Below are 288358 nucleotides of genomic sequence, written 5' to 3' on the forward strand. Positions count from 1 at the left end.
GCCACTGCTGGAGAAACAAAGCATTGCAAGTTAACAGGCAATCAGGTATCCTGATCTCAATGGAAGACTAAGGTCCTTCAAAATTGACTGCGGAATCTACATGGCTCTTAGCAACAGCTAACAGAAGACGGAGGTGCAAAGGAAGCGAGTCCAACTATAAGCATATTAGGTTCTTCTAAGGATAGAGGTATTCTGAAGGCCGCGACCACTATCTCCAATCTATCTGTGTTACTTGGGATACTTGAGCTTTGTGTGGTTTTGATTGCAGCAAGCATCTCAGGATATAAATTCTAGAAATTATTTTCCCATTGCACATATTTCAGTGATTAAAAAGCTGCATTTCTTCATAAAATACAGCCGTCATGTAATCTATTCAATATATCAGTATGGCCCTATAATTCAAGTACAGGATATTTATTGATACAGTGTAAAGCTATTTATTTGACAAATGTATTTTATCAGTAACATTGGTTTTGCAGCTTGTGATAGATAGTGGAACAATGCATTCAATTATTTATCTGTTAGTGAATTGTCTATAGCTGTGTATGTCTTTCATCTATTGTGAAGGCTGGAGGCTCCTTCACTGAGACTGCAGCTTTAACATTATGTATATTGGAACGGCAAGAGGTGCAGACATGTTCTGAGCCTCTTGAGAACCAGACAGGTGAAGATGATTAACTATCCATAAGAAGGGTATGTACCGTACCTCGAAAGTGGATTCTAATGCTACTTCTAAAGCAGATGGCTAATGAGATGCCAATTCTAATGCAAACTCAAAACACAACCATCTTGCAAAGTAGTTCCAACCCTTGTTGGGTTCAAAGGAATGGTAGTGCCCCCTCAGGGTACAAATTCAATTTTGAAATGCAATGAGATTTCTGGATTTCTACCACGGAAAGCTCTTAAGAAGCGGAAAAGGATTAACTTTGAAGGTAAAGCTATTTTTATGACTGTCCTAATATATGAACTGGCAACATAAACATGTAAGAAGTCTTGAAAAAAAACTCAACAGGGGGCCCAAAACATGAGATTGCATTTTATGGAATATGTGAACCATGTTTTAAAGCCTTACTCCACCATTTTTCTACCCCACTTCTATGTATATCGAATGGCTACTATAGTAGAGACATCTACCCTTTCACGATTGGTGTTTGCTTCTATGGAAATAAGACACATAACCCCGGAGTGCAGCTTAAAATCAAGTGAGCCAGTTTTCCGAGGATCGGTTTCAGTGTGAATTCACATTAGAATGGGAAAATTGAGTGCTCTGAGTGACATTGAATGAGACCTTTAGAAAAACTTGCATGTTACAACATCTCAGGTATAAAAATATAAGAAAAAGACTTGCCTTTATTCTTTTATTATGTTTCGACCTCCCAAGTCTTTGTCAATGCTTAACAAAGACTTGAGAGGTTGAAATGTTGAATTTAATGGAAGAATAAAGCAAGTTCTATTTCTTATATTTTTGCACCTGGCACTTGTAAGTTTTTCTACTGGTTTTTGATCTATGGATCATGGTTCAAAAAAGTCGCAAATATAGAAATTGACACATTATAAGCAGGAATAACCATAACTAGTTAACAGACATTCCGTAGGCTTACAGGAAATGGCCTTTTTAAGTCATAATTAGAGATGAGCGAGTATACTCGCTAAGGCACATTACTCGAGCGAGTAGTGCCTTAGCCGAGTATCTCCCCGCTTGTCTCTAAAGAGTCGGGGGACGGCGCGGGAGACAGGTGAGTTGCAGCGGGGAGCAGGGGGTAGCGGGGGGGGGGGAGAGAGAGAGATCCCCCCTCCGTTCATCCTCGCTCCCCCGCCGGCCCCCGAATCTTTAGAGATGAGCGGGGAGATACTCGGCTTAGGCACTACTCGCTCGAGTAATGTGCCTTAGCGAGTATACTCGCTCATCTCTAGTCATAATATTGTTGACTATTCGTATTGTTAAAAATATTTTTGTCCCTGATGTTTTTGCATTTATCCAACTAAAAGTCAACTGGACATCTTTAAAGAGTACCTGAACTTTCACCTTCAAAGCGCTTCTGCTCCTTTGGCTGTTTGCTGGAAGGAGCCAAAAATGGCCAACGGAGTAGAAGTGTTCGGAAGGTTAAAGTGCAGGTACTCTTTAAATCGAACCCACGTCAATAATTCAAAATGAAGTGGCTTGTTCAGTTTAACTGAATGTTAGGATCTATTCCCATGTAGGTAACACATGCTGGCAGTTTAGGAAACGGTTCATGCCTTCGTTCATGGACATCTAACACCTCTGTGACTGATTTATGTCAACACGGCATGGTAAATCACACCTTTTATGGCTCTCTCATCTATGTTACTTAAGCTGGTCAAAAGATGCTAGAATTGCTTCTGATCCCATTTATTCCTTAGAGCTGATAAGTCTTTGGCTTTTCGATCTTCATTTGTTTTCACATCAATGAAAGTTATATCACTTGAAAGCTCAATCTTTGCAATCCTTTTTTGTATAATCTCATGCGCATTCTAATGTTATGCAGGTTTGAAGGCAACGTGGCAGAGTTTGTAGCAGTCTGTCTTCTAGGATAGAGATGGGATGCTGCTTGTGGACTACCTTCCATAGGAGTCTATTACCATGGCTGTGTACTACACAACACTTCTGGATAAACTGAAGGAGGCAATAAAGTCTAAAAGGTGCAAAAAGTTGACCCAAGATGTTGTGTTCAGAGCAAACTGGCTGACCTGGGCTTCAAGGTGCTAGATCATTCCACCTATTCATCTGATCTGCCCCCTTGGATTCTTATCTGTTTTGTAATTTGAAAAAACACCTCAAGGGAACCAAGTTTGCCCTAATTTCTGATGCAATTACAGTGCCCGATGCCTGGTTGGCCACCGAACCAAAGGAATTCTTTATGGATGGGTTGAAGAAGTTGCAACATCGCATTCAGAAGTCAATTGCTATCCGAAGGGACTTAGTAGAATAACTATGAAATGTCATTGTTCTATGTCAATTTTTTGTGGTCCAAGACTTTTCAGCACCCCTTGTAATTATCAGGACACTGGTCAGTAGGAACAGCTTTACATGGGACAACTATCATCTGAATACGTAATTGCTCGAAAGAGCAAATGTAAGCAAAGGCTGTTCTATATAAACCAATCGGGCGTAGAGCGATAATTCATTTAAGCTTACCTAAAAATAGTCACTGGTTGATTAATTGTCATCTAGCGTAAACATCCAATCGTTTGTCTTTCAACAACTATTCTGTAAACTTTGCATTAGGGTGCATTCGCACGAACGTATATCGGCTCGGTTTTCATGCTGAGCCGATATACGTCGTCCTCATGTGCAGGGGGGGGGGGATGGAAGAGCAGGAGCAGGAACTGAGCTCCCGCTCCCTCTCTGCCTTTTTGCAATGGGGAGAGGCAGAACAGGGGCGTGGCTAATTCTCAGAACTTAGCCCTGCCCGCGTCCCATCTCCTTTCATTGCAAATAGTGCAGAGGGGCGGAGAGGAGGCAGAGAGGGGGCGGGAGCTCAGTTCCTGCTCCTGGTTCCTCCATCCTCCCCCCCCCCCCCCGCAGATGAGGACGACGTATATCGGCTCGGCGTGAAAACCGAGCCGATATACGTTTGTGGGAATGCAGCCTCAGGGTGTGTGCTTCAGTGATGGCAAAAATAACAATTGGACAACAATCTCGCCGTGTGAAAGCACACAAACAACAGCAGTTTGTCTGTGACTATTTGACAAGGGCATACATATCCAGATATCTGATACAATGGAACATTTTTCATATCGTTAAATCTACTGTTCAGGTGAATTTCTGTCACGTATTTCCTCATTACATTAAATGCTACGATCATAGAGTTAATCACGAGCATTGTAAAAAAACATTTAACGCAGGTCAGATAATTGTTCTGACAGATGAAATACATTTCCATTAGTCTGAATTGATTGTTTAAGTACCATAGAAATAATGATTATTGGTAGGATGATCATTTATTATCATTATGTCTGTGCTGCACCACTTTAGACACCACTTGCTTTTATTAGGTTCATTGCTCCTTGGTGATTGAATTTGGGAGACTGAATTGTTCACAATTACTCACAAGGGTATAACCTGTGTACTGTCAGTTCAAGTGGCGCAGCAACCACTTGATGTCCTCTGTCATCACCACTTGGTTCCAGGATTTTCTATCCCTCTTTACATGTAAAGTGGTGGAAATGACCTCTGTATTTGTTGAAACAATGTATTTTATTTCTGATTGATTTATAGGTGCAAATGGGTAGAGTAAGACTATGTGAGGGCTCCTTCACAGGGGCGCTGCGATTTTCAGCCGCCCACGTCATGGCCACATTGTGGATGATAATCACATGGATGAGAGAAAATCACATCTCTCGTTTTAATCCCCACTCAGACAACCGGATGCGGCATGCATATACTGCAGCCCGGAATATCGTTGGGTGGGGGAAGAGAGTTTAGCTCTGCTAAACTCCCTCCCCCTTTCCGCTCCTTGCTGGCTGCCAGCAAAGGTAGGGGGCGGGGGAAGGACAGAAGCTAGTGTGTTAAGCTTCCTCCCCCTATCCGACCCCTGACAGCTGCCAGAAAGGGGAGAGGGCAGGATGGGGTGGAGCTTTGAAGAGCTAGTGTTCTAATCTCCTGTCCTGTCCCGTCCCCTCCTTTTGCCAGACACCAGCCAGGATGGAGACAGGGAGGGAGTTTAGCTGAGCCGCTGCTAGACTCCCTCCCACCTCCCTTTTCCGGTAGCTCTCATAGGCTCCCATAGGAGTCTATGAAACTGGCTGGCATATTCTGGCAAAAGAAAGGTCAAGACCTATCTATTCTGGTCAGCGTAAAAATGGCCAGCCAGAATATGCACCGTGTGTACTATATTTTCCGCTCAGCCGATTTTACGCACCAAAAAAAAAATTGCCCATATGCACAAATGCAAGCAAATGCATCAAAATTGCCATGATAAAACGCTTGTGTGAATAAAGCCTCAGGCCATTTAGGTTGGGTTACGCTAGGTCACATTTCTCATGGGTGATATACATCGGACCTGTCCTTCTATGACACAATTGTTGAGGGTGCTGTAGAGTGACAGTGAGCAAACTGCAAGAAGGTCTGGAGACACTTTGGGATTCTTCACCGAGACAGTGTTATTCTGTGAGGGCAGAAAACAGTGTCTAATGGTCCTTTTACATAGGCCAATTATTGGGCGGGAGCGTTCCTCCGAATGTTTGTTTGCTCAACAAATGGACCATATAAAGGGACAAATGAGCAGCCAATGAATGAGCAGACCCTCCTTCATCGACTGATCGACCCGCTACAAAAAGAAGAGTGTCAAGATGCAGCAGATTATCATCCCCAATGCATTGAAGATGATGTTCAGCTCCTTACACAGTTCCCTGATAGTAATAAGCCAATTTGCATGGATGAATTGATGGAGACGCTCTTCCTCTTGTATTGTGACAGCTGTACATGGTTGCCCGGAATGTGTATTGTCTTTCACGTCGCTGTTGTCGCCATTGAAAAGTGCCACCCATCACTTTACCGTGCTAACATCCACAGATTGGATTCCGTAAATATTCAGCAAGCATCAATGAATTAGAGTGGGTGCAATTTTGATCTATTAGCACTTTCACGTTAAATGCCGTGTGGTACACAGTACTAAGGCAGCAGAAATGCAATCCTAAACTCTTGCTCAAGACCTGAAAGTTGTGAGTTCAATCCCCGCTTCATTCAGGTACCCAGCTCAAGGTTGACTCAACCTTTCATCCTTCCGAGGTTGGTAAAATAAGTACCCAGCTTGTTGGGTAAAAAAAAAAAAATACTTGAAATGTGTGCAATAAGTTGGCGCTATACAAATAACAAGATTTATTTATTTCATATTGCCATACTGCCAACATCCACTTCTGATGTTGTGTTTTTTGTGCGCCAACATAATAAGATAGGAAGCATTAGTCTTGGAATGACTCTCGAAATTAAAGCTATACACTGAAAATTCTTTTTTTTTGAACAGTAACGATTTGTTTTAGCTAGAGATGAGCGAGCATACTCGTCCGAGCTTGATGCTCGTTCGAGTATTAGGGTGCTCGAGAGCTCATTACTCGAGACGAGCACCACGCGGTACTCGTCTCGATTAAACGAGCACTGACCATTGAATTCAATGGAGCCGGCAATACAGCCAGCTCCATTGGAAGCAATGAGCTGCCGGCGATCGTGGGATGAATTGTCGGGAAGGGCTTAAATATATAAGCCCTTCCCTGCAATTCATCCAGAAATGTGTAAAAATAAAAAAAAAATATATACTCACCTGGTCCCGGCAGACGGAGTTCAGCGCGGCCGGCGGCAGTCCTCCTGAACTGCTCTGAACAGCTGTGAGTAGTATTCAGCAGCCGGGGATTTAAAATCCCCGCCTGCTGAATGAGCTGCCTCTAATTGGTCACAGCCTGACCAATCAGAGGCAGATCTCACTCACACACCCATTCATGAATTCATGAATGGGTGAGTGACTGCTGCCTCTCATTGGCTCAGCGCAGGGACCAATCTGATTGGTCAAGGTGAGTATATTTTTATTTTTACACATCTCTGGATGAATTGCATCCCACGATCGCCGGCAGCCCATTGCTTTCAATGGAGCCGGCTGTATTGCCGGCTCCATTGAATTCAATGGGCTAACATTGTTCTTCTCTGCCACAGCTGCTACAGCTGTGGCAGAGGAGAACGATCTTTATGCTGACAGTGCGGGGGGGGGGGGGGGGAGGGGTCTCACTCTTGCCACTATTGTGGCTTAATAGTGGGACCTGGGAACTTGAGATGCAGCCCAACATGTAGCCCCTCGCCTGCCCTATCCGTTTCTGTGTTGTTCCCATCACTTTCTTGAATTTCCCAGGTTTTCACAAATGAAAACCTTAGCGAGCATCGGCGATATACAAAAATGCTCGGGTCGCCCATTGACTTCAATGGGGTTCGTTACTCGAAACGAACTCTCGAGCATCACTGAAAGTTCGACTCGAGTAACGAGCACCCGAGCATTTTGGTGCTCGCTCATCTCTAGTTTTAGCGGATCTACATGAATGTTAGAAACCTCCATTAGAACAATATCTATTGAGTTGTATAGGAGAGTTTTGTGGGCATGATATACAAAGGGAAGGGTAAAGGGGGATAGCATTAACAATTATCTGCTGTTAGTGCTGCCTCTAGGATTACAATAGGGAGGTTACCCTTTCATTGATGACAATGTTAAGCCTGCTAAACAATGACATCTACAAAACAATTGAGCCCATTATGATCAGTGTGAAAACTGTAATTTATATAGATAGTAAACGGAAATGGGAAAAAAACACCCAAAAAGGAAAAGACAAACTTTAACATAAAAGATTTATGCAAATAATAGGTCATTTTCTGACAATATGTTCCTCTTAAACAAGACAAAGGGGTAAAGTGCAGGAACAGGACCGATTCTGCATCACCTACTACCTGTGTACTGATATAGAGACTTAGCTGAGATATTGTGTTGCAAACAGAAATAGACTTTTATTTCTACAGTGGAGTACTTATTATTCCATGTTTTCCGCTTTGTCTTTGAAACACATCCACCTGATTTGGAGTTGATTTGCCTACTACAATGTGTGTTAGTAACACAGCTTATGAGACTGAAATCAGTTTACAACATATTACTCCATGAGTGCCAAGATTCTCATTTCTTTTGTGGATTTTCTTTATAGTGTGGAAACTGGCAGAAGAAACTTAATAAATGTTGGCATTTTTCCACATTAATTTGCAGCAATACCGTTGTTCAGTGCAGGCTTTTTGATAAATGTCTGTAATTGTATTTCTTAAAGTGGTCATCTAGCTGGTTTAGCAAAGGCCTGTACAGTGCGCAGCTAAGGGGAGGGATTAGTGACTTAGATGGCATGCTAAAAGCAGGGGCATACATAGAAGTCATGGGGCCCCATAACAAAACTTAGGATTGGGCCTCCCTAAAAAAATACATATATATCAGAGCAGCATATTAGACACAGTGGCTCAGTTCTAGTATGCCTCTAAATAATGCAATAGTTAGAATAGTTAGATACCAGTTCTACACGGTGAGGCCTTAGTCACACGGGCGTTTTTTCACGCGATTTGCGGATCGCATGACGGATGCGCATCCGCAAATCGCGTGACCGGTGCGCGCAAGTCGCCCGCAAATCGCCCGAAAATTTGCTCCTAGCCGCGTTTCATTAGAAACGGGCCGGAGCTGTCCAGCGCATTGCATTCAATGGAGACGGCAATAGAGCCGGCTCCATTTAAAGCAATGCGCTGCGGGCGAGCCCGGGATGAATTGTCGGGAAGGGCTTAAATATATAAGCCCTTCCCTGCAATTCATCCTAAAATGTGTAAAAATAAAAAATATATATATACTTACCTTCTCCCGGCAGCCGGAGCTCCGCGCGGCCGTCCTGCAGTGGGTGTGAAGGGGGTGTGAGTCAGACCTGCCCCCTGATTGGCTCAGCGCTGAGAGGCAGCAGTCACTCACCCATTCATGAATTCATGAATGGGTGTGTGAGTGAAACCTGCCTCTGATTGGTCAGGGCTGTGACCAATCAGAGGCAGATCATTCAGCAGGCGGGGATTTTAAAGCCCCGCCGGCTGAATAGTGCCGAGAAGCAGTTCAGGAGAACTGACAGTGGCCGCGGCTGGACTCCGGCTGCAGCGGAAAGGTGAGTATACAATTTTTTTTTATTTTAACACATTTTAGGATGAATTGCAGGGAAGGGCTTATATATTTAAGCCCTTCCCGACAATTCACCCCGCGCACGCCGGCAGCCCATTGCTTTCAATGGAGCGGCTGTATTGCCGGCTCCATTGAATTCAATGGGCAAACATCATTCTTCTCTGTCACAGCTGTTACAGCTGTGGCAGAGAAGAATGATTTGTCTTCTATATGTTCTCAATGGGGTTGGCGCTGCTGCCGCCGGCCCCATTGAGCACATATAGAGAAGAGAACAGGAATCGCAGATCGCAGATAGGTGCGATCTGCGATTTCTGTTCTATAATTTATCGGACGAGCGCATAAAAAGCGCTCATGTGTCCGATACCATGGCAAAGCAATGGTTTTATAAAATCGCCGGACGCATGCGCATGCGCAAATCGCGGCAAAAAACGCCCGTCTGACTAAGGCCTGATAGTGATTACAGGGTGGTTACCACCCAGTGTTCATAGATGGCGCTTCTCTGATTGCAATAGTTCATTTTTGTTCTTTATCTGGGCCTAGATGGACAAAAAGATTTCCTCCAGCCATGGCTCATCTCTGCACACTCTTACCATCCTGCCGCTAACCCTAATGAAGCTTTCTGTAACCTCCCAATAGTACTGGTTTCCAATCTATGGTTCCCAACAAAGCATTGGTGTCCCTCTCTGTGGTCCCCCCAAAGCATTAGTGTCACCTCTCTATGGCCACCACTAAGCACTTGTGTGCTCTCCGAGTCTCCCCCTTCCCCTGTCTAGCAGTACATGTTTCATTTACATTCCAGCTGTGTAGTCTGCCTATACTGGTTGCACACCACTGGCTTAGGGCTAGTCTATAAGAAAGGTTACAATTAGTGATACATGGGTGTATGTAAGACCTGGAGGTCTGGGTGTAGCTACAGAGAGGAGTAGTATGAGGTTCGGTTTAGACTCTTACATGATTGGTAGATAAGGGAGGAGTAGTAGGAAGTTCAGTTTAGACTCTTACATGATTGGTAGATGGGGAGAAGTAGTAGGAGGTTCGGTTTAGACTCTTATATGATTGGTAGATAAGGGAGGAGTAATATTGGTTTGGTTTAGACTCTTACATGATTGGTAGATAAGGGAAGAGTAGTATGAGGTTCGGTTTAGACTTTTACATGATTGGTAGATAAGGGAGGAGTAGTATGAGGTTTGGTTTAGACTCTTAGTTGATTAGTAGATAAGCAGGTAAGAAGGGTTAGTAAATAGGTGCAGGGAGTAGCCCTCAGGTCAGCAATTTTCCCTTTACCCTATCCTGTTACGATCTTTATTGTTTCTTGGCCAAAATACTAACACATGCCTCGTATTTATTGGTATTTTTGCAGTAAGCAGTCAGGCTTAAACATTTGGGGGAAGCCCAAGGTGTTAGTACTGGTGTGCTTCACCTGTGAGGTGCAGGACAGCCGTTGTATCTAACAGGAGGGAGTCATTAATAAGTTGTAAGCCCGCATGGTGCACTACATGTATCGGTGATACTGGCCCTCTTTGTAGGTTTTTTTTATGTGCAAGTACAATACCGAGCTGCCACTCCCCTCAATATATGGTGAGTGGTTGAACCTGTGCAATGCTCCTCCATGTAGCAATTTGCCCATCTGCATGCTTAGGGATATGGTGCTTATACCTGCCATTGTATTTTTGAATTAGTATACCAATAAGTATGGCCGCCTTCTGTGATTTTTTTATTGGGTAATTGGATTATAGGTTGATTGTGGGCTATGGGGCCTATCACGGTCAGACATTCCCAATTTAAGTGAGGAGGTGGGTGATGTCACAAATGCGCCATGCAAAATACCTATTTATTGACAGTTGTATGTTATTGTATCAACTGAACAAGCCATTGTACTAGTCACAGGTTAAGCGCGAGAACCCGGGAGGCATTTTATGACTGAATATTTCAAATAAACACTTGCAAGCACTCCTATATAAATGGCTTATTAAAGTTTAATGGCCTTTTAACAGGGAAATAAACTAAAGTAAAGAATCATTATAAATTCATAACATATTTCTAATATGCATGTCATTGTAATCTTTACCTACTCCTGCAGTGGCGGATATCAATAATATATGACACGTAGGAAAGGTATGGAGGACATAAAAATACAAGCGACCTATGATAAACTCACAACTTATGGACGCATTTTCTGTTACCGGAGGAAAAACCCATACATTTCATACATTCCGAATGGATTGTGCATGCAGGAAGATTTAGTGTGTATTTTATAATATCAGCCTGCATTTCGGCAACTGAAAATATAATAAATGTTGTAATTCCCAGTAGAGAGAAGTGATGGATGGCAGGGGGTCCCCCTCTCCTCTCTCAGGTTAGAGGGCGCTGGAATTATATACTTCAAGGCATAGGATAAGGGTCTGACAAACAGAGAAGAATCACATAACAGTAATTCATATGGTGAATGGGCTGTATGAAAGCTTCTACCCACCTTCTGTCCAACATGTTTCTGATAAATAGTAGCCGCCTTGCTGTTTGCTTTTCCTTATTTATGATCTATTCCGTTTTGTCTCTATTTTTTGACTTAAAAAAATGCTAAGATCAACATTTATCTGAAACGTGTGGTTTAAAACATTATATTATGTTCATTAGGGCAGTAAAACAAACATGTGTTATATTGGATTTATTGATTGGATGTCTTTCTTCCCTCTTGCAATCGCTGTTTGATGAAAGCTCTTATATAGCCATTTTTATTAGTAGGTAAAGACTGTTTTCTCTAGTAATTATAGGTTTCTCAGTATTCATGAAGTCCTTGACATGCCTGGATCTTGCTCCTTTATAAGGTTGTCACTCTCACATAACCGAGTTCAGGGATCATTGCTGAATAGATATGAGCGAGCATGCTCGGTTAAGGAAATTAGTCGAGCGAGCATCGGCATTTTCGAGTAATTGCCTGCTCGTCTGAAAAGATTCGGGGGCAAGCGGGAGGTTGCGGGTGGGGAGTGAGGGGGAGAGAGAGATCTCCCCTCCGTTTCCCCCGACGCCCCCCGAATCTTTTCGGACAAGCAGGCAGTTACTCGAAAATGTCAATGCTTGCTCAAGTAATTTCCTTAACTGAGCATGCTCGCTCATCTCTATTTCTGAACCAAACAGTTTTCCAGGTGTACACACGTAAGTGTAGGAAATAAGTTGTACGAAACACTAAGAGAACCCTTCAAAAGCACCATGATTTCTACATTGACCACTAATAAAATGGGGTCTGATTGTTATCTAAGTCCGAAATTCCTCCTCGACGTTGTGCTCATTTTAGTTGCAGCTGCAGAAAGCATTACTACTCAAGGGGATCTACATCACTTACTTTTTCTTGCAACTGTAGACATCAGATAACTGTTGGCCCAAGAATTATCTGAGACCAATGTATCTGAGGCCTATAGGCCTGACTCCACCATAAAATGCCCAGGTTGGTCAAGATGACATGTTATTTCCGTGGTGGAAGTGTAGATGGGACACCCCTATAAATCTGACGTTGTGTATTTCTATTATGTTGTTTTAGCTTTGATGTTGTGATTGTTTTCTGTGCCAGTTTCTTGAAAATTGTAGGCAGTTCACCAGGAAGTGCCTTCACATTGGTGCTATGTTGCTTGGGTTGGCACGCAGTTGCCAAGAAGCATCGTGTGTAAGCAGCATGTATTCACCAGTCTCCAGTCCCAGAAAGGGCTCCAGTCTCTAGTCCAAGTCAATGGCGACTGACTGACATCACAGCCGGGAAATAAAGTAATTATTCATTAAAAGAAAAGAAATCCATACATGGAGTATAAAAAGAATGGATATTCCATGTCACGTCCACTTCCACCAGAACCTTCTTCATGAGACACGTTCTATAGAGAAATAAGTCTTCATTTCTCTGATAAACTGTTCAGACAAACTGTGAGTTGTTAAAGTTTTGTTATGAGCATTATAATGTAATGTGGGGGGAGGGGGGCAATTTATCAGCTCCGCGGAAGCCCGGAACTGTGTGTTATAGCTGGACATTGTCCTACAGTATGACCGTGTTCCATGGGAGACTGATACCCTCAGAGTTTTGCTCCAGTAACAACAGTGTCCCGGCAGTCATTAGCAAGCAGCTCTACTTACCTGATGCATTGCTGATGGTAGGCAAGATCACTGCCAAGGCTGCTCTATAGTCCATGCCCAATTCCTGCAGTAGCCTTCTTTACACTCTGGTGGCTTCTTCAGTAGCTGGAATAGGTTGCCACCAGGAAGCTCAGACATGATTGAATCTATTTGGTTGAAACTAAATCTGTCTGATTCCTGTTTCTTCTAACAATACATGTTGAAGTACGTTCAACCTGTGAGCATAGACATGACCAGCTTTACAGGTCTATTGGAAGATTTTTATCCCTATGGATATATCAGCAACACACTCTAAGACCTCGGTCAGAAGGGCGTTTTTTCGTGTGATTTGCGCATGCGATCTGCGCATATATAGAACCATTGCTTCGCAATGGGATCGGTCACATGGTCGCTTTTTATGCGGATGTCCGATAAATTATAGGACACGAGGAATAGCAGATCGCGCCTATCTGCATTCTGCGATTCCTTGTGTTCTATATATGCGCTCAATGGGGTCGGCGGCAGCAGCGCCGACCCCATTGAGAACATATACTACAAAGATCATTCTCCTCTGCCACAGCTGCAACAGCTGTGGCAGAGAAGAACGATGTTCGCCCATTGAATTCAATGGAGCCGGCAATACAGCCGCCTCCATTGAAAGCAATGGGCTGCTGGGGAGCGCGGGATGAATTTTTGGGAAGGGCTTAAAAATATAAGCCCTTCCCTGAAAATCATCCTAAAATGTGTAAAAATAAAAAATATATATATACTCACCTTGAATTCATGAATGGGTGAGTGAGTGCTGCCTCTGATTGGTGAGGGCTGTGACCAATCAGAGGCAGCCCATTCAGCAGGTGGGGATTTTAAATCCCCACCTGCTGAATACTACACGGAGCAGTTCAGGAGAACTGCCGGCCGGACGCGGCTGAACTCCGGCTACAGGGACAAGGTGAGTATATATATATTTTTTTATTTTTACACATTTTAGGATGATTTTCAGGGAAGGGCTTATATTTTTAAGCCCTTCCCGAAAATTCATCCCGCACTCGCCGGCAGCCCATTGTTTTCAATGGAGCCGGCTGTATTGCCGGCTCCATTGAATTTCAATGGGTTGGACAGCGCACCTTTGATCAGGCCCGTTTCGCCGAAAACGCTGCTAGCTGCAGGTTTTTCGGCGAATCGTCGGCCCCGGACACGCGATTTGCGGATGCGCATCCGACATGCGATCCGCAAATCGCGGCAAAAAACGATCGTCTGACCGAGGCCTAAGACTTGACCAAGACTATCACTCATGTGATTGTAAAATGGTATAGATGGAAGTAACAATAAATAATGTTTGGTCTAATGGCAGCAAATGTGGATCTGCTGTGCCTCAGAACTGATTTAATTTGGGAATAGATCCAAGAGTAGCACCTGGCTTTCCTCGGTTTTCACCCTTTCCCCCCAACCAATTGGAATCTGGTCTTCACTGTGGGGGTCCCCAGACCATTACCCAGGAGATAGTCTCAGTTAGGAATCAATTGATGTACTTGGTCAGGTTTCCTGTGATGCAGTTCCAGAGAGTGTAGACACAAACAGTTGTATCACATTGTTGATCAAGCCAAGGGGTAGGACAGCGTAGACAGCAGCAAGGGAAGTGTAGTTAAATAAGCCAAAGTCAAGATGACAGAGGTCACGAAAGCTGGGAAATTCAGGCACAGCTCAAATACCAGGAGATTAGACGGAAACAAACTTGTACTATCACATAGTATTGAGACTGGTTGCTCAGGCACCTGCTGATGGGTGGAATAGCCCTAAACAACCCACAACCTGTCAGGATTGGTTGGAGCCCAGAAAGCTGGGTGTGTACTGGCCTTTCAAGAGACGGACATAGCACATGAAAGCACCCTAGGGGAACCAGGAAACTGATAGGAGGCACAGTGTTTGGCACAGATCACATGGGGACATGGTGCTGCCATACCTAATGGCAGGACAAAGAAGGGGACACCGCTGGTCATGACTGGCGGCTGTAACAACTGGAATCAACTAAACACCAGGCATAACAGGTATAATTTACAGTAGGTTACTTGGCTAACTGGATACCAACCATAAGCATCTTTAAAACTTTGGGAATGACTGCCTCAACAGCAGGTATGCCACTAAGAGTGGAAAGTCCAACCATTTATTTGCACTGAAGTCACTTTACTGTAGACAAAGATACAAAGTAACATATGAAACATACCACTATTTCATAGCATTGAATTTACAATATCTGAACAGACAATAGCTGCCAATATTATGCTGCCATTAGTACAATTACCTTCAAAAAAATTAAACTACTCATGAAATCTCTATTCAGAAGCCAAGAGGAAAGAAAAGTTGCAATGTCCAGATGGAGCTTTAGACCCTATTACTAATCTCTTTCACAGGAGCTCAAGAAGTGAGCTATTGAACTAAAAGAGGGAAAAGACAGCAGTAGTCTACAAAGAGAATTAAAAAAAGAAAGGAGGAGTAGAGAAAGGGAAGGAAAAATGTGGAATAGAAAATACAGAAAAGAGTAGGAAAAAAGCATCATCAGCCAAAGTAGACCAAATATCATTGTCTTAGATAACCACCAGTAGAGTTGAGCGAACATACTCTGCCGAGCTTGATGCTCGTTCGAGTATTAGCGTACTGGATGGTGCTCATTACTCGAGCGAGCATCAAGCCGTGTTCGACCCCGCCCCAGTTTTTGGCTCTTCCCCTCTGTGACGTGCCTGTTTTGACCCCTCCCTGTCGCGACGCAGCACGCGTCATTGGCAAATTTTTTGTCTGGCAGGCAGGGGAGAGAGAGAGAGAGAGAGAGAGAGAGAGAGAGAGACGAACCTAGGTAAAAAAAAAAAAAGCTCGGGACCCGGCGTCCCACATACAAAAATGCTCGAGTCTCCCATTGCAGTCAATGGGGTTCGTTACGCGAGTAGAGCTCTCGAATTTTATGAAAAGCTCGATTCGAATAACGCGGACTCGAGCATTTGGGTGCCCGCTCATCTCTAACCACCAGTCTTGCCGAAATAGGTTGTCCCAGGAACCAAAGTACTCTTATATTTGTCGATAATTACACTGTGCAACAAAGTTTAAAAAAGATTTCGTAACAGAAAGTAATTGACATGTTTCTGTAAAATTAAAACATCCGGATTACACTCACAAAACTGAATAATAGCAGCACATCTCATTTTCAAATATTTAACCCCTTTGTGACCAAGCATTTTTTCCATCGTATGAGAGCTTGTTGTTTGCGTAGCAAGTTTTTTTTTTAAATGGTGCTATTTAATGTACCATATAATGTACTGAAAAACTTTTAAAAAGTTCTAAGTGGAGTAAAAGAAATTCGCTATCTTTCGGTGCATCTTGTTTCTATGGCCAACAAACTCCAACAAAAATGACATGATAACTTTATTCTTTGGGTCAGTACAATTACTATGATACCAAACGTATGCAGTTTTTTTTTTTTTCGCTGTACTACTTTTATTTTTTTTCAAAGACAATTTAAAAAAAATTATTTTCTGCCGCCATCTTCTGCGCTCAATAACTTTTTTATTTTTCCGTCCGCATAGTTGTACAAGGGCTCATTTCTTGCGGGACGTCCCATAGTTTATGTTAGTACCATTTTGGAATACATACAACTTTTTGCTCACTTTTTATTGCATTTTTTCTTGGAGACAGAATGACCAAAAAGCCCATTTCTGGTGTTCTTGATTTTTTTCTTTTGGACAATGTTCACCATGTGGGGTAAATAATGCACTACTTTGATAGATCGGACTTTTGAATATGACTTTTTACACCACATGGGTATCAAATTCACATGTGAAAAAATCCACTTCCAAGCAAATGAATGGGATACAAATTTGATGCGGAATTGGCATAGATTTATCAAATCCACATCAAAATCTGTTACATGGAAAAAGCCTTAGGGTATGATCTTGCATAAAAATATTTCACAGTGGATTTCCTGTTACACATGGATTTGTCCTAGATTTTGCTGCAAATTTAAAAATCTAGCAATTGATTTTCAATGAGCACCAAATTGCAATTTCTGGGCATATTGTTTTTAAGAAGAGTGTCAATGAGATTTGTTAAAATCTCGTCCACTTTACTACTTTTATAATATACTGGTAATTTTCCGACCATCAATCTGCAGCATGTTCACCTCGTGTTTACATAAGGGTTTAATTTTTAATTATCTCTGCTTGGCTCTTCCAGCAACAGAACAAACTAAAAATATGAAGGCATATGAGGAAAAAGTATATTTAAGGGGCTATCTAATAATGATAAACTTATCTGCATAACCAGCATCCCCTACGGTGAACTGATCATGGAGAGTCCCTGGAACTTCAGAAAGCTGTTGGTGCCCTCACCTGTCCTCTGTAGTGTTATACTAGTAATTATTAGGAAATTATAGTACCAGTGTTTCTGGTGGCAAAATGCGCCACACAGCTCTGCTACATGCACGTCACACACACAGCACTGCTACATGCACGTCGCATACACAGCTCTGCTACATTGCTTTCACAAATGAGCTGCATGTGGTTTACAAACTTCAGCAGTTCACTAAGGAGACATGTTTGCTCGTAGCTTTAGCATATAAACTGTATGTATTTTACGAGCTTCAGCTGGTGGCTGAAGTGACATCGCGGCTTGTCGCTGTGTTATGTAAGCTGCATTAGCTTCACGTTGGCATTAAACCCTCTGTGGTGACATGTTTGCACAACAGCAATGGTTAGTTTCAACACTGGACAATGGTTGACAATTAGATGAAGGCTGAACTGGTGTTGGTGGCATGAGCACTTGAGATTACATGATATCACGTTCAGGAGATGTGAAGGACTATGCTTCAATGTTGTTGGTCAATAAGCACCACCAGCTATGTATGTGGACATTTGTGAGGTGTCATTTATTGGAGTCTCCACATAGGTGTGCAGTTGTCTCACAACATACAAACTGCAGACTGAGTACTGCTGTATCCATAGCAACTGAGGCCACGGGGGTTTGTGGGGGATGTAGTCTTCCCATAAGCCCTCAGGGGCTTAGTGTTTAGTGTAGGGATGTCAGTTACTCTAGTAGTGGGGTCGCACTTTTCGGGCGGGTGCTCCGCTTGAGTGTTCAGCTTAGTTTGGGCGCTTCTAGCCTTTAGTCCCATATGATTCACCATACCTAGCCATTTCTTTTTCTGGTATCTTTTGTTAATTCAAGTAGCCCCATATCACCAGTAACTAGCTACAATGCAGTCTATTTCTATGTAACTCATCACTTCCGGTTGAGCAAATTAATTGCAGCAAACATGGCACCAATCTCGGCACTCCCAGCAAAACAGCTGATTTTTCCAGGGGAAGTTGCAGACAGCCTGATATTTCTCCTGCATCAGCCACTACGGCGGCCTTTAAGACATTACACAACTTTTGGCTTAATTATTGGATAGCTCTCAGCTTTGAACCAATCTCCCCATCAAAAATCACATTCAGCTTGGCCAAACATATTGGGTGAAGGGCCAACAGAAGGGGATAATCTGCTAAATAAAATTCCCACATTACCTTTGTATATCCCATTAGCACCTAGAGTAGACATTCTAGGGATGTAAAATTACATATACCCATTAGTGAATCCCATAGAAAACAACAGAATCCACTGGCAGTCTATCATCTGTGAGCAGCTCAAGTCCTTCACGCAGAAGAGTCTTACTCATAATATCTGAAATTTGCTAAATCAAAATTCTGGGAAGCACCGCTTAAAAAAAAACAAGAAAAAAAAAACATCTTCATGATTGAGGATTACTCATCCTTTCTGTAGGATTTGTGCAGTTGAGCATTTGTGAACCACAATTTATATTTAAATTTTCACTAAAATTGCATCTTGTCAACCCCAGGACCCGTCAGGGGGAGCCATTTACCCGTATGTGCTCTTTGAGTTAGTCTGGCTTTCCTCTGGGATTCTGGTTTCCTCCACAGAGCAAGGAACGTAGTGGTAAGTTTATTGCCTTTCTAAGCAATTAGCCCTGGTCTAGTTGTGCACAGTAAATGTGCCTTTTGTAGGGAAAATTATATTGTCAGCTCCACTGAGGCAAGCCTGACTTGAAAGACTAAATTCTCTCTACAGTGCTGCATAATAGAGGTCAGAGCAGTCAGACACAGTCAGTGGCATCGGTAAGTACAAGGAAATGATCAGAGTGATGCGAAAGTACAACACCTCGCAATATGTTAGTACTATATTATTTGCATCAAGGAAAAGTCTCCATAAGTGTATTTGTAATATACACTCTTTGTAAAAAAAAAGAAAATCAAGCCCCTAGAGGAGTTGTTGTTTTGCTACAAAACTCGGCATGCAGTTACATCTCAATTGATGAGAGTTGTGGGGTGATTAGATGAACGGTCTTGCCACCTGAGCCCTAAAAGTGATTCAACCTTTGGCTTATAAAGGCTCTCAGACCCTACTTGTGTGTAGTGGATCCACCATCGTCTCCATGTGCAGTGGTGTTGTAATCGAGGAAACCGGACTGCTATGGAGTGGAACTGGATTGTCTTCAGTGATAAATCCAGGTTTAGTTTGGGCACTGTTGATGGCCATGTTTGTGTCTGGAGACCTAGAGGTAAGCGCCTGGATCCTACCTTTGCTGCGGAGCGGCACACTACCCCATGCTGGTGTGATGGTCTGGAGAACCATCGCATACGACAGTCGGTCAGCCTAGTAGTGGTACGAAGGACAATGACAGCTCAGCGATATGTTCAGGACGTCCTGCAGCTACATGTGTTCCTCTCATGGTGGCTTCCAAGTGGCATTTTCCAGGAGTATAATACTCGGCCGCACACAACAAGGGGGTCACAGGAATGTCTACACAACATTGTCACACTTCTGTGGCCGCCCGGTCACCAGATTTATCGCCAATAGAACATGTATGCGACCGTCTGAAATGCCAACTTCAACAGCCTACAGGTTTGCACGATCTAGAGGCTCAGTTACAGCAAATGGTAGATCTACCACCGATTTCAATCACTGGCACAGAAAGAGTGAGAGTGTTCGATAGGCAGCTCAGAATGTACTGTAGTATTTATTGTACTGTAGTTGCAGATGGCACATGAGTGGCAGTGTGACTGACACAGGTGGTTTGTGACTGGCAACAGAGCAGGGACCAACACCAGGGAAGTGTAGTTTATAATGAAGGGCAAGGGCAGGGGCAAACCTACCACTAAAGCAGCAGCTGGGGTTTGTGTCTAAGGGCTCACTCACATGGCCGTATTTTGTCTCTGTATGATGTGTGTATTGTTTACAGACATAATATGCAGTATGCAGCACATACAGATGGAACATACATATTTACTGCACATTTTATGCACCCACAGCCTATAATGGGCGTATTACGCACCAAACCCTTGAAAGGGATTTGAGCGCGGGGAAAGACACGACACATGGTCTATTTTTTTTATACAATTGTGCGCAGATTACCCCGTCTGCCCAAAAGCACGCAATGAACTGTGTGATTTTGTGGGCTTAAACTAAAACACCTGGGTTTAACCCTTTCCAATCCACTGTCTGACGTCTAAAGACATTCTGGTTGAAGGCTGTACAGCTCCGATGTCGGAAGACGTCCGGCAGGGTATTCTTACTGTAGATTACTGACCACTCTGTTGCTGGGGGCCTCTCCAGCATGTCCCATACCGCAGTACTGGCTCTAACCAGCAGATGGCGCCATTGTATAATGGCAGAAAGAGAAAGCCCCCTAGGAAACCCTGAATCCAAAATTGGATTGCAAAGGGTTAAAAAGTCGGCTGACCAGCCTACAGAGTCAGCGGACCCACTTGCAAAGTAGGCTGCCCGCCTACTCTAACATCCCTGTAGCACAATAAAGTACAGTAAAATGCACCAATCCGGGAGCAATAGTCTGCGATCATGTGCCATGCATAGCGCATATACGCCCCGCTATAGCAAGTGCATGCATAGCAAGTGCATGCGCACTTACACCCGTGTGCGGCCGCCCTTAAACACATTTGCAGGTTGGAATAGAGGAATTCATTCACAATGTTGTATGAATCTTATTTGCAACGACAGGACACATTTGATGGAGGTGATTGTTGCTAAGTGGGGATTTAAAGGTTATTAAATTCAAGAGTTCATTTACTTGTTCTCCCCGCACTGCAGATATTTCCTCAATGTGCCTAATAAAAGGAATGAATGGTACAAGTATTGTTATTAGTTTAGATTGTGTTCATGTAATTGTGGCTTAGATAAGACCTCAGTCTCATCAGACCACATTTTATTAGTAACCAATGCAGGAGTTAAGCAATTCCAAAGGTTTCACTAACTTTTTTACTTGCAACTGTAAAGCCGAATGAACACGGCCTGGTCGGATTCTGCATACAGGATCCCGCAGCTGAATCTGACCCTGTGCCCGGCCAGAGACCCCCGCGTATCTGTCCAGATTCTTGTCATCTGTGCTGCGGATGTCCGGGCGTGCTGGCGCACATGCGCAGAACAGATTATACCATGCCGTCGCTAGGCGATGACGCGGATCCTGTGGCCTTTCCGCAATGATGATTGTGAAAGGGTCGCGAGTCAAACGGCTTCCACTGATTTCAATGGAAGTCGCCTGCACGGAATTCGGCTCAAAATAGAGCATACTAAGTCCCCCCCCCCCACCCCCTCCTTGCCTGTGAGCGGAAAATTGCAATTGATTTCCGCTCATGGGCTTTTACATTGCATGCTATACAGTTATTTGCTGCGGAATCCGAAGTCGGACGCCTGCTCTGGATTCCGCAATGCAAATCCGCCCGTGTGCATTGGGCCTAAAAGAAGTCTGTAAGACCTGGACCCCTTCCAGTTCGCCTGAACAGTACATAGATCCCAATAGAGACTTCTACTAATAACTTAAAGCCTTGTGATTGCATCTTACTGCTGTTTTGTCTTCTTTCTCAATGACCTGAGTAGCAGTGCCGCACCAAGATCCTCCGAGAAAAAATCATTTAAAAATACTAAACTCTAGGTGAGTATGAATGAACATGAGCATTGCCAGATGCTGTAGTTTAAGCCCCACTGTTAGAACTACATTACTGTCAATTGCTTGAACCTCTAGGTTGACAGACTATAATTTTCTGCTTTGGACTCGGTTGTAGGCTGAGCACAGAACCAAGACCTTTTCAAAAACATGCTGGCATGGCTCTGTCAAGAGCAGATGCTCAACCAGAGGGGGAGGCTGCGAGGGATACTTAGGCTAGGAGTTCATACTCTCGATATGATTTTACAAGTAATTTTGAAAGTACAGTTCAAAAATTGATAAAAAAATACAAATACAGCAGTTACAATAGTATTAAATTCTTTCCACAGCAGCAATGTATTCAAGATGTGTTGAAGGGGTAGGCCCATTTCAGACATTTAAATGGCTGGGCAAGGGTTAAAATAAAAAATAAAGCATACTCACCTATCTTCGCCCCCTCCCCTGGTTACTGCTGCCCCGTCCTCCTCCTCCGCCGGGAGCCAGGTGATGGTGCAGCCAATCAGAGGCCATAACATCACCTTCCCGAACTCCTGGCATTGTGACGACCAGGATGTGAGCCCTGATATCAGTTTTGATTGTGACACTGCAGCCTCTAATTGGCTGCAGCGAACACCTGACTTCCGTAGTGGAGGACGGGGACAGGGCAGCGGAACTGGTTAGCAGTGACCCAAAGGGGCGAAGACTGGTAAGTATGTTTTATTTTTTTTTATATTTCACCCTTGCGCAATCAGTAAAAATGTCTAATTTGAAATCACATGATCACTTCAAGGAATAACCATTACGCCAGAAAAGGAACCTTCTGCCCTCTTTCCTTTATGCAGATTAAACATTCAATACATTGCCATAGCCATGTTTCTAAATATCTTGGCTAAAACATTGTGGCTTGTTCTGGCACCCAGCACCAAGGTTACATGCAGGCCAGCTCTCCTAGTACTGGACATTGGCATTTCGATTGGTTGCGGGATGTCTACAAGAACTAGGGACTCCCCACGGGGATCAAAGAATCCCCTGCCACAGCTGTCACAGCTGTGGCAGAGGATTTCTTCATCTCCACGGGGAGTCCCCCTGTCACTGAACACTGTGACAGTACTGTCACAGTATTCAGTGACAAGGGGACTCCCCGCGGGGCTGAAGATTCTCCCATCGCTTTCAATGGGATCGGCGCTTCTGCAGCCCCTTAATGAATCCAATGGGCTGCCGGCAAGTCCTGCAGGGATTTTCAGGGAAGGGCTTTAAATATAAGCCCTTCCCTGTAAATCATTCCTAGAATGTGTTAAAAATAAAGAAAATATATACTCAGCAGCTGCTGGGGCTCAAGAGCGTCCAGCAGCTTCTTCTCCCTGCACTGCTCTGAATCTCTTTCAGCAGGCAGGGATTTAAAATCCCAGCCTGCTGAAAAGGCTGTATCTGATTGGCTGAGAGCTAAGCCAATCACAGGCAGCACTCAGCCATTCATTGAATTCAAAGGCGCGCAAAAAAATTCACTCGTCTGACCGAGGCCTAATCCTGGAATCAAGAGCCACAATTGGAGGTGACTCTGATCATGGCTGTTAAACATTTAATGCTTCTGTCATCTATAGGTGTCATGTCAGTCTATTAAGACATTCCTGTGACACATATTTATAGAGTACAATACCTGCAGAAATACAGGCAATCAAACATAAGTTCGAGTCCCAATAGGCATAAATAATGTAAAAATAAGTAACTATCTCACTTTTCCCATATTTATAAAAAATCAAAACACAAAAGAAATGCTTAGAATCATCCTGCCCATAAAAATCCGATCTGTTAAAATAACGCATCATTTATACTGCACGGTGAACGCCATCAGAACAAAAAATTCTGAATGCCAGAATTGCACTTTTTTGGTTACGCCATTTCCAATGAACATTTTTATAAAAAATGATCAACAAGTTGTATCTATCCCCAAATCTTACAATATAAACCACAGCTTGTCCTACAAAGGACAAGCCTCCACACAGCTACACTGATGAATAGAGAAAAAAAGTTACGATGGTCAGAAGATGGTGATAGAAAATAATTGATTTTTATAGATTTTATTTTGTAAAAGTAGTAAAACAAAGCCACTAGATAAATGTGCTATCCTCGTAATCGCACTGACCCACAGAGTATAAACGGATTTTTGCAACAGCGTGTATACCGTAAAAACAAGACCACCAAAAATGACACAATTACATTTTTTCCATTTCACTCCACTTAGAAGTTGTTAAAACTTTTTCAGTACATTATATGGTACATGAAATAGTCTAACTGAAAAAAAACCCTCAATTCTCAAAAACAAGCCCTCCGGCAGCTATGGAAAATAAAAAGTTAGGATTTCAACTTTGTGATACTTTTTCCTTTTCATTTTCAGTGTTTCCCAAATCACCGGTCACTTCATTCCAAATATTTCTAATTTCTCTGTGTTCAAGACTTTATTGTATGACTTTTACATACTGCCCATAAAATGCACCTAAGGCCAGCTTCACACGACCGGATTATTGCTGCGGAATCCGCAGTTGGTGTCCGTTCGGAGGATTGGCAACAAATATCTTTCAAAGCATGCTATGTAAACGCACGGAAACTAATTGTGAATTCCGCAAGTGGAGGAAAAATCACAGCATGCTCTGCTTTGCTGCAGACTCTGCGTGGATAGCTTCCATTGAAGTCAATAGAATCTGTCCGACCTGCAGCCCATCCGCAATTGGCATTGCAGTTTGTATACCGCTGTGTTTTGGAAACTATATATCGGTTACATACACTAATGCAGCAACATGGTGACCCCCTAGTAGCAGACCCCACCAATTAGTCCTGGAAAATCCCTTTAAGGCTGGGTTCACACAGGGCAGATTTGCTGCGGAATTTCGTTTTGGCAAATCCGCCTGCGGCCGCTAATCCCGGTTTTCGCCAGCCACGTGAACGTGATTTGTCAAAAATATCGTCTACACGGGGTGGACAATCTGTCGCGGCAAAGCCGGCATTAGCTGGCGCGGATTCCCAGGACTCAGCATGTCAATTCTTTTTTTTTTTTTTTCGCTACGGCCTCGCTCCTCTCTATGGGAGCGCCGGCCGCAATGGAAAAGCATGTGGTGAAGCCGCTCCAAAACCTGCGGTAAAGTGCCGCGGGTTTTAAAGCTGCGCTTATCCCGCAGAAATCACTCGGTTCTTCGCTGCGTCAAAGCCGGTGAGATTTCCGCGGTTAAACAATCCCATGGGAACCCAGCATTGGAGTATGTTCCCACATGATGGATTTGCTGCAGTATTTCCACAGTAGAAATACCTGCAGCAGATCCACATCACAATCCACAGTCTGTGCGGGCTGTGACGTGGGATTTGATTTTGATCCACACCAGTTTTCACCCCTTCAATCCAATTCAATTAAACGGGTTAAATCTGTTTTGGTTTCACATCAAAATCTGCACCAAACTTTGCAAATTTGGTGCGGATTTGCTGTGGATTTTTCCGCTATGGACAATCCATTGCAAATCCACCCTAAGGGCTCAGTCAGCCGGGCGTTTTTTGCCGCGATTTGCGGATCGCATGATGGATGCGCATCCGCAAATCGCGTGACGGGGCCGAAAAATCTGCAGCTAGCAGCGTTTTCGGTGAAAAGGCCCCGATCAAAGGAGCGCTGTCCAACCCATTGCTTTCAGCTTTCAGCTATTGAATGACAGCTGAAAGCTGCCCCTGATTGGTCCCTGCGCTGAGCCAATCAGAGGCAGCACTCACTCACCCATTCATGAATTCATGAATGGGTGAGTGAGAGCTGCCTCTGATTGGTGAGGGCTGTGACCAATCAGAGGCAGCCCATTCAGCAGGTGGGGATTTTAAATCCCCGCCTGCTGAATACTACACAGAGCAGTTCAGGAGAGCTGCCGGCCGCGGCTGAACTCCGGCTGCAGGGACAAGGTAAGTATATATATTTTTTTTATTTTTACACATTTTAGGATGATTTTCAGGGAAGGGCTTATATTTTTAAGCCCTTCCCGAAAATTCATCCCGCGCTCGCCGGCAGCCCATTGCTTTCAATGGAGCCGGCTGTATTGCCGGCTCCATTGAATTCAATGGGCGAACGTCGTTCTTCTCTGCCACAGCTGTTACAGCTGTGGCAGAGGAGAATGATCTTTGTAGTATATGTTCTCAATGGGGTCGGCGCTGCTGCCGCCGGCCCCATTGAGCACATATAATAGAACACAAGGAATTGCAGATCGCAGATAGGCGTGATCTGCGATTCCTCGTGTCCTATAATTTATCGGACATCCGCATAAAAAGCAGCCATGTGTCCGATGCCATTGCGAAGCAATGGTTCTATTTATGCGCAGATCGCATGCGCAAATCGTGCGAAAAAAACGCCTGTCTGACCGAGGCCTCATACTAATGTATTTTTTATTTTGTTTGTTTTTTATAACTTTTTACTTGCAAGTATAATTAGAATGAATAAACTATGAACCCAACAAAAAAATGCTGCTTGCTCGTTATTTATAACAGATTGCTCCGGAAATTTATTTTAATTTTTCCGCCCATTAGGTACTGCATGTTATAAATAGAAATCTCACTGGAATCCTGGGATGAGCAATGAGCATAAAATATAACTTCTTAATTTTCTTTATATTGTGCATAAATATTAAAAGAACTTAGCCATGAACAAACTTAATGCTTGCTCAGTAGACTTGAAATGATATATCATTCATAATTTTCTATGGAGCAGGACCCCAGATGGTTGTGCAGGCAGAATTCTATGCTTTATCAAGCAGAGTTTTACATGCCTTTATAATTTAACCCCTTTCTGCCCTACGACATACTGATGCCTGTCAGCCTGAATAGGAAGAAGATCTAACAGTGTTCCCATGAAAGTAGCCATGATGGGGCACTGGATATTCATAAGCCGAAGGTGTACATGGCAGGGGGAGTTCCCAATGCCTGTGATCAGTGCCGAACACAGTGTTTTCAATTCCCCCACTTCTATGAGTTCTGACTAGAGATGAGCGAGCGTACTCGGCCACGCCCCTTTTTCGCCCGAGTATCGCAATTTTTGAGTACTTCCGTACTCGGGCAAAAAGATTCGGGGGGCGCCGTGGGTGAGTGGGGGTTGCAGCGGGGAGTGGGGGGGGGGAGAGGGAGAGAGAGACGGCTCCCCCTTGTTCCCCGCTGCTACCCCCCGCGCCACCACGCCTCCCCCCGGCGCCCCCCGAATCTTTTCACCCGAGTACTGAAGTACTCGAAAATCACGGTGCTCGATCGAGTAATTACTCGAAACGAGTACGTTCGCTCATCTCTAGTTCTGACCAATCAGAAAGTACATCCTTAGGGTTTTTTTTTTTAGGATTACAGTATTGATGGCCTCTCCTTAGGATAGGCTATCAATATCAGATTGGTGCAGATGCCATGCAAGTGAATAGGACAAAACTGCAACACCCAGCACAACAGCTATTAAATGTAGGGTGTGCAGATGTACGGCGCACAGTGCAATGTTAAGAAAGAAGGGCCCGTGTCTCTCACCTGAGGGCTGTGGCCTCTTCAAACAGCTGATTGGTGGGGGCATCAAGAGTTCCTCCACTGTCAGAGGTGCAATGATAGTTGTTGCAGGGGATGCAACAGAGCCCAGTGGGGAACAAGACCCACTGCATCCCTGCTTTCATCTGAATCTATGTCCTTAGGGCATGGATCCAGTTGAAAATTCAGGAGGTGGAGAATGCCAGCTTCTTGCCCACACAATTATAGGCTTTAATTCGGGAGCTGTCTAGCTTTTGGAAGGCCACCTGCAGTGCACTTTAGGCTGCAGGAATAGGATCTAATTTCTGGTTGTAGGAATGAGGTTAGGTGAGTTCCAGTGTTTTTTTTATGTTTAATTGGACCAAAAGCAGCATTTTTTACCATATGTGAGCACAATGGAGGCACTCCTATTATATTGGAGCACAACAGGGGCACTATTAGTGTATGGGAGAATAATGAGCACACTATTGTTATATAGGACAAAAGGGGTGCATTTTATTACTGTATGGGGCACTATGACTATATTGGTGCACAATAGGGGCAATATTGCTATGTAGTACACAAAGAAGACACTTAATTATTGTATGTGTGTACTATAGCTGTGTGGGACACAATGGGGTCACCATTACTGTATAGAAGCACACTTGGGACACTATTGCTTTAGTGGGAACTATTACTATGTGAGTTACTATTAATATATAGGAGTATAAAATGGGAATTAACATAGTATGGGGGCACAAAGAAGGCACTAATACTGTATGGGAGCATAATGAGGGAACTATTAATGAATATAGTACAAAGGGGGACTAAAACTCTGTGGGAACACAATGGGACACCATTACTGTATTAAGATACAAAGTGCATGTTAATGTATGGTAGAACAATGGGGATATTATTACTATATGGGAGTAGAGATGAGTGAGCACCAAAATGCTCCAGTGCTCGTTACTCGAGTCGAACTTTCAGTGATGCTCGAGAGTTCGTTTCGAGTAACGAACCCCATTGAAGTCAATGGGCGACTCGAGCATTTTTGTATATGACTGGTGCTCCGCTAAGTCATGTAAAAAACACAGAGATAGATAGAGCAGGCGAGGAGCAACATGCAGGGCTGCATTTTGGGCTCCGAGGTCTCACTATTAAGCCACAATAGTGGCAAGAGTGAGCCCCCCCCCCCACTATCAGCATAACGATCATTCTCCTCTGCCACAGCTGTAACAGCTGTGGCAGAGAAGAACGATGTTAGCCCATTGAATTCAATGGAGCCGGCAATACAGCCGGCTCCATTGAAAGCAATGGGCTGCCGGCGAACGCGGGATGAATTTTCGGGAAGGGCTTAAAAATATAAGCCCTTACCTGAAAATCATCCTAAAATGTGTAAAAAAAAAAAAAAAAAATTATGTCAGCATTAAGATCGTTCTCCTCTGCCACAGCTGTAACAGCTGTGGCAGAGAAGAACGATGTTAGCCCATTGAATTCAATGGAGCCGGCAATACAGCCGGCTCCATTGAAAGCAATGGGCTGCCGGCGAGCGCGGGATTAATTTTCGGGAAGGGCTTAAAAATATAAGCCCTTACCTGAAAAAGAAAGATTTTAGTGTAAAAAAGAATAAAAATGCAGGCATTCTCTTCAATGGAGCTGCCGCTGCTGCCGGCGACTCCATTGAAGACAATGGTCCGCTGGCACACCTGAATTCTTTTTCAGGGAAGGGCTTTACATATAAGCCATTCCCTGGAAATGAATTAAAAGGGATTTAAAAAACAAAAAAAATACATACTCACCTCCCTTCAGCTGCCGGGGCACAGCAGTCCTGCTGTCCCCTGCACTGTGGTGCTGAACTGCTGTCATTCAGCTGAGAGCTGCGCTGAGCCAATCAGAGGCAGCAGTCACTCACCCATTCATGAATTCATGAATGGGTGTGAGTGAGATCTGCCTCTGATTGGTCAGGCTGTGGCCAATCAGAGGCAGCTCATTCAGCAGGCGGGGATTTTAAATCCCCGGCTGCTGAATACTACAGAGAGCAGTTCAAGAGAACTGCCAGCTGGCAGCAACTGAACTCCGTCTGCCGGAACCAGGTGAGTATATATATTTTTTTTATTTTTACACATTTCTGGATGATGTGCAGGGAAGGGCTTATATATTTAAGCCCTTCCCGAAAATTCATTGTGCGATTGCCGGCAGCTAGAGATGAGCGAACGTACTCGTTACGAGTACATACGCACCCGAGCACCGCCATTTTCGAGTACAGCAGTACTCGCGCGTAAAGATTCGGGGGGCGCCGTGGCGGCACGGGGGGTAGCAGTGGGGAGTGGGGGGGAGAGGGAGAGAGAGAGGGCTCCCCCCTGTTCCCCGCTGCTACCCCCCGCCGCGCCGCACCTCTCCCCGCCCCCCGGCGCCCCCCGAATCTTTACGCGCGAGTACTGAAGTACTCGAAAATGGCGGTACTCGGGTGCGTAAGTACTCATTACGAGTACGTTCGCTCATCTCTACCGGCAGCCCTTTGCTTTCAATGGAGCTGGCTGTATTGCCGGCTCCATTGAATTCACTGGGCTAACATCGTTCTGCCGGGACAAGGTGAGTATTTTTTTTTTTACTTTTTACACATTTTAGGATGATTTTCAGGTAAGGGCTTATATTTTTAAGCCCTTCCCGAAAATTCATCCCGCGCTAGCTGTATTGCCGGCTCCATTGAATTCAATGGTCAGTGCTCGTTTAATCGAGACGAGCACCGCGTGGTGCTCGTCTCAAGTAACGAGCATCTTGAGCACCCTAATACTCGAACGAGCATCAAGCTCGGACGAGTATGCTCGCTCATCTCTATATGGGAGACAATGGGACCACTGTGTTTTGTGAGACCTACTGGGGGGTGCTTTTACTGTCTAGGGGTACTAATGCTTTGTGAAGCATAAAAGTGGGGTACTGGGAACACTTCTACCATCTGGGGCACTATGGATAGGGTGTTTGTGTATAATTGGGGAATGTCTGTGCAGAGATGGGTTGTGGCTAAAAGACTGGGCTGGATAGAGAGCAATGTGTAAAGAATAACTTCAAAAAGAGAGAATGTCACATGTGAGTCACCAGTCATAGTTATAAGGTCTAAAGACATAAACCAATAGATATGGCCCTGCCAACTGGTCTGATATTGATGGCATATCCTAGTCCTCCTAGGATATGCCATCAATATCAGACCAGTTGGCAGGGGTTTTCCAGAAAGACCATCAATACCAAAGACCATTAAAGGAATATGTGGAACAGTAAAATTATTTAGCCTTGTACCACATCAAAACTGTGGATAGTCATATGCGATCTGATCTTGATGCTCAAGCCAACGGAATGGCCCATAAGTAGAATTAAGTAATTCGTATCATCCTTTATTTACATAACACTGGGTAGATAATACCTTCATTCACTCATCCCTTTAAAATGGACACATGTGAGTTACAGAAATTCCATGGCCAGCTGCCAAGGAACAGGTTTGCTGAAACCTCTAGGTAGATACAACTTTATACAGCTGACACATAATTTTGTTTATTCCTACATGATTCATGTAGTCCCCCTCCCCATTCCCAAGTCAGTGTCATTCAGCTTGAGTTTATTGATATGTAAATTATGTAGATTTATCTGTAAATTACAAGCAGTGTCAAAGGACCACTGGAGGAAATTATTTGAGAACCAGCTTTTCATCTATACAGAACATGTACACACCACTAGTATTGTACTGAGGTGCATTCTTGTGACAGGTGGGCGGTGGGCACTCCTGGCTCACAGCCCATCAGTAGACTCACCTGTTGCCCCAGGGCCAGTCCGAGCCTGTACACCACTTATAATTGCACTGTAAAGATACCTATACATGGAATGACTTATGCGCCCAACAGCTGTCCCACTGACCATCGCTTCTGTGCTTTCACACAAGAGCTATAGACGTTCAGAGATGGAGGGGGCTGGAGATCTCTTCTGGCCCACCATCTCCATTCATTGTTTGTTTATACAGGCTGCTATTTGTTTGTTTTTTAGATAAGCCAAAAAACAAGCGACTCTGACAGGTGAGCCATTTCTCGCTGAGTCCCTTGTCGGTGGCCGCATGTACACAAGATGGCTATCACCCAAATACCTTTATCTGTTAGTCTATCAGAACCTCTGAGGCCCATGATTGTGTCACCTGAAGCGGAGCCCACTGGTGTGACGGTGCAATCCTGACGGGAAGTGTTGTGGGGATACAGAAAGAGCAACTCATCTCATACAAAGCTCCGATCTTGAACATTTTTATACATACTGTATTTCTTTTCATTTAAACATGTCTTTTATATTAAATATTCTAAAAGTTTCAATTTCAATTCTGCTTTTTTAGTATGAGATGATTGAGTTAAACTGATAAATGCCTATAAAATACATTACCAAGTAATTAAATGGAATCAGAATTGTATTGTTCCTCTTAATTAGCGCAAATTTATTATTTTCTAAAGCAGTATATTTTATAGAATTTGCATTCAGAATTGCTTTGTTAATGTTGAATTCTTTCAGTTTTATTCTATAAATGCCTCATTTTAAACTAACGTTTAACTAAACTAAAGCGCTTTCATTAAGATTCCGATTTTGTTATTTGGTGACAAGTCATACCGCCTTTCACAGTTTTACCAAATAATATGCCTATATATCAATAAAGTGTTCCTCTGGGATCATAGAAAAAGGTAAAGAAACTTGCACCTTTGCAGCTATAGTTGCTCTCTGAACATAATGAGAACAATTCTCCTTGTTAAAATGACTTTGTCCTCAAGACCTTTATAAATCAGAAAATATCTAGAGTGCTCTAAAACACTGCATAAACAGGTGGGGTTACAGAAACAGCTCCCCTCTCACCCTACAAAGGAGACAAACAGTGATGGTAGTATGTTGAAAAGAATTAGTATTTCCGGCATGTGCAGGGAAACCTGGCAGTAGGTGTTTACTTCCCCAACAGCACTCCCACAGGAGAAATGAGGCATTACATGGTGCCTACTGAAATGGCTATCTAAGTAACACACAACAGGGTTGAGTTCTCCAAAGACAGCTCTGCTCTTTGCTCCAATTGAATGAAGATAAAATGACAACATTTATCAAAAGGTTCCATCACAGTCTACAAATGACTCCCTACATTCTTCGCCTTGAACCCTCAATGTGTTTAAACCTATAAAAGACAATCCCGTCCTCCCGCATGATTATCTCATCCTAATGGCACACCAGTTGCTCTCCGTTGTCATTCCCCATTTGATTGAAATCTCCTGTCATGCATCCATTGACCCTCTATTACCCTATGTCTAACCTTCCAGTTTCTTGTTAACTCCTACAATGTCTGGTGTACTTTGATCTAGCCCACAATTTCTCAGCTTACATTCTAATAGGCACTTACTACTGTATCTACTTTCTATTCTTTGCGTTCCACAAAGGCAGCTCTTGCGAAACTATAGAATATGCTCTGACAGTTGCATTTTGGATTTATTTGCTGCATTTGACACAATAGATTATATCTCATTTCTCAAGGCTGCTCACTATTACGGATCAAAAGGGAATGTGCCATATATTTGATTTTAATTTCATTAATTAGAAGCAAGGGAACAAAATGAAAATAATGTGTTCGCTTTTTTTTTATTTTATAGCTATTCATTTTTCATTTTCAAAAACGGTTCAGGGGCAGCCATTCTGGAGGCTCAAACTCCTATATTTGTTGTATACACTGCATAACAGTTACTTTATGACAGAGAAATGTCATAGACTATTACAGTTTATCTGAAGTGATGGATTATAAACATTTTCTCCAGAGACCAAGGAATAACAGGGAAATTGGATAGAGAGCTTTATCTGTGTGTACATTGTACAGAGTAGCTAGGTTGCCTTATCTGGATCTTTCGCAGCACAATAGAGAGGTTGTTAAATCGCCATCCTCTGCTGACCCTGCCTCAATCTATACAGCAAAGCTGAAAAGGAAGCTGCAGAAAACAGAAAGAGTCAACCTATTGTGTCTGCCCAGGTGAAGGTTCAGGGATCCATTCACTTACTAAAATTGTTTTATGCTTCTCTGCACCTTGTGCAACAGTTTGTCAGATGCCTCCTCTAAAATGTACCCATATCTGAAATACAATCTTTCCATAACTTTTCTTCTATTCAGTTTGTCTACACCATGCACAAAAAACAAGCTTTCATATATTCATAAGTTTGGTTTATCCAATTCACCAAACCTTTGCAAAAAGTTTAGCTTGGTCCGAATTAGTTAGAACTAAACTGGAAGTTCATTAAGACACCTAAGACTTGTGTATAACACTGTCTAAGAGCCATAGAAGCCATATATAACACTCTCACTCTGTATAACTGGTGTTATACACCCACCAGTGTTGGAGATTAGTGTTGTGCAAACCGAACCAGTAGAACCCTGTATGGGGTAAAATTTTGCTTAAGTCTCGGTTTGAGTTACTGTTGAACCAAACTTCTAGCCAAGTTTGACCCGAAACAAGGTATTACTATTTTGTTCAACAGTTATCCCAAGATACCTAGAAGTCCATTGTCATGCTTTTTTTTGGTTCAGGCTTGTCCCTGTTTGGGGCAGGCACATTTTGAAATGGTTGAGGAGTGAAATTAGGTACAATAGATGGGGGAAGATCTTATTTAAACTTTTAGTGACAGATGTCAAAGGACAACATAAATCGACCAATATTCGGAAGGACTCCGAGGCTTGTTTCGGCCCATGGGGACAATCTCTCAATGCTAGTAATACTCAGTAACTTGGATGCAGTCATTTAGTGTAAACAAAATTGATTACAATCAAGGAACATTCTTTTCCAGAAGGAGAGGTGCAATACTTGTTACAGAGGTTGTAGGGTGCAGTGGTCAACAGGGCAACAGTTTCAATGCAGTCCCTTCTCTTCAGCTATAACTTGTTACTTGGTGCCTGGTCAGTGACATCCTTCTGTTCGCACTGTCTCAGACATGTTGCTCACAGCACCATTCACAGTCCAGACAAATTTAGTCTCTCAACTGCAGCAGACATAATCTGGGTTACAGTCTCTGTCCTACTCTCTTCTGCACCACTCGTCCGAGGAGAAGATTCTCATAAGAAGCACGTATGCCCAATGATAACTCCTGTTCTAACCAATAACCCAGCTGGGTTTGCTGTTTGACACCCCTGTCACATCTTTCGAATTGTCTGGTTAACTACACTCACAAAAAATTGGGACAAACTTTTCCTGCAATTTGGTGTAAATTTTGGTGCTATTTAGGCAATGCCCCTTTTCGGATAAGTAGGAAATGCTGTCTGAAAGTATCTAAAAACACACAGTAAATGTGGTATAAAGCATGTAAGACAGTTTTCTGCTTTAATTTGCACCAAAAAGTGTTGTAAATAAGCCCTAGTGTGTTCATGTCCTTGTATTCTAACATTAGTTGAGGCCAGCTATCATCAAGTTCTCATCAATCTTGACTTCTGTGGCCATTACTCCCCAGCAACAAATTGCTTAGGGTGCAGTCTAACTAAACCCCAGAGAGGCGCTACACATAACATTACTACAGAACATTGTCCCTGTCTTGTAGTACTGAAACAGCAGAAATCGACAGATTAAAGTGGTGTCCAGTTGTAAACTATTGTTGACCTATCCTTAGAATAGGTCTACCATAGTAGATCAGTAGTGGTCTGCTGCCTGGGACCCTCATTGATCAGCTGTTCCCTGGGCTTGCATGCTTCCATACTGAGCTGAATTCTGCAGGAACAGACAGCTCCATTCTCACTGCAGTGGCAAGTCTTAGCATTACAGGCAAAGTTCCTATTGATGTGAATAGGAAATCTGCCTGTAATACCAAGCCCAAATACTTCAAGAGCAAGCATACCCATAATGAATATGGTGCACACTTCAAATATAAGGAATATAATAAAGTCTTTCCAACATCCCTGCTTCCCTCACCCGGCCATAGTGCCAGAGTCGGAGTCCCTGCACCTGGGGGCGGGGCTACACTGAGCCACCATCAGCCACTTCTGCAGAGCAAAACAACCGCCTTACATTACCAAGCCTGGCCACTGCAGTTGGAATGGAGCTATCTCCTTCCTGCAGAAAAACTTAAAGCATCAACACACCAGCCCAGCTATACAGCTGCGGTCCTGGGCAGGAGACCCCCCCCCCCCCCACCAATCTACTATTGATGCCCAATTCAAAGGCCATCAATAATTTACAACTAGACAACCCCTTTAAAACAAACATTTTCCACCAAACCCTTCCTGTACACCAGAAACATAAACCAAGCAAAGCATGACAAAACATGGTCCCAAAACCTAAGCAAACCGCTGGGAACTCCTCCACTCTTTATACAGGTGCTATGCTAAATCACTCATGACAGTCACTGCTAAATCATTAATTTATGCCTCCATCCTTTATTGCCTTGACTGTTGTATCATCTTATTAATTGGCTTTTCCTAACTAAACTGGCTGCTCTTCAGTCATTTGTGAGCACTTTAGCAGGTTGAACTTTCTGTCTATTGGTTATTATAGTCATGCGTGTGCTGCTTGCCAATGATTGCAAGAATGCAGAATGCAATTTAAAGCTTTGTTTGCCATCCACAAAGCACAGTCTTCCGAAATATCTTTCCTTACTTTTGTTTACTGCCCCTATGTGTGATCTCACATCTGGCAGTGTCCTTTGGCTATCACCTTCCCCTGTCACACACCCCATCCCCTTCTCCGACATATCAGCCATGATGCACCTCTGCCTCAGCCAGACTAAATTATATTCAGAATCCCAAGCCCGGTATAGAAGACATCTCTTTAGTGATGATTGTCACATTCTCTAACTGCAAAACACTTTGGGTCCGCGGCGTAATTCACGCAAAATCAAGACAATAACAGAATAACAGGGACCTGATTGTTCTTTCAACCTCCTTATTCATTTCTATATACCCATTTATAGAAGGTTGAATCACCTGAATGAATAGCGCAAGAGATGAATTGCTATCAGGCAAATGCATCTTTAATACCTGTTAAGAGGGAACTAGCAAGCTCTTATTGTTTTATTAAAGCTCTGCCTGTTCTATTGGAATCAAATTACATTGCCTTAAAAGAGCAGCCAATATATTTGCGCTAACATTACTTTAACTCAATGATGGAGGAATTCCAGAATATCAAATTATACAAAAATGTATATCTATAAGTATCAGCGTGCCACCTCTTAGAATATTATAGCAGTGGGAGCTCTGTATTCTGATACAAAGCTCCAAAGCTCTTGCATAGACATAGATCAACCACTTCACAACCGCATAATGTAAATTTATGTTATACCCTTGTGAAGGGTGTATGGAGCGGGCTCGGGAGATGAGTCTGCTTCATAACCGGCGGCTATCAGCTGTTTCTGACAGCCGCAGCAATCAGGGTTAGCTCAGATTGCAACAGTTAACTGTTTAGATGTCATGGTCAAAGCTGACCGCACATCTAAAGAGTCAATTGGAGGAGGGGGAACCCTTTCCATGCTCCATCGGCACCGCCGGCAACAGGGAAACCGATGCGTCCACATGGCAGCCCTGAGTCTACTGAAAGTTACCAGGGCTGCCATGCATAGATGCCTATCAAGTCCTGCCGATAGCAGGGCTTAATAGGCAGCTCTAAAAATGACTATATACTGCAATACTGAAGTATTGCAAAATAAAAGTATTTCAATAAGTTTATTTTTTACATTTTTAATAGTAAAAGAATCCAAATTTAGAAATATTTGGTATCGCCGTGTACGTAAAAGTCTAAATTGTTAAAATATCATAATTCTTATCCGACAATGAAGGCTGTAAAAAAAAGGATGGAATGCACTTTAAATTTGAAGAAATTTGAAGAAATAGTGATCAAGATGATGTATATTTCCCAAAATGGTACTGATAAAAATTAAAGCTCACCTTGCAAAAACTACACCTTCACACACCCCAGAAAAAAAAAAGTTATGGGTCTCAAAACTATGGCAACTGAGAGCAATTTTTGTTTTACATTTTTTTTAATTTTTAAAAAAATGTTAAAATATTTAAAAGCCTATAATAATTTGGTATCAACAAAAATTTATTTTTACATTTCTCCTCACTTGACAGATTTTAAATGATTTCTTGTACATTATATGGTACCTTAAATGATACTTGTCCACAAAAAACAAGCAGTCATATATCAATGAAAAATGTAAAAGTTATGACTCTTGGAAGGCTGGCCGAGAAAACAAAAACAATAAAAAAAACTGTGGTTCTGAAGGGGTTAAAAATAACATTATGACTACCTACTGTCAGCTCTAAGCGGAAGCTAATAACCTTTCTGTATACAGTGTCATTATTAAAGGGGTATTCTGGTGACATTAGGCTAACTTCTATCCGTAGGATAGGGGGTAATTAGCTGATCGGTGCAGGTCTGACTGCTGGAACCCCCACCGATGACCAAAATGGGGATCCCATGTCTCCCAATAGACTGCAAAATAAAATGAAGCGGCAACACACATGTTCAGCCATTGCTACATTTATTTCAAAGGGAGCACTAAAAATAACCAAGTTCGAGTGCTTGGCAATCTTCAACGCTCTCATTAAAATTAATGAAATGATGGCCGAGCAAGTGTGCTGCTGTTCCATTCATTTTGTCTCCTGTTCTAACGATCAGCGGGGGGTCCTAAAAGTTAACCTAATGTAACCGGGAAACCCTTTAATAACTGTCAATATTGATATGAAAGGAGGGTCTAACATGAAACGTTGTCAGTACTAGTCTAGCTCCAAGAGTGCATTACTAATTCAGTTTATGAATGCGAAGTTCAAGTAGGTACCGGAGGCATGAATATAGGAGTAAAATACACAAGACACAAGTTAAGACATGGAGAAATGAAAATCGAAACCGGTGGGGCAATGTAGAGTATCCACTTGTATTCAGCTTGGGTAACCACATAACTAAAGATAGTTCTCCATGACCTCCATAATTAGATGCTAAACCGGTTACAGATAAAAGGGTTGTCTGGGGCTTTTCCTACTAATAGTCTATCCTCAGGATAGGTCATCAATAGTTGATTAGCGTGGATCCACCGCTCAGGATCTCCACCGATCAGATGATTGTCGACACCACTATCAGTATACACACTGCTGAAAACAGATAATGCCTATAATAATGCAGTAGCCCAAGTAGGTATTGTAAGCACAGCTCCCATTAAATTCAATTCAGTACCAACTTGGACCACTGCAATATGGACAGCGCTCTTTGCTTACTGTGCTGTCCATACTGACAATAGGCCCGGAAATCAGCTGATCAGTGGGCATCCCAATCAGCCAACACTTGCTGATCAACTATTAATGACCTATCCAACAATAGGAAAAGACTAAAATTTCCAAAAAAGCCCGTTATGCTATCCATGCACATTAGATAGCTGTCAGCCAAATACTCGTTCAGCTGATAGTTATCTTTTCTAACCCTCTACGTACACATACATGCTCGAATCAGATGAGAGGGCTTGTGTTTTGTATGTAGTGGAAGGAGAAAGAGCAGCTTATGTTCCAAGAACAAAATGTTCAGACAGTTGAAATCCAACTATCCAATGCTTATCTTCCTGAATATGGGCCATCGGAGGATAGTCGGAACTTCGGAAGGCCATCATACACATTAGATGATTGGCTGGTTTATATCTAAAGGGCTTTTTACAGTGGACGTCATCGCAGTGATGCTTGCTCCTATGATTTCACACAGGAGTGATAATCACTCAGTGAATGGAAGCGGAGCGGGCCGAAGATCTCTTCCATCCACCTGCCTCCATTCACAGTAAACAGGCAGTCGCTCATAGATGAATGACTGCCTGTTTACACATGACAATCGTCGTTTGATTTTTATGCCTGCGCAAACTGAAGAACAAACAATAAGAGAGCAAATGTATCATTTGCTGTTCAGTTGCTGCAGTGTTTACACTGAACAATTCAGATTCCCACGATCCGGCAATAATCTGAATGATAATCATTCCGTGTAAAAGAGCCCTAAATCATAACTTGACCAGTTTAATTTTATGTACTTTTGTATTAAAACTAGAGATGAGCGAACACCAAAATGTTCGGGTGTTCGTTATTCGGAACGAACTTCCCGTGATGCTCGAGGGTTCGTTTCGAACAACGAACCCCATTGAAGTCAATGGGCGACCAGAACATTTTTGTATTTCGCCGATGCTCGCTAAGGTTTTCATGTGTGAAAATCTGGGCAATTCAGGAAAGTGATGGGAATGACACAGTGACGGATAGGGCAGGCGAGGGGCTACATGGTGGGCTGCATCTCAAGTTCACAGGTCCCACTATTAAGCCACAATAGCGGCAAGAGTGCCCCCCCCCCCCCACTGTCAGCATAAAGATTGTCCTCCTCTGGCACAGCTGTAACAGCTGTAGCAGAGAAGAACGATGTTTGCCCATTGAATTCAATGGAGCGGCAATACAGCATGTTCCACTGAATGCAATGGGCTGCCGGCGATCGCAGGATGAATGGTCGGAAAGGGGTTAAATATATAACCCCTTTCCTGCAATTCATCCAGAAATGTGTTACACTAAAAATATATACCGGCGTATAAGGCGACCGGGCGTATAAGACGACCCCCCAACTGTCACCTTATACGCCGGCAATACAGTGGAGCAAAGAATAAAAAGCATTACTTACGTTTTTAGATGATCTGCGGTGCTCCTGCAGGCTGTCACTGAGCGCATATAGAATGCATCCATAGCGAGCAGCGGGAGGGGCAGATTTCAATACTCGGGTGACACCTTATCTCCCCAGCCACTCACAGCAGGGGGGTGGTATAGGGCTTAAACGTTGCAGGGGGAAGTTGTAATGCCTTCCCTGTCTTTATATTGGCCAAAAAAAAAGCGCTAACGTCTCAGGGAAGAAAGTTTAATTTACCAGAACACCACATGGTGTTCGTTACGAATAACGAACATCCCGAACACCCTAATATTCGCACGAATATCAAGCTCGGACGAACGCGTTCGCTCATCTCTAATTAAAACTGATTACTTTAATTTTAGCATTGAAATTTAGGACTTCATGAATGTATATGCCTATACTCAAATCTTTGGTTTCCTTATCAAAACTTTGTCAAAACTCAATAAAAACTATGTTTCAAAAAAAAAAAAAGAGACCTAATATCAATAGCCAATCTTACATGTGTTTTGCTCTAGTTATCGTAAAACAAGCAGTAAGAAGGGAAGCTATGAGCCTCATTTATCAATACTGTCTAACGGATCCTCTACGCGGGCTGATGGTCGCCCAAATCACTCAAATGAGCAATTACAGGCAACTGTTGGCCCGTGTACCCATGGCCTCTGACAGGGCACTTAAGAAGTCGTCACTCTGTTGTCACTACTCATTCTGTAACGGCTCATTGAAATGGAACAACTATTGAGCGGCTTATTGTTCAGTGTAAGGGCTCAGTCACACGGGCGCATCGGCGCCCGTGTTACTGCAGGTAACAGACAGCCGTACCTGAAGACGGACATCTTTCTGGAGCGCCGGAGGAAAGAACATGTGACCGGCTTCATTGCCGGTCATGTGTTCTTTCATCAGCGCTGCGGGGAGACGTCCGTCTTCAGGTACGGCCGTCTTATTTCTGCAGTAACGGCTCAGTCACACGGGCGCATCAGCGCCGGTGTACGGGTGCCGATGCGCCCGTGTGACTGAGCCCTAAACAGGCAGTTGCTCAATTTTTTAAGGACTCCGTTTACTGGGAATATAGATGGGCAGCCAAAAGTCATCTCCGGCCCGCGGCACCTCCATTCTCAGATGGACAATTGCCCTTGTGTAAAAGTGATAGTCAATGGAATGACTATTGGGCGTTTATATGCCTGAGAGTCATACCGTATAAAGACACCTTTACAGTAAGTCTATCCTTTTTACCCATGATGTGCTTTCTATAAGAGCAGGAACTTTTTGGCTGCGCTACACCTCTATGATCAACCAAATATCGGTCATGAATATGATTCTGAAGCAATAAATTCCAAATGTAGAGTAAAAAATATTTCCCATATAGAGCTAACACATGTCTACGGAATCTGTACATCATTAGGTGGACATTATCCATAGCTGAATGAAAACCTGTATTAAAATACATAGAGACGTATGAGGTTATTTATAGATATACCGTCCAATTATCTCAAGCTGTGACCCATATTCTCGTTATTATCAGTAGCTCATGGGCTGGAAACTACCGAAAGGTTATAGAATAGCATACAGCGTAGAGACCTAGAGAAACTCTTCGAGGGCTCCACAGGATTGACTTATCATACGTTGACATGTCCGATTTCGGGTGTGAATAACAAGATGTCTGATTTAAGGAGGTGAACATATTTTTTAAAAAAAACATTAATTATAGATATAATAATAGATATAAAATAGAGATAAAAATAAAAAATAGAGATAAAATATTTATATATATATATAGATGTTATTTTAAATTAATGTTTTTTTAAAAAAATATGTTTTATATATAATTAAGAGTATTGTTGTGATGTAATCTTATTCTTATTGTTTAGAAGGTAAAACCGCAGACAGCGGAATTATAAATGTATGCTCTCCTATCGGAGTCCGGAGCCCAGCGCATAGGGACGGAGTTACGCAAACTACGTAAGTTTTTAACGTAGCCACGCCAATAGCGTAACTTCATTCACTAGAGCCGTCATATCAAAACTGCCGTCGCTTGAATGGTTACGTCAGCAGCGACGAGACCGGCGTCCCATGCCACGAGCCCCGGACTCCGCACATGGAGGAAAAGTAAGTGACTCTATATAAAGCAACTAAGATTGTGTGATGTCATGCTTGAAAAAGACGCTCTGAATAGCGTCGAAACGCGTTGCAAGACTGTTATAGTCTTTTTTGTATAAATAAAATATACTTGACTGTATATTTTGGTGATTTGGAAGTCCCTATTTTGGATTGCAAAAAGCCCCAAACAAAGAGCGCAGGAGGATTTTTTTCTTGTCTTCTACAGGTGGCAGATGTGTAATAACAAAGAACTTCTAGAAGGGGCATGAAAATACAGGAAGTTAGATGCAGTGTTTGCGTAAGTCACTTATTTTTTTTCTATCCGCTAATGTTCTCCCTTGGAATATTCCAGCAAAAATAGGGGGAAGACAGCAAAGACAGAGTTCTGGGATAAGGAATGGGAATAGTGGTTAAGCAGGGGGAGGGTTTAGTACAGTTAGAAGTGATAGAGCAGCTAATAGGACCATAGGTAGCATAATAAATACAAACAGTAACCACAACTGTATGAACTGTATGGCAACAAATGGAAGATGTCTGATCAGTAAAGTGGGTAAGCTTGAAGTGAGAATGTCTGAAGAAAACTATGATATAGTAGGAGTAATGGAAACAATAGGAGTTTAAGAGGGGACTAGATGTCTTCTCACAGCACTATGACAGGATATAGACATTAAATAGTCAGAATGGGTTGTTGATAGGAGGACCTTTCAACTGCCGGACTTGGGTCTGGAAGGAACTTTCTCTGAAAAGTGTTCATCCAGGGATTATTCTGACTACCATTATGGAGTCAGGAAGGAATTTTTTTTCCCCTGGATGGGGTAAATTGGCTCTGCCTCATTGTTTTTTTTTTGCTTTCCCCTGGATCAATATGAGGGGGCGAATACAGGCTGAGCTGGATGGACATTTGTCTTTTTTTAGCCTAACATACTATATTACCATCAACCGGCATCGCTTCCACTTTTCTTCATACAGTTTTTCAATTGCATGTATGTCCTGGTGAAATATTTCATCATGTTCATCTGATAAGTCGCTGCATCTCTCTGGGAAGTGCTGGTAGACAGTTTTGATAAATGAAGCCCATGGTTTTATATAGTGTAACAAAACGGTTTCTTATGATGTTTTAACTTTATTATCTTGCCTGACAGCCAATTCCAATTTTGGATTTGGATTCAGCACCCTGAATGTAGGTAAGAACACTGATTTCGACACTGAAAAATATACCCATGTAACACAGTGTTACTAAGAGAAAGTGGTCTGATTGTCATTTAAGTCACAATTATAGACAAACTCATTCTAACTAAACTTATAACACACAAAAAGGTGTAACATTCATGTCTTTTATTGTGATAATTGAGTAAATATCCCCACTGAATGGATGAAAAATAAGTGAATCCTTGACTTTAGCACACTAACTGCTACACTAGAAATGTTTCCCCTGGAGCTATAGTGTTTTAATAGGAAAATAGAATAAAAACTTCAAAAACAAAATGATCCTTCTAATTTGATGAAACATTTACATATTTTTAAATAGTTTTTTGTGCATTAGTTATATGCAACTCACATGGCAGTTAATTTAATACATTGCAGATCCCTCTTTAGCAGCAATCGCCTTCACCAAGCGTTCCTATAGCTGCAAATAAGATTAGCACAACTTTAAGACTAGGATCACACGAGACTGAAATCTTACGGAAATCTCGCCGAATGACCACACAAAAATACCGCGAGATTTCCACGGGAGAAATGCAGCTTCAAAACTCGTGGCCTTTTGCCGCAGGTTTTGGAGCAGCTATGCCATATAGAGGAGAGAGGTCGCCGCGGAAATGGGGAAAGAATTGAGGTGCCATGTCTTTGAATTCTGTGCAGCATGTCAATTTCAGCACAGCTTGGCCGCAACGGATCAGCCGCAGCGTGTGGGCGAAATTTTTGCAAATATCGCCCACTTTGCTGGCTAATCCTGGGTTTAAAGTCGCAGGCAGAATTTCCAAGCAGAAAGTCTGCACAGAAATTCTGTGGCAATTACGCCCCTTGTGAACCCAGCCTAAGAAGGAACTTTGAATAAATCCTTCCTATAAATGTGTTTCAGTTTAACAAATATTTCTGGGATGCCTTGCATGTTCGACTGCCTTCAGGTCATGCCACGGCATCTCTATAGGGTCAAAGTCGGAACTCTTTTTTGGCCATTCTAAAATACAAATAATCTTCTCTTTTTACCATTCTTTAGATAATTTACTTGTCTGCTTTGCATCATAGCATTGTTACATCACCTAGCATCTCCCATTTTGAGTGAATAGCAAAGACAGTCAAAATATTGAGGTTTGTAAATCCAAATATTTCTTTCAGCTTTGCTGGAAGAAGTGTTTCCATCAACAACATGCCTGTAGAGTCTACTGGGAGAATTTATGTAATAATTAGCTTTTGTAGCATTAAAAAGTCACACATTTTTGCATACACCACTTTTTACATACATTTGTACCTTCTTACCATTTTGTACTTTTTGCATGAGCTTTAAGGGGTTGAGTGGTGGGTCATCCCATGCCCTGACAGATTTACTATAACTTGCAGCAGAAATTGCCACAAATTATATACAAAGCTTAGATCTGCTTGTAGCATTGCAGTGAATTATTAATTATACAACATATTCACTATTTTATCTCATTATTGAACCACTACAGACCCCTAATCTTGTTTTCTTGGTTTTTGTATTGTTCTGACTAACACATTTCACTGGGTCATGTACGTAACCATGTTTTCTGGTTCTCAAACACAAAAGGCTTTTCTAATATAATAGAGTAAATAGCAAACACTCATAACAGACAATCATATATTAATTTTGGAATGTCTTGTGCAAGACAAACAAATGTTTGATTGCTTGCTGCAGGCTGCCGCCCAACACTGCTATTTGTACCAAGTTATACAATAAGCCCTTTTATTGTTTGAGATTAAAAGAGGATCAATAGGGGCATGACCCAGCAAAATATCAACCCTTTAAGCAATCTTAGAGAATAGCGATTTATCCATTGGGAATTCATCAAATTGATGTGAACATTTGTTCCACTGCATGACATGTTTGTCCAAGTCTCTGTAACCCAGGGAAGGGTCAAGAGCTAGACAGAATTGATAGGAAATACCTTGCTTATTAGACAGCAGCACTTGAAAAATAGCATTATGTACGGTAGGTTCAACAGGGATGGCACAACTACTGTAGACTTTAGGAGCCAATGAGTCAACTTCAGGATTTCTAATGATATTTAGAACTCATGAGTAACAAGGAAAGGGGCATTCTAAGTGGGGAGCTTTAAAGGGGGGTTCAGGGGATTCACTATTGATGACCTATCCTCAGGATAGGTCATCAATAGTTAATTGGTGGGGGTGGGGGTCCAATGCTCAGGATCTCCAAAAATCAGCTGATCCTACTCTTGTGACAAAAACACATCATTGTCCCTGAGCCCTAGTAGCATCTGTTCCTGCAGGCAAACAATAAGAATGTCATACTGATTAGTGTTTCATCACGACTGAACATTTTGGTCATTTCCTCAAAGCAGAATAAAACCCATGAGCGTCTTCGTTCTTCAGCCAATTTGCAGGTTTCAAGTGACTGACTTCCATACAGTGTCTGCTAATGGCATACGCCATCTGGTATTCCGTGATTGGGCTCTACTATTGGATTACGCTCTTCAACAAATGTAAGAAGGAATTTCACCATGTAGGCACATCAGAGATGAGATAGTTGGGTGGTAGTTTGAATTGTCACTGCACCTCCACCAGATGAGGGGTGGCTGGCTGTGAATGCCAAAAGTGAGAACACAGTTTCCTGGACTTTTCCAGCATGTTATCACCACATGGTGGTGCAGAGCAGGGATAGATTTTTGGGCAAAGAAATGGTGGCTGGGCTTCTGATACTATGGTTTAGCATGGAGTTTCACATTGCAGAAGGCATCTATGTCCACTAGCTTGAAGGGCCAGAATTTCCATCGCAAGAAGTTGTGCAATGTTTGCATTCAGAATTTGTGTTAATGGATGGTTGGGTGGTATTTTTTTATGTTCTCATAGCTGGGGGATGGATGGATGGCTGCTGACCTGGGACACACTGAAATATGCAGTAGATGTCAATCTCGGTGAAGGTGATGGTGAGGGCTCAACTTCTGCTTTCCGTTTCCCACTCCTGGAAATGAAGCCTGCAGCCTGATCGCTAATTGCAGGAGGGTGGGGGGGCTGAAGTAAGTGTGCTACTGCCCCTACACAAGAATGCCCAGGTTGCACAAGTCCTGTGTGCAAATTTAGCTGTGGGTATGATGGTGCTGCTGATGCAACTAGTGGTGGTGGCACTGCCATTTTGTTTTTCTGCAACGCCCTACTTACTAGGTTGACAGGGTGTAGGATCCTCCTTCACCCTGCAAGCTGCTATGATAATTCTCCTTGCTTCTACAAGTTAGATCGAATATTTCATCCTCTTCCACCTCCTCTTCATCTTCCTTCTCCGCCTGAGTGGACTCTATGTGACAGTGAGCCCTGGGAGCTAGCACCTCCATTTCCACATTCCCCTGAGTACATATTGCCTGTGGAGGGCTGACCGTGTGTACTGATCCATTCCCATCTTCCTTTTCAGAGGAAAAAAGTGGTTGGGCATCAGTACATTCAATGTTTTGGTATTTTCTCTCTGGTTGTTTGGACTGCCAAACAACTAAAAGCTCAAACAGAGCCTCAGACTGATACACGTGGACAGCTTCAGAGGGCGCAGGGGATTTGGCATTGGGGTTAAGTAGAGGGGGTGTGCTAATGGCCAACTAGTGCATACTGACTGCTGTGTGCCGGTGAGGTTCTTAGCTAAGGGCTTTATTGTAGTCCCTCCACAAACTCTAATCTTTTCAGACTCTGTCAATTTTAACTGATTTATTAGAAAATGTACACCTTGCCATCATTTTGCTCTACCCTAACCCTAAGAGCAATGGTTCAATATGTGGATTTTGGGGATAGAGTGGAGTCACTGCTACAGCAACCGATCATCACCATCTTAAAGCTGAGCAGTAAGTTTTACCCCGTGGAGGACAAAGGCCACTTTGTTGAGACGTTTTATAACAGGGTCTGGATGTCCAGACAGTAGTACAAGTTCCACAAAAACTTAAATAGAGAAAAAATGGCCACTCTCAGACAGCTGGCCAATAATAGACATTTTAATTAAAAGTGCAGATAAAGGTGGAGCTACTGGGATCATGGACAGAGACTTCTATGATGCTGAAGCATGAAGGATTTTAGGTGACACTGAATATTATAAAAAAATTAGACAATAACTCAACACTTAACATTACACACTCCTTCCATGAGCTAGTGCAGGGTACATTTACGCCTATCCAAAAATTAGACAGGCTTATTTGTATCACCAATCCAGAAGTTCTCTATTTCTACTTCCTGCCCAAAATATATAAAATTGTCTTTAACCGACCAGTATAACCCATTATTTCTGGGGTGGGTGCTATAACAAGTGGGCTGGCTGAGTATGTGGACCATCATCTGCAAAGATTTGTTACCTACCTACCAGCATATCTTAAAGACACTGTGCATTTCCTATCTTTAATTGAAAATGTTGTATGGAAGGAGTTTTTTGTCTGGGTATCTTTTGATGTAAAATTGCTATACATGAATATCCCCCATTCTATGGGTGTCAAAACGGTTAAACACTTTTTAGACCAAGACCCTCTTATGCCACATCAGCAAGGAATGTTTATTTTAGAAGAAATTGATTTTATTTTACAGCATATTTATTTTGTTTTTAATAGCCAGTTTTATCTGCAGATAAAAGGTACTGCTATGGGGACGGAATTTGCCCCGAGTTATGCAAATCTATATATGGGGGCATTTGAGATAAAAAAAATCAGGGACTCACTCATCATTTTTTACAAGAGATTTATTGATGATGTTTTAATTATTTGGAATGGAATCATGGCTGACATGAAGCATTTACTGAAGTTATTAACGGAAGCCAATTGGTGTTGGAATTTTCCACATTTGACCTAAAAAGTATTATCTTCTTGGACCTAGAATTGTATATTGTAGACAACTCCATCCACACGAGAATGTACTTTAAACCCGTTGACTCCAACAGCTGTCTTGACTTTACAATTTGCCATGTCAAGAAATGTAAAGTAAACATCCCATATGGTGACAATTCAGGAAAGTCAGTAGGAATTGCACCTCTAATGAGATGTTAATTAAACAATTACGTGTTTTAAAACAGCGTTTTATTAAAAAAAAGGTTATTTTAAAGAATTAGTCAAATCTTCTTATTCAAAAGTTTTAACACAAGGACGCAGCACATGCCTGCAGAGATCTGAAACTACAAGGGAAAATAACCTTAAGGCACTGTTTGTCACTTGTTTTTACTCACAACACTTGCAAGTAAAATCTATCATTTCAAGACACTGGGAAACCTTGAGGGGCAACCCTTTTCCAATTAACGAGATTTCTGAACAACCAACAGTCATCTTTATAAAATACAGAACTTTGAAAAATATTCTAGCCCCATCTTGTCACCGTAATCAAAGCAAACCTCTTGTTCCAGTGAGAAGCGTTATACCTGGACTTTTTACTCCTTTAGGACCAGGCTGTTTTGGTCCTAAAGGACCAGACACTTTTTAGGAATTTTACACATGTGGTGGTTTTCTATTTCTTCAGCTACCAAAATTATTTTTGCAGCACTTTTTCCCATGACACATAGGGCTATTTTTTACGTCTTTTTTTTATAGATTTTTTTTCCATTTTTTTTTTATTAATATTTTATTGGGGGTAAAAACCTAAAAAAATTATTTAAAAAAAAATTATAATTGTTTTCTTTTAAAATTAGTATATTTATGCTAAAATAAAGCATGGGTTCCTCATTTTGTTTTAGACAATTTAATATATAATTTGTATACTTTTTGATTACAGGACGCATATGGCAACGGTTTTGGTTGGCGTTGGGTCATTTTCTTTTTATGTATATATTTTTATTTTATTCTGTAATTTCTTAAATTTATTTTTGTAACAATTTTTTTTACCATCTATGTCCCCCCTGACATCATATAAGACCTCTGGGTGTCATTCACATTGTATTAATTTTTTTCATTTCATACTTTTCCACTGTCACTTAGGCATCCATAGAAGCCCCAGTAACTGGAAAGAATATTTCCCTGTATTGACAATAGTCACTAACAGAAATGATCAGGGCCTGCTAGGACCCTGCAGCTCTGCTGCGACAGAGGGCACCAGGGAGTCACGTGATGGCCGGGTCGCATAGTGAAAGTAATATTTCCACTTTCACTCTTTAGTACATAGCACTCATTGAGTGCTATGTAGCCTGGCAAGGAAAAGCTGTGTCTGACAACTGAGGACCCAACCTGCACCTGCTCGATTGCAGGAGCAGAGGCTTTAATCCCACGCCATAGTTTTGCTATCGGCCGGGATTTAAGCCCAGGATTAAGCGCCATATATTTACCGTGCTTGTTCTTTAAAGGGTTAAAGGGCTCTTTTAGATGAAGGATAACTTATATATTATGGAAAAAGGGAAATTTTTATAGAGAGTGAGAATAGATCTATCCATCTGAAACAATTTCTGTGTTGCGGTTCAAGCTATATAATCTACCTTTTAGAATGTCCGTGTGGCCTCAAATATATTGGGAGGATTAATAATCCTTTTAGGAAGAGAATAAACAAGCACTATTTTAATATCCAGAATGGATTTCAAAAACATAGCGTATCACGACACTTCCCCAATGTGCATAATAAGGATCCCTCTTTGATGAGGATCACACCACTGGAGAATCACAAGGATTAAATGTAACGAAATATACTGGATATTGCGGTTTAATACCCTCGTGCCAAATGGCTTTAACGAAGCACTACAGAAAATATAATAGCAGTGATTCTTATATTTTACATTTTTATATACTATTCACTGACTTTTTGATCCTTCCAATGCCCATTTTTAAGTTCACCTTGTAGTACAGTTTTCACTTGCCCTCTTTTAGCTTGTTTTTTAATACTACCATCTACACTCCTCCGGATTTTATTTTTCCATATTTTAAACATACGGACACATTTTATTCCTAGTTTTATATATTCCTCCCTGATTACTCCTTGTCTCTACGTTTCCCCACTTGTTATTATACATCATCAATCATCCCAGGTATCTCCAACAATCCTTTTTATATTCTATTTCATATATTTTTATATACATTTTTATACTTCATTTTTTAGCATATATTCTCTTGCACTGCATGGTTCCCGCTATATATCCCCATAGCTTCTATTATTCTTTTATTCCTCTACATTGTTTATATTTAGATTTTAGAATCTTCGTGTTACTTCTTGGTTTTATTAATGATCTTTTGTTTCTTTATGCACCTTTTTAAACATAATGTTTTTGTCTGATTTTTAGGTACATTGATTAATATTTTATACAACCTGTTTTTATTATGTATATTTCTTCATGTTTATTGATTTTATGGGAATTGTAACACCGTATACCCTTTCATTTCTGGTATTTAGCACGCACGGCGTATGACAATTCCACGCTGAACCACACATCGGGGGACGTGCATTGCTAATGGCCGCATGGCATTGCCAGTCACTGGAACGAATGCTTAGATTTCGTTGGAGCGCATACCCATAATGGGCGCCATGATTGTTCGCAAACATGTACGTTCACATATAAGTGTAATTACGGTCACCATGCCCACACGTTACCGCCATATAGAGGATATGAGACTATATTAATCCAGTCTGACATCTCACCTGTTACAATCTTGTGCTTGAGAAAGAAGAAGCATTTCTCCAAAACGCGTTGCAACATCTTTGTAGCTATTTTGATCTGTTTTCTTTATTATAATAGATTTTTCTTAATCTAGACATCATTGGATCAAGCATAGTGTTTTCAGAGTAAACCTTTTATTATAGGGCATTCCTGGATACCAAGGAGTGTTTCTTTGAAGATTTCCAGAAACCACTCCCCCTCTAAGTGAGTATCCCAAAGTTTATCTAATGGACTTTTGCACTGAATTTTAAACACTTTGAGCACTGGATTTTATTTGGTTTTATTTTCTACATTTCCATGCTTTTATAACCAAGTCTTGCAGCAGGCTTAGGCCACTTCCGTTGCACTTGCCTTCTGGGACGTTCTAGTGATGAAGTGTTTTTGTTTGGATCTATATGCCTTCAGGGACCAAGGTTCATGGCCGTTAGGTTAGGCCGTTTACACTTGGTGATTCCTCTCCTTTTTATTTGTCTTTTACCTTTGTTTTTATCTTCTGTAGTGCTGTCTTGCTTTTAAATATTTAAGTCTTTTAGTGTGGCACCTCACTACACAACAGTCCTGTTGCTTAACTAGTCTTGTCCCCAGCAGTATGCAAACCTAGTAGATGGACTGAGGCTGACCTCACTTACAGTTTTGTTGCATGAGAATTGCCACTAAGACCAACTTTGGTTTATCCCAAGTCTCAGATGCAACTCTGTTGCGCTGTTTTCCTCATATCATTGTCACAATCTAGCTGTCCCCACCAGATTGGGGATATAGATGCTTTTTCCCTTTTGCAGCAGGAAATCTCTAGTTCCTCCATACAGCACACCAAGTAGTGCTCTCATGTCCAGGCTCTACATTCCAGTTGCTTCTCACATCTTTTACTCTCTAACTCTGCTGTTTGCCTTTTCCTTGCAGGCAGCACCTCTTCTCACATTCACCTAGTCCCTGTGCTCTCCTTTGGTGGAGCAAAAGTTGTCTCTTTTATATGAGAGTCCCAACCAACGAACAAACATCTTTTGAGCATGCTCAGTTTCACTGTCCTGAAATTTTGTACTAATTTTGTCACACGTGATAATTTTGGTGAGATTTCTGGCACATTTTTAGTCCATCTCCATGGCAGCACTTTAATTCCTTAGGGTAACCCCTTACAATGTCATTAGGTTCTTCAGCAGCCTTTGATTAGCAAACTATCTTGAAATGGCATATACAAAATAGTAAGTACCAGATAGATTGAGGGCGATTATACAGTTTGGGTATTAATAAGCAACTAGAAACTTTAAAAGCAATTCTTGTAGCAATATAACATATTTCATACTGAAGATCTATTGATTAGGAGGAGTAAGATCAGCACTTCCAGAGCAAAGAGCAACAAAACCATTTGGGCTACTTAGGGATTGTTGCGGCGGTCTTGGGATCACTTTCCTGCTAGATGGTCTGGTGCAGGTTTTGGGTGGGTTTCTGTCTTCTGGCTCTGGTGGGAATGGTATTAGATCAGAGACACGTGATCTCACCTGTGGGTATTTTGTCAGGGCTATTAAGCCTGGCCTGGAGCTTGGCTTGGGTGCGGTTTATCTTCAGTCATCCGCTGGTTGTGGAGGAAGCTAGAAGCTTGGAGCTGATTCCTCTGTTTACCTGTGACTGTGCAAAGCTGAGTACAACAGTTTATTTTCACTCAATCTTATTTTCCATGTTATTCCCCTGTCTCTCATATGATTAAATAGTGGCCGAGGTACGAGGTCAGGTTCGCCCTTGTCAGGACGGGTTATCTGCTGGTTAGGCAGGTTCTTTCCCTGGTTAAGTGTATTGGGGAGAGTTTGTTTCCTTTGCGCAGTTGTCATTATTTTGTACAGTTTGGTGTGTAGTAGCAGAGTGTTTTCAAATTATGTATCCAGCATATCCCGTGCAGACGTGACAGTGATTGTCCATCCAGTTTAAAGAATGCACAGGTATCAGTGAGACATCCCCCTGTGCATGGCCACATACTGGTAGAGTAAACCTTACTTGATTATAATGTTGATAATTGAATATGCCACCTATAAATAAATTAAATTCCACCATTCTCTAGTTATGACTTTCGCAAACCCATGATATCTCCACAACCGTAAAGGTTTTTTGTTTCACTGAATCATGTGCACATTAAACACTAGCTCGCAGCAAATTCTGTATAAGTATACCTATCATATATTATTCACTTGTGTCTGTTTCCATGACGGATCTCCAGTTGCTTGTGTGCACATAGCCTAAGGGATGTCACTGTCATATTCTAATGAGAAGCACTAAAAACTGCTAATTGCAATGCAAATCACAATGACAGATGACCTAGTGGTATAAGCGTTTACATTGTGCTATATGGACCAGTGAATATGGCAGCCAACACGAATACTAAATGCTATCTATGCAAGTAGTACTTAAGACTTTCTCACAGCTCATTGAATCTGTTATCTCTGTATTTTGGGTGATTTGCCTGTCGCTAAGGAAAAGTAGCCATTGGAGACCCGGGCTTAAACTAGTCATTACTTTTATTTAGCTACTTATTGATAAACTTTACAGTTACCCACTCATTAGCACAATTTCACACTCACTGATAAACCACATAGCATAATAAAAGGAGAAAGCGAGTCGCCGCAGTCACAAGAGAAAAGCATTTTTCTACATGAACAATCCCTATAACCACCCACTCATTAAGACTGGGAAGTATTCATTATCTTAAGCCAGGAAAGCTGCATAAGAAGACTTGTGGATGTCTGCAATAGTTTTACAACATATACAGGTACTAAGGATTATTCCAGTAAAGAAATGTAAATGATAATGCTCAGAATGAAACCAAGCCTGCATTTTAAGTGGTTTTTCCCCGGGCTGCACTTGTTTTATTAGGCAGGCTACAAGAATGTGTATCTCGATTGCATGTACAAATAAGATTAATCATAAGTCTAGAATTGTATCATAGCCTGGAATATTATCTTGAATACATACAGTCCAGTCTGGGCCGGCCATCTGCACGGTCACATGTAATGCTCTAACCCCTGATGAGGCTGTTTGGGGACTCCACACTCACAAGGAAGAAGAATGTATCTCTTGTGTTTTGTATTATTTATTTATTATTTGTGTTTTTGCAGTATTTATCTCTGTAACATCGTTATTGTTTAGCCACACAAGGTATTTGTAGGAATTAGGGTTATTTCTTTATTTTTTGTCCATTCCTGGTATAAATTGTATTCTACTACTTTCACTTAACCACATTCTTGGGCACTTTTATGTGCAATTTTAGCTGTTTTTAATAACTTTTCTGTATATTGATGCTGCTTTGAATATTTTTACAAATTGATGTGAGGACCCGTATATGTGTGTTCTTTTCTTGTTGCAAGATGCCAGTTTGGTAATTAATACATGCTGACTAGCACAGCTTTGCATTGTTTGTGGTGCCCACGCTTGCAGTATATATATAAGCTTCAGCCCCTCCTGCTGAAGTGGATGCCACAGATGGCCCAGCACCTGAGGCTTGCAACCATCACCAATTTTAATATTAATTGCATAACAATATAGCTATAAAATTTTTATAACACTGTTAAGACCTCCATATATATTAGGTAAAAGTTTTCCGAACCTACCAATTTTGGCAGGACCGGATGGCTATTGTATTACACATATATGGGGGTGGAAAGTAAGGATCAGGCATGTTGAATTTCAATGTCCATGTTACAGTTATCCTGGACTGCCAACAGGACTCTGGAAACACGTGATACAGGAGCAGTCAGGCCGGACAACAAGCTTGCTTTATGGGTGGCTAGATGCAAGACGAACAGAAAAATGAGGAATCGAACAGAGGGGCACTCTGAACCCCTCAGACTGAACCCAACTCGCAGTACAGTACCTGTCCCGAAAGGGATGACCCCACTTCTTCCATGAGGACTGGACGGGTGTCTGAGGGGAACCAGAATACTGACAACCAAGGAACAAACAGAAGCTAACAATACCAACAGAATTCCAGACAAACAGATACAAACCTGAACACAGGAGCAGTGAGCAAGCTGAATGCACAGGGAACACTGAAAAATCAGCAGCAACTCCCAGCCAGGAAGAGCTGGTTTATATAGGGAAGAGGGAGAAGCTGATTGGTTGACAGAACTGTCAATCACCAGCCACACCTTGCTGACAGCTGAAGGACTAATTAACCTGAACTTGTAAACACAGGAGATGCTAACCCTAACTAGTCAGGACAGAACCCACAGAAACAAAAGTGTACTGGGAAAGACTTGACCATGTGCTGATTGTAACGTGACACACCAAACCTTTTGTTTCACCTGGAGATAAGCTGTCGCCAGAGCTGACTGGCTGTAGCTTCCTCCATTCTGCCTATGGAAAACACATGAATAGTGATAAGCAACCTTTTGAAACATTTGGTTTGGCCATTTTGCCAAATTTTTGAAGAAAGTTTGTTTGTCTGAATTAGTTTAAAACAAACCCAAAGTTCACTAAAATCCCCAAACTAGTGTACAACACTATTTAAGACTGTGGTCCTCAGACAGTGTTATACACCAGTGCTCAGGACTGGTCTTGAGCAAACTGAACCAATAGAACCCTATTATGGGTTGAACTTTGCTAAAAGCTTGGGTTAATGCCGAAGTGAACTTTTAGCAAAGTTGGATCCGTAACAGGGTTTTACTGGTTCGGTTCGCTCAACACTACACCTAAACACTCAGTTCGGCTCAGTTGAGTACAGGGGAGTCAGGAGAAATAAAGAAATAGCTTTTGGCCGAATGAGCGTTCAGCTGACAGCTATTGAAGCTGTACAAGCACCTTAAGCTTACATTATATATGGAGTTATTAGCTGTTATTTGTTCACTTCATGGTGACATTTACTTAGGCGTTGCTACTTAGGCACTCTACAATGTTATTTCTGCAGTGCACCGGTGGGGGCAGTACTCAATAGCAGCATTTAAAGAACTGTATGAAAGACTTATTTGGCTAACATATGGAACTGTTATTTGAGCACCATACTGTATGGTGATTACAATTAGGCAACGTATGCTTTGATTATCTGTATGGCGCTGGTGGCCGAACCAGAAGGTACCTCACAGGGCATCATATGTTCTGCATATTTTTATAATACTTTTCAGAGTAAGGAAACTTTCTATACTTTCAATGGGCTGAGGAAATTGTTGAACTGCTGCTAGCAAATGCACATCCATATATCACACCCATATGTTTTAGTGGACCATCTAGTACCAAAGCCATAGGTGTTAATATAAATCCCTCTATGACATCAGATTGCCAAAGGGATTCTAAAGAGTCTAGAGAATGCTTTTCCACTGCTGGCTAAAGCTGGTAGTTTAAATTGTGCAGCACCGCCATGGGGACTCTTAATAATGAATCTTCTGAGGAACACATCTATTGATTAATTTTGGAAGTCAGTAATGAGTGTTACAACTGAGGGCAGAGGATTTGTATGTGGTACATGCTTTAGTCTTTGTTGACTTTGTGCGGCTAACTGCATCACACTTGAGATGCTATTGAGAAGGGCAATCCAATGATAATGTCATGTTGAAAGCAAGTGAAATCTTCATATCAAGTCATCCTTTTGATAATGATTGTCTATGGAGTTTGCTCGATTTTATGCATCTGCTGTGTCATGACTTATAGTTTGATGAGGGTCCGATTCCTGGAACCCCTACAATCCTCAGAATCAAGGAGTAACAGCATTTTCCTGCACAATGATGCTCCTTGCAACTCGCTGTGTAGAGAACTACAGCCATGGCCGAGGGCACTACTGTGCAGGGGATAAGCAAAAGGAGCTGTCCAGCTTGTGGTCGGCAAGAATCCTCAAGATCAGACCTCCACGGATCATAATGACATATCCCAGTAATATTGTACGTCATAACATTATTAAATGGGAATGCCCTTTTAAATGGGATCCTGAATAGAGTCCAGATTCATGCTACGGAGAGATAAGCAGCATCCCTGATAAAATTGCCAGCAAAATTCAATGTAGCAGCTAGGTTACTATGGTATTTGGTTCTTCAGGAAATCTGTAATTGCTTTCGTTCTATGGCAGCATAAACTCTCACAGCAGTCTCTTATGGCAATCAGGAAAATATGCAGTATGCAACCTTGTCGCCCTTTCTACAGAAAAAGAGGGCAAAGGTGCCAATTCCAGAGAGGGTATGCTAACAATTACAAAGCATCACAATAAGTGACAGAAGGCTGCAGCAGCATGCGGGGAGATATATGAAATGTATTATTTTTAACATGAGTAATATAAAGATATAAGACAAATGTTACGGTCACCCTCACAATAGTCATCAACACATTAAACCTTGACACGATTAATGCCCACAATGGACCAATGTATGCATGAAGTAAGACACCAACATGTGGGAAATGGCAATGTAGGAGTGGAAACGCACCTACTAACCAACTTCAGCTTGGCAGGTCCTGCCCAGAAGTAGGGTGATTCTCCCGATGGAGACAACTGCATATCCTGAACCTAGGGGTTCTAGCTTGTACTTGAGGGAGGGTAGAGAGGAATATATGGCAGATGCAAATGCTATCTATATATATAACAGAGCTATGCAAAGGTGAATAAGCCTTACAGTAAAAATATCATCACTGGTGCTTAGCTGCAGATGACCATTGCAGCACCAGACACCTCAGGCAGGACAATAACCAGCACCCATGTAGAGGCAGGCCCAGACTAAATGCACTTCCATTATGGCTGATTGGTTGGCTAGCAGAAATACCTTCCTGTAAGCCAATCAGTCTGTACACCACAGAGGATATTGCTGCAGGGAAGAGAAGAAGGGAATAGCAAACACTGGGGGATTTCTGACAGCCAACTTTTAAAAGGACATCTGTATTGACAGAAAACACTGAGGGGATACCAACAGATGACTCCTAAGGGAACTTCTGAAGAGACAGAAAAGTGCTGAGCACTGAATGACAGGGGGCATCCACTAAAGGTGTGATTACATGAGCCGGGGCTGACGTTGTGATGCCAACCTGGCTTCCCTTCCTGATTGTGTCTAGGAAGATAGATAGATAGATAGATAGATAGATATTAGATAGATATATAGATAGATATGAGATAGATAGATAGATAGATGGATATGAGATAGATAGATATGAGATAGATATGAGATAGATAGATAGATAGATAGATAGATAGATAGATATGAGATAGATAGATAGATATGAGAGAGAGATATGAGATGGATAGATAGATAGATATGAGATAGATAGATAGATAGATAGATAAATAGATAGATATGAGATAGAGAGATATGAGACAGATAGATAGACAGAGACAGATAGATAGATAGATAAATAGATATGAGATAGATAGATAGATAAATAGATAGATATGAGATAGATAGAGATGAGATAGAAAGATAGATATGAGAGAGATAGATAGATAGATAGATAGATAGATAGATATGTGATAGATAGATAGATATGTGATAGATAGATAAATAGATATGAGATAGATAGAGAGAGATGAGATAGATAGATAGATAGATAGATAGATAGATAGATAGATAGATAGATAGATAGATAGATAGATATGAGAGAGATATGGGATAGATAGATAGATAGATAGATATGAGATAGATAGATAGATAGATAGAAGATAACTGAGTATATCCTTTTATTTTAATACAGTAGACTGAATATATTTTTTCAATACAAATGTTCCTGAATAACCTTTTAGTGACCAGTCATACAGAACTGTATGAGTGCTTGTTTTTGGCAGGATGACTTGTACTTTTTATTGATACCATTTTGAGGTATACGTGACTTTTTGATTACGTTTATTCCTCTTCTAAGGGGGACGAGATAAATAGAAAATGGCTATTTTGGAATTTTTTTTAACAGAACTATGGAACTAACAGTGCTGGATAAAGAATATAATATTTTATAGTACAGGTCGTTACACATGTGGCAATATTAGATATTTGTATTTTTTTTTGTTCTTTTTATTTTTATTGTCACCCCCTTCCCTGGGAAACACAGGAGAAGCAAAAATCATTCCTGCTGCCCCCTCTCTGCTCTGCACACAGACATGCCAGCGGTAAACTCCGTATTCCCCACCCACTTTACTTGGCTGTGTCTTATATCTGTTACAAGTGCTACAGAAACGCTTTTGATTTGATTTGAAAGTCAAGGATTTAAAATGATACAAAAAGTATGTTAGTAACATCGATAGAATTAGCTCTGTTTGTCCAGAAAATGTATGTCCTTTTTCTGCAGAACCAGCTCTGTTCTGGGTAAATTGTAGGGAGGGGGGTGGGGTGGGGGGGAATTCTAGGCTGGGGCACCCCTCCTCTCAATCCTGACTACACCTGCTACATGCTCTGCCTGCCCTGCCCCTACTTCCCCACATTACACCCCCCCTACATGTTCTAGAGGGCCTCTCTCAGAAGATATACTATTATGTGTGGATTGTTATATTTTGATGCATATTTAGGGACTTGTTTTGTTCTAGGTCTGGCTACATGATCATGAACCTATGTTATTTATACGTCACTTTTTAAGGCCCAATGCACACGGGCATATTTGCATTGCAGAATCAAAAGAGAGCATCTGCTTCCGGACTCCGCAGCAAATACTGCCCATAGCATGCTATAGAAAATCACTTTTCCCTGTCCACGAGCAAAAATCAATTGCGATTTTCTGGTTGCGGAGGGAAAATCGCAGCATGTTCTATTTCTGTGCGGATTCCGCACGGGCGGCTTCCATTGAAATCAAGGGAAGCCTTCCGATCCATAGCTGAAGCACAGCTGTCACTGCAGACGGGCTGTGGAATCCGCATTATCACCTAGCGACGCCGCTGGGTCATCCACAATGCACATGTGCGCTGGGGCAACGCTGGCTCATCCGCAGCACAGATGAGAAGAAGTCTAGACAGATACGCAGGGGTCACCGGCCGAGCATGTTATAGCAGCAATTGGGATTTCTAAGGCAATGGTTCCGGACTCAATACATGTTGCACTGATGTTTGGAAGCCTGTGCTTCTGGTGCTGGCATGGGGCTCATACCAATGCCAATCGTGCTAGTCTGTGCACTATGCTAATTATTTGGTTCTATTGACGCCTGATGATAGATGACAATTGTGCTGCATAGGGTCTTTTTTTCTACCTAGCTAGATACTATAGCACAACAACATGACTAATTATTATAGAGAGTACAGAATACAAGTGGATATGATTAGAGATGAGCGAGCACCAAAATGCTCGGGTGCTCGTTACTCAAGACAAACTTTTTGCGACGCTCGAGGGTTCGTTTCGAGTAACGAACCCTATTGAAGTCAATGGGCGACTCGAGCATTTTTGTATATCGCCAATGCTCGCTAAGGTTTTCATTTGTGAAAATCTGGGCAATTCAAGAAAGTGATGGGAACGACACAGAAATGGATAGGGCAGGCGAGGGGCTACATGTAGGGCTGCATCTCAAGTTCCCAGGTCCCACTATTAAGCCACAATAGCGGCAAGAGTGGGCCCCCCCCCTCCCAACAATTTTTACTTCTGAAAAACCCTCATTAGCAAGGCATACCTTAGCTAAGCACCACACTACCTCCAACAAAGCACAATCACTGCCTGCATGACACTCCGCTGCCACTTCTCCTGGGTTACATGCTGCCCAACCCCCCCGCATGACCCAGTGTCCACAGTGCACACCAAAGTTTCCCTGCGCAGCCTTCAGCTGCCCTCATGCCACACGCTGGCCTCATAGCCACACCACTCTCATGTCTATTTATAAGTGCGTCTGCCATTAGGAAGAACCGTAGGCACACACTGCAGAGGGTTGGCACGGCCAGGCAGTGACCCTCTTTAAAAGGGGCGGGACGATAGCCCATAATGCTGTATAGAAGCAATGAGAAATCCAATCCTGTGCCACCTCCATCAGGAGCTGCAAACGTGGGCATAGCAATGGGGAACCCATGTGCCACACACTATTCATTCTGTCAAGCTGTCTGCATGCCCCAGTCAGACCGGGGTTTTTTATAAATAGTCACAGGCAGGTACAACTCCGCAATGGGAATTCCATGTGCACCCACAGCATGGGTGGCTCCCTGGAACCCACCGGTTGTTCATAAATGTATCCCATTGCAGTGCCCAGCACAGCTGAGGTAACGTCAGGTTTAATGCAGGTGGGCTTCGGCACACACTGCATGCCCCAGTCAGACTGGGGTTCTTTAGAAGTGGACACATGCAGTTACAACTCCGTGTGGACTGAGAGCATTGGTGGGTCCCAGGAAGCCACCGGCGGTACATAAATATATCCCATTGCAGTGCCCAGCACAGCTGAGGTAACGTCAGCTTTAATGCAGGTGGGCTAAAAATTACTAGGATTACAATGTAGGTGAGGGCCCAAAAAAATTGGTGTACCAACAGTACAAATGTACTTCAGAAAAATTGCCCATGCCCAACCAAGAGGGCAGGTGAAACCCATTAATCGCTTTGGTTAATGTGGCTTAATTTGTAACTAGGCCTGGAGGCAGCCCAGTTAAAATAAAAATTGGTTCTGGTGCAAGTTTCAACGCTTTATTGAATTGAGAATTGAAACGTATAAACATTGTTAACAAAAGTAATATGACTGAGCCTTGTGGGCCTAAGAAAAATTGTCCGTTCGGCGTGATTACGTGAGGTTTCAGGAGGAGGAGCAGGAGGAGGAGGATGAATAGAATACACAGATTGATGAAGCTAAAAGCTCCCCGTTTTTTATGGTGATAGATAAAGATGCTTCCATCCGTGGGTGCAGCCTACGTATTGTTTAGGTACCGCTGCTGTCCGCTGGTGGAGAAGAGAAGTCTGGGGAAATCCAGGCTTTGTTCATCTTTATGAGTGTAAGCCTATCGTCATTGTCGGTTGACAGGCGGGTACGCTTATCCGTAATGATTCCCCCAGCCGCACTAAACACCCTCTCTGACAAGACGCTAGCCGCAGGACAAGCAAGCACCTCCAGGGCATACAGCGCGAGTTCAGGCCACGTGTCCAGTTTCGACACCCAGCAGTTGTAGGGAGCAGAGGCATCACGGAGGATGGTCGTGCAATCGGCTACGTACTCCCTCACCATCCTTTTACAGTGATCCCGCCGACTCAGCCTTGACTGGGGAGCGGTGACACAGTCTTGCTGGGGAGCCATAAAGCTGTCAAAGGCCTTGGAGAGTGTTCCCCTGCCTGCGCTGTACAGGCTGCCTGATCTCCGCGCCTCCCCTGCTACCTGGCCCTCGGAACTGCGCCTTCTGCCACTAGCGCTGTCGGATGGGAATTTTACCATCAGTTTGTCCGCCAGGGTCCTGTGGTATAGCATCACTCTCGAACCCCTTTCCTCTTCGGGTATGAGAGTGGAAAGGTTCTCCTTATACCGTGGGTCGAGCAGTGTGTACACCCAGTAATCCGTAGTGGCCAGAATGCGTGTAACGCGAGGGTCACGAGAAAGGCATCCTAACATGAAGTCAGCCATGTGTGCCAGGGTACCTGTACGCAACACATGGCTGTCCTCACTAGGAAGATCACTTTCAGGATCCTCCTCCTCTTTCTCCTCCTCCTCCTCAGGCCATACACGCTGAAAGGATGACAGGCAAGCAGCATGGGTACCCTCAGCAGTGGGCAAAGCTGTCTCTTTCCCCTCCTCCTCATGCTCCTCCCCCTCCTCAACGCGCTGAGATATAGACAGGAGGGTGCTCTGACTATCCAGCGACATACTGTCTCCCCTCGCCTCCGTTTCCGAGCGCAAAGCGTCTGCCTTTATGCTTTGCAGGGAACTTCTCAAGAGGCATAGAAGAGGTATGGTGACGCTAATGATTGCAGCATCCCCGCTCACCATCTGGGTAGACTCCTCAAAGTTTCCAAGGACCTGGCAGATGGCTGCCAACCAGGCCTACTCTTCTGTAAAGAATTGAGGAGGCTGACTCCCACTACGCCGCCCATGTTGGAGTTGGTATTCCACTATAGCTCTACGCTGCTCATACAGCCTGGCCAACATGTGGAGCGTAGAGTTCCACCATGTGGGCACGTCGCACAGCAGTTGGTGCACTGGCAAATTAAACCGATGTTGCAGGGTGCGCAGGGTGGCAGCGTCCATGTTGGACTTGCGGAAATGTGCGCTGAGCCGGCGCACCTTTCCGAGCAGGTCTGACAAGCGTGGGTAGCTTTTCAGAAAGTGCTGAACCACCAAATTAAAGACGTGGGCCAGGCATGGCACGTGCGTGAGGTTGCCGAGCTGCAGAGCCGCCACCAGGTTACGGCCGTTGTCACACACGACCATGCCCGGTTGGAGGCTCAGCGGCGCAAGGCAGCGGTCGGTCTGTTCTGTCACACCCTGCAGCAGTTCGTGGGACGTGTGCCTCTTCTCTCCTAAGCTGAGTAGTTTCAGCACGGCCTGCTGACGCTTGGCCACCGCTGTGCTGCCACGCCGCCCGACACCAACTGCTGGCGACGTGCTGCTGCTGACACATCTTGATTGTGAGACAGAGGTTGCGTAGGAGAAGGGTGGTTTAGTGGAGGAAGCACGCACCGCCGCAGATACCAGCACCGAGCTGGGGCCCGCAATTCTGGGGGTGGGTAGGACGTCAGTGGTCCCAGGCTCTGACTCGGTCCCAGCCTCCACTAAATTCACCCAATGTGCCGTCAGGGAGATATAGTGGCCCTGCCCGCCTGTGCTTGTCCACGTGTCCATTGTTAAGTGGACCTTGGCAGTAACCGCGTTGGTGAGGGCGCGTACAATGTTGCGGGAGACGTGGTCGTGCAGGGCTGGGACGGCACATCGGGAAAAGTAGTGGCGACTGGGAACCGAATAGCGCGGGGTCGCCGCCGCCATCATATTTTTGAAAGCCTCCGTTTCCACAAGCCTATACGGCAGCATCTCCAGGCTGATCAAATTGGCTATGTGCACGTTTAACGTTTGAGCGTGCGGGTGCGTGGCAGCGTACTTGCGCTTGCGCTCAAACACTTGAGCTAGCAACGGCTGGACGGTGCGCTGAGAGACATTGGTGGATGGGGCTGAGGACAGCGGAGGTGAGGGTGTGGGTGCAGGCCGAGAGACGGTCGTGCCTGTGTCCTGAGAGGGGGGTTGGATCTCAGTGGCAGGTTGGGGCACAGGGGGAGAGGCAGTGGTGCAAACCGGAGGTGGTGAACGGCCTTCGTCCCACCTTGTGGGATGCTTGGTGGTGGCTCCCCGGCTGTTCGTCGGTCGTCTGCACTCTCAGTGAAAAACTGCCAGACCTTTGAGCACCTCGGCCTCTGCAGGGTGAGATGGCGCGAGGGGGCGCTTTGGGAAACAGTTGGTGGATTATTCGGTCTGGCCCTGCCTCTACCCCTGGCCACCGCACTGCCTCTTCCAACCTGCTCTGCTGCTGCACTTGCCTCCCACTCTGAAGACCTGTCCTCAGTAGGCGTAGCAAACCAGGTGGGGTCAGTCACCTCATCGTCCTGCTGCTCTTCCTCCGAATCCTCTGTGCGCTCCTCCCTCGGACTTACTGCAATTACTACTACCTGAGTGATAGACAACTGTGTCTCATCGTCGTCGTCCTCCTCACCCACTGAAAGCTCTTGAGACAGTTGCCGGAAGTCCCCAGCCTCATCCCCCGGACCCCGGGAACTTTCCAAAGGTTGGGCATCGGTCACGACAAACTCCTCCGGTGGGATAGGAACCATTGCTGCCCATTCTGGGCAGGGGCCCGAGAACATTTCCTGGGAGTCTGCCTGCTCCTCAGAATGTGTCATTGTAATGGAGTGAGGAGGCTGGGAGGAAGGAGGAGCAGCAGCCAGAGGATTCAGAGTTGCAGCAGTGGACGGCGTAGAACTCTGGGTGGTCGATAGATTGCTGGATGCACTTTCTGCCATCCACGACAGGACCTGCTCACACTGCTCATTTTCTAATAAAGGTCTACCGCGTGGACCCATTAATTGTGAGATTAATCTGGGGACACCAGAAACGTACCTCTCTCCTAATCCCACAGCAGTCGGCTGTGATACACCTGGATCAGGAGCTCGGCCTGTGCCCACACCCTGACTTGGGCCTCCGCGTCCTCGCCCGCGTCCACGTCCTCTAGGCCTACCCCTACCCCTCAGCATGGTGTATTACCAGTAGTGCAGAAACAGAACGCTGTAATTAAATGTGCCGCTTATTGGCCTGTGGTTGGAGGCTGACTTCACTTACGGAATGCACAGCAGAGGCAGGAAAGAATTTTGCGCAAGCCTGTAGTGAGACGTAGGTGCGTATGACTGAGCTAGTGGAATTCACAGCGCAGAAGCAGTCAAGTGTCCAAAGGCCACTAGTAGGCCTTAAGTATTTTGCTTCTATTTTTTTAAAGGTTGAGCTGATACAGCAGACTGATACTGTAGGCAGCGTATATATGTTTACTGTTTCCCTCTGGACGGGATGACGGCAGTGTTGTAACGGGCAACGCAGAGCCAGGAAACAATTTTGCGTAAGCCTGCTGTAACACTTAGCTGCGTATTAATTAGGACTACTACCCCCAGCAGACACGCAGTACACTCAAGACGGTCACAGGCAGCCCAAAGATAGTATTTTTCCCAAATTTGTTTGAAAAAGCCCACTGCCTATATAGACAGTATATCTCTTTCACCTTTCCCACTGTCCCTGCCTCACCAGTACTGGCCCTATACTATGTAAAATTACTGCAGACTCTTTCCCTCTGGACGGGATGACGGCGGTGATGTAACGGGCAACGCAGAGCCAGGGAACACTTTTGCGCAAGCCTGCTGTAACACTTAGCTGCGTATTAATTAGGACTACTACCCCCAGCAGACACGCAATACACTCAAGACGGTCACAGGCAGCCCAAAGATAGTATTTTTCCCAAATTTGTTTGAAAAAGCCCACTGCCTATATAGACAGTATATCTCTTTCATCTTTCCCACTGTCCCTGCCTCACCAGTACTGGCCCTAGACTGTGTAAAATTACTGCAGACTCTTTCCCTCTGGACGGGATGACGGCGGTGATGTAACGGGCAACGCAGAGCCAGGGAACACTTTTGCGCAAGCCTGCTGTAACACTTAGCTGCGTATTAATGAGGACTACTACCCCGAGCAGACATGCAGTACACTCAAGACGGTCACAGGCAGCCCAAAGATAGTATTTTTCCCAAATTTGTTTGAAAAAGCCCACTGCCTATATAGACAGTATATCTCTTTCCCTGCCTCACCAGTACTGGCCCTATACTATGTACAATGACTGAAGACTGAGGACGCAATGCTCTGCACGCCCGATATACAAAAAAAAATAATTGTGCAACACTCCTAAAAGCAGCCTCAACAGTACTGCACACGGTCAGATGTGGCCCTAAGAAGGACCGTTGGGGTTCTTGAAGCCTAATATTACACCTAACACTCTCCCTAAAGCAGCAGCAGCATCAGCAGCACTGTCCCTGATCTCTGTCAGAATGCATCTGTGGCGAGCCGCGGGCGGGGCAGATTTAAATACTCAGGTGACACCTGATCTCCCCAGCCACTCACTGCAGGGGGGTGGTATAGAGCTTGAACGTCGCAGGGGGAAGTTGTAATGCCTTCCCTGTCTTTCTATTGGCCAGAAAAGCGCACTAATGTCTCAGAGATGAAAGTGAAAGTAACTCGAACATCGCGTGGTACTTGTCTTGAGTAACGAGCATCTCGAACACCCTAATACTCGAACGAGTATCAAGCTCGGACGAGTACGTTCGCTCATCTCTAGATATGATCCTCTTTCTTTCTTACCATCTCAAGAGCCACGCTTGCCTGTGTGCTATCCAATTTACATAGCCAAAGCTCATAGACATACAGGAATGTGTCTTTTTATTGTCCATGATATGGACAAGAATAGGACATGCGATGAGTATTTTCTCGCGGACCATCGGTCAACATGAGAATACATCAATCTGCATGGCCCCATAGGCTAAAATGGGGCCATGTGCTGCCCACGAATTAACACGAACAGCACATGGCCCCAAATATGCCAGTGTGCTGGAGGCCAAGCTGCTGGAAAAAATTATAAATGAGATCTGCTCTGTTATTTTATTCAGAGATTTTAACACAAATCAATAAAAGTAATAGGACCAGAAGTTTTGGACAAAAATTCTAACTCCTGTCCTATATTCCTTCTCTTTAACCACAATTTCCTTATTATGTACACGCAAGGTCAATTCTCTCAACAGTCCCCAAAGCATAGGCCTGTTTATAGCTGCAAAAGAGGATATGAATACAATCACATTATCCATACTGTATATTTCTCAATGTAGTAGCAATTCTTGTAACCCTACATAATTGCCCATGTTTAGTTACATTTTCAGCTTGTCAATTTTATGAAATCAACCATTTATCATTTACATGAATCTCTTACCATTATTTCACATTGAACAAATAATTGCTCCTTAGAAATTGAACTCAAGGCAGGTTCAAGTCTGTAAATCTTCCATATCCCAAGTGCAATTCACAACAACAACCAGTGCCCGGAAGCAGCACAGCATAAACATAAATGTGCCATCTTTTATAAACCAACCTCAATTTACTAAAGTGCAAACATCGGCTCTTCCATCAGATCACTGTGAGCACTAATATGGACCAGGAAAAGGTCAAATGTGGATGATCCCAAGGGCAGCAAAGCAGGTTGCTCTCTATCCTCCTACGGCAGAACTGCAGTCAAGCATTTACATGAATGTAGTCCTGATAAATTCAGGTCATATGTATATGAGCATGTACATAATAAGCTGGTGCCTATATCAAAATAGTTAATGTGCCTAGTGTAATTGGGTTACTTTTTGAGTAAGGCTACTTTTACACCGGACCGTAGTCGTCAGAGTAGTCACTCCTGTCTAAACTCAAAACCCAATAGGACAAGTCTTCAAGAACTGCTTTATTGACGGACTCGCTAGGATTTCAGGTCACCTTAAAACCACGTCAATGGCAACCCATGTAATCAGGTAGTCTTCGTCTGTAAATGGCTATCTACGTTTTCCGATTGAAGACGGGCAGACGGAAGAGATCTCCAGCCAATCTGCCTCCATTCTATGAGCAATTACCACTCCTACGTGAAAGCTCAGGAGCAATAACAGTTGCCCGACATTTCTTGTCTGCAGTCACTCCCCCGTAATCTGTCCCTACTGCCCTATTACACACTAGTATGGGGAATATATATTTCAGATGTCCAAGTAATCAATATTATTCCGAAGATACATAATGGATAAAAGATCATAAAAATCAACATTAAGCTCCCATTTATAATATCTACTAGTTTGCAGTGGAACCGAGCAGCAAATGTTCAATTCCCTTGAAGTGCCCCCAGAGTGGAAATGATGTATTACACATTCACATTAAAATCAGTGTGTTGTATATGTACAGATTACAAAGTCACTTTGGGTTTCTTTAGGACTCTTCCAAGGGACAGCAGATTCTTGCACTCAGTAAAAAATGTCACAAATATAATATCAATTGTCTTGGAGCTCCTCCTTTGCAAAATATCAAATGCCAACAATGGAGAGATACAATCTTGTGTCCAAAGTATGGATTTTTGTGTCTTTCATAGAGAGAGACTTTTTAGTCACTTTCTGCTCAAGCTAAGTGAAAAGAGGTTCCAAACTAAGCACAGCCTTTATAAATTCAGAACGCCGTTATGTGGGGGTCAGTGCTCACAAATGAAAAACCAACTCTTTCAAGCTAACCCAATTCTTGAAGGACTGGTAGAAACAATTTAGTCACTGGTGTATTTTAATCCCAAAAGAGGCTATTGTAAGCAAACAAGTCAAATTTATTTATTGATCTTTTTATATGATACAATGTTAAATGGTGACCACCTTGTTTCCCCCATTCTATTTGTAGGCATAGGATAACTAAACCAAGAATAATAGGTCAGCACACAAAGCTTCCATTAACAAAAAACTTTTCTATATTTTATTGATTACAATTAAAAAGATGTTACAGTACAATAGAGATGAGTCTCCAATGTGCAGCAGACAGGCGGAAGGAAGGCATAGATACAACATATCAAGTTCATAGAATTAAATACATGCTCAAAAAGTGCATGTATACAAAATTATATATCAACAAACATTTAATCATATAAAATGACACATCAAGCATAAAAAGCATTGAATCTATGAATGTAAGCAACAATACATAATGTGCAAAGCCCACCTTACCACCTGCACCTCGACACGTGTTTCGCCCCAAGCTTGCTACTTCACTACTGTTTGCACCCAGTTTGAGCTCTATTAATTCATAATTAATATTTAAAATAGTTGTCCAGCTGTAAACTATTGTTGGCCCATCTGCGAGATAAGCCATCAATAATAGATTAGTGGGGAACAGCCACGAGTGACCCTGGCTGAACAGCAGTTTGGTAGGCTGATGTGCTTGTGCTGAAGGAGATCATTTTTGCAGGAAGCAGACAGCACTGTTCCCACTGCAGTAGCCAGGTTTGGTATTGCAGGCCATTCACTTCATTGGGAATTTTCCTGTAATTCCAAGCCTGGCCACTGCAGTGGAAACAGAGCTCTCTGCTTCCTGCAGAAAGGATATCACTACACTGCCACAGGAAATAGCTGAATACTGGGGGTCCTAGATGACAGACCCCTAGAGTTGGCCATCAATAATTTCCAACTACACAGAGCTTATGTAACATCAATCTTGTAATATACTTGCGGTTAGATGAGCATTAATTGTGTAAAACGTTAGTGCCCATTAAAAGCAGTGTTTTCAGGTAAAGTGTGAGGTATTACGCTATAACCCCTTTAAGGAACTGGCCATTTTTGGGCTTCAGAACCAAAATGAATGTTGCATTTTTCATCATGACATTCCTGGATGAATAACTCCAATTTTTGCTACTAGTAAATGGTGCTTATTCAAATATTGAGTTGCTTTGTGATACATTGGTTGAAGAGTACCCTATTTCTCCTTGTTGAGACTAGCAAGATGCATAGAAAGTCTTATAGGCCATGCAATGCTCCTTGGGAAAATAGCACTGATGAGGAGCAAGAACCCCTGAAACATTTGTCTGTACATGGGTGTCTTTTCTTCATGGAGAAGACTCTAGTTTTGACTTATATCTTTAGTCATATTGCAAGGCAGATTAAAAGGTTGGACTTTGACCTCTAAGGAATCTACCTTTCTAATAGGTGATTCAACACAGGCATTTCCCCATCTCCAACTGGCCTACCTGTATAAAGGCCCATTTACACGGAGCGATGATCTCTCAAACGACAGTTTGAGTGACAGCTTTGAGCGATCATATTGCATAAACGTTTAAGTAGCTACTCAGCTACTTAAGAGCAATTAAGTGTGCAAATGAAGCCTTAGCTGAAAGCAGTTAATAGCCCGAGGGCTCTTATCTGCATTCAGATCCTTTGTTCTCCTATGGGTAACAATGCTATCAGCACTCCCCTGGAGAACTGCTGATAAGACTGAAGGACGATTTTTAGGTTGGGCTGAATTTAACGATCAGCTAGCAGTGCCCGAAAAGCGCACGATGGCCGTTTAGACGCAACAATTATCGCTCAAACGATCGCTTTTTGGAGATTTTTGACTAATCACCGCTCCGTGTAGATGGGCCTTAATACATGATCACGCTAGTCCAGTGGAGCAACAGTCACTCTTTGCAGCAGCTCTTGGCTTTGGTTGATAGGGTAAATGGACATAACCCTCTCCACCCTAACAAATACAACATCTTTTAGGCTAAATTTCCACACCCTAATTTCCAATTTACACAACCCTAATAGTAAGCAAAAACTAAATATCTAAGTAATAATGAAGTTTGGGCATATGCCAATACCGTTATCAGTGCCAATAGACTGATGCCATCCATTCACTATGCACTAATAAATGCACATGTAGCCCGAGGACTTGCATATGTGGTTTGAGCTAGGACACCCCACACATTAACTATGTACATCATTAATGAACAGAACTGAGTGTTCCAGGATGTAGACACAAGGGAAACAGCATGCACAATGATCCCTACAGCCATCCTCCTGCATTAAGTATACAGGAAATGTAGCAAGTGTTTAATGGCATGGAAAGAGCACCCAATGTGCTGACCTGGTTTCTAAAACATGTCTATAGACAGGGCCCAGACGTATTATACCAGCCATTTCCAGCCTCTCCCTTAAACACAGCCGTAATGCCGTTTAATAAGCAGACACAATGTTAAATTATTTTCAGTGAATTATCTGTCACCATTTATCTTAGTAAATGGATATGCCACATTATAATATGCAAAAATAATTGTGTATTTCGTCATTGCATTGTAGACAGCGGCTGCAGAGCATGTTGCTCCACAGTGTATTATTCTGATAAGGGTTATTAAGCTTGTTTTATTGCGATTCGCAGACAAAGTGACTCGGGGAAACACAAGCCCGACCTGGCATTGAATGTCAGATCATAGGGGAAGACTGCAGCACCTTTTACCAAGCATATAAATTACAACGATTAACAGGAAACTTTGTAGCGCCTTCAATAACATGGATCAAATGCCTCAATTTAGTACATCTCTCAGGAACAATCCCTAAAACATGACATTTAACTGTATGTCAAGGCCTTTCTTTCGCATGAGCAAGCGTACAACCATTCATGCAGAAGAAAGAAATACCAAGAGTGGCCATTTTGTCATAGGAACCAAGTTGCTAAATCACTGCTATACCTCAAATGGCTGATGGACGTCTTACATAGAAAAAAATAAACCTCTTGAGCTAGCTGGAGAATAAGAAAAAAGCCGTTGAGCGTTACAAGATTTATAGACTTTTTTTTAGATGATTCTTACAATCACATGTACTTGTAGAGTATTTATTGCCCTCGAATTTCTATGTTAGAGTTTGGCCAATGAGTTTTCATCTCGAAGCAACTATTTTCTTGCTGAAATTAGTAATTACTTGCTTGGAATTGTTTGTGCCATTTAAAGTGCGTCTACCGTTTCATTCTTCTCCGAGAAACCGGCAGGATAAACAATTAGGAGCTTATTCGTCTTATACTTGATAGGGCTACGGCGCTGGTTTTTTTTTCTATTACAGCCTACCATTCCTCTATGTAAACCTGTTAGTACCAATGAGTAACTGATCTGTATACAACTCCTATTGGTCTGAATTGGAGCCGCATAGAGATTGGCACCCAAGTCACAGCAACAAACAGTAGGGAAACGGTTGATCTAGGCTCCATACAAACAAACAGAGCTCGGTAGCCTTATTAAGGATATTATTATGCATGCTATTGGTTTCTTAGAAAGTAAACTTGCACAGTAGGTATACTTTAACTGTGTTAATGATCTGCATTTGTAAAAAAAAGAAATGGAATAGCTGTTAGACGGGAACCACATGCTGAAATCCTACCAAGACTAGAAAAACATGCCGGAAAAAATGCCCTTTATTCTGTAAATATATAAAAAGATAAAGTTGATTAGATATTATTTTAAAAAATCACAAACTGCCCACCAAAAAATACACAAACTATAAAAAATAGTAATTATTAATAATAGTAATATTTATTTGTACAGCGCCACTTATTCCGCAGCGCTTTCAAGTATGGGAGAAATGCAAATAGTGTAACAATTGCAATGTGAGATACAATCAGTTTGAAACAAATGGGGTGGGGGTGGTATAGGAGGTACACGGGGGGGCGAGGCATGGGGAAACAGGGGATTTCATGTGGAAATCAGTTATTAGAAAGGAAACAGGGTAGGGCGGTAAGGAGGTGCAGGGGTAGAGGTTGTATGTGATAGGCAGGGTGGAAGGTGTGGGAAGCCATAGGGAGGGACGGGGACTAGTTTAGGGGATTTGGTGTGCCTCCCTGAAGAGGGGCGTTTTTAAGGAGCATCTGAAATTTTGTGCATTGAGAACTGTCTGGATGCCTTGGGGTAGAGCGTTCCAGAGGATGGGTGCTGCTCTGGTGAAGTCCAGTTAGTCATAAGTTTATTAGACCACCTCTTGTTTTTGAAAGTGGCTCACAACTTAATCATAGAATGGTAGAGTTGGAAGGGACCTCCAGGGTTATCGGGTTCAACCCCCTGCTCAGTGCAGGATCACTAAATCATCCCAGACAGATATTTGTCCAGCCTTTGTTTGAACACTTCCATTGAAGGAGAACTCACCACCTCCCGTGGTAACCTGTTCCACTCATTGATCACCCTCACTGTCAGAAAGTTTTTTCTAATATCTAATCTGTGTCTCCTCCCTAGTGTTAATTGACATTGATATATCCTAGTGTTAATTGGCATTGATATGGTTTTGACAATAGAATCGAGTTCTATCATTGTTAAGGTCTTCCTAGTGCCACTTGTAAGGGTGTGAACTATATGTTTTTTTCACTTACTCATATTTCTTGTGTTGATTAATGACACTGGAAGGATGGAAGGCTTGAGCCGGATGAAACCTTGAGCCAGCTACCTGAACCATGCAGGAATTAACTCACAACCTTCCGGTCGTGAGTGAGAGATTAGGACTGCATTTCTCCTGCCTTAGCACTCTGCGCCACACAAGGTTGGCGAGAAAAGCTGCATAGGCTGGTGAGTCTAAGAGACAGTTTGTTGCAAGGAAACCAATGGCTGTGTATTGTTCCTGGAGCATCGTAGAAGCTTCTCAACAAGTTCAACAACATATTAAAGACCAATTGTGCCATAACCTTGTCAAATTTACACAGCTGTAGAAGGTCAGAAGTATTTCCTGAGAAGGGTAGTGGCTTAGCTACTCCATAGGTGCCAGAGTAGCAACATACTGTTCTCTTGTTAAAGACTATTTGCCTACCTTCTGAGAAAGAAACCACAAAGTGTATGGCACCACTAAGAGTAACTGCAACCATTAAGCTTTGTGTACCACTTAAAGTGACAGTAACCGCCAGATGTGTTATGCCTGACTAAGTCCAACCTATACTCTTGCAGTCTTGCTCTAGAGGAAGGTAAAAACTCCTATGAAGTGGATTGCTTGGGAATAATGGAAAACCTTCTTCCCAGTAGCAAATTTGGCAGTTCGAATAAAATTATGGATCATAGACCCATCAACAGCCATTCAGTGACCATAACTGGTAATAATACATCTTTCACGAATGGCATTTAGCTCATTGCTGGCATTTAGAAGAGATGTGTAACGGACAATATTTGATTCTTCACTGTATGTGCTACAAATTTTCACTGTAGTTTACATAAGAGATTAGCAGAACACCTGGCATGTGAGTTTCTACCTCGGGCAGCAGAACAACAAGGCTGATCCTTGCAAGCAACATATGCGCCTGCACAAATATCACAACCTTGTCCTCGTAAAGAACAAACCCTGTTTGTACACTTTATTGACCAGTTAATAGAAATGAAAATAATAGTTCCAAGCAGAACAAGCTTTTTGCTCTTAGATGAAAGTACTGAAGTTTTGCCTCTTGTTTTGCAAGCTGTCTATCTGTCATTATTATGGAGAATTATCTATTTCCAAGTGCATCATTTCTTGGTGATCACATAAAGTACTCCTTACCTTTTCCCGTAGGAGGAAAATTTGGATGGAGCCTTATGATGCATATATTAGGAACAGATGCACACAATTATAGCTCTTAGTGAATATTGCTTTCGAATGGAGGAGTAACTGAGGAAACATGTGGAGCACAGTGGGCAACATTTATGAAATTCTGCGCCACTTGAAAGTGCAGGTCTACAAGCAGAAAATAGTTGGGTTATTAGCGTTATGTATCTAGAACATTAGTGGATTTTGGTGGGATTATACCGTATTGTGTGCCCTGAATCTGCACGTTGTACACCTTATGGCTCTGTAGCTGGGAGCTGTAAGCACTACAGGATCCGCCACATGGTGCCTCCTAACAATGATGTATTCTGGAGATATCTTTCCCTAGAAGCTTTTGTGTGTCCAATAGCACCATGTGGTACAACACAGCACAATCTGACAAAAAATGGAATCTGACTGAAAAAACTCTGTATGCCTCTGCTTATACTGGGGGCATACAGAAGTCCAGGAGAGATGCATCCACTGGTATGGGTGCCAGATTAGAGCTTTGGACAAATCTCAGGTCGTCGTAAACATAAATTCTTATTCTGAGGATGTTTTTTTGTATTTTTGTAGCCAGGGGTATAGTTAAAGGCCAGCTGACCCCTCCCTCATTACTCTTCATATCTGCTAGCCATGGTCTGCCCAGAACTTGCCACTGCATTCATGGGTCTCTTAAGTGATCCACTAATGCATCACTAGAAGCCAGGGACATTGCTAGAATTTTAAAAGATTAGAGGCACAGGTCCCGATACACAACCATTACTCCCCCTTTTTTTCCCAGGAAAATCTATATATCAGATACAGCATATCTGTTAGACAACTTTTATTACATGGTGGGCTTAGAAACAGCAGCTCAGCACTAGTGTACTTCTAAATAATGCAGTCACCATATAATAGTCAGATAGTAGTTCTACACAGCGAGGCCTTAGTCACACGGGCGTTTTTTGCCGCGATTTGCATATCGCATGACGGATGCGCATCCGCAAATCGCGTGACCGGGGCCGAAAAATCGCCCGAAAAAACTGCTCCTAGCCGCATTTCAATAGAAACTGGCCGGAGCTGTCCAGCGCATTGAATTCAATGGAGCCGGCTATACAGCCAGCTCCATTGAAAGCAATGCGCTGCGGGCGATCTCACGCTGAATTGTCGGGAAGGGCTTAAATATATAAGCCCTTCCCTGCAATTCATCCAGAAATGTGTAAAAAAAAAATGTATATATATACTCACCTTGTCCTGGCAGACGGAGTTCAGTGCGGCCGGCCGGCAGTTCTCCTGAACTGCTCTCTGTAGTATTCAGCAGCCGGGGATTTAAAATCCCCGGCTGCTGAATGAACTGCCTCTGATTGGTCACAGCCTGACCAATCAGAGGCAGCTCTCACTCACACCCATTCATGAATTCATGAATGGGTGTGAGTGAGAGCTGCTCCTGATTAGTCCCTGCGCTGAGCCAATCAGAGGCAGCACTCACTCACCCATTCATGAATTCATGAATGGGTGTGAGTGAGAGCTGCCTCTGATTGGTCAGGCTGTGACCAATCAGAGGCAGTTCATTCAGCAGGCGGGGATTTTAAATCCCCGGCTGCTGAATACTACATAGAGCAGTTCAGGAGAACTGCCGGCCGCCGCGCTGAACTCCGTCTGCCGGGACAAGGTGAGTATATATATATATTTTTTTATTTTTACACATTTCTGGATGAATTGCAGGGAAGGGCTTATATATTTAAGCCCTTCCCGACAATTCATCCCGCGCTCGCCGGCAGCCCATGGCTTTCAATGGAGCCGGCTATATTGCCGGCTCCATTGAATTCAATGGGCAAACATCGTTCTTCTCTGCCACAGCTGTTACAGCTGTGGCAGAGGAGAATGATTTGTCTAGTATATGCTCTCAATGGGGTCGGCGCTGCTGCCGCCGGCCCCATTGAGCGCATATAGAGAAGAGAACAGGAATCGCAGATCGCAGATAGGTGCGATCTGCGATTTCTGTTCTATAATTTATCGGACGAGCGCATAAAAAGCGCTCATGTGTCCGATACCATTGCAAAGCAATGGTTTTAAAAAATCACCGGACGCATGCGCAAATCACGCGAAAAATCGCCCGCCTGACTAAGCCCTGATAGTGATTACAGTGCAGTTACCTCCAGCGATCACAGGTGATGTCTTCTCTGATTACTGTCATTTTATTTTCCCATTGCTTTCATATTTAGACTCAGACTAACACAAAGATATCTTCATGGCTGGTTTATATACAGTTTCCCTATGATGCTACTACCTCCTATGACCCTCTCAGTGTCACATAGTAATAACTTCCCTATGTGTCCCCCTTCTACAAGGTAATAATGCCCATTTTCTTCACTCCCAAAGTAATAATGCCCATCTGTGCCCCCTCAACATAAAAGTACTCCTCTGTGCCCTCTCTGTTTTCTCACAAGGTTATAGCACCCTTCCGTGTCCCTCAGAAAGTTACAGTGCCCCCTCTGTGTCCACACAAAGTTGTAGTGTCCCTTCTATGTCTTTACAAAGTCATAGTGCCTCATCTGTGCTCCCACAAAATAAGAGCATCTGCCTCTGCCCCAATGTAATAGTGACCCCCTCCGTGCCCCCAAAAGTTTACAGTGTCTCCTGTGCCCTCCAAAGTTATAGTGGCTCTAAAAAGTTGCAGTGCCTCTTTATACTCTCCAAAGTATTTTTTGCCATCTCAGAGTTATAGTGCCCCTGTATGCTCAATAAAGTTATAGTGTCCCTATGTGTCCTCCAAAGTTACAGTGCCCCGACAAAGCTATAGTGTCTCTCTGTGCCCTTACAAAGCTCTTGTGCCCCCCTCTGTGTCCCCACAGTTATTGTGAACCCATAAAGCTTTAGTGCCCACTATCCACATTTCTTAAATTACGGGGCTCTATAATCCCTCTCCTACCCCCACGCCAGATCTCAACTTCCCCCAGTTTCCTGCTCTCAGTGCAGTTTGAGCTGGGGAAGGAGTTGGACGGTTAAGTCCGCAGCGTGAACATGAATGAAGAAGTTTGTTCTGCTTGCTGGCCGGAGTTAAATTGTAGCATAGGGATGGGAGGGCTGTGAAGGACTCTGGGCCTCCCTGGGCCAGGGGCCCAGTTGCAACTGTGACTACTGCGACCCCTATAACTACACCACTAGGTATAGTACATTGAATATTTTAGATTGATGTAAATTGATAAAATGGTGAAAGTAGGACAAGAATGTACAATGAACATACAGATATAGTAATTCTTAACATGACTGACGCATCATGATAATTCGGTTTACAGTATTGTAGCTCATTGTGGTTGAGTTATCATAAGGCATTAACTGTCGACTCAATGTTTGCTATATCTATAATATATTCTCCAAGAGACAGAATCCACAATAAATCACCAATTTGACACTTGAAAATACAGAAATGGTTGGATAAACAGTGTTGTTTACTTGTCTACATCACAGTAAGCAGTCAAACTCAATTTATCTTTGTACAAATTACTGTAAGTTTAGACCATTTAGAAAAATATCCAAGTAATTCTCATGAGCTATATCACACTTTTCCTTCTACCAGCTTTTACAACAACTACAATAATTGTCGTCCTATGAAATATGACCTAGCATATATAGATTTGGCACCACCTACATCAGCTCACCCCGGTTTTATATTACTTCTTTGAAGAAAGCTACTGATTTCCTGCTGAGGAAAAACTAAAATTTGCCTTTTCTTCTCTTTTCTATGTTTCATTGTACAAAATGCAGAAGTAACATTAAAGGGTTTTTCTAGGTAAAATACCATATCCTCAGGATAGGTCATCATCAACAGTTGATCGGCTAGGGTTCACTGCTATGGACCCTGGCCAATCAGTTGATTGGGTGCTTGCACTCAGCACCCCAATCCACAGAGGTCGGAGCAGAAGCTGCTGCTCTGCCCCCCCTATGTAGTGGCTGGCACTTGCAACTGCATGCATAACTCTCATTAAAATCAATGGAAGCAGCGTCTGGAGTTACAAGCGCCGAGGTCTAGAATCGCTGGCCTTGTTTTCACTGAACAATTATTCCGTTTTGCAACATCTAACGATTACATGAATCCAACCGTTTCATGTAAAAGGGCTCTAATTCATGAACACAATAACATTTATCTTTGTTGTAGTCATAGATTAGCTGATTAGAATCTGCAGCAGAGATAAGAGCTGAAAACCAAGCTGGCAGTCACTGATGGATCTCCTATTGAGACTAATTGGGGCCCATTTAGACACAACGATTATCGCTCAAAATTCGCTCAAAAGCCATCATTTGATTGATGACCTTTCCATCTAAACGTGCTTCCATCATGCACTTTTCATGCACTATTCTTTCATCACTGACTTTTAGAAAGCTAAAAGTCAGCGATGACTCTTATCAGCGCTGCACGCTGAGCTCTCAGCGGGACACCGCTAATAAAATTCTTTCAGCTGGTATCCCGCTAGGATTTCTCAGTGGAATACCAGCTGAAAGCTCGGAGAACAAAGCAGTTGTTTGCATATACAAGGCAGCTGCTGTTCTCAGAGCTGTCATTGGTGTTCCGCTCTGCCTTTATTTAACTCTTAAGAAGCTAATTAGCTACTTAAGAGTTATGCAAAGATGATAGCCATCATTTGAGTTCTTTTCGAGCAATCATCTTTCAGTGTAAATGGGGCTTTAAGGTAATATCATACAGGTCAATTATCTCCCTAATTATCACTGGAAACAGTTAATTTGGCGATAATCATCTCGTGCACATGTGTGAGTGAAAAACCAAGTAACTGCCAGGTTATGTAAACACGAGCTACTCAATCTTTGAGTGTTCCTGTTTACTTTACATGGAGGCGGGTAGCTAAAATGATCTCTGGTCCATTCTTCATCCATTTACAGGAGCGATAGTCGGGCGGTAGCTCATGGGGTGGCTGTGGGGCGCTTATGTGCCCCACAGTCACCCCTTGTATGGTACATTAAAACTGCAGTTTCTATATAAAGTGAACTGTAGAAACTGCAGAAGACAAATGGTGTAACATTTTCAACCAAACCCTATTGCACAAATAGCTGTCACTCCAAAGTACCTGCATTTAAGTGAAAAACAAATTTGGCCCCATCCAAAAGGTGTCCGTAGCCTATAAGGACCGAATCCAGAGAGTTGTAGTCTATGATTCCTACTCATAATGGTTCCTGGTTATACGTGGTGCACCCCAAGGTTCAATGCCGGCTCCTCTATTGTTTAACTTTTTTATTAATTATAAAGAAGATGACATTAATAGCATTATTTCTAATTTTAGCAGATGGCACCAAGCTCTATAATCTAGTGCAGTCTATGGAAGATGTTCATGAATTACAGGCCGACTTGGACACACTGAGTGTTTGGACATCCACTTGGCTAATGAAATTCAATGTGGATAAATTAAAGTATAATAATGAAATGTATTGAGTCTGGAGAAACGTTGTCTATAAGGGGGATGTGATTAGCCCGTAGAAGTAAATTAGTGGCCCTTACAAAAAAAATATACTAAAACTTTTTTTCATGTAAAATCTACTGAAAAGACAAAGGAGCACTGCTTGCGTCTGGAGAAAAAAAGTTCAATTACCAAAGGCGACAAGGCTTCTTTACGATAAGAGCTGTGAATCTATGGAATAGCCGGCCTCAGGAGCCGGTCACAGCAGTAACAGATGCAGGCTTGAAAAAAGACTTAAATGATTTCCTAGAACAAAATAACATCAACACTTATGGAAATGTATAGAATTCCTTCCTCCTGCAACCCTTCCCCTTCAAGCCATGTCCTTTCCCATCCCTTGGTTAAACCTGATGGTCACATGTCTTCAACCGTGGAAACAATGTAATTAGAGATGAGCGAGCGTACTCGCTAAGGCAAACTACTGGAGCGAGTAGTGCCTTATGCGAGTACCTGCCCGCTCGTCTCTAAAGATTCGGGTGCCGGCAGGGGGCAGGGAGCGGCGGGGGAGAGCGGGGAGGAACAGGGGGGGGGGGGAGATCTCTATCTCACTCTCTCCCCCCCCCCCCGCTCCTCCCTGCTCACTGCCGCAACTTACCCCCGCCAGCACCCGAATCTTTAGAGATGAGTGGGCAGGTACTCGCATAAGGCAATAGTCGCTCAAGTAGTTTGCCTTAGTGAGTACGCTCGCTCATCTCTAAATGTAACTATAGTGCTTATAACTTTTTGAAAATACAATGTCTAATGAGGCTCATAAATACTAAAAAAAAGCTAAAATAAGCAGTGTACCAATATGTGCAGGATGGGGGTAAGAAATTCTTCTTTATAAGTAAGTATTGCAAATGCAGTGAACTAATGCAACCTACTTTTAGCATAATATATAGGATGAATCCTCGCTAGAGATGAGCGAACCTACTCAACCACGACCCTTTTTCACCCGAGCGCCGCGATTTTCAAGTACTTCCGTACTCGGGTGAAAAGATTCGGGGGGCACCGTGGGTGAGTGGGGGGTTGCAGCGGGGAAGGGGGGGAAGAGGGAGAGAGAGAGGGCTCCCCCCTGTTCCCCGCTGCTACCCCCCGCTCTGCCACGCCCCCCCCCCCCCGCCCCCTGGCACTCCCCGAATCTTTTCACCCGAGTACGGAAGTACTCGAAAATCGCGGTGCTCGATCGAGTAATTACTCGAAACGAGTATATTCTCTCATCTCTAATCCTCGCACTTTGCAACTGTTGAAGTGTTGCAACTCCCAATCGAATTATTACTGGATCATTTTTGTAACAGATATCGTTAAGAGTCGTTTGCACAATCAAAAATGTCATAAACTCAACTTAAAAACAGATTTTTAGACTTTCTTCCTTAATAAACATATGGATACTGATCATGTTGGACTGAGGCCAACCCGCATCTATACAGAATCTGTGCAGATTCCTTTTTAATTGCACCGTTACTTTGTTAATATCATTTCAACCACAGGACATATGAATAAGGTAACATAAGGGGCTAGTGAATGGCTGCAAAGTCAACTCTAAATTTGGTTTTCTTCAAGGGCCATTATTGTGTTAGAAGCTAGGCGCATCATGTGATCCCCTGGTAGTTTGATTGGCTAGTCTGACCTTATTATAATGTAAGATTTTGCCTGCAGGATAATTATTATGACACCTATTCATAAAATCGCTAGCAATCATCTAGTCCCTATACAAACTGTAGAGCTATGCCTTCCATTAATACACCATATAAGCAGAAGTGAAATATGGTCCCTGGAAGGTACTACTGCGATAAATTTTCATTGTATTGTTTGACAAGGTTTTGACAAGGTTGTACTAACTGAGAGGCAGGCAGAGCTTCCTTGCTAACTCCAACACAGTAACCTTATCAAACAGTTTAGGGCCCTCTTATCATTCAGAAAATAGTTGGATCCTACGAATCTGGACGATGATCATTCAGTGTAAACATGGCCAACAATTGAACGACTTCTGATAATTTGTTTGCATATCGGTCATTGCTCATTCATTCATTTGGAAGTCATTACATGTAAAATATAATCATTCAGTCGTTCCCATTCATGGGTACAGTACCCTGAAAAACTAACGATCAAGTGAACGAGCGAATGATGTAAAGAGGGAAACAAATATATCTGTGTTTGTAAACATGTTAACGCAAATGACTCTGTCATCGTTCGCTCATGCTAATGATTTCTTGCTTTGTGTAAAAGGACCCTTAGAATCCAACAAAAGGCTGACTCAATGACTGGATGTAATGACTGCTTCTGATACAAATGGGAGTAGCTATGGGCAGACATTGAGCTTAATGTGGCTGTACACATGAATGTTAACTGAATCTGCAAATTAGTTGAGACTGGCCAGCCTTCTAATGCATATGAGAATATCCCAACTCTCCCTTGACTGCCAATGTCAGGCCAAAGAAGGAAAAGCATTGAAATATAGCATGTCCATTTTTTTCTTCAAAGCACAGTCAGGACACACCCATACACTTTAGATGGGCGGTCACTCCAGCCGAAATCTGTGGTTCAGCAACCTTCATCTAATATGTTTGGCCAACTTTGGAATTGGGCTGTTAGTGTTGACATTGTAGCATTAAAGGGGTTGTACGAAGATTACAAGTTATCCCCTATTCACATGATAGGGAATAACTTGCTGATTGGTGAAATTCTCATGCTGACACCCCCACCGATCTCGAGAATGGGGGACCCATGTCGTCTGTCCTCCTCACTATAGGGCTACTGCGCCCCCCCCCCCCCCCCGCAGTGAGAAGTAGAATGTATGGAGAGCTGGTTATACAAGCGCAGTGGTGCTCCAATAACTTTCAATGAGGCTACCAAGATATCAGAGCAGCAAGCGCTCGGGTATTTCCGTCAGCCCCATCAAAATGCATGGAGGGCCAACCGCGCATCCTTGACCACTGCTCTATTTATTCTGACATCAATGAGGAGGAAAAACCAACCAAAGCAATGACAGCCAGAGGGGGACACAGGACCTCCATTTTTGACATCATTTGGGTCTCAGCGGTGAGATGCGACCGATCAGCAAGTTATCCACCATCTAGTGGACAGGGTATAACTTGAAATCTTGGTACAACCCCTTTAATTCTCTTAATTAGATATTAAATGGAGAAGAAGGAAATATATCAACATAACTTACTGATCCCCATGCTTAGAATTTGATGGTGACTTGAACACAGGCTTGCCTGAACCTTTAATAGCATGAATCACCAATGCCTATCTTTAGACTTACATAATGACGCAAAGAAAGGTTGACCTTGTGTTCAAATTGAAAGTTCATTTATGTTTCAGTATTAAGGTTCATCTGTCCTATCACTTTTGGATAAATGGAGATAAAACATAGGATAAAGTAGTTGTTTGAAGACAAAAGCTTTGCCAACTGCAATAGTCAAAAAAAGAAATACAGTATAGACACATATCTATGGGTCTAGAATTCAAGGTCCACACTGAGCCAACATTATACCATAAAAAACTGGTAACTTTACATTTATAGTCAACATAGTCCTTACAGGAGATTATTTTAAGATGATACCCTCTTCATTTTTTATTATCCCATGTCCTATTTTACCACACTTTATGGATGTTGGCTCCTCTCCAAAGGACCCCACCATTTTCGCCCTTGAGTCTCTGTACTCAGCAATACATTGTGATCTCACCAGGAAAATTTAATGGACCAATGAATATGAAAGGTAATGCATGTGATTAAAACTTTACACAAGCCAAGTAATAATTGCCCTTTTTATTCTGTGCTGTGTCAGGTTTTCCTAACTATAGAATTACCCATGTCACATTGAAGTTATTATGGATTTCTGTGTACTGAAACATACTACTACATGAAGAACATGCAAGAGGTCATACTTCCATGTGTTTAAATTGGGTTTTCCTGGGTACCATATTAAGGGCTAGTTGAAACCATAATTTTCAGATCTGCATAAATGAATATTAATCCATGGGTGTGTCCAACACTTGTGTTACCTAGGGCGAACAGTGAAATGGTGCCTCTCTCCCTTTCCTTTGCATTGGAAATGGTATCATATGTTTTCTAAAAAGTCAACTTACTACTAGTCACATGGGATAAAATTTTTCATCTCATCCACGTTGCATTTCTGTATTATGCCCAATATTTTGTGCAAAACACTATGAATGATGGGCCAAAATAATCATTCTCAGCACAAACAAGTGGCAATAGTTTTAGTATAACCCAAGTGTAAATGTTTTAACATAGCCAAAACCATAATCAAAATGTCAATGCACTTTGAATAGAAATGTCCTATATTACACGTAAAAATTACTCATAGAGGATGCTTCAAAAGAGACAACTTTCTTAGATTGTAGCCAACAGTTAGAGCCATCAAACAGCTGGAGGAAGTCACAATCAGCTGGTAAACAGATGGGATATCAATGGCCAAATGCAGATGAAATGTAGCATTACATGATGACCACTAAAGTAGTCAACCATGTCAAACTAGCATGGCTTGAGTCCACCAGAGCCGGAGCGACTCTTGAAGAGCAGCTCCATTCTGGCTCATAGAAGGGGTGTCCCGAATGGGCACTCATCTCTATGACATCCATATGCCTTACGAGAGCATATGGACAGAAATCAATCAGAATTTCTTTTGCACCAAATGATACCAAGATGGTCAGTGTACACCCATAAGAAATTACAGACAGCATTTGTGCCATTGATTTCAATGCATTGTTGTATAGAACAATCTTAGTTTGTTGTTCCCATCCAGTCAAGCTGTTTTTAATGGCAATAGAGGAAACTGATTCAAAGCCTAAGGCTATGTTCACATCTGCGTTTAGAGGCTCCATCACAGTTCCGGCATGAAATATCGGGAAAAAAAGTCTTGCATGAAGAACTTTCCAACTTGTGAAATGTTGGATGGCTGAATGGAAGCCAAATGGACACTATTATGGTAAATGGGTCCATTCGACACCGTTCGGTTCTGTCATAAAACTGATCCAGTCGGCCAGAGGATTCCCCTTCCCTGCTCCTAGAATAGAGCAAGAAAACAGAATCCTCTAATGCAGGTGTGAACATAGCCTTCATATGACATACATTGAAATTAATTAATGTAACCTGATATCTTTTACTATGTACGCAAAGTTAGATAGAGACGATGATGAGTTTTACAAGTTTTGAGCAAGTTGTTGTTTGTTATAATATAGCTTCTGCTATGTTGCCTATTGCCATATTCTTTGAGTAACCAATCTTAATAAATATTCTCTTACGAGGTGCGTACTTGTAAAATTAATTTCACGCTTTTCTAAACCTTAATTTACTATTGGCCACAAAACATTTAAAGGGGTTGTCCCGAGGCAGCAAGTGGGTCTATACACTTCTGTATGGCCATAATAATGCACTTTGTAATATACATTGTGCATTAATTATGAGCCATACAGAAGTTATAAAAAGTTTTTTACTTACCTGCTCCGTTGCTGGCGTCCTCGTCTCCATGGAGCCGACTAATTTTTGGCCTCCGATGGCCAAATTAGCCGCGCTTGCGCAGTCCGGGTCTTCAGCAGTCTTCTATGGAGCCGCTCGTGCCAGAGAGCGGCTCCGTGTAGCTCCGCCCCGTCACGTGCCGATTCCAGCCAATCAGGAGGCTGGAATCGGCAGTGGACCGCACAGAAGAGCTGCGGTCCACGAAGACAGAGGATCCCGGCGGCCATGTTCAGCGGTAAGTATTGAAGTCACCGGAGCGCGGGGATTAAGGTAAGCGCTCCGGTAAGCTTCCTTTACCACCCTGCATCGGGGTTGTCTCGCGCCGACCGGGGGGGGGGGGGTTGAAAAAAAAAAAAACCCGTTTCGGCGCGGGACAACCCCTTTAAATCTCAACAAGTAAAGACCTACATCAAATTAGCCCCCTCATCACTCACTGGTTGGGTGACATATTCTAGCATTACAATGCCATAACATAAACAGGTGATGCAGCTGACCAATCGCCATACAATACATAAGCAACCTATCGTCTGTGGCATCCAGATATAATAGCATGCCAACTGTATAGCTATGACTGCACAGAAGGCAACCTAAGCTGAAAGCAGATAAGACAAGGCAATTTCTCAACTAATGCACCAATATACTTAGATGCTGATTGTAATACGTACAAGCGGACCTTCTGCAGTTTTACCAAAGAGATGGACTTATCGTCAAAAAGCCGCGAAGCAAAAATCAATCAAAATGAAGAATGCTCTTGGTTCATACTCAGACACCTCCTGATCCAAGAAACCCCTTCCCATTATGTTTTTAATAGTTTTTATTTTGGCTTTTGCAGATAACAAAGGAACATGAACAGGTACATCCAACATCAATTTGGAATACATAAAGACGGGCTATACTATAGGTAATGGTCAATGTATCGCACAATTTAATGTATCTATTCTCTTGTTACTCTGTCTCCAGTTGGTGCACATTTACACATCATTCATATATCAGCCTATAAGGCATTATATCGATAATGACGCTATGGCTCGTTTTAGTGTTGAGCCAAGGGTCCCATATTTTGAAACAGTGATCTGGTTTAACTCTACACTAATTTATACATAAGTAAATCAACATTAATCAATTGCAACTGGAGGGAGACAGATGATTTCCAGGGAGGTTTCTAATTTAGAAGGATACATTTCATAGCGTAGAACATAAAAATGCTGTAGAATTTTCTACCATATTTGGTAGGGATGAGGTCTCTTACCAGGCCTATAAGACTGATTTTGGGGGAACATTCTCCTGGGTAATCCAGTGTTGTATTAAAGAGCCTATTTACTGTGCCTCTAACCAGCAGGCCCTAATCACCGGGCAGTCCCAGACCATATGTAGTAAGCATGGGCGTAGCTATAGGGGGTGCAGGGGTAGCAGTTGCTACCAGGCCCTGGAGCCTTAGGGGGTCCAAAGGCACCTCCATCACATAAGAAGACACTAGTATTATAAATAGCACATGGCAGGTAAGGGGCCCTGTTACAGATTTTGCATCGGGGCTTAAGATCTTCTAGTTACACCTCTGGTAGTTCGCTCTTCCTTCCTCTATTACGCCTAGTACAGACCATGACCATGGCCCTTGGGAAATGATGATTACTCCATGAAGACACCTCTTTTGGAGGAGATGAGTATTAAATCTTTCCGTTCTGTTTTGTTTGCATTTAATGGCTCCCTGAGAGAGAGAAGCGAGTTGAAGCAGAGCTTAAATGAGTCTGAAATGTGGATTTATTAAACATATACACTTCTATTATTCAAGTTATTGAAAATGTTTTTAAGATACCATTATTAGAGGAATTCAGGAATATGGATTCATTAGCCGTGTATCTGTGTTTAAGCAGAATAAATGCATGTTGGTGATTTGAGAGAGGTTTTTCTGCATGCTGGCTAATAGAATGGAGCATATTCCGGTTTATGGTAAGGATATAGCAGTTTTTTATAGAACACATTTGACTGACAGTGACCCAACTGATCTTCATTGCTCCTGGTATTTTGATGATTTATTGATACCACTGAATATAGTATGTCAAGACTGAGAGAAAGTTGTGTGGTGATCAAGACGCCTTTTCTATCAACAACTGAATAATATTTTGAACTGTAAGCAGCTGTCTTGATTTAAGTATAAGTGCTGAACTTGTGGCATAAGAAGGGGGATGGTTCCATAATATTATATTGTTTGTTTGCCCATGTATTTTTAGTAAGTTTTAGGGTGCACTAAGGCGGTTAGAGAAAGGTTTCAGCATCGGGTCGTCCTTTTCAGGGCGATTGCCCTGTCTTGCTATAGGAACAAATATCAGGGCCTTATAGGGCGATTACTGAAAGTTTCCATCTATCCAATTACCATCCTACCTACCTTTACACTTATTGTGAACATACATTTCCTTGGCTGATTTTTGGTAGTTCTAAGCAAATGTGATTTTTAGTGCATATCAATAAAAGGTTTTTTTTTAATGTGTGACCTGTGGGCAGTGATAGTGTTCAAATAACAGGGGGACGAGATTTATATCTTTTTTGAAGGGATTTCTTGCACTAATTAAATTAGAATTCTCAGTAAAAGTCAATTTCTCCATGTGGTGATTTCTCCAAATCTGGAATATCTTTTGTCTACCAGTCAAAAGATCCCATCAATGGAGCTGTTTTTTTGCCATAATGCTTTTTCAAAAGAATGACATAGGTTTTTGCAAGCATTCCAATCAAGCAGCAGACTCTGACAAGCCACAGTCTAATATTACTGGGCTCTGGTAAAATAGTTGAGTTCAGACATTTCATAACTGAAGATAGTGGTATAGGCTGGTCTGAGAATGATTGAACTCTTGATAAGGTCCCTATAGGATCTAAATTCACACTTGTTATACAATTGTAAAAGATATAAGCGTAAAGGGTTTTATGACAGTTTTGACCACTTTGCCAATATTGTAGTGACTATGGACAAGGGAAGCCCTGTGCATTTTTTAAGGGGTATTTCCGTCTCGGGAACCCCATCCCAATGTGCTGCAAATTGTGAAAATAAAGTACTAGCCAATTACATGTGTTTCAAAAATGCCCCATTTTCTTGCAAAGCAAAGTCTTTATTGCAATTGTTTACTTTATTTTCTGCTATTTCTTTGCATAGAAGAGCTTCTGGGCAGTGTGAATAGTGAGGGCTTCTTTGCCTTGGTTAGAAGCCCTTCTATATAAAGAATGGTGGTAGCTGGTGGCTGGACTGGGAACTATTGTGCATGCGCTCCAGAGATCCCATGCAACCCGGCAGATCATTGCTCACCAAGTTAGAAGTTGGCAAATGTGGCCATCTCCGCTCCATAGCAAAGGCAGTCGGTTCCCCTAGCAAGGAGCAGTAAAACAACTCCAATGAAGACCGAGGCTTTTCCAGAAAACATGGCATTTTTGAAAAACACATATGATTGGTGAGTACTTTATTTTTGCATTTACAGCATATTCAAATATCCCGAGACGTGAACGCCCCTTTAATCCTTCAACTAACTTGAGCGCCCCTCTGAAGGGGCCCTATTACATCCAGGCTATTTCTATGGCAGGGGATGGGAAGGGTATCACCTCTCCTTAAGGAGAGCACCTAGGAGGTGAGTGAGGAGGCTTATAAGGCCATGCATGCTCTTCTGGGAAATCTATGCAAATAAGGAAGATAAAAAAATACCTCTACAGTGCCACTTATTCCTGCCATCCAATAGGTGGCGCTGCAGAAGTATTGTTCCATCTTCATTATTTGCATATATGGGAGGGAATGGCATGTACTTGGATCTGTAACTCATCAAAATACCCACTAAGCTTTTACTGGTATTGTACATACAGGAAGCTAAAGTCTTACTAGTGGAAAATTAATCCAGTAGAACTGAAGGAACCAAAGAAGAAATTGTCATAGTAAACCTAAATGTAACAACTCTCCTATATTAGAAGCAGATATTGCTCATGTAACGTTCTTTAGAGAATGGAAGATACAGTATTAGTGAAGTAGATTAATAAAAACGCCTAAGAATGTGCAACCCTCAGAGGTGATTTGTCTAATGCTAACAAATTACTACTTCTTAATGTAAGTCGTGTCTTACATATTGCAGAATTTCTGAAACTTCATAATGTAATCAGTACTGTCAAGTTAAAATATAACCAGTGCCAAATCTTTAATCTACCTCTCTAGCATATCATGCCTTGTTTGTGAAGCGGATCTAAACCTAAACATATTTGTTTTGCTGTAATAGGGTGTGAAGTGATGTGTTATACCTCAAATGCATGAACATCCACAATATATTTACTTGGAAATAATGGGCTTCGAATTTCTCAAGATAAGCCAACTCATTGGTTTAAGTAAATGACTTGGATCGGGGGCATACAAAGAGAATAGGGGGCCATAATCTGCATGTGATCACCTTTGAAACTGGTTCACACACTGTCTTTTCTACTTCAAGACAGTGGGCCCTGATACTTAAAATGACCTGTTACTCCTACAGAAGTGTAGGGTAGGCCTTCATGGCCCCTCGTTTGGGTGTTTGTGCCCTTCTTATTTCTTAAGATTGTGTACTAGAAAGGCTTTTTGAACACCCCCAAAGAGCAAAGAGAGTGGTGCCAAACTGAGCAAAATCCTCCATTACTCATGGATTCCTTATCAGCCTTGGGGGTGCTTCTATGATACTACGGTATTACTCCATTAGGATGTAATAATTCTGGCTGGTTAACACATACATGTAGCAGACTAGATAACTCATTTTCTATCTATCTACTTATTCCTAATTTATAGACACAAAATTGCACTTTTATGGATATTTGGACCCCACAAACAGTATATATACTGTATCGAAAAATAACATCATGGTACCTCCTTTCCAGGAAGAATTGCAGGGTTGAGAAAATCCTGCCAATATAACTCATCCCCAGCCATGCAGATGTCTTCTATGTTGCATATTTTATAGCATTATTAGCAGGTTTTGCTATGCTGTAGAACCCATTTTCGATATATTACCTGCTGCCACTTTCACAGCATTCAACAGGTATCCAGATAATAGATTTCACACCTACAATAAATGTGTAATCGCTTCCCTTATCATGTTGCTATTTGCATGATACATGACAGATACCATATGTACAGGTCTGTAATAATGTAAAGTTTGGGCTGTATTGCAGGAACACATGGTGGATCTTGTGTTATTTATACACATAATCTGCTTGTTGTATTTCCTTGACAGATGGTGTTATATTATTGTAGGTACATTGTAACTATGAACCACATGGCTGGTGTTTTTGTTATACTAAATAGAATGTTTGTGTGTCTTATTTGTGTGCAGGATGTTTATTGTCATTCATTGCAATGTGATCCATAGGATTGACACATGCAGATGACGCACTGTGTATCTAATAGGTGATTATTTAGCAAACTTTGCATTAGTGTGTTGTAATTGGGACTTATTAAACGTTTGATACAGTGTTGTTTTGCAGAAGCATTGATTGCATGACAGACTCTAGCTTGTGTACCTGTGACTCATTGTACATCGTGACTAAGTTACATGGTTTAGAACATTTGTAGGGCTGACTATAGCAATGCAGTAAATGCTGCAATTCTGGGACTAGCGTTTCATCATGTGGCACATGTGCCCGTAGCAGCGCTGTGGTCCTGCCATAAGTACAGTACTATGTTGCTGCACATGCTTAGAGACTGTATTGTATTGGGTGCATGCTGCTGCCATGCACAACGTGTGTTCTATTGCTGGGGCATACTGACATGGTTGGGTGGCATGGTGCCCTGCATGGCTTTACAGGAAGTTATTGTGTCTTAAAATGTTTACAAGAAATTGTGAAAGCCTAATTTATGGTCCAAGTCTCCCCCTGCTTTATGCACTTTTAAAAGATGTAACATAGCCACCCATCTACAGCAAGCAATATACATGCAAATCTAAATCAGCATAGGCACATAAGCACCAGGAAAAAAAAAATCAATGCACTCCTAAAAATCCATGAAAGAGCCGGACACTGATCCATCCTCCATACACATGTGCTCCTTATACAAGTGAACACAGACACCTATTCTGTACATATAGACACAGCTATATTCACAGACACATCCCTCCCTGTGCCAGCTCACACACATAGAGTCCTACCTTCTCAGCCTCTTGTCTCCTGCCTTGGGGTCCTACAGTTGGGGGACTAGCAGACAGGTTGCCTTTTTCACACCCAGCTAGCATCCTCCAATCCCCATTCCATGCTGCGATCCACAATGAGCATCCAGCGCTGTCTGGGTAGGGGGAATGGGAATGTGTATGAGACAGAAGAAGCCGGGCTTGAATCCCCTCTCCTGCTCTCCCCTGCTGGAGACTCTGGGAATGCACAAGGAAAGGAGCAAGATGTGAGACTTGCTTACTGCTCACTGAGCTGGGCTGGAGGAGGCCACTGAATCCTGTAGGGGGGATCGGATTCCTAGGAAATCCCTTAACTGGCACAAACTCAGGGGATCAGCTGTGAAGCCCCCCCTTATCTATTAACTCTTTTAATTGTCACCGTCTTGTCTTGTATAGATTAACTACTTAGTGACTAAAGAGCACAGCAAGACAATTTGCAGCAGCGAGGTGCTGGCCCCTATGGAGTGGCTTGGTTAAGTATTGCTTTTTGATCACATTAGGTGGGGGCGATTGCCTTTTCCTCTTGCTTATTCCCCACCCAACTGCACTTATTTCTCATGCAAAATTCTGTGCCCATCAATCCCCTTTTTTTGTGTGTCGTACTTGAAGAGATCATAGAACAGACATGACTTCATCTGACAGGTCACATAGGGATATCAGCAGTAGGACTGCTGGCCATTTTGATGTGGCTCTCATCACCGGGGATGTGACCTCCTTAATCTTGATTTGTTTCTTTATACCGGTGCACTGAGGTTTCATCTGCTAAGACAAAACACAAAGAATGAATTCAGCTTCTCCAAAGACATGAAACCTTGTATCAGAAAGGGGGGCGCGGGGGACATGTGTAGTTTGCCAAGGACGGAGTGACATCCTACACTGCTCATTGCCCTAAGGAAGCAAATGCAACTTTGTGGCAAGACTGCTACCTTGTGTAACCCTTAAATGCCTGGGTGTATCTTGCAGACTGCTGCATTGAACACATACGATAGGCTATTAGGCTTTTCTCTCGGTTTGTTAAGGTGGCAATTTATCAACGTGGCTCAGCTGGTAATAGATTCTGGGGATTTCACTTTGTCTTTTTTGCCTGTGATGTGTTATATGAAAAAACATAGAAGGAATTTGTAGAGGGAAAAGATCATCTATTACATCTGCTATTTTCCAGCTTCTGTAGAACTACAAGTCTCAAGACAAAGCTTAGTGTTAGAGCAAGAATTGCAAAGGGATAAGAAATTTAGACAAACCTCATCTTTGTCAATTTTCTGTGAGTCACAAATATAAAGAATCAATTCTACCATTTCCAAATGAGGTTTTGCCTTCCCATGTAATATAGGAGTACCTGAATGAGCAATCTACTTATGTGTTATACAATTATTCTAGTGGTATATCTTAACCAATATTATGAAGAATATATGTTGTAACAGATGTGTTGAGGGTGATGGTGCTATGCTGGGTGGATATGTTGGGACTTTTAGTTCTTCAACAGGTAAAGGGCTATAGATTGCTTGATGCTGCTGACTTAAAAATATAGAAATGTAGGAATGATTGTGAAATTAATGTTATTTGTTCATTTTTGGTGATCCTGCATGGATCTACAGTAATGTGCAAATGTTTTAGGCAGGTGTGCAAAAAATGCTGCAAAGTAAGAATACTTTAAAAATGGATGTGTTAGGGTGGATTGAGACGACCGTATATCGGCTCGGTTTTCACGCCGAACCGATATACGGTGTCCTTGTCTGCAGAGGGGGGGGGGAGGATGGAAGAGCCAGGAGCAGGAACTGAGCTCCCGCCCCCTCTCTGCCTCCTCTCCACCCCCTTTCCGCCCCTCTGCACTATTTGCAACGAAAGGAGGCGGGATGGGGGCGGGGCTAAGTTCCACAAATTAGCCTCACCCCCATCCCGCCTCTCCCCATTGCAAATAGTGCAGAGGGGCGGAGAGGAGGCAGAGAGGGGGCAGGAGCTCAGTTCCTGCTCCTGGCTCTTCCAGCCTCCCCCCCTGCAGATGAGGACGACGTATATCGGCTCGGCGTGAAAACCGAGCCGATATACGGTCGTCTGACTCCACCCTTAGGGTGGTTTCCGATGGCCATATGTGCAGCTGCAGTCACCGGTGCAAAGCGTAGCTGCGCATGAATCCGTTTTTTTTTTGTTCTTCGCCGTCCTATATTTTCTTGCCCATACTATTCATAGGCGAGAATCCCGACAGCGAAAACAAAACCATTGAAATGAATTGAAATCAGTCGTTTGGTTTTGTCCCATTATGTGGCCGTGATTATCATGGCCACAGTATGGAAGAAAAACACGTTCGTCTGTTTAAGCCTTTAATAATAGGTTATTTTTGACAATTAACAAAATGCAAAGTGAATTAGCAAAAAGAAAAATCTAAATCAAATCAGTATTTGTTTTGTTCACCCTTTGTCTTCAAAACAGCATCAATTCTTCTAGGTACCCTTGCAGAATGTCAGGGATTTTGTAGCATTATAGTCAGGTGTATGATTAACTAATTATACTAAACCAGTGATAATCGTCATCATTTTCATCTGTAGGTTGAAACAGTCATTAACTGTAACAGAAACAGCTGTGTAGGAGATTAAAACTGGGTAGGGAACAGCCAAACTGTGCTACAAAGGTGAGGTTGTGGAAGACAGTTTCATGTCACAGGTCATAATACACCATGGCAAGACTGAGCACAGCAACAAGATGCAAAGTATTTACCAGTGTACTGCATTAGTGAGGTCTCTCCCAGTCAAAGATTTTAAAGCAGATTGTATCAAGATGTGCTGTTCAAGCTCTTTTGAAGAAGCGGACAACGTTGAGGACGGTCTAAACGCAGGCCAACGACTGAATGACAAACGGGAATCATTCGCTTTTGTTCATCATTTATTTCATACAGGCATAAAAAACAATATTGGATTGTTCGGTTATCACTCGGTTTTAGCAGTCATCATTCAGTCCCCCTCATTCGCTACACACAAACTGAACGATTCTCATTGGAACGTACCACGTCACTCCCTCATTCAAATGAGAGGCGGCTCGTTTGAAAGGACCTTTAGTGCAGCAGATGAAAGACACATCATGCTTCCCTTCTAAATCCATATATGTCCAGCAGCACCATCAGCTCAGAACTGGCAGACACCAGTGGGACCCTCTGCACTACTGGTCAGAGAACCCTGTCCAGAAGAGATCTTCTTGGAAGAATTGTGGCCAAAGAGCCCTACCTTTAATGTAGAAACAAGGCCGAGTGACTCAACTGTGCATGAAAACATTGGAACTGGGTGCCGAAAATGGCAGCAGGTCCTCCGGACTGATGAGTCAAAATTTGGCAGCTAAACTAATCACTGAAAGGCCTAGATTAAAATATAACTTTTATTGATAATAATAAAAAACTATTCCTCACTCGAGATAGTTAAAGGTACATAGAAGTGGACAACCAACAAACTAACAAACAATAAAATTCATCCAATAGCTAGTGGATGATATAAGTCAGGAGAGGGAATGGGTGTGATACCCATTAAGCTCCCTAGGTGCCTACGACAAATAATCCACACGATAGTCTAAGCTAGACATAGCAAACTGGGTCTATTGTATTGCTGGTATTATTGATATTGCTAGAAAGCTGACTATCATGGGTGATTAGAACAACCTATTGATATAGAATATAATTGAAACCACGGGCACACTCTCTGACTAATGAAGAGCTGATAGTTCTAACCAGGTATGTGAAGTACTATCAAACAAAGATGATATGGTCTGAACGGTTACGGTCACGTGTTGCCGCATCATACCCACATCACCCTACGTCAGGGTCACGTGGACGCTAGCGCCGCGCTGGAAGGACATTGTAACGCCTCCCTCTGGGAGGTTTCTCTATCGGCTATTGGATTTACAACCTCTGGGTCTCCACCCCAATAGGCGGTACTAGACCTTTATAAGCGGACACTCCACAGACACCTACCAGGTCTGTCAGTTGAAAGCCATGCCCGATGGGCTATAGTTTAGCACAGCATCGCTACAATTAAAATACAAGGGGTCAATATATCAGGCTCTAGATAATTTAGATAGCCCTGCAGGCTTTTCCACACATTGGAGAATATCTGACCCATGCACCTCACTTATATATTATAGAGGGGTGTGTGGTTGGACTACTCCTATGTTGAATTAAACAAAATATACTGTCCTGATGAAACAGTGTTCCTATCTATGCACTGCAGAAATGCGTCGACAGTCAACTAAGTTGATGACTTAGGACAATATATGTATAATTATACAGGACATACTGTGGCACCTAACACTTGGTGCTGACATCCTGTAGCCGTTCAGACCATATCATCTTTGTTTGATAGTACGTCACATACCTGGTTAGAACTATCAGCTCTTCATTAGTCAGAGAGTGTGCCCGTGGTTTCAATTATATTCTATATCAATAGGTTGTTCTAATCACCCATGATAGTCAGCTTTCTAGCAATATCAATAATACCAGCAATACAATAGACCCAGTTTGCTATGTCTAGCTTTGACTATCGTGTGGATTATTTGTCGTAGGCACCTAGGGAGCTTAAAAGGTGTAATTCAGTATCACACCCATTCCCTCTCCTGACTTATATCATCCACTAGCTATTGGATGAATTTTATTGTTTGTTAGTTTGCTGGTTGTCCACTTCTATGTACCTTTAACTATCTCGAGTGAGGAATAGTTTTTTATTAATATCAATAAAAGTTATATTTTAATCTAGGCCTTTCAGTGATTAGTTCAGCTTCTATTTAGAGCCTTTTTGTTGTCTCAGTGATTCAAAATTTGGCAGCTTGTTCACCAAAGGCCAGTAGAGCGGTGCAATAATGAGTGTCTGCAGGCAACAGCGAAGCATGGAGGAGAACTGTACAGTAATGAGTGTCTGCAGGCAGCAGTGAAGCATGGTTGGAGGTTCCTTGCAAGTTTGGGGCTGCATTTCACAAATTGAGTTGGGGATTTGGTCAGGATTAATGGTGTCCTCAATGCTGAGAAGTACAGCCAGACACTTATCCATCATGCAATATTATCAGGGAGGCGTCTGATTGGCTCCACGTTCTGCAGCAATACAACAGCCCCAAACATACTGCCAATGTCATTAAACACTAGCATGTACTTTGCATTTTGTTAATTGACAAAAATAATCTAATAACACTTCTATTTTGGAAAGCATTCTTATTTTACAGCATTTTTGCACACCTGTCTAAAACATTTGCACAGTTCTGTATATCAACTGCTTGACTGGTGATTCCTTAATGTACCGATTATATCATGAGCTATTATTGGACTAGTTCTGCTAATGATGTGATTGTGACTTTAGAACATCACGGGATGCTACTAGGATATACAATTACATGCTAGTTGATAGGGATCTGTCTTCTGGTCCCCTACTGAACCTGTGAGATGCTCCATACGTTAGACTACGGTCAGGGGCGTAACTATAGAGGATGCAGGGGATGCGGTTGCACCCGGGCCCAGGAGCCTTGGGGGGGCCCATAAGACCTCTCTTCTTCATATAGGGAGCCCAGTACTATGAATAAAGCATTATAGTTGGGGGCCCCGTTCCAGATTTTGCATTGGGGCCCTGGAGCTTCAAGTTACGCCTCTGACTACGGTCGTCGAAAACAATCGATTTCAGCTGGACCCGATGGCTTCTGTATGTGTATAGGGGCTGCTTGACTGAACCCTGACCGATGATGTTGAGGGAAACAAGGATCAGACACACTGAATATCACTGCCTTATCCTTTTGTCCCCCTGGAGATAAGCTGCTGTGAGAACTGTCTCACATGGGGACAGTAGAGAAAGCAGCAGCCAAACACATGAGCAGTCAGCTGAACCGAGCATTCATGTTTATGGGGGAGCCGGGAGAAATAGTTGTCATTGAACGAACATACGGTCATTAGCTATTGATGATGTACGAGCACCTTAGGGCTTTTGCCCACGGATGTTTTTGCGTGCACAAATGTGCTCACGCAAAACACAGAGAATAGAATCCATTGATTTCGATGGGTGCCCTCACATTATGCGTTTTTGCGCAAAGATTTCATGAATGCAAAATAATATGCATCATGCTCTATTTTTGTGTACAATTTCGCACCCAAGGCACCATAGGAGTCTACGGGGGTGCACAAATGCGCACTCACTCTGCACAAAATCGGGCACTGAACTGGATTTCGCAGGGAAACTGATAACACTGGGGACTAATTAGGCTGCCCAGCCTGTTAAATCAATACGAGTCAGCATGGCAGGGCAGAAAAGTACAGCCAATCCGCGCACGATAGGCTGCGATAGCACTCCATTCACAACGCAGTCATGTAATCGTGAGCGTATCTACGCCTATGCTTGTCTGCAGGAGCCCGTAAGGACAAAAGGATTGAGGTCCCATTTGGCCTTTTTTCATGTATGGTGGCACTTCTGTTGACCTGCTGTATAAGGAAATACAACACGGCTCCATTGACGTGTAGAAGGCTGTTGCTGTGCAGGGACTACAGTGTTTAAATTGCATTTTACCCCCTCCATCGTGAAGATTGGTGGAGCCCCTAGAGTTCCCCCAGGACGAGACGTCCTATCCAAGCAGTGTGCAATCATTTCTAACTGTGGGTAAACTTCTTTACCTTGCGATTCTCCTACAAATCTATGTCAGTGGTAGACCACAGGCTGTGATAAAGTAAAGAATCTACTTGGAAACAACAGGAGATTTGCTATTTCCTGCAGTCCTCTATGTTATTACAATGTTATTGCTGCTACATCACTACTCTGATAATAACATTATATTCAGCGTCAGACTGAAGAATATGCTCAGGGCTCACTGGTAATGCTCCTTTTATACTGGCCGAGAATCTCACGAATCTCGCTTGCCCAGGGAGATGAGCTGATGACGTCATCACCAGCTTATCCGCACTCGGGCAGCCTGTTTAGGCGCGTTGAGGATCGTGCAGTCCTCCGGCATTTATCAGTTAGTGCTCCACATTTCTATGCGAAGTGCACGATTCTAGTTCAGCCATTGGCTCGCGATTAAACTAAACGATTAAGTTTCACTCATTTGAACGATTTTCTGAACGATAATTGTTCTGTGTAGCTGCAGCATAAAACTCCACTGTACAGCTACATGCGAATGTTACCTCATCCCTGACCCCAAAGGTGCACAAGCAATCACTTCTGCCCATGTGGGTAAACTCAGCGCATACCCACGATCATGGCACCTTGTTAGCCAAATTAGCCTTAAAATCAGGGTGGGGTGATTCTCCCGCCCGTGTGAACGAGCAGTGCCTGTGCAAATTTGCTCAGGCATGAGCATGAAATACGCTCAAAAAAATTGCACAGGAGCGAGTGCATTACATTGGACGTTTGTCTCTTTAAGCCCCAAGTTGCATGCCAGTGTGTTTTTCAGCTCCATTGCATCTGTACTTTGCATGCTGCTGCATGGCCTTTGCCTAAGGGTAGATTCACACCAACGTATATCGGCTCGGTTTTCACGCCGAGCCGATATACGTCGTCTTCATCTGCAGGGGGGGGGGGGGGGAGGATGGAAGAGCCAGGAGCAGGAACTGAGCTCCCGCCCCCTCTCTGCCTCCTCTCCACCCCTCTGCACTATTTGCAATGAAAGGAGGTGGGGCGGGGGCGGGGCTAAGTTCTAAGAATTAGCTCCACCCCGCCTCTCCCCATTGCAAATAGTGCAGAGGGGCGGAGAGGAGGCAGAGAGGGGGCGGAAGCTCAGTTCCTGCTCCTGGCTCTTCCATCCTCCCCCCCCTCCCTGCACACGAGGACAACGTATATCGGCTCGGCGTGAAAACCGAGCCGATATACGTTCGTGGAAATGCAGCCTAAGACTGTTTCTGAGCTGGGTGCCCTCTCAGTAGCCCACTGCTTGTCTCTTACCTTCTACTAGGGACCCTCTCATCTCTGTGAACTGGGCATACATGCTTACTGAGCAGAAGGCTGCAGGCGGTAGCAGGGAGCTACAAGATTATGCCTCCACAATGCCGATGAAAAGATAAAGCCTAAAAAGGGAGGAAACTAGCGAGTCCGCCAATGTGCCCACATTTTATTTCTGCCAGCACCTATAGCATAATAAACTCATTAATTTGCTACGCTATACCCAGCTTACTATATGGGCACATAACCTGTCTGATACTATATGCTGCCAATCTAGTTTTATACACTCCTCTGTCAATAACAGACAATGTGAACAGAACCATGGTGGGTCTAGCTCTAGACAGGGTCCCCTACCTCCAGTTGGACATAGCAAATCAAAGTACATGTATCCTCAGCAACAAGCCGTGGATTCTCTCCTGGATGGCTCCATTAGGGAGAGTGGTAGCATTGAATTTCTCCAGGAGGATACTTCTTACTCAGAAAACACGATCCTTGATGATTCTTGTGAATTTATAGCCCTAGGAGATGAATCCAGGGTTAATAGATTCAGGAGAAGGAGGGGGCGTAAAGGGAGAGGTACTGTAAGGTCTGCCACTTTTGTTTGCCGCCTTCTTGCGGCTCTGAGCATCCACAAGCATGGCTCTTCTTTTTCTATATGTCTGTTTTTGGCCAGAACTGAGAGGGTTAACCGGTTCTCTGGCTCTCAGCTCACCTGTGGGCTTAATAGGCGTTACTCCTATATTTAAGCTGAGTTGTGGCACTTCCTCTTTACCTGAGAATTGATGTGTGTTAGGTTCTGACACTCAGCTTTCCTAGGTTGCCTACTTCTGTGTGCTCAGTCTGCTCTGTGTCTTGTAGGTCTCCTTTAGCCTCCCTGTGTAGGCTTCTTGTATATCTTTCTGTGTGTACATTTTCTTTCTATCAGTTCCCATCCCTGTTTGATGATTTGCTCCTGTCCTTTCCTGCATCTGCATGCACATCTGTCTGCTGTCAGTCCCTGTGTTCGGTACCCCATCAGAGATAGTCAAACCCAGGGTTCTAGCGCAGGGCCTTCCTTATCAGAGCGATCACCTTGCTTATAGATAAGGCTCTTCCTATTCCATTTGCAGCCTAGGGTCAGACTCTCATCCCTCTTTTCCTGCTAACAGTCTTTCTTACTGTAGGAGTCAGCTGCCAACCACACCAGGACTGGTCTAGGTCAGGCTGGTTGGTTGGTTCAGTGGGTCCACACTCCTAATCCGTAACAGTTAGTATGACTTAAGTCACATTTACTCTCTCCTTTTTACTATGTTACACTTTTCAGTCTGAAAGTTCATGTCCCCCTCTCCATCCCATAGGGATGAACATTGAAACTGATGCTTCCATTTGAGTAGAATATGTAGAGGATGATAGAGACAAGGATAACTTACAATGAACAGGATTCCAGACTATATAACAGCTGGCCTGACGTTGCACCAGCTGGATATAGCATTCCCGGCTGTGGGTATTATGTTCCTGATGCTGAGATGTCAGTCTGTATATTTACGTATGGACACAGAACACCTGTGCATTAATTGCATTGACACTGTAGTGATAAAGTGATGCTCGGTCTTGCCATCTGCATACTTGGTTGTTTTGAGAGATCAGTAGATTATAGCTTAAGCATCAAATTAGAATTATTAGCAAAAAGTGTGCAAAAAGAAAGAGCATTTACGGGGTCTTCATAAGGCTCTTATGCCGTTAGCCCTATTAGAGAGCCTTGTATTTAGTACCTAGGACAGGAACGGACGCCAACCAATAGATGGCCCTGTGCAAGAATACTTAGCGCTTATGCACAGGGCAAATTCGCATGCACTTATTTATGGTAGTGCACAAAGGCCATACACCACCTTAGCAGAGAGCGACACAGTTGTGTGCGCAAATACCCATTCAAACTCAAACCTGTGAAGAAGCCCTAAAGTACAGTTTTTTTGGTCAAAATTCTATACAATGATTGCTTAGTTACTTGTATCTAGTTGCAAAAAAGTAAATGAACCCTTTGGGATTACCTAGATTTCTGCTTTGATTGCTACTAAAGGAGGATTTACTGTTATTGAATTCAAGGGTTCACTTACTTTTTCTCCCTGCACTGTGGACTTTTACTCAATGTGCTTAAGAAAAGACATGAATAGTACAACTGCTTGTATGTTATTAGTTTAGTTAGGCAAAAGTAGGCAAAAATTAACCCTCCCACATTGGCAGAAAAAGTATTTTGTATATAACTTATATGGCCTGAAGAGTAGGGGGCAGAATACGATTTGGGGGTCAGAGAGAGGGACCAGCGTGCCTTTACGGGAGGGCAGAGGTGTAACTAGAAGCTCTTGGGCCCTGATGCAAAATCTGTAACAGGGCCCTCTACCTACTATGTTCTGTTTATAATACTGGAGCCTTCCTACGTGATGGAGAGGTCTTTTGGCCCCTTAAGGCTTCAGAGCCTGGTATCAACTGCTACTCCTGCACCCCCTATACTATGCCCCTGTGGGAGAGTTCTATTTAGCTTGGGTTATTATCATGCACCTTGGGTTTCTTTATTGAGCTACCTCATGTAGAGTATCTATGTATGTATATGTGCGTATGTTTGTACTGTCAATGTGTGTTGACTTATGTGGATTGGCCTGGACAGCCCCCCCAATAAACTTTTATGGGGACCTTTGATGTGCAAATGTGCAGAGAAATAGAGTAGGTCGAAATGAGAATGAAGCCAATGATATCAATGAGTTCTATTTTCTGCGTATTGCGCACATACATTTTTCACACGCAAATATGCCCGTGTGAAGTTACCCTAAGGGCTTAAACAACAGACACCCAACATTGCCTATCAACAGACACCCTATTTTATGCCAGCCAGCGCCAGTTAGCACAGAGATATGCAACTCTTTCTTGCTTACTTCTAGAGGCAAAAAATCTGTTCGGCCCTTATGTGGATCGTACAGGAGCATGAATCATTACAGCTGAGGACATAGACAGGGCGCATCTCTCAATGTAAGAAATGAATTATTCTATTCAGGGCGGATTCAGATGAGCGTAGGCTCAACCACACTCACCGTCGCGGAGCGCCAGAACGAGGAGAATTTCTTCCCCTTCGCTGGCTTTTCAAACTCCGTGCCAGAAAAGCTGCGGGAAGATAGGTGCTGCCCGATCTTCCCAGCACCGTGTTTTCACCACATGCAGGAAGGATAGGACAAGTCCTATCTTTTTTAGCTCGTACGAGTAACGGGCGAGAATCCTGATAGTCAAAACGAAACCACTGAAATCCATTGATTTCACGGTCATATAACGGGGTAAAACACAACCACAGATTTCAATAGGAGTTCAGTGGTTTAGTTTTCACTGCTGGGATTTTTCCGACGTGATTACTATGGCCAAGACAAAATAGGACCTGCCCTACCTTCCCTGCATGTAGTGAATACATCATGCGGGGAAGATCAGGCGCCCGCTATCTTCCCATGGTCTTGGGCAGAGTTTGAACTGCCGGTGAGGGAGAGGATATCTCCTTCGTTCAGGCGCAGCTACGCTCCATAGCGGTGAGCTTGGTTGCGCCTAAGGCAATGTGTTCAAGCCCAGATACTGAAAACATTGAGCAATGCAAAACACAAAGTAAATCGGAAAGTTACATATCATAGTTGAAAGAATACACTTGTTATACCTGAAACCAAACCGTCCCTTTAAATTTGTTGTAAGGGTGAAGATCCGTTTTGAGTCCTTGTTAGGCAAGCTAGTGATTGCCGCAGCTATTAGATGACATGGCTGGATTGGTTGGTTTGAACACCATGGGTCGCATGAATGCCTAATCTAAATAAGAAAACTTCATAAAACATCAAAGTAAAATTGGAAAAATATGTATTTCTAACAAATTATGTTGTAAACAAGTAATATTTATGTATCCCATTCACTTTCTTCATGGGTTACTTTACATATAGTCAGCTATTAAATTAGCTGGATCATTAAGCAAATCATCCTGCTGGCTGCGAGACTTGCTGCGGCAGGCTTAGATTTTTTTTTGCTGCTTGTATATTAAACGTTTTTAATGAATAGCCACAATTTTTTTAAGATGTACTATGTTGTGTTTCAAAATTACATTCTGCATACAGACGTAGCAGAGCTGAATGCGCCACTTTTCTCTGCACATTATCACAATTTCTAATAAAGGGATCTTTGCATTATAGGTTGCCCATATACCTGTTATGTCCTACCCTGCTTAGGGCAACCTCTAAAGGTCTGTGTCACACATTGTGGGTTTAACACATTTTTGGCGAGTATTTTGCAATGAATCCATGTCAAATATGATGACGCTATGCCCCCAATTTAGAGCTTTTGTAACCTAATTTATATGCTCTGTATAGTAATCCATGCAGAATGTTGTTGAGCTGTTACTTTGTGTAGGGAGAGAATAAAGCACCCTTCATGGACATCACCAACAGGTCAGACTCTGATGTACTTAATACTCATAATTGACCAATATATATATGTAACAAAACACCAACACATGGTTAATGCCAACATAGAGTGGAAACGCTCATTCCTAACCAACTTTGGTGTGGTGGATCCCGCCTAAAAGCAAGGCAATCGTCCTGATAAGGACGGCCTCACGCACTGAGTCTAGAGGAGTTTAGCCTGTTCCTAGATGGAGAATAGGGAAAAATATAAAACAGCTCCACAGTAAGAGTATCTCCACTGCTACTTAGCTGTAGAAAACCACTGCCACACCAGGCAGGAAAATAACCAGCACCCATGTAGAGGCGGGCCCAGAATAAATACACTCCCATTATGACTGGCTGTTCTGCTAGGGGAAACAGCAACACAGACAGACAACACCTAAGGGAATTTCTGCAGTGACAGGAAACACCGAGGGATTCTTGACATACGACTCCTAAGGGAACTTTTGAAGTGACAGGACAGAGGCATTCATTGGCGCTAAGTGTTGAATGACAGAGAGCATCTGCCAAAGGTACGATCATATGGTTCATTATTGAAGTCATGATGCTGTTCCCCCGGCGCCACTTTCTGATTGTGGCCGGCACACCACAACATGACAGAGGCATGTAAGCAGTCAATGTTGACCATGGCATGCTAGTGATGTCATTGCCATAGAATACATACATGATCACTCAGAATATTCCAGAGAATGAGCGGATCTTTGCAAATGTTCTCTGTTCTAGCTATTACAGGGGGTACAGGTGATGGCTTCCTATATACTCTAATGGGGCACACACACATGGATGATCCAGTTGTGGCAACTCGGTGAGGCTCCATTATTGGGTAGTTTTGCCCTTAGTATGGACAAAACAAAACATTTGGTAACATAATTTGAATTGCAAAATGCTACAGCTATCTATTGTCAACTCTTTGGTCCAGTTGGATCAGCGATGACTGGAGACTTGCAGTTTATTGCTAATGTGGAATTCTATGTTTTCCTTTGGTACATGGAGGAATAGGGGATATCTTTTAAAACAAAAAGGTCTCCTATATGTGTGTCAAATATTTATCACGATTATATCGGTACAGTCTGGGGAACATTTCCTACCACTGTTACTTGTACAAATCAGTTACGGTGAGGGTTTATGGTGCGGATCTCTGCTGTATCATCATCAACCCCTGTATATGTAACTAATAGTAACTTGTTGGATATTATAAGATGAACCGTGATTTATTACCTGCCAGCCATTTTCTCTTTTATCGCTTTACAGAGTCTTTCAGCTTTAAAGGGGTTGTGCCAACATGCATAACTCCTTTCAGACTGCAGGACCCAGTGCAATCAGCTAGGTCCCGCCCTTGGCAACCCTGGAAAAAAGTTGATTTTGCAGAGGGAAGCCATGGCCAGTGAGGCATATAAGTGAGACATTTCTCATAAGTGGCCACCCTCTAAATACAAGAAATAGCAAACGGTCTGCCTGGATGAAAGCCAATCCTATAGTGCAGCTCTCTGCTCTGGCTATAGGGGGGGAGTCCCAAGCAGGGAAGCCTGCTATATGATATTGATATGCTGAAATAGGGCATATGAAAAAGGAATGCTAACTTGGTGCAACCTCTTTAAAGGGTTTTTTCCGGCTTTTTCTATTGATGACCTAGCCTCATTGATTTTGATGCAAGCTACACCTGCAGTTACCAGTGCTGGGCACTACACAGTGGTTGGAGCTATCTGCTTCCACTCAGTATGCTATATGATGGTATTGACAACGGGAGCCTGAACTGCTGATTGATCAAGGTCTCAAGTGGCAGACCCCAGCCAATCAGCAATTGATGATCTATTATGGGGATAAGTGATCAGTAGAAATAGCCTGGAAAATCCATTAAAAGAACTGCTGACCTAATCTCAGGATAGGTCATCAATAGTTGATCTGTGGACGTCCATTGCCTAGAACCTCCACCGATCAGCTGCTCAGCAGGCCGGTGTTCCAGTGTACAGATCTGATTTATACTGGAAGCACACATCTCTGTACATTCTGCTGTGGCTCAGATTGGTATTGCAGATAAACTTCCAATTCAAGGGATCGGAAGGTGTCCTGAGAACAGTTTAAATGATTTACAGCTGGAAAACCCCTTTAATATCACTAAAGTCTCAAGGTGGCCATACATATTTGATGAATACAGCATGCTCCGCACAGCAACTAGGCTGACTTCTCTTGTCTCTCAACATGCAAAGTAGGAGATCAGGGAGGAATCAGGGGGAGGGGGCTATATAGGGTTAGAGCCACAGTGGGGATAACTTTATGATCAGTGGACGTCAGACCACTGGGACTTCAATGATTCTAAAATGGGGGGTCCCAATGAATGAGGATGGGCACTCAAACTTGGCAATTTCCCGGGCTGTAATTGAAATGAATGGAATGGCAGTGTGCATGCTAGACCTCTGCTGCTTTTATGTAGGGTTTTCCGGGATCCACATTCTTGGGATCAGTGGGAGTTTCGGTGGTCGGACCCTCACTGATCATAATATGTGGAAAGGGGACAACTTTCGATTTTGGTACAATCCCCTTAAATCAGCACTTTAGTTGGACACTAAATAGTAGTATTAATAATTGACGAGTATTAATTGAGAATATATTAGGGTACTACATTGGCATTGTATGGTGGTATAATTTAGAGGCAAACTGTGATCCTCCACAGTGACATCAACTTCCTCATGTTGCTTTTTCCATCTATTGTATATGATTCTTTGTAATTATTTTATGTAAATATTTGCACTACTGACAACTTCACAGTGTAATATGCTGCCCGCTGTGTACGTTTGCTTAGTATTGTACCATTGGGAAGTACTTGGTCGAAATTTCCTTGACTAGGGCTATAAAGCTTAGAAAGGTTAAGAAATACTTTCTGTGATTGTTCCCAGTAAGAGAAACCACATAATCTTGTAGATATGATACCTTTTAATGGATAACAAAAATACATGATGTAATAATAGCGAGCTTGCGAACCTCTCAAGCTCTTCGTCAGGCTAAAATAGAATAGATCTGAAGAAGCATGAATATTTATACACACTTATAACATACATACTTATGACAAGGCACAGATATGGATGTGATTGGTTTGCACTTAAAATGAATTCTGCAACAGAAAACAAACTTTTTTTTGTCTAGGCACTGATAGCGGAGTGAAAGTTTTATGGTCCCTAAATTACTGTTGGGGGGGGGAAGACGTCAAGCTAGAAATGCTACAAGAGGTGCACAAACATTTTTAACTAAACACTGATAAGGAAGTAAAAGTTTATGGTCCTTTAATTACTGTTGATGGGGGTTTTCACCAGGCCAGCAGTCTTATCTGTGCAATAAATGTCTCACACCTCCCATTCACAAATAAATCCTGGGGAATAATTTAACCCAGTATTCAGCTTGTCAAAAGTTGTTATCAATTTATATTCCCAAATTCTTCTGTCGTTTTGTGACTTGAAACCACCCTTCAATATCAAAACTCTCATATCTCTTATGTCATGTCCAGGGTTAGAAAAGTGCTCAGCCACAGGTAATTCTCTCTTTCTGTTATTAATTGTATGGCGATGAGATCTCATCCTCGCTTTCAGTCTTTGCCCTGTTTCTCCGACATAAAGGCCCCCAACAGGACATTTACTGCACATGATCAGGTACACAACATCTGACATGGAACATGTGAATGTCCCTGGGATCTTATAGTCCTGCTGTGTGTTGGGGATCCGTATCCTGTCCGCAGTCAGTATATGTGAACAGGTCTTACAACTCCTTATATTACAGGGATAAGTTCCTTTTTGTGTGTCAGAGGGTAATGCACGCCTGATTATAAAGTTCCTCAAGTTAGGAGGTTGCCTGTAACACAGAAGCGGAAGGTCTGGAAATATGGTTTTGTGTCGGGTATGATGGAGTTTCTTTGCGGTTTTCCTTAGCACCTCTAGTTGCGGATTGTAGGTCACTACTAGAGGTACACGATTGTTTCCTTCCTTCTCCTTGTTTTGGAGTAGTTGATTCCTGGGCATCCTGCTGACTCTGGTGATTTGATCATCATTTGAGGTGGGATGGTAGTCCTGATTTATAAATGTCCTTTTAAGTTTGTACAAATGTTCCTCTCTGTCTGTTGGGTTGGAGCAGATCCGGTTGTATCTGATGACCTGGCTGTAGACAATGGACTTTTTGATGTGCTTAGAATGGAAACTGTCCCATCTGAGGTATGTAGGCCGATCAATCGGTTTTCAGTATAGGGATGTCTGTATTGAGTTGTTTGAAATGTTTATGGCGGTGTCCAAAAAGTTGATTTTGGTATACGAGTAGCTTAATGTCAGGTTTATGGTGGGGTGGAATGCATTGAATCTCTCATGGAATTTTATTAATTCTTGTTCGGTGTGGGTCCAGATGATTTTGATGTCATCAATGTAGCGAAAGTAGGCCAATGGTTTGCTGGGACAGGAGGCCAGAAAGTCACTCTCCAGTTTTGCCATAAAAAAGTTGGCATATTGCGGTGCCATTTTACTGCCCATGGCAGTACCAGTGAGTTGCAGGAATATCTCTTTGCCAAAGGAGAAATAATTGTGTGTGAGGATGAATCTTGTGAGTTGTATCACTGCGTCAGAGGCGACCCCATTGGTCTCAAGGTGTGCCTGGCAGGCGGTCAGTCCATCTTCGTGTGGGATGTTGGAATACAAAATACTTTCAGTATAGGACATTGAAAAGAAAGAAGAATTAACAATGATAACCTAGGATGAGCAGCAGTCAACTAAAAAAATAGAACATGACTGTGAAAAAAAGAATTTGAAAGATGAACATTTCTACAAATATTATGCATGAGATGTGCGATAATTTTAGGAATTCCATGTAGTTGGCACAGCAACATAGCAGAGAGGTCACATTATGATCCAGTTCCTGCGGTGGTGTGTTCTGTAGTTTGTACTAGATCGGGCGTGTACTTACGGATGAAAAAATATGCTTGCTGTTACACAGAAAATACATTATGTAGAGTCTCACGAACAAGTGTCTTTCCCTCATGAACAATTCTGACAGTACAGAATCTATTTTTCTCTGTCTCTGAAAACTCTCTCTCTCCGCTTAACTGCTTGCTCTGTAACTGCTGCCCTTCACTCATTACTGTGTTGCATGTTATCCAGCCTGCTAATGTGGCTTTCAGTTGGCATATCCCTGTTTCCCTCTTGGGTAATCATGGCTGGACCTTTGGTGTCTTGTCATCATTATGTAGTTGGTGCCTAAACTGACTTTTCACAAAGTCAGCTCTCAATCACTAATCCCTGAAGCCTAATTCTCACTTTCTGGAAATTGCTGCAGAAATATTCTACAGGCCAAGAAAATAGGGAAGATGAGAATTTTGCTGTACAGAAAATACCAACTAAGCGAACGTCTAACTACTAGACGACCATTATCAGACTTCATGGAACAACTGTGGATGAAAACAAGAATCTAAGTATGATGACCATTGCAGAGCACAAGCCTAATAGTTATAGCTACAGAACACAGCCATTATTTTATGATACATCGATAGATAATGATCATATCAAAGCACAAACATGCCATTGATGAGCCTAACATTGGAGATAGATGGATAGATAGATAGATAGATAGATAGATAATGAGGCAGATATATACAAGGTAGATATGAGAGAAATCGTAAATTTGCCATTGATGAGCCAGATAGATAGATATTAAATATATCATGTTGACAAAAGTATTGCCTCCCCCCTACACCCCCCATGTCCTGTGCTGTTGAACGAATGGGAGATGCAAATCGAATGTGTGAGCATTAGGTATAAAGGAAAGTATCACAGGCCTATCCCAGTACAGAGGCCATCAGAATGCTATGAGCTGTAGAGCTACAGACGTCCAACGGTTTAGGGCGGTGGGATGTCATCTAAGCAACCAATCAGTGAGGGACATCGCAGCGCTCCTAGACCTTCCAAAAAGCCAATTTTGGCAATGTTATTTGGAAATAGAAAACATCTGGTATGTGCGCAGTGCAGCCATGTTTGGGGAAACCTTGTTAAATGACCAAATGTGGACAATGAAGCCTTGCACGAGCTGTGAAGGCATCACATGCATCGTCTGCTGAAACACTCACTCATGAGGTCTCAAAGGCCATTGGAAGACCCATTAGTACCAAAACCATCCACAGGGAACTGCATGTGAAAGGTTACATGGATGAGCAGCTGAACAGAAGCCCAATATCACAGCAGTCAATGCACATAGGTGCCTGCTATGGTGCTTGGAGCATCATCGTTCTTGGACTTTAAATGAATGGAAGCAAGTGCTGGGACAGCTGAAGTACAGTGCATGACCTTCCGATTGGATGGCTGCACTTGGGTGGGCAGTTGCCAAGAGAATAATTTCTATGCAACTGCATTATCCCAACAGTGTAGTTTAGAGGAGGTTTGGTTGTGGTATTGAGATGTTTTTGCAGGGAAGGACATGGCTATTGGTTATAATGATATCCACCCTCAATGCCAATGGGTACAAAGACATTCTGGGCAATGTGGCATTACCTACCCTGTGGCAATACTTTAGTACAGTTCCATGTCCCTACCAACATGACTGAGCACCATGCCATACTGCACTCAGGGATGAAGTTTGATTTGAGGAGCAGAACATCTGCAAGATCATTGGCTAGCCCAAATTCCAGATCCCAACCCCATCAAGCATCCTTGTGAAGAACTAGAATGTCATATTCATGCACACCCAATGCGCCCATTATCCACCCACATCACTATCTGAAGCTCTATTTCACCTGGAATTCTGCAAGCACTTTCTCCAAGTCCATCAGAGAACCTCAAACAGTGCCTGTATACCTGCGCAGATTGCCTCAACACCTTACAGTCCAGAAGAGGGTGCTATCCACAAAATAGGGGATAACTTGCTGATCTCTGATCTGAAGAATTGGATTCCCATGTCCCATTCTTCTGTCACTGTGGTGGTTGCTTCTTCCATAGCCGTGACATAACTCTGAGTGGAGAGCTGGCTGAGCTTGCACGATCAGCGCTCCATTCTTTTTAATGGGAGTGATGGAAATACCTGAGTAGGTGCAACATTCAGGTATTTGGTAGTCCTATTGAAAGCGAATGGAGCACTGACTGTGCATGCTCGGCCAGTTCTCCATTCAGAGTAATGTCACTGCTGGGGAAGCAGCAACAACCTCCTTCCCCAATGACAGGAGAACAGAACATGGGAGTCCTGTTCTCCAGATCAGTGGGGGTCTCAGTGGTGTGACCCCTACCAATCAGCAAGTTATTCTCTATCCTGTGGTGAAAAATCCCTCTCAAGTGCTGGTCACTTGCTTGTTGTAATGTGATGTCCACTGCTAGTAAAAGATAGCAAGCTGGATAAACAGGATGTGGAGGAAGGTCATGACTCATACTGCCTATAGAACTCTATAGAGAAAAGAGTGAAGATAGAAGGAGGAAGCTGCTATAGAGAGAGAACCAGAGACTCACACAGACATGCTGCTGCAGCTTATAGTGTTTACTCTCTTACAGTTACTAGAATCACATTTCCACTGTTCATGCCTGGTGTACAATGTCTTCCAGGCTGATGTTTCTGAGAGTGTGTTCCAAATAGATACAGAAAAGGGTATCCTGCTCTTCTATGTGTGCATTGTATGGAGACATCATAGCAGCGGGTCTGCATCCAATACATCAGGGAAAACAGAGAATTAAATATAGAGCCTGCAGAGGGGAAAACTTCTGTTAAATTTAGGATATAAGTCATATAATGATCAGATGTAATATTGTTCCTTATTTACACTCACACAGCAGCTTATTCTGAAAAGTCGCCTGAAATGTTTGGCACACTTTAAGTGCAGTCTAAAAAGTGAGGAAAATCACTTCACTGATCATGTAGCCAGACCTTCTACAACAAAACAAATCTCTAATCATCAAAATATAAGTAATCTCAGCAGAACTGTATATCTCATGAAAAAGACCACACTCAGCACGGCTGAAATATTGCATATATGGGTGAAAAAAGTTTCTATTGCTTCTTCACTTTATCCGTTGGCAGTACTGCTGATATTTTGCTTTTTCATCATGTCGACACATGGTCAGTCTCTGAAGGCTTGAATCAGGGCTGTTTTAATCAAAGGCCAAATGGTGCATCTGCATTGGGCTCTCTGGCAGCGGTATCACTTCCAACAGTATTTGTATCCATAGAATACAGTTAAAAAGTATTGATGAGCTTAAAAAATGATAAAACAAAATATATTCACCTCTTTCATGCCACTGCCACCCCACATGCCACGGAGAAGCCACGCCAGTGAGTGCTGTGTTATGTATGACTTTTTATTACTTTTTTAGCTACAAAATAAGTTTGTGAATTGGGTGTGGTGGGGAGATGGCACTGAGGGCGTGAAGGGACTGCTGGTGGTGGTGGTGGAGGGGGGGGGGGGGCGTTTTAATACCCATGCACTGGGCGAACTTGGATATTTAAATGGCCTTGGCATGTACCAACGTATACAGTGCTGCTGATTTTTTTTTAATCTATCTATCTATCTATCTATCTATCTATCCATCTATCTCCTATCTATCTATCTATCTATCTATCTATCTATCTATCTATCTATCTATCTATCTATCTATCTATCCAACTATCTGTCTGTCCTTTTATTAACTGGTGTTCAATACAAAGTTTCAGTCCACACATTGGAAACTTCTTAAATGCTAATGATTAGACTGAAATGCTGCATTAACTTTTCTTTCGAACCTTGAAGTACTGCAGTTTCTTGTGGGAATATCTGTAGTAAGTTTTATCACATAAGCTGTGCTTTTAGTTTTGCAGACCCTATTCATAGCAGGCAGACAGAAGAGGAAACACTATATGGTTACAAGGCCACAATAGAACAATGATAACATAATGACTGTGTAGTACCCCAGAGTTAGGGTCCCACAGCATTGCTATAGCTATATATATATATATATATATATATATATATATATATATATATATATATATATATATATATATATATATATAGGTGAAAGCCCTCACTGATTGACTCACTCAATGACTGACTCACCACTAATTCTCACTAAAACATAAAATTTGGCACAAGCATTCTTTAGGTCCTAGATAGGAAAAGTAAAGGGGTCACAACTCAATTATTCAATGCTAATTGCAAAAGTAAGTGCATCCCTATGTAATGTGTAATGTAATGTAACTTCCCGCTGTTGTAGAAGCGTGAAATTTGGCACAAGCATTCTTTAGGTCCTAAATAGGACTAGTAAAGGGGTCACTACTCGGTTATTCAATGCTAAGTGCAAAAGTAAGTGCACCCTTAAGTAATGTAACTTCCCAATGTTGTATAAGCGTGAAATTTGGCATAACAATCTAACTAACCCCTAAGTGCATATACTGAGGAGAATCTACCTCACCTCTATGTGTATACACTGAGAACAATCTAACTGACCTCTATGTGTATATACTGAAAATCTCCAGTCTGGGGTTAAATTTGAATAAAAAGGGGTGTTACCTTTAAGGGTAAAAAGTGAGGAGAATGGGAAGGGTGGCACATTCTGCAGAGGGACATGATGTTTGAGGAGAATCTAATGCTCCTCTATGTGTATACATATTTTATTCCTCGGTTCCTCTGAAGTAACCATGACTTCATGAAAATTTTCCATGTGAACAACAGGTAAACACCTGTACCAAAGTAACTCGGGTGAAGCCAGTTATATCAGCTAGTAATATACATATATGTGTGAAATTATGGGTATTACTGTAAATTGTTAATAATGGGTTAATGTCTGGTGTTCTTACTACCTAGCACTGTGTGACTGTGCAGAATGTAACCTAACCTGCTCTAATACTTGTCAGTCACCCCCAGCTAGCCTGGGATTGGGTAGTCAATTTTCCCTTAGCTCAGGATTGGTTAGTGTGGAGAGTATAAAAGACAGAGAGTGGGTGGAGTTAGGCTGTCTAGTCCAGGGGAGCATGTGATAGAGACAGGGCAGAAATCAAGAGGAGATCTTATTACTCATCAGAATCAGTCTAGTCCAGGCCTGGAAAGAGTCTAGTCCAGAGGAACCTGAGATAGACACCAAGGAGGAAGAAGGTGACCATCAACTCTAGCCAGTGAGGTGGGAAGAATAACATCCGGTGTGAGTACTAACATGCAAAGATTGTTGAGAGAAAAGAGGAGAAAGGAAAATAAATCAAGTCTATTTTGGAGTGTCAGCAAGAGAGAGAGAAAGAAAGGGAGAATTAGAAGCAAGTCAGCAGTTAATCTTCTCCAGTCCCAGACCCACTAATTGAATCCGTAGTGAATGATGCACATGGAGTCTGTAAACCAAGAGCTGATAATTTAATTACAGTCTGTGATTTACCATAAGTGAATATAATGCAAGTGTTGTAACTACTGAAACACCAAGAACTCTCTCTCTCCTTGCAATAAAGTGTTCAACAGACAGTGTTTGCCCAAAAATAGGACATGCTGCAGTTTTTCTTTCGTATCGCTTCTTCTTGAAGCACTGTGAGAGAAAAATTGCACATGTAAATGCAACTATTAAAAACAATCGGTTCTTTTCCTATGCAATTTCTGTACATGTAGTAAAAACACGTTAGCAAGCATAATATTGGGCCGAGTTTCTTGGTCCAATATCGCTGTCGCATGTTTGAATGTAGCCTCAGGCCTTAGTCACGTGGGCGTTTTTTCCCGCGATTTGCGGATTGCATGACGGATGTGCATCCGCAAATCGCGTGACCAGGGCTGAAAAATCACCCGAAAAAACTGAATGACAGCTGAGAGCTGCCCCTGATTGGTCCCTGCGCTGAGCCAATCAGAGGCAGCACTCACTCACCCATTCATGAATTCAGGAATAGGTAAGTGAGAGCTGCCTCTGATTGGTGAGGCTGTGACCAATCAGAGGCAGCTCATTCAGCAGGCGGGGATTTTAAACTGCGTCTCCGTCTGCCAGGACCAGGTGAGTATATATATTTTTTTTGTTTTTACACATTTCTGGATGAATTTCCGGGAAGGGCTTATATTTTTAAGCCCTTCCCGAAAATTCATCGTGCGATCGCCGGCAGCCCATTGCTTTCAATGGAGCCGGCTGTATTGCCGGCTCCATTGAATTCAATGGGCAAACATCATTCTTCTCTGCCACAGCTGTTACAGCTGTGGAAGAGGAGAATGATTTGTCTACTATATGTTCTCAATGGGGTCGGCGCTGCTGCCGCCGGCCCCATTGAGCGCATATAGAGAAGAGAACAGGAATCGCAGATAGGTGCGATCTGCGATTTCTGTTCTATAATTTATCGGATTAGCGCATAAAAAGCGCTCATGTGTCCGATACCATTGCAAAGCAATGGTTCTCTAAGATCGCAGATCGCATGTGCAGGTGCAGGTCGCACGGAAAATCGCCCGTGTGACCGAGGCCTCAGGCTGCGCTACCGTCACATTCGGCACTACATTTGGCATAAGTTAGGAAATACTTACATATAATTCATGAATGAGAGTAATGATTTCCCGCTGTATCTGTTCCAGACATCAGCAGGCGGCGCTCATTCAGCTGTTGGGTGGTATTTACTGAGTTATGAAAAGGCTTTTTACAGGACAGAAAAAAAGAGGCAACTTAGGAATCATCGGGGTTCACTGAAGAGTGCACCCTCTGTATCCACTGCCCTGGTGTGCCCAAAGTACTCCGGTCTGACACTGACTACTACTACTTGGAGAGCTGACAGAGGCATCACTATTACTAGGGGATGCACAGAAGAATCAAATGATCACTATTACTGGGGGGAATAAAGAGAGACCACTACTGCTTGGGGGGAGGGGGGTAAATAGACGGACCATTTCTACTGGGGGAATAGAGTAACCACTATGACTTGGAGGGGTCACATAAGGACCACTGTAACTTTGCTGGACACAGATGAACCACTGTTACTTGGGGGGGACGCACAGGAGGATCACTTACTTTTTTGGAGCTCTGAAACACCACTATTGCTTTGTACTGAGAGAGACCACTGTTATTTTTTGTGTGCTGAGGGACCACTATTACTTTGGAGGGGGATAAGAGGGGTGCCTTAAGGAGAGAACCCAAAAAGTTTGTAGAGAAACCTAGAGGGTGAGTTGGTCGGGGAATGGCATCATCTCTCCCCAAGGAGAGCACCCAGAAGGGGTGCGAGAAGATACCTAAAAAGTGAGTGAGGAGACTTATACAGCCATGCACGCTCCTCTGGGTAATTTATGCAAATAATGTAGATGGAACAATACCTCTGCAGTGCCACCTATTGGATGTTAGCATTTGGAGGGGACCACTATACTTTTTGGGAACAGTGAGAAACCACTGTTATTTTGTGGGGGCACAGAAAGAGCACTATTACAACTATTAACACAACCATTTTTTTTTAAAATTCTGCAAACGTGTTAAAAATACACAGGATTGACAGAATGCAGACAACCAGGATAATGAAGGTAAGGCGAATGTAAAGGGTTAATTTTCATGCTGAGGTAGGGGCCATTGAGAAGCTTCAGTTACACCACTGCTTTCACACCAGCTCCAGACGTCTTTGAGGCCTCCATCTTGTTACGCTCTTTCTTATACACGGTCCGTAAGGTTTGAACTTCATCCATAAACTTGAGATCCACATTTGGATAATAGCACTTAGAACAATGAGAGTCTTATAAGCAGCGCGGGAGTCATCATTCAGTTCAATGAACTCTTTGACAATTCTTCATCTCATCCTCCCAGTTATGAACTCTGTAAAATTTTAAAAAAATGGTTAAAGAAAATCCATCACTAGAAATGACCATCATAAACCAAACCTAACCAAAGAGTCTCCACCCCATTCATAAGCGGCCTTCGGGTGAATGTCTATGTGATTGGGAAAACCCTTTTAAGACCCTTTGACATAGGCCAATGACCGTTAATGATCGTTTGTTAGAACACTTGCTAACGTGATCATTGCACTGTGTAAATATGGCAATAGAAATATTAAGGGGTAAAAAAGATGATCTGTTGTGTAATTTTAAGAGTTGTCTCCGTCCTCTTAAAGAGGGCAGCCGATTTGAAGCACCATAGCGGGCAGTCATCTCCATCCTTCATCCGTCCTGTATTCGCTGTGGAAGAAGTCACCCGGCTATATAAAAGAAACATAATGTTCTTGAGTACATCCTGGTACATTTCTGTGGGCCTTTACCACCAAGGCTGTCTGAGTCCCGGTCCCAGGACAAGGGGTAAGTGAGCACCGAGGGCACCATCACACAGCAGAGAGGGTAGGGGGAAGCATTAACAAGGAATACTAGATGAATAACGTTTTGTGGTGTTGCACTGCCTTGTTATAGACAGCTCTCTTTGACCTTGCAGTCGGCAGCACTCCAGTGCTGATCTGGACAGCTGCTCCATGGTTGAGAGGATAAATATCTGATCACTGGGGTCCAACCTCTGGACCCCCAGAAATCCAGAGATCGGTGTACCCAAATGCCCCATTTGAAAGAAGCAAAACTGCGTAAGCTTGACTACCACTCCATTAACTTCTATAGGACAGATGAAAATTAATATGTTCGCCAATGGCAACTGTCTTATAAAAACAGCGCCACACCTGGATTGTATTGGGTATTGCAGCTTGGCTCTAAGGAAGTGAACGGGCAAGACCTGTAATAGCACACACAACCTCTGGACAGCTGTGCACTGTTATAGTAAAAAAAAAAAAGTAAAAAGTCAGTCGTTTTTCTAAACTTGGACCAACCTTTTAAACTTTGCTTCTTTAAAAACCAAGTAACCGTTTGACACAACGCAAAGCCGCGACCGCATACATTTTTCAATGTACTTTTTAATGAGATTATCAAAAGCAATTCAGCTAATACCCTAAGGCTACGCTCACAAAGCAGAGCAAGAACTGTCTATAAGAAAAGCTGTCTTTCTTGCCCTTAGGAACCAATCACAGCGCAGCTCTCATTTTATATTCTGCTCTGGTAAAATAAATGTTGCGCTGTGATTGATTGCTATGGACGGCAAAGATAGTTTTTCTTCTAGACATTTTCTGCCCCATTCTGCAGATCTTGGTGTAGACTGTACTGAAAGCCACGTCAAAATCTGCATGTAACATCCACTGCAAATATATGACATGTGAACAGTATCCCATAGAGAACTTGTATGCCAATAATTAATTTATTAAATCACCTGTCAGTTTTAGAGGGGTAGTCCATGAATTGAACAAAATGGCCGCCATCCATAAAGCCTATTGGAATCCTAGGACAGGTCAATGCTGGAGGAAGAACAAAGTGTGGCAAGGATGGGGTGGCCCATTGTGTTTGTTAGTGTGCTGTTAGGTTGTGCGTCTTCCACCTCTGGTCTAGAAATACTTTCATCCGTCTTGGAGTAGGCTTCTACATGCTGCATGGGCAGCAGCCAATTTGTTCAATTCCAGGGTAACACCTTCAGGAAATAAATAATCTGTTGCAGTAAATGTCACCTACATCTATGGAAAAAGGCAACCAACCTCAAGCACCACCAGAGGTAGCCACCTCTATCCTTCAGCGGTGTCACTCATCCAGCATGCACTGTTGGGTCCCTATTTTAGCAATGTCCTCCGAGCAGATAGACCCAGCTAATCCCAGCAATCTTAGTGACTCTTCACTCTTCCCAGAATGCACTGGGAATATGCAAATTATCTTCCTGGAGCTCCAATCCTCGATCATATGCAGCCACCATCTCCAGGCGCTGGGAAGTGAAGCTGTTCTATTCTACAGACGGCTTCTTCCCTCACAGCCTGCTCACCTGCCGCCTGACCCAATGTATTGACAAGGGCTCTCAGTACATCGGGTATATGCTACCATATGTTACAACTAGTGAGAGCTCCTGTCTGTACATCTGGTCACATGTATGAGGGAAGAAGCTGTCTGTAGAATAGAACAGCTTCCCTTCACAGCTGTTACCATACAGCGCGGCACGGGATCCCGCAGTCGGCGCGCGTCGCTCCGGCGTCGGCTCCAGCAGCCTGGAGCCCTGTGTCGAGGTTATCCCAGCAGCTTGGGACGGCCGGTGGGCGGCGGCATGGGCGTGTCCACCCGTAGGGTGCCGCCCGCACTCCTCCGTTCGTCTTATACAGCAGTGGGTGGAGTTGCCTCCTCCCACTCTCCGCCCGGGGGCGGAACCTTGTGGTTAAGAGACTGGCAGTGATGTGAGCTCACTGCCAGTTATTGGTTCTGCTTTCAGCTAGTCAGTCTGTCTGCAGTTTACCTCAGCCAGTCACTAGTTGTCTGTCAGCCCTGCTATCCTTTCTCAGCCTGTTTCTGTTGGTCCTGTTAGCCCCTAGTCTGGTCTGTCCCAGTCAGCACTAGTTGCTATTCGGGTCCTGTCTATCTGCCTGTGAGCTCCATCTCCAGCCCTGCTTGTACTTGTAAGTTTTGTTGGTTTGTTACACCTGCCTCTTCTGTCGGCACTCTGTCCCCTGTTAGTAGTTCCAGCTAGGCAGTCGCCAGGTCCCTAGCCAGTGCAGGGACTGCCGCCCAGTTGTCCGCCTGGGGTTAGCCAGGGCCGAGGCAAGTAGGCAGGGACAGTGGGGTGCAGGAGATCAGGGCACCCCAACTGGCGCTCGGGGGGCAGAGTGCCGTAACATAATAACTGGCCTTTAAAATACCTTTTTTTTCATGGCGGCGATCAGCGCCCTTGCAAACCAGCTGCAAGACCTGGTGCCGGTGATCCGGGATTTGTCAGCTCGCATGGTGGCCCAGGAGCAGTGGGCGTTGTCGCAGGGGCAGAACGCCTTTACCAGTCCCGAACCCAAGTGCCCTCTCCCCGAGGTGTTCTCTGGGGAGAGGAACAAGTTTTTCGTTTTTCAACAGGCGTGTCGCCTGTTTTTTCGGATGCGTCCCCGTTCTTCGGGCTCAGAGGCCCAGAGGGTCGGGCTTATAATGTCCCTGCTGCGGGGCTCTGCCCAGACTTGGGCCTTTTCTATTCCCGAGGGTTCCCCCTCCCTGCAGTCGGTGGACTCCTTTTTTCAGGAACTCGGGGGCATCTTTGATGAGCCGGACCGAGTGGGGTTGGCGGTTTCACGGTTGCTGGCGCTGCATCAGGGGTCGCTTTGTGTGGAGGATTATTGCTCCAGTTTCAGACGCTATGCGGGCGACACTGCATGGAACGAGAGTGCCCTGAAGGACGTTTTTCTGCAGGGTCTCTCGGACGCGGTCAAAGAGCTGTTGATCTCCCATCCCATTCCCAGGTCCTTAAAGGAGGCCATGGAGCTAGCGGTGAAGGCAGATAGGAGGCTCAGGGCTGGGAAGCAGGACAGGCAGACCAGTAGAGTCAGGGAGGTCGTTTGTCCGGTTCCTTCCTCTTCCGTACCAGTCTCTGTTCCCGAACCTATGGAACTGGACCCGCTGGACCCCAAGGAGCGACGCCGAGTTCGGTTATTGCATCATCTCTGCCTCTACTGCGGGAAAGCTGGACATCGGGTGATAACCTGCCCCCTGAGGCCTCAGCGCCCACAGTCCGAATCGGCAGAAAGACTCCCAGTCCTAGGCGATTGCAGGGAGGGTCGCCTAGGACCACAGGTACGTCCTAGACTTCTAATACCCTGCCAGGTTAGATTCCGGAACTTCTCCCGCCTAGGGCAGGCATTTATTGATTCCGGAGCAGCCGCTAACCTGGTAAGCATGCGTCTTGTTGAGCCCCTGAGGGCGGAATTTTTGGCGCTGAAGACGCCAATTCGTTTTGCTAGCATTGATGCTACTCCTCTGGCTTCGGGCTTGGTACGATGGAGGACCCCAGTGTTACAACTCACTGTGGGGGGTCGCCATTCGGAAGGTCTATCATTCCTGGTAATGGAGAAAATGTCGGTAGACATGGTACTAGGGATGCCGTGGCTGGCGTTGCATAACCCCCAATTCGATTGGGCCACTGGGGAGCTAACCCAGTGGGGCCCGTTCTGCCATAGCCATCGCGCTTCCCATCCTCCCTGCTCAGTCGAGACCGCACTCAGTCCCCGAGGTCCCACTTACCTTCACACCCCGTCCGCCTGCCCTGCTGCTGATGTCGCCACCGATGCCCTGCAGGGGGGACGGAAGAAAGGGGTGGGGTCTCGTATGCAGTTGCGTTGTGAGGAGAGTCTGTCGGTGGTTGAGCCGTACAGGGCGGGACAGAAGGGGTACCGGTCCTCTGGAAATCGCAAAAGGAGGGGTCGCAGGGGGTTCCATAAGTCTGTGTCGAAACCTGTTGTCCCTTCGGTGATGCCCACCTCCGGTCCCCCGCCGCCCACCCCGGTCCGTGATGAAGTTGAATACGAGGCCCAGGAGATCCTGGATTCTCGCCGGGCTACAGGAACCTTACAATATTTGGGGGCCCGGAAGAGTTTTTTGGAGTATGATAGCTCAGATGACAGTGATTTTAAAGTTGGAGATGCCTCAGATTTTGAAGGCAGCGTCATTGGTAGCGAGGATGGGTCAAAAGACAGTGGTGAATGGTTGGACATTGACTCGGAAGACGACCTGAAACATGACGATATGTCAACGGTTGGCCCTGAAGGAAATGGGGCAGCCACAGACTACCGAAGTCATGGACCTGAGGATCAGCCCATGGTGACCGCCCAGGTGGGTCACATTCTCGGGTTGGTACAGCGTTTTCGCAGCCGCCTCCTGGATAAGCCTGGTCGAGTTTCCGGGGGCCCGGAGGTCCCCCGTCAGAGGGGGGGTAATGTTACCATACAGCGCGGCACGGGATCCCGCAGTCGGCGCGCGTCGCTCCGGCGTCGGCTCCAGCAGCCTGGAGCCCTGTGTCGAGGTTATCCCAGCAGCTTGGGACGGCCGGTGGGCGGCGGCATGGGCGTGTCCACCCGTAGGGTGCCGCCCGCACTCCTCCGTTCGTCTTATACAGCAGTGGGTGGAGTTGCCTCCTCCCACTCTCCGCCCGGGGGCGGAACCTTGTGGTTAAGAGACTGGCAGTGATGTGAGCTCACTGCCAGTTATTGGTTCTGCTTTCAGCTAGTCAGTCTGTCTGCAGTTTACCTCAGCCAGTCACTAGTTGTCTGTCAGCCCTGCTATCCTTTCTCAGCCTGTTTCTGTTGGTCCTGTTAGCCCCTAGTCTGGTCTGTCCCAGTCAGCACTAGTTGCTATTCGGGTCCTGTCTATCTGCCTGTGAGCTCCATCTCCAGCCCTGCTTGTACTTGTAAGTTTTGTTGGTTTGTTACACCTGCCTCTTCTGTCGGCACTCTGTCCCCTGTTAGTAGTTCCAGCTAGGCAGTCGCCAGGTCCCTAGCCAGTGCAGGGACTGCCGCCCAGTTGTCCGCCTGGGGTTAGCCAGGGCCGAGGCAAGTAGGCAGGGACAGTGGGGTGCAGGAGATCAGGGCACCCCAACTGGCGCTCGGGGGGCAGAGTGCCGTAACACAGCACCTGGGGATGGCAGTTGCATATGAGCAAAAAAAAAGAGCAAAGAATAATTTTTAAAAAATTGTTTTGTGTCACCTAATTCTGAGCCCCTAACTTTTTCATTTTTCCATCGAAGGAGCTGTATGAGGATTATATTTTACAGGGCAAGCTGTAGTTTTTACCGATATCGTTTTGGGGTACATACTCTTTTTTTGGTCATTTTTTTTAATTCCATGTTTGGGCTGACCAGAAAACAGATAGTCTAGCATTGCATATTTTTTTATGGCGTTTACTATGTGAGATACATAAAGTGATATCTTAATCAACAGAATTGCTTAGGTGGCCCATGTACTCCAGTCCAACACTGACGTCACGCATGTTAGTCATACACATCACAGTTACTTAGCGGTAATGCTGAGCTTGCTTGCATCAAGTAAAAACTCGAAGAAGAGCTTCTTCTATAGAAATGCATTTAGTGTTTTAATGGATATTGCAAGAAAAACGTATTTTCCTTCGACATGCAGAAAGAATCAAATCAAATAAAGAGCTGGATGACCCTGAGTAATATCTCTGGTTGAGGATCAGGCCAAATTAAGGATAAGTGAGTATAAAGAAGCACAGCATCACACATCGCTGCGGAAATTAACAGGAGAGACAATCCAATTTCATTGTCCACTGTGAAACATCAACTTCCAAAGACATGTCTTGAGGGATGCGCAGCAATGAAGAAAGCCCTATTAAGCAGAACAAAAGAGACAGAGTAGACTCCTGTGGGCTGTAAATGGAAATATGGAACCATTGATCAATCGGAACTGTGTTGTGTTTAAGGGAATTGCAAGTTGCAACAATTTAGGCGCAAATGCTTCTGAAAAGAAAAGGTCTATCAGACTATATGTTCATCTTTGATTAGGGCAAACATATGGCCCAACAGATTGTGGTTCACTAACTGGTCAAAGCAGCAAACGGAGCTGGAATATAAAGCAGATTGTTAGGCATTAATGTGATATCTTGCTGCAACTGTCTAGACACCTAAAGAAATGCATACAGCTTTACAATCGTTAGCAATTTTATTGCCAAGGTTAAAGGAAAATCCCCTTTATGTTAGATGGATTCCCCAACAAGTTGCTCAATGGGTGTCTCACATCTGGAATTTGTGAAGAGTCATAGATGAGTAATACTCAAATATGCTGGGTCCTCCAGAGAGGGGTACGCTTTTGGCTCTGCTTCTGGCTACTAGATGAGTGGGTTCTGAGGTAGACATCCTTGCTAATAAGGTATTTAGGGCTATTTGCACACGGACTGTTTTTTAGTCCAAAAATCAGAAATATCACCCATCCATTTAAATGGATGAATGGTCACAGACTGATAGTAAAAGAAAAAAATCACAGCATATCCTATTCTTATCTGATTTTCGGCTAAGAATAGCACCTCAATATGTGGTGTTGAGCCTATCGGATAGCACACATGGGCTGTCCAATGTGAGTTGCACCCTAGAATCTTCAATGTAACTTTTAAATCAATTTTTAAGTATAACCACAAATGCGTTAAAATAGTAAAAGCAGCTATACTTACCCGTTCTCTGCCATGGTAATTCAGTGCTGCAACTCTGTGGTCCTTCCAGCTGGGACCATGATGCTATGAGACCAGTACCTGATAGCTGTGGCCTCTGATTGGCTGCAGCACTCAGGTAGTATCCGCTCCACAACCAAGATCGGGAAGACGGCGGGGCTACAGTACTGGATTGCTGGGTCAGAGTACAGGTAAGTACACCTATTGAACACATTTAAGGCTACACTTTAAAAATTGCCTTACCGACGAACAACCTTAAATACTAATGCCCTATCCTTCGGATAGTTCATCAATATCAGACTGGTGAGGTGTTGACTCCCAAAACCCTCATGGTTCAGCTGTTTGAAAGGGCTTGAGGGAGCTGCAATATCTGCCTTTGACCAATCCTTTTTGCTACTAGAGTCCCAGAGAAACAAGCTGATCTCAAGTTGACTTCCCCGGTGATCAGTACTTTGTGGGATAACCTGGCAGTAGGTGCTCAATTCCCCAGCGGCACAGCCATAGGGAGTATAAATCATTACATGTTGCCAATTCATAAAAAAGGAGAGTCTTTCGGCCTATTCAGGTCTTTCAGAGGAAGAGACACTCTTTGTAGCCGCGTTTTACTCTAGCTAATTAATGAACGTCTCTTATGAGAAAACCACCTTTAAACCCGCACCATTGGGATCATAATTTTCTGTCATTAAAGACTATTATGTAATAACTGTAATAAATATCATCTTTTCATGTGTCTGGGGAACTTTATTTCCTGATTTTAAATGGATCTAAAAATATTACCCGTGTACTTAATTAATATACACTCCGCTACATTTCTAATTAGTACTGCCTAGTACTGCACAATAGGTGTTCATATCTTATTTCACTATTTCTTCAGTCATTTTCAGTTAATGGATCTAAAGATGAATTGGACACGTTCCAATAAGAAGGTATTGGTTGTTAAAACGAATATTATACTGAAAACAAGTAAGCTTTGAGTTATGTTCAGACTGGATGATTTTTTCTCTTAAGCACAAAACTATCTTTTGTATGGATTTTCCTTGTTGTTTTATTCAGAATCAACAACACTTTACACTTGAATACATTCACCGCCTAAAATCAATCTCTAGCTTAAAACTGCAAATTTAGTGTAGTGATGTTGGCCAATTCCCACCAGCTGTACAAGTGGTGGGTACAGCAACCCTCCAATCCCAGGACAGAATTCTATCCAGTGACCTAAGGTGTAAGTTACAAGGGTTGGACAAAAATATGGAAACATTGTACGAAATGCATGGGATTTTAATCATTAGCACTGAGCTGCCCTTTTGACCTGTGCTTGGCTGAGAGCTTTCCCAAATTTGTGCTTACTTCACCTCTTTCCCTGCTCTGGGTGGTTTTGGAAGCCAGCTGATAACAGCAGTTGAGTGGCTCAAACCCCTGACCAATGGAACCTTGCTGTTGACTTCCACTCGGTAGCATCAGTGTCGTATTACCTCCACTTAAGTTGCATGGGATTATAAATCCTATTTCAATAAGACGTGTAGAGACCGATATTAAGGCATACATTTTGTACAGAGTTTCCATATTTTTGTTCACTTACTGTATATCATTTGTCATTCTGATCACCTGGACCCCAGTTTCAATCATTCAATATGGCCATTTCAAGCTTCCGACTACCTAATCTACACAGTGCATTAGTAGTGTTAAACTACACCTGCTTTGTACTTGGCTAGTGCTGCTAATGTGTTCACCATTGGCCAATCAGAACAGCCACAGTGAGCAGTAGGTAATTAAAAGATTGTGGCCTGAAAACAAGGCATAGAACCAGCTGATTGGCTGGACTGCAGCATAGAAAACCTGCAACGGGTAATATAATTCCCCCCCCCCCCCAAGTAGAGGGTCTCTTTAAAACAGATCAGTGGTTTATGAAATTGATGGTAGAGCCAACTTCTTGGATCCTGTAACTCCCTGTAAGAAAATTCAGAAGTACAGTAGGACATCTGGAGGCAATAGTCAGAGTGAACTGTTTTGTTTTGTAAGCAATGCCATAGTTAATTACAGGGATGGATCAAGATTGGTGATTGCTATGGTCCCTCCATTACATAACTACCAATAATAAACAGCAGCTCCACACTAACCTCGAGTTCCTGGTAACTAGAGTCAACACTAGGGTGGCTTTTTTTTTAGTAGAGGTGCGAATTCTGCCTTCCTGTTCTTCATTGCATATACACAGCTCTAAAGGTGGAAGAAATTTGCAGATTCCACATCATATCCATGGCAAATCCATGTCAGTACGGTGTCCCATTAATATGAGGGGATATCTGTACCATAGCCTATTGGAGATCGGGAATTCCGCACACAGAATTGCCTATTGGCATAGGTTGAATCCACATGTGGGTCTGTGGCATAGAGAAAGACAAAAATACATTTCTGCTGAGGTTTTAGGGGACAAAATCCACATGGAAAAACCTGGTCTAGATTCAGAAGTATGAAAATACCCTAAAAGAAGATTGGTTAAAAGAACTGCATTACCTGTAGTATATTATAAAGTCTTCCTGCCTATAAACCGATGTTGCGATGATACCAGCACTGGGTACACTTCGGTCTTAACCAATGCTCTGGTCACCTTGCTTGTCCTACTGCCTGCTTCCTTCAGTCCCCAGGTGTGCACACTGGCAAGTTTCTCAGACACTTCTGTTCCCTGCTCTCCAGCATTCTTCCGTGGCTCCGGCTATAGTACTTCCAGAATAACTGTGTCGCTGCTCACTACTTTTTCAACACAGGGACAAGACCATTATATATATTGTCCGTTGTGACATGTGGGCAGTGCAACATTCAGCGTCACCTGCGCGCCCACGTTATTCTACTAAATTTGGTGATCCAATAGCAAGCTGGTCAATGTTCCTAAGCCTAAAACTACAGCCACTTCACCATGAGATTTTATGCACCTCAGCTGTATTTAAATGTATGCAAATGTCATGGGCAGGTGTATTGTGATGCAGATTCAGAAAATGATGCAGCAGAAGGAGTTACAAAATACACAATATTTATTACGAACAAAGAAATGAAAATAAGTAATTCTGTGAGAACAAGCAAGCAATTTAACTTCTACCGGACGGAGAGTTACCTAATGCTGACTGACTATGGCTAACTAATTCCTAGGATTAATAAGACTTTATGCACAACAGGAGAGCGATAATACTCAGTATGAATTGACATCAATGCCGGCAAAGCAGTATCAGTAATACAGTCCGAGGAGCAATCTTGTATAACAGAAAGTTGAACCTATGTAACATAATGCACAGTTCCTATGTATAAAGGAATAATATGCCACATCTCGCAGTTAGAATGCAATTTAAACAAACTCAAATGTCTCTGAGATTTCAGGCTTGACTCCTTTGAAGGTTACTTCTTTAATCCAGTCTGTTCGAACAACAAGGATCTGGCCATTTGCTACAGTCTCTGGTGCTGATTGCAGCAGGCCTGATGGCTAGTTATTTAGCGCACACAACAGTTTTACTGTGGCTGGCCTCACTTACAAGTTATTGCAGTTGATCTTTCAGGTCTCCTCTGTGTCCTGAATGCTATTGGTCAGGCCTTCCCCTCTCAAAGCTGTGAGATCCTTCTCAAAGGCAGTCTGGTGCCCAGATTAGTTCAATTTTCTTGATCTCTGCCGGGCTTACCCTCCTTGACAGTTTCTGGCACATTTCCATTGCCAATTGTCATAGCAAGCTTTTAACCCTTTAGAGCAGCCCCTTACATAAACATCAAACATGAATAAAGTAATATACCAGTAATAGAGGTTTCTTCCTACTACTTTACGGTGCTTCTTATAGTACCCTATATAGATGATTTACAGGACCTTGGATGATGTCACCGTCATGGGATCAGGGGCGGAGCATGTAACTTCCTCCCTCAGGGCCAAGGACCTTTGATGACATCACCGTTATGTGATCAGGGGCGGAGCATGTAACTTACTCACTAAGGGATGGACAGGTGGTCGTTAGTAGTTTGATATAGAATCTTAGAATTATATTAAAGTGGTTAACCCATGAAAATCATTTATCATCTATCCACAGGATAGGTGATTAAGGGTCGACCGTTGAGGGTCCCACTGTTGGGTGAATGGATCGTCAATTTACATGTGTGAGCATTGCTTTATTCACTGCCTATGGAGATAGCTATCTTTGCCAGCCCCATAGAAGTGAATAACGCAGTGGTCACACCTGTGTATCTCAGCTTCATTCACTTCGTGGATTTGGGGTGCATCACTCTTCTGATCCCTGGGGTCCCAGTACTCAGACCATGAGCAAGTAGTCATTCTATGATATGTATTCTGATGTAAGGTTTTCATGGGATAACCTCTTTAATTAACTATTAATATACATGCTTGTCTCTTTCTATAGTTTTCTGTATATATTTAGAGATACATATGCATACTATATTACAATATGCAATATATTATAATAGTCCGCAGACTGCATATAACAATCAATCAGCAGATGATATGGAAAGTTGCCAATGTAAGAATGTCTTTGTAACAAGCAGCTAACACTTATGAATGCAAGAAATAAAAAGATCAAACAGCAAACAATTGGAAACAAGATTTCCCAGCCAGGACATGAAATAAGCAGGCTATGAAATGGACAGAGATAAATAACAAAATCAATTACTACTCATGTTTGTCTATAATTTCATTGGCTAGAATACACCCAGCATATTTTCTGCTCACAATGTCATCTTTTTTTTTTCACATTTGGCAACAGAATGAAAAACGTCTTTTCATATTTCTGTGATTGTTTACTGAAAGCCTGCAGCTCCCGGTCCTGAAACAGCAGATAGGAACCGCTACAACATTATTAAAAATACATGCCGTTCTTATTTAACGGTCAGGAGCAGGAGCTGCAATCTCATATCTCCAGCAGGAAGGGTCAACAGTTCTTTTGGGCCAAAATGGAAGCTTATTACAATTATTGAGATTGATATATGCACTAAGGGCAATGAAGTGAAGCATCTGTAGTTACATTACATACTCTTGGAGACTTTCCCTTTCACCTTTGCCGTAATACATAGAATAAGTTTATTAGGGTTCCCTTGTATTTCCACCTGTCTTGAGTTGAAGGTATGCATTATAGTCATACTAGTAGATTAGGTAAGTTGTCCCACATATTCAAAGTATACCGCCTGGTCCATTTACTCTTTGCTTAGATTATTTCTTTTTTAGTTCTCTCTTATAATAGATACATGATTAATTATCCCAGGCGTTGTACCAGAATTACAAGTGATCACCTATCCACAGTATAGGGAATAAGCTGATCAGTAGGGGTCCGACCAGTGGGAATTCCATTGATCTCAAGAATGGGGGTCCAGTGTCCCCATCCTCATTACTGCCGGCTTACTGCAGTTCCCAGTGAGGAGGATACTGAACATAGTGTTGTTTGCGCCAAGTGTGCTGACGCTGCATTCATCTTCACTGAGACTGCTGGAGAGAAATGAGAGGCGAGTGTTTGGGTATTTCCATTACCCTATTGGGCATTCCGTCACCCCATGTGTGGCCATGGTTCTATTTAGTGTGATGTCACAGTGGATGAGAGAAGTGACCCTACAGTGATGAGACCCCCACCGATTGGCAAGTTATCCAATATTCTGTGAACTTGTGATTCTGGTACAATCACTTTAAATTGTTCAACCATGTCAGCTGGAAGTTTGTGTCAAGCATCTAGTATTCTTCCAGTAAAGTAATATTTTCTGACATTGCTTCTGATCTTCCCCAAATAATCTCATATCATGCCACTTTGTTCTAGTGTTTAGTTTCTTTCCTTCCTGAACTTTATGAAGACCCTTTGTGTATATAAAGGTTTCCATCATGTCCCTCCTCTCCTTCCTCCTTTATGTTGCCACCATCCTTTTTTCCTTCTGTAATATAAATAAAAATTTTCATCATGTACCTCCTCTCTCTTCTTCCTCTTGTAACATATATAAGGGTTTCCATAATGTCTCCCTCCTCCTTCTCTCCTCCTGTAACATATATAAAGGTTTCCATCATGTCCTCCTTCTCCTGTCTCTCCTCCTGTAACATATATAAAGGTTTCCATCATGTCCTCCTCTCCCTTCTCGCCTCCTGTAACATATATAAAGTGTAAGGATTGTGGATGTGGAACCACAGTGTCAACCTACCGGGCAGATGAAGATCCAATCCAGCACGGCTGACAGCCAACGCCATCGTAGTAGGAAAGATACCAGATGGAAACTAGTAAAAGTATCTTGCCCTGAACTGATAACCAGGAGAGGGAAACCCCTGCCTATACGCGGAGCACTTGTCCCAATAAGGATGACCCCACGGTCTTCCTCTAGGCGCTGACTTACCCAGGCAGGCCAAAACATCTATAGGACAAAGATAGAACAACAAGGGGGAGTACAGAAACAAAGAAGGTATAAGCAGACAAGGATAAAGAGAAAAGCGGACAATGGGAACAACAGACCACAGAGTACATGAACGAAGAACACAGAATACAAGCAGAACGCAAGGTAGCACAGTAACTGCCAAAGCAGTGTCTGGACATGAAGTGTAGGAAACAAACTCTCAACAACACTGCAGCAAGGTTTAAAAGGCCCAGTGTAGCTATATAGGACAGTGATTAGAAAAGGAGCATCAGCTGAACAGGAGGCCAGAAACTATTAACTCTAGGAGTGCTGGAAGAGAGTGAATATAAGCTCAGGGAACAGAGAGAATGAGACAACAGCCATATTTGCTAGACACAGAAGCAGAAGATTGGGTCTGAACAGTGCACCTAACATAAAGGTTTCCATCATGTCTCTCCTCTCCCTTCTCTCCTCCTGTAACATATATAAAGGTTTCCATCATGTCCTCCCTCTCCTGTCTTTTCTCCTGTAACATATATAAAGGTTTCCATCATGTTCCTCTCTCCCTCCTCGCCTTATGTTACATATATAAAGGCTTCCATCATGTTCAACCTCTCCCTTCTCCCCTACTGTAAGAAAGTCTGCAATATTGCCCATTGTTTTCAATGGAGCCGGCAGCAGCAGCACCAGCCTCATTGAAATCAATAGAGGAAGATTGCAAAAGAGCTGTGGAATCCCCCATTGCAGGGAGAGGGGTGGGGTGGGGAACTACAGGGGATTTCTTACATATCTCCCCATATTTGGAGAGATAGGGGGCGGGACTAGAGGACTTTCCCAGGGCTTCCTGGAAAGCAGGGGGTGAGGCTAGAGGGGTTCTTATAATGACTATGACTATGAGACACAGTGACTATATAAGAACCCCTCTAGCCCCATCTCTCATCCCATGCTTTCCCCCAAAGCCTGGGAAAGTCCTCTAGCCCTGCCTCCTATATCTCCAAATATGGGAAGGTATGTACGAGATCCTCTGTAGCTCCGCCCCTCTGTGTCTCGCTGCAATAGGGGATTCCACCGCTCTTTTGCAATCTTCTCCCATTGGATGCTGCTGCTGCCAATCCTATTGAAAACAATGAGTGATATTGCAGATTTTCTTATAGCAACTTGCAGTGAGTGAAAACATCGCATGCGTTCTGTGTTATTTTTTCACGCACCTATGCGTGAAAAAAATGCTCGTCCGACTGAGCCCTTAGGGCTTTTACCCACTAATGTTTTTTTTTAATACTACAATATTCCTGCGTTTTTTTTACGGCAAATGTCAACGGGACTTTCTAATGTTAAAATTGTATCGCACAAAAAACACAGAAGCGCAAACTTATGATTTTGTGTGATTTGTGCAGCAATAAAAAAAAAAATGCACTGATATCGCAGCGTTGAAAAAACACTAGTGGGTAAAAGCCCTAAGGGCTCACACCCACCCGCTTGCGTGTTTTTAACGCTGTGATATCACTGCATTTTTTAACGCGATTGTCAATGGAACTTTCTAATGGGAGCCCTAATAATGATATTAAAAGGTAGAACAGAGCTCCACCAACATGTTTCACCACCTAAGTGGCGTCTTTAGAAGTATATGGGAGCTATGGGGACGCCACCCGAAAATGTCAGTATTTAAATAGGGGAGGGTGGGTCCATCTTCAGAGCATTAGTCTGTGATTGTAGGAGCTCTGGAGATTGATAATCCTAATAGCCCATGGTAGGGAGGCCATAGTGATTGTGTGTAATGACATTCACTCTCAGGAAGAGGTAGTGGCCATGTCCTAGAAGGGTTTTTACCCACTCTTTGTCGCTATGATAAACAGCAGTAAAGGGGAGTCCCATAACAATCGTCATTATAAACGCTAATCTCGTGCATTCAGAAGAGATCTCGCACATGTACAATGATGGAAAACTGAATTCGGTCATTATTTTCCTGAATAGTCACGTATATGCGCCATAACATGACACTGGTTTAACAGCTAGAACAACCGCCAGTCCAACAGCATAGAGGGATGGACCCCATCTGCGCATCTCTGCCATCCCAACAAGTTTTAACAAAAATAGGTCCTGTTTAAAAGTCCCGAGACGTAGATGTGATAGAGCGATATACATATAGTTGATAGGACTTGATAACAATCTGTAGATGAAGGATTAAATAATTATAAATGAGTGTCAATCTAGGAGTGAGATCTGCAGTATACTCATGCCACCTATCAAGGACAGAAAATTATAGCCAATGTATTACATTATGTTATGCATCCAATTATGTTGGTACTGAATGCATAACGACTCCCATATATTTATGAAATATTACAGAGGATATTGGAATCTACATCCAAAGTATTCCCCTCATATGCTGCACCATACAGGCAGTCAATGTTGACTGAGGGCACGGCGTCAGACATGTGCAATCTCCAAATTTGGAATATTCATAATCATGTCAGAGATAGTAATGGTACATAAAGTCCCCTAAGAAGAATATATATGTTCACACAATCGGTATGCCCTTATGTTTCTAGTAGTTGGTAGTACATAGGGTTTCATAGAAATGCTCCGAACGAGAATCCTTCATTAAGACCAAATGGTACCCTGCTTTTAAGGGGAAAAATCCATCCATCCAGGTTACCCTTCCTGGGTCCGAGGCTACCCTGGCAGATGTCACAGAACTTCAGTTCCTCAATTCTACCCCCATGGATATCATTCTGCCCACATCCGCAGTGGAGAAGATAGACGACCCGTATAGCCATGCAGAGGATCCGGACAGGGAAGTAGTGTCCTTGGCTGTGGGCAGATAAGGATTCCGCTGCGGGCTCCTGCCTGTGAAATCCGACCAGCCTGTGGACATGAGACCTTAGAAATTTTTCAGTACATTATATGGTACATTCCATAGTACTATTGCAAAATACAACCCGTCCTGCAAAAAAAAAGCCCTCAGACAGCTATGCTGATTGCTATATAAAAGATATGATTTTTTTAAAGTGAGGAGGAAAAAGAGAAAAAAGAAAAAAGTTCACATCCTGAAGGGGTTAAAATTAGAGATGATCGAGCATACTCGATAAGGCAAACTACTCGAGCGAGTAGTGCCTTACTCGAGTACCTGCCCGCTCGTCTCTAAAGATTCAGCTGTCGGCGCGGGTGAGAGGTGAGTTGCGGCGGTGAGCAGGGGGGAGCGGGGGGAAGAGAGGGAGAGAGATCTCCTCTCTGTTCCTCACCGCTCTCCCCTGCCGCTCCCCGCCCCCTGCTGGCACCCGAATCTTTAGAAACAAGCGGGCAGGTACTCGAATAAGGCACTACTCGCTCGAGTAGTTTGCCTTATCGAGTCTGCTCGCTCATCTCTAGTTAAAATCAATGTGCTCTCAATGTAAAACACATAGGTGCTTAGTTCTTGTGCACAACTCAGATTGGATGACACACGGACATCCTGTCCATGTGCTGTCCAATGTGTGCATATACTCAGGCCTCTTTCACATGAGTGACAGCGATATCGCCGCAAGAAAAAAAACAAAAAACACAATTCATCATCTAACAGGCGCTATCAGGTCCGCTGCACATCTCCTCTTCAGCTCTGGCAGACTTGTTTGTGGTCTTCAGACAACGCTTTCTGGTGTGGAGGTTCAAAATCCCCACCTCCTGGAAGCGCTGGTTATGATTAGTTCTCGAGCACCGCAGCCCAGCCAATCCCTGTTGTACTCGATGAACGAATCACAGCCATCGCATTGAATGCATATGTAGTGGCCCGGAAGGTCCTCCAGGATAGCCATACAATCATCAGCTCTGTAACACCTGACTACGTGCTCCTTGGAGACATAGAAGGTGGTGTACGTTGGGAAACTTTCTTCACAAGATAAAGCTAACTACTTGGCAACAGCTTGATGCTGATTGGCTGCTTGTCATCCAATCCCTGATTGGTAGAGGGGAATCGTGTGAGAGTCCAGAGCGGGAAAATAACAGGGTGAGGCAGGATGTTAGGGGAAGGTGAAGAGTGAACGTGCCGGAGTTAAGTCAGAAAGTGAAGGAGGAGTTAGAAGGACTCGATAGTAGGCAGTCGAAGGACGTGAGAGGAGCTGCAGTAGCGTGGAGTGGATCTAATGTGCTCCAGTAGGAGAAGACGAGTTTTCACAATGCTTCCTAACTTACTGCAGTGTGGAGGATAAAGTGTGGGACCCATCAACACAACAGTGAGTTGCGCGAGCCCCTGTTAACAGTGAGTAAAAGAAATGAAAAAGGAGGGTGGAGCAAGACCCAGTGAGGGTGGTGGAATATTTATGGAGTACAAAGAGCTTTCAATGATTGAGTATTTTGAATGGTGAAGGTGCTGCCAACCAGATGACGCTCCACCAGTGTGGGCGTGAGTGTAGCGAAAAGGATGTGAAAAGAACTGGTATGGAGGTGCAACCCTCTAAGCTACTAGAAGATGTAGATCAAAGTCCAATGTGTGATGGTGAAAGCACTTCTTTTTTATTATTTTTTCACAAATTAAAAACCAGCAATAGAATACGCGTTTCGGGGAAGAACCCCTTCGTCAGTTCAGCTGGATAGCACTTTTTTTCTCCCCTGCCCTCCTGCACACAGGACCTCCGACACATCCAATACATCTTTGGAGTCGTGTCACCCCCAGGCATCCTGTTGTCCTATCCAGCCGAACTGACGAAGGGGTTCTTCCCCGAAACACGTATTCTATTGCTGGTTTTTAATTTGTGAAAAAATAATAAAAAAGAAGTGCTTTCACCATCCCACATTGGACTTTGATCTACATCTTCTAGTAGCTTAGAGGGTTGCGCCTCCATACCAGTTCTTTTCACATCCTTTTCGATGTTAACAGTGAGGCCCTCTGAGTAACCTTTTAATGCAAGCAGAGAGAGAGAGAGAGAGAGAACGTTGAAATTACAAATTGTCTTGCCTCTTAAATGAAAGGGTGGAGCAACATTGATGTTTACTGTAAAGTAATACCACTGCCATTGCTGATGAACTGTGCCTGTTGTTTTTCCAAACATTTTACCAAAAGCTGAAGTAAACAGTTTGCACATCAAGGCTAAAAGGACTTGTGTCAATTATTTCTACACTTATTCTAGGAGTCCGTTAACATAGAGATACTGGCGTCACGTAAGAAACCCCTATTAATAATTGTTAACTGTAATGACCCTTTGTACCACTGTACATGACCGAGCCAGGCACCTTTGCCACCATTGCTGGGAGAGATCGCAGAGCCACTCGTGCCATCCATATTGTTTACCCATCGTGTCTCCTACATTGGTGCGTCCCACTCAGATGCTGCACCTATGAGTCAGGGTTCACACCAGTGATACATTTTTCCATTGTTTGGAAGCAGAACAACAGAAAATTGGAATTGCCATATCAGGCATATGCCAGGCCCAAATGGTGCAAAGCGGACCACAATGATCATAATGAAGTCTTTCTGGATTTTGACATGTTGTCCAGGATTTTCCTGGATGAAATAGTGCAACATGTTGTGCTATTTCATCAGGGATTTTATGCCAGATCTGTGGTGCAGACGTGAGTATAGCCTTAGATCCCCTGCAATTTACAACAAGCGCCAGCAGGTGCACCAGAACGGTGGCGCTGAAACTACAATGTGTCTAGTAGACCAGCACTGCTTCTTTTATTATTTGATGGCATTCTCCACCATTGACCCCTTTGTATTGATCCCAGACAACTCCTTTAACTCATAGGGAGTTTGAAAAAAGTTTTTTTCCACATCGGATACCCCCTTCAAACACATGAAGAACTCCACACTACATGAAAGTTGAGTCATTTTGCAGATACTTTGCTTCGCCATCATATAGTAAATTACAGAGAGTTCATATTTTTCTTTATTAAATATTTACTAAATATAATTTAAAATCTGAATTTTATGCCTCACATTCCGAGCTCAGATGGCGGTTGCACAGTCAGCGCCAAACTGTGTCTGAGAGGCAAGAACTGTTTGTTTCCAAGGGCAACTAGCAGAATTTTGAAAGTAGTGATGGGTATAGATGGAAAAATACACGACAGATAACTCAAAGCCAGAACAAAATAAGAGCAAGCAAAAGTATCTGAAGAGGAACTTGATGTTCTATGTATATTTAAAGCGAAGCTACACCTTTGACATTGACTACACAGACAGTAAATGTAAGATGCCGTATATCTCTATGTCTTTATTGCTGTTTTCATATACCTTTCAGTTTGTTTCAATTCTATGCTCTGTGTGAAAAAAAAAATCCATCCACAGTTGGGAGCCATTCGCAAACAGGGAAGCCGGGAATGACAGATCTTATTATGTAATTCAACCTGCAACTCAGAATATTAAAGGAACTACCACATGGAATGTCACTTTTCATAACGGCTGTATTTAGCCTCGTAATTTAATTTCTGCGAAAACTGCAAAGTTGATTATATATATGATTTTACTTCGAGTCATGTTGACGGATGAAACCATAACTTCTGACTACTGATTTCCTACCATGATACATAGCAGAAAATCATAATGGGGTTATCCACGTAAATAATTTATTACCTATCCGCAGCATAGGAGGTAAGTGATTGGTTGCTTGGAGTTCCAACCACTGAGACCCCACAATCCTGAGAATGGCACATCCCAAGTCTGCCAGGTGATGACAGCTCTATTCACTTCTGTTGGGTTGCGCTTAGCTATCTCAGTAGACAATGTGTAGCAGTTCAGGCACTAAGGTGGAGCCTCAGGTGTAACAGCTGCAGGTCTGGAGAGTAGTCAGATGAAAATGCCATCTGACTACTAAGGAGTCAGCAATGGGAAGTCTTGTTTGCAGTACAATGGATGAGGTGGGTAATGTAGTCAGGAGGGAAGCCAGAAGTTGGTAACAGGTAATCTTGGTTTGCATTACAATGGATAAGACGGATAAGGTAGTCAGGAGGGAAGTCAGAAGTTGGTAACAGGTAATCATGGTTTGCATGATAGGAGCAGGTTTAGGAGATGATACTTGATCAAGGCAATGGAGCACAATAATTTCACAAGGAGCTGAAGGAAGGGCCAGGCTTTTATACGTAATCCTAATTGGAAGCAGGGCAGGGCCAGGACAGGGAAGCAATAACTGAGCTAACAGGAACAAGGTGCAAGGCTAGAGTATGCAAAGGAATTTGTACAAAGGCCTGAATGGTTCAATAGGGAGAGCTGCTGGTCTGGGAACAAGAGGTCCTGGGTCCAAGTCCCAATGCAATGAATGTAGTGGTGGTCACACATGTACACCACAATGCCATTAACACAGCAGATTTGGAGTGTACTGTTCTAATGAGTGCATTGAGTGAGTGTTTGTGAGTGCATTGAGTGAGTGTTTGGGGGTGCATTTCAGCAGTCAGACCCCCCACCAATTAATCCAGGCCAACTGGTGGAACAGTCCTAGGAGACATGTCTCAATTTCTATGTCTCCCACTTCTATACATTACTATAAGCTATCTTCTGAATCCTCCACCCCTCTGGGTCTTATTGTATACCGTGCCTGGAGTGAGGGAGAAGTGTCAGGCTAAACTGTAGAAAGGGCTGTGTCCAGAGAAACTTAGATGTAGTGAAGAAGAGGGCTTTCACTGCAGGTAATGTACAGAGCTTTGAAAATGGGGGGAATAGCAGTGGGTACAACTCAGGCCAACGCAGGCCACACAGAAGAAAATTAGGGATAAGTAAGCTAAAGAGATTGTACAGAAACAAATAATGACTGTGTAGTGGCTCAGAATGTCTATTCCTGGCCCCTCCATAAATGTAATGTCTTTTGTGTAGATGCGCTGTGCAAATTGTCTAGTCTCTTGTTATGTGTATTGCACAGCTTCAGCAAGTAAAAGGTTAATGTCTGCATAAGACTGGGAGATGTCTGCAAATGTATCAATGTATGTCCTGTCACGTGGTATGTGAGAGACTATAAATATGAGTAAAGAGTCGGTCTTGGTCTTTCATCTTCAACGGTCAGGAGTGGAGTGGAGTGTCTGCCACATGGGGGTACCTTCAACCCTCATGTGGTGAAGTGATAGAGGAAGAGGAGAGTTATCTTAAGGACCCCAATGCCAGGAGCCAATAGAGAGTAAGGAGAAAGAGAGAGTGAGAGAGAGCGTGGGAAAAGAAGGCCAAGACCACTGTGCAGGGGTACTGTGTTTCAAGAGTGTCTGTGGGGTGACCCTACCCCTATCTTCCTCTGGAGAGTTCCTCTTCCAGGAGTGGTACCTGATAGATAACGCAGGCCTGCAGGACTGGTGTCATCCTGAGTTTCCTCCCTGACCTCCAACCGTCTGTTCTTACCTGCACTAGTGTGTTCCTGATTTGTGTGATATTGAAGTTTCCAAGTAAAGTTTCGCCAGGCCCTGGCAGTTCCCTGGGACTGAGGTACTTCAACCTTACATTGTGTGTGAATTCTCTATATTACCGCCGAAGCATATGAGTGGGTAATAGGAACGGTGGCGTCATGCGTGACAAAGATGTATTCCTGTTCATCTATATTGGCCATCCCTCTCCTACAGATGTCTGGAAGAGGCCCAGAGCTGCTCTGGCCGAGGCTCTTTGTGTTCCTCCAGAAGGGAGCCTGCTAAGTGCCACCATGACAAGTGACTATTCTACCCTCCCAGATCCTTAGCGTATGCCCCGAGTCCTGAGTTACCTTTTGAGACTGGAGTAAATAAAGTCTACATGGTGGTCTGGGCCCAGGTAGAGAACAAAAACAAAAATAAATGCTGCCATTCAAAGTAGACGTTGTCAGTGATCACTGGAAGTAACTGCCCTGTAATCACTATTGCTGTGCAAAACTCATCTGACTACATTATTATTTTGAGGGAGCACACAGGGCGTGGCTTAATGAACTAAGGATGTGGTCTAACAAAAAAATTGCTGCGGCTCTCTCTGTGTGCCACAGGACTTGTCCCTCTTTACATTGTTCACGAGTTAGGAAGCATGATGTCCCAGCATGGCGGCCTCGACGCTGGCCAAGACCTGTCACCTTGTTATGCAGGACAAGGGTTAATGCTCCATGTGCAGAGACTGCTGAGTGCTGTCTCTCTTTGCTGCAGGATGCATGCTGGATTAGTCATGCCTGGGAGAAGGTTGGAGGTGTGCTTCTCTAATTGTTGTGCTAGTCCTCAGGTGTAGAGTAGCTTTATATTCTCACCCCTCCTTGTGCTTAGTGCTGCTTATTCAGCTCCATAGAGGAGTAGTGGAGCCCCTCTGTGTTGGGTGTACTGCTATTTCCAGATTAATTGCTGCGGTTTACTTTTCAGTTGTATTTTCTGTTTCCATTTCTGTATTGCATTGCTGTTTGGTTCATCGCCCCAGGGGCCTCTATAAGGACAATCAGGTCCCAGGAAGAAGACCATGGGGCCACCTCTATCGAGGCAATTACTCCGCCTCTAGGCAGGGACCTTCACCTTCCTGCTAGGTTAGGGCCAGGCTTCCTTTCTCTCTGGAGTGGTGATATTGTTCAGCATAGCATGGTGGGCATCTTTTCCAGCAGTGTGTATGTTCTCTGTCGTCATGCTGAGCGTAGTACTCTTGTGTCGCACGGGCTTCACATACTGGTTTTCTTACTCCTGCTGTGGTGCGCACTGTTCTACAGTGCATAATAGTATTCAACTGCAGTGGTTGTGAACGTCACCCTGCATCCATGCTGAGCTTGGTGCTTGTGTGCCGTACGGACGTGACACATGATCAATCATTTATCACCTCTCCTGTAGATAGGCGATAAATGATTTTCATGTGATAACCCCTTTAATTTAAAGCACCTCTAGAAACTACTTGAAGGGGTTTTTCGGGCAAATTCTATTGACAACCTATCCTCATTAATAGTTGATTGGCTGGGATCCGCCACTTGGGAGCCCTACCAATCAGCTGTTTGTGCACCCACTATCAGCTCCACAACACAGTACAGAGCGGTCACTACACAGGGGTCGGAGCTATCTCTGTTGTAGCAATTATAGCAGGTGCCCAAACAACTGAACGTTTGGGGTCCTGGTTGGCAGACGCCAGCCAATCAACTTCTATTGGCAGGTCACAGGATAGGTCATCAATAGAAATGGCCTGGAAAACCCCTTTAAGTGCTGTAAACGGGAAACCTCATGTAGCATTAGCCCAGACACAGTAATTTGCATATAAACGTAGAACTATATGTAAATGCTTATAATATAGACAAGTAGTAATTCCTCTTATATAATAAAAGGTGAGATAAGAACTCAGATTGTCTACTACGTCTGTTCACCTTGTGTGTGCTTTCAAGTATCAGCTGTCAGGTTAATCATAGATCAGCCAATGTCTATTTACCAGCTCTTTTATGTTTTACTATTTTCTGGATTGGCTTTCATTCCTTATCTGTTCATTCTTTCATTCATAACCACTCAGACGCTTTGATCTTCTGCTCTTCTATCCTCTATTTTCTCCATAACTCCTTAATCCTTTATTTTTCCCTTTTCATCCCATTATTTCGTCTTTTTTATCCTCTAAAGCTCTCTGCTTATTGGTCATGGACCTTTTTACCTTGTCGGCTGATGTTATCTATAGCTTCTATCTGCAGCCTCGGTCTCTTTATATTGTGACTATTGACACAGCTCTACAGTACGATCTTTATTTCCTACTCAAGGAAACAATAGCCAGCTTGTGTCCTATGTCTCTACTATCCATCGTGTCACAATGCTAATTGTCTTTTCTCACTATAACAAGTGCTAACTGAGATTCTTCTAGGCAGTATTTCTGTTATTCTGATATCTATTAAATATATATAGGATGGCCACTTTATTAGAGACACTGACTCTTTCACGATTGGACCTTCTCTGTATGCAAATTAGACACATGACCCTGGATCGGTTTTAGTTTGAATGCACATTAAAAAAATTGAGCGTTCTCAAAAGACTTCGAAGAAGACTAGGCCATTGCTTCTAGAATAATTGGGGTCAGATTTCAAAATCTGCCAACCCTTTGGAGTTTTCTCATGCAATGGTGTCGAGAGTATACCAAGAATGGTGCGAACAAGGTAAAGTATCAAGCAAAAAATATTTCGGCGAATGTAAAAACTCGTTGACAAAAGGGTCGGAGGAGGATGTCTAAAATAGGTAGTCTACAGTAAAACAAATTGCAGCTGGTAGTCCAACTTACGTGTTTAACCCCTTAATGACACGGTCTATTTTGGCATTGAGGACCAAACGATTTTTGGTATTTTTTCATCTCCATTTTTCAAAAGCCATAACTTTTTTATTTTTCCGTCGACGCGGCCATATAAGGGCTTGTTTTTTGCGTGGCGAACTGTAGTTTTCATTGGTACTATTTTTGGTCACATAGACTACATTGTAAAACTTTTATTATTTTTTTTATGATCGTAGGGAGAGAAAACGAATCAGTTCTGCCATAGTTTTTTTTTTAAAGCATTAATTATGCAGCATAAATGACACACTACATTTTTTTCTGCGGGTCGGTACGGTTACAACGATACCAAAATTCTTATATTTTTTTAGGTTTCTCCACTTTTCCACAAAAAAACCCTTTTTTTGGAAATTATAATTTTTTTCTAAACTCACTCCATTCAAAGTCCTATAACTTTTTATTTTCCCATGGACGGAGCTCTGTGAAGGCTTATTTTTTGCGAGATGAGGTGTGGTTTTTATTGGTACCATTTTGGGGTACATACGTTTTTTTTAATCACTTTTAGGCCTTAGTCAGACGGGCGATTTTTCGCGCGATTTGCGGATCGCATGACGGATGCGCATCCGCAAATCGCGTGACCGGTGCGCGCAAGTCGCCCGCAAATCGCCCGAAAATCTGCTCCTAGCCGCGTTTCATTAGAAACGGGCTGGAGCTGTCCAGCGCATTGCATTCAATGGAGACGGCAATAGAGCCGTCTCCATTTAAAGCAATGCGCTGCGGGCGAGCCCGGGATGAATTGTCGGTAAGGGCTTAAATATATAAGCCCTTCCCTGCAATCCATCCTAAAATGTGTTAAAATAAAAAAACAATTGTATACTCACCTTCTCCGGGCAGCCGGAGCTCCGCGTTGCAGTCCTGCAGTGGGTGTGAAGGGGGTGTGAGTCAGACCTGCCCCCTGATTGGCTCAGCGCTGAGCCAATCAGAGGCATGCCTCACTCACACCCATTCATGAATGGATGTGAGTCAGACCTGCCCCTGATTGGCTCAGCGCTGAGAGGCAGCAGTCACTCACTCATTCATGAATTCATGAATGGGTGTGTGAGTGTTTTCAGCCTCTGATTGGTCAGGGCTGTGACCAATCAGAGGCAGATCATTCAGCAGGCGGGGATTTTAAAGCCCCGCCAGCTGAATAGTGCCAAGAAGCAGTTCAGGAGAACTGACAGCGGCCGCGGCTGGACTCCGGCTGCAGCGGAAAGGTGAGTATACAATTTTTTTTTATTTTAACACATTTTACAATGAATTGCAGGGAAGGGTTTATATATTTAACCCCTTCCCGACAATTCACCCCGCGCACGCCGGCAGCCCATTGCTTTCAATGGAGCGGCTGTATTGCCGCTCCATTGAATTCAATGGGCAAACATCGTTCTTCTCTGCCACAGCTGTTACAGCTGTGGCAGAGAAGAATGATTTGTCTTCTATATGTTCTCAATGGGGTCGGCGCTGCTGCCGCCGGCCCCATTGAGCGCATATAGAGAAGAGAACAGGAATCGCAGATCGCAGATAGGTGCAATCTGCGATTTTTTGTTCTATAATTTATCGGACGAGCGCATAAAAAGCGCTCATGTGTCCGATACCATTGCAAAGCAATGGTTTTATAAAATCGCCGGACGCATGCGCATGCGCAAATCGCGCGAAAAATCGCCCGTCTGACTAAGGCCTTATTGCGTTTTTTGCAAGGCAAAATGCTTGCCTCAGTTTTTTAGCATTTTTGTTAACATTTTTTGCCGTGCAGAATAATAAGCACGTTCAATTTATTGTGCGCGTCGTTACGGACTCGTCGATACCAAATATGTGGGAATATTTTATGCTAATATGAGAAAAAGCATTAAAAAAGGCTTTTTTAACATTTTTTTTCTACATTTTTAGTAGAGATGAGCGAACGTACTCGGTAAGGGCGATTTCGCAATCGAGCACCATGATTTTCGAGTACTTCACTACTCGGGTGAAAAGTACTCGGGTGCGCTGTGGGTGAGCGGGGGATTGCAGAGGGGAGTGGGGGGGGAGAGGGAGAGAGAGAGAGCTCCCACCTGTTCCGTGCTGCTACCCCCCGCTCCACCGCGCCACGCTCCGCCCCACAGCGCCCCCGAGTACTTTTCACCCGAGTAGTGAAGTACTCGAAAATCGCGGTGCTTGATTGCGAAATCGCCCTTACCGAGTACGTTCGCTCATCTCTAATTTTTAGTTTTTGTACTTTATTTTTTTATTTTTTTTCAACCGTCTGTGTCCCTCTGAGAGACTTTAACTACAGCACTAATGATCGCTACGATAAGGCATGGCAGGACTTCTCTCCTGCTATACCTTATTGCTTACTATAGCAATTACAGGCTATTGGCAATACAGGACGCCGGTATCTGGCGTCCTGTTGCCATAGCAACCAGCCGGGATCTCGTGATGTTATCGCGAGAGCCAGCTGGAGTCACAGAGGTAGCGCGCTCCCTCTGTGAACCCTTTCCCTGCCGCGATCTATTTAGATCATGGCAGGGAAGGGGTCAACAGCGGGGGGGCGCATCTCCGATGCCCCCCGCTGTCGCAGCGGGACGCCGGCTACTAATGACAGCCAGCTCCCGCTGCAGGATAGCGCGAGATCTGCTATGATCTTGCACTATCCCTATGGCGTAAGGGTACGTCATTTTGCGGGAAGTATCCTGCTCCCATGACGTACCCTTACGTCATGGGGCGGGAAGGGGTTAAGATGCACAGCTCGTCATTCCCTAGCATGGATGAGCTTTAGGGTTTCTTCTTATGCATATCTTTGCGCATTTTTTGCACGCTTAAAATATATGGGCAGCAAAAGTCCCCATAATGTCTATTGAAGGTGCGCAAGTTCGCGAGTGGATACGTGATGCACTGTGCAAAACCGCGGGTAAAGGAACACATCTGGATATCATTAGGCTAAATAGCCTTTTAGGGCGGCATCACATGAACATATTTTTCTGCGTTTCTATCCTCCGTGTTAGGCTTACAAGATTCTCCCACGTGCAAAATCGCAGCATTTCATGTTTGTCTGTTTAAGCCCTAATGCCTCTTTTACATGGGGAGTACACAAGGCACGCAAAAATCATGCACGTAAAAAACACGTGGCTATTAGAACCAATGGTTTCCTTTGTGAACGTTCAAATGAAAGAATCTGAACGTTCCATTAGGAAACCATTGATTCTAATAGCCGCATGTTTTTTAAATGCGTGATTTGTGCGTGCCTAGCTCCCCATGTAAATGAACCCGAAGGACTATGGTTAAAACTGTAAGGGCGGTTTCACACAAGCAGGTTTGCTTATGCATTTGCGCAGAGAATAGAACCCATGGTTTTCAATGGGTACGTACATACTTTCGCTCTATTTGCGCACCTAAGGCACTATTGGAGTCTATGGGGGTGTGAAAATGTGTCCCCGATCCCCGTGATATTGTGCAATTTCACGGTGAAGTGTCTTTAAATCATGGCACACCGATGTGAGCGGTTCTCAGCAACGCAAAAAGTATATTAAAATGCGCACAGTAGCGCGACCTTCACAGCACTAAAAGCCAAGCTATCACGAGCGATTTTGAGCATACGTCCGTGTAAAGCCACCCTTAGGTCAAATATTACAAAGGAGAAGATTGGTAAGAAACTTGTTAACCATCGTCACCCCTTTTGGATCGACGAAACTGATTGCAGTCACCCATCTATCTGCACCCAGTGGTACAAGCACCTCTGTGCCTCCTCCATACTGCCCCTCTCCTCCCTGCAGGTCAGCTACGCCGGTATGTCTCCTAGTCATGTCTTTTCTATCCACTTGGATTATTGCAAAAGGGAAACACACACCTACACTGAAGCAATAAGACCTCATAATAGCCAACATGCAATTTTAAAGAATAAATGCAATATTCAGATAGTGTTCCCCGAGGCGCAGCGCTGCAAAAATCCGGAACAAATAACTGCAAAGATTTATATTCATTAGCAGATTCTAACTGGTTGTTAACGTAAGACAAGTGCGCCCGTCCCGAACCGCAGCCGCATCCCAACAAGCATACAGCACTCATCAAGCTGATCTCGCTGGCACTACTACAGCGCCAAGAGCCGGGCAGCAGCTGTAATACACAGCGCAGCCCAACTTCAATATTCAACCCTTTACTCGCTGCAATGAAGATTGGGTTTACACAGGACAACGCTCATTCAAATAGTCGCTGAAAATAGTCACTACAGCCAGTTATCATCATACGAATGACTGTTCTTTTACACAGAACGATTGGTAATCAGGTTCGTGGCCGCTGAAGCGTGCACCTGCCTGCAAACTTTATTTGCTAGTCATTGAAATGCAACATGATTGCCTGTTTACACCAGTCAATAATTAATCAACCAGCAACTATTTTTAGGTGAGCTGAAATGAAGCGACTATTGAACGAATTCTTGTTCATCACCTGGTTGGACAATTACGACTTACATTCGCTCTATCAAGCGATTATTCGGATGATAGTTATCCAGGGGCTGGCTAGAAAATTTTAGTCTGGGGTCAAATACACAGCAGTTAATCATGAGCAGTGGCCAACCGTAAGGCCTGAGTTATACGGGCATCGAAATCGCGCACGTGCAAAACAACTGTGCTAAAAATCAGGTGAATGGTCGATTTTTCCGTGCACCCCATTAGTGCTCCTTAAGAGGTTAGGTAAAGCAATCTTTTCTTGGTCCTTATCTTCAGACAATATTTGTGGAATTCAAGCATTTTGTATAACCTTGTAACTGAATAGCATGTGAATATACTCATGTCTCTACTTTCAGAATAGGCTTTACAAAGCCAATGCTTGCAGCAAAGCTCTTCTTCCTAGCCCTTAAGTGACTGTATGACAAATAAGACAATAGTCATTCTTAACTACTAGGCACATGTTTTGTGTGATCAAGGTCATTAGAATAACTAAAGCTGACTAAAGCTATTGTGCCACAGGTATAGACACACAGCACGGTAGGATAATAAAGTTAAATACAGCTGGAGAGAAGTAGGCATCACAAGAAGCAACTGGCTGGAACCACCATGGGCAGTAAAATGGCACCACAATATGCCAACCTTTTCATGGCAAAACTGGAGAGTGACTTTCTGGCCTCCTGCTCCATCAAACCACTGGCCTACTTCAGCTGCATTGATGACATCATAATCATCTGGATCAACACCGAACAAGAACTAATAAAATTCCACGAGAGATTCAATGCATTCCCCCCATTATAAACCTCACATTAAGCTACTCATTTACTGAAATCAAATTTTTGGACACAACCGTAAAAATTTCAAACAACTCAATACAGACATTCCTATAAAGAAAACCGATTGATCGACCCACATACCTCAAATGGGACAGTTTCCACCCTAAACACATCAAAAAGTCCATCGTCTACAGCCAGGCCATCAAATACAACCGGATCTGCACCAACCCAACAGACAGGGAGGAACATCTATAACATCTTAAAAAGACATTTTTAAATCACGTCTACCATCCCACCTCAGTTGATGAGCAAATCACCAGAGCCACCAGGATACCCAGAAATCAACTACTCCAATACAAGGAGAAGGAAAGAATCAATCGTGTACCTCTAGTAGTGACCTACAATCCACAGCTAGAGGTACTAAGGAAAACTGCAAAGAAACTCCATCATACCCTACACAAGGATGACCGTCTGAAAACCATATTTCCGGACCCTCCGCTTCTGTGTTACAGGCAACCTCCCAACTTGAGGAACTTTATAATCATGTGTGCATTGCCCTCTGACACACAAAAAGCAAATTATCTCTGGAATGTAAGGAGATGTAGGACCTGCTCATGTGTACTGATTGCGGACAGGAAACAAATCCCCAACACACAGCAGGACTATAAGATCCCAGGGACATTCATATATTCCATGGCCAATGTTATATACCTGATCCTGTGTAGTAAATGTCCTGTTGGGGGCCCTTATGTTGGGGAAACAGAACAAAAACTGAAAGCGAGGATGAGGTCTCACCACCACACAATTAAAGAGAGAAAGACAGAATTACATGTGGCTGAGCACTTTTCTAGTTACGAACACAACATAGAAGACAATAAAGTTATTATACTTAAAGGCAATTTCACAAAGGCAATCACAAAGCCATAGACGAACATGGGAGTACAAAATTGTAAAAACTTTTAACACCTTCAACGGAGGGTTAAATTCTTCAAGAGGATTCATGCATGAATGGGAAGTATAAGAAATCTATAGCACAGATAACACCGCTGGCCTGGTGACCCCCTAACACTAATTTAGGGACCATAAAACCTTCACATCTTTATCAATGGACTATTTGACTATTTATTTATTTCTCTGTTCACCTTGTTGACGTATTCTTTTAAGTGCATATTAATCACATCCATGTCTGTGCCTTGTCATATGTATGTGTGTATATATATGCATGCCTCTTCGGATCTATTTCATTATGCCTGAGGAAGATCCCTGAAAGGTTCGAAAGCTCGCAATAGCATCATGTATTTTTGTTAGCCAGTAAAAGGTATCATATCTACAAGGTTACTTGGTTTCTGTTGCTGTGAACAATCACAACAAGCAGAAGGGAACCTGTCACCTGCCTGAAGCACCATAAATTAACTTATGGTGCTGTTAGGGCAGGTGACAGGGAGCCAGGTGGGGTATTTCTTATACTCACCTGCTTCCTAACTCTTTTCAGAGCCCCATGCATGTGTTCTCCCAGAGACCTCTATAGGAGAGAGTGCATACGGGACTCTGAGAAGAGTTGGAGTTTGGCCAGCATGCTGGCCCCACTGAAACAAGGAAGCTGGTGAAAAGTGGAACAGTAAAAAGTCATCAAAAAAGTGTAAAAAAAGCAAATAAAAATAGGTCAAAAACCTACTTTTACCCCTCAGGCCTCGGTCAGATGAGCGATTTTTTTAGTGCATTAGTAGCTGTGCTAAAAAAAAAATCGCACATCGCATGTAGAAAAATCGTGTGAACAGGTGTATTTGCATGTCCTATCTTTTGCAGGTTCAATTGTTTAGCGCTCCTATCTTTTTAGGTGTGATTGTTTTTTCGCGCTCCTGAAATTCCAACCTCTGAATGTTTCCATAGGAAACCATTGGTTCTAATAGTCATGTTTTTTTTTTTCGCATTTAAGTTAGCTGCGCAAATTCCCCCATGTGAATTGGCCCTAATGGTGAAAGCACATAATCAGCTGGCCATATGTGGTTAAAGCATGCCCACATGCAGTGGCCAATGGTCACATAAATTATTGGCACTATTGTACCAATCACTGGCTACAGCATGTAGGCATGGTTTGGCAGTGTGCAGGCAGCCACACCATCTCTTTCCACCCATAACCTGCTTATCTATTTAACATGAATACAGCTCATCAAACTCATAATTAATATAGCAGCAAAACTAAGCTCATAACAAAGAGCACCAGAACCGAGTTCAGTACATAAATACAGCCCCCAAAGCAAGCATATAACATAAATGCAGTACCAGAACCAAGCTCAGTACATAAACATAATACTAAATCAAACCTGGTACATAAATACTGCATCAAAATAAAACTCAGCACATAAATACCACACCAGAACTGAACTAACACAAATACAGCACCAGAGCCAAGCTCATACCATTAATACAGCACCAGAATCAAGTTCAGAACCTAAATATGGAACTAGTTATACATACATTTGTAACAGACAGTGTGCTTTGCAAAATTTAAATGCATAAACAATTGACATCTCTGTTATGTGACTGATGTCTGGGAAAATATTAGATGGGCACTATTGCTTGTAGCATTTTTCTTATGCCAGAACTTTGGGAGACACTGGGAGATCATGCTGCATGTACTACAATGGGTAGGGTAGTAGTGCAGTTTCTGTTGAAATCAATGGGAGCTGCGCCTTTACTACCAACTCAGCCAGCTGCAGTATGGGCAGTACCAGTGCTGCTTTCTGTGCTGTCCAGTGTTGGGAATCAGCTGATTGGCTATGGTACTGAGTAGTATATACTACTGCTATCCCTGGAAGGGATATATTTACAGATCGCGGATTTTGGTGCAGATCCGCATATATATTTTGTGCTGTAGATTCACACCAAAAACCACTTTGTACAGATCTTTTCAACCTTTGAATTGAGGGGGGAAATTTTACTGCGGATCCAGACCAAAATTGTCTCCAAAATCTGCACCAATTCCACAGCCCTATTGACGAAGAAAACTAAAAAAGTTACAGGTTTTAGAATACGGCAAAAGACAACTTTTGTTTAAGAATTTTTTTTATTTTTAAAAGTAGAAAAACATGCAAGAATTGTAGAAATTGGGTATCACCATAATCATACTGACCCATAGTGACATAATCATACTGACCCATAGTGACATAATCATACTGACCCATAGAGCAAATTGAATATGTCATTTTTACTGCACTGTGAATTTTGCAAAAGCTAAACAAACCCCAAATGGCACAATTAATTTAAAAAAACTGCATTTTTCCACACTTAGGTTGGCTTTACACGAGCGTGTTTTTGTGCATGCATACGCACGCACAAAAACATGCTTCTATTGGAACCAATGCATTCTTTATGGTGTGTGCACATGTCCATTCTTTACAGGCATGTGCCTGCAAAGATAGGACATCCGTGCACCATAGGGAATGCACGCATTGTCTTCAATGGAGCCACGCTCCTGTGAAGCCACCCTTAAAAATGTTTTAAAGTTTTTTCATATATTATATAACTAGCTGATATACCCGGCTTCGCCCGGGTTAATTTAGTACTGGTGTTTATCTGGTGTTCACACGGAAAATCTTATGAAGTCGTGGTTACTTTAGAGATTCCGAGGAAACAAATATGTTCACCATTTTGCATGGTTCTTTGTGTTACCCAGGAAACACCACGTGGAGGTAATCATACGACATTTCCTTTATATAAAATTACATCAGGAAGTGAGAGAATTAGATTCCGTACGTAAAATTTGGACGCTAATTCTTTTGCACTTAGAATTGAATAATCGAGTTGGGACCCATTAACTTTTCCTATTTATAACATAATCAATGCTCGTGCCAAATTTCATGTAAAATTTGGACGCTAATTCTTTTGCGCATAGAATTGAATAATCAAGTTGGGACCCATTAACTTTTCCTATTTATGATATAATCAATGCTCGTGAAAAAAATTTCAAATTTCTATGACATTGGGAAGTGAGAGAATTAGATTACGTATGTAAAATTTGGACGCTAATTCTTTTGCGCTAGAATTGAATAATCAAGTTGGAACCCCTTTACTTTTCCTATTTTGGACATAATCTATGCTTGTGCCATATTTCATGTTTCTACGACATCTGGAAGTTGGAGAATTAGTGGCGAGTCAGTGAGTCAGTGAGGGCTTTCGTCTTTATATATATAGATACACTAAGTGCTACTAATGGGAAAAAAAACTTATCCCGCAAAAAAAAGCCCTCATATGGCTATGTCAATGTAGAATAATGGCTGTTGGAAAGCGGGAAAGATAAAACAAAATGAATGGCTGTGATTGGTTCCTCAAGCGCTGCTGTGATTGGCTAAGGCGCGACACTCAACAACCAATCAGAGCCAGCACTTCTTGGAGGCGGGATTTTTTAACCCCCTGACCATGAAGCAGTGGGTAAAGACTACAAACAAGTGCCGCGGAAATGCTAAAGGAGAAGTACTGTGGAGTGAACAGCGCCCGTTTTTTGTTTCTTAATGCTGCTAGGGATTATAGGTAGGGCGGCTTGTATTTTAAGCCGCCCCGAAAATCCCAGCAAAAGAGCGCTACAAAGTAGATTATGGATTGCTTTTCATTGCATTTTTTATGAGGTGAACAAAAGAAAAATAGCAATTCTGTTATTTCTTTTTGAAGTTCCTTTTATGATGTTCACCTTGCGCAGGGAATAACAAAATATGTGCTGCTTTATTAAATTAATTTTTGCTATTTTATTCATTTAAAAAGGGGTTTTGTGGGGAAGAATGTGCATTTTCTTAAACAAGATTTTTGTTCTTAAAATCAAAATTTATTAAACTTTTTTATATGCTATTTTTTTTAGTCCCTCAAGGAGACATGAAGGTGCAATCATTCGATCACTAGGATAGCACACTCAATTACCTATGTAGTGCATTCTACTAAGCCTATGACAGCAGCCTATTAGACTCTTTGGGAGGTGGGGGTCTAATGGACTTGGCAGACATCGAGGTCTTTGTCAGGCTTCCGGCTACCATGGGAATTCACTGATACCTGGCAATTGCACGGGTGCCAGTGGGTAACAGAAGGTGCCCCCTCCCTCTATCATCTATTTATATGCTGCAGTTGCTATTGATTGTGGCATGTAAGGAGTTATACTGCCAGAATCTGAGGTTTCTCCACTACTGCTGGTTAGAACAGGAGCCTGGCTGTTAGTAGTCAGCCAAGCCACCGCCTTAAAAAGATGTATGTGCAAGCCTATTATTGTGGTCAGTAAAAAATGTGCATTGGCTGTCACTGAGGGGTTAATTAAAAAAAGCTTCAAGGGCATTGATCTTTTTCTGCATTCCCCCCCCCCCCCCAAAAAAAAAAAATTATATTGAACACTAATGTACATTTACCAAAAAAATAGTATCTTAACAAAGTACAACAGTTGGTAAAAAACAAAGGCCTCATACTTCTATTTTGACATAAAAATGTTATGATGCAAAGAGAAAAACGAACAAAAAAGTGCCTGCTCCTTAAGAGGTTAGGTAAAGCAATCTTTTCTTGATCCTTATCTTCACACTATATTTGTGGAATTCAAGCATTTTGTATAACCTTGTAACTGAATAGCATGTGACTATACTCATGTCTCTACTATCAGAATAGGCTTTACAAAGCCAATGCTTGCAGCAAAGCTCTTCTTCATAGCCCTTAAGTGACTGTATGACAAGTAAGACAATAGTCAGTAGTAACTACTAGGCACATGTTTTGTGTGATCAAGGTCATTAGAATAACTAAAGCTGACTAAAGCTATTGTTCCACAGGTATAGACATGCAGCATGGTAGGATAATAAAGTTAAATACAGCTGGAGAGAAGTAGGCATCACAAGAAGCAACTCACTGGAACCGCCATGGGCAGTAAAATGGCACCACAATATGCCAACCTTTTCATGGCAAAACTGGAGAGTCACTTTCTGGCCTCCTGCTCCATCAAACCATTGGCCTATTTCCGCTACATTGATTACATCATAATCATCTGGACCAACTCAGAACAAGAACTAATAAAATTCCACGAGAGATTCAATGCATTCCCCCCATTATAAACCTCACATTAAGCTACTCATATACTGAAATCAACTTTTTGGACACAACCGTAAAGATTTCAAACAACTCAATACAGACATTCCTATAAAGAAAACCGATTGATTGACCCACATACCTCAAATGGGACAGTTTCCACCCTAAGCACATCAAAAAGTCCATTGTCTACAGCCAGGCCATCAGATACAACCAGACCTGCTCCAACCCAATAAACAGAGAGGAACATTTACACAATCTCAAAAAGACATTTTTAAACCAGGGCTACCATCCCACCTCAATTGATGACCAAATCACCAGAGCCACCAGGATGCCCAGGAATCAACTACTCCAATACAAGGAGAAGGAAAGAAAACAATCATGTACCTCTAGTAGTGACCTACAATCCGCAACTAGAGGTACTAAGGAAACTTGCAAGGAAACTCTATCATACTCTGCACAAGAATGAGCGTCTGAAAACCATATTCCTGGACCCTCCCCTCCTATGTTATAGGCAACTCCCAAATTTCAGGAACTTTATAATCAGGAGTGCATTGCCCTCTGACACACAAAAAGGAACTTATTCCTGCAAGGTAATCAGTTGTAAGACCTGCTCACAAGTACTGATAACAGACAGGATACAAATCCCCAACACACAGCAGGACTATAAGATCCCGAGGATTTCTGATGTTGTGGAGAAACAGAACAAAAACTGAAAGCCAGGATGAGATCTCATCGCCACACAGAAAGAGAAAGACAGAATTACATGTGGCTGAGCACTTTTCTATTCACGGACACAACATAGAAGACAATACAGTTATTATACTTAAAAGCAATTTCAAATCACAAGGCCATAAAAGAATTTGGGAGTACAAATTTATAACAACTTTTGACACTTTCAACAGAGGGTTAAATTCTTCAAGAGGATTAGTGCATGAATGGGAAGTATGAGAAATGTATAGCACAGGTAACACTGCTGGCCTGATGAGCCACTAACACTAATTTAGGTACCATAAAACCTTCACTTCGTTATCAGGGGACTATTTGAGTATTTATTTATTTCGCTGTCCACCTTGTTGTGGTATTCTTTTAAGTGGAAATTAATCACACCATGTCTGTGCCTTGTCAAATGTATGCCTGTATATATATATGCATGCCTCTTCAGATCTTTTTCATTATGCCTGAGGAAGGACCCTGAGAGGTTCAAAAACTTGCAATAATATTATGAATTTTTGTTAGCCAGTAAAAGGTAACATACCTACAACATTGGTTTCTCTTGTTGTGAAAAATCACAAAAAGCAGAAGAGAACCTGTCACCTGCTTGAAACACCATAAATTAACTTATTGTGCTGTTAGGGCAGGTAACAGAGAGCCGGTGGGGTATTTTTTTATACTCACCTGCTTCCTGATTCCTGCTGAGGTCCGAATAAAAATCTAACTTTTTTCAGAGCCCTATGCATGTGTTCTCCCACAGACTTCTTTAACCCCTTGAGTGGCGGGTTTCCTACCACCCTGTCGTGCCCACCAGGGCAGGTTTTTTAAAATCGTCTAATCATTGAATTTCAACTAATTTTGCAGTTGCGTCTCAAGAGCCATAACTTTTTCATTTTTCCATTGACATGGCCATATAAGGGCTTGTTTTTTGCGTGACAAGTTGTGATTTTTTTTAAACGGGGGAGGAAAAAAAGAAATGGGGAAAAAAGAAAAAAAGGGGCCATGTCATTAAGGGGTTAAATAATGTATTAACTTCCTTCTCTGGGTCATTACGACGCATGGATACCACATGTGTGATTGTATTTTTGATTTTTTACAAAGTAAAGGGAGACAAGTGTTTTTATTATTTTTTTAATAATTTTTTAACTTTTTTTTTTTTTTTTTAATTTTAATTTTTTGTCCCTTTAGGGGGCTTCCACAGGGACCCATCAGGGCCCCCTGATCACATTCCGGGGGTCCGATGGTGACAGCCCTTTACATGCTGCAGTGACAGCCCTTTACATGCTGCAGTCACATAGACTGCAGCATGTACAGGGTTAACACAGCAGAGATCGAGGTTTTCTCTGATCTCTGCTGTAAGAGCTGGTACTTAGCTGTCCTCTGACAGCCAAGCAGCAAGCTCTCCCTGCCTCAGAGACCATCGGCTTGCTTCTGACAAGCCGATGGTCTCTATGGCAACCTGTAAACAAAGCAGGAGATTGCCGGCACATCGGCAATATCTTCTGCTGGTTTTTCAAAGTCCTGCACTGCTCTATGTGGGTCCGTGCAGGCAGAGCACACTGCCACAGCTTGTGGCATTGTGCTCTGCAGCTCCCATAGTGATACATAGCCCGGAAATCTTCCGGGCTATGTTGCTATGAGCAGTGGAGCTCGTCCCGGAAAATTTCCGGGCGTGCCACTCAAGGGGTTAAGAGAGAGTGCGCACAGGATTCTGAGAAGAGTTGGATTTTTGACCAGCAGGCTGGCACCACAGGGAAGCTGTTGAGAAGTGGAACAACAAGTTTTTAATAAAGTGTAAAAAATAGTAAAAAAAATGCAAATAAAAATTAGGACAAAAACCTACATTTTCCCCTTAGGCCTCGGTCAGACGAGCGATTTTTTTAGCGCATGAATAGCCGCACAAAAAAAAAAATCACACATCGCATGTAGAAAAATCACGTGAACCAGTGTATTTGCACTCGCATGTCCTATATTTTGCAGGTACAATTTTTTAGCACTTCTAAAAAACGTACATGTGACCGCTTTCATTGAAAAGCATTGCTTCTAATAAACCCGCTGTTTAAGTGCGGGTATCCATGTGTTAAAAAAAATTGCTCGTCTGATCGAGCCCTTAAGTATGATAAAAAAACACCCCAAATTTGGTGTAAAATGCTCGCGTCACGAAAAATGGACTAGAAAAGTCATATGGATCAAATGATACCATTACAAAGTACAACTTGTCCACTTGTCCTGCGAAAACACAAAACAGCACAACTTATGTTAGGGGGGGTCTTTAAATGTGGTAGTAGAAAAAAAATACTTTTTAAAAAAAAATTCTGAAAAAGTTGCAAAAAAAAACCTATGTAAATTGGGTATCAACATTATCATACTGACCCGCAGAAATAATTAAACACATTATTTATACTGCAAGGTGAATGCTGTTTAAAAAAAAGAAAAAAATCATGTCAGAATTTTGTTAATATTGCTTCTAAAAAAATGGGAAAAAAGTGATCAAAATGCAAATTCTGCAAAAAACAAGCTTTTGTGGAAAAATAAAAATGTTTTGTTTCTTGGAATATGATGACGCTAAAGCAAGTCTTTAAAAAAAAATTAAAAATTATTTATTTTTATGGTACCAACATGCTTTGGTAGAAAAGGGTTAAGCTCTATATGTTTGGGAACTTCTTACCTGCTGTATGTGTTCTTCAACGCCAGGCCAGGTAAGACTGTTTAGGATATGGAGTACTTAATTTAATAACTAACTCAAGGCCCTCCAAGAACTCAAAGGAAAGCTAAAGTCATCACTTCACATTTTAAGATATGTGATTGACAATATATAGTTGGAATGCCTAAGCGACTCTTATCTCACTCCTGAATCCTGCACTATACAACATCACTAACTAACTGGCTGCTGCCTGCTACATTTTACTTCTTTCTCCAGCAAATGATCCCTTGTACAAGACAGGAAGATATCCATGTCTGATGTTAAAAAAAGCACTAATAAAAAAATAATTCCTTATATAGTTAATGTAGCCCAGACCATTATGACAATATCTCCGCCTGCAGGATTTGGTGTCTCCATCCATCACTATTCCCTATAGCAATACAAACCCACCATGCACTGCTGCCATCAACACCATGACTGCCCCAGATTCCCCCAAACCTATACTTCCGATATAATCAGCTTCTGACAAACTACAAAATGACTTATGACTCTTGACCAGACCTCAGAATTAATTAAGATATCTAAATACATTCAGACCTCTTAGGACTGCAGACAAAAAAAACCCTAATCTCGGTGGCTTTGCTTCCTAAACTGAAAAATGTAGGAGCCAAACTTATAATTAATGTTATAATTAAAGAAGACTCACCGTTTGCTGCGGCCATCTCATTTATCTGTAAAAATAACAAAGAGATGTAGAATTTCAAATGTGTGTCAAAGTCTATATGTTAGGCATATGGATTGTGGTATGAATTTATTCACATTCTGTCCTTACGCTAATACCAGGTGGTTTACTGGTAATCTTAACCTGGGAAAGATGGATACCTACCTCTAGGTATGCTCCTCTCTTGGGACTAAGCCTACAAATAAAACCAGGGAAGGTAGCATACCATTTATATGGTCCAATAGGAGGGGCAGAAGGTAAATGGGCGGCAACCATGCACGGCCAGGTGTAGGCAGCCAAAATGTCACAATATTTGTAGAAAAAAAGGATAAAATAGGTCAGCATTTCCCAATAGAAAGCTATAGGTGCATGTTAAACCATGGCTTCCAAAGAGGAGCATTCTGAGATGTAGATACCCATCTTTCCCAGGTTGAGATTTACTACCTGGTATTAGCATTAGGACCCATCTGAGAGCTAGGTCACGTGGAGGTTGGTAGATGGGCCAATATTATTTGCGCAAGAATGCGCAGCGGTAAATATAGGGCAGCGGCTTTTAAAACAAAGGTAACTGCGGAATCCGGTTTTTTTGGATGTGAAGCCCCTGGATGCTGTTACATTCAGGAGTTTCACCTTGTGCTCAATGGGGCCGGCGGCAGCAGGGCCAACCCCAGTGAGAACATACAGTGAAGATCGCGATCCTCTGGCACAGCTGTCACAGTGTTCAGCGACAATGGGGCTCCCTGCGGAGATGAAGAAATCCTCTGCCACAGCTGTCACAGCTGTGGCAGAGGAGCGCAATGTTCTCTCAATGTCAATGAGGTCACCGCTGCTGCCGCCGGCCCCATAGACCACAGGTGAAACCCCTGGATGTGACAGCATTCAGGGGTTTCACATCCAAGGAATCCCCTGCTGTAGCTGTCACAGCTGCAGCAGGGGATAGCGGGCAGCAGGCAGCATGACGCCCGCTTCGGTCACTCAAATTTTTTTAGGCATGCGTTTTTGCGCACATAAATTCGCACATAAAAACGCCCGTCTGACTGAGCCCTTAAGGGGTTAATTAGTATGGTAAGTTTAATTAGGATGCATGGAGTCATTTTACTCTATTTATTCAAAAATTAATTTTGTAATCTGTTTAATAATCGGGTATTCTGTCTTTCCGATAATTTGATAATCTGGCACCTGTCAGGTCCTGTTGATGAATTAAAAAACACGGTGTTTTAGAAAACACTGACAACTACCAGGCACATCAGTTTTCAATTTTCAACTAATTTAATTTGCAATCTGAACATATGTTCATGAGAAGGCTCCTGCTTCCGTATCTTCAGAACTGTGCGCCAGGCTTTTTAACTGCATTATTAGGTTCCCATAAGCATGCCTGAAGAGATAAATCCAGATTAATTCTTCTCGGAGGTCAATTCCTGACACCAACATGCACAGAGTCAGCATTGTGTGACCCTGACCCATCCAGGGGACCACATTTCGACAAGCTTATTAAAGATTTAAAAGGACACATTGTTTTTTGCCTGACAGAAAAATAAACAGACTTGGGAACATTTAATATGGCGCATAATGTGCACAAACAACATACTGCACCGCTATTTATAAACCTATGCCTGCACCAAAGACCCCACTAAAAGAATCCAACTCTTACCACAATTTTTTTTTTAAAAACTGCCATAAACACTTGGGGTCAATTATTCTTCATGCAATAAATTGCGCTTCTAATGTAGAGCCTGCACATATGGGGACAATACAGAGATCTCTCCCATTATATTTATAACCAGGGCTGTGACTGTAACAAGGGGGCATCCTCTGTGTCTGGAGGAAAGAAGGTTTCTACACCGACATAGAAGGGGGTTCTTTACTGTAACAGCAGTGAGACTATGGAACTCTCTGCCTGAGGACGTGGTGATGGTGAACTCGATAAGAGTACAAGAGGGGCCTGTACACCTTTCTTGAGCGATACAATATTATATGTTATGGTCATTAATAACTTCAGACAGGTCGGTGATCTGGGGATTATTCTGATCGCAAAATTTGAGTCAGGAAGGAATTTTTTTCCCTTAAATGGGGAAAATTGGCTTCTAACTCATTGTTTTTTTTGCCTTCCTCTGGATCAACATTGAGCGGGGGTAATTGTTACCATGCGGCGGTTGCTGGTCCTCCCGGGGTGGCAGCGTGCGGGGTCCCGCGGACAGGGCGCGTCCCCCCGGCTTGTTGTCCGGCTGCCGAGGGCAGGGGAGCCTGGCTGGCGTGGGTGGCGTGGTGCTGGTGGCGCGCGGCACCATGCATGCGCACACCTGTGAGTGCAGCTGCCGTGCATGAGCTCCTTTTTTATTATGTTCTGTTAGGAGTTGGCTGTCTCTCCCTCTCTCCGCCCCTGGGTGGAGGCTTTTGTTTAACCCCTTGAGTGGCACGCCCGGAAATTTTCCGGGACGAGCTCCACTGCTCATAGCGACATAGCCCGGAAGATTTCCGGGCTATGTATCACTATGGGAGCTGCAGAGCAGAATGCCACAAGCTGTGACATTGTGCTCTGCCTGCACAGACCCACAGAGAACAAAGCAAGGGCTTTGAAAAACCAACAGAAGATATTGTGACCAGGTGAGTATATATATTTTTTTTATTTTTACACATTTCCGGATGAATTGCAGGGAAGGGCTTATATATTTAAGCCCTTCCCGACAATTTATCCCGCGATTGCCGGCAGCCCATTGCTTTTAATGGAACCGGCTGTATTGCCGGCTCCATTGAATTCAATGGGCTAACATCGTTCTGCCGGGACAAGGTGAGTATATATTTTTTTTATTTTTACACATTTCTTGATGAATTGCAGGGAAGGGCTTATATATTTAAGCCCTTCCCGACAATTCATCCCGCGATCGCCGGCAGCCCATTGCTTTCAATGGAGCCGGCTGTATTGCCGACTCCATTGAATTCAATGGGCTAACATCGTTCTTCTCTGCCACAGCTGTAACAGCTGTGGCAGAGGAGAACGATCTTTATGCTGACAGTGCGGGGGGGGGGGGGGTCTCACTCTTGCCACTATTGTGGCTTAATAGTGGGACCTGGGAACTTGAGATGCAGCCCAACATGTAGCCCCTCGCCTGTCCTATCCGTTTCTGTGTCGTTCCCATCACTTTCTTGAATTTCCCAGGTTTTCACAAATGAAAACCTTAGCGAGCATCGGCGATATACAAAAATGCTCGAGTCGCCCATTGACTTCAATGGGGTTCGTTACTTGAAACGAACTCTCGAGCATCACTGAAAGTTCGACTCGAGTAACGAGCACCCGAGCATTTTGGTGCTCGCTCATCTCTATTAAAAAATTATAAAAACACTTGTCTCCCTTTACTTTGTAAAAAATCAAAAATACAATCACACATGTGGTATCCATGCGTTGTAATGACCCAGAGAAGGAAGTTAAAGGGGTTGTCCCGCGCCGAAACGGGTTTTTTTTTTTTTCAATAGCCCCCCCGTTCGGCGCGAGACAAAACCGATGCAGGGATAAAAAAAAAAAAAACGGGTAGTACTTACCCGAATCCCCGCGCTCCGGTGACTTCTTACTTACCTTGTGAAGATGGCCGCCGGGATCTTCACCCTCGGTGGACCGCAGGTCTTCTGTGCGGTCCATTGCCGATTCCAGCCTCCTGATTGGCTGGAATCGGCACACGTGACGGGGCGGAGCTACGAGGAGCCGCTCTCTGGCACGAGCGGCCCCATTCAGAAGACAGGACTGCGCAAGCGCGTCTAATCGGGCGATTAGACGCTGAAGATTAGACGGCACCATGGAGACGAGGACACCAGCAACGGAACAGGTAAGTGAATAACTTCTGTATGGCTCATAATTAATGCACAATGTACATTACAAAGTGCATTAATATGGCTATACAGAAGTGTATACCCCCACTTGCTTTCGCAGGACAACCCCTTTAATACATTATTTAACCCCTTAATGACATGGCCCCTTTTTTTCTTTTTACCCCATTTCTTTTTTTCCTCCCCCCTGTTTAAAAAAATCACAACTTGTCCTGCAAAAAACAAGCCCTTATATGGCCATGTCAATGGAAAAATGAAAAAGTTATGGCTCTTGAGACGCAACTGCAAAATTAGTTGAAATTCAATGATTAGACCATTTTAAAAAACCTGCCCTGGTGGGCACGACAGGGTGGTAGGAAACCCGCCACTCAAGGGGTTAAAGGTCAGGCAGAGACTGGCAATCACTGCCAGTTATTGGTTTCCCTCAGTGTGCTAGCTAGTCTGCCTCGGTTGGTCTCCTGCTTCTGTCATCTTGTCTGCTATACTTTACTATTATCCGCCAGGTTTTTCCATCTGCTTCAGTTCTGCTTAGTATTGTTCGTGTTGGTTAGTTACATCTGCCTTCTTTGTCAGTATTCTACCCTTTCCATCCAGGTACGCCAGCAACCCTTTTTCGGTCCCTAGTGAGAGTAGGGATCGCCGCCCAGTTGCCCGCCTGGGGTTAACCAGGAGTGGAGGCAAGCAGGCAGGGACAGGGGTTGTGGGTGAGATAGGCTAAATTGGATGGACATGTGTCTTTTTTCAGCCTTTCATACTATGTTGCTATGACAGGTAATAAATAGGTATTACTGTATATATAATACAATTCCTTTAATCATGCATTAATGAGTCCACTTACTATGCTAAAGAACTCTACATTATTGAATGTCAATAGAAGTCGTTCTAAAACACACTTGTACACGGGTATTATAATCTCCTGCTTATCTGAGACCATCCTATGCACATATACATGGCTTGTTGGTATACAAATTCAATTTAATAGGGACATAAAAGAAAAAGATATATATGAGCTAGATAGGTAGAGACAGTGGATGTTTGAGCCCCTCGAGATCTTCATGATGGTGGAGGTCCCAGGGCATAGGCTCCTCATGCTGTTTCTTTCATCCAGCCTTGGTCATGTCCAATTTAAAAGGGTATTCTGGGCTTTTTTCAACTGATGACCTATCTTTCTATGCTCAGGATCCCTGTCCTTCAGCTTATTGTTGGGCCCGCTTTCAGTGCAGTCAGACGAATGTCGTCATCAATCAGTGTAGGAAGCGGGAGTGCTGGCTTCACTCTCATTGAAATCAATGGGAGTGCTGCTCTGCTTTTCCAGTTCCTGCTGCTGTTACTGACAGGACCGGACATCCTGTCTGGTCCATAACGAGGAGCAGGAAGTGGAATAGAAGCGCAGCACTGCCATTGATTTCAACGGATGTGAAGCCGTCGCTCCCATCCCTCCTCCGTCTGCTGATAAAGATGTCCGGACTACTGTGGACGATCAGCTGGTGGATGGGGATCCCGAGCTGATGGATGGGGATCCCAAGCTAATGGACATATATATATAATGGGCTTTTCTGGCTATTTACATTAATGACATAATGGTAGAATAAGTCTGATTGGTTGAGCTTCACTCATTGTCACCTCATCTGATGTGTAGAGGAAAGATGAACAATGCTAGGTAAACAGTCGTTTCCATTATTGCCGGCCCAGGGCTGTCAAGGGGCAACATTGCCCATTTACTTGAATGGCTACGGTGTGATAGCAGATCTAATACCAGATGCAGTGTTGAGCTTTGCCAAAAAGTAATTTTAGAGAATGTTGGAGGTCCCTACAGTCAGACCACAAGTGGTCATGCAATGGCAGCATATCCTTGAACATGTCATCAAACTCATCAGAATATCCCTTTCAAGCCAGCTTAAAATCATTTCCATGTATTTACTCACCATGTAAAATCCAGATGATATAGTATATAACTTGTTTTCTCTAGACTATTTCTGATTCATAATTTGCTGTGCAGAGGAAATCTTCCAGTATAATCCCATTTAGCATACAGATCATCTATAAGTGCCACCATAATGTTTATCAGTTGCCCACAGCATCTGCACATCCTGTATCTCTGTCTTTGTCTTTCTGCTCATTTCCTACTGCTCCTTTTGTCTTACAGTTTTCTTCCTTCAGCCAGTTTATATTTGCCTCATTGTGTCTTCCTTCATTGTAGTACTCCTCTTTCCTTTGTTCCTTCTATTCTCTATGACCCGAAACAGCTTTCGCTGTATCTCCTCCGGAGTTGAAAGTTAAAAGCTGTTCCTCTTGATCCTGAGAGTTTTATAACTTCTTTCATCTTGATAAAACATTCATAAAATGATCGCAACTAAAAGGCCAAATAGAGGAAGCCAAGAAAAAGCAAAATGCTTCAGGGCAAATGGGCATCAAAGATAAGTCGGCCCAAAGCTGCACTGAATTTCCATTTCCATTGGTCTCGAAAACCATTCTTAAAACAAAGCAAAATACAAAAGTAATGGCATCAGTATTCCCACCATCGGTTCTCTTAACCTTACTGAGGGCAATGTGATGAAGATTCTCAACAACTGGGTCCACATCAGAAATTACGTTTACCCACTAAAGACCCTCAAGAGCAGTTAAGAGGTGCAGCCTTCCCCATCCTGCTGGACTGGATTGTTAGACAACACCATAAACTTTCAATTCTCCTCTAATTGGCATTGTTGATCTTGTCTGCTAGTCCACATCTTGTATTACATAGTTGCACTTGGGTTAGAATGGCATTTCGCTGAATTGAGCGAATGTAAGCAGTAATTGATCTATATAAACACGACCACCAACGAAGTGATAAGTGATTTCATTCACTGGTTGCTTCATTACAGGTCACCTAAAAATAGTCACTGGTTGATTAATTATCGTGTGGTGTAAACAGGCAATTGTTTGTCTTTCAACATCTAGTCAATAGACTTTGCTGGGAGGTGTGCGCTTCGGCCACCCTGAACATGAACAATTGTTGTTGCTGTTAGCCGTTTAGTCCTTCACGCCACTTAGCGACCCTAAAGGCGATACCTCTATATTTTTTTGGTTTTGCGCTGCTTCTTTCAGTTGTGTGATATCCATGCCAGTACCAGCTCTGACAGTATCAGCCATCGTGTTCTTTGGCGGCCCGGTCTTCTTTTGCCACTGATCTGTCCAAGCATTATAGATTTTTCTATGGACTCTGCTCGCATTACATGGCCAAAATTTGTGAGCCTGAGTCATCTTGCCCTCCAGTGATGTATCAGGTCTTATACGATTCAGGACTTCTCTGTTTGTTCCTCTCGCCGTCCAGCACATACGCAGCAGCTTTCACCAGCACCACAGCTTGAACTCATCAATCCTCCTTCTAACAGCTTTTTTCGCAGTCCAGCTTTCACATCCATACATGGCTGTGGGGAAAACGGTGGTTTGCACCATTCTGCATTTAGTTCCTATACCGATATCCCTACTTTTCCAGATTTGGTCCATATTTAGCATTGCGCTTCACCCCAATGCTATCCTACGTTTTATCTCTGGCATAGATTCTCCAGCCTGGACAATTTTTGAACGAAGGAATAGGAAGTCTTGTACGCACTCTACAGCCCTGTTGTCGATTTTGATTTGAATTTAGCCATTTTTTGCAGTTGCATTAATTTTAGTCTTCTTTAAATTCAGGTAGAGGGATGAAGACAAATCTTTCCCAGTCCTGTCGCCTGTTGTGTGGATTCCCATATTGCTTGACACAGCGCCGTGATGGTCTTCACTGGTGCTGGCACCAATATCTCTGTGGTATGTTATCTATGCCTGGTGCTTTTCTTTTTGGCCAGTTGTTTCATTGCCATAACCACTTCTGACTCCTCTATAATGGAGGGCTCCAGGTCTACAGGCTCCACCTCAATTACTCTGTGAAAAAGCATATGAACAACAGTCATTCATATGGTAATAACATGCTGTAGTGACTATTTCGAGTGACTATTTGAAACATAGTTGTCCCATGTAAACCCAGTCTTATAGCTCATTCACACAGGTGTATATGGATTGTTCCCAAGATTCTCTGGCGCAACTCACATTGGACATGCGCTGCCCAATACCCATGGGCGGAAGAGATTGCATGTCTGATTCTGGTCCGGGATACAGACCAGAACAGGAAATGCTATAATTTTTTTTGTGAGGAAAGCACCCATTTGAATAATCTAATTCTCTATAGGTCCATGTGCTTGCATTGACAGCACATGGACAGGAAATACACCCATGTGAATGCATATGGTGCCTCACGGAGCCCAAAAGCATGTCTGTAAAATAAAAATAACCAAGTACAATAAATGACGCAAGGTAAGTAGAAATAAACAGAATTAAAAGGAAAAAAAGGTTCCAGTGCTCTAGAGGTTCAATAGATGCCATTGTTTCAGTAAAACAGAATACAAGAATAGCATTTACACTTATGTTTTGGGAAGGGGGGGTTCTGAGATCAAGATCCCCCTAGATTCTAGATGTGCTTTGAAACAGTTACTGTTGTAATGAAGGGCCAAGATCTCAGGTTCTGGATTGGATAATGTTTTATTATGTAAATCTACATGCAAAACTAAAAAATGCGCAATGCATTTTGAAGGAGGCGTGTTCTTTATCAAGCACCAACACCTTTTAACAAGGTAGGTAGAGGCCCCTTTACAGATTTTGCATTGGGCCCATCAAGATTTATATTTGCTTGATAAATTTGTATATAGAGTATAAACAACAAGACAGCAAGGATTCAATTTCTCTTCAGTGTCCTGCAGGAGATTAAAAGGGTTGTCCCGCGCCAAAACGGGTTTTTGTTTTTTTTAACCCCCCCCCCCCCCCGTTCGGCGCGAGACAACCCCGATGCAGGGGTTAAAAAAACAAACCGGGTAGTACTTACCCGAATCCCGGCGGTCCGGCGTCTTCATACTCACCTGCTGAAGATGGCCGCCGGGATCCTCTCTCTCTGTGGACCGCAGGGCTTCTGTGCGGTCCATTGCCGATTCCAGCCTCCTGATTGGCTGGAATCGGCACGTGACGGGGCGGAGCTACACGGAGCCGGCATTCTGCACGAGCGGCCCCATTGAAGACAGCAGAAGACCCGGACTGCGCAAGCGCGGCTAATTTGGCCATTAGAGGCCGAAAATTAGTCGGCACCATGGAGACGAGGACGCCAGCAACGGAGCAGGTAAGTATAAAACTTTTGATAACTTCTCTATGGCTCATAATTAATGCACAATGTACATTACAAAGTGCATTAATATGGCCATACAGAAGTGTATAGACCCACTTGCTGCCGCGGGACAACCCCTTTAAGAATGAATATTATAAGTCCTCCAGGACAAAAGATGCTCCTATCAGGACCAGCAGCTCGTGGCTCCCTCGTGCCCTCACTGCCGATCCTGTCACATCAGCTGCTGCCGTGCGGCGCAGGGGAGCCCCAGTCCTCGTCACCTCCCCTGGCCGCCGGGCTCCTCCTCGCCGCCGGGTTGCTAGGGACGCGGTGGGTGTTGCCCTGCAAGGCGTCCTTGGTACCATGGCTACCTGGCTTCTGTCTGCTTCTCTGCCTCCTGCAGGGCTGGGGGTGGGTTCCCCAGTGCTGCTAGGTGCTCTCAGCTGCTGTCAGACTCCCCGTCCCAATCAGCTGCTGGTGTGGGAGCTCTGACAGCATTTAAACCTGCTTGTGTCTGCATTCTAGTGCCAGTGTTGTTTGGTCTTCCTGCTACACCAGCGTACTTCTTGTTGTGACTCCTGACTTTTGACTCCCAGTTTTTGGACCTGACGTTGCCTTTGCCTGACCCTGTTGTACCGCGTACCCTCTTGTTGCCGACCCAGATAGTCTGACTCTCCTTGCTGTTGTTTATTCCAGTGTCTGTCTGTTTTTGGTCCCGGTATTCCCCTTCTCTGGTGAGTGTAGGGACCGTCGCCCAGTTGTCGCCCTGGGGCTTAGCCCAGGGGGCAAGTAGGTAGGGACAGGGGTTGCGGGTATTTTCAGGGACCTCCAGTTTCCCGGACCCCGAATCCTGACAGCTCCTTATAGTCACTCCACTTTAGTTAATAGAGGAGGGTCCTGAACAAGACCCCCTCCCAATTAAGTTGAAGTTCAAACTTCAAGATCCCTAATAGGTTCTTTTAAACCAGACCACACCTTTATAGAGTATTTTAGTAAATATTTGCATGCCCCATGAATTAACAATTCTGGAGCAACTTTTCTTATAACTGTTGTAGGGTTCCTTTATTATACCTTCTAGAAATGTGTGACTATGTTGACAACGGTGTGTTATGCAGTCTACTACTACTACTAGCAGCACTGATTCAACAATGACGGACTGTGTGAAGGACTCCCTCCTAACTGGTAACACCCATTTGTCAATTTATTCATAAATGTCTAGGAGAAATAATAAAGGAACATCACAATGTAGAGTTCTACAAAAACATTATATAAAATTATTATATTATGGAGAATACAAATATTTACTAAGACAGACATGTTAGGAACGTTGACAAATCCTCTATAGTGTCAGTCAGGCGACCGTTTTTTTTCACGCATGTTAGGCGCGTTTGTGATTCGCATCTATTAGAACCCATGCTTTCCAATGAAAGTGGTCACATGTCCGTTTTTTACAAGCAAATAAAATTCGCACCTGCAAAAAATAGGACAGCGTGATTCGCACAAAAACTAGGTTTTTGTGCGAACCGATGCAACTTTGACAGTAAGAAATCCTACTGTGACAGTAGGAAACCCTACTGTCAAACCCCTTAAATAAGCCCTAGATGCTGGGGAAAAACAAGAAATTAATACATCACCTAGAAGTGGTGTCCAGCTCAGGTGCACCTTCTCCCAGCACCGTTCTTAATAATTTTCTTCTGCCCGGGCATGGGCTCCCTCTGATTGCCTGAGCGTTATGACCAATCACTGACACAATTTCTAGGTGATGTATAATTTTTTTTCCAGCATCTAGGGCTTATTTATTAGAGTGGGGCTTATACTTCAAGCCCCCCCCCCCCCAAAAAAAAAAATCTCTGTGGGGTTTTCTTCATCCCATTGCATTCAATGGAAGAATCCCCTGCCACAGCTGTCACAGCTATCCCATTGCTTTCAATGGGGCCGGCACTGCTGTCTCCCCATTGAAAGCAATGGACTGAAGGAAACTCCTGGAGCAATTATTTTCAGGGGGGATTAAAATATAAGCCCTAGCTGCAGAGAAAAAAAATTATACATCACCTTCGAAGGGCTATCATCTCTGGCGTCTTCTTTTAGGTCTGTGACCAATCAGAGGCAGTGCTCAGCTGTCATTCTTTGAAAGGCTGAGCGTTGCCTCTGATTGGCCATAGTGCTCATCCAATCAGAGGCAGCGCTTTCAGGAGACGGTGATTTTTAAATACCTGGCCAGAAGAAGAGCAGTGCTGGGACCTGGAAAAGGATGCCAGGGAGGAGATGACAGCGCTTCTAAGGTGACGTATAATTTTTTTTTCTGCAGCTAGGGCTAATGTTTAGGGTAGGACTTATATTTTTACCCCCCTCCCTTCTGAAAATCATCGCTGCTTGGATTGCCTTCATCCCATTGCTTTAAATGGGGTGGCAGCAGCGCCGGCCCCTATTGAAAACAATGGGATAGCATCGCGCTCCTCTGCCACAGCTGTGACAGCTGTGCCAGGGGGTTCTTTCATCCCCAACAGTGTTCAGTGATGAGGGGACTCCTTGCAGGGAGAAAAGAATCCCCAGCCACAGCTGTCACAGCTGTGGCAGAGGATCGCGATCTTCTCCTTATGTTTTCAATGAGACCGGTGCTGCTGCCACCGGCCCCATTGTTAACAAGGTGAAACCCCTGGAAGTGACCTCTGCAGAGGATGTTGGGTGCAACTGACATCCGACAGCACTCGAGCATCCCATCTGAGTTCTGACCTATGTGCTGAACACGACACATTGCCATATGCTATTCTCATCCAAAAATTGGTCAATAATAGGACATGCTGCAATTTTTAACTCAGACTATCAGCCAGAGCCGGTCTGCATACATCCTTAATCCACTGGAATTGCTAACCATAATTTGTAGTGTCCAGGAATTTCAGCTGAATGCTTTAAACAATTTATGGTAATTGGCAAGAAAGAATAAAACACAAATATATCCACTTCTCATATACATGCAAATGCAAGTACTTGTCCACACAAACACATATTACTACCTGCATATACAAACATGTGAAATGCACATAAGAGACTATATACTGACAAGTACATAATGACAGAGCGTGTTCCCCTGCAATTACTGACAAAATACCATCATCCAGTATCAGGGGCAACATTAAAGTGCAAGCAAGCGGCTACATAAATCAACTAGTCTTTCAGCAGCCCTTAATCTCAGCAAGTAAAGGCTAAGAACTTCGAAAACCGTAAGCACCCTGCAGGTGTACCCACTTCCCCAGTTGACAAATAGGTCAATCTGTCACTCATTTGAAGTTGGGCCACCGTTGAAGATCTGTGGAGGTTTAGAGAAAATCTTATATTTTCATTAAAAAGACAGTAATCCCATGACATGTACAATGTTCAGAGGCAAGTCTAGAGAATATATATTTAAGGCACAGAGTGACAAATGTTGTAAACTGTGTCTTTGAAGTGATAACTGCTCAGACTGTGCAGTCAGTTCTCTTGGGTCATCATACGTTGTGGTAGCATCGCTCAGCACTGCCGTGTCTTCAACTCACACTTGGATATTTTACTATATTCTTACAAATGTTTAATGTATCCCAGTAATGATAAGTTCACAACTCTCTACAATGTCCACTCTTAAAGGGGTTTTTCGAGACTAAAGTCAAATTTTAAACTAGTCATAAATCATGACAGAATACTATAGTAAGTCCATACATTGCCTTTCCACTTGATTTTTAGCATTCCCCTCCTACTGAGGAATCCATTGGGAATTATTGTCTACTTCCTACTCACAGACTTCCTGTACTGCTCTACTACATCTCCCAGAATCCCCTGGGACGCATCTTAGATAGTTCAGTATCCTCCTCCTACATCTCATAAATGCTAAACCCCGCCTACTCCGTACAGATCAGCCTGCAACCCTCACTGATTTACTAAGGTGTCTAGGAGAGAGCAAGTATCAGATGGACATCTATAGCTGTAACTGTAATCAACCGCAACACTTGTCACATATGTGGGGCAATCACATATATAGGGAAGAGGGCACGTCACATATATGGAAGACGCTGGGAGGCACGATACATAATTGAGCAGAGTATACTATACACACAATAGATAGCCACCTTCAGGACCACTTCCAGTGCATTTAGAAGGTCTTCAAACCCTTTCACTTTTTTACATTTTGTTATGTTGTGGCATTATGCAAAATAGAAAATAAAAATCAAGTTTTCTCTCATCATTCTGCACTCAATACTCCATAATGGCAAAGTGATAATGTTAGAAATCTTTGTAAATATAAAAAAAATGGAAAAACTACCATTTTGCATTGACATAAGTTTTCACCCCCTTTGGTGCAGCATGGCGGTGGCAGCATCATGCTGTGGGGATGTTTTTTAGCGACTGAGATAGGGAGTTCAGGCAGGGTTGGTGGAAAGCTGAATGGAGCAAAGTGCAGAGATATTCTTAATGAAAACCTGATCCGGAATGCAAGGGACCTCAGACTGGGCCAAAGGTTCACCTTACAAAAAGCTACTCCTGTGTTGTCTAAGCACACAGCCAAGACAACACAGGGGTAGCTTAGGGACAACTCTGTGAAGGTCTTTGAGTGACCCATCCAGAGCCTTGACTTGAGCTTAATCAAACATCTCTGCAGAGACCTGACGATGGCTGTCCACAGACGGCCCCCATCCAATCTGACAGCTTGAAAGGATCTGCAGAAAAGAATGATGGAAAATCCCCAAATCCATGAGTACAAACCTTGTGGCATCATACCCAAGAAGACTGGTGGCTGTAATCACTGCCAAAGGTGCTCCAATTAAGTACTGAGTACAGGGTGTGAATACTTATGCCAATGCAAAATGTTAGTTTCTCATTTAAAAGAAAATTACACAGATTTCTAACATTCTGTTTTCACTTTGTGATATGGGGTATTGAGTGCAGAATGATGGAGGAAACTTTGAACTTTTATTGACTTTTCATCCTGAAGACTTTCCAAAAGCATTGCACATACTTCGGTTATTCTTCATGACTAAGTACCATGGGCTGGCTGATGACATGTGCCACATGCTCTGTGCTCTCAAGTATGGTCAAGCAGATTTACTATTATTTGTGTGAATGATATATGTTATATATAGAGGTTCTGATACACAGCGCTTTTTACTGAGCTTTGTCCAATGGTGGCAATCACATGAGCAGAATGCCAGCACTTTATAAAGTTTAACCGTCTTATATCTTTAAACTCTCCTCTTCTGACTACACCAAGGATTGATAACAAGGATTGACCTGACCCTGATGGTGAGCAACTCTTTCTTGAGAAGGTCAGTAATCCTGCTGGCAACTGTCATCAAGAACACTCTAGCCTGTCACCTTTGCCCCCTGCGCTCTCTTTATCTCTGCCCATTTTCTGCCAGTCTGCAGCTAACACCATCTGACATGCTGACTGCCCTCCTCCCCTGCTCTTCACATTTTGTACTAGTAGTTTCTGCCACATGGGTCTGCCAGCTGCATCTTCACTGGCACCAAACAAGCAGCTGTCAGCAGCCTGACTTGGGGCTTCACGTAGAGCTCTCAGGGAAGAAACAAAAGATTCCATCCCTCAGCTGGGCACCCACTCTGCTGTTTACTAGTAGTGTGGTAATAGGTGAATTGGGTTCCTGAGAATCATGGTGACATCACCAGGTTGGCGCTGAATTCCCCGCCTCTGCGGTGGTGACAGAAATCCTAAGAAAGGGGCTGGGATGTATGTGAGAGGGTCCACAATGCGGACATGTACAGGACCAAATGTGCCGATGGACATGATCTCAGCGAAAATGCCCCACAACAGACTCATATGATAGCTAATAATGACACTAAATAAGGCAGAAATGGTAATGTAAAAAAAAACTAAAGTTTTTCAAATATGCATCCAGATAAAAAGTAAACAGATGGAAATATATATCTTATCAAAACTTGGTACAGTATGTTTGCACATATTTGAGATATTGCAGTTAAAAATGTGAAAAAATAACAATTTTTTAAAAGATTTTCCAATTTTTCCAAGCAATGTGAGAATCACTTGATTATGCAAAACCTTTATGGAGTTATTCTATGTTAAAGTGACACATGTCAGATTTTCAAAATTTGCCTTCATCATTAAGGTGCCTTTTTCGCTTTTCAATAATTTTTATTGGTTTTATAATAAACAAACAAAAAAAAAACAAACAGAAAGTTGACGTATTTGTTGCATTAGAATAAAATTATCATGACAGATATGTTTAACATGCAATGTGTTGCTGAATAGTATTACAAAATATAAGAAAATAGTTACCAGGTTTATGTAGTTTGTCATTTTTGTACTAGATATCAACTATAAATAATAATAATCTTTATTTATATAGCGCCAACATATTCCACAGCGATTACAATACAGGGGAAATAAAAACAAAACCATGAAGTAATCAATTGATGGAGACAGTAGGGGTGAGGGTCCTGCTCCAGTGAGCTTACATACTACAAGTAATGGGGTGAAACAGAAGGTAAAGGGGCTGGAGATGTGCACGGTATGGCGGGTGGAGAGTGTGGGATGCTATACACAGACAATGGTCAGGCCGTATAGTGATGGAATCGGGATGACTGCAGGTGCCGGTTGATGGTGGCTAGCAGGAATTGCAGTCTGTGGGACAGGGAGCATGTTATCAGGCAGAGTACAGAGGGGTTTGGTTTAGGGTATATGGTATGCCTCCCTGAAGGGGTGCGTTTTTAGAGCACGCCTGAAGTTTAATGTGTCAGTGATTGCCCGAATATTTTTTGGTAGCGCGTTCCAGAGGACAGGTGCTGCTCTGGAGAAGTCTTGGAGGTGGGAATGAGAGGTTCGAATTAAAGGGGCACTCAGTCTGATTTCATTAGCAGAGCGGAGAGCCCGGGCTGGGTGGTGAATTGAGATGAGGGAAGCAGTGTAGGGGGGTGCTGCGCTGTGGAGGGCTTGGTGGATGAAGGTAGCGAATTTAAATTGTATTCTGCATTTGATGGGCAGCCAGTGCAGTGACTGGCACAGGGCAGAGGCGTCCGAATAGCGGCTGGACAGGAAGATGAGCCTGGCTGCCGCATTCAGGATGGATTGGAGAGGGGAGATTCTGGAGCAGGAGAGGCCGATCAGCAGCAAATCTTTGGCAACTGGTTAGCGCTGCTGACAAGGACTGTGTGGACTTGGACATATTTCGTTGCTTGTGATGCTGTGATACTTTAGGTGGTGAATGTGTCATTTCTTCTTCTATCCTATATTCTGTACAGCATATTTGTCAGGTAATTCATATAATAACAAACACAAATAATTACAGTTATAGAATAAATTCAATTGCTAACTGTTTAAAGGGCTATTCCCAACTGGCATTTTCATAGCCAAGATGGGAAAACCTGTCCCTTTGTTTCTGACCACTTATTGGAAACAACTCATTTCTTCAGCCCAGCGGTGTGCTACGCTGTTTCTGTAGCTTCCATTCACTTGAATTCAGCTGTTTCCATAGGATCCTACCAGGTGGATGGTAACTATAACAGCGATTTCCCATCTTGACTATTAAAAGCCGAGATGGGAATATCCTTTTGATAATAATACTTGCACAGTTGTCATAAAACCTCTCCAATGCACCTCCAACGTAAGCAATATTTTCTGAGGCTTTCATATAGATACCAGTAAATACCCACTTATGACCTTTTACTTCTATACTTACAATTTCATCCTGACCTTATAAATAATGCCTTGCCAGCTGATTTCCTGAAAATCTTCTCTCTGGGACTATATTTGTCTGATACCAAATTACCTGGAGTAATGAATCCTAGTTACATATTTGTAGAGTAAAAGAGACTTCATAAGAGAGAACTATCATTTGAATAGTTGCTTGAAATAGTCACATATCAACAAGTATTGTGTGTGTGCTTTTACCCAAAGTGATTGTTGTTCACTTGTTCAATTTCGCAATCACTGAACGAATTTTTGGAGACATTTGCACAGGCTGAAATATTGTTTGTCAACTAGTTAGGGGGCGTGAGGTTTTTTGGTGGGTATGTAATTGGAATTTTGACCTCTCCCTAACACATGTGCATTGGTTGCTGAGTCAACTGAATGTTGAGAGTGGTCTAGGAGTGAACACTTATTGTACCAAGTGTATCTTTAAAGACCAAAACCAACCAGAGACTGGAGACATAAGTGTTCTTTTGAAGACTAGTATGGACTGTTCTTTCGAAGATCACTCGAAAATATTTATGTGTTTTCAAGTACCAATGGATGGGGGGCAAAATGTTCAAAGTAAAAATGTGACAGCCAATCAGCATTTAGTGGTAGGCACACACCAATCAAGTGCACAGCTCTCTGCAAAGTTGTTGGCTAGTCATTAAAAGACAAAGATCACCAGCTGATAATTAATCAACTGGTGACTATTTGTAGGTGACCTTTAACAAAGTGACTAGTAAACCAATTCTCACTTATTCCCGAGGTTGGTGTCCATGTTTATGTGGTGCCCCACAGTGACCAAGACACGAGGCCCACACTGAGAAGCTGGCGGTTAAAGGTATCACTTGCCTCGGTGGCTCTACCGGATTCCTCCCTGGAGGGACGCACAGAACCTCAACCAAGACTCTGCTAGGCCTCTTCCAGGCAACGGTGGGACAGTGCTTACCTGTATAAGTGTAGTGGACTTGCAGTTGTCACGCATGACGCCACCGTTCCATTCACACCGGCAAATCCTTGGCGGTTAAATAAGAGAGTCCACACACAATTAACGTTAAATACCTCAATTACTGGGAACGGGCATTGACTGGAAACTTTATTCTGTACTTACAGAAATACAGCTTACTTGCACATGCAGGAAGGACAGTGTTTCAGTAGATGGTCAGGGAGGAGAACACAGGATGAAACCAGTCTATGTTATCTGTGATGTTCCACTTTTGGATATACACATACTCTGGGACTCAGAATAACTTTGGAGGGGGACACAACTCTCCGCTGACACTCACTCAGAGGTGGTTCCTAGAATGGTAGGCCTCAGGATACCTTTCCTCCACTTCCATCACTTTACCACGGGAAGGTTGAAGGTACCCCCATGTGGCCAGCACTCCTACTCCACTCTCAACCGTTAAAGATGATGAAAGACCACACCTTGCTCCCAATCACTCATACTTATAGAGGGTAGACATCACGTGACTAGACAGAATTGTTACTTTCCCAGACATATCCCAGCCACTTTCAGACATTGACCATTTTGCATGCTGCAGCTGTGCAATACACATAACAGCAGACAAGACACTTTGCACAGTGCATCCACATGGAAGACATGACATTTATGACAATTATGGAGGTGCCAGAAATAGGTATTTCGGGCCACTACATTTGCATGGAACAACTGTTGCTTTCATTCACTCTATCAACTATTTGGATGATAGCTATTTAATGTAAATCTAGCTAAAATTTCCAAATTTTAACATCCTATCATTTTTAGGTCCGATCAACCTGTCTGATAATTTTCTTAATATATGTTTATAGTCATCAGATATTAGTTTTTTTCCTGATGTAGAGAACCTAATCCCATACATAAACTTAAACCAAATGATATCAAAGGGCAGACATTCGCATAAATTCATCACCCATTGCAGAGTGGTCATTTTATGTTAGGGTCATCAGATATGAGTAGGATGATATGTAGCTATTATTTTTTTGTCTAGACCCAGTCTACACCTGCTTAGAAAAATGGATGGTATTCAAATATAAATTATTGGAAGAAAGCACACACTTTGTGAAACAGTCATGTGGTATGTCCTCTATTTAAATGAATAAGTGAAACACAAAAGGTAGCAGGTACCACCAGGCTCCAGAATACCCAGACTAGCCAATCTACTCTGAACGGTCACTACATCAGAAACAGCTGGTGCATAATATCTTGAGATCAGTAATGTGATACCACGTGATGGCCATGTCATGATCTGCTCTGATATAATGTGTGGACCTATAATCTGCACAGTGGACATTAACATTTGACAGTTATGGGTAAAGGTGGTGACTTGAGTGACTTTGACCGTGGAAGATTGTTGGTGCCTGGAGATGTGGTGCCAGTATTTCTGAAACAGTCACACTTATTTTTCTTTCCCGAACCACGATATCAAGACAATACCAAGACTGGTTGAAACATGGACAGACTTTTGACAGAAGATCACACAGCGACAGGCCATGTGTGCTTGATCCAAGAGGCGAGCATTGGGTGGCACATCTGGTATCTCATCAATGAAATGTCACAGTAGAACAACTGACTCAGTAATACAACAGAGGGAAGTTAGATAAATTTCTACAATGATAATGTGGCATGCTTAGCATTGACTAGGGTTCAACAGCCAAAGACCGACAAGGGTGCCCCTGATAACACTGTGTCATCACCAACAATGCCTCACATGGGCCCAGGAGAGATGTCAATGGACCTTGGACATATGACAAAAGGTTGTCTGGAGTAAAACAGAGTAAACAGCACGAAGCCATATCCCATGGGTATAACATTGGGGTTCAACAGGCTGATGGTGACATTGTCATGGTCTGGGGAGCATTTTGCTGGCATGGCCTAGGACTGTTGGTCATCATACCCCAATCCTTGAATGGCGAATGCTACAGGGACCTGTTAGCTGACCATCTGCATCTATATCTTCAGGAAGTCTTCCCTGACCACACTGCCATCTTTCAACAATAGAACACTTCACATCATCAAGATTGCATCACCAGGGAATGGATGGAGGAACACAACAATTAATTATTGGCCCCAAACTCACCAGACTTTAACTTCACTGAACATGGGTAGGATATGCTCAAAAAAGGTCTTTGAGATCTTCTACCACTTATCCACAAAATGTGCACCAACTAATGGAGCTGATGCAGCGGGCATCCGGCAAGTTGAGTATGGAAGATGCTTGCAACCTAGTTGAATCTTTCCCCAACGTCTGAAAGTCTTGATTGCTCAAAAAGGTGGACCCAACAGTTACTGATTTCCTAATGCAGTGATCTTTTATGTAGTATCCTAGCAATTGGAGTACAAAATAAATTGTTAATTACATACTGTATTGTGTTAAAACTGTAGCGTGAACGCAACAAATTACCGGCTAAGATATTTTCCGGTCTGTGAATCATTCTGCGGCTAATATGGCAGTGTGAAATTAACATAGGTTAGTGACCTGAATTGGATGGACTTTATCCAAAACATGTTACGGCGAAGTGAAGAAGGAGGCCAGGTAATATGTCATTTCATGAGTAAATATTGCTGTTGTGCCAGGCAAGGGAAGGTGACATCAAGCTGTTCACAGCGTACCATAACACATTAAAAAATAATTATTTTGTCCTTCAAGAGCAGCACCTGACACGCATCTCTCTGTCCTGTCTTAGGCATGAATCATGCTGAGGTAAAAAGAACATTCGGTCATTCTCTATTAATAATTCTTGTCAGTGGCTACTTTGTAAAAAATGTATATTTGGGACAGAGTGGATTTGGAGAACAAAAGCTATTCCTGGTCTTGCCTGGACAAATGGTAAAAAGACCCATTTCTATTTCCAATCGGTGGGGGTCCCAGTTGTGGAACCCCACATATCAGACATATATGACATGTCCTTTGGAATTGTGAAAAGTCAACCGTAAAAGAGTTGTTTTTAATATAATGTGGTGAGCCAGAGGGTCCAAATACGGGGTTAGCATGTAATTGTAGTTCTGTGCTCTCCATTGCTCCAGCATTGCATAGATTTGCACTTAAAGGGGTGGTCTCTCAGAGAAGATCACCAGAACGCATAGTGCATAGTATATGATAAGAGAAAAAAAAAAAAAGGTCGGCACCCGGCGGGTCCAATACAAAAATGCTCGAGTCCCCCATTGACTTCAATGGGGTTCATTACTCGAATAGAGCTCTCGAATATTACGAAAAGCTTTGGTACTCACTCATCTCTAGTCATTTTTCTTTTTGTACCTGACATCATTATTATTATTATATGTACCCTAATGTTAATTGCATACCTGGGGGCAGCATAGAACATTTTGTAGTGACCATTGATAGTTTTGTCCTTTTCCTCCCACATATTTTGAAAGGGGTATTCTGAGTTCTAAAACATTGGTGGCAGTAAAAAAAAAACAACCATCATCACCCTCCCGCTGCCACTCTACTCCCCTGTCGCCGCCAACTCGGGACCTTCGGTCTTCTGTTGACTCTGGCTACATTGGTCACTTGGATGACCCGTGCTGCCAATACAAAGCCTGACAGGGACGTCATTAGTGACCTTTCATAAACCTGCCAGGAGCTCCTACATTAGAATATAATGTGGTCATGTTAATTTAGGTCACTTAGCCTTCGTGGATTTTAATTTTCACATGTGCTCAGTTGTCTAAAATCTGCAAGTGATATAACACAATTTATAACTAGAGATGAGCGAGCATACTCGTCCGAGCTTGATGCTCGTTCGAGTATTAGGGTGCTCGAGATGCTCGAGATGCTCGAGGTGCTCGTCTCGATTAAACGAGCACTGACCATTGAATTCAATGGAGCCGGCAATACAGCCGGCTCCATTGAAAGCAATGGGCTGCCGGTAGCGCGGGATGAATTTTCGGGAAGGGCTTAAAAATATAAGCCCTTACCTGAAGATCATCCTAAAATGTGTAAAAAGTAAAAAAAAAAAAAAATACTCCCCTTGTCCCGGCAGAACGATGTTAGCGTATTGAATTCAATGGAGCCGGCAATACAGCCGGCTCCATAGAAAGCAATGGGCTGCCGGCGATCGCGCAATGAATTTTCGGGAAGGGCTTAAATATATAAGCCCTTCCCTGCAATTCATCCAGAAATGTGTAAAAATAAAAAAAAAATATATACTCACCTGGTCCCGGCAGACGGAGTTCAGCTGCGGCCAGCTGGAAGTTCTCCTGAACTGCTTTCTGTAGTATTCAGCAGCCGGGGATTTAAAATCCCTGCCTGCTGAATGAGCTGCCTCTGATTGGTCACAGCCTGACCAATAAGAGGCAGATCTCACTCACACCCATTCATGAATTCATGAATGGGTGAGTGAATTCTGCCTCTGATTGGCTCAGCGCAGCTCTCAGCTGAATGATAGCAGTTCAGCACCACAGTGCAGGGGACAGCAGGAGAAGACGCGGCTGTGCCCCTGCAGCTAAAGTGAGGTGAGTATCTATTTTTTTTGTTTTTTAAATCACTTTTAATTCATTTCCAGGGAATGGCTTATATGTAAAGCCCTTCCCTGAAAAAGAATTCAGGTGTGCCAGCGGACCATTGTCTTCAATGGAGTCGCCGGCAGCAGCAGCGGCTCCATTGAAGAGAATGCCTGCATTTTTATTCTTTTTTACACTAAAATCTTTCTTTTTCAGGTAAGGGCTTATATTTTTAAGCCCTTCCCGAAAATTTATCCCGCCCTCGCTGGCAGCCCATTGCTTTCAATGGAGCCGGCTGTATTGCCGGCTCCATTGAATTCAATGGGCTAACATCGTTCTTCTCTGCCACAGCTGTTACAGCTGTGGCAGAGGAGAACGATCGTTATGCTGAAAGTGGGGGGGAGGGGGTCTCACTCTTGCCACTATTGTGGCTTAATAGTGAGACCTCGGAGCCCGAAATGCAGCCCTGCATGTTGCTCATCGCCTGCCCTATCCATTTCTGTGTTTTTTACATGACTTTGGTGATTTGCGAAGATTTTCACAAATGAAAACCTTAGCGGAGCACCAGTCATATACAAAAATGCTCGAGTCGCCCATTGACTTCAATGGGGTTCGTTACTCGAAACGAACTCTCGAGCATCACTGAAAGTTCGACTCGAGTAACGAGCACTCGAGCATTTTAGTGCTCGCTCAACTGTATTTATAACTCTCTCCTTCAGTTATATAGCTTTAATTAAATGTTATCTAGAAGAGTACCACCTGCATGCTGAGAATGTATAGTATGCTCTAAGATTAGAGATAAGAGAAGTTTTTTAAAGTTCGGTTTGGCCAGTTTGCCAAATTTCATCAAAAAGTTTGGTTTGGGCCAAATTAGTTTGAACTAAACATTCGTAAAACAAGAATAAGGTTAAGGTCGTTCATTGGATGTATTGCAGTGGTTAGTACTGTTGCCTTGAGTTTGGGGGCCCTAGGTTCAAATCTGACCAAGAACAACTCCATGCAGATGTTGTCTTTGATCAGATTTGAACCTGAAACTCCAGTGTTGAAAAATAACAATGTTAATCACTCAGCCACCATGTTTCTTCATCTTTCCAGTGGAGAAGAAAAAGGGGAAGATGCAGAAGAAAGTGAGGGGGGAGATGAGGAAAAAAGATAAGTAGAAAGTGAAGAAGTAGATATCCATGGAGGAAGAAGCAGCAGGAGGAAGTCATTAGCATTGTTGTCTGGCAGTGCAGAAGTCCTAGGTTCAGATCTGACCCAGCACAGGTTCTGTATGGAGTTTGTATGTTTTCTTTGTGTTTCTTCTTGTCCTTCTCCTCCTCCAGAGAAGGAAGAAGCATAGTGGCTCAGTAGTTAGCAGTGTTGCCTTCAAGTGCTGAAGTTCTAGGCTCAAATCTAACCAAGCACAACAGCTGCATGGAGTTTTCCAATTTCACATAGATGTTGTCTTTGGTAAGATTTGAATCTTGGACCCCAGGTCTCTGTTATTTTCATTTCTAGCTTTAAAGGTTGTATAAACTTTGGGTGATACGAACTAATACGAAAGTTTGGGCGATACGAACTGTCTGAGATTCGGGTTCTTGCCAAATTGAATTTTTAGTAACGTTCAACCTGAAATTGGGTTCAGTTCTCTCATCTCTGAAGACAATTATCACATATCCAAACCCTGATGTACCATGTATGACCGTTCTGTCACATTTTCCATCCAGTTCTTCTTATTTACATATAAGGGTCCATGTGATTTTTTTTTTCACGGATAACAGTGAAATTATCCCCATATTTACATTTTCTTTCATTTCGTCCAATAAATATTTTTTAAGGTCATGATTAGAGATGAGCGAGCACGCTCGGTTAAGGCAGTAACTTGAGCGAGCATCGCTCTTCTCGAGTCACTGCATACTGGTCCGAGCAGATTCGGGGGGGGGGGGGGGCAGAAGGCGGGGGGTAACAGGGGGAGAGTGAGAGAGATCTCTCTCTTCCCCCCGCTACCCCCAGCCACCCCTCGCTCACCCCCGCCGCCCCCCCCCCCCCCGAGTCTGCTCGGACTAGTATGCAGTTACTCGAGAAGATCGCTGCTCGCTCGAGTAACTGCCTTAACCGAGCGTGCTCGCTCATCTCTAGTCATTATATAGTTATGTTTCTGCTAAATGTTGCAATAAATTCACTAATTGCCTGAGATATTTCTTGGTTGCTGCCATAAATCTTGATTGTTATTATTTGGATTATTCAAGGCTGTAAAAGCCTAGCAGAGCTAACCGAAATTGAAGACATGCTCCTTTAAGAATGATTCTTCCATTTTATTTTCATGACCTCAGAAGTAGCAGGTGAGACTAATCAGCAAAACAAGCCAATCGATGTAGTCATTTCCGATAACTTGTTTAGGGTAATACATTGTTATAAACTTTTATTCTATACAGAAATGATCAGATCAATGGACACCAATTTACCAGCGTATAGAATGAAGCAAGAGTGTCAATTGGCTGATCATTTGTTTTGACTCTTCAATAAAAGCATCAAAATGACTCTTCTAATTGATCCTTGTCATCACTGGAGGATAGTTTATCATCAGCAATCTGTGAACAAATTTACGCTACTTGCAGACATAAAGCATAAATTAGGGAGCATATATACATTACATCAATTATAAGTCATAATAATGAAAACACAATCAATTTGCACACTGCCATCCCATGACTTTTGGCATGTGAGTTGTATATAGTATCTATGTATATGTGTGCATATATAGGTACACATATATGCATTTGTATTTAAATTCTAAAGGGGTGGTCTCTCAGAGAAGATCACCAGAATGCATAGTGCATAGTATATGATGATGGAACTGAACATCTGTAACATGAAATCTGGTCTAAATTATGTTACCTAGGTGGACTTTATTAGGGGTTGTACTACATATGATCATATTACTCTATAACTAAATAGCCTCCAGTGAATTCCTCCAACCACCCCAGATGAAGCTATAGGCAAAACACATTTTGGATGTGGTGAGAGAACTCTGGATTCTATCATTTGTACTTGCTTCATTTTATATTTTCTTTTTTAGTCATATTTAGAGTTGAGTGAACATGCTCGTTCTAGTATTAGCATACTCAATGGTGCTCATTACTCGAGCAAGTACCACGCCGAGTTCGACCCCCCCCCGCATTACCACTTCCTGCTGTGACGTGCTAGCAGTATGTGGCTTGCTGGAGGGAGAGAGAGAGACAGAAAGAGAGACAACGAGAGAGAGAGAGAGAGAGAAAGAGAGAGAGGGAAAAAAAAAGGGCTCGGCACCCGGCGGGTCCAATACAAAAATGCTCGAGTCTCCCATTCACTTCAATGGGGTTTGTTATAGAGCTCTCGAATATTACGAAAAGCTCGTCTCGAATAACAAGCACCCGAGCATTTTGGTACTTGCTCATGTCTAGTCATATTTCTTTTCGAACCTGACATACCTGGGGGCAGCATACAACATTTTGTAGTGACCATTGATAGTTTTGTCCTTTTCCTCCCACATATTTTGAAAGGGTGTGAGGTACTGAGGGGTGTAGTGGTGGATGGTCACTACGTCGCCCCTCTATTCCGGTATTATGCATAAGGGGACTGGAGGAGGGTCATGTCTCGCTCTCAGAGACATAAGAAACCGGGAGTGTAATGTGGTCTCCAGCAAGTAGTTGCTGGAGATCTGTTGTTTAAAAATATCCCGGCCGGGTTTTTTTGGAATGGATGGCAGGTTGGTAGTGGGGCTGTCCATTCCACCTCCTCCACTCCAAAGTGTGGGCGAGGCCAATCAGCCCAGGTGCTGAGGCTGAGCCAAACTAAAGGTGCCTTTAAATAGCAGGTGCACGGACACAGAGGAGCTCAGATGGTTGCTGAGCCCTGGCAGCCTGTGTGACCGGCTGGGGAGAGAAACCCTGTGTGCGCTGCACCTGCCAAGTGTGACCTGATCAGGCCGGGAGGGCCTGATAGCTGAATCCGGACTTTTATGTTGCCATTTTGTCTGAAATTAAGGTTGGACTGTTTATGTTGCTGATATAAGAAAATAAAGACACAGGTCACGCCTGTTTTGGACTGCATCCGCTGGGGTTTCCCTCTCTGTGTATCAAGAACCCGCATGACTATCGAGCTATACCCCCACAAGGGGTATTCTGAGTTATAAAACATTGGTGGCAGTAAAAAAAAACCAACCATCCTCACCCTCCCACTGCCACTCTACTTCCCTGTCGCCGCCAACTCCGGACCTTCGGTTTTCTGTTGACTCTGGCTACATTGGTCACTTGGATGACCCGTGCCGCCAATGCAAAGCCTGACAGGGACGTCATTAGCGACCTTTCATAAACCTGCCAGGAGCTCCTACATTAGAATATAATGTGGTCATGTTAATTTAGGTCATAAATTTAGTTGTGTGAAAACCATCCATAATTCATCCATTATTAATCAAGTCAGGCTTCAGTTCCCAGAGCCTGCATCAAGTTCTTCAAGTGCCTGAATAATCTCTATTGTGATGGGAGAACATTGATATATTGGATGGATAATTGATGTTACTTTATGAGATAATGGGACTGAATGCATATAAAAACCCGAGGCTAATAACGTAAAAACAGCGATGGAATAAAAGCATGAACGCAGTGGTTTGTATAGACCTTATATAGTGAAGGCTGTGTTTTTGTATGTACGCATATCTTGTATTATCCCTGTAAGAGGTCTGATGTGTTGTGTGTATGCGCGCTCATACAGCTCGCTACGCCACGTTATTTGCTGCTAGCATTTGCAGGATCTCAAGTACCCCCTTCACAATCAGCCAGCTATCTCCGGATGGATACACGATTGTTATGTGAGGCCTTTTCCAGCCTCTGTTTCACTTCTCTTCTTGTTTGATGTATTGATGTGCTAATTAAAAGCTATGTGTTATACAACATTCATTGACTGGACATTGTGATCCAAGTCTTCCCTTGTCTGTGCTTTGCCAGTGGTGATTTTAGTTCTGCTTTATTACTTGCACGGCTGAGAGATGACATGGCTGAGAGTCTTAGGTTCTGCATATAAATAAGACATTCTTTGATCCTTCTTGACTCCTAAATTTATTCTTCATTGCAATCAAGATGAGAAATTTGCAAACATTTTAGAAATACTGAAAAATGAAAATTGTTGTAAAAACATACAGTAAAGCCAACGGGCAGGTCGGATTCTGCATGAAGGAGCCCGCAGTGGAATCTGACCCTGCCCGTGGCCGAGGACCCTATTTACCGGTCCGGGTCTTCTTTTTTCTGTACTGTGGATGTGTGCAGAAGTGCCGGCCGGTGCACATGCATAGTAAAAGTTTTTTTCAAACTCCTGCTTTCCCGCGTAATCCACGGCCTGTCCGCAGTGTCAGCTGCGGAGGGGCTGTGGATCAGATGGCTTCCATTGACTTCAATGGAAGCTGTCCATGCGTGAACTGCACTGAAATGGAGCATGCTCTGATTTGATTTCTGCACCCAAAGACCCGCAAATCAAATCTGCATGCTTGAATTCAGGTGTGGACACCCATGTTTTCCCTATGGGTGGCTTGAACTGAAGATTCCGCAATTCAAATCCCCCCGTGGACATTGGGCCTAAGTGGGATTTGTTAGTTGATATAAGGGATCCTTCACACGGCGTATTTGCAAGCGTTTTTGGGTGTTCACACACGATACGCAGAGAATAGAAGCTATTGATTTCAATGGATTTGTTCACATTTCCTTTTTTTGCACATGCATTTCGCAGTATGCAGCATTCTCTATTTTTGTATACATTTGCGTACCAAAGCTCTCCATAGAAGTCTATAGGGGTTTGCAAATGTACACGCAAAGTGCAGGGTAGATACGCAATACGCTGCCCAATTCTGTAGGAAATAGAACACTTCTGGAACTCATTAGGCTAGATAGCCATTTAATTCGGGGCACGGTTGTGTCCCATGTGTGAAAGGTAGAGCAAAATATGCCGATACGTGCACAAAAAAAAATTGTTCAGGGCTTCTTCACGTGAGCTAAATTTGCACGCGCAATAGGCAGAGAATGGAATCAATTGATTTCAATGGGTTTATTCACATTTCCTTTTTGCTTTAGGACCTGCTCTATCTTTTCTGCACATTTGCGCATCAAAGGGCACTATAGACGTCTGTGGGAGGCGCACGAATGTCTGCGCAATGTGCAACGGGATGCACAATACATACACTAAGCATTTCTGTGAAAAAGAGAACACATCTGGAGCTCATCAGACTAAATTGGGGGGTGTTTATCTGCTGTGCGTAAATGAACATGTCCTGCATGTGCAAAAAGTATGTAAAATATGCAGAAACGTGCTCGAAAAAGCACTTACATAATGCAAGCACGTTGCACTGAGGCATGCGCAAAAAAGCATATGGCTGTGTGAAGGAGTTCTTATAGAACTGAGGTGTGCGAAATTGCGCATACGCCCATGTGAAGGAGCCTTAAGGCCTCATGTCCACGGGGAAAATCAGGCCCGTTGCGTATTCTCTTTATGGAGAATCCGTAGCGGGTCCCTCCTGCCCCGCGGACATGAGCGCTGAAAATAAGAATAAACCTACCCGCAGCGGACCATGCAGATCTTCTCTTCTTCGCGATCGGATCTTCTTTCTTCGGCCGGCGGATGTGCTCGGCATTTTTCGCGTAGTTAGCCACAATTTTTTGACGCACCTATTCTGCACAAACACGACACCCGTGTAAAAGAGCCCTAAGGCCTTATTCACATAGGCACTGTCCGCACAGATAAGAATTGCGCATAGAATGTGCTTCTATAGGAACCAATCAGTTCCTATAGAAACGTTCACATGGACGATTGTTAGAAGCGCGGAATCCGCGCATCTAACAAAGATAGGACATGCGAGTGCAAACTCACGTCAGCTCCGAGGGGTGCGCAAAGATAAGACGTGTCGTATCTGGGAGCTGGAAAGCACACTCCACAAACCTCGGATCGTGTGAATGGGCTATTTCAATGTAGTTAGAACTAGCCCATTTACGCAAACTTTAGAGCAGTGCAGCCACGAGCTATGCACATGGCTACACTGCGGGCGGACAGCACGCTTGTGAAAGAGCCCTAAGGGTGATTTTCAGGTTTGAACTGTTGATAACCTATCCTCAGCTGACTGCTGCATTATATTGAGGTGATTTGTTGCTGGAAGCATATATACGGTAGCTCAGTAAACATTGAAGACTCCCAGAATGGTGCTATAGACACAGCCCTCAATCACTTGAATGGGAACTGTTTCTGCAATACCATCCCAGGCCACTGCAGTGTGTATGGAGCTGTTTTTTTGTGGGCAACACGTTGGCTCTGTACACTAAAGCAGTAGCCTGGTGATCAGCTGATTGGTGGGGGTTCCAGCAGGTTGGCCTCTCTACAAAACTATTAATGACTTCTCTGAAAATAGGATGAATCCCAACATAAAAAGGAGAGAAGACAAGGGAGGCACTATCTAGTGTAGTGTTTCCAAGCAGAAAATCCAAAAAAGAATACGGTAGTACCAATAACTAATACTCTCACTGGTGAGGCTGTGCTAGATATGATCACAACCACTTAAAATTGTTTTAAGATTGAAGATAGAACACCAAACAGGTCTCTTGAGGATAGGAGCTGACAGCCTTTGCCTGTGCTGAGATCTGAGCTCAATACATGGATAGAACAGGGGAAAGGAACCAGCTGGTAAAGGCGCTGCTCACTAGGAGCTGAAAAATATAATACTAGTTTTGTCTCTAAAAGAATGCACTTTTTTTTTAAAAACAAAAGTAAAGCAATGCCAATGAGTTTTAAGCCCAAAGTGGGGCCTTCTTCATGTATAAGGGAAATACATTAAATATGTCCCCTGCCTGAAGAAGACCCTGGTTTGGGGTTGAAACGTGTAGCTGTTGTTTTACTTTTTTTTTTTTTTAAAGTGCATTCTTTTTGAAATTGTAGTGGCCCAAAGTGTCCTCCAGAATTGTCACAATCATTTGTCCTGTAACACCTAGCTATAGACTCCTAGGAGACATAGAAGGTGCTGTACATCGGAAAGACCCTATTTCCCCTTTTCTTCTCAAAGCTGAAGCTAACTGCTTGGCAACAGCTGGCTGCTTATTGGATGCTTGTCATGCTATCTCTGATTGGTGGAGGGGAATGACGTGATAGTCCAGAGCGGGAAAATATCAGGTTGAGACAGGATTAGAGATGAGCGAACGTGTTCTTCCGAGCTTGATATTCGTGCGAATATTAGGGTGTTCGGGATGTTCGTTATTCGTAACGAACACCATGCGGTGTTCTGGTTATTTTCACTTCCTTCCCTGAGACGTTAGCGCGCTTTTCTGGCCAATTGAAAGACAGGGAAGGCATTACAACTTCCCCCTGTGACGTTTAAGCCCTATACCACCCCCCTGCTGTGAGTGGCTGGGAAGATCAGGTGTCACCCGAACATAAAAGTCGGCCCCTCCCGCGGTTCGCCTCAGATGCGGTGTGAGTTAGATGAGGGACAGTGCTGTTTGTACCGGAGCTGCTGTAGGGAAAGAATTGGTAGTTAGTGTAGGCTTCAAGACCCACCAAAGGTCCTTATTAGGGCCACTGATAGCTGTGTGTTGGCTGCTGTTAGCAGTGGCAAATTTTTTTTTCTCAAAATCGCCTCTGCAGACCGTTGCACCTGGCATTAGGGACAGAAGTGCTGCATAGGCAGGGAGAGTGTTAGGAGTGAGTGTAGCCTTCAAGAACCTCAACGGTCCTTTCTAGGGCCATATTTATCCGTGTGCAGTACTGTCCAGGCTGCTGTTAGCTGTGCTGCATTTTTTTTTGCTTCTCAAAATCGCCTCTGCAGAGCATTGCACCCTCCATTGATACTGCAGGGAAAGAATTGTGTAGGCAGGGCCACAACACAGTTATTATTCATTGAATATACGCAGTGCTGCCTTTTGGTGCCAAAAAACTGAAAACAAATCTATTTGTCCAGCCTCTGTCCGTCCTAAGGGCGGTGGACACGTGTGAGCTGCGCGAACAACATTGCTAAATCAGACGCACCCAGCTACGCTTTACTGCTGGCTTCGCCATTTGCTTTCCTTAATTGGGAAAAAAATACCTGCTCTCCAAGAGTTATAATAACTCTGCTACCCTCACGTTCTGTGACACATAAGCAGGGACACAGCACAGTTATTAAACTTCTCATGTTCATTGAATATACGCAGTGCTGCCTTTTGGTGGAAAAAAACTGAAAACAAATCTATTTGTCCAGCCTCTGTCCGTCCTAAGGGCGGTGGACACGTGTGAGCTGCGTGAACAACATTGCTAAATCAGACGCACCCAGCTACGCTTTACTGCTGGCTTCGCCATTTGCTTTCCTTAATTGGGAAAAAAATACCTGCTCTCCAAGAGTTATAATAACTCTGCTACCCTCACGTTCTGTGACACATAAGCAGGGACACAGCACAGTTATTAAACTTCTCATGTTCATTGAATATACGCAGTGCTGCCTTTTGGTGCCAAAAAACTGAAAACAAATCTATTTGTCCAGCCTCTGTCCGTCCTAAGGGCTGTGGACACGTGTGAGCTGCGTGAACAACATTGCTAAATCAGACGCACCCAGCTACGCTTTACTGCTGGCTTCGCCATTTGCTTTCCTTAATTGGGAAAAAAATACCTGCTCTCCAAGAGTTATAATAACTCTGCTACCCTCACGTTCTGTGACACATAAGCAGGGACACAGCACAGTTATTAAACTTCTCATGTTCATTGAATATACGCAGTGCTGCCTTTTGGTGGAAAAAAACTGAAAACAAATCTATTTGTCCAGCCTCTGTCCGTCCTAAGGGCGGTGGACACGTGTGAGCTGCGTGAACAACATTGCTAAATCAGACGCACCCAGCTACGCTTTACTGCTGGCTTCGCCATTTGCTTTCCTTAATTGGGAAAAAAATACCTGCTCTCCAAGAGTTATAATAACTCTGCTACCTTCACGTTCTGTGACACATTAGCAGGGACACAGCACAGTTATTAAACTTAGATAATTCATTCACTAGAGGCAGTGGGGCCTTTCGTTTTCCAAAAAGGGCAAAAATTATATTTGGCCTGCAGTCTTGCGCCAATTTATTTCCTGCCTGTGAAATCAAATCACTGGTAATACAGCATGCTGAGGGGTAGGGGTAGGCCTAGAGGACGTGGACGCGGCCGAGGACGCGGAGGGCCAAGTCAGGGTGTGGGCACAGGCCGAGCTCCTGATCCCGGTGTGTCGCGGCCGACTGCTGCGCGATTAGGAGAGAGGCACGTTTCTGGCGTCCCCACATTCATCGCCCAATTAATGGGTCCACGCGGGAGACGGTTATTAGAAAATGAGCAGTGTGAGCAGGTCCTGTCCTGGATGGCAGAAAGTGCTTCGAGCAACCTATCGTCTACCCGCAGTTCTGCGCCGTCCACTGCTGCCAATCCGAATCCTCTGTCTGCTGCTCCTCCTTCCTCCCAGCCTCCTCACTCCACTACAATAACACCTGCTCAGGAGCGGGAACACTCCCAGGAACTGTTCTCGGGCCCCTGCTTAGATTGGGCAGCAGCGGTTCCTCTCCCACCAGAGGAGTTTATCGTCACTGATGCCCAACCATTCGAAAGTTCCCGGGGTCCGGGGGAAGAGGCTGGGGACTTCCGCCAACTGTCTCAACAACTTTCTGTGGGTGAGGAGGACGATGACGATCAGACACAGTTGTCTTGCAGTGAGGTAGTAGTAAGGGCAGTAAGTCTGAGGGAGGAGCGCACAGAGGATTCGGAGGAAGAGCAGCAGGACGATGAGGTGACTGACCCCACCTGGTGTGCAACGCTTACTCAGGAGGACAGGTCTTCAGAGGGGGAGTCAAGGGCATCAGCAGGGCAGGTTGCAAGAGGCAGTGCGGTGGCCAGGGGTAGAGGCAGGGCCAGACCGAATAATCCACCAAGTGTTTCCCAAAGCGCCCCCTTGCGCCATGCCACCCTGCAGAGGCCGAGGTGCTCTAAGGTCTGGCAGTTTTTCACAGAGACGCCTGACGACCGACGAACAGTGGTGTGCAACCTTTGTTGCGCAAAGCTCAGCCGGGGAGCCAACACCAACAGCCTCACCACCACCACCATGCGCAGACATATGATGGCCAAGCACCCCACAAGGTGGGACGAAGGCCGTTCACCGCCTCCGGTTTACACCCCTGCCTCTCCCCCTGTGCCCCAACCTGCCACTGAGATGCAACCCCCCTCTCAGGACACAGGCACTACCGCCTCATGGCCTGCACCCACACCCTCATCTCCGCTGTCCTCGGCCCCATCCAGCAGTGTAGTGCAGCGCACCGTTCAGCCGTCGCTTGCGCAAGTGTTCGAGCGCAAGCGCAAGTACGCCGCCACGCACCCGCACGCTCAAACGTTAACCGTCCGCATAGCAAAATTCATCAGCCTTGAGATGCTGCCGTATAGGGTTGTGGAAACTGAGTCCTTCAAAAGTATCATGGAGGCGGCGGCCCCGCGCTACTCAGTTCCCAGTCGCCACTACTTTTCCCGATGTGCCGTCCCAGCCCTGCACGACCACGTCTCCCGCAACATTGTGCGCGCCCTCACCAACGCGGTTACTGCCACGGTCCACTTAACTACGGACACGTGGACAAGCACAGGCGGGCAGGGCCACTACATCTCCCTGACGGCACATTGGGTGAATTTAGTGGAGGCTGGGACAGAGTCAGAGCCTGGGACCGCTCACGTCCTACCCACCCCCAGAATTGCGGGCCCCAGCTCGGTGCTGGTATCTGCGGAGGTGTATGCTTCCTCCACTAAAGCACCCTCCTCCTCCTCCTCCTCTGTCTCGCAATCAAGATGTGTTAGCAGCAGCATGTCGCCAGCAGTCGGTGTCGCGCGGTGTGGCAGCACAGCGGTGGGCAAGCGTCAGCAGGCCGTGCTGAAACTACTCAGCTTAGGCGATAAGAGGCACACGGCCCACGAACTGCTGCAGGGTCTGACACAGCAGACCGACCGCTGGCTTGCGCCGCTGAGCCTCCAACCGGGCATGGTCGTGTGTGACAACGGCCGTAACCTGGTGGCGGCTCTGCAGCTCGGCAGCCTCACGCACGTGCCATGCCTGGCCCACGTCTTTAATTTGGTGGTTCAGCGCTTTCTGAAAAGCTACCCACGCTTGTCAGACCTGCTCGTAAAGGCGCGCCGGCTCTGCGCACATTTCCGCAAGTCCCACACGGACGCTGCCACCCTGCGCACCCTGCAACATCACTTTAAGCTGCCAGTGCACCGACTGCTGTGCGACGTGCCCACACGGTGGAACTCTACGCTCCACATGTTGGCCAGGCTCTATGAACAACGTAGAGCTATAGTCGAATACCAACTCCAACATGGGCGGCGCAGTGGGAGTCAGCCTCCTCAATTCCTTTCAGAAGAGTGGGCCTGGTTGGCAGACATCTGCCATGTCCTTGGTAATTTTGAGGAGTCTACCCAGGTGGTGAGCGGCGATGCTACAATCATTAGCGTCACCATTCCTCTGCTATGCATCTTGAGAAATTCCCTGCAAACCATAAAGGCAGCTGCTTTGCGCTCAGAAACGGGGGCGGGGGAAGACAGTATGCCGCTGGATAGTCAGGGCACCCTCCTGTCTATTTCTCAGCGCGTACAGGAGGAGGAGGAGGAGCATGAGGAGGATGAGGAGGAGGGGGAAGAGACAGCTTGGCCCGCTGCTGACGGTACACCGGCTGATTGCCTGTCATCCTTTCAGCGTGTATGGCCTGAGGAGGAGGAGGAGGAGGATCCTGATAGTGATCTTCCTAGTGAAGACAGCCATGTGTTGCGTACAGGTACCCTGGCACACATGGCTGACTTCATGTTAGGATGCCTTTCTCGTGACCCTCGCGTTGCACGCATTCTGGCCACGACGGATTACTGGGTGTACACACTGCTCGATCCACGGTATAAGGAGAACCTGCCCACTCTGATTCCCGAAGAGGAAAGGGGTTCGAGAGTGTTGCTATACCACAGGACCCTTGCGGACAAGCTGATGGTAAAATTCCCAGCCGACAGCGCTAGTGGCAGAAGGCGCAGTACCGAGGGCAAGGTAGCAGGGGATGTGCGTAGATCGAGCAGCATGTACATCCCAGGCAGTGCAACAGTCTTTAAGGGCCTGGCCAGCTTTATGGCTCCCCACCAAGACTGTGTCACCGCTCCCCAGTCACGGCTGAGTCGGCGGGAGCACTGTAAAAGGATGGTGAGGGAGTATGTAGCGGATCGCACGACCATCCTTGGTGACGCCTCTGCCCCCTACAACTACTGGGTGTCGAAGCTGGACATGTGGCCTGAACTAGCGCTGTATGCCCTGGAGGTGCTTGCTTGTCCTGCGGCTAGCGTCTTGTCGGAGAGGGTGTTTAGTGCGGCTGGGGGAATCATCACAGATAAGCGTAGCCGCTTGTCAACCGACAGTGCCGACAGGCTAACACTCATCAAGATGAACAAAGGCTGGATTTCCCCAGACTTCTGTTCTCCACCAGCGGACAGCAGCGATACGTAAGCAATACGTAGGCTGCACCCGCGGATGGAAGCTACGTTCTCTCTCACCATCCAAAACGGGGACATTTCTGCTTCATCAATCTGTGTCTAATATTCCTCCCCCTCCTCCTCCTGCTCCTCCTCCTGAAACCTCACGTAATCACGCTGAACGGGCAATTTTTCTTAGGGCCACAAGGCTCACTCAAATAATTTTTCTGAACAATTTTTATACGTTTCAATGCGCTTAAAAGCATTGGAACTTTAACTTGAACCAATTTTTCGTTACACTGGGCTGCCTCCAGGCCTAGTTACCACTTAAAGGAGATGTCCCGCGCCGAAACGGGTTTTTTTTTTTTTAACCCCCCCCCCCCCGTTCGGCGCGAGACAACCCCGATGCAGGGGTTAAAAAAACCACCCGCACAGCGCTTACCTGAATCCCGGCGGTCCGGTGACTTCAATACTTACCGCTGAAGATGGCCGCCGGGATCTTCTACCTTCGTGGACCGCAGCTCTTCTGTGCGGTCCACTGCCGATTCCAGCCTCCTGATTGGCTGGAATCGGCACGTGACGGGGCGGAGCTACACGGAGCCCCTCTCTGGCACGAGCGGCTCCATAGAAGAAAGCTGAAGACCCGGACTGCGCAAGCGCGGCTAATTTGGCCATCGGAGGCCAAAAATTAGTCGGCTCCATGGAGACGAGGACGCCAGCAACGGAGCAGGTAAGTATAAAACTTTTTATAACTTCTGTATGGCTCATAATTAATGCACAATGTACATTACAAAGTGCATTATTATGGCCATACAGAAGTGTATAGACCCACTTGCTGCCTCGGGACATCTCCTTTAAGCCACATTAACCAAAGCGATTAATGGGTTTCACCTGCCCTCTTGGCTGGCCATGGCCAATTTTTGGGATGTACATTAGTACTGTTGATACAGCAATTTTTGGGGGCCCTCGCCTACAGTGTAATCAAATTAATTTTTAGCCCACCTGCATTACAGCTGACGTTACCTCAGCTGTGTTGGGCAATGCAATGGGATATTTTTATGTACCGCCGGTGGGTTCCAGGGAGCCACCCATGCTGTAGGTGCACACTGAGTTTTTAATACATCTGTACACTTCTAAAGAACCCGTCTGACTGGGGCATGCAGTGTGGGCCGAAGCCCACCTGTATTACGCACGACATTACTACCTCAGCTGTGTTGGGCAATGCAATGGGATATTTCTATGTACCGCCGGTGGCTTCCTGGCACCCACCCAGGCAGTGGGTCCACAGGGAGTTTAACCTACATGTGTCCACCTGTAAAGAACCCCAGTCTGACTGGGGCATGCAGTGTGGGCCGAAACCCACCTGCATTAACCCTTTCCAGTCCACTGTGTGACCTGTGAAGACATTAGGGTTTAAGGCTGTACAGCTCCGTTGTTGGTAGACGTCCGTCGGGGTTCTCTTACTGTATATTGCCAGCCTCTCTGCTGTCGGAGCCTATCCTATGTGTCAGCTCATGCAGTACTGGCTTTAGCCAGCATATAGCGCCGTTGTATAACAGCAGAAAAAGAGTAAGCCCCCTAGGAAAACCATATACAAATTGGATTGGAAAGGGTTAAGCACAACATTACTACCTCAGCTGTGTTGGGCAATGCAATGGGATATTTCTATGTACCGCCGGTGGCTTCCTGGCACCCACCCATGCTGTAGGTGCACACGGAGTTTTTACTACATCTGTACACTTATAAAGAACCCCAGTCAGACTGGGGCATGCAGTGTGGGCCGAAGCCCACCTGCATTAAGCACGACATTACTACCTCAGCTGTGTTGGGCAATGCAATGGGATATTTCTGTGTACCGCCGGTGGGTTCCAGGGAGCCACCCATGCTGTGGGTCGACAGGGACTTCACAATAGGGAGTTGTACCTGCCTGTGTCTATGAATTAAAAAGCCCGGTCTGACTGGGGCATGCAGACACCTTGACAGAATGAATAGTGTGTGGCACATAGGTTCCCCATTGCTATGCCCACGTGTGCAGCTCCTGATGGCGGTGGCACAGGAGTCTATTTCTCATTGCTTCTGTACAGCATTGTGGGCTATCGCTCCGCCACTTTTAAAGAGGGTCGCTGCCTAGCCGTGCCAACCTCTGCAGTGTGTGCCTGCGGTCCCTCGTCATGGCAGACGCAATTCTAAATAGACATGAGCGTGGTGTGGCATGAGGGCAGCTGAAGGCTGCCCAGGGACACTTTGGTGTGCGCTGTGGGGGGAGGAGGGGGGGGCGGTTGGGCAGCATGTAACCCAGGAGAAGTGTCAGCGGAGTGTCATCCAGGCAGTGATTGTGCTTTGTTGGAGGTAGTGTGGTGCTTAGCAAACGTATGCCATGCTAATGAGGGCTTTTCAGAAGTAAAAGTTGTTGGGAGGGGGGGGGGGCCCACTCTTGCCGGTATTGTGGCTTAATAGTGGGACCTGGGAACTTGAGATGCAGCCCAACATGTAGCCCCTCGCCTGCCCTATCCGTTTCTGTGTCGTTCCCATCACTTTGTTGAATTGCCCAGATTTTCACACATGAAAACCTTAGCGAGCATCGGCGAAATACAAAAATGCTCTGGTCGCCCATTGACTTCAGTGGGGTTCGTTGTTCGAAACGAACCCTCGAGCATCCCGGGAAGTTCGTTCCGAATAACGAACACCCGAACATTTTGGTGTTCGCTCATCTCTAGACAGGATGTTAGGGGGAGGAGTAGAAAAAGTGCATGAGTTAGACAAGAAGAGTAGGCAGTTGGAGGTATAACAGTGAGAGAGTCGGGAGGAGGTAGTCGTCAGAGGAGGACGTGTGAGAGAAGTTCTGCTGAGTGAGAAGAGACAACGCATATTCTGAGTGAGAAAGTCAGGATTCTCCAGCTTCCTTACCAACCAGCAGTGTGGAGGAGAGAATTTGGGGTAATTTTTTCACTAAAACAGAGAGTTACTAAAATACTTGGTGAAGTCAAAGCTAGGGAAAGTAAAGAGGTCCAACTTATATTCTACTTTGCTACTGCCTTATAATCGTCCAGTAAGCCCAACAGATAACTAGGACTGTGGGAGTTATACTGAAGAAACCTCTAGAGTCAAATAGAAAGAGAGCGTTGAAGAGTAAATTGTATTCTACTGTTTTCAACTGTCAAGTAACGGGTCATCTCATTACCAAGACTTAATCTCTGCCAAATTACTGCAAGACTAATGTTGTGTTTCCATTGATTAGAAAGCTAAAGTAAATCTGTGCACTTACAGTTTACTAAAACAAAGCTAACAGGACTTGTGTCTTTTATTCCGTTCTTAAGTATCAGAGTCCCGAATGAAGTGCTGGCGTCACGTGACAAACCACCATTGGAAACCATAAGTTAGAAAACCCTTTGTGCCACTGTGTAGCGACCAAGTAAGGCAACTTCGACGCCATTGCCGGGAGAGATCTCAGAGCCACCCGTGACATCCATCTTGCTTCGCCACGGTCTCCCCCACTTTGGCACAGCCTACGCGGATGCTGTAAAATGACATTTTGTCTCTACCAGCTGGTTCCTTCGCCCTGATTTATCCCGAGGATAGGTCATCAGTAGTTCAGTCTTGGAAAATCCACAGAGTTCAGTGAATGCTATGCAATCTTTTATGTAGGGTGAGTATTTTTTTTTACAAATGCCTTGCACATAATGTATACAGTAAATAAAAGAAAACTATTGCTCTATTATTATTAAACTATCATTGCTCAGTGACCTCTGTGAGCTGTCATAGGGAGTTTATACTTATAGATGCTACAAAGTACTTAGCTACTTAAATTGGATTTGTAATATTCTTGTAGGAGCATGAGAGATTTTAATAAATGTGATTCAAATCTAATGTCATAAAGAACTACTCAAGGAGGCCCCTGTAGGTTACAGCCACAGATGCAGAGTGGCTTAAAAAATCTAATCATGGTTTAGTGTGAAAAATATTAATTTAACTATTTTATCTGTTCCTACAAAATTATGCACACTTCAGTACAGTATTGTCGATGTAGATCACACACTGGTTTGACTTAGGGCCAAATTCTGAGGCAACACCTGAGGTGCCCCAAGACTTCATCCTTTAACTCTACCAGTTGGGATGTGGACTTTGTTGGGGGTCCCTAGGCTGTTACTCTGAAAATAGCCCCAGCAATGTAGCAGCTGACAATACTATAGATCAAGGTGCAGTACCTGAAAGTATGAACAGATATATAGTCAGACAATCTGGGTTGAGGCAGGCAGCACAACTTCAAAACAAGAACCAATCCATAGGTCAAGACACCCAGAATGTGTTCAACACTTTACAGCATGCCAGAAGTCGCTGAAGGCCGCAGATAGAAGCATAGTCAGGAACAGAGAATAGAACACAGTCAGGAATAACTCAAGTTACGAACCAGAGAGTCAGAAGACACTGTCCTGAATAGCACCTTAAACAGGACCAAACGCCACAAAATCAGTCACCTTCTACAGGGGTGTCTGTTATAGCCAAGGGCACCAAGAAATTTGCAGGGGAGTGTTGGCAAGGTATGCTGACTTTTTAAGAGTAGGCATATGCTCAGTCTAGACAGACCCAAAAACAGGGAGTCTGCTGTTAGGCGTATGAAGATGCGTGCTATGGCCGCCAAGAGAGGTAAGTTGGTGGGTACTAGCTATAACGAATATCACACACTATTCTTACTCAGATTGACTCTTTTTTCAGAAAGATGGACTCTTTTTTTTTAGCAAAAACTGGGTAGTGAATTGGCTTAAGGGTTATGGAAATGGCATGGGTGAAGACCCAATTGTCAAACCCTTTGGTCCTAGGTGTCATAACCCAGCATTGTAATGGTGGGCTCCTTTGGATCTTTGCTATGGGTCCTATAACTTCATTGTACACTACTGTACTGTGGAAATTTGGTTAAAAACCATTATGGGCACAATAATGGAAACAACTACTGGTTATCTTCCAGAATGTACCTATTTAGGAAACCAATATAACTAGTAGTTTAAGTAGGGGATGATTGCAATATCAGAAGACTTAAAGGGCTATTGCCATCTTAGACGTTTACGGCATATCCCTATGATAGGTACAGGTGCCACCTTCCATATGATAGGTTCAGGTGCCACCTGTGGGACCCACAACTATCTTGAGTTAGTGTTCCCATTTCTTTCTGAATACTCTGAATGAGGTGGCCAGGAGTGTTAAGTAGGACACAAAATACTGAGCTTCTTGTAGTATGCTATTTCTGTAACTAACATAGAAGTCAATGGGAGTTGTGTAACATCATAACATCATGTGTTACGTTGTTTCTGTAAGTCTCATTGACTTTTATGGAAGTTAAGGAAAAAGCGTAGCTCAGCCAAGTTCAGCTGTTTAATAAAATGCTGAGAGGCTACTTCTTGTAAGACATCAGCTTGACAAAGGGCTTAGAGTTATAGCCTGTAATTAGTGTTGAGCGAACAGAACCAGTAGAACCCTCTTTCAGGTTGAACTTTGCTAAAAGTTAGGTTCAGCACAAACCTGAATTGAGCTTTTAACAAAGTTCTATTGGTTTGATTTGTTCAACAGTCGTCTTGAACATTGATGTATAACACTGTATGAGGCTTCATTCATACAGGCGTGACGATTTTGGGCCAGCCGTGTCATGGCCACAGCGCGGCCGAAAATTGTGTGAATGTGAGGCAGCCGTGACCAAGTCACGGCTGCAACTCCCGTTTACGCACCCATTCAGATGGCTGAGGCATGTACGCCACAGCCTTGGAATACCGTCAGCCGGTGGGGTGGGAGTTTAGCTCTGCATAATTTGTGCATTTCAGACAAACATTTTTACGCTGTCCGGGAAAGATAGCCCTGGAACTAATTTTTGCCGTCTGGAATACGGCCGCTGCCATAGACTCCTATGGGAGCCAATGACAGCTGCCGAAGAAGGGAGGTGGGAGGAAGTTTAGCAGCGTGACTGCTAAACTCCCTCCCCCTCTCCACCCATTGTTGGCTGTCTGCAATGGGAGAGAGCAGGGCGGGAGCTAGCGTGCTAAAGTCCCTCCCCCTTGCTGGCAGCTCTCATTGGCCGGAGTGGAGAGGGGGGAGGGACTAGCTCTACTACACTCCCACCCCCTCTCTGCCCTTTGCCAGATGACAACAAGGGGGGGGCAGGAGCTTAGTAGAGCTATGGCAAATGCTGGCAAGGGGGAGGGGACGGGACTTTAGTACACTAGCATTAGTACAACAGCAGCCAAGACAAAAGAACATCTTCTTCATCAGAAGACATCTCCAACCTCAGCTACTCTGCTAAACCATAAAGTACCATAAGCCTCGCAAGATAGCGTCACGCCGCACATCTTCAATTTTTATGGATGATTACAGAGGGCTCGGTCAATGATGACAGCATGACATAGTGCTACGTGTTTTTATGCACTCGCAAAGGCGCAACTGTTGTGAACGAAAAAAAGATAAATATACGCATGCAAAAATGACTTACTCACTGCGCAAATATGTTGCGCAGAAGCGAGCGTATTTGTGCTTATGTCCGTGTAAAGGAGCCCTAATGGAAAAAGTCTAATGTAACCTCCATTGGGTTTCTATACATGTTTCTAAAGTGTTAATGAAATATTCTAGTAGCAGTGCGTGAATACACCGTATATAACCAGGGAAAGCGAGAGGAATGAGCGACGGCTCTGTTACACCGCCGAACATTAAGCTGCTAATCCCCCATCATCCAGTTAGGAACTCTTATTTACTCTCTGTGTGGCTTACCTTCCACAAAGCCTGTATTCATCTCCCCCCTTCACTGCCGGCGGCAAAAGCCGGGGGGGCTGTAACATCCACTCTTGTCAGCGCACATTCACTGATACCTCGCCTAGTTCCTACATGTACATCTACTGTGAATCTACGCTGTGCTCTGAACTGACTTCTATATAGTTCCCCCGTGTTCTTCACTAACTCTTTAAATACTCCCGAGAAGGCATGTTTGCAGCATATTCCCATGCACTACCAGCTTACTCTTGTTCGCGGGGCTTTACATGATTCCACTTGCCTGTAGGCAACACTTACAGTATAAGCATCGCATGAACGGAGCTACACAGTGTCTTCACTGCTCGTAAACAGCGTTCTACATTCTGCAACTACAGTTATTCAAATACAACCCATTCTTGGGAAATGCAGTTATGGTTTCTTCTATGGTTTTGTGTAATAATCATGCTTTAGATGCATTTCATAAGATGTACCGTGCATATTTGTATTACTTGGCCAGTTGGTAACTGGTAGACCAGTGTTTCTCAACTCCAGTCCTCAGGGACCACCAACAGGTCATGTTTTCAGGACATCCTATAGGGAGAACAACGGTGGGAATTTCTGAGGCACCGACAATAATTACATCACCTGTGCAACACTGGGGAGATCCTGAGCTGTTGGGGGGAACGTGAGGATTCGAGTTGGGAATCACTGCTGTAGACCACCTTCACTTGTGGCATTTTCGCTCAATGGAGCCGATCTGCACGTAATCCACGCTAAAATAGAGCATGCTGCAATTTTCCTTCGCTCAAAAAAAAAATCGCGATTCGCATCCGTCTGCTCGAAGCTGTGAAAGTTAATGCCTTCCAATGGGCAATTATTACAGCGGACCATCCACGCGCGTGACGATCGTGGATTCCGCAATTCCAATTTGTTCGTGTGCAGGTGGCCTAAACCTCCTTGACATGGGTGAGCGTGATATTGGGCTGAGAAACTTGCCTCAATATCGCTCTTTCCAGCATGCAATTTTGCCGGTGATGCAATGGGTTAAAAATTGCATCACTTTTGATAAAGCGATCTTCACGGACGTGTTTCACTCATGTGATAGGCTTGCAAATGTGACTTTAATGGGAAACCTCGCACTCGCACACACATTGCCATGCAATGTTTTTAAAAAGTCCCATTGAAAACAATAGGCAAGGCATTCCAAAGGAACACTCAAAGATAGAGCGTGCTGCAGTTCTCTTTCCCCTTGCAGCGATTCTGCTAGGAAAAAAAAAATGTTTGCATGATCGAATCGATTCAAAATATTCATGCAAGTTTTGTGTGCATCGAACAAAACTCATGCGAGAGTATCGTTCGTCTGAATAAACCCTAACTGTGGGAACTCCCTTTAAATTCATGATGAAAGCATGGGCAGCCTGGGGTTGAGATACAGCTTGCTCCGTTGATTTGGGACTTGACCTATGGCGTGTTCACACGTGAAGGTTTTGTTTATTTTTTTTATGCAGTTTTTGAAGCCGGAACTGGGTCTCTAAAGAAGAGAAAGAATAAAAGATGGCTCTAACTTCTCTTTTTTTTGGATCCACTCCTGGTTTTGGTTTTAACCCTTTGCAATCCAATTTTCGATTCAGGGTTTCCTAGGGGGCTTTCTCTTTCTGTCATTATACAATAGCGGCTTCTGCTGGCTAGAGCCAGTACTGCGGTATGGGACATGCTGGAGAGGCCCCCGACAACAGAGCGGCCAGTAATCTACGGTAAGAATACCCTGCTGGACGTCTTCCGACATTGGAGCTGTATAGCCTTCAATCAGAATGTCTTTAGATGTCAGACAGTGGATTGGAAAGGGTTAAAAACTGCATCAAGAACTGAACAAAAACTGCACAAATGAACACATCCTAATATACAGGGCGTCCAAAGAAATACCTATCCAGGGGCAAAAGAGAGCTATATAGCATTGCACTGGGGTATTTATGTGAGTGTGTGGAGCTGCGTGTTCCAGAGCTAAAACAACCAAAGGAAATCAACTTAGGGTGTATTACCATAGACTGTAAAGACTAAAGACAAATGCCTGACTTGAAACAAAAGAGTGAGCTTTATTATCAAAACAACCTCCGTCAGCGACTCTACAAAGATGTTGAACGTGGTGTAATGGACGGCACGTTGCATTTTTTTGAGGTCACATATTTTACAAGCCACTTGTATTCTTCTCTCCAGTTCACCAACATGATGAGGTCCAGCTGGGTATCCATCATATACAGCTGCCTTAGGCTTTATTCCCTCGAGTGTATATCGTCCGCCATTTCCACGGCCTGCCGATATGCGCTATGATGTGAGGTGTTAAGCCTCATGAACGGGCGCACAAATCTAACATTTGTGCGCCTGTTCAGATGGCATAGGCCCCAGTGCATATACACCAAGGCTGCCATGCTGTTGAGACTTCCCCTTCCCACTTCTCGCTGGCTCACCTCCTCTCTCCTCTCCTCCGGCTGATTCCAAAGGGAGGAGGCAAGACGGGGCAGCCCTTAGCTCCGCCTCGACCCCCCCCCTCCCATTGAAATCAGTGGAGGAGAGAAGTCACGCTGCTAAACTCCCTCCTACCTCTTGCTGCTGTCATTGGCTTCCATAGGAGCCCATGCAGCAGCCAACATATTCCGGTCCAAAAGATAGTTCCAACACTATCTTTTGGGCCTGACGTAAAAACGCCTGGCGCTATACTGGCCAGCCAGGCGTTTATACGTAGGGGAATATGGCTATGTGAACTGATGCATTGGAAACAATGCATATGATCCCAGCATATATCGGCTGAACGTGCAAACGGCGGCCCAATATACGCTCATGGGAAAGCGGCCTTAAGGTGACCCCACAGGAAGAAATACAGAAGAGTCAAATCTGAGGAACGTGGTGGTCAAGGAACCTGCGCCATGTTGTCCAAATGAAAACTAGCCACTGATGCACGTATCTCTGGGAATGAGGTGGCACCATCGCTGACTGAGGTTGTTTTCACATTTTCTGTAAGATGATAACACTCACTTTTTTGTTTGAAGTCTTGCATTTGTCTTTATCCTCTATAGTCAGAAATTATTTGTTTGTTAGTCTTTCATTGATTCCCTTCCACTTTATTAGCATTGGAGCATGCAGCTCCACGCACACACATAACCTCGTGCAATGCGGGAAATATTTCCTTTGCCCCCTGGATACGTATTTCTGTGGACACCTTGTATATCAGCTGTGTACCCGTTAGTGGAATTGATTTCTTGGCAGAAGTGGTAGAAATGTAAGTAACAGAAGAAGACAGCAGCAGGGAATTTGACTATTTGTTCTGGCAGTCTGCATTCTCTGAATGGAGCGAGCCGAGTGGCTGTTGCAGTTTTGTGAATGGCGTGACGCAAGCACCTTTGTTCAAGGTAAATGTCGAGTGCACAAGTTGCTGAGCAATTTCATTTCCCTCTTGCTTATCTGCTCTATTACCCCTAATTGCTTCCGGAAGAAAAGATAATTGCCATATACTGTATAATATAAATGCTGATAATTTCCCTAACATAATAAAGTGGCTCCTAGACTTCCCACTAGAAACTCTAGAAAGTCCAGGGGTAAATAGTTGGGATCAACCATTTCACCTTGCATCATGGATATATAGTGTTTATGGTGTTTGCTCTCATTAACAATACAAAATAAGTAACCAGGAAACTTTTTTAGGAAAGAAAAATCCTAGAAAATGTAGACAGACTTGCAATCCTGGCATTAAATGAGGATCAGGGGGTTTTACATGTAGATTAACTTGCCAAGTTTTCTTCCATTGACTTCAAAGGCAAATGAATGCTATGTACACTGAACGATCACTGCATTAGGAACAGCTGGCGTGTAACATCTTGTGATCAGTAATGTGGTGCCACGTGATGGGCGCATCACAATCTGCTCTCAGATAATGTGCTGACCTTTTCTCTGCACAGCAGAAGGCAATATTTGAGAGTCATGGGTAAACATAGTTACTTGCGTGACTTTGATAGACTGTTGGTGCCAGTCGGGGACCAGTATTTCTGAAACAGTTGCACTTGTTGCTGTTTCCGGACCACAGTATCAAGAGGGTGCCAAGACTGGTTGAACCATGGACAGACATCGGTAGAAGATCAAACAATGGTAGATCATGCGTGGTTATTCTAGAGGTGAGCGTCAACTGGCACGTCTGGTATCTCAGCAACAACGTGACACAGTAGACCAGCTGATCCAGCAGTACAACGGTGGGGTAAGTTAGACAAATTTCTACAATGACCATGCAGCATGCCTTGATGTTCAATAGGCGAAGACTGTCAAAAATGCCCCAATAGTCCCGCATCATTGCCAACAGCACCTCACATGAGTTTGCTTCAGTATTAGAGGCGTAACTTGAAGCTCCTGGGCCCCGATGCAAAACTTGTAACAGGGCCCCCAACTATAATGCTTAACTTATAGTACTGGGGTCCCTATATGGAGAAGAGAGGCCTTATGGGCCCCCTAAGGCTCCAGGGCCCAGGTGCAACCGCATCCCCTGCATCCTCTATAGTTACGCCCCTGTTCAGTATGATCAGTCCCTGCCCTCATCCCTAAACCAGTGTCTTATGAATCTTTTAAAGCTATATTGCTGGAGTTGAGAGCATCAATCTCGAAAGACGTTAAAGCTGTTTTTAAAAACATACAAGCAGAGTTTACAACACTGGGAGACCGTACTTCTCACATTGACTCTAAAATGGCAGAATTCTCAACAGCTCACAATAAGTTAGTGGATATAAATAATGCCCTAGAGGTATGAGCACTGAAATTGAAAGTAGCAGATTGGGAAGATTGGTCTCACCATAGCAATACACAATTCTGCAGCATACCTGAAACAGTTAAAGCACAGCAGCTTGCAGAATATCTCCCAAGTTTATTTGTTGCAGTCCTTCCAAATACACCTCAAGTTGATCTGTAAATAGAGAGAGTGTATTGAATACCAAAACTCAAATCTCTGACTGCATCAACTCCAAGAGATGTTATCGTCCATTTACATTTCTACCATTTTAAAGAAAAAACTAATGCTAGCAGCTATGATTGTACAAAATCTTCCAGACAGATTTGAAGACGTTTCCATGTTTACTAATCTATCTGTGGCCACTTTGGCAAGATGTTGTAAATTTGCTAATGCCACGGAAATTCTCCTTGGCAGTAATATTCCCTACAAATGGGAGTTTCATGGGAAATTAGTGGTAACAAGAGAGGGACAGAAACTAGGTTTCGACTCTTCTGCTAAGCTGACAAAGCTTCTCCAAGATTGGGGACTCACTACTGTTCTAAATTAACGTAGAGGAAAGCAAGCTATGAAACTGTAAGATGAATGGGTGACAAAATCAACCCCTTAAAGATGTAAATTATATCAGTTAGTGGCCATACATCTTCTCCCATTTGTGTGGTTTGAAGGGCATGGATAATTATTTCTTACCTTATAACGTCATTTATTGAGGTTACATTTTATTCAGCTTCTTTGATGTTCCTCTTGAGTATCCTTACAAGGATGCCTTACATACTGCATGCATCGTAGCTCAGACATACACGCACATTTTCTTAGATGTTCTTAACTTCTAAACCACCCTTCATCACTAAAGGGTCGTTGCATACTCAAACATATGTTTCATGTTAATTGATTCTGCTATCAGTTTTCGAATTGGCTTGCAATTTATTACGCTCCTACAGAAGATTCTATACCCACTTATTGTTAGCTGGTTAGAATGTCTTTCACTGCATTTATATAAACTCTAGAAATTGTCTTCCACATAATAATACTCAATGCAAAAAGAACTCCCAAGTTCTTTTAAAAGGTCTGTACTTTGGAAGGATGATAGAAGCTTGAATACGGGTATCTTGTGCATACATGAATCCCACCTTAATCAGGTTGATATTTTCCAGTTAAGACACAAACATTTCCTATATATTCTTGCTGCTCCAGCAATTAACAAAAAAGGAGTAATCGTCTTTAATCTGCAATTCAGACCTTTATTACCTTCAGTAATCTTTTCTGCAATTCAGACCTTTATGGACCCAATGGTAAGATATATTATCTTAGTTTGTACAATAAATAATATAAATTATACTGTAGTCGTCATTTATGCCCCAAACAAAAAATAAACTAAATGTTATTGAGCGCTCTTTAAGAAAATCAAGCATTTTAAGAATAGGTCTGTCCTGATTGCAGGAGATTTTAACAGAGTTATGTGGCCATCTCTAGACTCCTCTGCTTCTAGTTTGACAGATAAACCCACCGATTTACATCAGATGACACAAAAAAAACCATTTTCTTGATGTATGGAGGTTGCAACAGCTTACTGAAGAAGAATACCCTTTTTTCACACCCACACAAGACCTACACTCGGGTAAACATGTTCTTCACTAATCTGTTGTTTAAATGTGTAGTAACTTCTAAATTAGGTATAAGTACTTGGTCCGATCATACAATAATCTCACTAATAATTTTGGAAACATAGGATAACCTCCCTACATTCCTTGGAAACTGAAAAATTACTTTTTTCATTCCTCTAAATACTTGACGAAAATGTCCTCACTTCTCCTTGACTTTTTTCATAACAACCACATGCCTGAAATACAGCCATCCACAATATGGTGTGCTCATAAGGCTTCTATGAGGGGACAGTTTATAAGCTTTGCAGCTGCAGATAAATGGGAGAAGAACAAGTTAAGATTACATCTCTCAAATAATATTATCAAATTGAGTCAATTAAGCAAAGCAAAATACTGCCCAGCTAGATCAGACATGATATGTAACTTCCAAGATCAGTTACATCAACTAGATTTATATAAAGATGAATAAGTGCTGCGGAAAATTAAAGCCAGGTATTATATTCAAAATAATACAGCTAATTAATTATAAGCATCGTGCCTCAAATCTAGAGCTGCTAACTCTAAAATATCTTATATTTTGTAACGTACAAAATGAAAAGATTTTCAGCTGTTATACTATAGCAAATACTACAGCTGATTGTTATGCTTCGCTTTATAATCCCTGAGAAGACCCATAAACTGCCCAACCAAATACTGGGGAAATATCTAACTTTAAATTCCATTTCACTCCTTAAGGGTGGCTTCATACGAGCGTGTTCTTGTGCGTACATAGGTGCGTACATAAGTGTGCACTCATGTACGTGCAAAAACACGCATGAATGCAGGTCCGTGCATTGTTTTCAATGGAGCCGCGGCTGCTGCTGGCGGCTCGATTGAAAACAATGGTCTGCTGGCACCTCTGCATTGTTTTTCAGGGAAGGGCTTTACATATGAGCCCTTCCCTGAAAAACAAAACTTTTAGTGTAAAAAAATAAATAAATAAACTTACCTGTCCGCCGCTGCTGTGTCCCCTGCGGGGATGAAGAACACATCTGCCGCATGCGGCAGATGTTTCCTTCATGCCCGCTAGTAAAAAGAATTCCCTGCTGCTACATCTGCCACATCTGTGACAGATGCAGCAGAGGAATTCTTCAATTCTCTACCGCAGCTGTCAGAAGAATGAATGACGGGCGAGAGCTGCCTATGATTGGCTGAGCACCTCAGCCAATCACATTTAGCTCTTTCAGCAGGCGGGGATTTTAAATCCCCGCCTGCTGATAGATCAGCACTACAGAGCAGAGGACAGCAGGAGAAGACGCGGCTGAGCCCTGGCAGCTGAAGCAAGGTGAGTATCTATTTTTTTTTGTTTTTTACAGCACTTTTACTTGATTTTCAGTATTTAAAGCCCTTCCCTGAAATCAATTGACGGGGTGCCAGCAGCAGAATCCTCTACCGCAGCTGTCATGTGTGAATTGAAGAATTTCTCTGCTGCATCTGTCACAGATGTGGCAGATGTAACAGCAGGGAATTCTTTTTACTAGTGGGGATGAAGGAAACATCTGCCGCATGTGGCAGATGTGTTCTTCATCCCCGCAGGGGGCACAGCAGTGGCTGACAGGTAAGTTTATTATTTATTTATTTATTTACACTAAAATTTTTGTTTTTCAGGTAAGGGCTTATATGTAAAGCTCTTTCCTGAAAAACAATGCAGGGGTGCCGACAGACCCACCAGCAGTTGCAGCTCCATTGAAAACAATGCGTGCATTCACTATAGTGCACGCATGTCCTATCTTTGCAGGCACACGCCTGTAAAGCACGGACATGCGCACACACCATAGGGAATGCATTGGGGCTAATAGACGCGTGTTTTTGTGTGTGGGAAGGTACACACAAAATACACGCTCATCTGAAGCCACCCTGACACTGGATTCACGCAAGCGTTTTATCATCGCAATTTTGCAGTGATAAAATGTTGGCTGAAAATCGCGACCATCTGATGTATTGGATTCTAATGCATTTATTCAGATGGGCAATTTTCTGGTGTATTAAATTGTCTGGCTGAAAAAGATATCACAAATGGTGCGCATTTTGGCTCGCCATTTTTACGCCCCGGATGGAAAAGATAGGTCCTGACCTGTCTTTTGCCGGAATATGCTGGTCATTCGCATAGGCTCCTATGGGAGCCTATGAGAACTATTAGAAAAGGGAAGGTGGAGGGAGTTTAGCAGCGGATCACATTGCTAAAGTCCTTCCCCTCTCCTTGCAGGCAGCTCACATAGGCTCTGGAGGGAGTGGGGGGGACTAGTTCTGCTAAGGTCCTGCCCTGCCCCACCTCCATGCCCCCTACCCCCCTTGCTGGCAGCTGTCAAGCGGCGGAGAGGGGGTACCACACTAGCTCTGCTAAACTCCTGACCCCTCCCTTTGCCGGCAGCCAGCAAGGGGCAGAGATCAGAAGGGAAGGGGGAGGGAGTTTAGCAGAGCTGAACTCTCTCCCCTGGGCCAATGGTTTTCCAGGCTGTAGCATATATTCTCCGCAACCTGGCCGTCTGAATAGCAGTTAGAAATATTATCTCCTCCTATATCTCTAGCAGAAATAAATAATGCTATCCATTCACTGTAACTTGATGGTTTAACAAACTATTACTATTAAGTATTTTTAGTCTGCCTTATTCCCTCATAACCGTTCTCTTTTTAACAATATACAAACAATGGGTAGAATCCCCAAAGAGATGTTACACACCACAATTATTACTTTCCCTAAAGCACGCAAAATCCCAGATAGACCTGAAGCTTGTGCCTATATTATATATTGAAAGATTTTAGCCACTAGGTTGGCAGATATTTTACCCACTCTGTTTTTTCACGATTAGAAAGGATTTGTTATGGGTAAGTACTCATTTGATGCTATCCGTAGATTTGTATACATAATTAACTTTATTGAGAAAACTTGCACACCTTCTTTGCTTCTTTCCCTCAATGCAGTGACGCATTTGACCAAGTCCATTTCTGCTCAAATTTGGTATATCTAAAGTGGCATATAACTCAATTATGGAACTATATTTCCTCCTATCTGCTGCTGTACTAACTTCAGGATACACCTCTAAAACATTTACTATCGCTATTGGTACTCAGCAAGGATATCATTATCACTTTTCGTATTTCACTTTGTTGCAACCCTTAGTGGAATGGGCAAGGAAAGCAAAACATGTATTTGGAATTACTATAGGGGAAGAGAACACAAAATCAGTTTGTTTGGGGAAGATGTAATTACAGCTATTACCAACCCAGAATCTTCATTTCCTGCAGTGTTAGGCCTTAGTCACACCGGCGTTTTTTCGCGCGATTTGCGCATGCGCATGCGTCCGGCGATTTTTTAAAACCATTGCTTTGCAATGGTATCGGACACATGAGCGCTTTTTATGCGCTCGTCCGATAAATTATAGAACAGAAATCGCAGATCACACCTATCTGCGATCTGCGATTCCTGTTCTCTTCTCTATATGCGCTCAATGGGGCCGGCGGCAGCAGCGCCGACCCCATTGAGAGCATATAGTAGACAAATCATTCTTCTCTGCCACAGCTGTAACAGCTGTGGCAGAGAAGAACGATGTTTGCCCATTGAATTCAATGGAGCCCACAATACAGCCGACTCCATTGAAAGCAATGGGCTGCCGGACAGCGCTGGATGAATTGTCGGGAAGGGGTTAAATATATAAGCCCTTCCCTGCAATTCATCAAGAAAAGTGTTAAAATAAAATATATATATATATATACTCACCTGCTCCCGGCAGCCGGAGATCCGCGCGGCCGTCCTGCAGTGGGTGTGAAGGGGGTGTGACTCAGACTTGCCCCTGATTGGCTCAGCCTGAGCCAATCAGAGGCAGGTCCCACTCACACCCATTCATGAATTCATGAATGGGTGTGAGTGAGACCTGCCTCTGATTGGCTCAGCGCTGAGCCAATCAGGGGGCAGATCTGACTCACACCCCCTTCACACCCACTGCAGGACGGCCGCGCTGTACTCTGGCTGCCGGGAGCAGGTGAGTATATATATATTTTTTATTTTAACACTTTTCTGGATGAATTGCAGGGAAGGGCTTATATATTTAAGCCCTTCCCGACAATTCATCCCACACTCGCCCGCAGCGCATTGCTTTTAATGGAGCCGGCTGTATTGCCGGCTCCATTGAATGCAATGCGCTGGACAGCTCCGGCCCGTTTCTAATGAAACACGGCTAGGAGCAGATTTTCGGGCGATTTTTGGGCCGATTTTTCGGCGCCGGTCACGCGATTTGCGCATGCGCATCCGTCATGCGATGCGCAAATCGCGTGAAAAAACGCCCGTGTGACTAAGGCCTTAGAAATAGTAAATACATTTAGCATCATCTCGTACTACAAGCTAAATGTCACCATATCTCAAATCTTAGGTATTAGAGATGAGCGAATATACTCGTTTCGAGTAATTACTCGATCGAGCACCGCGATTTTCGAGTACTTCCGTACTCGGGTGAAAAGATTCAGGGGGCGGGGGAGGCATGGCGGAGCGGGGGGCAGCAGCAGCCCTCCCCCCCCACTCCCCGCTGCAACCCCCCACTCACCCATGGCGCCCCCCGAATCTTTTCACTTACCTATTTAGGGATCAAACTGTCTTTCCCATCCTGAACATTATTTGTAAATAATTATATTCCATTACTCCAAGATATTGAGCAGGATTTAACTAATTCTCTTAAATATGAAGCATTATGGGTCGGCAGAATAGCAACCATGAAAATGCTAATAATTCCAAAAATCCCATATATGTTTAGGAATCACCCTATCCCTGTTCCAATGTCTTACCTCCATTAACTACCAATAATTAAACATGTTTGAACAGGGCAATGCCCTTATGTGGCGGCCAACACTATATCTTCCCATCCATAAAGGCAGATTAGGCTTATCACAAGTTTCATACTACTACTATGTGACCATAACTGTTCAAGCCAGACATTGGAAAGCCAATACCGTCACAAAGCATTGGGTGAATATGGAAAAATCGTTTCCAAACACTATACCTGCCAACATTTTATTATGGCTAATAACTGTGGACATTTTTGTCCCTAAATCTCCTAATATTACTATTGAAGTCGGGATCACAGCATGGAAATGCATAATATTTCCCAAATCTATTTTCCCTTTCAGACTGCCTGAATTACCTTCACAGATGATACCCTTTTATTATTCCAGATATCTCAATTAGTAGCTGGATCACTGCAGGGATAATTTCAGTCTCAGATATATGGGAAGGTAATCACCTAATGTCCTTTAATGACATATCTGCTAAACTTCACATTCCGAGCAAAGATTTTTAGAAGTTCCTCAGAATATGCCATTTTATTACTCAGACTCCTAATTTGTATTATCTTCCCAAAACTATGTTTGAATTAGCATTCTTTAATTTAAATAAAGTTGCCAAAGACATCTCAAAACTTTATGTTCTTATTCTGGATAGATTTCTGGGGGAGAGACCCCCTTGCTTATTTCATTGGGAAAGAGCTCTATAGGCATAGAAGACTGGAATAAAACGTTTGCATCAGCAAGCTCATTTTCAAAATGTACACCTTATGTAGAGATGACAAGGAAGCTTCTCTATCATTGGTATCTCACTCTTATATGCCTTGTGCTATTTATCCTATGGGTTCAGATAAATGCCGTAGATGTAGATGCTCTATTGGCAAAGGAACATTGAAACTAGAGATGAGCGAGCATACTCGCTAAGGGCAATTGCTCGATCGAGCATTGCCCTTTGCGAGTACCTGCCCGCCCGGGAACAAAGATTCGGCTGCGGGCGGGGAGCGGCGGGGGAGAGCGGGGAGGAACGGAGGGGAGATCTCTCTCTCCCTCTCTCCCCCCCCCCCCCCCCCCGCTCCCCCCTGCTCATGGCCGCGATTGCTAAATTTTGGAAAATCTCTAGGGTTCCTGTGATGTCGAAGCTATGTTAGCCTATGTTTGCAACACTTGTAGGTTAGAAGGTACATTAGCAAGTATTCTTGGGAACTCTGCAGAGCATACTGTTAATTGGGGGAAGTGGATAAATTCACCATTTTATTCTTCCACCTTGTGTTGACATTACATAAGCTCATTGAATTTTTAGATAGAACCTTATTGGAGATATTCCATATTTGTAAGCCACCTGTTATCTTGTTAAGTTTATGAGTTTTTAGGTAATTTAAAAAAAGAAAGAAAGAAATCGAGCTCTTTATATGTAAAATTGCTTAGCAACTACAATTCTCTTTTGATGAGACTTTGTATCATTATTTAAAATTGTCACATTGTAACAATCTATTCTTGCTCAATACTATTTCTTAAAAAAAGGAAGATCCCTACATTTTCCAGAAAAAAACAAAACATAGGTCTGTGCTTCATTGTGAGATACCTTTATAGATGCTGGGATGCTGCTCAATAACATATCATATATGGCCACTGAAGTAGGATACTAGAGAGGCACGAATGGAAAAAGCATAATAATTGATTAAGGCCTTAAAATCTGCTGACCTTGAGGGCTGCAATGGGAGACGTTAGCCTTTTATGTAGTTTAAAGGGGTTGTCCAATGAAAAATATTGATTCTAGTTAAATCCAGCAACTCCTAGAATGGTAGAGTTGGAAGGGACCCCCAGGGTCATCGGGTCCAACCCCCTGCTCAGTGCAGGATCACTAAATCATCTCAGACAGATATTTGTCAAGCCTTTTTTTTTTTTAATATTTGTCAAACTATGCAGTAATTCTGTCTCACTCACGTATCACTTGTTCACCACACCAGGGATCCCACCAGAGGCGTAACTTGAAGCTGCTGGGCCCCAGTGCAAAATCTGGAACTGGGCCCCCAATTATAAAGCTTCATTGATGGTATTGGTTTGCAACACAGGGAAAAGAGACTTTATGGGCCCCCAAGGGCTCCTGGACCTAAGTGCGACCACACCCTCTGCACCCCCTATACTTACACCCCTGGATCCCTCCACATACCCAAGTGGAGCAGAGATAGAATTAATGGTTCTTTTACACACAACGAGAACTGCACAATTCTCATTTGCCTGAGCGAACAAGGTGTTGACGTCACCACCAGTTCGTTTGCACTTGGGCAGCCTGTTTAGATAGGCAGATCATCGTTGAGAATCATTCAGTTCTCATTAAGTGTAAATCACTGAACGATCAATGTTTAAATGCAACGAGAAGTGAACGAGCCAACGATAATATTTATGCCGGCTGAAACGGACAAGGAACCAAAAGTGACCATTGTTCGTTCGTCATGGCCCGCATTTAAACTGAACAATTATTGTTTGCTTTCATTCATTTGAACAGTTTTTGGAATGATAATCTTTCCATCTAAACGCGCCTTAAGGCAGAGCAGATGAAACAATTGCTGAGATGGATGTACATGTTACGCCCTGCAGCTTCGGGGTCGATCCTGCTCCATAAAATGTGGGTGATGGCTGTTTCTTACAGTTGACACCCACCCACAACATTCCCAATACGCTGCGATGCTGATTGGAGCTGTTAACCCTTTAAATTCTTACAGCGGCTTTTAAATGCCCCGACCAATGTTGGGGAGTCCCATACGGCCCTCTATGATGAGATCGCAGGTAGCCGTGCAGTTGTCATGCCAGCCAGGGGCCTTCTGAAGTGCCCCAGGGCTGCCATTGCAGAGTGCTTATCAAGCCATGCCACGGCTTCATAGAATGCCTGTCAGATCGCCTCCTTATGTGGTTAAAGATCCTGAGCCTCAGTGTAAAATCTTTAAAAGTACCCCCAACTACCATTTGTCATTTATTACTCTGGCATCTTCCTATGTGTCAGAGAGTCCATTGAGTACCAGAACTTGGGTGTGATTGCTACCTTTGCACATCCTATAGCTATACACATGGGAAGGAGCTATGTTTATTTCCAATTCCATATTTATGGGATGTACACCTAGATCTCATGCAGGTATACCATGTCCAGAGGCGAATTAACTGTTAACACATAGTCCTTCTTCCATAGCTATTGGTTGGTCCATATATTTGTGGCCCTTTTATTGTTTATATGTTCTTGTCAAATATATTTCAATTCTTTTATTTCCCATTGCAATCCGTGAGAGTCATCAGCTCATTGTCAGACAGGAAATAATACAGGCCACAGGCTGCGCTTCTACATTTTTTTTTTTATGGAAACCAAAATAGCAGTGGCTCTGAGAAAGATACCATTGTCACACCAGAACGGTGTGCTAGTTATGTATGCTTCAATTTCTTTATACAAGATAATGTTAGCAAGAATAAAATGTGAACTGATCCTTAACTGAGATGTATCGACACAGTAATTTACTTCTGGATAATTGAGGGTAGCGATCATGGCTATTTAGGGAAGAACTAATACACTCATTGACAAAAAATAATGCACCAAGAAGGAGTTGTTGGAATTGAATCAAACTTTCTATGTGTGAATATAAAAATGATATGTGTAAGTGATTACAATATTAGAGTGATAGGATAAGTCTATTGGGGAAAACTGTACAATTCAAAGGAAGCTTTAGTACCCTGTTGGGCCGCCTTGATACATGATGATATACAGTCGGGCATGGAGGCATAGAGGCCTTGTATGATATCCTGCAGCACTTTTTCCCGCAGATGTTACAACCGGGCCTCTAGTTCCTGCACACTTGTAGACTGGCATCCCAGCTAGTCCCATAAATGCTCGATTTGGAATAAATTTTGCCGAGTGGGCAGGCCAAGGAAGTGTGGCAACCTGGTGGAGGCATTCCTGGGAAACACTTGCTGTATGTGGGTGAGCATTATTCTGCTGGAAAATGCCTGTTGGAAGCCCTGTCGTGAAAGACAACACATGGGCGCAGGATTTTCAGCGCACATCACTGACCTGTTAGTGTTCCTTGATCACTACTGTTGGCAGTTTCACTAGTGGGGTTATGGTATTGGTAAAATTTCGTACCGCCATCTAAACCATATCATTACCAGTTAACACTAGGATGAGGGTTGTCATATGTGATGGCTCCCTAGATCATCCCATAAGCAGTGGAGGCAATATGTCACTCTACAACAAAGGTACGATTGACGTGGTCCACAAAAGTCCTCCGTACTCAAATACAACCATTGGCGACTCCCAAATAGAACTTGGAAATATCACTAAGTACTATACAGTTCCAGTCTGTATCAATCTTGATTTCCCATTCACAACACCACTGCAAACAAAGGCAACAGTGTTGGGGTGTTCACTATGTCCTCACGTAATCGCTGCTCCAAAAACCTCCTAACAGCTTGGTTAGAATGGCCTAGATGGTGGACGATTTGTCGAAATGATCATCTTGCTTCTCTGATTCCAATGATGTGCCCCTTCTTTAGGTGTGTTAACTGGCTAATTGCAACATAGAGGCATGTCTAGAGGTCAATGATCTCTCCACAAAAGGTACACTTCATAAAAGTAGCCTCTGAGAGTCTTTTACAGGGTAATGGGGAAGCAATTCTACACCTTCTGGTGGCAAGACCCAGTGTCAAATCAGACCACAATTGTAATCATTTACATATCTGCCTGGGGCATATCTGCATGCCGAGTTTACAGAAATGCAATGTTTCATTCTGGGTGCATTATTTTTTGTCAATCAGTGTATATGAAATGCATAAATGCAGTCCGTAATATTATATGTTTACAGGTATATAATAATCAGGTAGCTTATTCCTGATGGTATCTTATCTATAGATTCCTGGAAGCAACAATTGTTGGCCATGGGATGAAAGGCTGTGAGAATAAATAATTATTACTTTGCATCCATTTGAATCTATTTTAATGTATTGTCCATTAACCTCAATAATGTAAACAACATAAAACAAATAGTAAGAGATCCTGTGAAAAAATCATGATAGAATTGATGAAGCCAGATAGACAGACTGTCCTGTATGAGGGTTAGGAACAGAATCTTTTAGAGCAGTGCTCTCCAACCAATTACTTGGGAGCCATATGTGGCTTTTTGCCCCCTTGTATGTGGCTCTTCATCTGTTGGCAATTTCAGATAAAAACTTAGCACTAGTGGGGTTATAGTATTGGTAAAATTTGGCACCGCCATCTAAACCATATCATTGGCAGTTAACACTAGGATGAGGGTTGTCCCACAACTAGAAGTTATTTTCTATTCACATAACAGGTGATAATTATCCAGTCAGTGGAGGTCTGACCTCTTCTCTTTTCACAAGAATTACTGAAGATCCTCGAATTAATGGAATGGTGGTCGACAATGTGCACTTTCACTCCATTCATTTCATTGGGACTGCTGGAGATAGCCAGACCCTGGCTATCTCAGGCTGTCCATTGAAATGAATGGAATTGGGGAGAGCGCTGCAAGATGAAGCTAAACTAGGTAGGTGTAAATCAATAAACTTGACTCATCTGGTATCACTGGAAAACCCACACAGAGATGGCGTCCACCTCTGTACCCAAGGTTAGGGAAACTTTAATTTAACCCTTTTGTGGTTAGGGTAGTTTCTGTCATTCAGTGACAGCCAACCCGTATGATGCTGAACTGTACCCAAGGAAGAAAAAAATACAGACCAGAGCTCAGGGGAGTGTGTCGAAAACATATAATAATATTGACTGCCAAAGAAAAAAGTCATATAACTTACTCTAAGAAGAGGACTGTGTACCTAGATGCCAACCCTCTTTATAGGTTTGATCCATGTCAATGGTATCCCAGGGTCATGAATAGTAGCTTTCAGTGGGTAGAGGAATCATTCATATTTATTGTAGTAACATGCACAGGTAATACATAAAGACTGGAATGCCTTTCAGAAGTCCAACATAGACTCCTTGGACTACTGAAATGCATTGCAGTTTGTAGGTACTACCTGTGCATACAGTGTTACTACAATAGATATGGTTCTGCCCTGGGATAGCTCTAGGATTGATCTATGGACGAAGCTGAAACAAGGGTTGCCATCTAGGTACACAACCCCCTTCTCGGAGTAAGTCATACAACCATTTTTCAAATTTTCCTAGCAAATTCTATTGATAAGCTATCTTCAGGATAGGTTATTAATAGTTGATCACCAGGAATCTTCTGCTCAGGATCCTCAGCGATCAGCTAATTGCCCGGCCTGTGGTCAGTGCAACGGAGCCGGATGTTGTCATTGGGGTTGGAGGCAGAAGCATCATAGAGGGTTTCAATCCCATTGAAATCAATGGGCACTCTGCCTTCTATTTCACTTCTGCATTTGACCACATAGCTGGAAGTCCAATAGGACGTTTCCCATTGATTTCAATGGGAGTTAAGCCTTCTATAATGCTTCCATCTCCAACCCTGGTAACGATGTCCAGCCCATTGCGCTAACAGCAGGCCAGGTGATCAGCTGTCATACTGAGCGGTGGGTGAGTCCCTGGCGATCAAGATAGCTCATCAATAGAGATGAGCGAACGTGTTCTTCCGAGCTTGATATTCGTGCGAATATTAGGGTGTTCGGTATGTTCGTTATCCGTAACGAACACCATGCGGTGTCCGGGTTACTTAAACTTTCTTCCCTGAGACGTTAGCGCTTTTTTTTGGCCAATATAAAGACAGGGAAGGCATTACAACTTCCCCCTGCAACGTTTAAGCCCTATACCACCCCCCTGCTGTGAGTGGCTGGGGAGATCAGGTGTCCGCCTGATATGAAAGTCTGCCCCTCCCGCGGTTCGCTATGGATGCATTCTATATGCGCTCAATGGGGCCAGCGGCAGCAGCGCTGACCCCATTGAGAACATATAGAAGACAAATCCTTCTTCTCTGGCACAGCTGTAACAGCTGTAGCAGAGAAGAACGATGTTTGCCCATTGAATTCAATGGAGCGGCAATACAGCATGTTCCACTGAATGCAATGGGCTGCCGGCGATCGCAGGATGAATGGTCGGAAAGGGGTTAAATATATAACCCCTTTCCTGCAATTCATCCAGAAATGTGTTACACTAAAAATATATACCGGCGTATAAGGCGACGGGGCGTATAAGACGACCCCCCAACTGTCACCTTATACGCCGGTAATACAGTGGAGCAAAGAATAAAAAGCATTACTTACGTTTTTAGATGATCTGCGGCGCTCCTGCAGGCTGTCACTCCCTCCTGGTCCACGGCAGAGTATTGCTTTCTCCACGAAAGACTTTAAATCCCCGCCTCCAGAAACACAGCCAATCACAGCCATTCAATGACATCATTGTCATTGGCTGTGATTGGCTGAAGGCACGTGTCTTTCTGGAGGCAGGGATTTAAAGCCTTTCATAGAGAAAGCAATACTCTGCCGTGGACCAGGAGGGAGTGACAGCCTGCAGGAGCGCCGCAGATCATCTAAAAACGTAAGTAATGCTTTTTATTCTTTGCTCCACTGTATTGCCGGCGTATAAGGTGACAGTTGGGGGGTCGTCTTATACGCCCGGTCGCCTTATACGCCGGTATATATTTTTAGTGTAACACATTTCTGGATGAATTGCAGGAAAGGGGTTATATATTTAACCCCTTTCCGACCATTCATCCTGCGATCGCCGGCAGCCCATTGCATTCAGTGGAACCTGCTGTATTGCCGCTCCATTGAATTCAATGGGCAAACATCGTTCTTCTCTGCTACAGCTGTTACAGCTGTGCCAGAGGAGGACGATCTTTATGCTGACAGTGGGGGGGGGGGGGGGGGCACTCTTGCCGCTATTGTGGCTTAATAGTGGGACCTGTGAACTTGAGATGCAGCCCACCATGTAGCCCCTCGCCTGCCCTATCCGTCACTGTGTCATTCCCATCACTTTCTTGAATTGCCCAGATTTTCACACATGAAAACCTTAGCGAGCATCGGCGAAATACAAAAATGTTCTGGTCGCCCATTGACTTCAATGGGGTTCGTTGTTCGAAACGAACCCTCGAGCATCACGGGAAGTTCGTTCCGAATAACGAACACCCGAACATTTTGGTGTTCGCTCATCTCTACTCATCAATAGGATTTGCCTAGAGGCCCATCGTCAATCAATATTATTATATGGTTACTATAAATGCCCCTATGCACTGGTCTATATATTTTAATGGAGAGGCAGTGTTCATGCTGGACCGCTGCTCCATTTGGCATTCTTCCAGACCCTCTGTGGGTATTAGATAACTTTTATTCATAGGACAATGACTTTTATGTCTTTTTCCCATTTTAGTATTCGGTGAGGCTCAATACCACTTGTCATACTATATTTTAATCTGTCTCGCAACCTCCAAAAGGTTGGGAACGTCAAGTATTCTAGTTGCAGCACAGGAAAAGTTCTTGGAGGGCATTTATAGGATTGTAGGAAAGATTGCTATTTTTAAGTGAATTAGACACAAAAGTCATTGTAAAATTCATGCAATGCGGCTGTTTATACATAGGGCGGTAACGCATGGATAGAATACAATAATTGATCATTCAATTGATTATGTAGCCTAAAACTTCGACTGCCGGGGAACTGTAATAATGAGTTGTATCAAATGTAATGCTTTTCTTTGTATACCTACAACAGCATAAAAAAAAATCTGTTTTACAATGGAAAATCTTGACTTGCATCTGGAGTATGTTTTATTCAGAAAATGATTTTCTAACTCAGGGATGTTTATTTTATGGCAGAACTTCCAATTACGTGCGGGTTTATGTTTAATTAGATAGAGGTGATGACGGATTTACAAACAGCACCCCACAGAACACAGCACAGGGTAATATATGTCACCACCATACCTCATAATACATTAAATGGATAAAAATGAGAAATGCTGAAGATTTCTTTATTCATAAAGAAAACTCACTCTCAGCTTTTTATTAGCAGACACATGGGAGACAAATGAACAAATCACATTTTACTATTCACAGAGGCAAATATGAAGGCAGACCACTAAAATACGGATAAATAAGTCATCAAATGAAACGTCTGTTTATTATAGGATACAAAAGACCATAAATGACAAATAAATGCTTACGTTGCTAATATATTACTAATGATTCCTCAGTCAACTTGCATTCATCATTTCCAGTCTGGACAATAGTTATCTCAAGTAACTGGAAGCTATATTGATTTTGTTCTCAAGCTGGTCTTTTGTGTACTACTATCTTTGTCAATATATGAGACAGATGCACTTTCATCTATACAATGCCTGTAGAGGATATGAGGTCCTTTAGTACATCTCCCAGAATCAAGGATCGGTATACGATGCCTGGAATCCAACTGGAAAGCACAATTGGGAAGATCATTGCGAGGAAGGTTACTCTAAGCAAACAACACTACTGAGAACATCCTTGATGATGCTGGTTGACTAAAGCCATTTCAATGTCCCTTTCACATGGACTTGGTGCCTGTGATCCTTGAAGGGTTTTCCCAGGCATAAAAAGTGACTACATATGGCTAAGATATATAATCACTTTTTAATCAATGAGGGTCCAACACCAATTGCTAGTATAGAGGCTCATTGGAACAATGTGGCTCCTCCTTAATATTTCAATAATGATTGCGTAGGTATTACAACTCAACCTCATTCACTTGAATGTGGGTGATTTGCAGTCCTGGATGGGTGATGGGTGTAGCAATGTGCAGGAAATAATCTCAAAGGGGTCTTAGTCCATTTGTTTTCTTGATCACCAGGGGTCTCGGCACCTAGTAAGTTCTGTTTGTTTCTGATCTTGTCTACTTGTCTATTACCTCTTACCTGGGCTCCATCCTTTCTTGTCGAGTCTTGCTGTAACCTCTGACCACAGCTTCTACTTGGTGCAAGGAGAAAAAGAAACAATCCTGACAAAAATTACAAGTGGCCTACAAAGGTGCGGTAGGTCAATGACGGAATGATGAGTTGTGACTTTGAGTATCTCAATATTCTGCCAGCCCAGAGGAATACCACAACTAGGAGTAATGGGCATGATGTGAATCGGAAGACAAAAAAAATCACTGGTGTGTGGTGCAACCTTCTAGATGTGGAAAGAAGTACAGAGGCAGAAATATTAATCCTGACTTCTCTTTTATTAATAAGACCAGCAAACAAGATGTTTCGAGGAAAAATCTCTTCTTCAGTAATGCTGGGAGGTGCACTGATAGAGACAATATATAATGCAGTTCATTTGATGCCTATGGTGTTTGCTACTGATACAGAACTACATATATGTATGCTGTAGAGGATCCTCTTCGGAAATATGGGACTAGTATTCTCATGTTTTTATTACGTTATTTTGTTTTTGGTTTTTCTCTCTTCACAGGTGGAGTTTGGGGAAAAACTTAATGTTTTTATCATATATATTGCACCCGTTGCAATATTTTATGCAACAGGAATAAATGTTACATTGTAAAGTGCAATTATTCTCTGGTGTGTTAGTTCAACCAATGCTCTGTCTCAATGGCACTGAGTAATGATGGCCCAGTTGGCCCAGAGAAACTTCAGAGTAGTTATCCTCAACCGGTGTGAAAATGCAAATGTGTGGTTGGCATTGCATTGCTCACATGGCAAAACTATACTAGGGGGTTAGTCTTTCATGCCAAATGTGAAGCCATTGTGTGAGAGCAGTGAGAAGTAGCTTTGACATAGCAACTGACAAGGCTAAATTGTTTCTGCAGCTGCTGTCAGGCATGTGTCCTTACTATGTGCACTTTCCCTATGGAAGTTGGTTTAGGCATAGCAATGGAAGTGTAGTACAGTAGATAGGTTGGGAAGACGAATGTGACCAGGAAGCAGGTCTTGAAACAAGAAGAAAAACAAGGGCTCATGTTTGGATTAACCCGACAGCAAAGTCTGTCTTGGCGCTATAAGCCTGTTCACCTGGTATGGCTCCAAACCCCAGCCAGTATGTACACTTATCAAATGCCTGGAATGCTGCTCTCCGCCTCTAAGGCTGGCCACTCAAACAAACCTCCATGTGAATAGAGTTCAGGCACAGGTACCAGAGAATATTAGTGCATTCCAGGATGAAAAAATAACTTCTGTCTTATAGAAACACAATTACTTTGCAAAGCATTTCAAGACTGAACTAGTCTCTTCGTCAGGCAATCTCAAAATGTGATGCAGAGTACTCATATTTCTACAATACAGATGTTTTATTTTCATCCTAGAGAACGCTCATATTTTCTGATAACTGCGCCTGAAGTCCTGGAAGCGGGTCAGTAAATGTCAGATGCCAATCTGTCTGAAACTGTGATCGGATTAGGGGCATTGTGTCTGTAACAGTAACATAGAATATTAGCCCAGTGTGTCCATCCAGTTCAGCCTATTTTCCCCCAGTGTAGATCCAGAGGAAGGCAAAAAAAACTCAATGAGGTAGAAGCCAATTTTCCCCATTTAAGGGAGAGGTCAACACCTAACCACCAAATTAACTAAAATTGTTGCAACAAACTAAGCTGTCACCCTGAGAACCATCCCTCTCATCACTTTTGTTCTAACACAAATACTATCCTACTGGAGAAGACCGTGACCTATTATTTGAAAAGCGACTTTTGCCAAACAATTGCCAAAATTAGGCCGATGACACACATGAGTATTCTGGCCCCATATATGGGTCCGTAATACAGATGAGTGTTCAGACCTGACCACAAATCTCCTAACCTGAATTTGGGCATCCTAGATTTCTATAATGCTCAGAGCTTGGATCAAGTTACCCGTGATCAGACTGGGGCCGTCATCAGTATTCTTGACATATAATGCATCCAGGAATACGCTTGTGTGTTCTTCATTTCCAGTGTTGGTCTACTTGATTCAGTAAAAAAAGTTTTTAAGAGACCTGGTTTTCTTTTTGAGCTTTATTCATGACTATCCTCAAATATCATGCTCAAATTCCCACTCGACCATGACCTTATATCCGCACTTCATAACACAATCTTGCTCGTGACATATAAGTTTTCTAGAGAAAACCTGGAGAGAAAGCTTTACAGGCAATAACCTTCTTGTAAAGTAAAAACAAGGAACTTAGACACAATGTCTTAGAAGTATTTGGCAACTAAATGGATTCCGCAAACATTTTGGATTTCTTTTGACACATTTTCTACTGTATCAAAAAACAGATATTGACAGCTGTAGATACAACCTGTACTATGTCGGCTTTTTCTACCGAGCAATGCACGCTCTATAGGGTTCAGAATGCATTCATCCATATTCTGGAATGCATTCCGAAAAACGTTAATGCCATCCAAATAATGAGTAGGGATACGGAGTCTATTATCTCCTGTGAAGAAGCATTGACTTTACTATGCCGGACAAGGGTAACACAAGCTACTTTTATTTACAGCACGTAATAGCTGGCTAATTTACTGCTAAAACATATCCATCAATCATTCAATTAATAAAAGCAGCCGACTGTTGACATTGTTGATGTTTCTTGTCTTTGTGTTCGTTTTGCAAAGGAATGCCATTAGGAATTGTACTTCTGGGCGGCTTTAAATCTCACCACGGAACATTGCATTATGTGAAAGGTGAGCACTATACGAGCAATCATGACATAAAAACAGTAGGTCAATATAAGTAGTGCAACAGTATGGTACACTTACAGTTAGATTTATCTCTGTACTGATTGTTCATAGACTATGAGGTCAAAAATTACTAATACGGTAGCTACTTCACTTACATTTCTCCTTATCAGTTCCATAGGCTTCATGACCAGATTATACAGCTTGGAGGATGAAATTAAATACCATAGCTGGAAAGGATTTGTGAGCACATCTACAGAACGGCCATGGTAGAACAGTTGGAAGATGTCATATTCCCCATGAAGACACATGATGATTAAGGAATATGTGAAACTACTAAACTGCCCCAGGTTGTAAAAAGTGACTCACCAGCTTCTAAAAGCATGTAACGACTTGCTTTATCTGTATTACACTGGTCTGCAACAAAAATAAAAAATTCTCCTTCTTGAAATAATGTCTTAACTTTATAGATTTATGCTGAATTTGAATCTGGAAGAGGAATTGTTCTATCGCCCACTATTTTGGGGGAGAAAAGAGAGCTTTTGTGAAAAAACAGTAATCTCAAATTTCTATCAATTTATCTGCACATTATTAATTGAACACTTTCAGGGCTTATTCAGACGTCCGTATATCGGCTGGGTTTTCACGCCCGGCCGATATACGCTGTCCCTCTCTGCAGGGAGAGGAGGCGGCCTGGGCCGGAAGTAGTGTGCTGAGCTTCCGCTCCCTCTCTGCCCCTCGCCACTGTTTGCAATGGGAGCGGCGGGACAGGGGCAGAGCTAAGTTTCGCCCCCATCCCAACCCTCCCATTGCAAATAGTGGCGAGGGGCGGAGAGAGGGTGGAGAGGGGGAAGGAGCTCAGTGCACTGCTCCCGTCCCGTTCTGCCTCGTCCCCCTGCAGAGAGGCGCAGCGTATATCGGCCGGGCGTGAAAACCTGGCCGATATACACACTTTTGAATAAGCCCTCAAAAATAAATATTTATTTTGTATATTACATAAGATTGGTGTCTATGAACAACTCATTTAGTCATTTTCCCTTTCTTACATCCTTCAGCAATAGTCTCTCGCTGAAGAGTCCAACAAAAGTCTGCATGGATCTTCTCAGTCCAGCTACCACTGTTATGTTTTTCCCTTTGGGTGATATCATAATGGAACCTCTGTGCATGTTTGTTTGAGATAGTTCCATAATAGATGCAGAGAAATTAATGTGTATGTAGGAAATGAATTCTGCGTAACGTAATGTCTGGTAGGCAGATAGCAGCTCTTCTACTATTTCTATTGCTAATAAATAGCGATGAGTGAACTTTTGAAAAGTTTGGTTTTGCGTGTTTGTCAGACTTTGGCAAAAAGTTTAGTTGAATCTGAAGTAGTTGGAAGCAAACTGGAATGTCACCAATACCCCTAAAATTGGCTTAAAGCACTGTATAAGAGCCAAAAAGGCCCTGTATAACATTCTTCAATTACCTAGGAGCTTATATACAGTAAGTACTTTTGAGCTCTTTTTAAAGCAAAGCTGAAGGGGAAAAAAAAGAAAAGAAAATGAAGAAAAGGAAGAAAAGGAGGAAAGAAGAAGGAGAAAAAAGGGAAAAGAAGGAAAAATGATAAAGAAGGATGGAGAAATGGGAAAAAGAAGGAAAACTAATCTTTTCCTTCTTTTTCTTCTCCTTTTTCCTTCTTCATCTTCTGTTCTCTTCATGTTTTTCCTTCTTGTTCTTAAAGCTGGTTCAGCTGACACAAACCACCTGAGCTTTGGGTTCCCACAGAGCCGAACTTTTAGTAAGGTTCAACCCTAAACAAAGTTCTACTGTTTCGGTTTGCTTATCGCTAATTGTAAACTTTTTTTTACAATTTCTCAAAGTTTTTTTTGGCTTTGGTTAGCACAATCTAATGCTTTCAATGGTGACACTGGGAGAATGATTGGCAAGGTAAGTATAACAGTTACATCCCTGGACACAGAGGGTTATCTACTTTCAGCCCATAAACTAGGGTTATAGGGCTAAAAGTAGCTGTCAGATTCCCTTTAAGGGAAGCCCAGCCAATGAGGTATTCCTCCTAAAACTAAGTTGGCCAATGAATCTGCTGTGGAAAGAGTTGTATATCAACTCCCTGAACAACCAGCTAAAAAGCAGATGATGAATCAATAGGAAATTCCTGACAGTCAAAACAGTAACATAGTACTGGTGTCTAGGTATGTGGCAGAGCCTTTGTGGAAAACCGTGGCCAGGAGGTGACTGCTACTTTTGCACCCTCTATAGCTATGCCCCAGCTTTGATCTGAAGAGATAATGATTCAATAATCTGATTAAATCTGATAATCCCAGGGCCATATGGTCATGCAGGAACCAGATCATAAGACTTCCTTCATCCAAAGCACTCGGTAGACTGAGTATAATGATTACTTACACTCTAAATTCTACACATTGTCTAGAGCTCGTGATCCATCAGCTATAGATCAGTCTTAGCCATCATAATTTAATAATACAGAATTTGCTTGTGGATTTAGTTGGTGCCGTTTGAAGCATTTTTCTTCAATAATGGTTTGTGGCCTTGAAAGCATTGTACACGACTCCAGACAGATTTATCTTTTTTATTATTTGCTTTTTCTCACCGTATATTTAGTCTTTAAGGGGCAATCCGTTATTGTAGGTTTTATTTTTCTTTTAGCAAATGTAACACACTTCTGCCTATTCTGGGAGACTGTAGAAGCATGCAATTACATCTGTGAAAGGAGCAGAAGACATTGCACTGTGTCTCTATTGTAAGACCTTTTTGTATAGCTCCATGAAGAAAAAATACTAAGTTCACGACTTCCAAGCCTTTACTACAGACAATTCTCTCCTTAATATAAATCCAGAGTAAGAAAACGATCAACCATAACTTGTCTCACAATGAGTCTAGAATATTAGAATAGTTTTGCAAACATATTTTTATATATATATATGTTTGCGTGTTTTTGCAACTCTCCAATATTCTAGACTCATTATGAGACATTTATATATATGGGGGTGGGCACAAATATAGAAACACCTTAGAAATGCATGGAATTTTAATTATTAGCACTGAGCTGCGCTTTTGATCCCTGCTTGGCTGAGAGCTTTCCCACCAAATTTGTGTTAACTTCACCTCTTGCCCTGCTCTGGGTGGTCTTGGGAGCCAGCTGGTGACAGCAGCTGAGTAGCTCAAACCCCTGACCAATGGAACCTTGTTGCTCAGGCAGATGTTCACTTCTGCCCGGCACCATCTGTGTCATATCATCTCCACTTAAAATCGGTCTCTACATGTCTTATTGAAATATGATTTACAACCTCATGCAACTTAAGGCATGCATTTTGTATGGTGTTTCCATACTTTTGACCACCCCCACCCCATATATATATATATATATATATATACACACATACATCTATATATATATGCTGTGTGCTCACACATGCATGCACAACGAAGTAACACTGAGAAACTTGAAGTCCCTTGACCCCAGGGGTATAGCTAGCTATAGGGGGTGCAGGGGTGGCAGTTGCTCCCGGGCCCTGGAGCCTTAGTGGACTCAAAGGCTCTTCCATCACATAAGATGACACCAGTATTATAAACAGCACATGGTAGGATTTGGGGCCCCTTTACAGATTTTGCATTGGGACTCATGAGCTTCTAGTTATTCCTCTGCTTGACCCAAATACAAAGTCTGTAGCAGGGCCCATACCTGTTAGATTTCAGGTACCAGGCTCTGGTAATGACTGCTACCTCTGCACTCCTTAAAGGGAACCTGTCACCAGTATCTAACCCCCAAAACTAGCATCACTAGCAGGCAGGGGATGAAAAGTCAATCACTTCTAATTCTCTCTCATTCCCTAATGAGTCCATTTATCAATTAAGTTTCAAAGTTATCCCACTGCCATGCAAATCAGCAGGGAAGAGCCATCTGAACGAGAAGATTCACGCTGATTCATGAGCAGCTAAGCCAACTACACCATCATTCTCTTGATAGACAGCTCTTTGCTTCTCCCATTATATAGGAAAATCTGTCTATTAAGAGATGGGGGTGCAGTTGGTCTGGCAGCACTTTAATCAGTGTGACTCTTCTTGGCCAGATCATTTTTTTTCTGCTGATTTGCATACAGCGCAGAATAACTTTGGAATATAATTTTGGGTATATGGACTCATTAGGAAAAGAGAGAGTATTGAAATTGAATGATTTTTCACCCATTTACATACACCACAGCACACATGTCAAACACAAGGTCGGTTCTATGTCTATTACATCTTAAAGGGGTTACCCAGGCAGCACTCATTGGGATCCGCTGGGGTCAGGTCAGAAGGCGCTGCTCTGACCTTTTTGTAGTGGCCAGTACTCATAATTGCAGATGCAGCTCTCATTTAAATCAAGGGGATACCAGCCTGCAATTACAAGTGCAGCTGCCATTGATTTCAATGAGAGCTGTGCCTGCAATTACGAGTGTCGGTCACTACAAAGCGGTCAGAGCAGCACCTTGTGCTCTGACCCCGGTGGAACCCGGCAGGTGCTGCCTGTATAACCCCTTCAAAGGAATTCTACATAACCTACATACAACTGTTGTCCGGCGGTGCAGTGCAGAGTCTGTGAGCGTTGACGTCTACACTAAGGTGAAAGGTCAGCAGTCACAGACTATTGGCTTCTGGCCAGGCAACATCCCTGGCACTACTATGGGAGTCACTATTACTACTAGGGCCAATATAGGGGTCACTGTTCCTACTGGAGCCACTATGGGAGTCAATGTTACTACTGGGGCCACTATGGGGGTCACTTACTACTGTGGCCACTATTGGGGTTACTATTACTATTGGGACCATTATTGGGGTTACTATTACTACTGGGACCGATATGGAGGTCACTATCTGTACTAGGACCACTATGTGGGCAGTGTTACTACTGTGGCCACTATGGGGGGAGGGGGTCATTATTATTATTGAGGCCACTATGGGGGTCATTGTTATTACTGCGACCATAATGCTGATGAGGCCATCTGTGAAAATGGGTTTGACAGCCCTGCACTGCAGTACATGTCCAAAAGTATGTGAACTCCTAATTATTGACTTCAGGTGTTTGATTTACATCCATTGCAAACACATGCATATAATCAAGCACACAGCCACGGAGAAATATTGATTGTAGTAGGAGTCATACAGAATAAACATGGCACTATCAGAGGATGCTACCTTTTCCACCAGTCAGTTCATACAATTTCTAACTTTCTCGATCTGTCATGGTCAAATCTAAGTGCTATTATTGTGAAGTAAAAGCTCATAAAAGTGAAAACAGCTCAGCTACAAAGCAGTACAATAGACCATACAAGCTCGGAGAATGAAATGGTCTTCTATTGTCAAACAGCTGCACACAAGATTAAAGGGTTGTTCAGTTGTAAACTATTGACGGCATAGCCTTAGGTAGGCCATGAATAGTAGATTGACAAGGGTTGCCACCCAGGATCCCACTGTTCACTTGTTTAGCGGGCTCATGTGCTCATGCACTGAGCTAATATCTGTAGAAGTAACCAGCTCTGTTCCCATTGCAGTGGCCCAACTTGGTATTACACACAAAATTCCCATTGGTTTTAATGGAAACCTTGCCTGTAATACCAATCCTGGCCATTGCAGTTGGAACAGAGCTGTCTGCTTCTGCAGAAATCAGCTCAGTTCATGAGCACACTGGCCTTGCAAATAGGTGGTGGCAATCATCGGCTAATCTACTATTGATGGCTTATCTTAAGACCATCAAAAATTTACAATGGGACAACCCCTTTAAGATCACTATACTCAATGCCAAGTGTCAGCTGAAGGAGCATAGAGCATGCTGCAACTGGACTCTGGAGTAGCGGAAAAGTGATCTCTGGGGTGATGAATTACATTTCACTGTCTCACAGTCTGATGGATGAATCTGGATTTGGCAGATGCCCGGAGAACAGTAAATAGTGTATAATTTGGTGGAGGAGATATAATGGTAGGAGGCTGTTTTTCCCACTCATATACGGTCATATTGTACTCCTACGCTCCTACATGCACACATTTACACTTATTCTCTCCAGTAAATTTTAATTAAAAATCATAGTTTATCAGTAAACCAAAACATGATAAAAATGCATGAAGAACATCTGTTTGCTTTGAAGCACTTTTGATGTGTGAACATAGCTTGTGGTCTACTTGAGAAATGCTAATGTTCAGTAGTAACTGTGTGCTGTATATGATATATATAGAGAGGGTCAGGGCATCACGAGGAAGAAACAATAAAATGATTTTACAGTTTTTTAAATTGAATCCATCTATTTTGCCAAGACTGCACGGAGCAGTGAGGCTAGAACTAACTAGATGGTGACTTTGGCCACAAGTAGCCAAGATCAAAACCCGCAGCTGCAAAAAAATCCAGGCTTACTGGATTTTTCGTTGCCGATTGGTTGCAATCGCAGCAACTTGCGCCCCGCATTGACTTCTATTAAAGGGGTTGTCCTGCGAAAGCAAGTGGGGTTCAGCACTTCTGTATGGCCATATTAATGCACTTTGTAATGTACATCGTGCATTAATTATGAGCCATACAGAAGTTATTCACTTACCTGTTCCGTTGCTGGCGTCCTCGTCTCCATGGTGCCGTCTAATTTCAGCGTCTAATCGCCCGATTAGACGCGCTTGCGCAGTCCGGTCTTCTCCCTTCTGAATGGGGCCGCTCGTGCCGGAGAGCTGCTCCTCGTAGCTCCGCCCCGTCACGTGTGCCGATTCCAGCCAATCAGGAGGCTGGAATCGGCAATGGAACGCACAGAGCCCACGGTGCACCATGGGAGAAGACCTGCAGTCCACCGTGGGTGAAGATCCCGGCGGCCTTCTTAGCAAGGTAAGTAAGAAGTCACCGGAGCGCGGGGATTCGGGTAAGTACTATCCGTTTTTTTTTTTTAAACCCCTGCATCGGGTTTGTCTCGCGCCGAACGGGGGGGCTATTAAAAAAAAAAAAAAACGTTTCGGCGCGGGACAACCCCTTTAAGTTAGAAGAGCTCAGGGCTACACTGTGGTTGTTGGCCAAGTGACCTCTGTCGTAACCAAGGTCATTGTGTAGCCCTAGCCTTATTGTGGTTTCTACTAAAAGTAATTGAGAAAAGTTAATTTATCATGGAGGGACATACCAATATTAACCAATATATGCACTGTGAGGGGAGCACTATCGTGGGCTAGTAAGTGCATATCGGCAAATTTTACTGTACTTTTCTGCTCTGCGTGCCGTGATTTAACAGGCTGTGTATCCTAATTAGTCCCAAGTGTTACTCATTCACATGTGAAATTCCTGACTTAATTGCACAATTTTGTGTGGATTGGGTGCGCATTTGCGTACTCCTATAGACTCCTATGGAGCCTTGGGTGTGCATGAGAATAGAGCATGTCACGAAAGTTTAGTGCAAAAATCCAGAATGTGAGAAAACCCATTGAAATCAGAAGCCCTTAGACATGAAGGTATTGGTGCCGAATTCCTCAGCAGCAGATTCAGCTATGACCTAATTCAGGCCCGTGGGAAACCACCCTGGAGGTACCTTCACATAGGGCCAAAATCGTTGTAGGCATTTCGCAGCACTGTGAATCCGCAGTGGCAAAATCTGCACCACTTAAGTAAAAATATGACCAATTACAAAATCTGAAACAAAACGAGTAGTGCAGGTTTTTTGGTGTCTTTTCTTTTTCCTTTATAAGGCTTTTCTGTAGAATAAAAGATTAAAAAACTTGGTTCATTGAGCGCTGCCTAGCTTGGCTGAGCAGCACTGGAGAACCAATTGGAGCCATCGCTTCTTGGAGGTGGGATTTATAAATCCCATAACCAGGAAGTGATCTTCTGTGGGTAAATGAGGACTGCAGCATGCAGTTTGGAGGACCTGGACCGAGCCTGCTAGGTAAGTATTAGAGATAAGCGAGCACCCAAATGCTCGGGTCCGCGTTATTCGAGTCAAGCTTTTCGTAAAATTGGAGAGCTCTATTCGAGTAACGAACCCCATTGACTACAATGGGAGACTCGAGCATTTTTGTATGTGGGACGCCGGGTGCCGAGCTTTTTTTTTTTTTTCTAGGTTCGCTTATCTCTCTCAAGCTCAGTAGAGTATGTTTGCTCAGCTTTAGTAAGTATACCTTTAATTTTTTTATGTAATGCGGCTAGGGCTTATTTTCAGGGTATGGTTTAAATTTGGAGCCCCCCCCCCCAAAAAAAAAAATCTGGGTAGGGTTTATTATCAGGGTAGGTCTTATTTTTGGGGAAACAGGGTATGTATAAATATGTCAGGGGACAATACAGAGATCTCTCTCATGATCTGTTTATTCCCAGGACTGTGACTGTAACAAAGGGGTGTCCTCTACGCCTAGAGGAAAGGTTTCTACACTGACACAGAAGGGGGTTCTTTACTGTAAGAGCAGTGAGACTATGGAACTCTCTGCCTGAGGACGTGGTGATGGTGAACTCACTAAAAGAGTACAAAAGGGGCCTGGATGTCTTTCCTAACTGCAGCAGGTTTACATGTTATAGTAACTAATTACTTCAGTAGGGTCGTTGATCCAGGGATTTATTCCAGTTGCCCGGTTTGGAGTCAGGAAGGAATTTATTTCCCTTCAATGAGGAAAATTGGCTTCCACCTCATTGTATTTTCTTGCCTTCCTCTGGATCAACAACGTGTTGTGGAGGGGGTTTAATAGGCCCAACTAGACGTATATATATGTCATTTTTTTAGCCTTACATACTATGTTACCACGATCTGCAGATTGGCCAGAGCTAACAAGCTTTGTGGAATTTGCTGGAGATTTTCTTGCAGATTTTGTATATATACTTACGTTTTTATATGCACTTTTTCCGCTGCGGAATGTGTGGCTTCTTTGAGATACGGTAGTGGTCGTTCCAGCCCTGAAGTGGCATTGACAGTAAATAATATCGCCTCTCTTAATAATTTCTTCACTGCTGTCATGAACACAGAGGATACATTGTTACTCATGGCTATACATATTAACATAGTTCCCTTCTTTAGTAGCAAGCCGTCTATTATAGTTCAACCATTCTTATCAGTTCCAGTGCTAAGATCGCCGCACACGTTGATTCTTTCGGAAGCTGCTGATCTCTTTACTCTTGCCGCCATGAGCGCATACATTTTAGTAACTGACTGGCAATGCTGTTAATAACGTCTCTGCTGTGTCGTCTGTCACAGGTATAGCTAATCCAGTCTTTCAGAGCCCAGCAATTTCTCCGCCGATCCATCAAAACACACTATTTAGTCCCTCTACCGCTAGCCCGGTAATCTCTCTGCTACACCGGTGCCAAGTCTTGTGTTCATCCTTGCGCACAGACCTGTCATTTTAAAATATTCACCATGTTCCATAATCTCCTGTGTCTTTTCTAGTCGAATGGGTTAATCCACGGTTCTTAGCAGAGCAGTTGTCTGTGTTAGGTGTTGGGTTGTTTTAAGACCCCCTCCCAAGCGTGCACTTTGCTCACCTCCTCTTCTCCCCACCACCCATGCCTTATTTCATTGCTATATCAAGCTGGAGCATACTAAAGTCACATTGTTTGCTTTGCCAGCAGGGAATGAAAGTTAGTGTCTTTTGTTCAGGTGGAAAGGAGTCAAACATTCAAACAAGACGTTTGCTTTCTTCTAAAAATATAAGTCCAGCCGCTCGGCGCGGTTCCTCTGGGAAAGGAGCTGCATTTAAACAGCTGTGGCTGATTTTTCAGGTGATTGGAAGGTCCCCAAAGAGTATCTAATGGAGTCACCAGAAACCGGAGGAGTGAGCGAGAGAGAATGAAGATGATATGGAGGGAAACAGGATGGAGGGAGCGAGGATGGAGGGGCAATCACACGGTGTGAGGGGAATCAGAATAAAGGAGTCTGTGAGCAACAAACAAAACACAAGCTGAGCGGCCTCAAATAGGCGCTTCTATACTACCGACTCGAAAAAGTACCAGATTAATCATTTTCAGTAACAATGTTGGAACAGTCGATTTATTAGCTATTGAATTTGCTTGGAACTCTGTGAATAATTTGTTCGGATCCGTATGTATGGAGACGGAGCAGTAAAGAATTTGTTCTTCCGCTATTTTGGAGATGCATAATTAGATGTGAGTTATGGTAATGTAGTAGGTTTATCCAAAGTCCTATGTAAAATCACAAATAGCATCGTCTAATAAGACAATGAGTTGCACCAAATGACAAAATCAGCTCATTTCCATCTACTATATGTAGTAATAAAAAACATTTAAAGTACTCCTAAAGCTTAGAGCTAAACATAAGGGGCCTTTTTTTTTTTAATAGCAGAATCAGCACCCAAATGGATGTCTTGAGACTGTTGCCATCTTGCCATCTGTTGTCTTAAATGAAAGCTGTTATTATGTGGCTTGTTGCTAAATGCAAACTACACTTGGGGAGGTTTACCGTAAGAGGCGCTACATAGAGGACAAGTATTGTAGTTTTAATGTACTGTACTTGCATATCTATACATATGTGTATATTTGTATGTATAGATACACTGACATGCCAAAAGTCATGGGATAACAGTATGTAGAGTGATTAGGAAGTGGCATGGCCTCTGGTGATGGCTTGGGTACGCCCACGACTCTATGAGTTGTGGACTGCTATCTTGGCAGTGAAGGCATGAATATGGACCAGCGTGCTCATGGCAAGGTGACACAATTTATTGGGGTTCGAAAGTGGCAGCATAATGGGTACCAGAATGATGGGACACTCCATTCCCGAAGCCGTGCAGGCATTTAACATTTCTTGATCTACAATGGGATATATGTACAGGGAAATCATCATTGAAGGTATTGCCACCCATAGTGGACAGCGTAGTGGCCACCCAAGGTTGATTAATGATTGTGACTAGCTACATCTGACTAGAATTGCTTGTGCCAACAGACAAGTGACTCTGGCAGAAATCACATCCAAATTCAATTCACATGGATATCCCGCAGGTCAGTGTAGAGTGCTTTAGCTTCCACATGATATGGGAGCAGAAGACCCACCAGACCCTCTGCTAACACCATGACAATCGACATATCACCTCACCTGGGCTTGTAAGGTTGCTAACTGGACTCTAGAGGACTAGTAATATGTGGCTTGGTCCATGAAGCCACAGACCTCAGTTGTCAACAAGGCATTGTGCAGGCTAGTAGTGGTTCCATACTGGTGTGGTCTGTCCTTGTGGCATGGGTTGGGTACATTACTCTGACTAAATATGTCATTAATTGGTGCCCGCGACATTTCAGTGCTTGGTAAACATTTGCAGCCCTTCAAGGACTTCATGTTCCCCGACAACGATGGAATATTTCAGCAGGATAATGCACCATGCCATCGGGCCCAAGTTAGGGTCAGTAAACTCCCTAGGATGGACCGGGACACACGTCTGTATTATACTGCAACACATTACTTTTTAAAGTGGCCATATACTTTAGATACTCGTAGACAGTTATCTCATCCAACTGCACTATGAACATATACATCATGATCAGCCCAGTGTGATTGTATAATGCCATAAGTAGAGGGGTATACACACATATGACACCTTTTGTATCCTGGGGAATCATAATCTATCAGGGTAAACAATTCAGCATGCTTATGGGGTTTTCTCATTAAGACAACTCATTTCCATATGTCCTATTAGGGTATAAGGACTTGATAGAGAAAAGTCCCATACCTAAGACCTCCCTTTACGTGACAGAGTACAAAACAGTCTCAATATAAAATCCCTTACTCTAGTGGGCTCAACCAGTCCATATATTACACGGATGGCCATTCATTTGAATGTCCAATATGTAGTAATACAGAGGAAATTAATGACTACCTCAACTTCTCATAGCTATATCACCTGATTTTAATTTGCTTTAGAATGAAATTAACTGTCTACTACTATCTAACGTATATGAACCCTCAGCAAAGAGACTGATTGCTATGCCGGCATCATCTGGAAAAGAGATTGTCAAGATGTGACAGCCCCTTATATAATTTTTTCCTTCAGACCAAACATTAAGTGCCCCAATGCACAATCGATCTTCAGAGGATCCAGTTAACCAGCAGGGACTCGGCAAACAATAGTCTAATGTTTATCCTTCTCCAGGTACAAAGTCCTTTTTTTCAAGGTATTCCATCTAGAGATGAGCGAACGTACTCGTTTAGGGTGATTTTGCACTCGAGCAGCGCTTTTTCTGAGTAACTGACTACTCGGACGAAAAGATTCGGGGGGCATCGGGGGTCAGTGGGGGGTTGCAGAGGGGAGTGGGGGGGGAGAGAGAGAGCTCCCCCCTGTTCCCCACTGCTACCCCCCGCACCACCACGCCGCCCCCCGAATCTTTTCGTCCAAGTAGTCAGTTACTCGGAAAAAGCGGTGCTCGAGTGCAAAATCGCCCTAAACGAGTAGGTTCGCTTAACTCTAATTCCATCCAACATAAAATAGGGATAGAAATAATAAAAAAAAGAACACTCCCTGCATGTATGAAAATCACATTAGTGTACGAGTAACCTTGCTACTCTAACCTCCTGCCCGCCAAATGCATCCACTAAGTAATTATAGGTCATCTGAGTCAAATTCCTAGCTAATGGGGTAGCCCCGTAATTGTGAGAGAACGGAGATGCAGCTTCAACATCTGAATGGTGACAAATTCTGCTTCTAAAGACTTAATGACCTTTTGGATAAAATGCAGCTCTGATGTAAAATTGGAATCTACGATACAAAGCCAACTTCAAGAAGGGATACACATTTTTGACAAACAGAATTTGCTGGTCAGCGAGACATTGTTGTATTCGGAGTGAGAATCAGCGACATGTAACAAGCAGGTAGAGCATGGCAGCCGCTCGTTTAATGCTCGCACTGAAGCTTTTCATACTAATAATAGACTGAAAAGACAGAGAAGAGGGTGTTCAACCAAACTGATTGCACATCAGGGGGGTTTCTTACACCTGGATTTGAATAAGATAAGAGTCAATTTTATGCAGCTTTTTCCCATCTATACACAGGGAGGAGGTGATGAGGGGGGGGGGGGGGGGGAACGTAGATGTCTCGGTTGATATGTGAAGCCAAGCTGTGCTTCCTGTTTGATACCTCTTAGGGAGCTCTGTTTATGCAGTTGATGCTATTTTTCTGCCTATAGTTCCCCTAGGGCAGAGCTGCCCTTAATATTTCCCTCGCTACTATAACAAGTCCCGCTACAGCACAGACTGCAGACGCTCTACAGAAAGCACTCTGGGGCCGTTTTATCAATAAGCACAACCTGCTGAGGTCAGGTCGCATATCTAAGAAATCTGGGCCAATTCCGCCTGCTATGACCGGTACAATCAGTAATTAAGTGAGTTAATTGGCATATTTATAATTAAAGGAAAGTACACAGAGCCTCATCGGCTGCTTGTTTGTAATTCATTTCCAGATAGAAAACAGGGAAATTTTTGATCCTCTTTGACAATATGAGACTAAAGCCGTTTTTCCGTCTCTGCATTCTTCACCAGGAGACTGCTCCATACGTTCATCATCTTCAATAAAGATATTTTCTGCATGTTTATTCCCTCCTGGCTTTAAAATCCTTTGCAAAATCTTTCTTGGAAAATCTGTTTTTCTCCATGTCCTGTAATGTCCTTGATCTAGTAAACTAAATCTGCTACATGTCAACAGTCTGGTTATCTACATAAACAGGGGCTGCAGTGTATATGCCTAGCCTATGGGGAATGTTTATTATAAACTAACAGTTATTATTATGATTAGTAGTACTTGTTTTTTTACAGAAGGGTATCTTATTTACTTGTACTGTAAAACATTACAAAGTAACATATTATGAAACACTAACAATTCACAGTACAAACACAATATTAGTGTGAACTATTGACCTTAGGAGAGAGAGACTTTCTCATACATAGAGGTACTTGAAAATTTGTGAACCTTTCAGAATTCTTCATATTTCTGCTTCTAGATGACCTAAAACGACATCAGATTTTCACACACGTCCTAAAAGCAGATAATATGAAAAAAATCAAACAATTCAGTCAAATTATAAGACTTAGGCATTTATTTATTGAGGAAACTAAGGCAATATCACATATATGTGGGTGGCAAAAGTATATGAACCTTTGCTTTCAGTATCTGATGTGATCCCCTTGTGCAGCAATAACTGCATCTAAACATTCCCAGTAATTGTCCAGTCACTGCACGGGCTGTCCGTCGAACATAGAATTCATTTCAAACTCACTACCTTCATCCATAAAGCTCTCCATAACACCGCGCCGCACTACATTCCCTCCCACGTCTCAATCCACCACCCAGCCTGGGCCCTCCGCTCCACTAATGAAATCAGATTAAGTGCCGCCATTTAATTTGAAACTCTCATTCCTGCCTCCAAGACTTCTCCAGAGCAGCACCAGTCCTCTGGAACGTGTTACCCAAAACTATCCGGGCAATCCCCGATGCACAAAACTTCAGGCGTGCTCTAAAAATGCACCTCTTCAGGGAGGCATACCACATTTCCGAAAACAAACCCCTCTTTACTCTGCCTGATAACATGCTCCCTGTCCTACAGACTGCAATCCCTGCTAGCTGTAATAAACTGTCCCCTGCAGTCATATCGACTCAGCCACCACATGGCTTAAGTCTGACCATTGTCTATGTGTATAGCATCCCCCACTCTCCCCCTCGCCATACCGTGCCCATCTCCAGCCCTTTACCTTCTGTATCACCCCATTATCTGTAATATGTAAGCTTGTTGGAGCAGGACCCTCACCCCTACTGTTTCTAGCAACTGATTACTACATGTAACCGTGGTTTTTGTATCTTTGTTTTTTTATCTGTTCTCCCCTGTTTTGTAAGCCCTGCGGAAAATATTGGCGCTATATTAATAAAGATTATTGTTATTATTAGTTCTACATGTTGGCTTAGAGAAATTTTAGTCTATTCCTCTGTACAAAACAGCTTCAACTCTGTTATGTTAGTGGGTTTCTTCCCATGAACTGCTTCGGGTCCTTCTACAAAATTTCTATAGGATTAAGGTCAGGAATTGACTTGGACATTCTAAAGCTTTAACTTTATTCTTCTTTAACCATTCTTTTGTAGAACGACTTGTGTGTTTTGGGTCATTGTCTTGCTGCATGACCCATGTTCTCTTGAGATTCAGCTCACAGACAGATATCCTAACATTTTCCTTTTCCTTTCCTTTTATATTTGCTGGTATAATTCAAAATTGATTGTTCCATCAATGAGGGCAAGCCAACATGGCCCATATGCAGCAAAACAGGCCCAATCATGATACTACCAACACTGTCATTCACAGGCCGTATGAGGTTTTAATCCTCCAAGCATAACACTTCTCATTTAAGACAAAAAGCTCTATTTTGTTCTCATTTATACATAAAACATTTGCTATACGATATGCTATTGGGGTCCAAATTCAATTTTTAGAGGTAAGCTGAGCTCAGGAGACTAACAATAAATCACACAGCATAGGATGTGATCCAAAGTAATCTGTTTATTGAATGACAAGCGACAAATTTTATAGGGTCACATGTTCAATTACAATAATTCAAATCTATTATAATTCATTTGTTACCATTGGTCAAAGAACATAAACAAATTATAAATATACAAGATAAAGAATTTAACATCTAAAATTAAGGCAAAACCGATGCAAGTGCAGAAGAGTCACACATGATTAACTTCTCAGAATACAAAAGTACAATAATTAAAAACAATAAATTGTTTACATAGCATGTTTGGGAACCTATGTGAATAGCTAGGAACATTTCGAGCCTGACGAAGTCTAAATGCCACATAGCTATCTTCTGGAACAAAAGACTTAGTGATTCACTCAAGGCTTATTAAATAACCATTTAATATATCCATAAATCCTCCAGAAAGAGGACAAATAAATACAGTAAAAAGAGACACAGAAGATGGCTACTTGCTTAGAAAATGGCTACGCATAGGATAGAACATGGAGTCATATTCATTTCACTAACACATTGTTCCAATAGCCTTCTAGATTGTTCAGGTGGTCTTTAGAAAACTGCAGCTGGGCAGCAATGTTCTTTTTAGAGACATGCAGCTTTCTCCTTGCCCCCCTGCCATGCACACCATTGTTGTTCAGGAACATTAACATTAGTTAATGTGAGAAAGGCCTTTAATTACCTTGTGTTCCTTTGTGACCTCACAAACTATTACACACCTTGCCCTTGGCGTGATCTTTTTTGGTCGACTACTCCTGGGGATGGTAATAATAGTCTTGAATGTCTTCCATTTGTACACAATCTGTCTGACTGCGGATTCATGGAGTCCAAACTCCTTAGAGATAACCTTTACCAGCCTGATGAGCATCAACAACTCTTCAGCCGAATTCACATGAGCAGATGCAATGGCAAAATGCGGTAATTGAAAAGCATGTAGTTTCAATTTTTTCTTTACACTCGTGGACATGAATTGCGTATTCCGTGAGCATGGGAAAAATAACAGCATGCTCTATTGTGCCATGGATTCCACGGAGACGGCCTGCATTGAAGTCAACTGTTCTCCAGTTCACCATTTACATACAGATTTCTTACCTGAAAACATACCATCTGTTGGATTATTTGACACAGATCTCAAAACACAACAGTAGTGCCCCCCTTGGCCAATGAAGAAATAAAAAATAAGCTTTCGTATCTTTTGTTTGTAGAGCATTCTGATTATCCTTCCTGGAGAAAATCAATGAATTCTTCGCTGGAATCTCGAGTGAGATTCTGGCCGTGCCACACGTTGGGCACCAAATTTGTTAGTGCAAATATTCACTAGTTGATATGTTTTCAGGTGGCCAAATTTGTTAGAGTTAATGCTTGAACTTGACACAGCATTGAATGTGATAGGAAGCAGTCATGTCTTTATTAGGGCTGCACCTTAATTTATAGTGTTAAGTAAGACAGAACATATTCTTGGGAAACCAGTGCTGATAACGTCAAGTACATCAATATGGATTTATTGTACAACTTCAGCTAAGATATGTAATGCTCTTCGTTAATGGAAAAGCACAAGGTTTATGACAGACAGAAGCACATAGGATGGATGCCAATTTATTCTGTAGCGCTTTTAGGTAATTTTTATTTATTTATTATCCCCCAATGGGTACTCATTTTACCAACCTCAGAAAGATGGAAGGCTGAGCCACCTACCTGAACCATTCAGGGATTTAACCTGCAACCTTCAGGTCATGAGCAAGAGCTTAGGACTGTATACTGCTGCCTTAACACTCTGCACCACACAAGATACAAGACACAAAATGGATACATGTTTATTGCTCTCACAGCAGCAATGTAAGAGGGGGACCCTTTAGATATGGGGGCCCAGAGCAATTGCTCAGTTTGCCTCCCCACTGCATTAACACAATCTCTGACTAAGGTCAGGGTAATGAGATCAGGTTCAAGGGCAATAAGCAGGCAAGGGTTGGGACCAAAGCAATGGTTCAGAATCAAAGTCACAAGTCAAAGTCAGATATATGAATAAACAATCTCAGGTACAAATGCAGAAGTGCTGGAGTTAGGATGGTACCTAATGTCCTGTCACCTGTTGGTGAACAAAAAGGCTTTATATTGGCAGTCATGCAACTTCAGAGAGAGATATTCAAAATTAAAGGTAGTATTGCTTGCTGACCACTAGAGGAAGCTTTGACATGTAGTGGCAAGTGTTGACTACTAGAGAGAGCTCTAGTATGTAATGTGGTTCGCCAGTCTCTAGAGAGATTTCTGGTGTGTACGGCAATACACCAACCATTAAAGGATGCTTTGGCATTGGAAACAACTGAAAGGTGACATCTGATAAAATATTTGCACTTGTTGCAAGCATTGGATATGACAAGTAGCTGCTTAGTGCCATTTTGATGTACCCATATGGTAACAATTCTCCCTTTTGTGCTTTTTAAACAGTAATGCCTCCCTTTGTACCCCCATACTGATTTGAACCTAGGTCTCTAGCACTCCAAAGCAAAAGGCACCAACTTCTGAGCCACTTTCGCAGGTGGTAGGGCAACACAGGTTCAAGATGGTGGGTGATGACAGACAGAGACAGCATTCTTTTTTTATAAAGGTACAACTTTACTTAACTGAACTTGTTACATATCACTCCATAGAAGGACACTGCAAATTTAAACATTACTTAATTAACTGAGCTTCACACAGCATATATATCCATACAATATTCTCTGCATTCCGCAGCATGGCGGTTCAATGCAACATAAGTGGAGGGTACATCTCCTTTCCTCAGGGGTGACAAGGCACTTTGAACATAATATGACTATCACCCTCCTTGTATTGATCCATACGCATCACCAAACTCCGTATTAACGGAGGTCTGAAGCATGACTCCATTGTGGTCTAATGCACTGTAGGTGCCAGAGCATGTCACTAAATTTAGGAACTCCATGTCACTGTAGAGTCATGCATCGTAAGTACAAATCAGCCTCTCCAATACACTTTTGTCTGTGTGTAGCGCTGCAATCCCAAAGTGCCTTGTCCCTGTCGCAAAAAGTTTTACACATCACATTCACGAACATCCTATAACTACTATCTCATTAACCCAGTAACAAGCACAATCCCTGTATAAACGTCGGGGAGATACTCCCACAGTCATACATGTCTGTCATAGTCTCTTATAGTGTGCACACTACTGTCTTATTGGATCGCTCTTACACAATTCTCGCAGCTATCAATATATAAAGGTTAATGGTGTCATTTACTTTGGGCATTGAGATTCCTTCTCCTTTCACATGGTCTGTAATCATTGGCCCCTAGATCATTGGGCCCTCTTATGCGCTGCTCTCCCATGCACTACTCCCCCAGCATGGGAATGAGGGCACTCACACCACTCCCAACAGCTGCTGCCACATACTTACAGCCCTCTTTTTCTGCTGCGTCTGCCACACAAGATATATGCTATTGACCAGCATACACCTGTATACACTGCTGCCCTGGGCTCTATTGACTGGAGTCTGTGATGCAGATTCTAAGCTTTTTTATGTGCCCCTTTGCCTCCAAAAATCTCTCCCATCTTGGGAAGGGGTGGGTACCTAGCCTACAGTAATAGTAATCCCTAACGCAGGGGCCAGATCTTCTGGGCCACCTGCCACATCATCATGTTGAGTGGAGCTCCTTCTCTTCAGCCTTGCATGAAGCTTTGGTAAAACGGCCTTCTCCTGCACCTGTAGCAAGGCACTTATGTGCGCCGATGGCAAGCACTGGTCTCCTAGCTCCCCTTTCCAGCTTGGTAGTGGACCAGAGAGGGTGGGGCTTACCATTACGGCCATCAGCCACTGGTTAAATCGGCTGCCAGAGCTGCTAGTAAGGGAGAGTGCTCTTAAGTACTACTCCATTATTGTAACTGGGGTATGTACTTTGGATGCCTGGTGCCAGCACTGTCATTGGTGGGCTCCTTTCCCCTCTGGGCACAATCACACACCCCACGATTGGAGTCATTATGCCCTAGTTGCAAGGTTTGCTTTATCCTTCTCTTGCAAGACATAAATACCAGGCAATGTTCTTGCATTTTTGTCTTGCTATCCATTCTAAACCCATACAAGTTGGTTACATTGTTTCCTCCACAGATGGCTTACAATGGGAGCTAGATGCCACAGTTTCTATAGTAGTAACATACTGTATATTAGAACACACAAAGATGACTACAGGAGGCAATAACTGTTAATTCGTGAATCTGAGCTTCGATATTGTCGTGTCAGCAGTGTTAACAATGATTTTTAATAGAAGCATCTGGACAGTCTGGTGCCTTCCTAGCAATAGCAGAGCTATATATAACACTACATACATTTGTGCAAAATATTAAAATGCCAGTACAAAACAAAGTTATTAAAATAATAATGGAATGTACTGTACCTGCACATATATTACTGTGCCCAGCGTACATCTGCATTCCTTCTAGTTATTCAGCCACAGCAGTTACTGTAAGCACTTGTTTATTTATGTCATCATGTTAGGATACATGGATTTACTCCTGTGTATTTCTCAAAATACTCTAGAGGTAGTGATTACCATCATTTTGGCATCACTTCACTCAGTTAAAGGGGTTGTCTCGCGAAATCAAGTGGGGTTATACACTTCTGTATGGCCATATTAATGCACTTTGTAATGTACATCGTGCATTAAATATGAGCCATACAGAAGTTATTCACTTACCTGCTCCGTTGCTAGCGTCCCCGTTGCCATGGTTCCGTCTAACTTCGGTGTCTTCTTGCTTTTTTAGACGCGCTTGCGCAGATGCATCTTCTCCCTTCGGCTGGTCTTGGAAGCATCGGCGTTTTGGCTCCGCCCCCTTTTTGCGTCATCGCGTAGCTCCGCCCCCGTCATGTGCCGATTCCAGCCAATCAGGAGGCTGGAACCGGCACACGTCATGGGGCGGAGCTACGCGATGATGCGTACAAGGGGGCGGAGCCAAAACGCCGATGCTTCCAAGACCAGCCAAAGGGAGAAGATGCATCTGCGCAAGCGCGTCTAAAAAAGCAAGAAGACACCGAAGTTAGACGGAACCATGGCAACGGGGACGCTAGCAACGGAGCAGGTAAGTGAATAACTTCTGTATGGCTCATATTTAATGCACGTTGTATATTACAAAGTGCATTAATATGGCCATACAGAAGTGTATAACCCCACTTGCTGCCGCGAGACAACCCCTTTAAGGTCATTTTCACACCCCGCATTGGAACCTCCGGCTGGAGGTTCCGTCACAGATCCAACTCGAAGTACCGGTAGAGCAGTGCTTTTTTTTCTGTCCAAAAGCCAGGCAGTTGGGCGGAAAGCAGGCAGACCCCATTATAGTCAGTGGGGTTTCTCTGTATGGCACTGTTCCGTTCCCTCCACAGATGGAGCTGTTTGGAGGAGGAAAGCGGAATCCTCAATGCAGATGTGAAACTGCCCCAAGGTTTGTTTAATTAGTGCAGAGTATAGCTGGTACCTATCTATAGTATGTGCAGATTGGAGGTCAAGGGAAGCGGGTTGTCCTGTTGTGTAGGAAGGCTCTGTTCCCACATAGCAAAATACGCTTTCGGATGAAATTCTCCCAACTGGGGCAGCCAGTGACCACATAATCTTGCCAATAACGTCTGCAAGGTTATGCAGCTATTGGCAGTTATGGCTGGGCAGAGTTTCAGTCATTAGTGGTTTTTGTTGTAGAATGTTAATGTAAGAATGCATCTAAATGTGTCGCTATAGAGGCATTTACATTTACAGATTGTGTCACAGGTAACAATGAATTTGACATGCAATCATAAATTATCTTTATTATTTCCCTAAATGTATTTTTCTACACCACACACAGATGTACCTGCTACCTTTTCAACCTCTAGTCCCGCTGCTCTAGCTCTGCCCCCTTTATATTTGCTATAGAGATTCTCTGTGGGAAGCCCTATAGCCCTGCCCACTCTCACTAGCCCCACCTACTCTCTCTGCACTATAGGGATATCCATCTGGAATCCCCATAGCAGAGAGAGAGGAGAGGTATGGAGGATTTCCCCATAGCAGGGTGAGAGTGGAACTATGGGAGATTTCCCCATAGCAGTGAGAGAGAGCAGAGCTGTGGTGGATTAACCCATAGCCCCGCTCCATCTTTCCATCCTTAGGGGAAATCCCAAAGCTCTGCGGGGCCTCTTCGCTCTCTCCTCCTGGAGCAGCTGTGCTTTTTAAAGTGCAGCTGCTCCAGTGATTAGGCGATTTTCATGTGCATGAATCTCAGGTCTTCTCAACAGGAAACATTGCCTGTTCACGCAATTTAAACACATACGAGCTGCGATTTTTTTTTGCGCGCCTATTGGTGCACAAAAAAAAAAAAACGCTTGTCTGACCGAGGCATAAGGGTGTTTTCCAACCTAATTTTTTTACACAGTTTTGAGTCCTATGTACCCAAAACTATAAAAAAGCACTTATTGTGGCACCAGAGAGCCATTTCGGCACTGCAATGTCACAGGATTTGACAGGTGACGCCCTGGGGTCTTCTGGTAACGTCCTATAAACCTGTCACATGGGCCTCCAAAGTAGAAGCTTCCGGCAGGTTTACGGGACAATACTGATGATGTCTCCGTCGGAACTTCCATTGGCTGTATTGGTTTTGTAGGTAAACAACCATGTGATCGCTGCAGCCAAAGTAAACATAAGACTGGAGAGCGGCGGTGAAGCAGTGCGGCATCGGGGAGGTCAGCACTGAGCTGTTTTTTTACATATATGCTTCACCCCCATACTGCCACCAATGTTTGTAATTATCAGAATGTGATTGTTCTCAGCAAGACAAACGACGTAATCTTGTAGATATGATACCTTTTAATGGCTAACAAAAATACATGATGTAATAATAGCAAGCTTCCGAACCAACGCAGGGTTCTTCTTCAGGCTTATGGATTGGATCTGAAGAGGCATGCATATTTATACACACTTATAACATACATACTTATGACAAGGCACAGATATGGATGTGATTGGTTCGCACTTAAAAGGAATTCTGCAACAGCAAACAAACTTTTTTTGTCTAGGCACTGATAGCGGAGTGAAAGTTTTATGGTCCCTAAATTACTGTTGGAGGGGGGGAGGTCATCAGGCTTGTATTGCTACAAGAGATACACAAACATTTTTAGCTAAACACTGACAAGGGAGTGAAAGTTTATGGTCCCTGAATTACTGTTGATGGGGGTCTTATCTGTGCAATCAAGTCTCACTCTAACCCAGTATTCAGCGTGTCAAAGGATGTTATCAATTTATATTCCCAAATTCTTCTGTGGTTGTGTTTCTCACCAGTGGTTTGAGGATGCCTTCCACCCATCCTGAGATTCCTTCAGTGAGGGTTCCCACACCTGAGATAATCGGCCTTCCTGGGTTGCCAGCTTTGTGTAGTTTTGGAAGCATGTAGAATGTTCCCACCTTGGGGTTCTCTGGTATCAAGTCCAGAAGTTTTGTGGAGCCCACAGACAGGCTTCTAATGACCCTTCTCAATTCCCTCACATATTTCTGAGTCGGGTCTTGATTCAGTTTGGTGTCTGTCAGCTGTCTGTTTGCTTCCTTTTTGTAGTCCGATGTGTTCATGAGGACTATAGCACCACCCTTATCTGCAGGCTTAATGGTGATTTCCTTGTTGCTCTTAAGTGCATGGATGGCCCTTCTATCCTGCATATTGATCAGATCCAATCCATAAGCCTGAAGAAGAACCCTGCGTTGGTTCGGAAGCTCGCTATTATTACATCATGTATTTTTGTTAGCCATTAAAAGGTATCATATCTACAAGATTACGTCGTTTCTCTTGCTGAGAACAATCACATTTTGCTCTACTGGCTAACACGGTACCGGATCTTTGTTTTCATTATATGTAATTATCAGAAAAACCATTTAAGTCCCATAAAGGAAGTGTAGATGTCTAAGAAGCATAAAAAAATGGCAACAATAGAGTAATTGGTTTGAGCGCAAAGTACATATGGGGTGCAATTAAGGGTACATGTATAATTTATTTAGGGATTCCATGGGATGACTCTTAATCTCCCCTGTTTGGTCCATAAATCTATTCCCAATTTTGGTGATTGCTCATCCACTGCTTAGCTTTTGGACACTTTTTAATACTGTCTCCAGAAATATTTTATGCGATTTTCACAACAGGCTGGACAGTATCAAGCAAATGACCCAGGCCTGCTCTTACATTGAAAAGTTTTGTTCGTTTTGCTATGACCTAATTTTTGGTCTAATTTTTAAGACTGACCTAATTTGGAGGTGTAGCTCTCATGTTTCCATAAGAAGCACACTCTTCCCTCAAGGTGTTGTTGCTGGTAATGGTGGTGCTGCTTCTATCCTTCTCCTGCTACCGCCATGCTTCCTCCTCCTACTTCCACCACAAATGAAAAATATGTCAATATATAAAAACAGAGCTCCAGCTTGCATGTTTCCGTGAGGAGCACACTTTACCCTCAAGGTGCTGTTGGTGGTGATGGTGGTAGTGGTGCTGCTTCTTTGCTTTTCCTGCTACTGCCATGTTTCCTCATATTCCAAAAATAAAATTTTTTACTTTTATCCTTTGAAAAAATTATGACATTGCTCTTAAAATAAGCAAGACACCTACAGTCTCCCTTAGTGGAATTTTAGGTAGCTCTACTTCACGATTCATGATGATTTTGGTGAAATTGGCCCAATCCTGACACAATCTAATTATTCAACTAATCGCTCATCAGTAAAGGCCCATTTACACCAGCCGATTTTCACAAAAAAATCGCTAATCGGCGTTCGTTTTAGCGATAATCGGTTAGTGTAAATGTTCTTCCATCCTCTGATCGTTAAATTCAGTCCAACATAAAAATCGTCCCTCACTTTTATCAGTAGTTCTCCACGGGGAGTGCTAATAGCATTGTTTACCCGTGGAGAACAAAGGATCTGAGCACAGATAATAGCCTCAGGGAAGGCTTCATTTGCATACCTAATTGGTATTTAAGTAGCTGAGTAGGTACTTAAATGCCAATTAATTTTTATTTAAAATGATCGCTCAAAGCTGTCGCTCAAACTATCATTTGAGCGATCTGTGTGAGATCATCGGCCCATGTAAACCAGCCTTAATGTAGACTATGAAAACTATATACTTGAGCTGCTCTCTGGCTCTTCTGATAGGACCGTGCAATTTCTTGTTGCATGGGCCAGTGTTAGCACCCAGAAAACTGAGGCATGTGCTGCTTCTACTGAGCATGGTTAGTGGTGGTGGTGGTGGGGTGGGGCTTAGTGGTAGTTTTGATCTAGTCCTCACTCTTAGAAATTATTTGTATCGTCAACTTAAAGACGTGGATACAGCTGACTATGAAAACCCAGCACTTCCAGTTCTTCTGTCATGGAGATGAAGAGATGATGTCATTGTGTCACTGCATCAATCTGCACCATTCTGGCCAGAAGAAGCCCAGGCAGAAGATGGAGGATGTCATTGGAGTGTGATGGAGGTGAGTGAGTTTATTATTTTTATGATTTTTGGGGCACAGTAGGGCCTTTAAATGATTCACGGGACAAAGTGGAGCCTTGTTAATGATGCAGGAGATACAACGGGGTCTTATTAATGACTTGGGACATAGTGGGGTTTTAATAATGACTCAGAGGACACAGTGAGGTCTTGTTAATGACTCAAGGGACAATGTGGGGTCTTATTCATGACTCAGCGGACACAGTGGGGCCTTATTAATGACGAAGTGAGCCCATTGTGACTCTATCATCCAGGAGCCCATGTAAATTTGGAGTCGCTTCTGCTTGTTAACCAACTGTCTGCAACATGATGCAACATCCTTGAGAGAGCAGAGCATCTGACAGGGGGTAGACTCTTTTTGTTAGATCTGGCTACCTGCTAAGGAAAAACCGCTTCTTCAACCTCCCTGAATATATCTGGCATACCAGATTTTGTATGTGCACTAGAACTTCTATGCTTCTCCATACTAAATTGGACCACTAATTATGCTCTTAAGCCAGCTTTTCGGGGCTCTCCACACATTAAGCTTCATATTGGGATGGTATAACAAACATAAATTGTCTATAACCTGTGAAACATGAATGGGAGTTGACGCATCACGAATGTCCTGGGATCTGGATTTGGTATTTTTATTGATACTGTTGGTGGTGGTCTGTCATGTTTCTCACTCTGTAGAACCCAGGTTGAGAACATTGAATTCTCATCTAGTACAGATGTGACATGGTCTCCTCATGTATTCTTACAGGGTACAAATACCTTTTTAATTAAATACAATACTCACTTGCTTTCTCCTACCCCTGCCTTCTCTTTCTCTTCTCAGTTCCCATTTTGTTAGTTTTATTATTATCCGTGAGGAGGGTATGGCGTGAATATTGATAACTAACAGTCTTCTAGCTCTTAAATGTGTCTTGCAGTAATGAATTTATGTACTCATCTTGCTTTGCTGTATTGTTGTCATGCACTTGCTGTCCTATTAAAACTGTAATAAAAGAGAATTTATAAAGTCCTACTACACTACACTGCTGAACATACTCTTGCACCAAATGGTATGAAATGTAGGCAACAAACATAATGTATAGACAAACATTTATGCAAATTAATTCAGTTTGTGAAAATACCTCATCCATCTAGTCTAGGGAGGTACAGTAGAGAAACGATGACGTTTAACTACTAGAGAGTTAGTAACTCTTCTTATGGGGTAGAATATATTTATAGAACCTGGTTATTAGAGAACCTCACATGTACTATGGTGCCCAAATACACAGGTTTATCTAACCACCAATTCTTAGATCAAAAAATGTAACTAGAGATGAGTGAGCACGCTCGGATAAGTCAGTTACTCGAGCGAGCCTTGCTCTTCTTGAGTAACTGCTTACTGGTCCGAGCGTGCTCGGGAGGACATTATTTTTATAATGCCCTAATCAGAATTATCCTAACACATATGAAGATGATAATCACTTAAAAATGACAATTACATGCAAACACTATATCTTAAGAAAGAAATATATTACCCGACAAAGTTTTCACAAGCAACACACTTGGGGTGTTTCCTCTTCCTGTCTTGTGTCCGGCACCCTACAAGATGACCACAATGTGTCATGAAAAGTCTTCTTTATGTACTTTTGCTATAGGGGTTTTTAGGTTATATCTAGAGTTGAGCGAACATACTCTGCCGAGCTTGATGCTCGTTCCAGTATTAGCGTACTCAATGGTGCTCGTTACTCGAATGAGCATCAAGCCGTGTTCGACCCCGCCCCAGTTTTTGGCTCTTGTCTGCTGGGATGTGCCTGTTTTGGCCCCGCCGCGATGCAGCACGCGTCAATGGCAGATTTTTTGGCAGGCAGGAGAGAGAGACAGAGAGAGAGAGAAACCTAGAAAAAAAAAAAAAAAGCTCGGCACCCGGCGTCCCACATACAAAAATGCTCGAGTCTCCCATTGTAGTCAATGGGGTTCGTTACTTGAGTAGAGCTCTCGAATTTTACCAAAAGCTCGACTCGAATAACGCGGACCCGAGCATTTGGGTGCTCGCTCATCTCTAGTTATATCACTTGTGTGGCACAGAGTGTTAAGGCAGCAGTATGCAGTCCTAAGCTCTCATTCACAAGCCGAAGGTTGCAAGTTCAATCCCAGCATGGTTCAGGTAGCCGGTTCAAGGCTGACTTCCTTCCATCCTTTTGAGGTCGGTAAAATGAATACCCAGCTTGCTGGGGGTTAATAAATTACCTGAAAGCGCTGCGGAATAAGTTGGCGCTATACAAATAACAAGTTCCTTTCCCTTTATACAGTACATGATAATCTACAACTGTCTTGAGCATGCTTTTGGTAAACTGTCTACAAATAACATTATTTGTGTGTTGTCCTTAGTTGTATTACATTGCCCTGCTTTCATTTATGATATGTAAGATATTTGCTTATTATATGGGAAATATTAAACAATATGTTTCACACCTCAAGTATATAGTTGGTAACTTATTTTAGTGCAGACATAGTCTCCTGTTTGCAGCATTGAGTCTACATTGACCCTATGTATGTTTTTTCTTTTTGTGCTGTATTTATATTTTTGAATAATAAAGTTTGGTAGAATTTTTACTTATTTGGAGCCATTTATTCCTCCATGATTAGTGTTGGCTAGACATATAATCGTTGTCCTCCTGCAATGTTTCCTTCATAAAGTTTTGACTGTTATATTGAAATAAGAAAATTCTAAAAGTTATCTTTAAAATGTCCTAATCAGAATTATTCCTATAAATGTGAAGATAATCATCACATACACTGACAATTACAAACAAACACAATGGCTAAAGAAAGATGCATTACCTGATATTTCTGATGCCACATTGATGTATATTACTCATCAGGTCTTCACATGATTCTTCAGTAAGTTCTCAGTCAGGGGGCAATTTGAGTTATTAATGTGCTTTGGAAAATTTTTGAAGAACTTTTAAACATTATTTGGATTTCTACCTTCGGTGAAGTACAGGAGATGACAAATAGAAGAGTTATTAGAGAGGCACTTGTCCTAAAACCCTCCTGAGAACTGCTACGCAGTTATCTTCCCTCCTTGAAGATTTCATAATTGGGCCTGCAGGTCTCTTACTTCCCTTCTCTATTTTAAGATAATTGAATGAGTGTTAGACACCAAATGGGAATTCATGCTACCCAATACATCTAAGTGAATTCTTCAACACTGTTTCCTAAGGTGAACAGGCAGGAACATATGGTATCCATGCTTTGTTCATCATATGCAAAAGGGAAAGCAATCATTTTGGAAGGCATTGACTTGTTTGCAACAACTTTTATAGCTTAAAGGCATCTAAGATAAAAAGCTATTAAGTTGTGCAAGTAGTTTTATTCAGAGTGCTTTTGACACAGAGGGTTTTATGGCAGTTTTCTTTTCCGAAGTCGGAAGTAGATTAGAATGAAATGGCAAATATAAAAAAAAAGATTTAGACTTCCTCCAGCTGGAGCCACTTCTGGTTTGGGCTCAAAAAACAGCATTAAAAAATGTTGCAAAAAACTTTGTGTATAACTACCTTTAGGGCTCAGTGACACGGGCGCATCGGCACCCGTACACTGGCGCCGATGTGCCCATGTGACTGACAGTTAGAAGACGGCCGTATCTGAAGAGCGTCATAAATAGACTCAAACATATCCAGATTGGCCAGAGATTGGTAATCTGGGTGCACATGCTTGCCCTTTAAGGGATAGTCATGTGTGCACATCTTTTTAGGCAGCAGTGACAGCTGGTTAGCAAGGAGGAAGGACTTGTTTTCAACTGCAGATGACACAAGGGACATGGCACTGACAGAAACACTGCTGGCCATGACCAGTGGCCATAACAATGCTGAGTTTCCTGGTTTTGCTGTTTCATAGAAACTGACTAAAAACCAACCCTATGTGTGGTCTGACCCCATAGTCATGTATTCCTTCTCCCCTTTTATCTGCCTCCTGCTTCTTGCGAATCTACTGACTGTAGAGTTTGCTAATAATGAGATTTTATTAAAGATGTTGTCTCCAATATAACCTCTTTCCATATGCCCTATTAGAGTCTATGGACTTCCTAATAAGGGTTCCCATCTCAGGGCTTACACCTCTATAAGCCAGTGTTTAGAGTTGTTATGTAGCAGTAGTCCATCCATCTACTATGTGGTCAACCATTCATATGAATGGATGGGTGCTGTATAGCAGCTCAGCTTCATTCACTTTAATAGAGCTGAGTTGCAATACTAACCACAACTGATTATAATGATTGGCGCCGATTTTGGAAGACAGCAGCCATGTTTTTCTAATCCTAGATTATGCATTTAAGTAATTTTTGTATGATAAGAATCATTACCAAAAGCAGATGTAGCCAGAAGAAAAATATAACATCTGTTATGCATTCATTATGTTTATTAATTCAGATTTTGGAAAACTTTTATTAAAGAATCATAGTTTTAATTATTATCTTACTTATTCATACTAACAAAACTCATTGTCATTTTAGAACAGGATGTGTTTTCCTTGGGACGCTGGATATCAGGAAGGGCAATATCAGTGTCATTGCTGACTGCTAAATCAATATTATCAGCATGCTATGCTCCACTGAGTATGTGAAGGTATCCCTGATATAGCGAGTAGCTATTCCTGAAGTTGCAGCATCTTCTCTGCTTGGCAGCGCAGTTACAGTAACACTGTCCCCTTCTCTTCTTACTTACTCTACATCTCTTCGAACAAGCGGACAAGACATTGGAGCCCCAGAAGGAACTGCATATCATACCAGTGATCCCTCTACTTACCCAGTGAAGTGGATAGAGAAGCTAGACTGAGCAGGAGAGACCCCCATTGAACAATTACTGAGGTGGTCATGAAAGGAAATGGCCATTAGGGCTATACTAATATTAGTATGGGCGCATTAAAAAAAATTGCAGTGTCAAAACATTAAATCAACGACAATTTTCGGTCACCAATTTTTTACGCTGCGTCAAAAGATAGGTCTTGTGAGTGAGGGCTCAGTTACACGGGCGTATCGGCACCCGTACACTGGTGCCAATGCGCCCGTGTGACTGACAGTTAGAAGACGGCCGTACCTGAAGACAGCCGTCTCTCTCCAGCGCTGATTAAAGAACACATGACCGGCAATGAAGCCGGTCACATGTTCTTTCCTCCGGTGCTGCAGAGAGATGACCGTCTTCAGGTACGGCCATTTCCTTCCCGCAGTAACATGGGCGCTGACGCGCCCGTGTGACTGAGACCTAAAACAGATGAAAAAGGATGGTGGGGCAAGACCCAGTGAGGGTGGCGGAATATTTCTGGAGTACAAAGTGTTTCCAATGATAGAGTATTTCAAATGGTAAAGGTGCTGCCAACCAGATGACGCTCCACCAGTGTGGGCATGGTGTAGCGAAAAGGATATAGAAAAATACTGATATGGAGGCACAACCCTCTAAGCTACTAGAATATGAAGATAAAGGTCCAATATGTGATGGTGAAAGCACTTCTTTTTTATTATTTCACAAAATAAAAACCAGCAATTGAAAACGCGTTTCAGGGAATAACCTCTTCGTCAGTTCGGCTGGATAGGACAACAGGATGCACTTTTTTCTCCCCTGTTCCCCTGCACATACAGGACCTCTGACACATCCAAAACACCATTGGAATTGTGTCACCCCCAGGCATCCTGTTGTCCTATCCGGCCGAACTGACAAAGGGGTTCGTTCTTGAAACGCGTTTTCAATTTCTGGTTTTTATTTTGTGAAATAATAAAAAAGAAGTGCTTTCACCATCACATATTGGACCTCTATCTTCATCTTCTATTGGCTTAGAGGGTTGCGCCTCCATACCAGTATTTTTCAATATCCTTTTCGCAAAAGATAGGTCTTGACCTATCTCTTGACTAAAAATGCTGGAGGTTCCCATAGACTCCTATGGGAACTAAAGAAAAGGGAGGGGAAGGAAGTTTATCTGCGTCTGGCACTTGGGAATGTAGACAGCTGGTTCTATTTAAGCTATTCTGCCAACAGATGGAAATCCACCCTGCAGTGTATTTCGCATGTGATATACCTGTGTGAATGGACCAGAGAACACCAATTAATCTCAGGACTCGATCGTGGCTACTCTTAGCCGATGCGATTTTTGGCCATGATGCGGCCGGCGTAAAACCACAACTCCCTTGTGAATGAGGCCTAAGTCAAAAAGTGTCTTTATATAGAAATATAGCCTCTCTTATTTTTTAAGAACATTTTCTACTAATTTAGCCTAAATCTTTTTTTCCATTTTTCTTTTACTTTTATTGGGAACTACTGTAAATAGCAAAGAAAAATCTGTCTATATAAATAAGATATTACACCCTTTGTAGCTCCAGTACATCCAAGAAAATTTATCAAAGGATGTTGAACTGTAGCCACACATACTGTCCGGACCTGAGCAGCAAACACATGTCGGAACTGAAGGAACTGGAAAAAAATTAGTATGGGGAACATCATAAAGCTCTCTAAATTGTTCAAAACTCTAAAAAAAGAACCCAGAATGTACCTTGTCCAAAAAGATTACTCCTCTGTTGTCCAATGGTAACAATTCATCCTGAAGGGATATATATCCATCTACTTGCAAAATCTGCTTAAATTTATTCCATAATCTAATTATTGAAAAAAATGTTGGATGTTGTCCGTTTTCTCCTCCTTTCATCCCTCTCTCACATACCATTATAGGTGGAGGCTACAACTTGTCATCTCAGAAACTGCCATTCAACTCCACCCAATTTCTTACTCTCCTCACCCCTTCAACTGTTGCAATTGAGATACCCCAAAATATATCTAAGCATTTGGAATTGCCCACCCTTCAGACCGTTTATCCCTTTGAAGTGTCTTCGATTTAATTCTAGCAGATTTTTTTTCCCATAATAAACCAGATATCGTATGGAGTCTAAAAATATATTGTGATGGAATCCAAACTGGAGATTACTTTCGATTTCTCAAACTTTTGTACCAATGGAAGAAAATTGGCAGAAATATAGTCTTGAGGCTTACAAAATACTACAACCATAGGTACCACAGATGTCAATTCTTTCACTATTTGTAGGTGCATATAGTAACATAGTATATAAAGCCAAAAAAGGACATATGTCCATCCAGCTTAGCCTATTACCCCCAAATGTTGATACAGAAGAAGGCAAAATAAAAACTATGAGGTAGAAGCCATTTTTTCCAATTTAGGGGAAACAAAAATTTGTTTCTGACTGCAATCTGGCAATCAGAATAATCCCTGGATCACAGAGCCTTTTGAAGTTATTAATGATAACTAGAGATGAGCGAACACCAAAATGTTCGGGTGTTCGTTATTCGAAACGAACTTCCCGCGATGTTCGAGGGTTCGTTTCGAATAACGAACCCCATTGAAGTCAATGGGCGACCAGAACATTTTTGTATTTCGCCGATGCTCGCTAAGGTTTTCATGTGTGAAAATCTGGGCAATTCAAGAAAGGGATGGGAACGACACAGCAACGGATAGGGCAGGCGAGGGGCTACATGTTGGGCTGCATCTCAAGTTCACAGGTCCCACTATTAAGCCAGAATACCGGCAAGAGTGCCCCCCCCCCCCCAACAACTTTTACTTCTGAAAAGCCATCATTAGCATGGCATACCTTTGCTAAGCACTACACTACCTCCAACAAAGCACAATCAACGCCTGCATGACACTCCACTGCCACTTCTACTGGGTTACATGCTGCCCAATCGCCCCCCCTCCCCCCCACAGCGCACACCAAAGTGTCCCTGCGCAGCCTTCAGCTGCCCTCATGCCACACCACCTTCATATCTATTTAGAAGTGCATCTGCCATGACAAGGGACCGCAGGCACACACTGCAGAGGGTTGGCACGGCTAGGCAGCGACCCTCTTTAAAAGGGGCGGGGCGATAGCCCACAATGCTGTACAGAAGCAATGAGAAATAGAATCCTGTGCCACCGCCATCAGGAGCTGCACACGTGGGCATAGCAATGGGGAACCTATGTGCCACACACTATTCATTCTGTCAAGGTGTCTGCATGCCCCAGTTAGACCTGGCTTTTTAATTCATAGACACAGGCAGGTACAACTCCCTATTGTGAAGTCCCTGTCGACCGACAGCATGGGTGGCTCCCTGGAACCCACCGGCGGTACACAAAAATATCCCATTGCATTGCCCAACACAGCTGAGGTAGTAATGTCGTGCGTAATACAGGTGGGCTTCGGCCCACACTGCATGCCCCAGTCTGACTGGGGTTCTTTAGAAGTGGACACATGTAGGTTAAACTCCCTGTGGACCCACTGACTGGGTGGGTGCCAGGAAGCCACCGGCGGTACATAGAAATATCCCATTGCATTGCCCAACACAGCTGAGGTAGTAATGTCGTGCGTAATACAGGTGGGCTTCGGCCCACACTGCATGCCCCAGTTAGACTGGGGTTCTTTACAAGTGGACACATGTAGGTTACACTCCGTGTGCACCTACAGCATGGGTGGCTCCCTGGAACCCACCGGTGGTACACAAAAATATCCCATTGCATTGCCCAACACAGCTGAGGTAGTAATGTCGTGCGTAATACAGGTGGGCTTCGGCCCACACTGCATGCCCCAGTCAGACTGGGGTTCTTTACAAGTGGACACATGTAGGTTACACTCCGTGTGCACCTACAGCATGGGTGGCTCCCTGGAACCCACCGGCGGTACACAAAAATATCCCATTGCATTGCCCAACACAGCTGAGGTAGTAATGTCGTGCGTAATACAGGTGGGCTTCGGCCCACACTGCATGCCCCAGTCTGACTGGGGTTCTTTAGAAGTGGACACATGTAGGTTAAACTCCCTGTGGACCCACTGCCTGGGTGGGTGCCAGGAAGCCACCGGCGGTACATAGAAATATCCCATTGCATTGCCCAACACAGCTGAGGTAGTAATGTCGTGCGTAATACAGTTGGGCTTCGGCCCACACTGCATGCCCCAGTCTGACTGGGGTTCTTTACAAGTGGAAACAGATGCATTTATAATTCCCTGTGGACCCACTGCCTGGGTGGGTGCCAGGAAGCCACCGGCGGTACATAGAAATATCCCATTGCATTGCCCAACACAGCTGAGGTAGTAATGTCGTGCGTAATACAGTTGGGCTTCGGCCCACACTGCATGCCCCAGTCAGACTGGGGTTCTTTACAAGTGGACACATGTAGGTTACACTCCGTGTGCACCTACAGCATGGGTGGCTCCCTGGAACCCACCGGCGGTACACAAAAATATCCCATTGCATTGCCCAACACAGCTGAGGTAGTAATGTCGTGCGTAATACAGGTGGGCTTCGGCCCACACTGCATGCCCCAGTCAGACTGGGGTTCTTTACAAGTGGACACATGTAGGTTACACTCCGTGTGCACCTACAGCATGGGTGGCTCCCTGGAACCCACCGGCGGTACACAAAAATATCCCATTGCATTGCCCAACACAGCTGAGGTAGTAATGTCGTGCGTAATACAGGTGGGCTTCGGCCCACACTGCATGCCCCAGTCTGACTGGGGTTCCTTAGAAGTGGACACATGTAGGTTAAACTCCCTGTGGACCCACTGCCTGGGTGGGTGCCAGGAAGCCACCGGCGGTACATAGAAATATCCCATTGCATTGCCCAACACAACTGAGGTAGTAATGTCGTGCGTAATACAGGTGGGCTTCGGCCCACACTGCATGCCCCAGTCAGACTGGGGTTCTTTACAAGTGGACACATGTAGGTTACACTCCGTGTGCACCTACAGCATGGGTGGCTCCCTGGAACCCACCGGTGGTACACAAAAATATCCCATTGCATTGCCCAACACAGCTGAGGTAGTAATGTCGTACGTAATACAGGTGGGCTTCGGCCCACACTGCATGCCCCAGTCTGACTGGGGTTCTTTAGAAGTGGACACATGTAGGTTAAACTCCCTGTGGACCCACTGCCTGGGTGGGTGCCAGGAAGCCACCGGCGGTACATAGAAATATCCCATTGCATTGCCCAACACAGCTGAGGTAGTAATGTCATGCGTAATACAGTTGGGCTTCGGCCCACACTGCATGCCCCAGTCAGACTGGGGTTCTTTACAAGTGGACACATGTAGGTTACACTCCGTGTGCACCTACAGCATGGGTGGCTCCCTGGAACCCACCGGCGGTACATAAAAATATCCCATTGCATTGCCCAACACAGCTGAGGTAACGTCAGCTGGAATGCAGGTGGGCTAAAAATTAATTTGATTACACTGTAGGTGAGGGCCCACAAAAATTGCTGTATCAACAGTACTAATGTACATCCCAAAAATTGGCCATGGCCAGCCAAGAGGGCAGGTGAAACATATTAATCGCTTTGGTTAATGTGGCTTAAGTGGTAACTAGGCCTGGAGGCAGCCCAGTGTAACGAAAAATTGGTTCAAGTTACAGTTCCAACGCTTTTAAGCGCATTGAAACTTATAAAAATTGTTCAGAAAAATTATTTGAGTGAGCCTTGTGGCCCTAAGAAAAATTGCCCGTTCAGCGTGATTACGTGAGGTTTCAGGAGGAGGAGCAGGAGGAGGAGGAGGAATATTAGACACAGATTGATGAAGCAGAAATGTCCCCGTTTTGGATGGTGATAGAGAACGTAGCTTCCATCCGCGGGTGCAGCCTACGTATTGCTTACGTATCGCTGCGGTCCGCTGGTGGAGAACAGAAGTCTGGGGAAATCCAGCCTTTGTTCATCTTGATGAGTGTTAGCCTGTCGGCACTGTCGGTTGACAAGCGGCTACGCTTATCTGTGATGATTCCCCCAGCCGCACTAAACATCCTCTCCGACAAGACGCTAGCCGCAGGACAAGCAAGCACCTCCAGGGCATACAGCGCTAGTTCAGGCCACGTGTCTAGCTTCGACACCCAGTAGTTGTAGGGGGCAGAGGCGTCACCGAGGATGGTCGTGCGATCGGCTACGTACTCCCTCACCATCCTTTTACAGTGCTCCCGCCGACTCAGCCTTGACTGGGGAGCGGTGACACAGTCTTGCTGGGGAGCCATAAAGCTGGCCAGGCCCTTAAAGACTGTTGCACTGCCTGGGATGTACATGCTGCTCGATCTCCGCACCTCCCCTGCTACCTTGCCCTCGGTACTGCGCCTTCTGCCACTAGCGCTGTCGGCTGGGAATTTTACCATCAGCTTGTCCGCAAGGGTCCTGTGGTATAGCAACACTCTCGAACCCCTTTCCTCTTCGGGAATGAGAGTGGGCAGGTTCTCCTTATAGCGTGGGTCGAGCAGTGTGTACACCCAGTAATCCGTTGTGGCCAGAATGCGTGCAACGCGAGGGTTACGAGAAAGGCATCCTAACATGAAGTCAGCCATGTGTGCCAGGGTACCAGTACGCAACACATGGCTGTCTTCACTAGGAAGATCACTTTCAGGATCCTCCTCCTCCTCCTCCTCCTCCTCCTCAGGCCATACACACTGAAAGGATGACAGGCAATCAGCCGGTGTACCGTCAGCAGCGGGCCAAGCTGTCTCTTCCCCCTCCTCCTCATCCTCCTCATGCTCCTCCTCCTCCTCCTGTACGCGCTGAGAAATAGACAGGAGGGTGCCCTGACTATCCAGCGGCATACTGTCTTCCCCCGCCCCCGTTTCCGAGCGCAAAGCAGCTGCCTTTATGGTTTGCAGGGAATTTCTCAAGATGCATAGCAGAGGAATGGTGACGCTAATGATTGTAGCATCGCCGCTCACCACCTGGGTAGACTCCTCAAAATTACCAAGGACATGGCAGATGTCTGCCAACCAGGCCCACTCTTCTGAAAGGAATTGAGGAGGCTGACTCCCACTGCGCCGCCCATGTTGGAGTTGGTATTCGACTATAGCTCTACGTTGTTCATAGAGCCTGGCCAACATGTGGAGCGTAGAGTTCCACCGTGTGGGCACGTCGCACAGCAGTCGGTGCACTGGCAGCTTAAAGTGATGTTGCAGGGTGCGCAGGGTGGCAGCGTCCGTGTGGGACTTGCGGAAATGTGCGCAGAGCCGGCGCGCCTTTACGAGCAGGTCTGACAAGCGTGGGTAGCTTTTCAGAAAGCGCTGAACCACCAAATTAAAGACGTGGGCCAGGCATGGCACGTGCGTGAGGCTGCCGAGCTGCAGAGCCGCCACCAGGTTACGGCCGTTGTCACACACGACCATCCCCGGTTGGAGGCTCAGCGGCGCAAGCCAGCGGTCGGTCTGCTGTGTCAGACCCTGCAGCAGTTCGTGGGCCGTGTGCCTCTTATCGCCTAAGCTGAGTAGTTTCAGCACGGCCTGCTGACGCTTGCCCACCGCTGTGCTGCCACACCGCGCGACACCGACTGCTGGCGACATGCTGCTGCTAACACATCTTGATTGCGAGACAGAGGAGGAGGAGGAGGGTGCTTTAGTGGAGGAAGCATACACCTCCGCAGATACCACCACCGAGCTGGGGCCCGCAATTCTGGGGGTGGGTAGGACGTGAGCGGTCCCAGGCTCTGACTCTGTCCCAGCCTCCACTAAATTCACCCAATGTGCTGTCAGGGAGATGTAGTGGCCCTGCCCGCCTGTGCTTGTCCACGTGTCCGTTGTTAAGTGGACCGTGGCAGTAACCGCGTTGGTGAGGGCGCGTACAATGTTGCGGGAGACGTGGTCGTGCAGGGCTGGGACGGCACATCGGGAAAAGTAGTGGCGACTGGGAACTGAGTAGCGCGGGGCCGCCGCCTCCATGATACTTTTGAAGGACTCCGTTTCCACAACCCTATACGGCAGCATCTCAAGGCTGATGAATTTTGCTATGCGGACGGTTAACGTTTGAGCGTGCGGGTGCGTGGCGGCGTACTTGCGCTTGCGCTCCAACAGTTGCGCAAGCGACGGCTGGACGGTGCGCTGAACTACACTGCTGGATGGGGCCGAGGACAGCGGAGGTGAGGGTGTGGGTGCAGGCCATGAGGCGGTAGTGCCTGTGTCCTGAGAGGGGGGTTGCATCTCAGTGGCAGGTTGGGGCACAGGGGGAGAGGCAGGGGTGCAAACCGGAGGCGCTGAACGGCCTTCGTCCCACCTTGTGGGGTGCTTGGCCATCATATGTCTGCGCATGGTGGTGGTGGTGAGGCTGTTGGTGTTGGCTCCCCGGCTGAGCTTTGCGCGACAAAGGTTGCACACCACTGTTCGTCGGTCGTCAGGCGTCTCTGTGAAAAACTGCCAGACCTTAGAGCACCTCGGCCTCTGCAGGGTGGCATGGCGCGAGGGGGCGCTTTGGGAAACAGTTGGTGGATTATTCGGTCTGGCCCTGCCTCTACCCCTGGCCACCGCACTGCCTCTTGCAACCTGCCCTGCTGATGCCCTTGACTCCCCCTCTGAAGACCTGTCCTCCTGAGTAAGCGTTGCACACCAGGTGGGGTCAGTCACCTCATCGTCCTGCTGCTCTTCCTCCGAATCCTCTGTGCGCTGCTCCCTCGGACTTACTGCCCTTACTACTACCTCACTGCAAGACAACTGTGTCTGATCGTCATCGTCCTCCTCACCCACAGAAAGTTGTTGAGACAGTTGGCGGAAGTCCCCAGCCTCTTCCCCCGGACCCCGGGAACTTTCGAATGGTTGGGCATCAGTGACGATAAACTCCTCTGGTGGGAGAGGAACCGCTGCTGCCCAATCTAAGCAGGGGCCCGAGAACAGTTCCTGGGAGTGTTCCCGCTCCTGAGCAGGTGTCATTGTAGTGGAGTGAGGAGGTTGGGAGGAAGGAGGAGCAGCAGACAGAGGATTCGGATTTGCAGCAGTGGACGGCGCAGAACTGCGTGTTGACGATAGGTTGCTCGAAGCACTTTCTGCCATCCAGGACAGGACCTGCTCACACTGCTCATTTTCTAATAACCGTCTCCCGCGTGGACCCATTAATTGGGCGATGAATGTGGGGACGCCAGAAACGTGCCTCTCTCCTAATCGCGCAGCAGTCGGCTGCGACACACCTGGATCAGGAGCTCGGCCTGTGCCCACACCCTGACTTGGCCCTCCGCGTCCTCGGCCGCGTCCACGTCCTCTAGGCCTACCCCTACCCCTCAGCATGCTGTATTACCAGTGATTTGATTTCACAGGCAGGAAATAAATTGGCGCAAGACTGCAGCCAAATATAATTTTTTCCGTTTTTTGAAAACGAAAGGCCCCACTGCCTCTAGTGAATGAATAATCTAAGTTTAATAACTGTGCTGTGTCCCTGCTAATGTGTCACAGAACGTGAGGGTAGCAGAGTTATTAACTCTGGCAGAGCAGGTATTTTTTTTCCCAATTAAGGAAAGCAAATGGCGAAGCCAGGAGTAAAACGTAGCTGGGTGCGTCTGATTTTTAAACGTTGCACATGCAGCCGACACGTGTCCACCGCCCTTAGGACGGACAGAGGCAGGACAAATAGAATTATTTTCCGTTTTTTTGCACCAAAAGCCAGCACTGCGTATATTCAATGAACATGAGAAGTTTAATAACTGTGCTGTGTCCCTGCTAATGTGTCACAGAACGTGAGGGTAGCAGAGTTATTAACTCTGGCAGAGCAGGTATTTTTTTTCCCAATTAAGGAAAGCAAATGGCGAAGCCAGGAGTAAACCGTAGCTGGGTGCGTCTGATTTTTAAACGTTGCACACGCAGCCGACACGTGTACACCGCCCTTAGGACGGACAGAGGCAGGACAAATACAATTATTTTCAGTTTTTTTCCACCAAAAGGCAGCACTGCGTATATTCTATGAACATGAGAAGTTTAATAACTGTGCTGTGGCCCTGCTAATGTGGCACAGAACGTGAGGGTAGCAGAGTTATTAACTCTGGCAGAGCAGGTATTTTTTTTCCCAATTAAGGAAAGCAAATGGCGAAGCCAGGAGTAAAACGTAGCTGGGTGCGTCTGATTTTTAAACGTTGCACATGCAGCCGACACGTGTCCACCGCCCTTAGGACGGACAGAGGCAGGACAAATACAATTATTTTCAGTTTTTTTCCACCAAAAGGCAGCACTGCGTATATTCAATGAATAATAACTGTGTTGTGGCCCTGCCTACACAATTCTTTCCCTGCAGTATCAATGGAGGGTGCAATGCTCTGCAGAGGCGATTTTGAGAAGAAAAAAAAAATGCAGCACAGCTAACAGCAGCCAGCACAGTACTGCACACGGTTAAATATGGCCCTAGAAAGGACCGTTGAGGTTCTTGAAGGCTACACTCACTCCTAACACTCTCCCTGCCTATGCAGCACTTCTGTCCCTAATGCCGGGTGCAACGCTCTGCAGAGGCGATTTTGAGAAAAAAAATAATTGCCACTGCTAACAGCAGCCAACACACAGCTATCAGTGGCCCTAATAAGGACCTTTGGGGGGTCTTGAAGCCTACACTAACTACCAATTCTTTCCCTACAGCAGCTCCGGTACAAATAGCACTGTCCCTCATCTAACTCACAAGGCATCTGAGGCGAGCCGCGGGAGGGGCCGACTTTTATATTCGGCAGACACCTGATCACCCCAGCCACTCACAGCAGGGGGGTGGTATAGGGCTGGAACAACACAGGGGGAAGTTGTAATGCCTTCCCTGTCTTTCAATTGGCCAGAAAAGCGCGCTAACGTCTCAGGGAAGGAAGTGAAAGTAACCCGAACACCGCATGGTGTTCGTTACGAATAACGAACATCCCGAACACCCTAATATTCGCACGAATATCAAGTTCGGACGAACACGTTCGCTCATCTCTAATGATAACATATAATATTGTATTGCTCAAAAAAGATGTCCAGGTCCATTTTGAATTCTTTTATTGAATTCGCCATCACCACGTCCTCAGGCAGAGAGTTCCACAGTCTCACTGCTCTTATAGTAAAGAACCCCCTTCTATGTTGGTGATGAAACTTGCTTTCTTCTAGACGTAGAGGATGCCCTCTTGTTACAGTCACAGTCCTGGGTATAAACAGATCATGGGAGAGATCCTTGTATTGTCCCCTCATATATTTATACATAGTTATTAGGTCACCCCTCAAAAGCTTTTCTTTTTTCTAAAGTAAATAATCCCAACTTTGATAACCTCTCTGGCTATTGTTGTCCATCCATACTTTAGTTGCCCACCTTTGTACCCGCTCAAAATCTGATATGTCCTTTTTGAGTACTGTTGCCTAAAACTGTACACAATATTCCATGTGTGGTCTGACCAGTGACTTGTAGAGAGGAAGATCAATGTTCTCAACATGTGCCCCTAGACCTCTTTTTATGCACCCTATGATCTCATTTGCCTTTCCAGCAGCTGCCTGACACTGGTTGCTCCAGTTATGCTTACAGTTAACTAAAATTCACAAATCCTTTTCCATGTCACTGTTACCCTGTGGTTTACCATTTAGTGTGTAATGGTGACATTTATTTCTTCTGTCCATCTGCATAACTTTAGATTTATCAGTGATAAATCTCATTTGCCACTTCTCTGCCCAAGCTCCCAGCTTATCCAGATCCTCTTGAAATCTCCTTGAGTTCTCTCTTGTGCTAATATCTTTACATAGTTTTGTCTCATCTGCAAATATTGATATTTTACTTCTATCATTAATAAAAAATATTAAAAATAGGGCCAAAAACCGACACCGTTACCCCACTAGTAATGGTGACCCAATCACAGTATGTAGCATTTATAGCAACCCTCTGTATTCTATTACTGAGCTAGTTACCTACTCACACACATTCTTGCCCAGACCAAGTATTTGCATTTTTATACAAATTTTTTATGCGGCACAGTATCAAACGCTTTAGAAAAGTCCAGATACACAAGATCCCATAAACTCTCTTCAATCCAGTCTACAACTTACTTCCTCGTAGAAGCTGATCAGGTTGGTTTGACATGAGTGATCTCTAACAAATTTATACTGATACGGTCATTATACAGGAATTTTGCTTGAAGTACTCTAGGATCTCTTCAACTCTTCAAGCATTTTACCCACAATAGAAGTAAGACTTACCAGCCTGTAGTTTCCAGGTTCACTTTTTGACCCCTTTAATCTTCCAAAAGCAAGGGTTCTAAAAGAAGTATCACAGACTTCCCCCAATTAATAGTGAGACCCAACATCTTACTAAGTATATCAAAAATGGACATAATAGGGCTCATTGATCTACTCCCATCCCCTTTATACAACAACAGATATCTACATATAAGGAGATATGTTCCTTAATTTCTCCATACTACAATCTAACTATATTGAGTTGTTAGGGCAGCAAATTTATATCCATTTTGTTTCTTGTATCCATCTTATATGTTTCAGTCTGACATTTTATAAACTTGTAATTTTCCATAACTAGAGCATTCAAGAATTATTATCTTAGTCTTGGCGAAGTGGTAGAAAACAACCTTGGTTATTAAGCAACTTGTGACAGAATCCAGCTTGACAAAGGCTACAGTAGTAGCCTACTCGTTACGATACTTGAGGAATAAAGATACATCTCTGGATGTCATAATACTATTTTTTGCACCAGACTCTGCTGTGCTGCACTGCTGCTTTTTCCTAAGAAATCCAGACTGGTGGCCTTGACGTTATCAGCATCGGTTTTCCAAGAATATGTTCTGTTTTACTTAAAACTATAAATTAATACATAGCATTAATAAAGGGAGGGATTATCAAAATGACACCAAGTTGAGTGTGACGTGTCTTAGCTCTGTGAAGTACTTCATCTCATTCTTTTTATAATTTGAAACACCAAAATATACGTGGAGCATAGGTATTGTGCTAACAAATTTGGCACCCAATGTGAGACATGACCATAATCCCATTTAAGATCCCAGTGAAGAATTCAGTGATTTTCTCTTCTCTGGCAAGGACAGACAGAGCTCTCTACTAGAGATGAGCGAGCGTACTCGTCCGAGCTTGATACTCGTTCGAGTATTAGGGTGTTCGAGATGCTCGTTACTCGAGACGAGTACCACGCGATGTTCGAGTCACTTTCATTTTCTTCCCTGAGAAATTTGCGCTTTTCTGGACAATAGAAAGACAGGGAAGGCATTACAACTTCCTCCTGTGATGTTCAAGCCCTATACCACCCCCCTGCAGTGAGTGGCTGGCGAGATCAGGTGTCACCCGAATATTAAAATCTGCCCGCCCGCGGCTCGCCACAGATGCATTCTGACAGAGATCAGGGACAGTGCTGCTGATGCCGTAGCTGCTATAGGGAGAGCGTTAGGAGTTATTTTAGGCTTCAAGAACCCCAACGGTCCTTCTTAGGCCATACTCAGAAATCGCAGATCGCACCTATCTGCGATCTGCGATTCCTGTTCTCTTCGCTATATGCGCTCAATGGGGCCGGCGGCAGCAGCGCCGACCCCATTGAGAACATATAGAAGACAAATCATTCTTCTCTGCCACAGCTGTAACAGCTGTGGCAGAGAAGAACGATGTTTGCCCATTGAATTCAATGGAGCCGGCAATACAGCAGGTTCCACTGAAAGCAATGGGCTGCCGGCGTGCGCGGAATGAATTGTCGGGAAGGGCTTAAATATAGAAGCCCTTCCCTGCAATTCATCCAGAAATGTGTAAAAATAAAAAAAATATATATACTTACCTTGTCCCGGCAGACGGAGTTCAGCGCGGCCGGCAGTGGGTGTGAAGGGGGTGTGAGTCAGACCTGCCTCTGATTGGCTCAGGCTGAGCCAATCAGGGGGCAGGTCTGACTCACACCCCCTTCACACCTACTGTAGGCCGCGCTGAACTCCGTCTGCCGGGACAAGGTAAGTATATATATTTTTTTTATTTTTACACATTTCTGGATGAATTGCAGGGAAGGGCTTCTATATTTAAGCCCTTCCCGACAATTCATCCCGCGCATGCCGGCAGCCCATTGCTTTCAGTGGAACCGGCTATAAGCATGTAACCCAGGAGAAGTGGCAGCGGAGTGTCATGCAAGCAGTGATTGTGCTTTGTTGGAGGTAGTGTGTTGCTTAGCTAAGGTATGCATTGCTAATGAGGGTTTTTCAGAAGTAAAAATTGTTGGGAGGGGGGGGGGCCACTCTTGCCGCTATTGTGGCTTAATAGTGGGACCTGGGAACTTGAGATGCAGCCCAACATGTAGCCCCTCGCCTGCCCTATCTGTTGCTGTGTCGTTCCCATCACTTTCTTGAATTGCCCAGATTTTCACAAATGAAAACCTTAGCGAGCATCGGCGATATACAAAAATGCTCGGGTCGCCCATTGACTTCAATGGGGTTCGTTACTCGAAACGAACCCTCGAGCATCGCGAAAAGTTCGTCCTGAGTAACGAGCACCCGAGCATTTTGGTGCTCGCTCATCTCTACTCTCTACAAATAAAAGGTAAGAAACCTTATTTCTTACAAAATTTTCTATCCCTCTCTGAGGTAGTGATTGTGATTGTCTTATCAAAACAGCCACAGGCTCAACTGCTAAGGCAAAGAAAAGAGGGGACTGGGGACACTCCTGCCTTGTTTCCCTCTCTAACACCATCCGTCCCAAAATATGACCATTTACTCTCACACTGGACCCCAACATTGAATAGAGTAATTTTACCCTTGCAACAAATTTCTTACCGAAACTCATCCTGTGAAGAACAGACCACAAATAATTCCACTTGACATGGTCAAAAGCTTTGGCAGCACTGAGTGAAAGAACAGTCATGCTGTCACAAACTCGATAATCCACCTAAAGATTCTGATGTAACCTCCTTAAATTAATAGCAGTTGATTTGTTTGGCATGATACCAGACTGATCCTCATGTATTAAAGGAGTCATTACTAAAAGTAATCTATTCACAAGCACCTTTGCCAAGATTTTAACATCAATGGTTATTGGAGATATTGGATGATAGGAATCAGGAAGAGACAACCCTTCACTGGTTTAGAAGTTAAGACAACCATAGTATTTCTCATTGATGGTGGAATTATGCCTTCTTGCAATAATTCATTAAACACCGTCGATAAATGTGACATATGCATAACCTGGTAATGCTTAAAGAATTCATTTGAAAGACCATCCAACCCAGCCATCTTTTCATTATGAAGTGTTGCTACTGCATCTCTTAACTCATTCAGTTCCTATGAAGCCTCTGATATTTCTCTCCGATCATCAGACAAAATTGCAATTGCGCCAAAGCCAAATATTCTTAAAGATCTTCACAATACACACTGAACTTAAAAGCATACAGGTTTTTATAATACAAAAAAATTTGCTCCAAAATTTCATGCTCCTTCAGAACTAGAAAATTATAAGGCCTTCTCAATTCTGCAACACAAGATGATGATATCTATGCCAAAAAATGACCCCTTGCTTCCCCTTCCTCAAAGATCTTCCGCTTCATAAACAGACGCTTATGATTTTGTAACACCTCTCAGATCATCTACAAGTTGAGACTTTACTGCTTTCCAATTAACTTCCACCTGATTATTGGAAGAATATACATACGCTTACTATGCATCTAAACCTTGTTTCTGAAGGGCCCTAATGACATCTCGAGATTTAGACTTGTGTAGGCTAATCGTTTCTATATAATGACCACATATAAATGCCTTCATAGCACCCCCCACTAGAGACATTGAGGAAGAGCCAATATTAGTCTGAAAAAAATTCCAATAGAGCCTCCTTGGTTCAAGCATTACCATCAAGCAGGTTCGACCAAATGGGATTTAACCTCCAAACTCTAACCAAACACATTTCCTCACTATTCAAAATCAACAACAAATAGAGTGAAGCATGATCAAACACAGTGTGTGGTAGGTATTCCACTCTGCGATTATAAGAAAACATAGATGAAGTACCTGTCAGAAGATCTATTCTAGAAAGTGTATTATGTGAACTGGAATGATAAGAGTATTGTCAAACTTCTGCATTTCTCAATCTTTATTAATAAATGTGCAAAAGTAGTTGGGGAAGGAGAAATCACTATAGGGCCTTTATTATTAAATCAATCCAATCAGAATTCCAGACAATTACTTAAAACACCCACAATTAATGTAGGAACAGAAGTGGATATACAAATTCCATTATCTCATTAATACAATTTCTGGAATATGGATGCTATATCACCACCAAAAAATATTTCTATTGTGCAATACTACATTTAGGACAAACTAATCTCCCCATAGAATCTATAAAAGAGGTTGCACACTTAAAATAGTTATTTTTATAAATCAGTACCCTAACTTCGTGTGAATTATTCCAGTATACAGAATGTAGTAGTACACACATCAGTAGTATTTGTACCTTTAAGTACTATACTATATGTATATAGAGGAGAACATGTGCAGTAGAGAATCCCTGACAGGAACATTAAGTGGAATCTTGCAGTCCAACAACTGATTTTTTTAGTTGTGTTGTGATAATGGAGGCCATTGTTTACGGGGATCCTTTGCAACTACACAGGCTCCATGTACGGTATGTTCATTTTAGTTGACTGATGAATAGAGATGAGCGAGCACCAAAATGCTCGGGTGCTCGTTACTCGAGTCGAACTTTCAGTGATGCTTGAGAGTTCATTTCGAGTAACGAACCCCATTGAAGTCAATGGGCGACTCGAGCATTTTTGTATATCGCCGATGCTCGCTAAGGTTTTCATTTGTGAAAACCTGGGAAATTCAAGAAAGTGATGGGAATGACACAGAAACGGATAGGGCAGGCGAGGGGCTACATGTTGGGCTGCATCTCAAGTTCCCAGGTCCCACTATTAAGCCACAATAGTGGCAAGAGTGAGAACCCCCCCCCCCCCCCGCACTGTCAGCATAAAGATCGTTCTCCTCTGCCACAGCTGTGACAGCTGTGGAAGAGAAGAACAATGTTAGCCCATTGAATTCAATGGAGCCGGCAATACAGCCGGCTCCATAAAAAGCAATGGGCTGCCGGCGATCGCGGGATGAATTGTCGGGAAGGGCTTAACTATATAAGCCCTTCCCTGCAATTCATCCAGAAATGTGTAAAAATAAAAAAATATATACTCACCTTGTCCCGGCAGAACGATGTTAGCCCATTGAATTCAATGGAGCCGGCAATACAGCCAGCTCCATTGAAAGCAATGGGCTGCCGGCGATCGCGGTATGAATTGTCGGGAAGGTTTAAATATATAAGCCCTTCCCTGCAATTCATCCAGAAATGTGTAAAAAAATATATATATATACTCACCTGGTCCCGGCAGACGGAGTTCAGCGCGGCCAGCGGCAGTCCTCCTGAACTGCTCTGAACAGCTGTGAGTAGTATTCAGCAGCCGGGGATTTAAAATCCCCGCCTGCTGAATGAGCTGCCTCTGATTGGTCACAGCCTGACCAATCAGAGGCAGCTCTCACTCACACCCATTCATGAATTCATGAATGGGTGAGTGAGTGCTGCCTCTGATTGGCTCAGCGCAGCTCTCAGCTGAATGACAGCTGAGCTGAGCCAATCAATGGCAGCACTCACTCACCCATTCATGAATGGGCTAACATCGTTCTGCCGGGACAAGGTGAGTATATATTTTTTTTATTTTTACACATTTCTGGATGAATTGCAGGGAAGGGCTTATATATTTAAGCCCTTCCCGACAATTCATCCCGCGCTCGCCGGCAGCCCATTGCTTTCTATGGAGCCGGCAATACAGCCGGCTCCATTGAATTCAATGGTCAGTGCTCGTTTAATCGAGACGAGTAGCGCGTGGTGCTCGTCTCGAGTAACGAGCATCTCGAGCACCCTAATACTCGAACGAGCATCAAGCTCGGACGAGTATGCTCGCTCATCTCTACTGATGAAACATCCAAAAGAGCAGAAAGAAACAATTTTATGTTTTTCAAACATTTATCTATGTGAATGTTTATATTTTCTTATTATTCAGCACACTGTGTATGTTTAAGCAATACATAATGTGTTATGTGAGAAGAAAGTGGAAAGTTTGTTTCTGACTTTTATTTGACATTTTAATTTTTCATTGGATCAGCAATCTTTTCGTCTTTAATTTGTCACAGTTTATTCGTTTCTATTCAAGATTTTTAACCCACACTCTGTTATGCGCTGTGCTTTCTGTAATATACATTTTTTAAGAAGAGGCATGGTTGAATAAAGCAAAGAATTCAGTGTTAATCAAATGCAAATTGAAAGAAATTAAAGGGGTATTCTGGAACTTAAACGTTGATGTTTTATTGGTGGCGGTCCAACTTCCTGGGACTTCCACTGATCAGTTATATGAAGGTTTTTTTTTCTGAGAATCCAAACTTGACAACCCTTTTTAACAAAACAGCACCAAGTCTCTACTTATCATGTCCAATGGGTAGACTCTCTGTCTAATATTATCTTTCTGCCCTTTTCAATGCTAGTGGCTGGTGCTGGTACTACATGTTGTGGTTCCCTATAATGGCTGAAGTACTAAATGTTATGCAGAAGCTTTCTTTAGTGGACCTTGTGCGGTACTACCTTGAATTTTAAGGACCTCCCTTTGACATCACATGGCACTTTATCTAACTGAACAGCCATTTTGACGCATTTATTACTGCATTCTGAGCATGCTTGGAGAATGGAAAACCTAGAAACCATTACTGTAGTACTAGGCAGTGACTGGCTAGCTGTATTGTACCTCTCCTCTGACATGACTAACATTAAAACTCCCCCTGAGAAGTGTGTTCACTGGATTTATGGAGATTAACCCCCTGAAGGGTGCATGTGCTGAGTGCCTTTATACAGGTCACAGAACTCAGAGAGTGGGTTTGCCTTCAAAGGGTTAAAGCCCACAAGTCCAGTGAGCACACTTGTCAGAGGGAGTGTTAATAGTAATTATGTAAACTGAGGAGCGGAGTATAGCCAGCCAGGAGTGGAAAGGAGAGAGCTGACAGCAGTCACGGCCCAGTACTATGGCCCTGGTTTCTAGGTTTTTCATGCCCCGAGAATGCTCGGAGTGCACTCAGAGTGCAATGATGGATATATCCTTTAGAAACCTCTTTCTGAGCACTAATAGGTACCATCTTAACTCCAGCATTCTTAGAGTTTCCCTGTGATTGTCTATCCGTGTACATTAACTTGGTTTGTGAGTTTGTTTCTGAACCTTACTCTGTGAATCTGTCCATCATCTTTGAACCTGAGTTTATGACCAGAACTTAAAGGGGTTGTCCCGCGCCGAAACGTTTTTTTTTTTTTTTTTTTAACCCCCCTTTCCCCCGTTCGGCGCGAGACAACCCCGATGCAGGGGTTAAAAAAACAAACCGCTCAGCGCTTACCTGAATCCCGGCGGTCCGGCGTCCTCATACTTACCTGCTGAAGATGCTCCCTCCATGGACCGCAGCTCTTCTGTGCGGTCCATTGCCGATTCCAGCCTCCTGATTGGCTGGAATCGGCACGTGACGGGCGGAGCTACACGGAGCCGGCATTCTGCACGAGCGGCTCCATTGAAGAGAGCAGAAGACCCGGACTGCGCAAGCGCGGCTAATTTGGCTATCGGAGGGTGAAAATTAGTCGGCTCCATGGGAACGAGGACGCTAGCAACGGAGCAGGTAAGTAAAAAACTTTTTATAACTTCTGTATGGCTCATAATTAATGCACAATGTACATTACAAAGTGCATTAATATGGCCATACAGAAGTGTATAGACCCACTTGCTGCCGCGGGACAACCCCTTTAAGCCTTGTTGGACTGGTGTCTTAGATTTTGGATTTGCCTCTTTTTTAATCACCAACCAATCACATTAAGGGGACAGTTAGAGGGCTAAGACCTTTAGGTCCCTGGCATCTAAGTCCATATTGTTATTATTTTGGTTGAAAAGGAATCCAATACACCCTTCCAAGTTCATGACATCTTTATATGGGAATCATACTCCCACCGATGAGCTGGATAAAGGGCTTATGACGTATGGTGCTCCAATGGGTGACGTGTCCTTTTCATTATTTCCACTGACACCGGTACTGCATCTTGTTCTGTAGCTCAGTCCCATTAAAGTAAAAGAGACTAAGCTACAGTACCAGGCACAGATACTCTCGTATGTATGTGGTTGTTCCTGTACAAACAATGTAGTAAACGCAGCACTCACTGAAACACTGTGGCTTTTTTACCCAGTTGGTCCTAGCCATGGCTAAGCATTACAATGGATTCATGACATCTATGCCGAATCCATTTTCAGATTAATGGATCCCATTAACTTTTATGGGTTCTATTGCGGTTACGTTGGGATGGCAGTATTTTTGGAGGCAAGAATAGTTCTGCGGACTGTCATATTCTTGCTGTTAAAAATCCCAAAATGGTTGAGGGGCCCATTTGAACAGATATCAAACCCTTCTACTTCCAAACTGTATGTGCTATGAAAGAAAGTATTTTTACATGATTACCATATCCTGCAGATTTTCGTGTAATTCCTCTTGGACAGAATGTTTTATTTTTACCATATATTGATAAATGTTTTACTTTATTTAGATTACACATGAGGGAAACAGGTATAAATACTCGCTACTTTGTCATCATTCCTGTTTTATTCAGAATTTCCACTTTGCCTTCTCCTCTGACTCGAGGCGTATATATTAAAGTGTCTTCTGTGAGTATCGTTGGTGTTGCTAGGCTACAGACTATGTCTGAATCGTCTGCACTAAATTTATAAAAGTTTGTGTACCACATTTCTGTCATTTTATATCTTTGCAAACTTCGACTTGTGAGTTGACATAACCATGCAAATCAATATAAACATGGCTAGCCATTTTTCTAAAACTAATGTATGTGCCAGCACTTTTGTTTTTAAATGGCATCCATGCATGACAAGTTCTAACAGTTCTGCATGAGAACCATGTAAAATATATAATGCAACATATACTATTGTTTTATACTTAGAGCATCTGTACTACAAGAATTCTTCTGGACTCCATTCAAATGTGAATCAGGTTTAACTTTATTTATCAAGTTGTCCCTTCTGTACTGTGTCTTGTTCTACCAAAGTGAACCTACAGGTTGATACTCAAAAGGGAATTGCAACACATATTTGAGACATAGCTGAAACTCAAGGGTCTATATACCATAGAGGCAGCTCATGTAGAGATATTGGCCCATTCTAGTTTGGGCTTGTCCAGATTTTTATACTTGGAAAACATGCACAGCCTTGTAGTCTCTAAAGGTGCCACAATCTTAGTTAGAAAAATGTGATGGGGGTCCCTATGACCTCCCGCTGTCTTCGGATAGGATTTTGCTCATATCAAGGACAACTGAAATTAACCTAATTTTTACCTTTGCTACAGGTGTTCTCTACGTATGCCACTGCTGAAACTTGGCATTTTAAAGAGCTCAAATTATACCTAACATACGTAAGATTTCTGAGTTTTACTTGTCTAAATCTTTTAAAAAACAATAGTCCCTAAAATGCTCTTTTCTGAGTTTTTGGAGCAATCATAAAAGAATGATACGGTGAACATGTTCTTCAATGGCCGTTTTTTTTGCCTTAGAACTTACACTATGATCTTTCTGAATGCTTTATGCTTTTTTAATTCATTTGCAGGCTACACACTCCATTCGTTTCATAATGAGGCAAAGTAGGATGAGGTCTGAATTACAACATGTAAGGATGCCAGATGGACACAAAAAGGCAAAACCTATAGCAGTCACCTTTTCCAGGTACTAATCCCAGTATGTGGATACCTCCAAGACCTACTGTAGGGTAGTTGAATGAGCAATAATATTAAACACATATCAAAACCAATAAGTAATAGAAATTCAAAACTAGAAACTAAACAATACATGAGAGCAGAATGGTTGTAATCGGCTAATGATCATGATGACATTAGATAATGAAGCAGATAGTAATGATGAACAAATAATAACAAACTGCCAAATGAACCTAACTCTAGCTTTTCCTAAGTATTTCCCTCTTCTATCCCTGACACTGATCCTAACATCAGACACCACTGTCCCTGAGTATCCCTAAAAATATCCCTAATAAAACCCCTATTGGAAACACTAACCCTAGCAAAAACAGGAAAGTATTAAAGTCTAGAAAAAAAGGAAAGCAAACTGAGCAAAGTTGAGCTATGAAGCCAGATAAGACATATGCAAACAAAGAAAGAGCAGGCAAAAACCACAAACCTCAGAAGTAAAGACTGGACTAAACAAAACCACATGGACAATACTACCCTAGTAACAAACAAGCTAGACCAGGAGCAAAATACTAAAAGCAAAATAAGCAAACTAGTAGAGAGGAGATGATGACACAACAGGAGCATTTTACTTCCTCCCTGCTGATGACCACTGCAGTAGCAGATAGATGTGATTACAGCAGCATTTGCACAGATTCAAGGAGGCAGCCTCCTGTGAGAGAGTTGCAGTCACCGGGGTGTATTAACAATGGAGGGGGGAGCAAAATGAGCTGTAGGAACAGTGATTGTGACTGGGCTGTAGCTTCACTGCATTTATAACGTAGTAGACAATAATAACTCTTACTGCTGCACATTTACGAAAGAAAGGTCTGCAACACAAACAGTTTAGCTGTGAATGGAAACGTTTCACAATGGTACTTGTGCATGATGATCTAAGAGCGATATGAAGTTTATTTATTTATTATTTATTAAAACGTTGAGGTTGTTTAACGGCACATTTTTTAAAATTGTGTTACAGAACTTTTTCCTGATCTTTTATCTATTTTAAAGGGAAACATACAGGATAATCTTTAAGATTACAGATAGTAAGACTTAAAGAAACTCCAAATCCCTAACTCTAATACTGTAAAGCACAGCAAGATCTTTATGAAACAAGTTATTTGTGGAGCTCACCTCTATCGCACGTCCCCAAAAACAGGAACGGTAATCCTTACTTTAATAAAGTAGATCGGTTTATGCACGTTATTACTTCATGCCCCAGTGACCATCCAGAACAGTTGCTGTGTAGGATTTTTGAATATGGGATAAAAGTTATCTATGTAAATATCTTCTGTATTTACAAGGATGTAGTTAAAAGACAATAAAACTGGGAAATAAACTGATGATTAATTAAATGCCCAACAGACAGTATCCTGTTTAGAATGTTCTGTAAGCCCCTATATGGTCAGGAAAGATCGTTGATGTCTCTTATTTTAGCTCAAAACATGGAATACACATTTTAGTTAGCCCTGTGTGTATAAAAATTATTATAAATAAACTTTGAATGTAAGCTTATTCTCCATTAACCTCTTCTTGCCCATGATGTATATGTGCTTCATGTGAGGGAAGTGGTTAATGCCAAATCCCATACATGTAGATGACGTGGGCTCAAAAGCTGAACCCATGCCATCCATAGTGAGAGTTGACTGTAACTGACAGTTGGGTGTTCTGCTGCTACACCGGGGATTGGAGATAACTCTTATTCTTGTTGCTAAGCTTTTAAATGCCACGATCAATGTTGATTACAGTTTACAAGTTCTTAGCTGAGCTCTCTGCCATCCCATCACGAAGGGCCAATGGTTTGCCATGGCAACTGGAGGTCTAACAGTGGACTCCAGGCCTGCCATGGCTTGTATTGTCATAGTAAAGAGATAATACACTGTAGTAGAGAAGTATTGCAGTGTATTTTCCGAGCGATTATAGGATTACAAGCTCAAGTCTCCTACGGGGACATCACTCTTTTGGGCAGTTTTCCATTTCTGTAAAAAAAATTATGAAAAAAGTATTTGGTATTATAATATTCGTAATGAACCATACAATAAATTACATATATTTTTTTTATCTTGCACAGCAAAATTGCTGTTTTTTGTTTATTTTGGCTTTTGGCTTTTCAAAAATGCAATAAAAGTGATCAAAACAGTTGTGTGTACTCCAAATTGGTACCAATAAAAACTGCAGCTTGTCATGCAAATAAACAAGCCCTCAAGCAGCTCCATTAATGGAAAAATAAAAAAAGTTATGGGTGTTTGAATGCAGGGATGCCGAAAATAAATTATTTTCCAAAATAGGGTTTTTATTGTGCAAAAGTAGAGAAACAAGAAAATATATGTATAATCTTAGTACTTTCATAATTGTACTGACCCGCAGAAAAAAGTTATCATGACATTTAGGGATTATTTACACAAGCGCATATCGGCGGGGGTTTTCACGGGTGGCTGATATACACTTACATCTGAGCAGTCACCTCCTTCCCTCCCCCTCACCAACTCTCTGCTCCTCTCCTCCCCTCTAGCTGTTTGCAATGGGAGTGGGCAGTGCAAGGGCGGAGCTAAGCTCCCGCCCTTTGTCCGCAGCCAGCAATGGAAGTGGGCGAGACAGAGCAGAGTTTAGCTCTGCCCCCACCCTGCCCCCTCCTATTGCAAATGCTGGAGTGGAGGAGAGAGGCAGAGAGCCAGTGAGGGGGAGGGAAGGGGGGAACTGCTCAGATGGAAGCGTATATCGCCGGCCAATATACGCTCATGTAAATAAGCTCTTATACTGCAGAGTCAATGCCATAAAAAAAAAGAAAAAAAATGGCAGAATTAATATGTTAATTCAGCCTGTCCCCCCCCCCAAATAATAAAAGTTATACAATACATTATTTGTAGCCCTAAATAGTACCAATGAAAACTGGAGATCACCACTTAATGAAAAAGTCCTCATATGCCTATGTTGACAAAAAAAATGTTATGGTTTTTGAAAAGTGGAGATGAAAATCCAAAAAATTTGTTCGACATTTAAGTATCAAACTACAATAGGCCCTAAGGGGTTAAAGAAATAACGTATTTGGCTTTGTTCACATTTTTGCTAGTCTTTGATTTTGTGATTTTTAGTAACAAGAATAGCTCAGTTTGCAGTGCGCAAATCCTGATTGATCCATTTGCAAATAGATATGGCATAACTGTCATGCTTCTGATATAAATGGAAGTCACAATGATTAAAAATTTCCAGTTACTGTTAATTACCACATTCTGAAGTTGCTTCTTAACTTCTGTCTACACAGACCATAACTTTAGTATACACTGCGTTATTAATGTATCATAAATCACCAAAATTTGCATCTACCTCAATAACAGGTATTCATAGTGACAGGATTTTTAATAAGCATTAATAGAACTCTCCTGAAGCCTGAGTTTCCTTTCAAACTTATCTTTAACCGAAAGCAAGATCTTGATTGTGATTCAGAATCCTGATGTGCAGTCTTTTTTCAACTCTTTGTGCTCTAGAATTCAACTTCTGAGATAGGAAATTACTCTCTGGCAGCCATATTAACTTACAGGGATAATTTCTCTGTAATCCGGTCACCTTGAGGGTTCTTTGGTCTTCCTTTTCTGAGGTCTTCAAGGAAGGCACTCACAATGCACCCACTCAAGAAAGTCAGGCAGAGTTTTTTATGGTGACATCAGTAAGAGAGGAAGCAATTAGTTTATCCTTCTACTCAAGTTTTAATAGAAACCAAATTAAACGGCAGCTTTGGACAAACAGCATGAAGAAAAGAGTAAGACGTGGTATTTTAACAAACCAAAGCAGCAGTTTTATTATATACATCAAGATGGGAAACTGCTAAGATCTCTGAGAATATGGATCTGTAATGCTTATGTTTTTTTTCTTGCAAAATTGTTAAAGGGGTTGTCCCGCGAAACAAAGTTGGGGTATACACTTCTGTATGGCCATATTAATGCACTTTGTAATATACATCGTGCATTAAATATGAGCCATACAGAAGTTATTCACTTACCTGTTCCGTTGCTGGCGTCCCCGTCTCCATGGTGCCATCTAATTTTCAGCGTCTAATCGCCCGATTAGACGCGCTTGCACAGTCCGGTCTTCTCCGTGTTGAATGGGGCTGCTCGTGCTGGAGAGCTGCTCCTCGTAGCTCCGCCCCGTCACGTGTGCCGATTCCAGCCAATCAGGAGGCTGGAATCGGCAATGGACCGCACAGAAGACCTGCGGTCCACCGAGGGTGAAGATCCCGGCGGCCATCTTCGCAAGGTAAGTAAGAAGTCACCGGAGCGCGGGGATTCGGGTAAGTACTATCCAGTTTTTTTTTTCAACACATGCATCGGGTTTGTCTCGCGCCGAACGGGGGGGCTATTGAAATTTTAAAAAAACCGTTTCGGCGCGGGACAACCCCTTTAATGCCTGGCCTCTCGAGTCCAGTGCAAAAAGTATTGTAAGTAGTGATGAGCAAACTTTTCAAAAGTCTGGTTCAACTGGTTGGCTGACTTGGCAAAAAGTTCAGTTTGGTTTGAATTTGTTGGAACCGAACTGTAAATTCACCGCTCCCCCTAAAACTGGTGTATAGCACTGTCTAAGAGCCATAAAAGCACTGTGTAACACTCTTAGGTCACCTAGGAGTGCTTCGTAGTACTTTTGAGCTGTTTTTAATGTCAAGTTATTGAGGAAGAAGAAAAAAAGCAAGAGCAAGAATTGGAAGAAGAAGAAGGTGGAGGAAGAGATGGGTTCTCTTCAAGGCAGTAGCTATAAAGGATGCATACGTTGCAGTCACAAGTGCCTGGTGCCTTAATAGGATCGAATAGCTTCTCTGCCACATAAGGCCGACTCTACACAGCATGAGTTCTCTATTATGGTTCTTGTGGCAAAGCTGCAGCGAAAAAAATGTGTTTGAACAACAAATTCTGCATCTGTTCCATAAAAGTTTTGCTGTAGATTGTGCTGTGGATTCCCAATGGTCTTTACCTCTATAGATGTAGGGGGTTGCAATCTGGATGTATTCTACTGTAATTTTCTGAAGATTTGTAGTCTAAGTCTAGACCGAGGAAGCCAGCTTTCTGGCCTCTGCACACCTGCTGTCATAGATGCAATGTATTTCTGCCATCAGGAACTACCATCAGGGGCCGGTACACAAGGTTCTGACGCTGACCAGTATCAGGATGTTTTGTGTGGTGGCCCATATAAGGTTCTGGTGGCATAATCAGGACCTTGTGTGTGGTGGCCTCTGGAATGGACAAGGACCTGAGAGCAGTAAGTATATATTTTTCTTTTTTTTGTGTCTGTTCTGTGGTCTGGTAGGAGGTGGTCTGGGATTTAATTAATTTTAGGAGCTAGTCTGGGGTCTCATTAATTTTAGCTGTCTGGCATCCGAATTAATGTTTATGGTCTGGTCTGTAGTCTGATTAATTTTAGTGGTTTGGGATCTGAATTAATTTTAGAGCTCTAATTTGGAACCTGAATTAAATTTTGTGGCCTGCCTAGAATCTGAATTTTAGGGGCCTATTTGGGGTCCAAATGAGTTTATAGCTATGATCTAGGGTCTAAATGAATTTAAAGGTCTAGGGTTTTAATTAATTTTGGAGTCTGGTCTGAATTAGGGGCATAGTGTGGTTCTTTCACTAACAAAAAAGAATACACATTTATGTAAATAGTTCTACAATGTCTGCAAAACATTAACAAGAAAACACCCTTAGGCCTTAGTCAGACGGGCGATTTTTCGCGCGATTTGCGGACGCATGACGGATGCGCATCCGCAAATCGCATGACCGGTGCGCGCAAGTCGCCCGCAAATCGCCCGAAAATCTGCTCCTAGCCGCGTTTCATTAGAAACGGGCCGGAGCTGTCCAGCGCATTGCATTCAATAGAGACGGCAATACAGCCGTCTCCATTGAAAGCAATGCGCTGCGGGCGAGCCCGGGATGAATTGTCGGTAAGGGCTTAAATATATAAGCCCTTCCCTGCAATCCATCCTAAAATGTGTTAAAATAAAAAAAAATTGTATACTCACCTTCTCCCGGCAGCCGGAGCTCCGCGTGGCCGTCCTGCAGTGGGTGTGAAGGGGGTGTGAGTCAGACCTGCCCCCTGATTGGCTCAGCGCTGAGCCAATCAGAGGCATGCCTCACTCACACCCATTCATGAATTCATGAATGGATGTGAGTCAGACCTGCCCCTGATTGGCTCAGCGCTGAGAGGCAGCAGTCACTCACCCATTCATGAATTCATGAATGGGTGTGTGAGTGTTTTCAGCCTCTGATTGGTCAGGGCTGTGACCAATCAGAGGCAGATCATTCAGCAGGCGGGAATTTTAAAGCCCCGCCGGCTGAATAGTGCCAAGAAGCAGTTCAGGAGAACTGACAGCGGCCGCGGCTGGACTCTGGCTGCAGCGGAAAGGTGAGTATACAATTTTTTTTTATTTTAACCCATTTTAGAATGAATTGCAGGGAAGGGTTTATATATTTAACCCCTTCCCGACAATTCACCCCGCGCACGCCGGCAGCCCATCGCTTTCAATGGAGCGGCTGTATTGCCGCTCCATTGAATTCAATGGGCAAACATCGTTCTTCTCTGTCACAGCTGTTACAGCTGTGGCAGAGAAGAATGATTTGTCTTCTATATGTTCTCAATGGGGTCGGCGCTGCTGCCGCCGGCCCCATTGAGCGCATATAGAGAGGAGAACAGGAATCGCAGATCGCAGATAGGTGCGATCTGCGATTTTTTGTTCTATAATTTATTGGACGAGCGCATAAAAAGCGCTCATGTGTCCGATACCATTGCAAAGCAATGGTTTTATAAAATCGCCGGACGCATGCGCATGCGCAAATCGCGTGAAAAATCGCCCGTCTGACTAAGGCCTCACTGTTGCCACTCAACTCCGACCCTCGTGTGACTGCACATCCAGGTAAGTGGACCTTTACTAAAACTAATTGCTCTAGTGTTTTATTAGTATACAAATCACATCACTATATAAAATGTTGAAAACATTAAAGCAGAATTTTTAATAAACACTTCTAAAATGCAATCACATATAAGACTAATCATAAACATATACTGATCAATTACCTCAAAAGCCAGAATACATCAAAAGAGGAAAACACCTCCCATTTACAAAGATGTTCTAGAAGGTATATAGTTAATGCAAAAAATGAATTTGAATGGTCTTACCAATTCCTGAAGACTTCTAGATGATTTGGGAAAAGTGACGCTCCTTCAGAGTCCTGGGGTGTGGACGGATCAGTCCCTATTGTTCACTAATCAGAGGTTATCCTTCCCTATCAGACCCACAACATGGAGTCAAACCAATAAAACAGCTCCATCTACAGCCTATCCTTCAGGACTGAAAGCACTTTAAATTGCTCTCTTGAAAAATGTTTTGCCAGATAAAGTCCTAACATTGTCCTGGAGGGCCTTCACAAAGGTAAGTGTTATAATCCTGATTAGGGTCCCCAGTGTGGAATAGACAAATCCACATGGCAGTTAAATTCTAAAAGGAGTTACAATATGTACAAAGGAATCAAACATGTATACCATTACTGCCCCTTATGAACTATGCACCAGCTCTACCACAATGGGATTTTACAGTTATCATAGAATTGTTTATGGTAAGCAGCAGTAACTACTAGTACTGTATCTTAGGGGGGATATGACTATGATGAGAAAGAAAAGAGAACCTGTTGTGGAGAGCCAGGCATCGGCCCAGGATGGACATGGCCTCTGAGAGGTGGGCTGCCCGGATAGGCAAGGGGTGATTCGGGCTGATCTCAGATTGCTGTGGGCGTCCAGGACCTCTGCTGGGGATTTTAATGTCCTGTACACAAACCTGTCCCAACACTTGCTCCGCAGATAACAAATAGCCAGCGGGCAACATAGTGCTTGTGAATTCAGGAACAACTCCATATTCTGCAACTTGTAGAATAAAACAATCTCTGGTAACTATTCAGGGTACAGCTCTTGTGTAGACCCGAGCAGCTGCAAATATGAACAGGCACAAATGGTGTAAATATATTACCAAAGTTGGAATGTCCTTTGTAAAATTCTCTATCTACTATAACTCCAGCCAATGAGAAGCAGTCTTTAGTGGAGAATAGCCATTCTTATTGCACAGCTGCTAGACTAATAGGTGAGGGATCAGGGCTCACCAGTGCAATGCACATTTTGGAGGATGCCACATGCCCTTATTCTGCCAGATGCTTGGTTTTTCTAGTATCTGTATTCCAGTGCTGGGTGATTATCATTCAATATAACTGGCTCAGCATTGTCCTTTTACCAGTGGCCCCTACTAGAAATCCTGGTGCCGCCAGTAGCACGATTATCACATTCCCTAGAGAAGACATGCAACACACGTCCTCTCTCTGTTCACTTTTGGTACTCAAAGATAGCATGGCTTCCTCCCCGATTGTGTGCCTCTATGACACCCCTCCCTCTTAAAGTGACATACACCACCCAATGCAATGGATGTAGAGGAAAAGGCACATCTGTAAAGAAGAATCCCAAAAGGCACCCCCTTACAAGCCTACAACCTCTTAACCTAAAGGTTGCATAAAGAGGCAGGAACAATTCCACTAAAATAGTGAGCTGATCAGCTGCCCGCACTAGTGAAAAGTACCTCCCTTTATGTTAGGATTGAGGGAACCACAAAAAGATGAAAATGGGGAAATAAGTCTCGCCACATAATCCAGTGAAATACTATGATAAGCAGTGCCCATGCAAGTTCAATCAGCCCCATTCTATTTCCTTTATTATGGTTTTAAATGGTGAAGGTGTGCAGCAGGGATAGGAAGAGGATCTAGGACTAGTATCTAGATGAAGGAGCTGAAATGAGGTTGATTGTTTAGCCCATTCAGGTCCACTGTCTTGGAGCACTTTCTTGGCATTGGTCCGTATCCTTCCTTGAGGTTTCATTAATTCCATCTCTATAAATGTGATTTAGCATAGGTTACTATTATGCTAAATTTCAACATGCCAAATCACAGGGGTGTCTTTAAAGGGATTGTCCAGTTGTAAACTATTGGTGACCTATCCTCAGCGTGCTAGCTTGGTGAGCAGCTAATTAGCAGGGGATCTGGGCAATGGACCCCAGCCGATCTGCTCTTGATAACCTGTCCTGAGGATAAGCCATCAATGGTTTACAACTAGTCAGCCCCTTTAACCTTTTGTACAATAAGTTTCCAATGTGTTCAATTATGTGTCTTCAGAACTCGATGAGTGTTTTTCCAACATATTTCATTCCACCTTCCCAAATGGCTTTGTAGGATATTCCTCTGGAATAGGAGAGGATGAAATTCTGAATTCAGAAAGTTTGTGGATGGTACTGATAAAGTTGTTACCTGTCTGTAGATAATCACATGCTATGTGGCCTCTACGTCAAAAGTACTTTGTGCAACTTCACTTGGTACAATGCGACAGTGTCTGTGGACAAGTCTATCATTTTTTCTTCTGCTACATCTGTATTTCAGCTATAGAAAGCCTCCAATTATATCCGTTATGTCTGAGTTCATTTTTAGTATCTTCCAATGTCATGAAATTAGATCTCTGACCCTTGATGCTCCATCAAATGTAGCAATAATATTTTTCTCATTCTCCCTTTTAGTTTGAGGTTTCAGTCATTGTGTACTATTGATAGGCCTCTTCGAGAAATCTGTTCAAGCACCCTCATTCAGGAAAGTGTTACCACAACTCCTCAGCTTGCCGTTTAAACTCCTTTTTGTGAGAGGTGTTCCTTATGAGTGCTGCCCCCGGGGAAAATACCCTTCTTAAGTACTGTTGGGTAGCTGCTGTCCCACCCTAATAACAAGTTTGTTGAAATTGGCTTGTGTAAATAATGGTCTTAAAGTTAATATTTGCTCTTTTCCTAAGGTTACTTTAACTTGGCAATATTCTAGGTAGTAATTCTTTGTTAGTATTTGTGATCCAAGATCAAGAATGGAACCTACATAGAAAATGTCTAATGGAAGGATTTGCAATGACCTAATTTTCACAATCTCAAAAAGGCAAAAAATAAGGTTGAAATTTGATTGTTAATCTCAAACCAATTGGATTAACATTGATTTGATCTTCAAACTTCCTGAAGTGGAAGGTGATTTCCTTAGGCTGCATTCAGACGAACCTGTATCGGCTCGGTTTTCATGCCGAGCCGATATACGTTGTCCTAGTGTGCAGGGGGGGGAGGATGGAAGAGCCAGGAACAGGAACTGAGCTCCCGCCCCCTCTCTGCCTCCTCTCCGCCCCTCTGCACTATTTGCAATGGGGAGAGGCGGAACGGGGGCGGGGCTAATTCTCGGAACTTAGCCCGCCCCGTCCCGCCTCCTTTCATTGCAAATAGTGCAGAGGGGCGGAGAGGAGGCAGAGAGGGGGCGGGAGCTCAGTTCCTGATCCTTGCTCTTCCATCCTCCCCCCCCTGCACACTAGGACAACGTATATCGGCTCGGCATGAAAACCGAGCCAATATACGTTCGTGGGAATGCAGCCTTAGATTGACGAATTCTTACATTTGCAGCTACCTTTGATTAGTAGAATTTTACTGATAGGTGTAACATGTGAATGTAGGGGTATTTGTTTAAAAGTATGTTTCAATGTCTTACCCCTTTTGTTTAGTTTTTACACAATCTCCCTTACTCTGAGACGTGGGAATGTGATTGTCAGGAAATACTTTGTATTCTAAAAAATCATTAGTTCTCTGTATACTAAATTATAGAGAAATTGATCTGAAGTAGGAAATAATGGTTTAAATTTGGGTCATGCACTCATACCTCTGAATAGTGTATATGTCAGACATACCCTTACTGGAAAGGTTTCTTGGGTTCTTCTGTTAGTTTCTGGCTTTCTGCTTCTTTTTTCAGTGAAGCATATGGCAATGACCCAAAGGGAAATCATCCAAATAAATACACTCAGCCTAATCTTTGCTGATATCTAAAACATTCTATTATATTTATTGATCTTGTTGCTTATTTGAACAAAAATACCATTTTTAGGATTTAGTGACCGAAATGTTAAAGCATATTTAAGATTTACCAGCAATTATTAGAAAAAACATAATGGCATTTTATATGCATAGTATACTGTATTATTTATGTGTTTGCATTTAAATGGCGCCAACATATACCAATGTCGTATAAAGGTCTGTTCACACATGGCAGATTTGTAGCAGAAGTGCAAAGGTTACCTCTCTCTATTTTTATTTATCTATATATTCACCCTACAGTATTTTAATCGTCTCTAAGCAGTGTATTAGGAGGCTTATAGGATAAATCCTTACTCCATTGTCCAGGAACAAGCATTGACACCCCTCATGTAATGATCCTGAGGCCTCAGTCACACGGGCGTTTTTTCCCGTGATCAATAGCTGAGAGCTGCCCCTGATTGGTCCCTGTGCTCAGCCAATCAGAAGCAGCACTCACTCACCCATTCATGAATTCATGAATGGGTGAGTGAGAGCTGCCTCTGATTGGTGAGGGCTGTGACCAATCAGAGGCAACCGATTCAGCAGGCGGGAATTTTAAATCCCTGCCTGCTGAACACTACAGAGAGCAGTTCAGGAGAACTGCTGGCCGGATGCGGCTGAACTCCGGCTGCAGGAAAAAGGTGAGTATACTTTTTTTTTACGCATTTCAGGATGCTTTTCAGGGAAGGGCTTATATTTTAAGCCCTTCCCCGAAAATTCATCCAGCGCTTGCCGGCAGCCCATTGCTTTCAATGAAGCCGCTGTATTGCTGGCTCCATTGAATTCAATGGGTGAACATCGTTTTTCTCTGCCACAGCTGTTACAGCTGTGGCAGAGGGGAACGATCTTTACTATATGTTCTCAATGGGGTCGGCGCTGCTGCCGGCCCCATTGAGCGCATATATAGAACACAACGATTCGCAGAACGCAGATAGGCGTGTTCTGCGAATCGTTGTGTCCTATAATTTATTGCACATCCACATAAAAAACGGACATGTGCCTGCTCCCATTGGGATGCATTCGGTCTATAGATCTGCAGATCGCAAGCGAGTCTGCAGATCGGACCAAAAAACGCTCGTGTGACCGAGCCCTGAGTATGTTTTTGCATTTTTAGGACACCTATTTATTAAAGCAACTTTCATGCTGTGAGCTTAGAAATTATACATGTCAGTACTTATAGGTGGTGTTTACTTGTTATCTATTTTCCTCCGATTTTGCTTCTTGGCTTCTTTTTAGCTGAGCTCCGTTAGGACAGAGATGTAATGCATGAGTATAGTTACCAACAGTGTCTACAGTGAGTCTGCAGTAGTCTCAGACACACCTCCTGTCTTTTCATTGGTTCACGCTGCTGCTTTGTCCCTCCCACTACAACACCTCTGCCTCCTCTACTGTGTATAAGCATGGAGAGGTGATTTCTGGTACAGTGAGAGCAGATTGATCATAAAGTACAGATTACTAAACCGCTAGTGAGAAATAGAAGCCACACATATACTGAGGGAAATTAGCTTATTCCTTTTACTGTTTCATGGATTGTCCATTTAACAGAAATGTCCATTAGCACCAATAATAGAAGGGAATCAACATACTATATACCTTAATAGGTTGTTCATAACTTGTCGATTCAGCATTTTATTCTTGGCATTTTAATAATTTTACTGCCAGATGGTGCCAAATATGCACCATTGACAGATTAACCGGTTTTACTGTTTCGCACTGTATCTATTTCATGTGTAGTAACCTTTTAATGTATATTTATTACCCACATATACATCATAATATATGATTTCCCCTTTGGAAATATAGAAGCTGGTATAGCTTCATACATTATGGAGATTAGGAGCACGACTTAACAATGTCAACATAAAGTTCAATTTAATTACTTAGACGTATTTAAAAAATGCAAAGCTGGTAACACTTCTTAGCAGATTTCTAATTATGGAAATAGTTTATTAAATGTACGTTACGCATTGGAATCGTAATGGTGACACTTACATTCTGATTATAACATCTAGATTATCACAGGAACACATTGCAAAACATTTGGTAGTGTATGCAATAGCACAAGTAAAGATCAATGCATCTGTATATGATATACCATAATGAACTCTTCACAACTTGCTACAAAGATTTACATCTTTGCATATCAACTGAGAAAATGGATTTTCTTAAAGGGGGATAAGTAAAGAAAGCTCAATCCTTGTATAATATTGTCAAAGCCTTAGCTTGTAAGGCCCCTTAAGGACTAAGCCTAGTTTTAATTCTTTAGGGGTTGTCCAGTTTGGAACTATTGATGACCTATTCTCAGGATAGGTCATCGGTAGTTGATAAGTGAGTGTCCACAGTGAGTCTCCGTACCTCTGCTGGTCAGCTGCTTGTTGGGCTACTGTCATAGTGTATGGAGTCGGGAGGAGACAGCTCTATACACTTTTTGATGGCCAATGTTGAGATCACTGGCACTGTTTACATGGATTTCCAATTGACCTTTTTGGCCATCCTGGAAAACATTATGTGTGGAGCAAACGAAATACTTACCATCACCCAAAAAACACTATTCCTACGGTGGAGCACGATGGTGACAACATCATACTGTGGGGATGCTTCTCATCTGCCAAAACTGGAAAACTGAGCAGGATTGAAGGAAGGTTCAGCTTCGATCAGGAAAATGATTCTAAATATACTGCTTAGGCAAGACAGGAGGAAATATAGTAATGTTTTGGAATGGTTGATTCCAATCCTGGACCTCAATCTATTTGAGAATCTGTGGCATGGCTTGAAGATTGTCGCACACCAACACAACCCATATAATTTGTGGAGTTAGAGTAGTTTTGCCTGGAAGAAGAGGTAAAAATTGTAGTATCTAAATGTGCTCAGGTACTAGAAACATACACCAAGAGATGTGCATCTATATAACAGCAGCAAATAGTGACTCCACAAGCTATTGACTTTCAGAGGTTTAATATGTTATGGTTATGCATCCGGGACCTGTGGTTCTGCAGGTTTCCTTGTGCACACCTTCACAGGTAGGGATTGATTGAGCTGGCTGGGTGTTGTATTTTCCACCAGCCAATCCCCCTTGTCTGCTGCAGATAAATACAGGCAACTCTTGTGGAGAGAAGGCTGGTCATTTTAGTGCTCTATGTATCACTGTTAATCCCACTCAGAGCTGGTGTGGTGCATGCTTGTCTGAAGTGTCTCGCTCCTCCCCTGAAGACGGTCTGGACACCTGTAGTCCTTGTCTGTATCATACGCAGACCCCCTCTTCCCTTCCCTTTGGCAGGTGCGGCCTCCAGACATCTTATGTCTTGTGTGTCGGATGTTTTATGCCTGACACTGTTCCCTATGTCAGCATGGTGGCTGACTCTCTATTTCCCTGGTGTGAGGACACTTGGACTGACTATGGTTTACTATCTGTATGCGCATGAGATCTGGGTGGGGTTCCTGTTATCTGTTTTATGCACAACCATGTGTGTTGGTGCGAACAGTGATGTGTGTAGTATGTTTGTGCAGGTAGCTAGACGTGTGCTCTATGTGCAGTCCTGTTCTGTGTGGGTTGTGTTACTCTGTA

General features: G+C 43.4%; 1 long non-coding RNA gene across 2 annotated transcripts; it reads left to right on the forward strand.

Moving 5' to 3' along the window:
- Nucleotides 1–41785: 41785 nt before the first annotated feature.
- LOC136587886 (uncharacterized) lies at nucleotides 41786–222807 on the forward strand. Of its 2 annotated transcripts, XR_010787513.1 has the most exons (4): nucleotides 41786–42017; nucleotides 50934–50994; nucleotides 85981–86049; nucleotides 222563–222807. It is a non-coding gene; the product is annotated as an uncharacterized lncRNA (long non-coding RNA). The 2 variants fall into 2 exon arrangements; XR_010787512.1 differs by lacking the exon at nucleotides 50934–50994.
- Nucleotides 222808–288358: the final 65551 nt, after the last annotated feature.

Source organism: Eleutherodactylus coqui, chromosome 13 (assembly GCF_035609145.1).
Source record: "Eleutherodactylus coqui strain aEleCoq1 chromosome 13, aEleCoq1.hap1, whole genome shotgun sequence".
NCBI lineage: Eukaryota > Metazoa > Chordata > Amphibia > Anura > Eleutherodactylidae > Eleutherodactylus > Eleutherodactylus coqui.